We start from the raw sequence: 265,550 nt of genomic DNA, 5'->3' as shown, positions 1-265,550 counted from the left end.
GGGTGAAATTATTTCAGGATTGGATTATAAGGTTACAGGAAGAAAACCTGTTTTCAAACAATCAAATTTAATTTATCTGGTAACCATACAGCAGCTACCTGATCAAGTGAATGTACAAACTAATTGGGCTCCAGTTGAAATGTTAGATTTAAGGAGGTTTAAGGAGGCTATAGTCTCTTATGGCACACATTCTCCATTTGTAAAGCAAATGTTAAACTCATGGTCAACTTGTAATTGAATTATCCCTCAAGACTGGAAAGAACTGGTAGCTGCTGCCCTGGAACCCAGAGCACAGCTGCAGTGGCACATGTGGTACAGAGATGAGGCTAAGACCATAGAGAGTCAATATTTTATACAACAGCCATTGGAAGTAATACATAAACACTTTTCTAAATCTATAATTCATCATTACATGGACAATATTTTATTGGCTGATTCAAATGCAGATAATTTACAAAGAATGTTTGAAGAAGTAAAGAAAATTTTGCCTTGCTGGGGATTACAAATTGCTCCTGAAAAGATACAAAGAGGAGATTCTATTAATTATTTAGGATATAAAATAGGTCTACAAAAAATTAGACCCCAAAAGGTACAAATTAGGAGAGATCAATTACAGTCGCTTAATGACTTTCAAAGATTATTTGGAGACATTTCTCATCTATGAACTATTTTTGGGGTAAAAAATGATGAACTGACTAATTTGTTCAAAACCTTAGAAGGTGACAAGGACTTAAATAGTCCAAGAGAATTATCACCTGAAGCTGAGAAAGAATTGGCCTTGGTAGAAAAGAAAGTACATGAAGAACATGTGGATCGTATCGATCCAAAGCTGGATTGCATTTTGGTTATTTTTACCCTCTAGGCATTCTCTTATAGAAATTTTAATGCAGAGGAAAGATATTATATTGAAATGAATATTTTTTACCAAATAAACAGAATAAAAAAATTAAAAACTTATGTGGAAAAAAATCTCTGACTTGATTTTGAAAGGTCAATTAGCAGGAATAGACCCAGTCATACCTTTGACTAAGGAGGACATTGAAACATTATGGGCAGAAAGTCAACCTTGCCAAAGAGCTTGCAGTAATTTTTTGGGAGAAATTAACAGCAAATATCCCAAAAGTGATAGAATTGATCTTATAAAGAGAGCTGATTGGATTTTGCCTCGAATATACAAGAAACACCCATATCTGGAGTTCGCACATTTTATACAGATGCAAACAAACAAGGAAAGGCAGGTTATAAATCAGAAAATTTAAGTAAAGTGGTTCCAAGTCCTTATAATTCAGTTCAAAAATCAGAATTGTATGCTATTCTGTTGGTATTAATCGATTTTTCAGAACCTCTCAACATAGTTACTGATTCTCAGTATGCTGAAAGAGTGGCACTACATATTGAGACTGCAGAATTTATTCCTGATGAGTCAGAATTAACTTCACTATTTATTCAGTTACAATATATAATCAGGAATAGGAAGCATCTCTTATATACAACTCACATACAATCCAATACAGATCTGTCAGGTCCACTAGCACAAGATAATGATGAGATTGATAAATTATTGATAGGAAATGTGCTGGAGGCCTCAGAATTTCATAAAAAACATCATGTCGATAGTAAAGGTTTAAAAAACTATTTTTCCATAACCTGGCAACAAGCCAAAGAAAGTGTAAGGAAATGCCCTACTTGTTCCTTTTACAATCAGACTCCATTACCAGCAGGATGTAACCCAAAGGGTACTCAGAGGAATGAAATCTGGCAGGTGAATGTGTTTCACTTTGCAGAATTTGGAAAACTGAAATAAGTACACTACACTATTGATACTTATTCAGGATTTCAATGGGCTACTGCTTTGAGTTCTGAAAAAGTTGATTCTGCAATCACTCATTTGCTAGAAGTTGTGGCCATCATGGGTGTACCTGCACAAATTAAAACTGACAATGCTCCAGCATACGTCTCTGTTAAAATGAAGCAGTTTTTTGCTTATTACAAGATAAAGCATATTACAGGTATACCACATAATCCTACAGGCCAAGCAGTTATAGAAAGACCAAACAAAACTCTAAAGGATATGCTAAATAAACAGAAAGAGGTAACAAATCCCCCCAGAAATAGACTGCATAATGCTCTATTAACTTTGAATTTTCTCAGTGTTAATGAGAAAGGAACAACAGCTGCAGAGAGACATTGGATAATAGAAAAAAAAACTACAGAATTAAATCAGCCTATATACTTTAAGGATGTGTTGACTTCAGAATGGAAACCAGGATATGTGTTACATTGGGGACGAGGTTTTGTTTTTGTTTCTACAGGAGAAGATAAGCTGTGGATACCATCAAAATTGACAAAGGTTTGATTTGAACAAGAGAGACCTCTTAGTTAGAAGAAGTGGTAGTTCATCAACTATCATGACCATCCAATTAAAACTAACTTATACAATTAACACATGCCTTTTCATTTAATCACATATAACTTGCCAAAAGGGAACCTCCCCAAAGTTAGTCTTGTGGAAAGGTTTGTTTTGTTTTGTTTTGTTTTGTTTTGTCTCTAAGGAGAATGAAGGCTAAGGAATCTGAAGAACACTGAACAAATGAGACATCTGAAGAAAAAGGACAAATCATATAGAAAAAAAAATGTCCCGAGAAAAAGAATAAAATATCTTATTGGTATATCATCTATAAAATTTCATAAGTCTTCCTAAATGTTTGTTTCTGCTCTTCTCTAAAGACATTTAACACTATTGGTCTTCTTGTAGTCCTAGTTCAATTAAAAATTAAAGCTGGTTTTGGAGTTGGAGAATGGCTCTTTCCTTCTTTAAACCCAAGCATGTTGTTAAAAGGAAAATGCAAACTCCCTGTATCATGCCAGAAGAAAGAGCCATCTTCTGATATGGGACAGGAGAAAACAAAAATAGTTAAGGGACTATTCTATTGCTACTAATCTCAGTTCTTTGATTCTATTCTGATTCTTTAAACTTTTCTTAAAGTATCAATTTTATATCAAAATTTACAAGATTAATATATATTTTAAACTTTTGTTATGATATTAATGGTTATATTGAGTACTAACTAATTCTAGAAAAAAGCTTAAATTAGCTGCCTCTACATGTTTTTGTGTTCGAGTCTCTATCAGTTTTCTGCAGGAAATCATGACCAGGCCTAACATCAAATTTGAAGTCTCCAGGAAGAAGATGGGGCCCCACAACAAGAACAATTTCATGTGGACAGTAGTAATACCACTAAGCTGACAAACATCACCCACAAATCAGCTTTGGAATAGAAAATTCCTGCTCAGAGGAATTTTCAGATGGCTAGCTAACATGATCCAGTTTCACAGACTACTTGAACAAGGACTTGAGATAAGCCCTGAACATTGGCATTATGCAGAGACTGGACAACAAATGATATAGCTACCTTTCCTAAAAATTGACAATTAACTTGGAATTTTTCTTTTCAGAATAAAGATGCCTTTGCCCATAACCGCCAAGAAGCAATTTTAAGAACATGATGCCCACATTCTCAAAGAGGTGGTGTGGGGTGGTGGTTTTTGGTCTTTCAATGAGTTTTGGGGCTGGAATAAATGTCATTGTTTAGGAGGGTTGTCTACAAGTTGTTGTTGTTAATGGTTAGGAAAAGTGCTAGGCAAAGGAGATTAGATTTATGGGTTTTGTTTTAAAAAAAGATATATAGAAATGACAGAATAGAGGGTAGATTATTTAATCTACTCTGAAAAGTAAAGAGAAGATATAGATACAATATAGCTAAAAAGATAGATTATTGAATCTACTTTTAAAAGACAATTACTAGTTTTAAATACTTTACATTGGATTGGATTTTTATATATTGTATACAAATTATATATATTGAGATTGATATTGTTAGAAAATGATGTACATATATTTCTAATCTTGTTCAAGATATTGTACTTATACAGTTCATTTAACAATTTATTAATAACTTATTACCAATTATTAGGATATAAAGAAATGAAAGTTAGTGGTTAGATATTACAATTGAACTTGTAGTCATATTAGGTATGTTTTCAAGGTCGAGCAGATATATTTTAGATAGACAGGTCATCTTCAAACCTTTCAGAGATCTATAGAATGTGGCATTTAAAATGTTTTAATAACTTAGAATTTTTTTTTTATGACTATGAGACATGTTGGCTCCTGGCAGCACCTATCTACCTAAGAGAAAATATGGACATTGAAGAAACTGCATATGGAGTTAACTTTCATTGTGGCAAAAGTTAGCCACTGGACAACAAAGTGTCCTCAAATCAACTGCTAACAAACAGGACAAAATGAACAGACAAGACACAAAACAAAGTACTACCGATTCTTGTCAAGACAAGTATGGTTGTGGCTTTAGCAACAGGCATCCTCTGAGGCCAGGACAGTATGGCACCATCGCTGAAGTGGCCTTTACAATCCATAAAAGGTACAGTGCCCCTTTCTTTGAAGGCAGCTGAACAGGGAATGGACCAATGGCTTCTGACATACAGTGGAACAGCAGCTGAAACAGTTATTATCGAAAGAATAACTAAGCTGACAGAATCTAACCTCTCAATGGTAGACTGGCATTTAATAGAGGGATATAGAAAAGAACAGATTGCTGAGTTGAAGTCACACACACACAGCCAAGAAGACTGGACAGCTGAATTAAAAAAAAATCAACAATTTCCAGAATTTAAAATCCTGAATCATGACAGGACACTAGTGGAATTCAGGTGTTTCTGGTACATGGACTACACTCACCAAATGTGAAGTCGAACTGTTGGCCTTGTGTACATCCTACTTCACAAATGAATCTGTCAGATAAGCTAAGCCTATAGGCTGAAGATGATGCCCCAACACTGCGGAGAAACCTCAGGTGACTGTCCAAGCAGCTCGCTGTTTCTGTCAACTCACAATTTTTTTTTGAAGCTGCTTGCGTTCACTTCCTGTTTTTTTTTTTTTTTTTTTTTTTTTTTTTTTAGGTAATATTATTTCCTTCTTGGGTCTCTGAGGGAGTTGAAAATTAGATAGTTATGGTTATAGTTATAGTTAAAAATTAGATAGTTATAGTTTTCCTTGTTAAGAATTTCAGAAAAGAAACTCACTAAAGAGGTATAAGTGTATAAATTTAAAAGACATTATAAAATAGTTCTCTGTTAGTAATATAAGTTAGGATAAAAAGTGAATCAGATACATTTTGGACTTACCAAAATAGGATAGATAATGGAATATTTTCTCTGCATTTGTTAAATGCAAATTGTTTAGGTATTTATTGCTTGTGTATATTGTATATAGTTATTGTACTTATTGTATATAGATTTTCTTATATTAGTTATAACTTTTTTCTATTTATTAGAACAGGAAGGGGAAATATGGTGATATTTTATTTGTTCTGAAATGTGATTTTATTTGTATGTTAATAAACAAAGTTGTCTGGAGATCAGAGGTAAAAGCCAGCCGTTAAGCAGAAGTCCAGCAGAGGTAGCACAAGCCCTTAATCCAATCACATAGCAGGCAGAGTCTTTGTGTGTTCAAGGACACAGCCAAGCGTGGTGATCTGAGTCTTTAATCCCAGTACTAACCATAGAGACCAGGAGGTCTGTATAGACAGGATGTGACAAGGAAGTCATGTGGCTGGGCTTAGAGTCAATGAGAAGGCAGAGCAGTAAAACAATAAAAGACAAGTCACACAGGAAGAAGCTCTCTCTCAGGGGAAGGAGAGCAATGTGTGGCAAGCTAAAGGTAGCCTTGGCTCTTCTCTAGTGCTCTGATCTCTTGAGCTTTTAACTCTGTATTTGGCTCTGTGTTTCTTATTTAATAAGACTGTTTAGAAATTCATCTACAAAATATGAATATGCAGTTGTAAGATATAGATAACTGTGGGAATACCACCAGGAGTGGAATAGCTAGATCATGTGTTAGTTCTATTTTTACCCTTTGAGAAGCCTCTGAACCAGTTTATACTCCTACCAACAAATGAATAAGCATTCCCCATTCCCCACATCCTTGCCAGTATCTGTTGTTTTCTTGGTAGTAGCCATTCTGACTTGGGAAGGTCGTCTTGAATCAGGTCAGATTTATGAAAGGATGAAATCAATTCAGAATTCCCATGAATACAGAGTGAAGTGGCACTGCAACTTCTTCTTTCACCAGTGAGAGGTGGAGAAGGTCCAGAGAAGTCACCAATGTGGCGTCAGCAAGCCCCCCACAGTCCAAGAGATGGCAACTCTTTCCCCATTGGGTTCTTTTCTTTCTTTCTTTTCTTTTTTTTCTTTTTTTTTTTTTTTTTTTTGATTTTTAGAGACAGGGTTTCTCTGTGTTCCTTTGTGCATTTCCTGGAACTCAGTCTGTAGCCCAGGCTTGCCTCGAACTCACAGAGATCCATCTACCTCTGCTTCCTGAGTGCTGGAATTAAAGGCGTGTGCCACTGCTACCTGGCCCCCATCCAGTTCTTAAGAAGTGACGTATCTTTGGAGAAGACCACAGCCATTGGGCCAAACCCCACTATTCAATTGGTCATTGGACAGAATGGCAGAATTCACACAACAAGGTAGAATCTAAAAAGTTGCTTTGTTTTGTATTTCACTGATGGCTAAGAGTGTTTGGTACTTTAAAAAAGTGCCATGTGGACTGCTGGGGGAGAAGTGATCAATGATCTTATTCAGCTATTAACCCTGTGTGCCTACTTGCCAATTAAAATATGTCCACTGATGCTATTGTGGCATGGCTGTTAATTTAACTACTTTCTGACTGAAATTGAGTCCTACTTCATAGGATGAAATTAACATCAGGCACTCTAAATCTTATCAAAATCCTATGCCTGGGAGGTCACAATTATTGTTTTGCTAAATGAACATGTCAAACAGATTTCTAAATATTTGTTTATACTCATAGACTAGCACTGCTCTAAGCCTCCATCAAAAAAGTGCTTCTTCTTTCATGTGATCAATTAATGCAGAGACTCATAACAGGTCAAAGTGTTGAGAGGAAATGACTGTTGAGTGCTCGGTCCTGAGTGAGACATCTGCCTAGAGGACATGACAGAGCTATTGCAACCACAAGCTCTACATAAATGCATTCTGGAGGTAGAGACAGCCTGATGCATGAAAGATGCTGAATAGATGTTAGTTTTGACTTGACTAAGAGCTACAATAGTGTTTTCTGCACTGCCCTATTAAAAGTCCTATTTTTACTAAAATAAGTGAGCAGAAACAAAAACACCAGAAAACATCTTAGGCTAAAGATAAACATTTTTTGGGTTAAACAAATGAGAGGCTGTTAGTGGTCCTTGATCTTTGTATTTCCTTAAGAATCAACTACTGTTTCCAGAACATAGGAAACCCTTCAAATAAAGTAATTCGTGATAAAACTAGTTATTCTATCATTTATGATGCTTACTCTGTAAAAGGAATTACTGATAATAATTGCAATGGTGGGGTGTCACTGTTTGTCATAGAGTATTCCTGTGCTCTAAGAAATCTTATATTAAGATGTTTGATAAGAAGAGAAAAAGATTAATAGAGAAGGCCACCACATTATGGTGACAAGAGAGCACACAACATAAAAACACACAAAATCACAATGATTTCCAAATCTTAACTATGACTAAAGAGTTCCTTGTCCTGGCTAATTTGAGCAATGTGTCCCTTCTTAGCAAACAAAGCATCCCTTACAGAGAAAAGCCTTGTTTCTTGAATTTTCTTCCCAAATTACCTATACACACCAGATATTCTAATATCTTCTATTAATTTTATTCACTTTTATATTTTCATAATTACTCATTGCAGCTCAATTGTTTAGTTCTTTTGTTTAGCTTGTATCTTTCCTAAATAAGCATGGTCATAGCTACCTTTTCCTTTAACCATATTTACACTATTATACTTTTTTTTATAATGTGTCAGAATTTTAACTCTTATGCTTTCTCTGTCTTCTTTTCTAACACTTTTCTCTTCCTGCTTAGTTTTTTAATAACATTAGCTCTAAAAATACTCTATACTACCTCAGTCAGTACCCTAGTGCCATTCTCTCTTACCCTTATTGGGGCTGCATCTGCAGTATCCAAGTGCCTTCTACAGCTAGCTAAAACTGGAAGAGCAGCCTGATCTCGGTATTGGTTAGAGCCGACTGCACAGCCCTCTAGACAGTAATGAGTTACAAAAGTCCATGTGAAAACTCCCCGGTGAATGAAAATGAGGACATTTAGGTCCAAGGTGTGGTTGGGGAGAAGGTTTTTATTATAGGTACAAAGGAGAGAACAGCCAGAGGCATTTGGAAGAGTCCAGAGGACTGAACCGAGGGAGAGAGAGAGAGAGACAGAGAGACAGAGACAGAGAGAAAGAGAGAGAGAGAGAGAGAGAGAGAAGAAGGAGGAGGAGGAGGAGGAGGAGGAGAAGAAGAAGAAGGGAGCAATAGAAGTGGGAGGGGCAGAGAGGGGAACAGGAGACAAGAAGAACCAAGAGGCCAAGAGAAGAACCAGAAGCACCAAGAGGAACCAGGGGAGTGGGCAGCTTTAAGTGCTGGTTTATATAGGAATCAGAAGTTGGGGGCAGGGAAGCAAAGCTCAGGGGCTGGAGAGGTTTAGGATAGGGGATGGAGATGAGAAGTGCTGAGAGGACCAGGACTCTAACAGACACTTGTGATGCTGAGAGACCCTGGTGGCCAGAGTGTGCTTTGATATGCTAATAGGCACCTCAGCCATTTGCCCTGAGTTTCTCTGGGAACTAACTCTTAGGTCTCAAACTCAAAATGGCTAACTGATGTGTCCAGTCAATATATCAAAATAGACTCTGGATGCCAGTCTCCCTCCATTTGCACTCACAAGTATATGTTACAGAGTTATCCTGGCTGGTTTACCCCACATTCTACCCTAAACCTCCAGTCTCAAACTCAGCACAAATGGCTAACTCTAACAACCAGAAAGACTCACAGAAAATAAAAAGAGTAGAGAAGACATAAATACTGGAGGACACGTACATCTCAAAGAGGGGCAAAACACAAAGAAACATACTACACACACACACACACACACACACACACACACACACACAGTAGGAGGGAAAAAGTAACTGTGATTCTTCCCTAAGTTCATAGCTTCTCAATACTGGAAACAAGAGATAATGAAATGCTAGAAAAATAATTCAAAATCCTGTTTAAAAAAGGATTAGTGATTAAATAGATAACTCAACTAAATAGATAAATGAGTGAAATCAATTCAGAATCTTTAAGAAAGTTGTCAATGTGGATGAACCAGTCAAAAGTTTAGAACAGAAATGATAAATACATGGTGCAAATAGTTAGCAAGGAAATTGAGATGTCAAAAGACAACAACAAAATGGTAAAAATGAAGAGTCAGATAATTAAACAAAACAAGCAAGGAACAACAGCAACAAAACCAAACAGTGGAAAGAATCATCCATAGACAAGACAAGAAAAAGAAAGAATGTCAGGGATGGAAGACATAATGAAGATACACATGTATAAAGAAAAGAAATAGTATGCCCAAAACTTTCAAAAACTATGGGACACTATGAGAGATCATGACTAAGAATCTGCAGGACAAAGAAGGAGCTAAAATAAAGAATAAAAGCATAGAGAGTTTCATGAAGTTATCACAGAACATTTTCTAAGCCCACAGAAGGAAATGGAGATACACACTCTTGATGCACTTAGAACCCCAAAAGATACCACCAGAGAAAAACTTCTCTATGATATATCATAGTCAAATTTTCAAAAATATAAAGAAATTTAACAATATTAATGATGGTAGGAAATATCAATTCCCATTCAAGGGCAGAAGTATTATAATACATCAGATCTGTGATAATGAAACCTGAGAGTGCAAGAAGGCATGGGATGGTGTACTTCAGGGTTCTAAAGTAGATACCATTAAATAAGTTGCTATTTCCAGTAAAATTATCTTTTAAAATTGACAGAGGAATAAGAATTTTTCAAGATAAGTACAAATTAAGCAATTAATGACAACCAAGCCAGCACTGAAGAAAATATTTGAAAGAATCTTATTCACAGAGGAATAATAAAACCAATAAAATCCATAATAGTGTAAAAAAGAATGTATTTAATGAGAAAGTAAATCAACAAACCTCTAGTACTAACAGGAAAGGAAGAAAAATAACTAGAACCTCAACCAAAGAGAGCAAAACCCTGGGAGAGAACAAAGATCCACCAGCAATAATCTTAAATGAAAGTGGCCTTAGCTGTCCAATTAAAAAAATTAGATACAAAACAAAAACAAAACAACAACTAAGAAAAAGAAGATCAACTACTTAATGTCTCTAAGAAATGCTGCAGAAACATGCAGAGCACAGAAATGAACTTCCAAGCAGATGGAAGCTGTGAATAAGCCAGGATATCTAATCTTTTTTTTTTTTTTTTTTTTTTTTTTTTTTTGGTTTTTCGAGGCAGGGTTTCTCTGGGTAGCTTTGCGCCTTTCCTGGAGCTTGCTTTGGAGACCAGGCTGGCCTCAAACTCACAGAGATCTGCCTGCCTCTGCCTCCTAAGTGCTGGGATTAAAGGCGTGTGCCACCACCGCCCGGCCCCAGGATATCTAATCTTATAAAGTCTTAAGAAACTAGGAATAGAAAGGACATGCCTCTATACAATAAAACTACATGGAATAAACTTACAGGTGATATTATACCTGATATGCAAATATTGAATGTATTTCTTCTATAATCTAAAGCACCAGGGTACTCACTTCCTCCACTTTTATTTAACATGATACTTGATGTTTTAGTCAGATCAACAATGCAAAAGAAATAGCAGGGATACAGATAGGAAAGAAAGAAGCAAATTTATCCCTTTTAGTAGTGGACCTATTTAAACATCCTAAAAATTCTACAAGAAAGTTCTTAGATATGATAAACACTTCCAGTAGAAAGGTACAAAGCCATACAAAACTCAATAACTGTTTGAACAGTAGTAACAATTTTTCAGAAAATGAAATTAAATAAAACTCACCCACAGAAGTCTAAATAATGTACAGGAATTAATTTAATCAAGGAGGTAAATTATCTCTACAGTGAAAACATTAAAAAGCCAAAGAAAGAAGTTGAAGTAGTCAGGAGATGATGGACAAACATCCTTTGATTTGAATTGGCAGAATCAATATTGTAAAATTTTGTGTATTATCACAGTCTTGCAGAGTTGACACAAGCTCCATCCATCTTCCAAGAGCTTCATTATAGAACTAGAAAAAAAAATCTTCAAATTTGTATAGAAACACAGAATGTTATGGAGTTAAGCAGTCCTAAGCTGAAAGAACAATACGAAAGCATCACAATTACACATCACAGTACATCATCTTGAATTGTACTGCAGAGCTTTGGTAGTGAAAAACCACACAATTCTAGCACACAGAGAAATAAAGAACAATAGATAGAAGACCCAGAAACAAATCAAGTTACACACAAGTTATTGTTGATGAAGATGTCAAAAATACATATTGAACAAAAAAGTGTCTTCAACAAACACTTCTAGTAGAACTGGATACCCCTATTTAGAAGAATGAAACTAGTTGCATGCTTCTTAACCCTGCACAAAAAAATCAACTCAAAATAAAAAACTTTAATATAAGACCTGAAATTATGAAGCTGATAGAAGAAAACGTACTAAAAAATACATTGAGAAATAAGCATAGGAAAAACTTCCTTAAAATCACCCTGGTCTAAAGTATCTAATGTCACTGGTATTTCTAAGCTTTATATATGAAGGAGCTCCTTCCCACCTAGCTTCAGAGCTTGGACCTCACAGTCCTGAAGAGGCACCAGGCAGGCTCTTAGGTTATTCATGAATGTTGGATACAGTCATGGTACAAATGTGCCTACTTCCCTTATAAACTTATCTTGAACCTTTCCTTTGCAAGACATTAAGAGATGGGATTATGTGGGACCTTTAAGAAATTATTACGGTGGTACTTCCATGAATGGATTCATCTACTCACAGGATTAAAGGATTGATGAGTCAATGGGTTATCTTTAGAATGACTATACTACAAAAGCCACTTGAATTGGGTCCGTCCCACCTTGGCACTCATATAAAAATCAAGGTGTTAACTCAGGATTCTGCAGACATGAAGGCCATCAGTAGACATGATCTCTTTTTCTTAGATAAGATTTGTGAGCTAACAAATCTTTCCTCTACAACATTCCCAATATGTGGCCTTGTGGTTATACTGATATATATAGGAGGAGCCAGCAAAATCATACTCAGTGTTCACAGCAAGAGTGACTGGACAACACTTTGTGATTACAAGGTAGGATAGACCTTCAAATTTTCTGATTCACTGAAAAGATTGCCAGATATTCTGGAGCCGTAGGCTGAAGATGGATGTTCCCACCCCACTTTGGGTGACTGTCTAGGCAGCCAAATGTCTCTGTTGTTAGATAATATTACATCCTGCTGGGTCATTGATGGAGTTGAAGACTAGATAGTTATATTTGCAGTTTTCCTTAGGTATGATAGAAAGTAAATTAGGTATAAAACTTTGGATTCACTAAGATAGCCTAGACAAAGCTTTGTTTTCTCTGAATATGCTAACTACAAATGGACAGAATATCATAAATGTAATTCTTACTTGATAACTGTTTTTTGTGTATAGTTTTACTATGTGAAAGTTAAAACCTTTTTATTTATACAAAAGGGGTAATTGTTGTAGAATATTATTTTAAGGTATGTTATATTTGTTTATGCTGTGGAACAGTTGTTTAATGATGCAAAGTTATGTTGCATTCTTTTATGTAGAATTTAACTCTGTGAAACTGTCCAGTAGTGATGCAGGGAAAAGGATAGACAGGGCTGGCAGGTGGAGAGAATAAATAGGGGGAATCTGAAAAAAAAGAGAGAGCAAGAGAAGGAGAGAATGACACAAGAGGTCAGGCACTCAGCCACCCAGGCACCCAGCCACCCAGCCAGCCATGGAGTAAGAGGATAAGTGAGATACACAGGAGTAAGAAAAAGAAAAAGCCTAGAGGCAAAAGGTAGATTCGATAATTTGTTTAGAAAAATTGGCAAGAAACAAGTCAAGCTAAGGCAGGACACTTAAGAATAAGCCTCTGTGTGTGATTTATCTGGGAGCTGGGTGGTGGGCTCTCCAAAAGAGCAAAAACAACCAATTATACTTCTTGCCTATGATCCCTAGCCTTGGCAACAGTGCAGAGCAGTAACACTAACTGGCAAGTGCTCTCAATTGTCATGCTGTCACTACTAGAATTCAGAGCCTCTGTTTTCATGTGCAAGTTATCACTCTCATTTGGTAAATAAAAATCCACCATTATGTCTATGTACTACATTCCTCAAGATGGTGAGACAAGAACCCAACAGAAGATCCAGCTGCTTCATTAATAACAAAAAATAGACTAACACACAGTTAAGAGGAAAAGATTTATTCCTAAAATGATGAAACAAAATACCTAAATTGATGGTAGAATTATGTCTAGCTACATTTTTCAATTAAATTGGACATAAATTATAAGTCTCCAATACATATAGGATTATTTTTTGTTTTATTGTTGAATAATTGTTTATTTTTGGAGGTGGGGGGAAGCATTTGTCTGACTTATAGTTGTCCATCATGGAGGGAAACTACAAATAGTATTAACGCCTTCTCTTTAGCCTCTGGAATATTTTCTTTTCTGTCTTGTTCATGGATACAAAATGGTGAGGAAATAGGAGCCTCCCTCTTACTAATACACCCACTAAATACCGTAGATTATTGTCTTTGATTTTCTTTATAGATCTCTTGCTCAATATTTCTGTTTCTATTTGTAGTTTGTTGTTTCCCCCTTGCCTTTCCATGTTTGTTACCACTTTAAAAATGTTTTTAATTGAAATTACATCACATTCCCTCCTTTTCCTCTTTCTAGCTCCTTCCAATTACCCTACCTTGAACCCCTCCTATGACCCCTACTTTCAAGTTAATAGCTTCTTTTTATTGATTATATTTGTTACATATATGTGTGTATATGCACAAATATATATGTATAAACATACACAAACCAACCTGTTGAGTCCATTTTTGTTGTCTGTGTTAGTATATGGCGTCAAAGCTGACTCCTCTGTGTTGGACAACCAAGTCGCAGATCAAAACGTTTCTACCAGCCTCATGGGGATGCAAAAGAGTGTTGTCAGTCCTCACTACTTCCTTTTTAGGTCCTGATACTTCTCTCTTTTTATTCTTTCCTGTCACTGTTGGGGAATGCTGTATGCCAGACAAGCTGGGTTCCTTTCTAGTTCTCTTTTGTTCATTCTTTTCTTTCATGAAATGTCACATGATGTTTTTCTTTCATAATTGTTCTTTTTTTTAATCCTTCATTTTTTGTTTTCAATACATTCCAACTGTAGTTTCCCCTCCAGCCACTCCTCCTAGTTCTCAACACTTCTTCCAGTGATTCTTCTCCATCTTCCTCTGCCCCAGATTCATTCCTCCAGTTTCCTTACAGAAAAAAGTAAGATTCTCAGAAATATCAACTCAATATGCCATAGCAAGATACAACAAGACTAGGCACAAACCCTCATATCAAGGCTGGGCAAGGCAACCCAGCAGGTGGAAAAGGGTCCCAGAGAAGACGGAAGAGTCAGAGACAGCCTCACTCCCACTGTTAGGAGTCCTCTAACAGACACCAAGCTATACAACCAAAACATATACGCAGAGGACCTAGCACAGACCCATGTAGGCTCTGTGACTGCCATTTCCATCTCTGTGAGCCCCTATGAGCCCTGTTTTGTTGATTCTGTGGGCCAGGTTCTCTTGGTGTCCTTCATCCTCTGGTTCCTACACTCCTTCCTTCCCCTCTCCTATGGGGTTTCCTGAGCTCCTCGAGGAGGAACTTGATGGAGATCTCCAATTTGGGCTCTCTCTCCACCTAATGTTTGACGGTGGGTCTCTGCATCTGCTCCCACAGCTGCTGAAGGATGCCTCTAATAAGATTGAGTTAGGGACAGATTTATCAGTGTATAAGAATATCATTAGGAACCATGTTGTTGACTTTTTTTTTCTATCTTAGTTCTCTGGACTATCCAGCCTCTTGTTCCTATCATTCAGGCAGTGCTGTGCATGGGTTCCCCGTTGTGGTATGGGGCTTAAATTAGACCAGTCATTCATTGGCTGCTCCTCCAAGTTCTGAGCCTGCACTGATTCTTCATATTTTGCAGGCAGGATAGATTGGAGATCAAAGGTTTTATGGTTGTGCAGAAAAGATTAAACTTCCACCAGTCCAACCACTGGAAACCTTGCTGGTTACATAAGATGGCCAGCTAAAACACCAAATCCTCCATTACTGAGAATCCTCACTAGGCTCACCCTTGTAGACTCTTGGGAATTCCTACTACACTAGGTTTCCATATGGTTTCCCCCAAATGACCTCCAATTCCAGCCATCTCTCCCATATCCTCTCCCCTCAGTGTCCCCCATCTGATCCCTCTTTTTCCCATTCCCATCCACCCAAAGTCTACTCATAAAATCTATTCTATTTACCCTTTCTCAAAGAGATACATGCATCCTTCTTAGAGCCCTCTGTGGTGGTATTCTAATTGTACTGAAATGTGATTTTGATTGTATGTTAATAAATAAAGTTGCCCGGAGGTCAGAGCTATTAGAGCCATAGCAAGAGTGTGGCAGTGGTGGCACACACCTTTAATCCCAACACTTGGTAGAAGAGCTAGGTAGATCTCTGTGTGTTCAGGGATACAGCCAGCATTGGAGACACATGCCTTTAAGACCTGGGGGGGGGGGCTGTACATACAGACAGTGATGAAGCAGTCGCGTGTTTGGGTTTACAACCAATGAGAAGGCAGAACAAAAGACTATGAAATGACTTACACACAGGAAATAGCTCTCTTTTGGGAAGCTAGGAGCTTGCAGTAGGAAGGGTAAGATTTTAGCTCTGAGCTTTGACCTCTGGGCTTTCTCTTTTACATTGGTTCTGTGTTTCTTATTTAATAAGACAGTTGGATACATCTACATCTGGCGCCCAACGTGACAAGAATCCATTAAAAACTGCTTGGCTTGGCGGCAGGTCCGCTTTCCCTCAAGGGCGGCAGGCCGGGTGGTCGGATCACTAGTCCGGGTGGTCAGATTCCTAGCCCGGGTCAAGGTCTGCTTGGCCTCAGGCCGGACAAACTGTGAGCTGCTTGCTTAAAGCCGGTGCTAAAAACAACTCAGGCCTGCCCTGCTGAACAGGGCCCCTGCCTGTAAAGCCAACACATGTGGTCGGAGCTTAAGGAAGCCAGAGCCAAGCCTTGACTCAGCTCAAGAGGGAACACGTGGCTGGATTTAAGCTTTAGCCAGCTACGCTTTCTTGCGTGCTTTCTCTCTCTCTCTCTCTCTCTCTCTCTCTCTCTCTCTCTCTCTCTCTCTCTGTCTCTGGATTTACACCTTGGACACTCAGTGGCTGTTTTGAAATTTCCTTGGATTTCTACTGTTCTATGCAGATTTGGTAAGTCATAACATATCAGATATTTTAAAGGAAACTATTTAAAAGAGAATTTTTTCCACATTAAAAAAAATGGGTTTTATGTGCACATTGGAAGAAAATTGGGTTTTGTTCGAAATTTTAGGCAGTCTGACAATGGAACAACTATATGAGAAGATTAGTATTGTTGGAATTATGCAGTTTATCACTACGCTTATCCTCATTTTAATATTTAAAAAGATAGTCAATTTAAGTGCCAGGATAACAGCTTTAGAAAAACTTGTTAAACCTGTAAAAATTCAGACAGAAGAAATTAAAAATGAAATTGTTTCAAGTTTGGATCATAAGGTTACAGAAAGAAAGCCTGTTTTCACACAGTCACCCTTAATTTATCCTGTAACCGTACAGCAGATGCCTGATCAAATGACTACACAAAATATTTGGGCTCCAATTGAAATGTTGGATTTAAAGAGGTTTAAGGAGGCAATAGTATCTTATGGCATGCATTCCCAATATGTAAAGCAAATGTTAAACTCTTGGTCAACATATAATAGGATTGTACCACAGGACTGGCAGGAACTTGCACAAGCTGTTCTGGAACCCAGCCAGAGACTTCAATTTCTAACGTGGCTCAAGGATGAGGATAAAAACAGAGAAAAACAATGGAGGGATAAAGGAATACAAGTTTGCCAGGATCAGCTTATTGGAGAAGGCCAATATGCTTCAGTACAAACACAATGTTTATATGATGTCCAAACCCATATTTATGTTGAACGCCAGCCTTGAATGCATGGGACAGAGTTGAGGAACCAGGAAAAAAATCTGAGTCATTTACAAAGGCTATGCAAGGCCCAAAAGAATCTTTTACAGATTTTTTTTACAAAGACTGGCTTCAGCAGTAAAGAGGATGGTCACAGATTCAGAAGCTAGTAAGGCAATAATTGAATCTTTGGCCTTGAGAATGCGAACGCAGCATGCAAAAGAATAATCAGGCCATTAAAGGCAAGATCTGCACCTTTGGAAGATTGGATTAGAGACACAGTTAATGTTGAGGCTCATGAGCATGATGATATGTGGGTAGTGTGGGCGCCATGGGCCCTGGCCCCCGACTGGGAGTGGCTGCGGCCTTGCTTGCTGACCTCAATCAGATGTCCTCCCTATTCAGATTCCCTGCTGGTATCCACCCTTCTGAATGCTTAGGGGAAGTTCCTTGTTGTGTATCCTGCATTTTGGGCGTTAACTACTTAAGTGCAAGAATGTAGAACATTGGGTCTGGAATGTAGACCATTGACAGCGAACTTCTGCCCTCCGGGGGTTCCTCCATTTGTGCTGTAAGCCTGTATGTATTTAAGGTTTCTTCCCTCTTTCAATAAACGGCATTCGACATCCAATCGTACGGATGACCCGCTGTCTCTTGTCTCTATTTTTTAATCCGCAGCCCTCCGCTTGGACATGGTGAACGGTTATCGGTAATGCGGGCGTTACCACTACAAATGGAGGTTCCTACCGAGATCTGGGAAAGAAGGACCAGCTGACGGACACTCTTGGAAGGCCGGCCGGCATTTTACAGGTAAGAGTGGATTGATATGGGTGCAATTAGCTCACAGTCAGTTAATTGGACTGTTGAAGCAGGAAGGCACCAAAGTTAAGTAAGGGCAAGACAGCTAAAGATTTTAAATAAAAAAGAAAATCTTCCCAAAAGAGAAGAGGGAAGGAAAGGAAATTTCCCGTTAGAAAAGGGTGAAAAAAATTTAATCAAGAAAAAAGTATTTTCCCGGTAAAAAGGGGAAAAATTTTTGAAACTAGGCCTAAAGATTTGGGCCCTGTAGAGGAAGGATGAAGGAAAGAGAGAAGCCTCTTCCCAGTGGTAATGGAGAATGTAAAGACTTTTTCCCAGTTGTAGAGTTTTCAGGATAGCTGAAACTCTGAGCTCTTTCTTCCTGCAAGTGCAGAGCGGCAGCATCTGAATTACAAAGAATCGGCAGGTAGGCCTCATTGCTGCTGGCTGAACAGCAAGCGAGCCCAGAGCTTAAAGTTTTGCTGTCTGTTTGCTTAATTTTGGCTCAAATGTTTTTTATTTTTCCCTCAGAGTGGGAATAATTCAATATTTAGGATCCATTCATGGGAAATGTTTTTCTGTTTTCCCTTATGGTGGGAATAACTCATTGTTAGGTAGTCCCTTCATGGGAGTAGGAAGTTTAAATGTGTTTGTGTGTGCGGGGTGCGCCCAGCAGCTGTGGCGGACAAAGGCGCAGGAGATAGCCCAAAGCAGGTACGCGCCGGTGGGAGGCAGAGCCGTGATGGAGTGTGGCCCAGGCAGGTGCTGGCAATAGAGCCTGAGCACTGGGCAGAGCCAGTAAGCTGAGGCCAAAAAGGGACTAGCACTAAAAGTTTAAACTGGGCCTAACTTCTGGTGAAAAATGGTTTCGGTCAGAACATTGAATGCTAAGTCAATGCTGTTTGAATAAAGGATGTTCTGTTCCTTTGATTGTCTTGATAAATGTTTGGATGAATGTTTGGATCCTCATTGTAGATAAACTAGAGGAACAAAATTCATAATTTTGAACTATATATTAGGTATGGTCTTGTCTGTTGATCATTATTGAAAATTTGGCTCTGCAATTTAAGTTGCTTTCTAGAAATTCTTGGTTTAATTCTATAAAAATATAACACCTAAAATGGACTGGGTTATTAGCCTATTAAATAATGTTGCTAAGATAAATCCATAAATGATAATTTCTTCCTGATAAAAAGGTTACAAAATTATTTTTACAGTAAATAAAATAGAGGTAAATTGTTTGGTCCACATTGTTAATAATTGGCTATTTGTGTTAATGTGTTACTTGAAATTTATAAAAAAGGATCCTCTTTTAAAGATTTTATAAAAATACTCAAGAGTATTACCTAAAGTTTACCTCTTCAAATCCTATAGAGATTGTATTTAATGCTTTTATAATTGGCATATGTAAAAGGACCATGGAAACAGAAGCTGGTGATAAAATTGCTCAATTATTATTGCTTTCATATTTTAAATTCAAAATGGCACCGATATATAGAACTGGAGGCTTTGGAAGTACAGGAAAAAAGGTGTTTTGACAAACAGTTATCAATGATAAACAGCCTAAATTAAAAAAAAACAAAATTATATGAGATTGAGATTGGAAGATTATTGGATTCTGGTGCTGGATATATCTATAATTTCACAAGAATCCTGAGATCCCAATTGGCCCCTTAAAAATTCTACCTCTAACCTACAAGGTATCGGCACAGCTCAGATGCCATTACAGAACAAGCTACTTTTGAATTGGAAGTATGAGGAAGGTCATGCAGGAACTTTTCAACCCTTTGTGCTACCTGACATTCCAGTGAACTTGTGGGGACGGGATGTGTTGGATGGCATGGGAGCGGTGCTTACTACACAGCCTGTACAACAGATACTAAAGAGTCAGGGCTACTACCCGGACAAAGGCTTAAGAAAAATGTTGCAAGGAGACCCGCTCCCTATGGCAGACAAAAACTGTGTCACTAGGGGTCCTGGCGATACTAAAGGATTAGGGTCTTTTCCATAGAGGTCACTGCACAGCAGCCTTCAATAATATAACCGATAAAAATCACTTGGAAGAGTGATGACCCTGTATGGATGGAGCAGTGGCCCCTTGCTAAGGAAAAATTGGAGGCTGCGTATGCATTGGTTAAGGAGCAGTTAGATGCTGGACATATCATTCCTTCCACTTCACCTTGGAACTCACCTATATTTGTTATTAAAAAGAAATCAGGAAAATGGAGACTGTTACAGGATCTTAGAGCTGTAAATAAAACCATGCTTCTCATGGGAGCAACACAGCCTGGCTTGCCTGCCCCTGTGGCAATTCCTAAACATTGACACTTAATTGTGGTTGACTTGAGGGATTGTTTCTTTACCATTCCTTTGCATCCTCAAGGACAGGCTATAGTAGAACGCTGCCATCGTACCTTAAAAACTTATATTGCTAAAGTAAAAAGGGGGGAGCTAGGGGCTCATCTCTCCTCTCCACATTCTATTCTTTCCCTTGTTTTATATATTTTAAATTTTTTATCAGTGGATTCTGCTGGAGTATCTGCTGCAGATAAGCACTGGAGGGCTCCTGTTGCAAATCATCCTCTGGTGCGATGGAAAGATCTTTCTACTGGCACTTGGAGGGGACCCGATCCAGTGTTGGTGTGGGGCCGGGGGTCTGTTTGTGTCTTTCCACAGGACAATGAAGTTCCTCTTTGGGTTCCTGAACGCTGTGTGTGCCCTGTGGCTGCTGCTGAATCCCAACATGGCAGAGACCTATTGGGCCTTCGTAAAAAACTCTCCCCTTCTGATGCCAATGGGGATTGAGAGCCCAATACGGCCAGCCTTGGCAAACATTATTCTAAGCCTAGGAACTGTAGCCATGTGGTTGGATTCCTCAGAAGGTAATGTATGGTAACTTTTTTCAAAAAACATTGAGAATGTACCACACCTTGGAGATTAAGGATAACTCTAAAGGTCAATGAACTTCATTTACTAACAGTAGCATGCCAGCTAAGCCTTTTTAGCATTTTACAACCCCCCTCAAGCTGGTGTAGTACCTACTTTTCAGGAATGGCTCTGTGCAACATTTATTTGCCTCCTGAAATTCATCTAGCCTTTTTGAAGATACCTCAAAATTTGTGAGCCTGAATGTAGCCATTATTGAGGCCATTAGTTCTGCCCCTTGTTTGCTGTTTTTGTTTTCTGTTTTCTTTATGTTTCTCAGTTGTTCTCTTGCAGACCTGCCAGCCTAAGTAGTGCTGGGATCAAGAAAAATGGGCCTTGGTGGTTCGTGTTCCTGGAGCCGTGTCCATGCCATTGGACCATGGCAGCTAGACACAGATGATGCTCACATGCTCCAGGAGAGACTCTGACACCACTGCCGCTATTGTTTCTGAGATTGTTATTTCATAATTGGTTACTACAGCTAGCACAATGGAGACCCTGGCAGCAAAAGTAGCTACCACAGTTAGTTAATCTTTCTTCTTATTGGGCATGATAAATTTAATTCCACTTTTATACATTATAATTGGCTTTGTAAGTTGTAAAAAATTATTAAAACTCAAGTTCCATTTGCTTATGGGATACCACCTTACAAGGACTCCAATTTACAGTAAGGCTCATTTAAGAAGGGAATGGTTCAATTGCCTTTAGCCTCCTGGCTATGGGTGGGTTCGGACTTCTGTTGGTCTTATCTGTGTTGCACAGACTGCAAGCCCAGTGCCACTTTGAGATCTTTGGCAGCAGTCACTCTACAGCTCACATGGTTGAGTCTGTATGATAATGAGTATTCAGAGACGGGTAATGCTTGGGGGGCTGCCATCAACCTAAGACAGAGCACTTGTGTGGCCTGGGCACGTGTCTCTATGACGGGTAAGGTGGTCTGCTGGTCCCACGCAACCTAAGTCAGAAGCTCATTTAATAAAAAGGGGGGACCTGTGGGCGCCATGGGCCCTGGCCCCCGACTGGGAGTGGCTGCGGCCTTGCTTGCTGACCTCGATCAGATGTCCTCCCTATTCAAATTCCCTGCTGGTATCCACCCTTCTGAATGCTTAGGGGAAGTTCCTTGTTGTGTATCCTGCATTTTGGGCATTAACTACTTAGATGCAAGAATGTAGAACATTGGGTCTGGAATGTAGACCATTGACAGCGAACTTCTGCCCTCCGGGGGTTCCTCCATTTGTGCTGTAAGCCTGTATGTATTTAAGGTTTCTTCCCTCTTTCAATAAACGGCATTCGACATCCAATCGTATGGATGACCCGCTGTCTCTTGTCTCTATTTTTTAATCCGCAGCCCTTTGCTCGGACATGGTGAACAGTTATCGGTAATGCGGGCATTACCGCTACAGGTAGGAGAATCAATTTCAAAAGGTTTGAGGAATGTTAGATGTTTTGGATGTGGAAAGTAACGACATTTGAAAAGGGACTGTAAATAAGTCATTCCTAGAAACAATGTTTCTTCAAGGAACAATGGCAGCAGAATGCCCCTTCCTTCTGGAGTATGCAGAAGGTGTGGTGAGGGAAAACACTGGACCAATGAATGTAGATCAACAAAGGACAGACAGGGTAATCCTTTGCCTCAGTCTGGGGGAAACTCCCGGAGGAGCCTCATGCAAGTCCCCATAGCAAATCCAGTTCAAACCTTTCCTGCAGCCATAGAGGAAATCCCTGCTCAGAGCAATTAAATAACCAAATGCCTATTGGAATAAATCATGCTGGTCAGGATGATGAAACAGAGAGAATAGAAAATTCAGGAGAAAACATAAAAACATTTTTTTTGCAAACTTCTATTAATGAACAAAGACCAAAATTAACAATAAAAGTAAATGGTGTTTTGTTGTGTGGTCTGGTAGACACAGGTGCGGACATTACCATAAATGCACCAGAATTTTGGCATCCAACTTGACCTCTTCAGAAGGTAAATGTTCAACTGTTTGGAATTGGAACATTATCTCAGGTGAAACAGAGTGCAAGATGGCTCGAATGTATAGGTCCAGAAGGACAGAGAGGAAAATTAAAACCATATGTGGCTAACATAACTATGAACCTGTGGGGTCGAGACTTGTTGCAACAATGGAGTACTGAGATTAACATCCCTCCACTCTCAGAAACAAATCATAAACTACTACATGTTTCTGAGAGAAATATTAGAAGATATTGTTCTAATGAGTGGTCACCAGCCATCCATATTATATAAGAACAGGGCACAACAACTGATGATCTTCCAAAGACACCAACAGCTCTACCTTTAAAATGGTTAACAGACAAGCCTGTATGGGTCCAGCAATGGCCTTTAACAACAGAGAAACTCCAGGCTTTAGAAGAGCTGGTAGAAGAACAGTTAAATGCTCAGCATATTGAAGAATCAACCAGCCCTTGGAATTCTCCTGTATTTGTTATTAAAAAGAAATCTGGTAAATGGAGAATGGTAACAGACCTTAGAGCAATTAACAAAGTAATTCAGCCAATGGGCTCTCTACAATCTGGGATGCCTTTGCCTACTCTGTTACCAAAAGGATGGCCTGTCATAGTTATTGATTTAAAAGACTGTTTCTTTTCAATACCCTTACAAGAGAAAGACAGAGAAAGATTTGCTTTTACAGTACCTACTTATAATAATTCTCAACCGGTTAAAAGATTTCAATGGAGGGTCCTCCCACAGGGAATGTTGAATAGCCCAACTCTGTGCCAATATTTTGTACAACAGCCATTGGAAGTGATACGTAAAAAATTTCCTAAATCTATAATTTATCATTATGTGGATGATATTTTACTAGCTGACTCAAATGCAGATACTTTAGAAAGAATGTTTGAAGAAGTAAAGAAAATTTTGCCTTGCTGGGGATTACAAATTGCTCCTGAAAAGATACAAAGAGGAGATTCTATTAATTATTTAGGATATAAAATAGAGCTACAAAAAAATTAGACCCCAAAAGGTGCAAATTAGGAGAGATAGACTACAGACTCTTAATGACTTTCAAAGATTATTTGGAGATATTTCTTATCTATGAACTATTGTTGGGGTAAAAAATGATGAACTGACTAATTTGTTCAAAACCTTAGAAGTGACAAGGACTTAAATAGTCCAAGAGAATTATCACCTGAAGCTGAGAAAGAATTGGCCTTGGTAGAAAAGAAAGTACATGAAGGGCACGTGGATCGTATTGATCCAAAGCTGGATTGCATTTTGGTTATTTTACCTTCTAGGCATTCTCCTACTGGAATATTAATGCAGAGGGAAGATATTATATTGGAATGGATATTTTTACCAAATAAACCAAATAAAAATTAAAAACTTATGTGGAAAAAATCTCTGACTTGATTTTGAAAGGAAAATTGATACTTCGTCAATTAGCAGGAATAGACCCAGAAGAAATTGTCATACCTTTAACTAAGGAGGACATTGAAAAATTATGGACAGAAAGTGAACCTTGGCAAAGAGCTTGCAGTAATTTTTTGGGAGAAATTAACAGCAAATATCCCAAAAGCAATAGAATTGATCTTATAAAGAGAGCTGATTGGATCTTGCCTCGAATTGTACGGCAAAAACCCATATCTGGAGTTTGTACATTTTATACAGATGCCAACAAACAAGGAAAGGCAGGTTACAAATCAGAAAATTTAAGTAAAGTGGTTCAAAGTCCATATAATTTAGTTCAAAAATCAGAATTGTATGTTATTCTGTTGATATTAATGGATTTTTCAGAACCTCTCAACATAGTAACTGACTCTCAGTATGCTGAAAGAGTGGTATTACATATTGAGACTGCAGAATTTATCCCTGATGCTTCAGAATTAACTTCACTATTTATTCAATTACAAGATACAATCAGGTAAAGGAGTCATCCTTTATATATAACTCACATTCGATCCCATACTGGTCTGCCAGGCCCTCTAACACAAGGCAATGATGAGATTGATAAATTATTGATAGGAAATGTGTGGGAGGCCACATAATTTCATAAAAAACATCATTTCAATAGTAAAGGTTTAAAAAAGGATTTTTCCATAACCTGTCAACAAGCCAAAGAAATAGTAAAGAAATGTCCTACTTGTTCCTTTTACAATCAAACACCATTACCAGCAGGATGTAACCCAAAGGGTACTCAGAGGAATGAAATCTGGCAGATGGATGTGTTTCACTTTGCAGAATTTGGAAAACTGAAATATGTACACCACACCATCGATACTTATTCAGGATTTCAATGGGCAACTGCTTTGAGTTCTGAAAAAGCTGATTCTGTAATCACTCATTTGCTAGAAGTTATGGCCATCATGGGTATACCTGTACAAATCAAAACTGACAATGCTCCATCATATGTCTCTGTTAAAATGAAACAGTTTTTTGCTTATTATAATATAAAGCATATTACAGGTATACCACATAATCCTACAGGTCAAGCAGTCATAGAAAGATCAAACAGAACTCTAAAGGATATGCTAAATAAACAGAAAGGTGTAACAAAAACCCCCAGAAATAGACTGCTCTATTAACTTTGAATATTCTCAATGCCAATGAGAAAGGAACAACAGCTGCAGAGAGACACTGGATAATAGAAAAAACTACAGAATTAAATCAGCCTATATACTTTAAGGATGTGCTGACCTCAGAATGAAAACCAGGGTATGTATTAGATTGGGGACGAGGTTTTGCTTTTGTTTCTACAGGAGAAGATAAGCTGTGGGTACCATCAAAATTGATAAAGGTTTGATTTGAACAAGAGAAACCTCTTATATAGAGGAGATGATAGTTCATCAACCAGCGTGAGCATCCAATTTAAACTAACTTGTATCAGTAACACATGCCTTTTCACTTAATCAGATAATAACTTGCCAAAAAGGAACATCCCAAAAAATTAGTCTTGGGGAAAGGTTTTTGCTTTTGTCTTTTAGGAGAATGAAGGTTAAGGAATCTGAAGAACACTGGACAAATGAGACAACTGAAGAAAAGGGACAAATCATCTATCCCAAGAAACAGAGTGAAAGGGCGTATGGGTATATATTATCTAAAAAATTTTATGTCTTCCTAAATGTTTGTTTCTGCTTTTCTCTAAAAATTTAACACTATTGGTCTTCTAATAGTCCCAGTTCAATTAAAATTTAAAGCTGACTTTGGAGTTGGAGAATGGCTCTCTCCTTCTTTAAACTCAAGCATGTTGTTAAAAGGAAAATGCAAACTCCCTGTATCATGCCAGAATAAAAGAGCCATCTTCTGCTATGGGACAGGACAAAAGCCAAATTCATTAAGGGACTATGCTATTACTAATCTCAACTCTTTGATTCTATTCTGACTCTTTAAACTTTTCTTAAAGTATGAATTTTATATCAAAATTTACAAGATTAACATATATATATACATATTAAACTTTAAGATATGAATGTCATATAGAGTACTAACTAATTCTAGAAAAAAAGTCTTCAATTAGCTGCATATATATGTCTTTGTGTTCGAGTCTCTTATCAGTTTTCTGCAGGAAATCATGGCCAGGCCTAACATCAACTGAAGTCTCCAGAATGAAGATGGGGCCCCACAACAACAACAATTCCATGTGTACAATAATAATATCACTAAGCTGACAAACATCATCTACAGATCAACTTTGAAGTACAAAGTGCTCAGAGCAATTTTTTTTTTTTTTTTTTTTTTTTTTTTGGTTTTTCGAGACAGGGTTTCTCTGTGTAGCTTTGCGCCTTTCCTGGAACTCACTTGGTAGCCCAGGCTGGCCTCGAACTCACAGAGATCCGCCTGGCTCTGCCTCCCGAGTGCTGGGATTAAAGGCGTGCGCCACCACCGCCCGGCGCTCAGAGCAATTTTGAGATGACTGGCTGAGATGATCCAGTCTCAAAGACTACTTGAATTAGGACTTGAGATAAACCCTGAACTTTGGCATTATACACAGACTGGATAATGAAGGATATAGTTACCTTTCCTAGAATTTGACAATTAACCTAAAATTTTTCTTTCAGGATAAAGAAAACTTCGCCCATACCCAGCAGTAAGCAATTTTAAGAATACAATGCCCACATTCCCAAAGAGGTGGTGTGGGGCGTGTGGATTTTTGGTCTTTTTAATGGGTTTTGGGTCTGGGATAATTTTCATTGTTTAGGGGGGTTGGTTACAAGTTGTTGTCAAGGGTTAGGAAAAAGGCTAAGCAAAGGAGATTAGATTTAAGGTTCTTGTTTAAAAAAAAGAAAGAAAGAAAGGAAGGAAGGAAGGAAGGAAGGAAGGAAGGAAGGAAGGAAGGAAGAAAGAAAGGAAAGAAAGAAAGAAAGAAAGAAAGAAAGAAAGAAAGAAAGAAAGAAAGAAAGAAAAGAAAAGAAAAAGACAATTACTAGTTTTAAATACATTACATTGGATTGGATTGTTTTATATTGTATACAAATTTGAAACTGTTATTGTTAGAAAATGCTATATGTATATTTTCTAATTGTATTCATACCATTCATTTAACAATGTAATGCAATTTTCTGATCCTTGAATGTTATTATTACCAACTATTAGGATGTAAAGAAATGAAAGTTAGTAGTTAGACATTGCAATAGAACTTGTAGTCAGATATGTTTTAAAAATTGAGCAGAGATGTTTTAGACAGGTCATCTTCAAACCCTTCAGAGATCTACAGAATATGGCATTTAAAATGTTTTAATAACTTAGAAAATTTTTCTTTTTTGAGGCATATCGGCTCCTGGCAGTACCAATCTACTTCAGAGAAAATATGGGCATTGAAGAAACTGCATATGGAGTCAACTTTCATTGTGACAAAAGTTAGCCACTGGACAACAAAGTATCCTCGAATCAACAGGACAAAATGGATAGACACAACACGAAACAAAGGACTACTGATTCTTGCCAAAACAAGTGTGGTTATGGCTTTATCAAAAAGCATCTTCTGAGGCCAGGACAATATGGCCCCATCCCTGAAGTGGCCTTCACAATCCGGAAAAGGTACAGTGCCCTTTTCTTTGAAGGCAGCTTACCAGGCAGAGGGCCGATGGCTTCTGTTGTGCAATGGAACAGCAGCTGAAAGCTCACGCCTCTTGATAGTAGACTGGCATTTAGTAGAGGGATGTGGAGAAGAAGGGGATGCTGAGATGAAGCCATATATACACAGCCAAGAAGAATGGACAGCTGAATTAAAAAGCTGTTAACAATTTCCAGAATTTAAAATCCTGAATCATGACATGATACTAGTGGAATTCAGGTGTTTCTGGTACATGGACTGCTCTCACCCAATGTGAGGTTGAACTGTTGACCTTGTGTACATCCTACTTCACAAATGAGTCTGTCAGATACGCTAAGCCTATAGGCTGAAGATGATGCCCCAACACTGTGGAGAAACCTCAGGTGACTGTCCAGGCAGCTGGCTGTTTCTGTCAACTCACAAATTTTTTGGAAGTTGCTTGCATGCACTTCCTGTTTTTATTTTTGTTAGCTAATATTATTTCCTTCTTGGGTCTCTGAGGGAGTTGAAGATTAATTAGTTATGGTTGAAGATTAGTTAGTTATACTTGAAAATTAATTAGGATAGAAAGTGCATTAGATACATCTTGGATTTACCAAAATAGGATATATAATGGAATTATTTTCTCTGATTTGTCAAATACCTCTTTAGGTATTTATTACTTGTATATATTGTATATAGTTATTGTACTTTTGTATATAGTTTTTCTTATGTTAGTTATAACCTTTTGCTTTTTTTCTTTTTATTAAAATAGAAAAGGGGAAATGTGGTGGTATTCTAATTGTATTGAAATGTGATTTTGATTGTATGTTAATAAATAAAGTTGCCCAGGGGTCAGAGCTATTAGAGCCATAGCAAGAGTGTGGTGGTGGTGGTGGCACATGCCTTTAATCCCAACACTTGGTAGAAGAGCTAGGTAGATCTCTGTGTGTTCAGGGATACAGCCAGCATTGGAGACATATGCCTTTAAGACCTGGGGGCTGTACATACAGACAGTGATGAGGCAGTTACGTGTCTGGGTTTACAACCAATGAGAAGGCAGAACAAAAGACTATGAAATGACTTACACACAGGAAATAGCTCTCTTTTGGGAAGCTAGGAGCTCGCAGGAGGAAGGGTAAGATTTTAGCTCTGAGCTTTGACCTCTGGGCTTTCTCTTTTACATTGGTTCTGTGTTTCTTATTTAATGAGATGGTTGGATACATCTACAGCCCTCATTGTTACTTAGCCTTTTTTGAGTTGGAATTGTAGCATGATTAACAATTACTTAAGAGCTAATATCCACTTGTAAGAGAGTACATACCATGCTTGTCTGGGTTAACTCACTCAGAAGGATTTTTTTTCCTCATTCCATCCATTTGTCTGGAAATTTAATGACATCATTTAACAATTTTATTTGTTGCTTCTTTTTGTTTTTTTGTTTTTGATTTTTGAGGAAGGGTTTCTCTGTGTAACAGTTCTGGCTGTCATGGCACTCACTCTGTAGGCCAGGCTGGGCTTGAACTCACAGAGATCTACCTGCCTCTGCCTCCCAAGGGCTGGGATTATAAAGGCCTGTGCCACCACTGCCCAGCCATATTCTTTATATTTTATTTAAGTTTATTTATTTATTTTTCATCCTGACTGCAGTTTCCCCTTCCTTTCTCCTCCCATTCCCTTCCCTCACCTCCCCTCATCTTGCCCCAATCCACTCCTCCTCTGTTTCTGTCCAGAAAGGAGCAGGCCTCCCATAGGTATCAACAAAGCATGGTATATCAAGTTGCAGTAGGGTTAAGCACTGCCCCTTGTACTAAGGCTGGGCAAGGCAACCCAGTATGAGGAGTAGGGTCTCAAAAGCTAGCCAAAGCTTTAGGGGCAGCCCTTGCTCCCACTCTCAGGAGTCCCCCAGATAGACCAGTTTACACAACTATCAGATATAAGTGGAGGGCCTAGGTCAGTCCCACACAGGACCCATGGTTGTCAGTTCAGACTCTGTGAATTCCTATGAGCCCAGGGTAGTTGATTCTGTGTGTTTTCTTGTGATGTCCTTGACCCCTCTGGCTCATACAATTTTTCCTCCTTTTTTCAGCAGGATTCCCTGAGTTTGGATTAATGATTGACTGTGGGTCTCTGCATCTGTTTCCATCAGTTACTGGATGAAGGATCTCCGATGACAACTGGGTTACTCACCAATCTATGAGTATAGCAGAATATTGTTAGGCATCATTATATTGACATTTTTTTTCTCCAGTTGTGTTTGGTTCCATCTCTCCTAGGTCTCTGGGCTATCCAATATCAAGGTTCTGGCACTTCAGGCATTGTCAAGGGTTGGCTACTCCTGTAAAATGAGTCTCAGCCTTGACTACTCATTGGTTGGCCACTCCCACAAATTATGCACATCTTTTGTGGCTGGGTTGGTGTCCCAATCCCTCCACTGGAAGTCCTGCCTGGTCACAGGAGATGGCCATTTCAGGCTACTTATTTGCTCTTGCCCCGAGTCTTTGCTGGGGCCATCCTTGTAGATTCCTGGGAGTTTCCCTTGCACCAGGTTTCCACCTGACCCTAAAATGGTCCCCTGATCATTTCAGTCATCTCTTTCAGTACTCTCTCCTTCCAGCCACATCACCAGCCTGATGCCTCATGTTCTCATCCCCACCTGCCACCAGTCCACCCACAGGATCCATTCTGTTTCCTCTTCCCAGGTAGATCCATGCATCCCTGCTTGGGCCCTCTTTGTAATGCAGCCTCCCTGGGTCTGTGGATTGTAGCCGGGTTATCCTTTACTTTACAGCTAATATCCACTTATAAGTGAGTACATGCCATGTTTGTCTTTCTAGGTCTGGGTTACCTCACTCAGGATGATTTTTTTCTAGTTCTATCCATTTGCTTTCAAATTTCATGATGTCATCATTTTTAATAGCTGACCAACACTCCATTGTGTATATGTACCACATTTTCTTTATCATTTTTCAGTTGAGGGGCTCTAGGTTGTTTCCAGGGTATGACTATATGCTGCTAAGAATATAGTTGATTAAGTGCCTTTATAGTATGATTGAACATTTCTTGTGTATATGCCCAAGAGTGGTATAGCTGGGTCTTGAGGTAGATTGATTTACAGTTTTCTGGGAAACCACCATATTTATTTCCACAGTGGTTGTACAAATTTGTACTCCTCCAGCAATGGAGGAATGTTCCCCTTGCTCAACATCCTCTCCAGCATGAGCTGTTGCTTGAGTTTTTGATCTTATCCATTCTAACAGGTGTAAGATGGAATCTCAGAGTTGTTTTGATTTGCATTTCACTAATGGCTAAGGATGTTGAACATTTCTTTAAGTGATTCTCAGACATTTAATATTCCTCTGTCTAGATTTGTACCCACTTTTTAAGTTGAATATTTTGTTTTTTGATGTCTAGTTTCCTTGAGTTCTTTATATATTTTGAAAATCAGCCCTCTGTCCTCTGTTGGATGTGGGATTGGTGAAGATCTTTTCCCATTCTATAGGCTGTCATTTCATCCTATTGACAATGTCCTTTGCCTTATAGAAGCTTTTCAGTTTCATGAAGTACCATGTATTAATTTTTGATGTCAGTTTCTGCGCTACTGGTGCTCTATTCAGGAAGTTGTTTCTTGTGCCTCAAGGCTATTTCCCACTTTCTCTTCTATCATGTTTAGTCTAACTGATTTAGGTTGAGGTCTTTGATACACTTGGACTCAAGTTTTGTGCAGGGTGATAAATGTGGATCTATTTATATTCTTCTACATGCAGATATCCAGTTATGCCAGTATCATTTGTCGAAGAAGTTTTCTTTTTTCCATTGTATAATTTTGCCTTCTTTATAAAACAAAACCAAGGGTCTATGGGTGTGTGGATTTATGTCTGGTTCTTCAATTTTATTCCATTGATCAATATGTCTGTTCTTATGCTAATACCATGCTATTTTTATTACTACAGCTCTGTAGTAGAGCTTGAAATCTAGGATGGTGATACCTCTTGAAGTTCTTTCTTTTTTTTTCCAGAGACAGGTTTGTTTTTTTTTGGTGTGTGTGTGTGTGTGTGTGTGTGTGTGTGTGTGTGTGTGTGTGTGTGTGTAGTTTTGGTGCCTGTCCTGGATATCACTCTGTAGACCAGGCTGGCCTCAAACTCCCAGAGATCCACCTGGTTCTGTCTCCTGCATGCTGGGATCAAAGGCATACACCACCACTGCCCAGCCTGGAAGTTCTTTTATTGTACAGGATTGCTTTAGCTATCTTGTTTTTTTTTTTTTTTCTCCACATTAAGTTGAGTATTGCTCCTTCAAGATCTTTAAAGAATTGTGTTGGAATTTTGATGGTTGATTGCATTGAATCTATAGGTTGTAGATTGAATTGAAATCTGATTGCTTTTGGTAGGATAACTATTTTTACTATGTTGAACCTACTGATCCACGAGCATGAGAGATCTTTCCATCTTCTGATATCTTCTCCATTTCTTTCTTCAAAGACTTTAAATTTTTATCATACAAGTCTTTCATTTGCTTGGTTAGAATTACCATAAGATATTTTATATTGTTTGTGACAATTGTGAAGTATGTTTTTTCCTTGATTTCTTTCTCAGCCTGTTGATTGCTTGTGTATAAGAGAGCTACTGTGTTTTTTATTTTTTGTTTGTTTTGTTTTTTAGTTATACTTGTATCTAGCCACTTCACTAAAGGTGTTTTCTGCTTTAGGAGTTCCCTGGTAGAATTCTTGGTGTCACTTATATATACTATCAAATCATCTGCAAACAGGAATACTTTGACTTCTTCTTTTCCAATTTGTATTCCCTTAATTTCTTTTTGTTGTTTTATTGCTCTAGAATTTTAATTACTGTATTGAATAGATATAGAGAAAGTGGACAGCCTTGTCTTGTCCCTGGTTTTAGTGGAATTGTTTTAAGTTTCTCTCAATTTAATTGATGTTGGCTGTCAGTTTGCTATATATTGCTTTTATTGTGTTTAGATATGTTTCTTGTATCCTTGATCTCTTCAATACTTTTATCACGAAGGGGTGTTGGATTTTATTCAAGCACCTACTTTTTGTTCAGCATCTACTGAGATATATATTTTTTCTTTCAGTTTGTTTTCATGGTGGATTATACTGATTGATTTTTGTATATTGAACCATCCCTCCATCTCTGGGATGATTCTACTTGGTCATGTTGGGTGATCTTTTTGATGTGTTCTTGGATTCAGTTTGTGAGAATTTTATTGAATATTTTTGCATCGATGTTCATGAGGGAAATGGGTATGTAGTTCTCGTTCTTTGTTGAGTCTTTGTGTGACTTGGGCATCAGAGTAACTGGCCTCATAAAATGAATTTGGCAATGTTGCTTTTGTTTCTATTTTGTGGAATAATTTTAGGAGTATTGATATTAATTCTTCTTTGAGAGTCTGGTAGAATTCTGTGCTGAAACCATCTGGCCCTGGCCTTTTTTGGTTGAGAAACTTTTAATAACTGCTTCTAATTGCTTAGGGGGTATGGGTCTTATTACATTGTTTGTCTGACCTTGATTTAATTTTGGTATGTAGTATCTATCAAGAAATTTTTCCAGTTCTTTTAGATTTTCCAATTTTCTGGAGTTCAGGTTTTTAAAGTGTGATCTAATGATTCTCTGGATTTCCTCAGTGTCTGTTGTTATGTCTCTTTTCTTTCTGATTTTGTTAATTTGTTTATTCTCTCTCTGTCTTTTGATTAGTTTGGGTAAGGGTTTGTCTATTTTGTTGATATTCTCAAAGAATCAACTCTTTCTTTCATTGATTCCATGTACTGTTTTCTTTGTTTCAATTTGTATTGATTTTAACCTTCAGTTTGATTATTTCCTGCCATCTACTCCTCTTGGGTGTGTTTGCTTCTTTTTGTTCTAGAGCTTTCATGTGTACTGTTAAGTAGATAGTATGATATTACTTCAAATTCTTTATGCAGGCACTTAGTGCTATGAACTTTCCTCTTAGTACTGCTTTCATTGTGATCCATAAGTTTGGGTATGTTGTGCCTTCCTTTTCATTGAATTCTAGGAAATCTTTAATTTCTTTCTTCATTTCTTCCTTGACCCAGTGGTAACTAAGTTGAGAGTTGTTCAGTCTGCAGGTTTTCTGTTGTTTCTGTTGCTGTTGAAATCCAGGTCTAATCCATAATGATCTGATAGGATGAAGGAGGTTATTTCACTTTTTTTTTATTTGTTGAGTCTTGCTTTGTGATTGAGTATGTGTTCAATTTTAGAGAAAGTTCTCTGAGGTGCTGAGGAAAAGGTACTTTGTGTTTGCATGAAATGTCCTGTAGATGTTTGCTAGGTCCATTTTTTTTTTTTTTAAAAAATAACATTTGTTATCTCTTTTATTACAATGTTAAGTTTTTGTCTGGATGACTTGTTCATTTGTGAGAGTGGGGTATTGAGATCTTCCACTATAAATGTGTTAGGGTCATTGTGTGATTCAAGCTTTAGTAATATTTCTTTTACAAATGTGAGTGTCCTTATATTTGGGGCACAGATGTTCAGAATTGAGACATCATTTTTGTGGGTTTTTTCTTTGTTGAATATGAAGTGTCTTTCCTCATCTCTTTTGATTAATTTTGGTTTGAAGTCTATTTTGTTAGATATTAGAATGGCTATACCAGTTTGTTTCTTCTGTCCATTTTCTTGGAAAATCTTTTTCTAGCCCTTAACTCTAAGTAATGTCTATTTTTGATGTTTCTTGTGTGCAACAGAAGAATAGATTCTGTTTTTGTATCCATTCTGTTAGTCATATCTTCTTATTGGGGAATTGGGTCCATTAATATTGATTAGATATCAATAACTAATGACTGTTAATTCCTGTCTTTTTGTTGTTGATAGTGTGTGTGTGTGTGTGTGTGCGTGTTTATGTGTGGTGGATGTGTGCATGTGCACCCACATGCTTCCCGTTCTTTTGGTTTTGCTGGTGAGAAAATATTTCCTGTGTTTTCATGTATGTAGTTAACCTCCCTCCATTTGAGTTTTCCTTCTAATATCTTCTGTGAGGCAGGTTTTGTGGATAGATACTGTTTAAATTTGACTTTATTATGGAATATCTTGTTTTCTCCTTCTATGGTGATTGAAAGTTTTTCTGGGTATAGAAGTCTGGACTGGCATTATGGTCTCTTAGAGTCTCCAGGACATCTGTCCAAGTCCTTCTGGCATTTTAGAGTATCCATTGAGAAGTAGGGTATAATTCTAGTAGGTATGCCTTTTTATATTACTTAGTCATTTTTCCCTTGCACCTGTTAATATTCTTCCTTTGCTCCGTATGATCAGTGTTTTGATTATCATGCAGTGGGGGATCTTAACACCTCACAGAACTTTCTCTAAAATTGAACACATACTCAATCACAAAGCAAGTCTCAACATATAAAAGAAAAGTGAAATAACCTCCTTTATCCTATCCGACCACTATGGATTAGAGATGGATTTCAACAGCAACAGAAACAAAAGACTTTCTTTTGTGGTTCAGTCTATTTGCTTTTTATAGTTTTATAAACATCTCCTTCTTTATGTTCAGAAAATTTTCTTCTATGATTCTGTTGAAAATATTTTCTGAGCCTTTGAGCTAGGATTCCTCTCCTTCGATTCATATTATTCATAGGTTTGATCTTTTCAAAATGTTTCAGACTTCCTGGATGTTTTGTGACAGAAAATTTTTTTTTGACTGTTGTATCTATTTCTTCTATCATATTTTCAACACTTGTGATTCTTTCTTCCATTTTTTTTTTTTTGGCATTCTGTTGGTGATAATTGTGTTTGTAGTTCCTATTCACTTACCTAGATTTTCCATTTCCAGAATTTCCTCAGTTTGTGTTTTCTTTATTGTTTCTATTTCCACTTTCAGATCTTGGAGAGTTTTACTCATTTCTTTTAACTGTTTTTTTTCTTGGCTTTCTTTAAGGGATTCATTCATTATCTCCAAATTTTTGTTTGGTTTTTTTTCCTCTATTTCTTTAAATGATCTATTCATTTCCTCTTTAAGGGCCCCAATCATCTTCATAAAGTTGGTTTTATGGCATTTTTCTTGTGTTTTAGATGTGTTAAAATGTTTAGGGTTTGCTGTAGTAGGATAGCTGGGCTCTGGTGGTGACATATTGTCCTGGCTGTTGTTGATTGTGTTCTTACGCTGGCTTCTAGGCATTTGAGTTTGGGGTTATTATAGGTCTAGGTGCCATCTTTTGAGTTTGGTTTTCTTTGATGGAGGTTTTTTTCTTGGCTTCTGTTTCTTCTCTGTTCCTCTGGCCAGAATGGCCTGTGGTTGAGCAGGAGGTCTCCACTCCAGTTGGGAGCTGGACTTCTTGTGGCCAGTATGGCCTCTGTAGCGGGTCTCTGCCTGTCTTGGGGGCTGGGACATGGTGACATAGAGAAAGTTGGGATCTGGAATTTGCATTGGGGGGCAGTGAGAGAGTAAGGAAGTTCTGCTGGTTGGTGGCCTACCTGGGCTACTGGTGGCTGACATGGTCTCTAGTAGAGCATTGAAACAGTTAATAGTTTCTTGTTTCCAAACTATTATGAAATTACTATGTTTATTTAAAGTCATGTAACATATCTACATGTGAGTTTGAGTATGTAAAACAGAATGAACCAAACAGTGTGGGAAAACATCATATTAGTGTCTACATCTCCTTAGACAAAGTCTGAAAGGAGCGACACAGGCTTCATGTCAGGACAAACATCACTCTTAATTATGAACCATACAAGCTACAATAATGACTAGCCATAAAGACATGCACACTGGTGCAATAATGGCATCAACATCCTGAGAGAAAACAATCCCTTTTGATTGGATTTAAGTGCTGCTCCACAAGATGAAACCCAAACCTGGCACCATTATTAGGCAAAAAAAATACTGTGGCTAGACAGGTCATAAGCTCTAGGTAAGGTCTACTACTATTAGTCTGCTAATTGGACATAGTAATAAACTGACTCTTAATGACTTATCCTTATACCCATAGATTAATCCATCTCTGAACTATTATCAGAGGAGCACTGATTTGCAGTACATGGTGATTAACACATAGGCCCACAGTTGGTTAAGTTGTAGAGAATGTAATAAGACTGTGGCAGATTCAACACATGGGACATCTATATGTAGAAAGGTAAGAGGTCCTCATGCTTACAGATAGCATTAGAGAAACCAGTGATGTTAAACTCACAGGCTTCTCTCTTCAAAGAAAATGTATTTACATCTGGTTTCTACCTAGAATGCTGAGAGTGGATGTTATTAATAGCCTAGTAATATTTTAGTGTAGGGCCAGGCTTCACTGAATCCCCCACAATGTTGTGTGTATCCCAGACTTCTGAGTATTGTTTCTCAGTCAACAGAACCATTATGATGGAAGAGGTCCCATATATTTTGCAAAGGAGTCCACTATTATGCTCTTTTCAGGTCCTTCTTCCCTAGACCCTTATCCTGAACATTGCTTCTCAGTCAATAGAACCCATTCTTATGGAAGAGGTCAGAGGTGCTCTGCAAAAGACATCTACTTTGCAAAGGAGTTTCAATGTCATCAAACTTCAAGTATTGTTGGGATAATTGTCAAGTTGTACTGTGATTAAATATGTCAAAATAAACTGATCAAATTCAGACTCTTGAAGTTTGAAAGGACATTGGCTAACTATGACTTGTTGACTCAGATTTCCTTCTTGCCTCATATAGATTGATCCTCTTCTGATGGATGATATCATTCTGTATGCTGTGAAAATGTGTTGCTCTGATTGGTTGATAAACAAAATGCTGATTGTCCAGTAGCCAAGGAATTCTGGGAAGAGGAAGGCTGGGTCAGGCACCACCAGCCCGACACAGAGGAAGCAAGATGTGAAGGCAGAACTGAGAAAAGCTACCAAGCCATGTGGCTAAACATAAGTAAGAATTTTGGGTTAATTTAAGTGAAAGAGCTAGTCAGTAATAAGCTTGAGCTAATGACCATACAGTTTGTAAGTAATATAAGCCTCTGTGTGTTTACTTGGGTCTGAGCAGTTGCAGGACCTGTGAGTGAGAGAGGTTTTTTCTGTCTGTGGTCCAGGTGGGACACAGGAAAACTTTCAGCTACAAATGGCACCAAAACATGGGGCAAGAGTTTCCACCTAAAACCTGAGAAAGCTTTAAAAAAACAGAGCTAAAAACAGTTTCCTAGTTGTGTCTTTCAGGCTAGATGCAACCTGCAGGCTTGAGCCACTCTATGGTGGGTTCACAGCATGTGGACTTGACCTGCAGCATGGCAGATTGCTGCCCCGGCAAACAGAGGCATCTCCAAGCTGCTCAGTATGCTGTGTGGTGGATTCAGCCTTTGGTAGTACAGAAAAATAAATAGGAAGGAAGAAAGAAAGAAAGAAAGAAAGAAAGAAAGAAAGAAGGAAGGAAGGAAGGAAGGAAGGAAGGGGAGAGAGAGAGAGAGAGAGAGAGAGAGGAAGGAAGGAAGGAAGGAAGGAAGGAAGGAAGGAAGGGGAGAGAGAGAGAGAGAGAGAGAGAGAGAGAGAGAGAGAGAGAGAGGAAGGAAGGAAGGAAGGAAGGAAGGAAGGAAGGAAGGAAGGAAGGAAGGAAGGAAGGTAGAAAAAGAGGTTTCTGGGCTACTGGATGCTTTGATAGAAGCACAGACCCATTGCCTTCCAGAGTCAGAGGAGAGCATGGAGATGAATTATCTCAGCCATGTTGAAAAGCTGAAATGGGCTGAGTCAGCAACCAAGGCTGCTGCTTCAGTCCTAAAAACGCAGTTTAGCAGTTTAAAATCTTTCCTGGTCAGAGAAGGATTATAGATTCACAATAAGTCAGATTCAGATAGAATAAGACTTTAAGTGGTTTACAGTGTGTGTAGAAATGTACATAGGCTTGGAAGGGAGAAGAAAATGAATATAGATAATTATATAAAGAAATAGTTTTAAAAAATAAAGTCTTTAAAGATAGAGTAAAGGTAATATAAAAAAATAAGCCACGTATAGATGGAAATCACACAGACTCTGGATTATATTGTCTTTGGCATTTTCAACTGCATAAAGAGATTTGATTGTAAAGGCTACTGAGTTAAATCAATATATATATTTTAAAATTATCTTGACATCAAAATTTGGATCTAAGGATATGTTGCTTTGCAAAGGAGGCTCTGCTTTTGTTTCCACAGGAAGCAAGAGGCGATGGATGTCTTCTAAGTTAAGATGGGTAATATTTGATCAAGCTAGACCTCCTGAACCTTAACGGATGGTACCTATCAACAAAAGTTATAGTCGGTCTTCCCAGGACTTGACCATTATCTCAAATTTTCCCAGGATCCCCATAAGACTACCAGCAGCCCCTATCAGCAGGAAGGATCCTAGAACACTATGCCCTCATTCCCCAAAAATGGATTATGGATGTTTGTCTTTGTTTAGGATTTTTTTTAACAAATCGTTATTGGTCATAGTCAATATCTTTCTAAAAATAGAAAGGGGAATATGATATTGGAATACATGATATAGATATGCTAGGATAAAAGGGTGGATTGCTGAACCTACTTTTAAAGAGCAACTTGTTTAAAATGTTTTACATTGGTATAGATTTTAGTTTATTGATACAAATGTAAAGTTAATTTTGTTATGCTATATGTATATTTCTACTCTTGTTTAAGGTATTATGTTTATATAACTCATTTAAATTGTAATAGATAATTAAGAAATACAGATTAATAATTAGTCTTCTATGATAGCCAAACTTATAGTCATGTTAAATTTTCTAGGTATATATAGATATAATTCAGTTAGGTTGATAATCTTCAAACACTTCAGAGATCTACAGAATATGGCATTTAAAATGTTTTAAAAAACTCAGATTTTTTTGGACTATGAGACACATCTGCTCCTGGCAGCACCATTTACTTCAAAGAGAAAGATTGGCATCAAAGACACTCTATATGGAGTTTATCTTCTTCTTGGCAAAAATAGCCATTTGGGCAAGAAACTTCTTGCCTGGACTGCTTGACAAAATGTTGCATCAACTAGACATGCAGGACCCCTAGGAAGGTGACCACTAAACTTTGCAAGGTAAGATGGTTCTTGAGGTTCCTGTTTCATAGAAGAAACTGGCAGACATTCCATAGGACAGAGAGGAAAAAAATGACTGAGAAACTAGGCCTATGGGCTGAAGATGGATGCACCAACAATACTGAGAAACTTCAGGTGACTGACCAGGCTGCCAGCTGTCTCTGTCATTCTGGAATTTTGGAAGTTGCTTACAATGCTCTTCCTGTTTACTTAGGTAATATTCTATCCTTCTGGGGTCTTTGATATAGTTGAAGATTATGGTTTTCCTTGGTTATGATATGAGAAAAGGTAGATGTAAATCTTTAGACTCACAAATATAGGATAGATGATAAAATATTTTCTTTAGTTTTGCCAACTACAAATAGACTAGATGTTATAATTGTATTTCTTGCTTGATAACAGTTTTGTTATATGTAATTTTTCTGTGTTGAAGATAAAACCTTCCTTTTGAATAGAAAGAATGTGGAAACGATGGGTGATGCCATTCTGTATGCTGTGAAAATGTGTTGCTCTGATTGGTTGATAAATAAAGCTGTTTGGCCAATGGCGAGTCAGAATAAGGTTAGGCAGGACATTCTAAAGAGAGAGAGGGGAAAGAAGAAGACAGAGCAGGGGAGATGCTGCTAGCTACTGCCAGAAGAAGCCTGATGTAAAGGTACTGGTAAGCCATGAGCCATATGACAAAGTATAGATTTATAGAAATGGGTTAATTTAACATATAAGAACTAGATAACAAGAAGCTTGCCATGGCCATGGCTTAAAAATAATATCTTGTGTGTGTTTATTTGGGTCCAAGTGGCTGTGGGACTGGCAGGTGAGAGAGATATGACCTGACCGTGGGCCAGGTAGGACACAGAAAATCTTTCAGCTACACTCTTCAGTTTGTAGTGTTTGCAGGGACCCACAAATCTACCACACTCTTTCCCTGAAAGGCTCAGGGATCAATGTGGAAGAGGGGGAGGAAAGAGTCCAAGAAATGGAGGTGGTGGATAACTACAAGGAAACGCTGTCTTCTGGACACAGCAGGGCAGTTCCTCAGTGGTAATAACAGAATTCACAAGAGCTGTGCAAGCTTCAGACAGACCAAATCTTAGGGTGGAGAGGTGTGGGCACAAAGTTCCACCTTCAGACAAAGAGCTGTTGGTATTTGATAGCTGCTGAGACAGGGAGAATCAGTTTTCTTTAAGAGTGTGGCCCCTGGTTGGTCAACCATACTCCACTGGAAGGCCACACATCCAAGAGTATATGGGCATCACAAATTTGATTTGATAGGGTAAAAATAAAAGAGGCCACAAAGTTGGGTGAGTAGGGAAGGGGGGGTGAATCTGGAGGAGTCAGGAGAGGAAGTAAATAGGATCAAAACATATTGTGTAAAAATTTCAAAGAACTAGTAAGAATATGCAGCCATGGAGTGAAAACATTTTGCCATATAAGGAGGAGTGAAATGCTGGTGTGTGGTGTAACATGGACAAGCCTGAAACACATAGGAAGGAAAATAAGTCTTTAAGGGACCATCTATTGTACAGGTTCTTGTGTATAAAGCTAATCCTCATCAAGTGCTTGTAACTAGTTTGCTTTCCCAGTTTACAAACGAAGAAATCACTGCACCACTTTTCCTGTGGGAAACAAACTAAGAAGCCAGATGTGCTGACACACACCTGCAACATCAGCTGTTGGGATGCTGAGGCAGAAGTCTTCATGGGCTACATTGTATCGGGTCAGTCGGGATGCTGAGGCAGATGGAAGTTTTCATGGCTACATTGTATCCTGTCAGTCGGGGTTCCATGACAACATCCTGTCTTCCTAAAATCAACCATAGCAACCAAAACCAATTTAATAACCAACCTCACCAAACGGGCAATGACTAGCAGAGTGAAGGTCCCACCACAAGCCTGTCTCATGTCTACATGCTGGCTTTTACTCACTAGCTTCTGGGTTGACTTTTTCCAAATTGTGAGACATGCTGGTGGATGAACTGATGAGTTGTTTTAACCTGCCATTTTCATGGAGCTGGGTGGGTGATTGGAGGGCACTGAGTCCAAGAGAGGAGGGGTTGAGGAAAGAGAAAGTAGGATTAACAAGGAGAATTACAAACTGGTAAATACTCACTCTAATAATTTTTTCTTTCATTTTTCCTTGATGACATAGAATGAAACAGAATAAACTGGAATTTAACCCCACTATCATTTTGTAGTTCGGAGCTGAATTTGCTTTTGAAGGAGGACTGCATTTGTTTTGGGTCAAACATTGTAATGAGCCCTTAGCTGTTATAGTCCAAAGCAAAAAGTACTCTAAAAGGAGACACTGAACTTCCGCACACAGTATCCTAAGACCTTGTTAATTGGGGTGGAGTGATATTCTGTTTATTTCTTTTAATAAAGTGAGGCCAGCCCCTAGAACCCATCCCTGGGCCCCAGCTGTTCCCCGGGAACACCCACCCAACTTGGCTCCAGTTGATGGTCAGTAGACAGAGCTCCTGCAGGAAGGCTCCCCCTTCACCAAGACCCCCTCATCAGACCCTGCAATCTACATGCCCTGCCCCCATAACCATCTGCCTGAGACCCCAGCCACTTCCAGAGGCTTGGAAACTAACCCCTAGCTCTCATCCAGGGCTAGAGCTCTCATCGGACCTAGAGAGAGAACTCTCATTGGACAAAGAGTTGTCATTCGACCAAGAGTAACTTCATCAGACAGGGAATCTGCCAGCCCTCATTAGACCAAGAGTGGCTTTCTGAGAAGTAGAATTTACCACTTCTCATTGGACCAAGAGAGGCTTCCTGAAACACAGAATCTGTCAGCTCTGACTGGACCAAGATCCCTGATAAGACCAAGAATGGATCCGTGACTCACAGAATCAACTAGCTTGGGTTGACCCAAGAGCAGCAGCCTGAGACACAGAATCTGCCTGCTCCAATTAGACCAAGAGCTAAGATTAGACCCAGAAGGCACCCCTGAGACACAGACACAACAAGCACAGAGTGGACCAACAGCAACTGGCTCAGACACAGGCACCTCTTATACCTATTAGACGAGGAGATGGGCAGACCTCAAGGCAGAAGTACATACAACAACAAAAAGATCAATATAGCATCACCAGAACCTAGACCTCCTCTAACAGCAAGACATGAACATCACAAGGTAGAAGAAGCACAAGAAAATGACCTTAAGAATAGCATCATGAAGATGCTAGAGGCCTTTCAAGAAAAAATGAAAAATGAAATTGAGGAAAAGACAAAAAATAATGTGGAAGAAATCAATAAAGAAATTGAGAAAAAGACAAACAAAAAATTGGAAGAAATCTATAAAGAAATAGAGGAAAAGACAAACAAAAAATTGGAAGAAATCTATAAAGAAATAGAGGAAAAGACAAATGAAAAATTGGAAGAATGCAATAAATCCCTTAAAGAAAACCATGAAAAAGCAATTAAACAGGTGAAGGAAACAGTTCAAGACCTGAAAAGGGAAATCGAAACAATAAAGAAGACACAAACAGAGGGAATGTTGGAAATAGAAAATCTGAGTAAACGAACAGGAAACACAGATGAAGGCATAACCAACAAAATACGAGAGATGGAAGAGAGGATCTCTGGTATAGTGGATACAATAGAGGAAATGGATTCCTCAGTCAAAAATACCAAAGCCAAAAATGTCATAACACAAAATGTCCAAGAAATCTGGGATACCATGAAAAGATCAAACCTAAGAATAATAGGGATAGAGGAAGAAGAAGAATACCAACAAAAAGGCACAGAAAATATTTCTCTTAAGGAAAAATATAATTATTCCTTGTCATTTTTATTGATGGAATATAAAATTGCTCTCCTTCCAGGGTGGTATGGGCTTTATCACACTTGGAAGATATAAGCAAAGATTAGCCTGTCACATAGTTGTTGAAATGGCAGCTGAGGAGAGGCTAGTCCTCTGTGAAACCTCCTGGAGGAGCCATATGACCTCAGAGTGACAGGGGAGGTTGGCAGGAAGAGAAGAAAAAAAAGGACCAGCTACAGCCATCTTCTTCCCAGGCACCAGTGTGACACATGGATTTCAGTAAGTTAGCTTCCTCTGAGACACATGGTGTGGTTGGTGGTCGGTGAGTTCCTGCTGGGTAGTTTCCTTTCCTGTTGCTTTGATAATATACTCTGAAAAAAGCCACTTAAGGTAGATGAGTTGATTAGGCTCCAATTCCAGGTTACAGTTCGCCATGGCTGAGAAGTCACAGTCAGAGGTCGGAGAGAACTGGTTACATGGCGTGCACTCAGTAACAGCGAGTGCCGTGACCCACACGGCCTGGGACCCAGAACTAGTGAGGGACGTCGAGGTTAAGCAGCACTCAGGACACACCGTGGTTCATCATTCAAAGAGAGCCCTTTATTGACTTTCCATCAGCCTTATATACCCTGCTACTTCCTACTCTCCATGGGGTCAGGCAGGGTACGGTCCTCAGATTCCCATTTGTGTCCCAGCAGCTCAGCCAAACAGGAAAACCGCAAGCAGAGAGCTGATTCTTGAAACAATGTTCCAGCAATAGCTATATGGTAAACATCCTGTGACTCACTGACCACAGGAAAAGACGAAGGACAAAAGGGCACCCACCTTAGGGCAGTGTAGGGCAAGCAAACAGGCTATGCACAAGGCCTGTTCAGTGTCTGCGGCCAACAAGCGAGCAATGACTGAATGCGAAGCTTGCCCTGTCACATATACAGTGCCAACAAGCGAGCAATGACTGAATGCGCAACTTACCCTGTCTCATATACAGTCTGCCATCCCTACTCCCTGCCCAGGAAATCAAGACAATCCCTTCAAATATCCCAGAAGCTACCTTTAAATCTAGACAGCCCTTCACAGGTGTGCCCTGAGGCTTGACTCCTAAGCCTTGAGCTGATCATCGTAGTCGGGCACTAAATTTTTTTTAAGGAAGTAGATTTCAAGTACCATAATGAAAAGTCTCCAAACTGCTTTTATTCCAAGCCTAGCTTTTATTGTGGCCAGATTAAAAACAAACCAGGGATGGCTTTATAAGTGATAAAGATTCACTAGCTGCTTTCCACTGATCACATGTTAAATATCAACCAATGGCAGACTCAATGTCAAAAGTTTAGACTAACTCCAAGGCAACAAACTGGAGGTGAAAGCGACAAACAGCTGTTTTTCTTTCTTAGGTTAGGCACATCTGGCCTTGTAGGCTGCCTGGAGCAACGACTGCAAGGCTGACATAAATCATACGGAGGGTAAATGTTTCCTCATTGGTTGTCCTGAAAGGGTGGAGCGCTGCTTTTGTGCCCAAAGCCAGGGTCACTCTGCAAGGAGGGCAGTTTTTCCTCCTTCAATAAAAGTTACAAGGAGCAAAGGCCTGGCCAGTGAGCTCTTTGACTTCCCTGGAGGGTCCCCCATCTTCCAGGGCTATCCTTTATTAGACTCTATTTAAGGTGTTAACTTTCTCTCACTTCCCTCCTGCTGTGTCCCTCCTCCTGGCAGCTGCCAAGATCTCCAGCTTCCCTGGCCTATTTTCTCTGATTCCCAGTAAACTGTCCATGAGTTCTCTTCTAAGTCAATCTTCAAATTCTTTTAACAAGACCAAGAACCTGCAGAGAGGTCTTTGTGCCCTAGTGACATAAGGACTGTTGTGGTTCACAGGAACATCTAAAGTTCTTCATCCTTTCTTTATAAGTCCCCTCTGTACCATGCCTTGGGATGTCTTACTTTAAATGCTACAGCCTAGTCTTAGCAGCCTTGTGAGGAACTTGGGATAAACTACATCTACAGGACATTCAGAGAGCACTGCTACTTGAGGGAATCTGTTAACAGATGGAGAGGTGTAGTGTAGAGGAAGAAAGCAGTTAGGAACAGAGGCAGACGTGCACGTGGCTCCTAGAAATAGGATGTGTTTGTGGACTATGTAAGCACTTCCAGATTCAGTGGAAATAAGAACCCTGACAGGGCACAGCCTTCTTGATGACAAGAAGCATGGCGTCAGGAGTAGCTAGGTTACATTTAAGAAGATATAGAGATGGAGCATATATATGTGTATATACTATATATTATTTTCCACTTACCATACTTTTGCCTTTTTACCATGTCTTTCATTTTATTGGCAACAGGTAGCTTTCAAATTCCAAGGTCTGGAATGCTGTTTGAAGCTAATCTGGCTAACAGATATTTGTGAATGAACTTCTGAGATGCCATTCCTTGTACTAGAAATATGCTATACTGCTATGAGGGAGCCATCAATCAGGCAGGGACTGTGGGTGGCCAGAGAAGAGTTCCAGGTGCAGGTTACTCTGGAGTAGGATTGTGAGGGACAAATCAGAATAGCCATTTGGAGGAGGTTGGGTGAAAATAAGACAGTCTTGGAGGGAGCACAGAAGGACCCAGAACAGGTTGAGAAGTAGAGTAAAAATGGGGTTGGGGATTTAGCTCAGTGGTTGTGAGCTGACTGATGTGGGTGGAGGGAACTGAACTCAGATCCTCTGTAAGAGTGGTCAGTGCTCTCCACTGCTGAGCTCTCTCTCCAGCACCACTTTTAAGTTCTTCTTCATTGTATTTCAGGTGTCACGGTGAAGAAATAATTCAGAAAGGTGATTTAGTTTATACAGACTTTATTGACCATCTGTTCAGTCAACCGAAACATCTCAACGAAATATGTCAATCTGGGAATGCGTATTTAGGATATGGAATGAGTGAAGCAGCTTTGGGCCAAGTTCTGTGGTATGGATAATTTCCTGCCCTACAAAGTCTTCCATAATGGATTAGAGAAAAAGAAGCAAGCTGTGATTATAGTTAAGCCAATAATGTCATGGAAATGCTATGGACTAGAAAGAGTGAGTACAATAATAGATGTAAATTTACACCTTTGGACTAATGTACTTTATCAGATCACTTTTATACCGTATGCCAGAGGGCCCTCAATGGAAAATCCTAGGTAGAAAGACACTCTCTCGATGTTCCTTCCACTTCTTAGTGGACCCGAGTACACAGAAGTCACTGGTATTTTTATTTTTGCCTCTGTTCCATATTCTACAGAGATTAGCTTGCCTTCAGCCTGACCATACTGCAGGCGAAGGAGATCTTTGACTTCCCTCTTTTCCCACACAACTCCACTCTGCCAGAAGGAATTTGAATCTTGTACTTCACCGAAGTATCGCTCGATTTCGGCCTTGTGAACAAGACTGTTCAGCCCCTTCTTCTGCCCCAGGTAGAACAGTGTGCTTGGCTGCTTGGACCTGCACATGCGCTTGTACTGTCTCCTGAAGGATCGATTCAGGGAGGAGACATACTTTTCTATGAGTGTGGAATCTTGATCTAGCTCTTTGTTTTCTGGCCAGAAAAGGAGGCAGGCCAGGAAATAAGGATCAGGATATGGATGACTTAGCCCCACAAGTTGTAGGACTTCTCGGAGCTTTGTTTTCAGTGTGTTAAATGGCAGGATGTACTTGGAAGTGGGCTTTAGACAACTGAGAATAATGTTGGCCAAAATAAAATTCTGTGTCTCCTTTGTCAGACCCTTGGCCATTCGCTTGGTTAGGCCTTGCTGTAATAGGAAGGTGTAGTCCTTCACTATGTTTTCCATGTTGTTAGCCTCTTTATGGTTTGGATTAAGATATTCAAGGAGTCCTGAAAATGTGTCTGCTCTCCATGCTTCTATGCGTTTCCTACAATTCTCCTCTAGGAGTAACAGGTTCTCTTTGCCCTGTAACAAACTGGTGTCCAATCGGCAGAAAAGGTCTGCATATTTTTTGAAACACCTGCCGACTTTCTTAATTAGTGAGAGTTCTGTCATTTCTTTTGGGGTGGTCCTTGGCTTTAGAAAACCCATATAATCCAAAAAAAATTGAAAGCATCGTCTCAAATCTGACTGTAAATTCTGTAGGTGGGATGTAAAGTTGCTGAGAACAGCATAATATTCATCTTTTGGGTCTGGAGGGATGATCCCCTTTCCAGATAAAAACTGTACCATAGCATCTTTCAACATTTCATTTTCTTTGTGGAAAAGGGGTGTGAGCTGAAGAATCTGGATAGTGTCAAGACCTACTTCTATTTCACCGAAGAACCCTGCTGTGTTGTATGTGTCATATCTTCTTTGGGACTTCTGTGGTGACCAGGCCTCTGTTTCATAGTCTTTACTATCGGTTTGCTGCTGAGACTCTTTGAACGCTTTGGAGGCCTTTTCAGCGATTTCTAGCAAATGTGTTAGATCATCCACACTAATACTTCCACAGGTCTTATTTTTACCCAACCACTGTTTGATCTCACTTTTGTAAACTTGACCAAGTGTATCTGAAATGTAGGAATTCTTAGGTGCTTTCCTTTTGGCCAAATTTGCCCAGACCAGAGCAGTACTAAAGTTCTTCTTTTTGATATAGAAATGTCTCGCTAAAGCTTGACAAATGAATGCATTTTGTGGGAATCGATCACTTCCTGCAGTCAAGATCTTTTCAGTTTCCTCATTCTGTAATTCTTCAATTAATGGGGAAAACAGAGTGTCTGTTTCGGCTCCATGCTCCCTACGTTGTCTTGTAAGCAAGAGAGTTTGCACATCATGCTTAAATTTGTCTCTTCCTATTCCAGAGTCATAGAATACATTCTCTTCTAGTATATTCAATGCAATTTGACACTTGTCCATTCCATAGCTCATTCCCAGTTCTTTTAAACAGCTGATGGCAATCAGAGGGTGAATGAGACGTATACCAGTATATCTCCCATATTCTGAAACTTCTGTTCTGATTAAAAGTGTGGAATAGGTTCCCATATTGTCTTCTATACTTTCAGGCTTCCCATGTTTAGTGGTGTAAGTGATTCCCAAAAATATTTCACACTGTGATACTGAAATGGTAGAATCTGTAACATAAGAGTTGAGTAATGCCAGGTAAGAAATGAGTTGGGCTTTCCTGCTGTGGGTGTCCAGGTCTTTCAGTGTATTCTTCACTACATTTTCTATGTAAGTTGTGTCAAAATTGCCTTTCAAGATCATGAAGGAATAAAAGTTTTCACAGTTCTTATGTTCCTTTTCGATTTCCTGAAGTTTGGCCTCAAAGGCTCTTTGTTCTTTGGTAGAAAGTTGGTATTTTAGTGAAATGCTTTCTGCTAATTTTGCACTTTGATCTGGATTCTGAGATCTCATGCAGTTCAGGATGATTACTAATGTTTTTTCATATCTCAGACCCTTTTCAGCTATAAAGGAATTGATGGCATTCTGCAGAATGTAGGCATTTTCTTGTTCTTCAAAATCATCCACAAGGAGAAGAACAGGAATGTAATCCTGGTGGCTGGTAGCCTTGTAGCTGATCAGCCTGCTTACTTGTTCTCCAATCTCTTCAAAATCAGTTGCTTTGTTTTTCAATACAGCACATCGGAACTTCTTTTTTAAGTCCCAGAGAACATTCATAGCCAACGTAGTACCTCCACAGCCTGGGTGATGGTACAGGTTGATGACTTTGGCAAATACAGGCTTAGGAGAGTCTGCACACTGTTGTATTAAAGTAGTAAGTTCTTCATAACTATCCCTTTTCACAAAAGCTGAGGAATAGTGTTCAGAAGAAAAATAGAAGTTCCACCAGGATACTCTGCCTCCTCGATAAAAGTGTTCTTCTCTCGATTTCTTAAATTTTAGGAATTCAAATTCATCTTTCTCTATGTCTGTGTCTCTACACTCATTTTCACAGAGGATTTCTAGTGCAGATAGGATATCTTCCTCCATTTTCTCCAGGATAACTGAGGAGGATCCACAAGAGGGCAAGAATCTTCTTGAAGACTGAATCACTGATTTCAGTTTAAGGATGGTGTTGTTGACCAGTTCTATATTTAAAGTGGAAATGCTATGTTCTGCTAAATCCTCTTTGATTTCCAGTCTTACTTGTAGCAGATCACTCCACCGTTGGTAGATACGTGAGTTGACACAGATACACAACATGTTGTCCATTCCATTGAAAACTTGATAAAAAGCACAGAAAGTCTCAATGAGTGGATCTTTCTGGTTTTCTACTGGAGAAAGTAAGAGAAACACCACCAAAACCTTCCCTCTTACCATTACGTTTTCATCTGTGAGAAATGAGATCAGTCTCCTGACCCCAGAAGCTCTTTCTCTCTGCCATAAATGTGGCTCTAGAGGTTGACATGAGTCATTCTGCAAGTCTAATCTGCCATTGCAGAATATCCAGCTGGGCTGCTCATAAAGTTTCAGAGTATCAATTTTCTCTTCCATGCTAGTTTTTTCTTCATACTGACTGGGTAGGTGGAGGTTTGCGATTCGGCTTTCTCTGTAAGCTTTGACCACTCCCTTCATCTGAGAGCAAGGATCAAAATCCAGCACAGCAAACAATTTAATTTCCTTTAGGAAATCTAAGTGTTCTATTTGATTTGGGGCACAGTTATTTGTTACAAGAATGTACCAGTCATAGTAAGAGTTATCCAGTGAGCCTTGGTGTCTGGTCAAAAGTTTACCTAGCTTTAGCCCCTCACTCTCCTTCTTAGTCACCATCCTGTCTTCCTCTTCAGCCTCTTTTCTAGATGCTGTCCATGTCTTTAAGTTCTCTAGAAATTTTCTGAACTCTCTATCCCGTTGCTTGGGATTGGCAAGGATATTCTTAGAGCTAGCCCCTTCCCTCACAAACAGTGAATTCTCTTTGCTTTGTTTCCATGTCTTATCTGTGTAACTTTGCATCATAATGTAGAAATACTTTTCTTTACATATAGAATGTTTGGGAATAACATCTACTTCAATGACAAATCTATCAGATGATGTATTGTTCTGTAGTAGGACTTCCACAAACCTTGGTCCCCGAATACATGCCCTGGCTTCTTTGATGTCACTGTCTTCAAAATACTTTGTGATCATTACATTGAAGTGATTAATGAAGACATCTTTACTGGTGACTTTCACACCAACAATTTGTCCATGTGGTTTGTCCTCAACTCCAAAATGGATAGTGCCATTGGTGCGTGAATTCATACAAGCTGATGCAAACCGGAAGACTTCATTGCTAAATTTCATCTTAATGTCCTCTCCTGTGGCTGTTTCTGTGTTTGTGAGGGCTTTGAATTCATGTACTGGGTCTATGAGATTGAGCGGCCCTGTTTCAGGAACTTGGAGAACAGAATGTTCTATGTAGCGTTTGTCATCATGGAAAGAATCAAAAGGATGTGGCATGCAAGACATCTGTTCTGCTTTGGGTTTATCACCTTCTGTGTCTTTAGTCACTATGTCACTTAACACATTTTCTCTCAGAAGACTTGGGTCTTGATCTTTATTCTGTCCCATATCTCTGAGATCATGATTGCTATTCAGTGAAATTGATTTCTCTTCCTCATTTTTGGTCTTTTTTTGGTGTTCTTTTATTGAGAGTTTTGTATTACTTAATTGTCTGGAATCTTGATTTTCACATTCAGGGGAATTATTCAATTTGTTATACATACGTCTTATTAGAAGTGCTGGACCCCGTGGCAACCCCATTTCTCTAAGATCCTTTTCAGTTAATTCCTGAAGAACCATGCCTGTCACCTCTTCATTGAGCAGGATTTGAGCATATTTCTCATCAATGTTAAGGTCTTCAGTTATCCATTTTTTCACATCTTCTTTGGTCCAGTCTTTGATCAGTTTAGGTTGAGTTACTTGTTCATTCATGTCAAAGCTTCAACGTTTCTTGAAAATAGTAATACAATAATATTTTAGCATTATATTTTTTTCATTGAAATCCCATAGCCAATTATTACCTTATACAAATTATATATAGAACGATGATAGTTTTCTAGAATAACTTAAAACTCCTTGGTAGTCATTTCCAATTATTGTCCACTTCACAGGCACTTGTAATTGTGATTCTGGAATAAGCAGTAACTGCTAGCTAGGGTAACAAACCTTTTTGTCTGTGATAACTTTCCTTTTTAGACTTCCCTGTGTGGAAGCTGGGATTCTGTAATTTAAAAGTAGTGTCTCCAGGAAGAGAATCACTTTTCATAGAATATTTTAGTTAAACTTTATATTAACAGCCACAAAAATCCTGTACTCAAATTGATCAGCAAATAAGATAATGACCTGAATAGGCCAAAGCAACTCTAAGCATGCAGAACAATGTGGTAGTACTGTAATACCTGATCTCAAATTGTACTCCAGAGCCATAGAGACAAAAGCAACATGGATTTATCACAAGAACAGACTCATAAACCATTGGAATAGACCAGAGGATCCAGAAATAAGTCCTACAGCCACAGTAACCTAAATTTCCACATAAGTGAGAGAAGGATATGTTGGAAGAAGACAACCTCACCAACAAATGCCTCTGGGAAAACTGTACATTCACATGAAGAAGGTGAATATTTCTTACTCAGCACAAAATCCAATTGAAAATTAGTCAAAAGCGTTAATGGAAGATCTGAAACTGACTGAGGAAAACATACCTAAGATACTGCAAGATTTAGGCATGGAATAGGTTTGGAATGAAGGTATTTTAAAGAGATACCCATGTCTCTCAATTTTGCTGTTGAACTATTGGAACATAGGACGCCAAAGAAATGAGAATTTCCCCCCAGGAATCTCATGCTGGGAGAAGGAAAAGGCCCCAGCCAGAGAGAGAATGTGCCTCCAAGTAAGAAAGTCACATAATTCCAAAAACTTGTCAGAACCCCTTACAGGATGAGACTCAAGCCCAGAGAGTTATGGGTCAGTGGTGGAAGAGGTCTGAGACTCAAGCCCAGAGAGTTATGGGTCAGTGGTGGAAGAGGTCTGAGACTCAAGCCCAGTGATGGGTCAGTGGTGGGCGGGGTCTAAGACTCAAGCTCTGACAGTGATGGGTCAGTGGTGGGCGGGGTCTAAGACTCAAGCCCAGTGATGGGTCAGTGGTGGGCAGGGTCTAAGACTCAAGCTCTGGCAGTGATGGGTGAGTGGTGGTCCAGGTCTAAGACTCAAGCCCTGACAGTGATGGGTCAAGTGGTGGTCCAGGTCTAAGACTCAAGCTCTGACAGTGATGGGTCAGTGGTGGGCGGGGTCTAAGACTCAAGCTCTGACAGTGATGGGTCAGTGGTGGGCGGGGTCTGAGACTCAAGCCCAGTTATGGGTCGGTGGTGTGTGGGACCACACTGTGACTGCTTACAGGTGTAAATCCTTGGCCCTCTCTCTTAACTTTAACCTCACTTTAGGACTCTGACAAAGAATAATGAGGCTACATTGAATAAATGCTATTTTCTGCTTTCCACTTTTTTTGGCTCTTCTAATTGGCTTATTAAGGACCTGACTTGGGGCACAGGCTGTGACCCCCAAGTTTGATAACAGGATAATCAATACCTTTCTCTGAAAAGGACTCCAGTAATACACACACACACACACACACACACACACACACACACACACACACTCCTAGGGATTGACAGATGGAATGATAAGAAATTTAAAATCTTCTGCATATTTAAGGAAACAATCAATTGAGGGAAGAGACGGTTGTTAGCAACTATGTATCAGACATGGGATTGATATCTAGAATACATGAACAACTTTAAAATACCAAAACAAATCATCCAGCCTATAAGTGGGCTAATGAACTGAATAGACAATTTTCAAAAGAAGAGATACAAGTGACCAAAAATATTTGAAAAATAATTGCCAGCATCCTTGGGCACCAGGGGATTACAAATTTAAGCTTCTTTGAGATTCCATCTCACCCCATTCAGAATGGCTATCATTGAGGAAAGAGATGACACAGATACCAGACAGGGTGGAGGGAGAGAGGAGCCCTTCTTTATTGCTGGAGGTGGGAGTGGGGGAATGGAAACTGGTATAGCCACTGTGGAAATCAGTTTATCAAAAACTAAAAACAGAGTTGCCATTATGACCCAGTTCTATGATCCCTAGGTAATCGTAGGACTCTAAGTCTCACAGAGGTATTTGGACATCTTTGTTTATTGTTACACTACAACAATAGCTAAGAAATGGAGCCAGCCTAAGTGTACATCCATAAATGAACAGACTTAAAATACTGTGGAGCACATATACAAATGAATTTTATTTAGTGGTAAAGAAAAAAAAATCATTACATTTACAGGAAAATGGATGGAACTTTGAGTGAAGTCACCTAGGCTCAGAAAGACACATGCCACATTTTCTCTCATGTGAGGAACTTAGATTTTTATTTTTATAAAGTGTGTGTGTGTGTGTGTGTGTGTGTGTGTGTGTAACTAGAAAGGGAAACATGAGAAGGAAAGGAGATATTGACAGAGGAGAAGGGGACACAGTGGGGAGGTGACAGAACACATGTGACAGGAAAGTGGAGAGAGGGCTACCAGGGGGTCTGAGAATGCCAGCAGCAGAGGGACAAGGAGGATCAGGCAGACTGCTGGGGAGGGGAATCAATGTAAACTAAGTATATGAAAATGCCATCATGAAACAAATCACTTTGTGTGCTGATTCAACAAAACTAATTTTCAAGATATTTAAGGAAGGTCTGTTTAAATTATTAATGTATGAACCACTAGTTATAAAGTCTAACAAAATATCAATTTAGCCTAACCATGTTTGACATTTCTTGCAAAGACTCACCCAGAGTCTCTCTCGTCTCAAAGCCTCACAAGGAAACAAGAGAAGAACTGAGGCTTGAGAGTACAGGCCTGGGATGGGCCAAAGGAGGAAATACACTATCGATGGGTAGAATATTTATCAGAATGATTGGCATAGGCTGTAGCCTTCCAGCCCCCAAGGAGCTTCCATTGACTTTGTTAAATTTCTCCCTGGTTGTTTTAGTGCCTTGAATTCTCTTATTTTTGGCTTCAATCTGAGGTCATTACCAGTCCCAAGATAACCAGAATTATGAGCAATAGGCACAGCAATCCCTATAAATGTATTTCAGATGATCAACTCTGTTCCTTTGGAATGCAGTTGGGTATGGTCTCAGAAGTTCCACAAAACACAGTGTATGTATTGTACTCAGAGATCAGTGCTTTTCTCCTCTTAGTCACTCAGTAAGAAGTTTGTATCTATTATGTATGAGGCATGATGTTCAAGAAAATTAGTGGTAACCCAAATAGATGTGAAGTTCTTTCATGATACTCATACTCCATTTAAAATGATTAAAGATATAAATGATACACATTACCCAAGCATACACAAAGATGTTCACAGTAATAAGCTGTGGTCTGTGGCAGGTGCAGGACACCAGAAGGGACATCTCACTGGGATCTGTAAGGAGGGTGGACTATGAGTAGGAGAAAGTGTGAGCCTGGCTCATGCCCAGTTAAAGGTGGGAGGGAGGAGGGGAACATGCCTTGGAGGCTGACAGAAGGAGCTGAGTGATGGTCTACCTAGGCTCCCATGGGTCTGCTTGGTAGTTCTAGGAACATGGCATGTGTGCTCTATCAGTGGACAGTCTCCTCTGAACCAGGGGTCAAGGCATTGGATTGCTCTGGCGTTGTCCAGGACAAAGAAATGCAGACCAGTAGCTGACTCTTCAGCCTGGAGACAGAGGGGCCCACCCCTGACTCTCCTACTTCTCTATATACATCCTCAGTGCCCATGTTCTGGTTTGCATCTAGTGTTTCAAATATTTGAGAGGACTGGGAGACTGTTACAGGATGGGAGTGGGCTGATTTGGCAGAAGTAGGTCACCATGAACAGGCCTTTGAAGTTTAATTCTGGCCCCTAGTTCCTGCTTTCATCTCTGCCTCCTGGTCCACCATGGTACAAAGAGCTCCTCTCTGCTGTAGACTCCTACTGCCACAAGGTCCTGCCTAAGAACAAGAATCCAAATAAACCTCTGAAACTGTGAGCCAAAATACACATTCCTTTAAACTGCTTCTGTTAGGATTTTGTTAGAACAGCACAAAAACAGCCAATTCAGTCATTTTCAGTAATATTGGGGAAAGGGGCCTTGTTATACCCATTATTAGCACTAGATAGCACTGATAGTATAGGCAGTTATACAACATCTTCTTAAAGGTTTTACCGAAGTCACTTTAGAAAAGAGGCTAATTTTAAAAATCACTCTTCTTTAAATGGGATGTTGAGCATATAAATCTCATATTATTTTAAACTTTAGTCTGTTGTGGGGCTGGAGAGATGGATTAGTAGGGAAAGGGTCCTGGTAACCAAAAAAAAAAAAAAAAAAAAAAGTTGGGCTCTCATGTGCAATCAAAGCACTAGGTTAGTGGAGACAGGAGAATCCTGGAGCTTGTTGGTCAGACCATCTAGTTTAATGGATGAGCCTTAGGTTCAGGGAGAGGCCCTGTCTCAGAAGCCAAGACTGACGAGTGACTGAAGATACTTGATGCCAACTTCTGATGTCCACACGCAGGTGCATACATATGGACATGCACACATACACCAACTTGTACACATGATAATTTACTAAATAATAGCAAGTCTATATGTAGCTGGGCTGGACTGAAACTTGAGAACCTCCTGCCTCAACCTCCTGACTGCCAGAGATTTAGGTATTCCACCATGCTCAGCTGTTTTTTGTGTATATATATATCAGACAGTTCAAGAGGACTTTCATGCTCACAAATGCTATTTTTATCATAATTATTGGTAGTTTGACAGACAGAATTAATCCATCTAATATTTTGGCCTATCAGCTTTCTAACTCCTTGTTTAATGGTTTCAGCCTCAACTCACTTCCACTCCTATGTTCATACACTTGATTTTGCCATTGTTATTATGGACTTATGGACCAAACTCTGTCCTCTGCACACAAGTTCCTGTGCTCAGAATCTAGCTTCTCTTGCCTAAGAATATGATCTTACTGGAGTACCAAGTTGTTTTCTATGCCATTATTTAACCCGAGAGGTCAGAAAGACAAAGCCTAATCCATTATAATTGGTATCATTGCCGAAGACGGATACATTTCTGTTGTTGAAAAAACAACTCAATTTTTGATACTTTGTTAACAGCAGCACAAAAAACAGAGTAAAGTTATTGTGGTGGTATTGTGTTCCCCAAAATATTGTGCACCCTAATAAACTTATCTGGGGTCAGAGACAGAACAGCCACTAGATACAAAGGCTAGAAAATGGTGGCACTCACACCTCTAATCCTAGCACTCCAGAGGTAGAAATCTCTCTGGATCTCTGTGAGTTCAAGGCCACATTGGAAACATGGCTTTAATCCCAGAAAGCGAGCCTTTAATCCCAGGGAGTGGTAGAAAACAGAAAGATATATAAGGCATGACGACCAGAAACTAGAAGCATTTGGCTGGTTAAGCTTTCAGGCTTTCGAGCAGCAGTTCAGCTGAGATCCATTCTGGTGAGGACTCAGAGGCTTCCAGTCTGAGGAAACAGGATATAGTGAGGAGTTGGCAAGGTGAAGTTGGCTGTGGCTCATTCTGCTTCTCTGATCTCTCAGTTTTCACCTCAATATCTGACTATGGGTTTTCTATTAATAAGACCTTTTAAAATTCGTGTTACAGGGAGGAACTGAGACTGTAGGGACACATGGGATTATTAAACCAGTCCCAGGAACTTAAGACATGCTGGACCAGGGGAAGGGTGTAACTCTGACCTGGCTCCAATAAAAGAGCAAAAGTAGACATACATAGAGTAAACTTGAGAACAATTTGACATCTAGGGATGCAGTTAGGAAGGAAAGAGCAGAGGGAATTGAGGAGGGGGACCAGACACCTAGCACTGAAATGGTAATGACCCCACGCCAACATATCATCTGATACCCGACGAGTGAGTGGATCAGGGCTAACAGGCAGAGAATGCCTGTTGTGGGCTGTTTTTCTGTACACTGTGAATATATGTTGTTCCCCTTCGTTAATAAATAAGCTGCATTGGCCTATGGCAAGGTAGCTTAGATGCAGGTGGTAAATCCAAGGAGAGAGACAGGAAAGAGAAAGGCAGAGTCTGGAGATACTTGAGCCACCCGCTGAAGGAACAACATGCAATGGGATGCAGGTAAAGCCACGGAACATGTGGCGATACATAGATTAATAGTTATGGGTTGAGTTAACTTATGAGAGCTAGATAACAAGAAGCCTGTCATAGGCCATACAGTTGGTAAGTAATATAAGCCTCTGTGTGTTTACTTGGGTCTGAGCATCTGCAGGACCATGGGCGAGAGAGTTTTGTTTGGACTGCAGGGGACTGAGAAACTTCTGGCTACAGATGCCCAACTATCCTAGGGCTGCAGCTCTTCTCAATCCCCCACTGCTGGGGCAGCTGCCTTGTGACTTTCTCATGCTGTCTCCCATTGCCATGGGGACCGGAACCCATCATTTTCTGTTCCAGTCCAGCTTTGTCTTTGCAGCTAACTACAGCTTTGCTCTCAATTCTTCCTCCCCTGAAGCCTGTTCTCCACAGTAGCAGATTCTCATCAATGCAGAATCTACTTGTATTTTTCTCAGCCCACTTCTGAATCTTCCTGAACTGTGCTGTACTCTACTTAACTAGTATTCAATCTGTAAACTGCATGCATGCACACTGAGAGCTAAATTTGCTGTGTGATATGGCAGTAATTATTAGTCATTAAGATTGGGTTAAAAGAGCTTGCACCTGCCTCAGCCAGATTACTGAGGTAGGGAGGGCTATCTGGCAAAGTGATGCCATTGGAGCCACTGAACCTTGTGAATTTATTGTAATTCAATTTGACACCATGGAAAGGCACAAATATTTTAGTCTATATTTCTGGCACTAGGTGCTCATGACAGTACCTCTGGCTGCTTTCACAACTCATATTTCTTGTGTTAGGTAATACTTGCAGCCTCAGCTCCCTGGTACATCCTCTTTTCACCATTTTCTCACAACCTACTGATATCACTCTGGTCTAAGCCACATGTTTTTGTTTTGAATAGTCTAACCAGTTGTACAGTAATTTATTTTTATTCTCTGGTTTTGTTCAAATCCCTGACTTATTCTATCGTCAGCATAGTAATTAGCACGATTCTGTTTAATGTAAGAGGAGTCACTAGACTGCTCAAAACTTCCCGATGACCTCTCATTTCACTTGAGGTAAAAGCTGAAGTCTCAGTGTTCAGATGCTCTGTCCAGTGCAGCCGCTGGCTTGCCTTGCTGCTCTTTACACACACCCGCCTGCTGCAGAACAGGTTGTACTGGCTATTTCCTCAGACTTAGAGCGCTTAGACAGCTCTCTTCCCAATGCTTACATTGCTCCTATCTTCACCCTTCAGCCTTTTACTCACACTCACTGAGGCCACTGTTGGTGCCTTTGTCAACACTTAACATTAAATAAGACTCTCTTCTTCCTCCAGCACTCTCATCCATTCTTGCTTGTTTCAATTTTTCTTTCTGAGATCTACACACAATATGTTCTACAATCAGTCTTTCTCATCTTGTTCCAGAAACTAAGATATAACATGTAGAAAGTAAACAGTTTTTATTTCTCATTCATGGGTGAATCACTAGGGTCCAGTAGTTGTTGAATGAAGAAACTGAGATTTTCCTGAATAGCAAAACAATTATATTTCAGTTTTGAAAATTCATGGTTTAGCAATATCTGTGCAGCAAAGGACTGGAAGATCTCTTCATTTATTACCCAGAGACCGGACCTAACTGCAGTTTCTAAGTTAACTATTCACTATGACTAAGAGAAGAATATTTATTTTTTGAAAAGGAAGTTAATAAAAATATATCCTTCAGGGACCTGAAGCCCAGCCATGAACCCTAATTTCTTTATCATCTGTGGTTGCCTTGATTATTGCTCCTGAATGGGCATGTTTATCACATGGGCTTTTCTTTGGAGGGGGTCTCTTTCTGTCCAAGATTCTCAGCTCCCTACAATTCCAAGGACCCTTGCAGTTCTAGGAAAATGGACCCTCCTCTGAAGATGCTCCTGTCATGCTTGATATACTGGCCCTGGTGTGTCTTAAGTGGTATCTTCTCTTGGCCAGAAACCTTTCCCAGCAACTTAATGCACCAACTGCTTCCTTATAATATCACAAAGATTGTAAGAACAAGCTCTGAGCTTCCTCTTTTTTATCGGCCAGTAATTACAGCTATTTTTTAAGGTTTACTTGTTTATTTAAAGTTTTTTTTTCATTTTATATATCACCCACTGTTCCCCCTCCCTTCCCTTCTCCCGCTGCTCCCCCATTCCACCCCTACCTACTCCTCATAGGGGGTAAGGCCTTCCTTGGGTATTCAACATAGGCAGGCATACCAAGTTGGGGCAGGCCCAAGCTCCTCCTCCCTGCATCAAGGCTGAGTAAGGCATGGCACCACAGTGAATGGGCTCTAAAAAACGCCAGTTCATGTACTCAGGATGAGTCCTGGTCCCACTGTCAGGGGACTCACAAACAGATCAAGCCACACATCTGTCACCTTCATTCAAGGGGCCTAGGGCAGTCCCATGCAGGCTCCCCAGCAGCTACAGCTATTTTTATACACCCTAGCCACCTATGAGGGCAACACATTAGGATGTCCTGCTTACTGGCTACTGTATACCTAGGGACCGCTGTGTATGTTTGCATACACGGGGTGTGTTTCTGTGGTATATGTGTGAGGTGAGGGGGCTGGTGGGACCTTTGTCTTTGTATCACCTCACACAATGGCAGCTTCCCCTCATTGTGTTCTCTGCTGTTTGAATTACAGGGAACTAGAAGCATCCTCCTCAAAGATAGCGACTGCCATCTGTTCTCCTCAAGCCTGCTATCATGTTATCTCTTCCTTATTACAGAAGTCTCCTCATTGTTCAAGGGTGAAGATCTGGGCAACTTAGCGATACTCTCACTAAAATTAAAACATTTTTCAAAAGTGGTGGGGTATAGTTCCATGGCAGAGTCCTTGACTAGCATGTGCAAGGTTCTGATTCAACTCCCAGTACTGAAAAAAGAAAGATGTAACCCCTTATAACATTGAAAAGCAATTCAATATTTTGTATGATGCCCTCCTTCCTCATATTCTCTCTCTCCCTCTCCCCCTTCTCTCTGTGTCTCTTCCTCCCTCCTTCCCTCTCTCTCTCTCCCTCCCTCTCTGTCGTGCTGGCCATAGGGCCACATGGTAGACACACACTCTACACTGAGCTACATTCTAATCCCGCAGCTACTGTATTTGTGACACTTGCATGCGACTTGCCCTCTGTCAGTCTGAAGAACATCTTATATGTCCGTGCAACACAATCGGAAGCTATGCATTTAGTTTAGGGTGACAATTGGTTTGATAAAGAAGTGTTACTAATACCTCGACATAATTCCTTGGCTCTTTTTACGATTTCAACTTTAAATCCAGGGCTGCAGGCATATTTTTAAATATACAGGCCTTTGATGCTGAGCAGAAAGCCACATTGTGGGAATATGGGGGAAGGAGTGTGATCAGGGAAACTGCTTGATGGTCACAGTCCTTCTCTTGCCAGCCAGGCTATTTCATAGTAGGGGACAATAGGTGGAAAACCGGTGTTGTTTTCCTTCACCTGCTGCAGAGGAAATGCACAGGAAACCTCTGTGTTCACACGGGACAGGGATGCCGGCTGTAGCTTGGAGAATCTTCCACCTATCCTTAGGTGGACCGAGCAATTCTGGGGTTCAGTTTTCTTATTAGTGCTCAGTTCTCAAAGAATTTCACTTTGTTATCTGCCTGGTTCAGCCGAGTAAGGAAGCATGTTGTCATGGCTGCTGACCTCAAGGTGTCTAGGCCTGAGTAGCAGCCCAGGCCTCCTTGTCTTCAGCCTGGCTGGAGCCCAACAGGGCACACCCTGCTCTCACATTTGGAGGAAATGAAACCACAGAGCAGTCAGTTTCATTTTCCTGAAGGGGATATTACAGCAGTGCTTTTTTTTTTTTTTTTTTTTCCATAGTCATTATATGCTGGCTGCAAAAGAAAGACTTGACTGCAATAGTGATTCAACTTTTCAACTTTGCAAGTTTCTCTTGGATTAGATGTAATGTTTGACATATTGTATAGTGTGTAGTTTGTAGTTGGTTATACTGTTCTACATGGTTTGCTATACTCAGATTCTTGACCGTGCCTAGACTTCCACCTCCAGAATATTGTGCATGCTCACTCACCAGGGTATCTGCAGTCAGCACCAGCCTCATCTAATAGTACATGCATGAAAAAGTGATATGATACTTCTTTTTCCTTCTAGAATATTTAATAAGAAATAGCATATGCGTTTGGGAGCATATGCATTTTTGAAGATATGCTTTAGTTTTCAGAATTGGGTTTTGTTTGTTTGAGATAGGGTCTCATATAACTTAGGATGGGACACAGACTCACTATGTAGCTGGGGCTGCCTTCAAACTCCTGATTCTTCTGCTTCAGTCTCCCAGATGCTGGCATTACAACTGGCTCTATAGACTAGCTTTTAAAGGTAGATGTTAAAGAAAGGAAAGGAGCCTTCAAGGATTAGAAACTTACCAGGGCTTTTCTGGAATCTTCTTTTTATATTAGAACTTGAGGTATGTGTTCTTGGAGCTATTTGATCTGGAATGTAGAAGAGTCAAGTTCTGTGACTCACCAGGAAGCAGATATATATGCGGGGCAGAGCTGGTCCTTATGCAGTTTTCCTAAAAGTGTATTTGTTGAGAACACCTTACTTCAAACAAACAAAAGCACCAGCAAAATTAATATTACAGTAAATTAAAATGCAACCAAATAGGTTACTGCTTAGGAAGTGTTTATGGTGTGTATTTCCTCTAAATGTTCTATCCCAAGCATTTTTAAACACATACTTTATAGAATAAAATGAAAGGAATTCTTTTTCCCCAGATGCCATCTTTCCCCATGCTTAAACCATTTTAATAAAAATAAACACCCAAAAGCATGTTGCAAGTTTGCTCTTCTCCTCTCTCACATGCTACTTGCACTATGAGGTAAGTTTTCAGCTGGTGAACGAACGTCCGGCATCACCACCCGCCTCTCCCTCTGGGACCAAGCTCCCACTCTGGTCTCTCCCAAACTGCAGGAAGAGCTCAACAACTCTCTTACAAATTTCCATCTCATTGCTTTCAATGCTTTCAGAGACTTTTTAAATCCCCTGGAGGGCCTGGCTTACCAATGCTAATAACATCACACTGGTGATGTTCATCCTCCGCAGTGGCTTCCATCTATTGACAGCATACGGCCTTACACGCCCAGGCATGCTCCTCCCCCTCTGCTACCATGCTTCCTTCCTTCCCACCCCTCCACACCTCACCTGGCTGCCTGGCCCTCTTCTTGCAGACAGTGCAAGCTCCTGTCGGGGGCTCCTCCTCTCCCTGGAATCCCCTGGGATACCCATAGTTCTTGGTTCCATACTTTCTTGGGGTCATCTTTTTTCTTTCAAATATCAGCCTCCCATGGGGCACTGCTTGGCTGGCTTACTGGTCCCATTTCCCAGTATTTCCTACTCCTTTTCTAGAATTATTTTTTATTTATTGAGGACTTATCACAAACAAATATTTCATACATTTTAACTTATTTATCTTGTTTTATTTGTCTCACCCATTATTCTATGTACTACATGAGACATTATTTGTCCACCATCTATTGATATATATAATCACCATAAAATATACTGGCTTCCTAAAAATCTTTAAAAACTTTAAAAAAATAAATGGAATACATTCTTACAGTGAAAATATGCATTTTTGAAAGCCTTCTGTGGGTCAAAGGATTTTTCCTCCTTTTACCAGGTAATTACTGAACTTGGCTAGCATGGGATCTAGCTATCTGGGATGTCTTTAGTGTTCCACTCATTAGACTAGAACAGCCTCCAGATTCTATCAACTGGTCATACAAAAAGGAAGTCTGAGGAAAAAGTAAGACGATGAATCAACATGTTTTTTTCCTGAAGTGCTTACAAGCCAGCGTCTAGTTTCACAATACACTTTCATAGCTTCCTGTTGGGGCCCTCTTGGGGTACTTAGTCCCAGAGGGAGGCCACTATTCCTCCAAGGTAGCCCTGGAAGAGGCCCCTTGGTGTTCCAGGCCTCAGTGCCCTCTGCCTACTTCACCTCCCTGCTAGGGACTTGCCCACAGGCTCACCCAGGCAGGGTCAAAAGCAGTGTCCCTTTCCTGTCAAGAACACTCAGTTAAATATTTAACTATTCACTCCCTCTCTGCCTCTCTTGAAGGTTGGGGACAGATTTCCTTTTCGGGTTTAGCCAAACGTGGAAACAAATTTCGACAAGACTCAGTATTCTAGAAAGTACTGCACATCAGGGATTTCCCTCTGCAGCCCATCCCTTCTATCTGGCAGTGAGTGCTGCTGGAAAAAACCACTGCTGCTTTGCCCACTCAAAACCCGTCTGCAGTAGACACCAAAGGGATAGACATATTCTCAGATCCTGAATCTCAATCCTGTTAAGTGGAACACCTTGCCTCAATATGATATGAAAATGTCAAAAATTCCCTCAGCATTCTAGCAGTTCAGAATGTAAGACTCAAATCTCTGATATTCAGCAAAGCTTTTAAAATCCTTTGCATTTGACAAATTTTAAGAGCATCTGGACGTGTAGTGTTGGAGTGAAGCAAAATTAAATTGCTATGAGTGGTCTGAACAACTTTTAAGAATGTCAAGTCGTAAATCTTTGCTGCTTAGAGCCCCTTGGCTTCCTGTTGTGAAGAGTGAACACAAATATTATTATTAACCATGTTAATTATTCAAAGCAGCTACAGGAGGCTGGCTCCGGAGAACTTGGCCTTTTTCACTCTCTGATGCGGAGCAAGACAGACAGGCATGCCTTCACCTCAGGGGTCCTGGGCAGCACCCTTGATCTCCAAGCCTGGAGGAGGAGCTCACTTGCTCTTTAGGACCAGAAAAGAAACTTCCCAATCATAGCTGAAGCCCCGGAGGGCTACACACTTTTTGATGGTCCAAGGAACTGCAGCTAAACACAGACCAAGTTAGTTTTGTTTTTCTAACAAAACAAAACAACAGCAACAAAGACCCCACCAGTTCCTCAGCTCTGCAGCTGCCTGAAATAGACGTGAACGGAGAGTTTAAATGGCTAGCTCAGGCGGGCGTTGCCTTTGATGGAGTGCAAGCAAAACTTTAAACAACATCTTACATTGTGTAGAAGGTAGAAACTGACATAATCACACTGGACTGTGGGTTCCACTACAACTTTTTTTTTGTTTATTGTTTAATTTCCTGACTCCCTTTGAGTTATTTCTCTATGTTTCTTAACTGCCCATTTGACACAATGAGAAACCCACACATTACCCCGACCAGTGCTCATCATCATAACTGTACTTAACGGAGCATTTCCATCCAGAAAGCATTTACAAATTAGTGTCAGTTAAATGTACTCCATTCAGTTACATATAAATATATATGTAATGTGCTGCGGTTATGAATTAACTTAATATTTTGTACATAGTAGTTCATTTATAAGACTGTATTGATATAAAAAGTACAGCTAGGATTTTAAGAAATAGCTTATAGCTTTCCCATCATAGGCATAAAAATGAGGAAAGATTTAATAATTGAGAAACTTACCAGAATTTCCCTGAAAACTTTTTTATTCCAGAAACTTGGAACCGGTCACTCTAAGCTGTCTTTTCTTATCTTTTATTCAGATACAATTCTAAGGAAAACACGGGAACTGTTCAGCTGCTCTGCCTTCCAAGCCCTGCCTCTGACGCCTCTGGAGCAGAATCAGAATGAGGAAGTAGTTTCAGTTTTGTTTTAATGCACAATCTTGAAGCAAGTTCTTTGTAGGGCTGTAGTCCCGTGGTAGAACACTAACTTAGCATGCATGAGACTCTGGGTTTGGTGCCCAGTACTTTAATAGATAAACAAACAAACAAGCAAATAAATAAATAAATAAATAAATAAATAAATAAATAAATAAATAAATACATTACAAAAAATTATCAGTAAATATGAACCGTGGAGAGCAATTATTCCCCAGGCTACATTTTTAAGTCACAAGAGCTAAAGTAATAGGAGAGAACACGAATACGAAGAAAACAGAAATTCCAGGAACAAAACACAATCTTGGTTTTGATTGTGTTTGGTGAGCTGAGCACCAGTTATGGCTTGAGTCCTACCTCCCCCAAATTCACATCCCAAAGTTCTGACTCTAAGAACATGGCTGTATTTGGATGTAAAGTTTATTTTTCTTTTTAAAAAAGTTTGGACAACAAATGGAAATTACATTATTGATAATCTTTTAGGGCTGATTTATGGACAAAGCTGAATCTGAAACAATGCAGATGCCCTTTACTGTGGGTTTTCTTCTTGAGTTTATAATTTAATTGCATTTCTCCCTTCACCTTCAAATCTCCCCTTACATTGCTCTCTGCTGTCTTTCAAATTCATGGCCTCTATTTTTCCAGTATTTTTTATTGCATGTATATACATATGTATTCCTAAATATAACCTGTCCAGTCCATAATAATGCTACCTGTATGTGTGTTTTCAGGGGTGACATTTGTCACTGGACATCAGTTGGTGTGCTCTTCCCTGGGGAAGGCCATTTTTCTCATTCTCAGACTTCCTCAGTTGCCTATACTTCTGTGAGCTTTAGATACAGGAGTTTTGTGGATGTGTCCATTGGGAAGGGAGAGCTCTTTAGGGATGGCAGCAATAGCAGGATACAAGTGATCTAATAGGAGAAATGGGGAAAGAGAGACTCCTTAGGGAGGGCGATGCAGGTAAATAGAAGAAACAGAAGAAGGTGGGAGGGAGTTATGAAAGGGACTAGCAGGATAGAGTTGATCTGAGAGAGAAAATGGGAAAAGAGAAGACTTTTGGGGAAAGGGGAAGAGAGGTAAATGTAGAAGAAGGAAAGAGGTGGGTAATATAACAAGGAGAATGTCTGAAAAAGTCACAAGGAATTATACTAGCAAAGGGCTTTTGGACCTCTCTGGTTCAGCCAGTCACAACACACAGCTCATCTCATAGGCTCAGGCTGTCTCTACTGCATCAGCTGCTGCTGTCCTTGGTGTCCTGGAATCTCCAATATCTTGAGATCACTACTGCAACTGTGGCCTCACCTTCACCAACAAACCCCTGAACTCTCTTCAGGGACCCTAATACTGTCACATGGTGCCAATTCTCAGCTTCTCTCCATGACTTTCTCAATCTTGTGCTTTCCAATGCAACTGAGGCTGTATCTTCACTAGTGGCCTTGTCTGGCCTTTCATGGTGTCAAACCTCAGCTTCTTTCCATGACCCCAACAAATCCTGTGGGTTTTATGCAGCCAAAACTAAGTACTACATCTAACACTCTTACACATTACCAAGGTCAGCTACTAGCTTGAGATGCAGCCTTGACTCTCTCTGGACCACAGTTTCTGAGTGCTAATCCTGAGGAAACACTTCCAAAAAGATTTCAGCTTGCCGGGCGGTGGTGGCGCACGCCTTTAATCCCAGCACTTGGGAGGCAGAGGCAGGAGGATCTCTATGAGTTCAAGGTCAGCCTGGTCTCCAAAGCGAGTTCCAGGAAAGGCGCAAAGCTACACAGAGAAACCCTGTCTCGAAAAAGCAAAAAAAAAAAAAAAAAAAAAAAAAAAAAAAAGGATTTCAGCTCAATGATAATTGGTCTCTTCTTAATAGGGCTGACCCCAGCTTTAGTTTGCTTATGTAGGCCGGTAGCTTATTCATCATACACTATTCTTCAGTCCCAGGTGACCACAAAGCACAAGAACTTAACTGAAATACACCATGTGAACAGGCCTGATGATAGAGTCTGTACTTCCCTCTGAAACTCCACAAGTCAGGCCTCCAGCATCTACATACATCTGGCTCTCAACTTCCAGGCTCCTACAGAATAGCCCACTAAGCTTTGAACATTGATGGATTTTTTTTTTATTCCAAAGTTCCAAACATTTCTACAATCCTCCCCCAAACACCATAGGTAGGTGTGCCACATGAATAGCCTGCTCTTTGCTACCAATTTCTTTCCTAATTGCCTTTCTATTGCGTAATACAGTGGTGAGCAAATACAGCTTGCTGGCTTATATGTCCTGATCACCTTGAGTCCAGCACTGAGGGAAGTGAAGGCAGGAACTGAAGCAGTGACTTTGGGAAGTTTTCTCTTTCCAGTTGACTCCGGTTTGTGTCAACTTGACAAAAACAACCCTCATAAGCACACCTCCCTTAAGGATATGAAAATAACTGTAGAAGAACTCAGACAATGACTGGAATTTGCTATAAATTCTCTAAAAATGTCAAATGAAACAAGCTCTTACTAGCTAAATCTAAGAAAATTAGAACACCAAAACTAACTGTAGAAATATACTGTAACCCTTTGGATGACATAGAAACCGTACAAGTACAAATAAATCAGGAAGTGCAAAGATCGGTGAGAAATACTATATGTATTTCATAACATTTCCAATTTTCATCTTCACAAAATACTTTCTAATGACAGAAAGAAGAAAAGCCAGCATTACTGAGGGGAAGCCTACCCAGCAGGCCGTTTCCACTGGAACTTTCAACTCATCAAAATGAATATCATCTGTCAATGATAACCATGCATCATCTAGTTTGGTGGTCCACTTCTTCATCAGCCATCATGTGAGGAGTGAGGATACTCACAGCACACTCCAGAGTATTGGGAGCCCTGTCATACTCCCCAGCTATGATGGTCTTACACTTTTTTTTCCACTTCTACCTTTGAGTTTCGGATCTGGGAATCTTGGCTAGTAGAGTAACAATACCATATGTTGGACACTGATTCAGAGCACATATGACCTTCTGGAGAAACTTGCCCCAATCTTCCAATATAGTGCCACCTCATATGTGTTATAGCCAAGTCCTAAGAGGTTACTGCTGTTCTATCAATCCAGCTGCTTCTGAATGTTAGGAGGTAAGACCATGGTTTCCATGAACAGCATCCACTGCTTTATTTCCCCTGCCTCTATTAAGTGTGTTTCCTGCCATGGTATCTTTTTCTGGAAAACCATGAATGAATTTCTTCTTTTTTTTCTTTTTTTAAATTTTAACTTTGGTTGATTCTCAGTGGCTTTCATATCATGCATTCTGATCCTATTTACCTCCCAATCCCCTCACATCTGCCATTTGCCCTTGCAACCTCCCCCAAAAACAAAACCAAATTTAAAAGAAAAACCAACAAAACAAGAGAGAGAGAGAGAGAGAGAGAGAGAAAGAGAGAGAGAATCTTGTTGTAGAAGTTATAGTGTGGCCCGTTGAGTCACACAGTTCACCAGACATGCCAGACTAAGGAAAGAATATCTATTCCTTCGTCTGGATTCTATAAAGTGATAGACGTCTATCATGGGGATGACACAGTCCCACATCAATCTGTTAAATTCCCAACTCTGGACAAAGGCTGAGGTGCCTGTTTAACATGCCAAAGGAGACCTGGCTGCCAGGTTCTCCCAGCATCCCTCAGTCCCTACCAGTTACAGGGTATGACTTTCAAACCCTACCTTCTACCCTGAACTCTCCAGCCCAGGGGTTGGGCTGCCCTTCCCCCAGAGGCTCTTCCCTATAATCCAGATAATACATTTGTACCTTTGGCATCCTGGCTGCTGCACCTGATTCCCCCTCTCCCCTCTCTCTTCCCCTCCCCCTCTCCCCACATGGCCCAGCTCAACCTGGTCATGCCCACTCTGGACTCTCCCAGATGTCCCTGCCTCTGGCTACGCTCTCCCACATATCTATAATAAACCTTCTCCTCCACCATACCTAGGAGCGGTCATGTCCTTTTCCCTTCTTCTTTCCCTTCCCTTCCCTCCCCTCCCCTCCCCTCCCCTTTCCCTTCCCCTTCCCCCTCCCTTCCCCTCCCTCCTCCTCCCCTCCCCTCCCCCCCTCCCCTCCCCTCCCCCCTTTCCCTTCCCCTCCCTCCTCCCCTCCCCCTCCCCTCCCCCTTCCCCCTCCCCTTCCCTCCCCTCTCCCCTTCCCTCCCCTCCCTCCTCCTCTCCCCCTCCCCTTTCCCTTCCCCTTCCCCTTCCCTTCCACTCCCTCCTCCTCTCCCCCCTCCCCTCCCCTCCCCTTTCCCTTCCCTCCTCTCCTCCCATCCCCTTCCCCCTCCCTCCCCTCTCCCCTCCCCTCCTCCCATCCTCCCCTCCCCTCTCCCCTCCCCTTCCCCCTCTCCTCCCCTCTCCCCTCCTCCTCTCCCCTCTCCCATCCCCTTTCCCCTCCCCTCCCCTCTCCCCTCTCCTCCTCCCATCTTCCCCTCCCCTCTCCCCTCCCCTTCCCCCTCCCCTCCCCTCTCCCCTCCTCCCCTCCCCTCTCCCCTCCCCTCTCCCCTCCCACCCCCTCCCCCCTCCCCTTCCCTCCCCTCCTCCCATCCCTTCCCCCTCCCCTCCCCTCTCCCCTCCCCTCCTCCCATCCTCCCCTCCCCTTCCCCTCTCCTCCCCTTCCCCCTCCCCTCCCTTCTCCCCTCCCCTCCCCTCCCCCCTTCCTTTCTCTCCCCTTCTCCCCTCCCCTCCCCTCCCCCTTCCTTTCTCTCCCCTTCTCCCTCCCCTTCCCTTCCCATTTCTTTTTTTCATTCACAGTCCACCATCTAATGCCTGGGTTTGCATCAAAGAGCTACAAGCAGGGACTCCTGGGCTGTCCCTGGATTTTCAGCTTGGCTTGATCTCCCACTAGTTGCATGGCCTACTTGACTGTCTGCCAGTCTTCCTGTTTTCCAGCCTGGACATTAACCCCTCATTTCCTTTACTCCAGCAACTCCAGCAGCAATTCCCTCCTGGCACTGGTCTGGTTCAGTAGTTTACCAATAAAGACTCTCTCCTGAATCACTCCTGAAACCTCTAGAACTCTGCTGCAGTCTCTTTAAGATGTATTCACTCTTACCCTGCATATATGCAAATAGATATATTTATTGCGTGCTGTGAGAGTTAATATTTGTAACTGATAACTGTGCTCATCTTGGCTAGGCTAACAAGGTTAGCAATATTTTTATTTGTTTGTTTGTTTGTTTGTTTTTGCTTTCTTGAGACAGGGTTTCTCTGTGTAGTTTTGGTGCCTGTCCTGGATCTCACTCTGTAGACCAGGCTGGCCTCGAACTCACTGAGATCCACCTGCCTCTGCCTCCTGAGTGCTAGGATTAAAGGCGTGCGCCACCACCGCCTGGCAGTCAGCAATGTTAAGTGACAGATTTCTGTCACTGAAACCAATAAACCCTATGAATTTATTGTTATCTGGTAAATTCTGACTTTGAGAAAGACACGTAGTAGTTCATGTTTCTGGCACAGTGCTCCCACAGCAGGCTTTTTAGCATGGATTTAACTTGTGCTCTCTTTTCCTGTTGGTTCACAACAGTACCTCCATCTCATCTTCTTTTATACAGTTTAACTTCCAGGTCAGAGGTTAACATGGAGGATGCTATCTGCATATTCCTTTCCCTTTGTAATCCCCCCTTCCACAAGCCAGTTCCTGCTGAGCGGGCAGGTGGCATCTTGGCCTCAGTACACACTTTCATCTTTGGGTACCCACAGCAGTGGCCACACCTCTGCAGTAGCCTGCTGACACTCTCCTCCTTTCTCTTGCTACTGGTGGGCAGGAGACCATCAGTGTTATGCAGTAAACACATGAACAGACCGAAAGTACCAAGGCAAGGCAAGCTCTTTTTGAAAAACGGGGGAACTGTGACCCAAACCAGGCGAGCAAGCACACCAGGCCGGGAAGTTCACTTGATTTGATTTTAAAGCATGTAGTAACTATGTCTTTTCCACATTCGCCAGAACCCAGCCTCATAGTTTTTCATGGTTGGCTGGTTTTAAAAGAATTGGCACGAAGGAAATAAAGCAAGGTGGGCGGAATGCAACAGGACCTTTGCATAAGCAGTTGTAGTAGGTAGGGAAGATGAAAAGAATTGCATGAAAGTTTTACAGTGTGGGGGAAATTTATAAAATATTGACCATTTTTGATTAAAAAATAATAATAGTTTCTCATTATCTAGAATCAGGACCATACAATTGCTCTCCCACAAATTCATCTTTGGTTCTTCTGTGCCCCCACTGTATTAGAACAAGGGCCTGCAACTTCAGGCCATAGACCAAATCCCCGTAGCCTTATTGGGGACAGAGTTTAAGAAGCCATCTATGCGATGACTCAAAAGCTCTCAATTTTTGTTACCTGGCTCCTCCATGCTCCTTGTACATATACCAAGCTGAACCAAACATAGGATATGGAACTTCCTTCCACTCCTAAAATGTTTTAGAAAATCAGTTTCTCCTTTGTTCTGGAATTGTTCTCAGACTCCTTGGGAGACTGCTCCAAAGGCTGCTGCTCTCTGAGGAGGCTCCTCTGCCTTCTCTAGCAACCCTAGCACAGAGGCTTCTCCTCCTCTCCCTTCCTACCCATCTACCCCTCTTATTCTTACTGTTTTTTTTCCCAGCTCAATCAACTTAAATGGGTTTTATTTGCTTCCCACTAACAAATCTTTATTTCCATTCATGAGAGCTGTAAGTCGACCATATTCAGCTTCCTTGCCCAGTAATTCAAAGGAAAACCCCAAAAAGATTAGTAAAGAAAAATGTAGGAATTAACACCTCCTAAATTTTTAAAAAATATGTTTAAGGTTGAATAGTGTTTTAGGTTTGTACTTCCTAGTAGGAAAACATTATCTGAATGAAGATCCTAATGGCAAATCTCTGTAAAATGCTTCAGCCGCAGTTGATGCAGCAGGGCGGGGAGAATCTTCTCAGCACCCCACCTCTCCCGATGAGGTCAGAGGTACACTGGTTTGTATCATTGCAACATCCAGTAAGTGAGCCGCTCTTCATTCAGCAAGGGCTCTGTTCGGCATTACACTTGACCTCCAAACTTGGCTGACAGTTTACTGATCAGATTCATAACCTTTGGGTTGCTCTGATATTTCGACGGATTTGCTGGGTTCTGGGCCACATCCTGGAAAGCCACCATGACTTCCTGATCCTGCATGGCTGCAAGAACCGATGGATCACTGAGGATTTCACTGAGTCCAGGCATTCCTGCCATTCCAGGCATGCCCCCCTCCCGTTCCGGACATTCCTCCAGGGAAATTACCAGGCATTCCTCCAGGAGCACCACCTGGAAAAGAGCCATGTTGAGCTCCAGACTGTCTTCTGGTTTCTTCTTCCCTCTGGGCTCTCTCTGCTAGAGCCTTCTTCTCCCTTTCTAGCCTTTCTTTTATCTTCCGCTCTTCACGTTTTCGCTCATAATTTTCTCCGATGTTCAGCAATTTTTTGAGCCCAAGGTTGAACCTCTTTCAGCATTGCACTGGCATCCTGGTCGTCATCCAGTTTACAGGCAAGGGTAAGATCGTGAGCTGCTTCTTCCCGGTGACCCAGGAGTCTGTGCTTTCCCTCGCCATTTGTATGGCTGAGCGGCATCAGGGTTTATTTCAATAGCTCTGTCACAGTCTCGGATGGCAGCATTTGGCTTCTGTAACTTGGCGAACACACTGGATCTCTTGGCATATAAATTGCCAAGCGAGGATTTAGCTTGATGGCATCAGTGAACAAGTCAATGGCTTTCTACAGCTCACCGTCGTTTAGGGCTCCAGTGGCCGCCCCTTCTTTCCATTTGCTTGATCCATCATCTCCTCAGTGATCTCTGCATTTTCCTCTCCCATCTCTTGAGGGGCATACGTACGTGTCTGGCTCAATTACCCCCTCACTGTCAATTTCCAGATCACTCTCCTCACTCATCTGTCTTTATGTTTTCCTCTGTCTTAATATCTCTTTTTTCTTCTGACTTAGTTTTATGAGTAGCAGGTGGTACTTTACCACCCCCACCCCCCGCCCCTGCCCTCCATGCTCTCCACCCAATCCCCCAGGAAACGCATTTCCTTGGTGTGCAGGACGCTTGGATCCTGCTTACACATCTTCATGAAGGCCCGAAGCTCGCGCTGACTTTGCGGGGATCCATGGTTGGAAGGCAGGAAGCTGGAGGCGGTGGGCAGTGGTGGAGACCCGAGGCCAGGCCCCGGGCGCGGCTCAACATGACCGAGTAGAAGGGCTTATTCTTACTCTCAATGAAGCTCCTCTCTAAGCTTGAGGGGATGCCTCTCCTTCCTTTTACAGCCCTGTTACATTTAGATCTCCATGTACTATATTGTTTCTGTCCAGTGTTCCCCCATGCACCTTGAATTCCAACCATGACTCTGAGGCCCTTAGTGGTGGTTTGAATATTGGCACACAGAGGCTCATATATTTGAATGTTTAGTCACCAAGGAGTGGCACTATTTGAAAGGATTAGGATTAGGGAATGTGGCCTTGTTGGAGGAAGTATGTCACACTGGGTGGGCTTTGAGGTTTCAAAAGGCCATGCCAAGCCCAGAGTCTCCCTCTCTTGGTCTGCAGATCAGGATGCAGCTACTTTTCCAGCATCAGGATGCAGATCAGGTTGCAGGTCTCATCTACTGTCCCAGCATCATTCATGCTGCCATGCTCCTCACCATAATGACAAAGAACTCACTTTCTGAAACTGTAAGCAAGTCCCCAATTAAATGCTTTTTTTTTTTTTGAGTTTTCTTGGTCATTGTGTCTTTTCATAGCAATAGAATGCTGACTGAGAAACCCTTTCAGTTTTGATAAACCTCATACCTGAAGATACTTGTACACTGTGTGAAAATGTATTGCTGTGATTGGTGTAATAAAAATCTGAAAGTCCAATAGCTAGACAGGAGGTATAGGCAGGACTTTAGGTCAGAGAGAACTCTGGGAAGAAGAAAGGCAGAGTCGCCAGCCAGACACAGAGGAAACAGGATGGGAAGTATGGTAATGGGGTAATGAGCCATGTGCCAGAATGAAGATTAAAAGATACGGGTTAATTTGTTATAAGAGCTAGTTGAGAATAAGCTTAAGCTAAGGCCAAGTTTTTATAACTAATAATAAGTCTCCATGTCATTATTTGAGGGTTGGCCACCCTGACAAAAAAGTACAACCATAGAATTAGGGATTATGTTTCGGCTTCCTTTCTTGACTAACCAGTGTTGTTAGCAATCATCTTTTGTCATATTTAGCACACTGATGAAAACAGGATATAGAAATCGAGCAAGTATGGCAGGGACCCCGAAACAACAGTTTTGAGAATGACCTTGCTAGAGGGCAGGAGTGCCAGAAGAGGGGTCTTGTTTCTTTGTTATCTCCTCAATGAGCACTCCCCCACTGAAAGTCTATATATGCCCATGTGATTAAAGCTGAGAGGATTCACCTTGTTCGGCCAATTGGACTGATCAGCCCATTCCCTCCCTATATTTTACCCTAGTTTCTGCAACAAGTCCTTTAAAAGATTTCTAGAGTAGTGGTTCAATGGTGCCCTTTTTTTCTGGGACCTCTCACACCCCTGCTATACATGAGCTATGTTTTCTCTCACCTTCTCTCTTAAGTGCCCGTCTATGAATCCACAACAAACTTCTCCCTAAAATTCACCCTCTATGTGTTAGCTAGCACTCAGGCATTCCCACCAGCATGCCATTAGGGACCAAGAGACAGCAGAACAGGTCATCATCAGACACTAAAGATGCGACACTGTCGCCAGGATTCACACACTCTCCCTAAGTGCATGCGCTAGAAAAGGCAATCTTCTCTCCCCACTCTTTTCACTTTCACTCTTGCTCAGAGGCAGCCTCTGCACTCCCCCCTGCAATAAACCTCTCGAGTGAGATCTGTTGCATGGTGTGACTTGGTGGTACCCCTTGGCTCCAACCCACCTAGGTACCTTCAGCAGCTAAATCATTACACCATGGCTCTGTGAATTTCATCCTTTAAATTCATAAGACAAGAACCTGAAAATCATTAGCTTTGGGAGACTTAGATGGGTGTTTAATTTCTGAAACACTAGCTTCTCAGGAAATGCCCCCTTATTCTTAAAGACACCCCGGTATTTATGTATTGCCATGTTTGGGCATTTATTTCTGTATTAATTTTCTCTAGGGAGATGCGAACAAATACTAAATCACTACAGATAGACACCAATGGTAGACCAAAGTATGATTTCACCAATGTTCAATTTAGTGAGACCAGAGTATTTTGAGCTTGCTTATAGGGCATGTGTGAAGGGTTACCTACAGGAGCATGGGTAACCCCTAAACAACTACATCACCATAAAGCCCACCCCATTATGTATAACAATGTCATGGAAACTAACTGATGAGGTTCCAATTTTGACCAATCTTCCATTTCCTGGCACTTTTCACTTGGAGCCAGGGGAAGGAGAATCTCAGGTATGAGACTCCTGACCACTTCCACCCTTGATCCACTTCCTGGGCAATGTCAGTAACTCTGTTGCCATTACAATAGACTTGGCTAGTGTAATAGTTTCTAGTTGTGAAGGCTAGCAGAGGAAAATCCCCAATGGGGTCATATTACCTCTGGAGAAAAAAAATGCTGCCACACAACAGTTTCTTGATTAAAAATACTTGGTACCCAGTTGGAACTGTTTGGGAAGGATTAGGAGGAGGTGAAGCCTTGTTGGAGAAGGTGTGTCACTGGAGGAGGGCTTTGAGATTCCATGCCATTCCCTGTATGCTTCCTTCTCATGGGTGGAGATGTGAGCTCTCAACTATTACTCTAGTACCAGGCATACCTGCCTGCTGTCCTACCCACCATGATGGTGTTAGGCTCTTAACCCTTGGGAGCAAGTCCAAGGTAAACTCTTCTATAAGTTACCTTTATCATGAAGTCTTACCACAGCAGTATAAAAATAACTAACGCATCACCAAATTTTTCTTTTCTTCTTTCTTTTTCTTTTTAAAACTGATTTTCCAATCACATTCCTTCCAAGTTCTAATATCCAGTTAAGCCATTGTTCACAGCTCAGGAATAGGTATACAACTACATATCCAGAAATTTCTCATCCTAAGCATAGTTAAAAACCAGGTGTGTTACTCAAATGTTCTGCCTACTGGGAAGATTTTCCTTCACAGCTGTTTGGAATGGAACTGTCATGCTACAACTGTCCACTTTTGGGTGATACCTTCACACAGAGCAGAACCATTTATAGATCAGACCCAAATATTTGATTTTTTTTAGTTGATTGTAAAGAACTTTATATAAGGCCACCTGTGATGCCTAGAAGAGAGAAGGCAGGCTGTCAAGAATACAATGAACATTTTGAATAGTTGTGCTGCTAGGGTTTTCTTGGATTGCATTGCCCTTTTTTGTTTGTTTAACAACCTCAATTTAAAGATAGAGTATTGTCATACATACCCAAACTTTTATCTTCTTAAGTCAAATGACATGCAGTTCATGCTGGGCAGTTCAAGTCTTATGATAACTTAGTGGCACATGATTAAACATTTAGTCTCTGTAAATATCCAATAGTAAGTTAAAAGTTAGTTCTCAAAAGTAGAGTAGTTACTTTTGAAGGCTATCCGGGCTTTGCTCCAAAATCTAGAAGACTTGCACTGTTATTCACCTGTATGTGTCTGCTAAAGATGGAACAGTGTCTATATCAGCCACTGTCAAGCAACTTTGGATCTGCTGGATTATACGGCCTAAGTGGCAGGACAATTTGCACAGTAGTCTGGATCAGTTACAGAACCATCTCTTGATCTGTGCTCACTGAAAAATAGCAGACTTTCAGGGTAGTGAATGCATGGACTTTAGTTACACACCCAGATGAGAAGTCCATTCACAGGACACTGTGCCTCTTTTATGACCAGCTCTAATACTGTGTCCTTTAGTTTAGAAAAGTTAACTTGATATGATATAAACTTTTGGACTCCTAGAAATTTCTTTAGGATAAAAGACCTCTAAATTTTTGTTGTATTTATTTTCTAGTCTCTGGTATCATTGTAGTGGACCAGTGTAATACCTTGTGTTAATTAAACTATGACATAAGACTGGAGAGCACACATATTCCTGAGGTCAGAAAGTGAAGCTATATTGTTAGCCCTGACAACTGAATGCAAACTGCCTCATTGGAATGTAGGGTCAGGTACAGAGAAAGCATTGTTCGTCATATCAAAAGCTTAATACAGGATACCAGGAGATGTGTTAATTTGTTTAAGCTATGAAGCCATATGCAGTATAGTGGCTACACCTGGAATGTGCTGGTTTGGATGAGAATGGCCCCCAAGGCTCGTATATTTGAATGCTTAGTCATCAGGGAGTGGCACTATTTGAGAATGATTGGTAGGTATGGCCTTAATGGAGTAGCTGTGGCCTTGTATGAGCAAGTGTGTCACTAGAGTTGGGCTTTGAGATTTCAAAAGCCCATGTCAGCCCAGTATCTCTGTCTCTACCTGAGGATTAGGACGTAATTCTACTTTTCCAGTACTATGCTTCTGCCATGATGATAATGGACTAAGACTTTGAAACTGTTAAGTAAGCCTCAATTCAATGCTTTTCTCTTATAAGAGTCGCCATGGTCATGGTGTCTCTTCACAGTAATAGAATATTAATTAGGACAGAACTTGGTACCAGCAACTGAGGTGTACTGCTGTGACAGACCTGACCATGCTGTTTGTTGGATGAATATGGAAGATTTTTGGAAATTTGGACTAGAAAAGTGGTTGGATGCTTTAAGCAGGGTTTAATGAGCCATCCTAGTAGGAGCATGGGAGACAATGGTTGAGGGCAATTTGAAATGTAGGGCCCTAGCGCAAGAAGTTTCCAAGGGGAAGAAGTAAGCGGCCTAGAGACCTGTTCTTTTGATATTTTTGGCAAAGAATGTGGCTGCTTTTTTGCCTGTTTCCTAAAAAGCTACTTGAGGCTAAATTTAAGAGTTTTGTATTAATGGCATTGGGAGAGAATATTTTAAGACAGCCTAATATTGACTGCATCCTCTGATTATTAGCAATCACTCTTATATAGCTCTGTAATGAAAAAGATCAAATTGAGCAAAGAAAAATATAAAATGTACAGTTTGAGGAAAAAAAGGAGCACCAGGAAGTGTAATGGAGCAAAGTCTAGTGCTCAAGAAGACAAAAAATATAAAGAAAAGCCTGATGCTTAATGAAATAAAGTGGGTAGTGACCCCAAGGCAAAGTCAACTCAATTAAGTTTCCAACTTATGAAGAAGAATTAAAGAAAATATCAACAGTGAAGGAAACTATAAAGAGCAGAAAATAATTATAAATGTAATTGAACAAGATCCAGCCCCATCAAGCAGCAGAAGTTGACAGCCTTGGCCATGTGGTTCTGGCTTTAGAGTCAAGAATATAAGAAAAGAGTTGTGGAATCTTCCTCTGTGGGCAAGGAAAACTACTGAGGTCAAATGTGTGTCAGGGGTGTCCCTGCATGGAGGCCCATAGAAGCCTATGAAGCTCTATGAAGGGGAAGACCAGATTGTGTAGGAGACCCCAAGATGTTGGAGATGCCAGAGTCCTGGGATACCAGGACTTTGACATCAGACATAGAGATACAGAACTTAGAGTTTGCCCTGCTGGTTTTTGGCCTTACTTTGGCCCATTATTTCTTTACTATGCTTTCTTCCCCTCCTTTAGAATGGTAATGTATATTCTGTGCCATTGTATGTTGGAAGTATGTGATCTGCTTTTTGATTTTTATTTTACAGGGGTGACAGTTAAGAGGTTACCTTAAGTCTCAGAAGAGAATGTATTTTTAAAGTGTTGAGACTTTAAAATGAAATATTATGGGAACTTTTGAAGTTGGACCAAATTCATTTTACATTATGATATGGCTATAAGTCTATGGGGGCCAGGGAGTAGAATGTGGTTTGAATGAGAATGAACCCATAGGTTCCTATGTTTGAATGTTTAGCCATTAGGGAATGGCACTATTTGAGAAGGATTAGAAGGATTAGATGTAGCCCTGTTGTAGTAGTTGTAGCCTTGTATGAAGAAGTGTGTCACTGAGGGTGGGCTTTGAGGTTTCATAATCCTATGCCAGGCCCAGCCTCCTTTGTGCCTGAGGATTAGGATGCAGCTCTCAGGTCCTGCTCCATTTCCATGCTCACTGCCAGGATGAAAATGAACTATCTCTGAAACTGTAAGCAAGCCCCCAATTCAATGCTTTCTTGTATAAGAATTGCCATTGTTTTGGTGTCTTTTTACAGTGACAAAACAGTGACAAAAACAATTACCAAGTCAAAACTATAACAATCCTTTAGACCTCAATCTTCATATGCCACCTTTCTTCTTCACAGGGTGATGAGCTGAGGCAAATGGGGAATTGGGAGACACCACCACTCATATCCCTCAAGAACTTGGGAGCACCAGTCTTAGCACTTATTCTAGGTATGATATGTTGGCTTCATTTTACTATTTTTCTAGACAATTATAGTGGCTTTTACTCAGAATATGGAGAGCTATAATAACCCTCACAAATCAGGTCAACCTCAACTATGGTTGTTTCAATAATGCAATACTGAACTAGGATAATCACCAAGGTTGAGTTTGTAGACCCACTGACTCATTATGAACCAGAAGTTAGTTACAATTTCATTGATCGCTTGACTTTGTTTTCTTTTTTAAAAGATTTATTTATTTTATGTGTGTTGGTTGCCTGCATGTATGTCTGTGTGAGGGTGCCAGATTCTCTGGAACTGGAGTTACAAACAGTTGTGAACTGCCATGTGGGTGCTGGAAATTGAACCTCAGTCCTCTGGAAGAGCAGCAATGCTCTTAACCACTAGGCCATCTCTCTAGCCTCAATTGTTTGACTATCATAAGTGTCTTTTTTTCTGGCTGCAAGGCCACAGTGATGTGATAGAAATTAATGTAAGTTGAGAGTCAGTGTGAAGCAGTCCTCCAAATGTCTGTTTCTCTTTTTCTGATACACTCTGATAAAAGGCTCTAAGTTTCTTTGGCTAATGATGGGATGAAGAGTAAGAGTACAGAGACAGGCCCAGCGGCGGCGGCCGGCAGAGACATACAGGGCCAGCGGCGGCCGGCAGAGACAGACAGGCCCGGCCCGGCGGCGGCCCGCAGAGGCTCGCAGAGGCAGGTAGGCCCAGCGGTGGTCCACAGAGGCAAGTAGGCCTGGCGGCAGTCCACAGAAGTAGACAGGCCTGGCAGAGGCAGGCAGGCCCAGCAGGCGTCGGCTAAAACACAGTTGCAATAAGGACCAGAAACTGAGCTATTACCCACTGAAGAGCTAGTGAAAACAAATTCTTAATCAAGAGCTTGGAACAGGGACACCTTTAAGCCCAACACCCGGGGAAGAAGCTATCTCCGTGGGACAGAAACAGAATGAATCTGAACACTGTCTGAGGCCAACCCAGGGCCCAGCTGCTGATCCTGCGAAACCCAACAACTTGGAGGTGTTGGTGAGACTACCCTGCTCAACTGAAATCCATCTGTGAGAGGATTCAGATCCTTACAGTTTGAAGTCTGAAGAAACAAGATCAGCTGAGGAGTTGATGAAGGAACAAAATGTGACCTGGGAACACAGAAGAAGGCACTGCCCAGTCACCAAACCAGATCACCAGAATCATAAGTATATACTTCACCGACTGAGATCAGCTGCTCCTGAAGAAACAGCCCAATAGCACCAATTTAACCAAGAACTCCTAGTGAACCAAGACTAAAAATTAGAACAAGAGAGGCACTCTCAGACATAGACACCACCTGCACTGAGCAGAGGAAGAGATGAGTAGACGCCAGTGCAAAAATACAGGCAACAACATAAAGACCTATATGACAACATCGGAACCTAGTGATTCTACACTTGCAAGACCTGAACATACCAAGACAGAAGAAACAGAAGAAATAAATCCTAAAAATGACTTTAAGAAGATGATAGAGGCCCTTAAAGAAGAAATAAAATATTCCCTTAAAGAGAAAATAAAAACTTCCCTTAAGGAGGAAATGAAAAACTCCAATAAAGAGGAAATAAAAACTTCCCTTAAAGAGGAAAGGAAAAACTCCATTAAAGAGGAAATAAAAACTTCCCTTAAAGAGGAAAGGAAAAACTCCATTAAAGAGGAAACAAAAACTTCCCTTAAAGAGGAAATGAAAAACTCCATTAAGGAGGAAATGAAAAACTCCCTTAACGAAATGGAAGAAAAAACTAACAAAAATGGTAAGAAATCAAAGAAAGCCAAGAAAAAGCAATTAAACAGATGAAAGAAACATTCCAAGATCTGAAAAATGAATTTGAGACAATAAAAAAAAAAAAAAAAAAAAAAACATGCTGAGGGAATGCTGGAAATAGAAATCCTGACTAGACGAACAGGAACTACAGAAACAAGCATAACCAGCCTATTGCAAGAGATGGAACAGAGACTCTCTGACACTGAAGAAACAATAGAGAAAATAGATTCATCAGTCGAAGAAAACACTAAAGACAAAAAAGTCGTAACACAAAACGTCCAAGAAATTTGGGACATCATGTAAAGACCAAACCTAAGAATAACAGGGATAGAAGAAGGAGAAGAATACCAACTCAAAGGCACAGAAAATATATTTAACAAAATCATAGAAGAAAACTTTCCTAAAGAAAGAAATACCTATGAAGATACAAGAAGCTTACAGAACACCAAATAGGCTGGATCCAAAAAAAAGTTCCCTTGCCTCATAATAATCAAAACACTAAACACACAGAACAAAGAAAAAATATTAAGAGCTACAAAGGAAAAAGACCAAGTAACATATAAAGGCAAACCCATCAGAATAACACCAGATTACTCAATAGAGACTATGAAAGCTAGAAGGTCATGGACAAATTTTATGCAGACACTAAGAGACCATGGATGCCAACCCAGACTGTTATACCCAGCAAAACTCTCAATCACCATAGGCGGAGTAAACAAAATATTTCAGGATAAAACCAGATTTAATCAATACCTGTCCACAAAACCAGCCCTACAGAAAGCACTAGAAGGGAAAATCCAACCCAAAGAGGCTAAACACATCCATGAAAAATCAAGCAATAGATAATCCCACACCAACATACAACAAAGAAGGACAACACAACACAACCACAAAAAATAACAGGAATTAACAATCACTGGTCATTAATATCCATCAATATCAATGGTCTCAACTCACCTGTAAAAAAGACACAGGCTAACAGAATGGATAAGAAAATAGGACCCATCCATCTGCTGCATACAAGAAACACACCTTAACTTCAAAGACAGACACTACCTCCAAGTAAATGGCTGGGAAAAAGCTTTCCAAGCAAATGGAACTAAGAAACAAGCTGGTGTAGCTATCCTAATATCTAATAAAATAGACTTCAAACTAAAATCAATCAAAAGAGATCAGGATGGACATTACATATTTATCACAGGAAAAATCCACCAAGATGAAGTCTCGATTCTAAACATTTATGCTCCAAATACAAAAGCACCCACATTCATAAAGGAAACACTACTAAAGTTTAAAACGCACATCAAACCCCACACATTAGTAGTGGGAGATTTTAACACACCACTCTCATCAAAAGATAGATCTACCAGATTGAAACTTAACAAAGAAATAAAGGACCTAACAGATGTTATGACTCAAATGGACTTAATAGATATCTACAGAACATTCCATCCTAACACAAAAGAATATACCTTCTTCTCAGCACCCCATGGAACCTTCTCAAAAATTGACCACATACTTGGCCACAAAACAAATCTCAACAGATACAAAAAAATTGGAATAACCTCCTGTATCTTATCAGACCACCATACCTTAAAGTTAGACCTCAACAACAACAAAAATTATAGAAAACCCACAAACTCATGGAAACTGAATAATGCCCACCTGAAACATCAATGGGTCAAGGAAGAAATAAAGAAAGAAATTAAAGATTTCCTAGAATTCAATGAAAATGGTAGTACAACATACCCAAACTTATGGGACACTATGAAAGCAGTGCTAAGAGGAAAATTCATAGCTCTAAATGCACACATAAAGAAAATGGAGCAATCCCATACTAATGAATTAACAGCACAACTGAAAGCTCTAGACCAAAAAGAAACAAACTCACCTAGGAGAAATAGATGCCAGGAAATAATCAAATTGAGGGCTGAAATCAACGAAATAGAAAACGAGAACAATACAAAAAAATAAATGAAACAAAGAGTTGGTTCTTTGAAAAAATCAACAAGATAGACAAACCCCTAGCCAAATTAACCAAAAGGCAAAGAGAGAGCACCCAAATTAACAAAATCAGAAATGAAAAGGGAGACATAACAACAGACAACTAGGAAATCCAGAGAATCATCAGATCATACTTCAAAAACCTGTACTCCACAAAAATGGAAAACCAGGAAGAAATGGACAATTTTCTGGATAAATACCACATACCAAAATTAAATCAAGACCAGATAAACCATTTAAATAGACCAATAACACCTAAAGAAATAGAAACAGTCATCAAAAGTCTCTCAACCAAAAAAAAAAGCCCAGGACCAGATGGTTTCAGTGCAGAATTCTACCAGACTTTCAAAGAAGAACTAATACCAATACTCTTGAAAGTGTTCCACACAATAGAAACAGAAGGAACACTACCAAACTCTTTTTATGAGGCTACAATTACCCTGATACCCAAACCACACAAAGATGCAACAAAGAAAGAGAACTACAGACCAATCTCCCTCATGAACATTGATGCAAAAATACTCAACAAAATATTGGCAAACCAAATCCAAGAATACATCAAAACAATTATCCATCACGACCAAGTAGGATTCATCCCAGGGATGCAAGGATAGTTCAACATATGAAAATTAGTCAATGTAATACACCATATAAACAAACTGAAAGAAAAAAAACCACATGATAATTTCATTAGATGCTGAAAAAGCTTTTGACAAAATCCAACACCCCTTCATGATAAAGGTCTTAGAAAGATCAGGAATACATGGAACATTTCTAAACATAATAAAGGCAATTTATAGCAAGCCAACAGCAAACATCAAGTTAAACGGAGAGAAACTCAAACAGATACCACTAAATTCAGAAACAAGACAAGGCTGTTCACTCTCCCCATATTTATTCAATATAGTACTAGAAGTTCTAGCTAGAGCAATAAGACAACAAAAGGAGATCAAAGGGATACAAATTGGAAAGGAAGAAGTCAAACTTTCACTACTTGCAGATGATATGATAGTATACATAAGTAACCCCAAAAACTCTACCAGGGAACTCCTATAGCTGATAAACTCCTTCAGTAAAGTGGCAGGATACAAGATCAACTCAGAAAAATCAGTAGCCCTCCTATACACAAATGATAAAAGGGCTGAGAAAGAAGTCAGAGAAACATCACCCTTTACAATAGCCACAAATAATATAAAATACCCAGGAACTTATGCAGGGACACTTGGCTTAGTCTGGGAAGAAGGGACTGGACCTCCCTGGACTGAGTCTACCAAGTTGATCACAATCCTCGGGGGAGGACGTGTCCTGGAGGAGGTGGGAATGGAGGGTGGGCTGGGGGTAAGGGGAGGGCGTGGGAGGGGGGAGAATAGGGGAACCCATGGCTGATATGTAGAACTGAATGGTATTGTAAAATAAAAAAATATATATCACAAAAAAATAAATAAATAAACAACAACAAAAAATAATAATAATAATATAAAATACCTTGGGATAACACTAACTAAACAAGTGAAGGACCTTTTTGATAAGAACTTTAAATCTCTAAAGAAAGAAATTGAAGAAGATATCAGAAAATGGAAGGATCTCCCATGCTCATGGATGGGTAGGATTAACATAGTAAAAATGGCAGTCTTACCAAAAGCAATCTACAGATTTAATGCAATCCCCATCAAAATCCCAACACAATTCTTCACAGACTTGGAAAGAAAAATACTCAACTTCAGACCCAAGATAGCTAAAACAATCCTATACGATAAAGCAACCTTTGGAGGCATCACCATCCCTGACCTCAAACTCTACTATAGAGCTATAGTAATAAAAACAGCTTGGTACTGGCATAAAACCCGACATACAGACCAATGGAATCGAATTGAAGACCTGACATTAATCCACACACATATAAACACCTGATTTTTGACAAAGAAACCAAAACTATACAATGGAAAAAAGAAAGTATCTTCAGCAAATGGTGCTGGCATAACTGGATGTCAATATGTAAAAGATTACAAATAGATCCATATCTGTCACCATGCACAAAACTCAAGTCCAAGTGGATCAAAGACCTGATCATAAATCCAGTTACACTAAACTTAATAGAAAAGAAAGTAGGAAGCAATCTTGAACGTATTGGCACCGGAGACCATTTCCTAAATATAACACCAACAGCACAGACCCTGAGCACAACAATTAATAAATGGGACCTCTCAAAATTGAGAAGCTTTTGCAGGGCAAAAGACACAGTCAATAAGACAAAAAGACAGCCAACAGAATGGGAAAAGATCTTCACCAACCCCACATCTGACAGAGGATTGATCTCCACAATATATAAAGAACTCAAGAAACTAGACATCAAAATACTGAACAGTCCAATTAAAAAATGGGCTAAAGAGCTAAACAGAGAATTCACAAAACAAGAACTACAAATGGCTGAAAGACATTTAAAGAAATGCTCAACATCCTTAATCATCAGAGAAATGCAAACCAAAACGACTCTGAGATACCACCTTACACCTGTCAGAATGGCTACGATCAAAAACACCAATGACAGTCAATGTTGGAGAGGATGTGGAGCAAAGGGAACACTCCTCCACTGTTGGTGGGAATGTAAGCTTGTACAACCACTGTGGAAATCAGTATGGCAGTTTCTCAGAAAATTAGGAATCCAACTACCTCAAGACCCAGCCATCCCACTCTTGGGCATATACCCAAGGAATGCTGATTCATACCATAAAGATACATGCTCAGCTATGTTCATAGCAGCACTATTTGTAATAGCCAGAACCTGGAACAACCTAGATGCCCATCAACTGAAGAATGGATGAAAAAAATGTGGTGCATATACACAATGGAGTACTACTCAGCAGAGAAAAACAATGAAAGCATGAAATTTGCAGGCAAATGAATGGAACTAGAAAAAATTATCCTGAGTGAGGTAACCCAAACCCAGAAAGACAGTCATGGTATGTACTCACTCATAAGTGGATTCTAGATATAAAATAAAGAACAATCAGACTACAACCCACAGAACCATGGAGGGTATATATATAGCATGGAGGTCCCTAGGACGACTGTGGCTTATAATACATTTTGGTTTTACTCAATTACTGAGCAAGCCTCAATGAAACATCTCACTATTAAGATAAGAATACATACTCTATCAAGATGATAATAGAAAAATAAATAAATTAATTTTAAACAATAAAAAATAAATAAAATAGAAAAATTTGAGATATTAAACAAACAAACAAACATTTTACTAAAGTTAAAAACAGGGAGAACTAGGGAGTCATCATTCCTCTCCCCATTCTATTCTTTCCCTTTTTTTTATGTATTTTAAATTTTTTTATCAGTGGATTCTGCTGGAGTTTATCAGTGGATTCTGCTGGAGGATCCGATGCAGATAAGCACAGGAGGGCTCCTGTTGCAAATCACCTTCTGGAGCAATGGAAGGATCTTTCTACCAGCACGTGGAGGAGACCCGATCTAGTGTTGGTGTGGCCCTGGAGTTTGGTTTATGTCTTTCCTCAGGACAATGAGGTTCCTCTTTGTATTCCTGAGCACTGAATGCACCCTGTGGCTGCTGCTGAAGCCCAACATGACAGAGACCTAATGGGTCATCATAAAAAAATCTACCCTTCTGATGCCAATGAAGATTGAGAGCCCAATATGGCCAGCTTTGGCAAGCATTAATGTAAGCCTAGGAACTGTAGCCATGAGATTGGATTCTCCAGAAGAGCTGCCAGCCAAAGTCATGCTGGGATCAAGAAAAACGGGCCTTGGCGGTTCGTGTTCCTGGAGTTGTATCCATGCCAGTGGATGTCCACACAATCCAGAAGAGAATTTGACATTGCTGCTGCTGTTGCTGTTATAACAATGGTGCACACCGCTACTACTGTTTCTGGGATTACCATTTCATAATTGCTTACTACAGCTAGCACAGTCGAGACCCTGGCAACAAAAGTAGCTACTACAGTTAGTTCATCTTTCATTCTATTGGGCATGATAAATTTAATTCAGTAGTGATATACATCTCGATTGGCTTTGAAAATTATAAATTTATAAACTCAAGTTCCAGTTGCTTTTGGGATACTATCTTACAAGGACTCCAACGTACAGTATGGCTCGATAAGGAAGGGAATGGCTCAGTTGCCTTTAGCCTACTGGCTATGGGTGAGAGAGGACCTCTGTTGGTCTTTTCTGTATCGAACACACAGATTGCAAGCCCAGTGCCACTTTGAGATCTTTGGCAGCAATTAACCATGCAGCTCACACACGATTGAGCTGATATGATAATGAGTATTCAGAGACAGGTAATGCCTGGGGGGCACTCACCAACCTAAGACAGAGTACCTGTGTGGCCTGGGCAGGCATCTCCATGACAGGTAAGGTGACCTGCTGATGTCCCACGCAACCCACGTCAGAAGCTCATTTTTTAATAAAAGGGGGACCTACAGGTCCCTGGCCCCCGTTTTGGGTAACTGTTGCCTTGCTTGCGGACCTTGACCTTGATATCCTCCCAATGCTAATTCCCTGCCAGGTTCCACCCTCCTGAATGCCTAAGGGAAGTTCCTTGTCTGTGTATCCTGAATAATGGGCATTAACAGCTTAGATGCAAGATTGTAAAACATCAGTAGGGAACTTCTGCCCTCCGGGGTCCTCCCATTGTGCTGTAAGCCTGTAATTAAGACCTCCTACCCCCTTCAAGAAATGACATTTGACATTTAAAATTAAATATATATATATATATATTTGAATGAATACTGCGAATGTAATCTATGAATACCACGAATGTGATTAATATCACGAGTGTAATTTAAAAAATAAAAATAAAAGAGTAAGAGTACAAAATTTGGTAGTGGATTATTGTCTTTCTTTGAGGAGACCTACCCTCTGCTTCTCCCAAGAGATTCTGGTTTGGTTTGGTTTTGTTTTAAACTGACTCAAGTACATAAACTGATTGAGAGGCCATGACTTTGTGTTTATAATTCAGACTTGGTTCACACAATCTAGAGATTTTCTGTCTACAGAGATCAAATATGAAGTTAGTAGGTTCCCTGTTTCATTTCTAAGAACACCATATTAGACTCGGTCTGGATAACTACACTTACTTTATCTTTGGCCATTTTTAATATCACTATTTGGCTCTGTCACTCTGGGATTCAAGTAATTCATTTTATTCAGATTTCCCAAATCAATGTTAGCTGTTCTGACTCTGAGGTCTATTCTACAGATAAGGCTTTCACAGAGTTTTTCAAGTGCCTCTCTCTAAACTTATTGCTTTTAGTAATTAGTGAAGGCTATGTATTCTCATTCTCATAATGTGAGTGGTCACTCCCAGGCTAACACACTGTTTCCCTTAGACCTTTAACCTTCCTGTTGCAATGTAGGCCTGCACCTTTAGGCCAGATCTCATATCAGGCCATGCCTCTCTGCCATTTTCCTTGGAACTGAGAGTCGAGAAGCCCTCTGTGCTGTGATAACAGCAGTCCCAAAATTATGATCCTAACCCGTATCTGGATCCACCATGCTCTTTGTCATATATGCTATGTTGAATCAAATTGAAACATTGTAGAGGGTGAACAAGCCCTTGTGCACACAGATAAGCAATGGAGAAGCCAGACAGTCATCATTCGAAACAAAGAGCTTTTTAACCTGTCCTCCTCCTAAATCCTGGGAATGGATGTAGTTTACAACTTGATGATTCATTGCTCTCTGATGAGCCAGGCTCCACTGTATCTTCCAGAATGCGTGTTTTACTTACACTAGACCCTTCCCCCCTAAAACCTTGAGCATTACTTCTAGGCTGTAGAACTCATCCCTGTGAGAGATGTCATTTGTACTTGACAACAGCCTAATTGACTTCTATGTCATCTTAGGGCCAGGCCAAATCCTGACTTCCACAGGGATTGTGTTTACTTCAGTAATTCTCCCTAGACCCTTATCTTGATCATTGTTTCTGAGTCAAGAACCCATCTTATGGATGTAGTCACGTAGACTTTGTAAGAAGCTTCAATGTAAACGTGTCTTGAGCTTTGCTGTACTCACAGGGCTGAGTTAATTGTTATCAGAAATCTCCCCCTCCCCAATTGTGCTGTACTTTAAATATGGCAAAAATATGCAAACTGATGTTAGACTCTAGAAGTCCTGGCCCAGCACTGGTACTAAAATCAGGCTTAATCAAGTTTCATTCTTGTCTTTCCTTGGCTCATTTCTCTGCCATCTGTAAAGCCTGCAGAGAGCCTCCACACTTTTTGCCATTCCCAAAAGGTTTTTAAAAGTCAGAATACTCCTTTGTTTCAGAGAGTAGCATGAGACCTCAAGAGGACTGCTGGAGAGTGTCTGAAGGCTGCTTTCTGAACGAGACTCCTCTTGCCTCTTCCCACCATCTCTCTCATTCCTTCTTCCCTCTCTCTCTTTCACACTTTCTGTACCCTATTCTCACTCTTAATGAAGCTCCTGTCCATGCTTTGAAGGGAAGCTGCTCCATCCCTTAAAAGGCCCATCATGTTTAAATCTCCATACATTGTATTACTTCTGTCTAATGCACCCCTTCACCTGAAGAGACAGTTACAGGCTTGAAGTTCTTTCATAATAATAAACCTCATGCATCAATGAAATTATGAGTTATGTATCAGCTTTCATTCTGAACTGACCACTGCTGTTATTTTCCACTATATTTATCACTTTTATTTATGCTACATCCTGGCATGCCCAGCCTTGCCAAGCCATTCACAAAGTTTAAAAAAAATTAAATTATTATTTTATTTTATGAGTATGGGTGTTCTGCTTGTATGTATGTTTTTGTACCACATGCATGCCTGGTGTCAGCAGATGTCAGAAAAGAGTTTCAGATCCCCTGGAACTAGAGTTACAGGAAGTTGTGAGCCACCATATGGGTTCTGGAAATCAAACCGTGGTCTTCTGGAAGAGCAGCCACTGCTGTTAACCACTGAGCAATCCCTCCAGTTCCTAGTCACTCACAAGTTTTTGCCAAGTAAAAACCATGATGATGATGATGATGATGATGATGATGATGATGATGAGCACTATTTAATAACACTAGCAAACCTCAAAAAAACCATTAGAGATATTACTGATTCTGCCCACTGCCACATTGTAGTATCTCTTTTCAGTGAATCCATGTCAATAAATTCATCTCAAACCAAACTCTATCTTTCTGTCACCATTTTCTCCTCTTATTATCCACTCCTAGGTATGTCCCAGAGCTTTCTGTCTTCGTAAAATCTATTTAAAGGTATGTACTCACTCTTAAGTGAATATGAGCTGTAAAGGAGAACCATGCTACAAACCACAGACCCAGAGAGGCTAAGTAACAAGGAGGACTCAAGGCAGGGCCCTTGAGTGTTCTTTAATTCATGAATCTCACTGAGGGGAAGTAGAAAAGGCATTGCCAGTGCATGGGAGAAGGGCCTGGGAGAGGGAATGGGGAGGGGAACAGGGGGATCAGGTGTGGGGAGAATGGAGGGAGAGAGAGTACTGGGAGAGACACCTGGAATCAGGGGCATCTCTGAGATGAGCTAGAAACCTAGAGCAATGAAAACTCCCAGGAATCTACAAGGGTGACTCTAGCTAAGACTCCTAAAGATGGGGGATATGGAGCCTAAACTGACCATCTCCTGTAACCAGTCAAGACTTCCAGTGAAGGGACTGGGACCCCAATCCAGCCACATAACCTTTGACGTATAATTTGTACAGCTTACAAGATGTGCTGGGGTAAAGACATCACAGAAATTGTGGGAGTGACCAACTAATGACTGGCAGAACTGGAGACTCATACTCTGAGAGGGAGCTCACCCCTGAAGGCTGGGACCCAGATGCAGGATACCCCAGAGACCTAGGACAGAACCAAACAGGACTGGCAAAAAAAATCAGTGAAATGATTCCTAATGATATCTGCTATATATATATAGATTGGTGCTTAACCCAACTGTCGCCAGAGAGGCTTCATTTGGCAACTGGTGGAAACATGCAGAGACCCACAGCCAAACATTAGGCAGTGCTAGGGGAATCTTGCAGAAGAGGGGGAGGAAGGGTTGTAGGAGCCAGTGAGGTCAAGGGAATCACAAGAAAAACTCACAAAACCAAAATTAAAAAAAAAAAAAACCCAAAACGAAAACAAAACAAAACAAAAGAACCCACTAACCTGGGCTCATAGGAGCTCACAGAGATTGATCTGACAACTAGGGGAGCCTGCATGAGACTGGTCTAAGCCTTCTACATATATGCTACAGTCATGTAACTTGGTCTTCATGTAAGACCCCTAATAGTGAGAGCAGGGGCTGTCTCTGACTCGGTTACCAGGTTTTGAGACCCAATTCTCCTACTGAATTGCCTCATCCAGCCTTAATAGAAGAGGAGTATCCTAGTCTCACTGCAACTTGATATACCATGCTGGCTGATATCCATGGGAGGCCTGTCTGTATCTGAAGAGAAACAGTGGATAGGAAGTGGATGGAGTATGAGACGGGGAAGGGGAGAGGGGAGAAGCTGGGAAGAGGGGAGGGAGGGGAACTTTGATTGGGATGTAAAAACAACAAAAAAATCTATTAAAAGACATTGGACTGTGGTGTGAAAAAATCACAGAATGTAAACCCAAACAAGATAAATTCATTGCCAAGGAAACATTCTTTCATGATTCTAGATTTAATGCCCTGGCCCAGATATAACATCTCAAAATATGTCAAGATTATGGAGCTGCCTTAGAAGAATATTTAAAAAGTGATCACAAGACTTAGAGAGGAGAATAATTTATAATAGACATATTTTATCCCCCCGGAAATTCCACTACTGACTTATTTTTCCTGACAACTCCTCAGAGGATATTCTACAGCAATTTAAAAAGCTCAGTAATGGCTGTTTGGTGAAGGTCAATGTCAGTTGTAGGAGATGTAGGCATAGAACTAGGCTAGGTAGGGCTAATAGTGTTTTAGAATGGCAGTGTCCAAAGGACAGCATTTAAATGAGGAAGCTATGTAGAACAAGAGTGAATCACAAGAGCAGATTGGTGAAGACAAGCTTGTGGTTGTCTAGGGTTCTAGTGTGTTTCTAGAAATAAGATGCATACAAATCCAAAACTATACAAAATATATACAATACAAAAAGTATAGCCTGACCCACTTGGTTAAAAAGATTAAAAGTAAGATATAAGTCATTGGACAGTAATAATGCTATAACTATTGTCAAAATCTAAACTAGTTAATAGATCCAGATCCCATGCCCCAGCAAATAAATATGATTAGACTTAGGGCCATAGAAGAGGGAAGGTAGTGGAGCGCCAATGTCAGTCCATCTTACAGTCGAGATCAATTCACAAACTCACATTGGTTATTTCTCCTGTTCTTAAGCAATTGTGACAGGCTCACAATATTCTTACTTGATTTCACCACTTATGGGACCAGAGCCACTAGTAGATAGGACTGAGTATAAGTTTCTGGAAGCTGAGTAGAAGTGTCATAACCAGTATTGCCAATGCAATAAATCAGAAGTAATTCTCCTGTCTGAAGAGATGCAGAAGTTAGGATTCCTTTCAAAAACTCTGAGGAAGAATGAGTTGTTATGCTTAAAGTATTTCCATTCAAACTACCTACACAGCTACTTCAAAAATAGATGAATCAATCATGTGGTAGTGGGCTACTGTCACCTTAATGAAATGGCAGTCTTAGTCACAGCTGCTGTGCCAGATTTGGTATTGGCACTGAAACGGCTAAAGCATTTAGTTAAACTTCTATCACTAATGACAACCCAAACCAGTTTACTTTAATACTGGGGTGAGACCATAAAAACCCACAGAGGTTTTTATGCATTATAATTAAGAGATTCATTATATCTCTTAATACAGTCTAAAAGGATCTAGATCATGTTAATATTCCACAGGACATCGTATTTGTCAACTCTTTGGTTTACTTACTAAGTTAGATACATGCCAACGTGCTAGATGATATATGACACAAATCCAACCTCACATCAGTGGAGTGTTTAGAAACCTTATGACCTGTGAAGTCCAGGATTTAAAGAGCTCTGTAGAACCAAACAATCTGCTTTGCTACTGGAGCAGACCTCATGATACACATGGTGGATGCAAATGCTGTGTATGTTCCCAGAAATGAGGCATGTTGACAATTTTCCAGGATTCTGGAGTAGGAACAGGACTTTTGTACAAAAAACTACTTGTTTGAAAAAGACTAGAACAGAAGAAACTAGGTGCCTAACCATGCGGAGTGAGTGATAATATGTTTAGAGTGTCCTAACACAGACAAGATGGTCCCTATTTTAGTATGTGTGCTGTTAGAGAAAGCACAGGGCAGAATATTATCAGACCCAATGAGTCATGAGAACAATCAGATGAAATGGCAGTCTGTAAAATAATGCGATGATGTGTCCACATCACATCTGAGCAAGTCCAGAGGTCACAAGCAATGTCAATAATGGGTGGCATGGAGTTCCACATAGCCTAGTTCAGTTGCATTGTTGCTTTTCTCTCAAAGTATTTTTATGGCATCACAGATATTCTTTATGACTAAATGAGACATGAGATTGTAACTCAGACTAGGTTCATAAATGAGTCAACTCAGTATGTTGACATTAACAGAAAACAAACAGTTACTGTAGAAGAGCCATACTTAACAATAATCTTGACAAAAATGATGAAGGAAAATCTTTCCAGTGATAGAGTACTGACACTAACCATTCATTCATATGTAGGACTAAGTTATTCAAAGTATGAATATTCATAAGACCTTGAGCCGTAGTCTTTGGGGTGGGGGTGGGGCAAAATGGAAATACTGGAAACAAAGGCATTTAGGGAAAATGCATACAGAGAGTGTTTTTGGAATGACTTCCTACTGTGAGGATTCCTTTACCTTGTGTTATATATGTCAGGGAACATCTCCTAAGAAAAGGTGTGGAAACTGGGGAGATGGTCTAGCCCAGAAAGTGTCTGCCAAGGAAGAGTGAGGACCTTAGCTCTGAGCCCCAGCACACACACACACAAAAGCTTGACGCAGCAGCATGCTTTGATTCAACATTGGCCTGGATTTCTTACAAGGTCATTTAGATGAGAAGTATGTAGGTTGGGAAATTAAAAGTGGAATTATTAACATGATTCAAACTAATATGATTGTTGAGAGATAATAGTGATCCAGATCAGTGTGGTGGTGGAGATGCAGAGAGGCTGCATCTGAGAGGTGAAAAGCAAAACCAACAGTGTTGGAGGATGAATGCCGGGGTCACATGAAGACAGGGAGTGACTTTTCATATTTGGGTTGTATAGTTTGATGCCTGGTGAGGTCATTTATAGAACTGGAAGGGAACACTGAAAGAATACATTTGGAAGGGAAATAAGTTAACATGTGGCTTCAGAGACTGAGATGCCTTAAAGAAGTGAAGTCTTTAGTACAGTGTGTGTGTGTGTGTGTGTGTGTGTGTGTGTGTGTGTGTGTGTGTTGCAGGGTGTTTTCCTGGAACCCAGAGAAATGCACTGGGTATGAAATTAGAGTTTAAGGTTTATTTGCAAATAGTAACTGAAAGCATTTATATGGAGAAGTTACCTAGAAAAAGATTAAAGCACTAAGGGGTCTAAAGAGATGGCTCATCAGTTCAGAGCACTTGTTCCTCTTGCAGAAGACCTATGTTTGGTCCCCAGCACTGACATGGTAGCTAACAATAATCTCTAACTCCAGTTACAGAGGATACAGTGCTATCTTCTGGGTTTTGTGGGCACTATGTATGCATGTGGTACACTTACATACATGTACACAAACCACCCATACATATAATATCAAATAAATAGATCTTAAAACAAAGGAAAAGAAGAGTGCCTGAGACTTAGCTGAATATTTTATGGCCAATGAGAGGAAGGTGAACAAAGGTAGAGCTGAGAACAGACAGGAGGAGCACAGCTGTGAGTGTTGACTGCTTCTGAGGTCTGATCAATACTGGACATCAGCCCATAAATTAATTTTGTTCATTTAGCTTTTAATACACTCATGTTATTTGTGGATTTCTGAGACAGAGTGTGGAGCTGAGACTGAAGCTGAACTTCGGATGCCCCTGCCTTCACCTCCGAGTGTTGGGATTCTAAGTGTATGCCACCACACTCAGCTTATCTGGTTGGTGGGGATTAAACCCAGGATATTCATGCTAGGTGTGCTAGCTAGTTTTATGTCAATGTGACACAAGCTAGAGTCATCAGAGGAAGGAGCCTCAGATGAGGAAATGCCTCCATGAGATCCAGCTGTAAGGCATTTTCTCATTTAGTGATCAATGGGAGTGGGCCCAGACCATGGTGGATGGTGACATCCCTGGGCTGGTGGTCCTGGCTTCTATAAGGAGCAGGCTGAACAAGTCATGAGGAGCAAGCCAGTAATCAGCACCCCTCCATGGCCTCTGCATCAGCTCCTGCCTTCAGGTTCCTGCCCTGCTTGAGTTCCTGCCCTCACTGCTTTTGAAGATGAACTATTAAATGGGACTGTGAGTGACATAAGCCCTTTCCTCCCCAAGTTGTCTTTGGTCGTGTTGTTTCATTACAGCAATTGTAACCCTAAGGATTACACTAGGCAAGCATTGTACCAACTGAGCTGCACACCTGACCAGCCCATATATTTATCAACATGGAGATTGACTGTGACTGTCCAGAAAGCTGTGTTGATAGAGTGATGGAGCCATGTTCCACACAAGAATGAATCTAAGGTTGAGTAGAAGGTGTGAAAATTGTGGCATTAAATAGAGAAGACTAAGACGTTCAACCATGATATAAGCTGTAATAGGATTATAGTTTGCCAGAAGTGTGGGAGATGGAGATTTGAATGAGGAACTCTTTATATTTTATTTAAAATACCATTCACTACAGTTTGTTTTGAAGGCAATGGCAAACTGTGAGTTGAGAAGAGAGGTTACTTATACAACAAGAAGAAAAGGAATTATGGGTAGTGAAAAGTTCTTGTTAGGTAACAGGGCAGAATTCAAAGCTGAGGTACAGCCATCAGTCCCATCTATGACAATGCAAAAGACAATAATCAGAAATGAGATACAAAGCACGTTTAAGAAAATGGAATTTCTATCTGGGGGTTTGTGTTTTCCTTTTCTTTTTTCTATTTTTTATTATTTAAACAATTTTTAAATGTAAATATATTTTGATCGTATTCTTTCCCTCCCTCAAGTATTTCCAGATGCTCTCCTCCTACCCACCCAAGTTTAAATTCTTTCTGAAAAAATAAACAAAAACAAAAACTCAATACAACAACAAAATCCCTAAAACCTAGAAAATAAAATACAATCCCCCCAAAAGACCAAACTGTAACCAAATAAACACATGCATACACACACACACACACACACACACACACACACACAACTGTGGAGTTCATTATTTGTTGGTCAACTATTGAACATGAAACCTGTCCTGGAGTGGTTGATATACTCATTGTCATTCTGTTGGAGAAAACTGATATTCCCCACTTCCAGTAGGTATAAATGACAGTTTAGTTGTTAGTATTTACCTTAGTGGCTAGGTTTTCATTATTAATTAATTCATTTTATTTTAAATATAACAAAATAAAATATAGTAAGATGAAACAAAAGCTATCACATTGAAATTGAAGAAAGACAAACCAAGAGAAGGGAAAGAGCCCAAGAGAAGACACAAGAATCACAGACCCACTTGTTCACACACTCAGGAATCCCATAAAAACACTGAAGTGGAAGCCATACTATAAACACAGCGGACCTGGTGCAGAGCCACGCGGACCCTGTCTGCTTCAGCCTCTCTGAGTTCATATGAACTCTGCTCAGTTGATTTAGAGGGCTTGTTCTTCTGGTGTCCCCCATTCCCACTGGTTCTTACACTCTCTCTGCCTTCTTTTCTATAGGGTTCCCCGAGTTCTGAGGGGAGGAAGTTGATGGAGACATCCCATTTAGGGCTGAGTGTTCCAAGGTCAATCATTCTCTGCATAGTATCTGGCTGTGGGTCTCTGTGTTTTTACCCTTCTGCTGCAGGAGAAAGCTTCTCTGAAGATGGCTGAGCAAGGCACCCGACCTATGAGTACAGCAGAAAGTCATTAGGAGCCATTTTATCCCTACATCTTTTCCTTTTTTCTTCTTTTTTTCCATTCCTTTTTCTCTTTTCCTCCCTCCTTCCTTCTTTTCTCTCTTCCTTCTTTTTTCTTTCTTCCTTTTTTTTTTTAAAAAAGAACATTCATGTTTGTCTTTTTCCTAGGTCCCTGCACTATCTAGTTTCAAGTTCTTCATTGCCCAAACAAAGTTGGGTATGGGTTCCATCTTGTGTAGTTGGCCTTAAGTCAAATCAGTTATTGGTTGGTTACTCCCACAAACATCTTACAGGTAGTACACTGCTTTAGACAACGGGTTTGTGGCTGGCTTGGTGTCCCCATTTCTCTTCTGATAATATGCAGAGTACATTTCTCTAACAGACACTGGGACACAGAAGTGAAGGCTCTATACAGAAATCAGCCGCATTGATTGATTGAGTAGGATCTTTCTTTGCAATGGGGCTTTGCGGTCAGTTTGTGGAGAGCAACATATACTCTTGGCAACTGCTTGGATTGTTTGGGGATTCCTGTGGGGCACCTTTGGTCAATAATTCTGTCAGATGAAACCCAAACCTGTTACTGGAAGCTTCATTTGGTGACGAGAGATGGCCAGCTGGGACTCTGTCTCCCCCTTTATTTGGTGATTTCATTTAAATGGCCTTCATGTATATACACATGTATATTTCAGGAGGTGCTTCGGGATGTTCTGTATGTTAAATGTGTTGCTCTGATTGGTTAATAAATAAAACACTGATTGACCAGTAGCAGGAAGTATAGGCAGGACAAGGAGAGAGGAGAATTCGGGGAAGTGGAAGGCTGAGGCAGAGAGACACTGCCAGCCACACCCATGAGAAGATGCTAAGATACCAGTAAGCCACAAGCCACGTGGCAACTTATAGATTAATAGAAATGGGTTAATTTAAGATATAAGAACTAGATAACAAGAAGCCTGCCACGGCCATACAGTTTGTAAGCAATATAAGTCTCTGTGTGTTGACTTGGTTGGATCTGAGTGACTGGACGACTGGTGGGTGAGAGAGATTTGTCCTGACCATGGGCCAGACAGGGCCAGGAAAACTCTAGCTACAAGGAGGTTTCTACTGTATTTCGTTCCCATACTAATCATAAAATGCTCCTTAATTTTAGCTGTATCTTCCCATCATTGCTGCTCTCTTCGTAATCTTCAGAAACTGGAAACAAGCTGTTGGAAGGCTCTGTTGCTTAAGGTTGCAGTTCACCATGTCCAGATAGCTTTCTGAGCTCGACATAATACGGAGGAGGACTCCCTTTGCAGCAGGGCTCTCTCCTGACCCTATTTGGAAGCTGTCCCTGAGCCTGGATGCCAGATGTAAGTGTGACCTTTGACACGGTTCCCTACAAATGCCTCCCCTCTGCTGTGCATATGATAATTAGGCATGTACTCCAGCTGTATGGCAGGACCACACTGCCAAATGTAAATTAGGTGGTGCCCCAGACACTGTCCCCATCTGTCACTGGGGGCTTGGGGCCCTTTTGGGGAGGGTCACCACTCAGCTCCCAAATAAATCACCCACAGAGGCTTATTCTTACTTACGAATGCCCGGCCTTACCTTGGCTTGTTTCTAGCCAGCTTTACTTAAATTATCCCATCTCTCTTTTGCCTCTGGGCTTTTCCAAGTCTCTTAACTCTGTAAATCTTATTCTTACTTGGTGGCTTGCTGTGTAGCTGGGTGGCTGGCCCCTGGAGTCCTCCTCCTTCTCTGGTTCCTTGTTGATCTCCCCTCCCAGATTTCTCCTTCTATATATTCTCTCTGCTTGCCAGCCCCACCTATCCTTTCTCCTGCCTTGCTATTGGCAGTTCAGATCTTTATTAAATCATCAGGTGTTTTAAACAGGCACAGTAACACAGCTTCACAGAGTTAAACAAATGCAGCATAAACAGAAGTAACACACCTTAAAATAATATTCTACAACACCCCTCCTATATATTCCCATTACTCTGAAATAGAGCTGCACTGTAATACTGAGGCAGACTCCTGGAAGGCTATTTCCATTGTACTCACAGGCTGTACAAAGCCCTGCAAGCTGCCTCTGCTTCCTTTGTGCTCTTGGATTGGTGGCCAATGGACCACAAAGAAAAGGGAGACCCCACAACAATGTGGATGTATCTCAACAGAAGAATGGATAAAGAAAACATGGTACATTTACACAATGGAATATTACTCAGATATTTAAAAAAAATGACACCATAAAATATGCAGGCAAATGAACAGAACTAGAAAAAACAATATCCTGAATGAGATATCCCAGACCCAAAAAGACATATATAGTATGTATTCACTTACATGTGGATATTAGCATTTGAATCAATGATAACCAAGCTGTAGTCCATAGAAACACAGAGGTTGGTATAGAGTAAGGAACTAGAAGGCACAGATGGGTCTTGTTAGGAACTGGAAAGAGAATAGATTGTTATGGGTGGATACGGGGCAGTCTGGAATGGGAGGGTCAAGTGAGGAGAGGTTAGGGAGAAGGTGTTGGGGGAGGGAATATGGGGCAAGGTTTGTGTTTCTTCGTAAAGGACTTTATATCATTTATCTTGGCTGGAAAATGTGTCAAGTACTACAGTCTCTCCGAGTACATCCAGAGAGTCTACTTTCTAGGTTCGCATTCATGTAGTTTTGAGGGTTATGAATCATATTATTTTGAGGTGCTATTGTGTATTGTAGAATTATATGGTGATTTTGGCTTTGGAAGTTTATGAAAGACCTAACATCTTTCTATAAGGAGAAAAATTAGAGATTTCAACTGAATGGATTTTCTTTCTTATAATAAATTCCAAGGAGATTATGTCATGTTTCATAATTAGTCATTTGTTCTAAATAATACTGTACTAAATGTTTTTATACCTTCATCATTTTCTAGACATTCAATAACTGGGGCAAAGAGTCTAAATATCTTCAGATTTTGTACCATCAAATCACCTTCCTGAATTTTGTCCAGATCATGGAATTAAAGCCAAAAGGCAAAATATAATCAAGTGATGAAGTCATTAATTTTACACCAGGAGACATCACAATATTTATAATTGGCCTCACACAAACACTTTCCAAATTGGGACCCTAGGTGGCACTAAAAGATTAAGGAATATGAGCATTTGGCACTCAGGTTTAAAAAGTATTTAAAAGTATGTCTCAGACACTCTTTTAAAGTAGGTAAGCCATCAGCTGTAATAGAGAAAGATGTTTTTAACATTATATCTAATCTTGGCTATACTGTAGCTCTTTTCAAGAAAGAAGCACATGGGTCATGAGTCAGAAAGGTAAGCCACGCCCATCTGGTCATAAAGCTTAGCACTATGACACTGGCCATGAATTTCTGTGACATACTTAACTTGGAAAATTGCTCTGATTTAGCTTGAAATGAAAATTGGAGAATAGCTTCCATTTTGTAACCTTTTTCAACAATAATACCAGAAAAAAAATAAACTTTAATTGACACTGAAGTATACATTTTTTTTTTTTTTTTTTGAGACAAGGTTTCTTTGTGTAGCTTTGTGCCTTTCCTGGAACTCGCTTTGGAGACCAGGCTGGCCTCGAACTCACAGAGATCCACCTGCCTCTGCCTCCCAAGTGCTGGGATTAAAGGCGTGTGCCACCACTGCCCAGCTGAAGTATACATTTTTATGGGCAGAATATAATAACATTATGTGTATGTAATACATAATGATCAAGTCAGGGAAATTAGCATATCCATCTTAGAGTGCTATCATTTCCCTGTACTGGGGATTTTTGAACTCTGCATAAAATTGTCACAAATTAACTAAAAATCATAAAATGTGAATCTTGAGTACTTGCCACTTACAGTAAAGTCTTTTGGTTTTGTCTTTGTGTTTTTTAGATGCAGAAGTCAAAGGAGTTGGGTGTACTCATTAAAACTAGTTTACACTAGTTTAAACAAATTCCATTGCTTCAGAAACCCTTCAGACCTTGCCCCCCCCACCACCACACACACACTTCTTCTGGGCCTTCAAATATAAATAAATCCCCATCATTAATATTATTGAAACAGTTCTGTATTAGAGACAGGAGCTGAGTGAAATCCTGCCTGTTCAATTCTAGAAATGGAAAGACCACCTTACCTCACCTTTGTCTGCAGAAGAGAAGTTTCTGATTTGCTTCACAGCCATGAAAACATCATGGGAATGTAATAAACATGTGTGTAAATGTTGATACAAATGAACAAATGCATGTATGTATGTGCACAGAATTAAATACGTGCCAGCAGAAACATACATACTCTTTCACAAAAGAATAATTCTGGAAAAGTCCATCACTTTTGTTTCTTTCCATATAGTAGAAGTCTTCGGACCCTCAGACAAATTAGCACTTGATATAAATCTAGATAGCTGAGAAGCTCTGGGGACCTCTGTCAGTAAACTTACTGCTCCAGAAGATGCAACTATAACTACGTAAAACAGCGCATTCTGGAAACGGCTGGCAGGAGCTGAGAGTGGAGAACACATTGTTCACTAGTTGATGACACCCTATGGTTCCCTGGCCTCCAAGAACCTCAGTTCTTCATTTATAAGTAGGGACAATTCTACAAACCATTATAAGGCTTAAAAGAGAAGACATTTTCAGTACTTGGCAGAGTTTTTCAATATTGCCCACCAAATTGCAACAATAAGTCAATTAAATACATTCATGAAAAGTCTTTGTGTTTTGTGTTCCACTCAGTGTAGTTCAAGACAGTTCAGTGCAATTTCAAGTCATAAGACACAAGACTCCCCAATACTTTATGCTGTTCACCAACCCTTTTGAAGCCCTGGAATTGCTACAGTATGTCAAGCCTAGTTTTTCTTATGGAAGCTTTTTCATTCCAAGTTTCTCTGTTTCTTTCTACAGCCCAGTGGGACAGATAGCTACTGCATTAAAGCCAACTGTATACACTTTGGCGAAGATCAAATATTCTGGATTTCAGCTGAGCTTTGTTTTAAATGTCTATGATCAGCTACTGAATCTTCCTGGTTACACAGCTCAGAATTCTTTTTGAGATCCTTCAGATTTGAGGATCACTGACCCTGACCTGTGCCTAACTCTGAGTCACCACTCAATGCCACCCATTTACACTCTCAGACTTTCACCTTTCAAGAACTCAGCTTAGATCACAGAGAAAAAAAATGAAAACTATGTAAGCCAGGAGAAATGAAACCAGGACAAAGGGAAGAGAAGGAGGAATGAGATAAGAAAAATGTAGAGACAACAAAAAGAATGTAGATGAAGAGGAACACACACACACACACACACACACACACACACACACACACACACACACGAGATGTGTGCTTTATAATGTCAAATATTCATTTTACATTTTAATATATATATTCATAACAAAGCGCTTTAAAATTGATTTATTCTTTGGTGATTTCATATAGGAATAAAATGTATTTGGATAATATCCGCTTTTCTCCCACCTCCAACTCCTTCCAGACGCTGCTTCCACACCCCCTCCAAATCTCATGTCTCCCTGCCACTCTGCCTCACTTCCCACCCTTCTCTTCCCCCGTTATAACCCACTGTGTCCAATTACTCCTGTCCATATGTGCATGGGTGTTCGGCACCACCCACTGGAGTGTAGTCCTATCACGGACTACATCACTTGAGAAAACTGGCTCCTCTTAGCACCCATCAGCTGCCCATAACACCTCAGTTGGGGTGGGGGCTTGTGAATTCCTCCCCTCTCCATCCTGGAGTGTTTAGTGTCAGCACAATTTTGTGTAAAATCAAACTGAAAGGTGGTTAAGCCTCCTCCCTGTGGCTCCTTTATTATTCCTAGAGTTAGTTATGGAATATTTTCTGTGTGTATAGAAATAAAAGTTTTAATTCACACATGGACTCAACATAAAACTGATCCATGGCATTGTTTTTTTTTCCCCACATTGTTATAATCAAATTTGTCTCTTACCTTTTACTAGCTGGAGTTTCTTGACTTTATTTAATTAGACTAAATTAAATTAAATTAAATCCCCAGTTGATATCACTTTGCTTTGGTCTCTAATTTCCTTCCTTTAAACATATATGTTTGAGAATGAGAAAATTATTGGGAGAAGTATTTAGTAGAGGATATCTGGCAGTGGTTATTTATGTGTAATGATTTGATGGTGTTTACAGTGACGGGTGCTGTCCAGTGATGAGGAGGGTCCCAGGTTCTGTGTTAGCCCTCCTATGAGAAAGCAAACCCTTTACATCCAGGTCCTGATTCAGCTCCTGAAGCAGAGGCTGTAATTTGGGTAGAAGATTTGAACCATGTAGCATCTGCTTGCTGAGAAGACACTGATAGTTTTAAAAAAGAAATGTAGTCACAGGCTACGGGACTTTGAGGAATCCCAGAGCATGTGTGGTCTGCTCATATTTCCCAATCAAATTAGATAAGCACCAAAAAGTATGTGGGTTTACATGTACATTTATGGTGTGAGGAGGATAATAAAATGTATAGGTTTGTAATCTTACAACTGATACATTGTTTTTAAATAACTTTATATATTGTAAAATAGGGAGAAATAGACATGTGACTATGACTCCAAGGAAGCTTTGTAGCTTCAATATGATGACACGTTGTCTTGGACGTTTCTGGAGAAGCTGCACAGCAAAGGTAGATAGTCTCAAAGAATGAACAGGCTTTTCCAGATGGAAAAGGAGACAAAAGAGACTTTCTCATGTATGGTCATGATACAATTTATCACTCAAATTGGAACTCTTCTGGTAGTGGAGGTTTGAAGTGCAGGTGCGTTAAGTGTCTCTGTTGGAGCAGCAGGAGGATGATAGGCAATTTCCTCCACAGTGTGGGAAACTAGGCTAAGGTCAGAGGTTATTTGATGGACAAGGCATCAAGCATAAATGTTTGTGAGCATCCATTTCTGATTGCCTGGCAGGTCAGCCTCTATTACCATGGGCTTTTTTTGTTTTGTTTTTGTTTTGAAATAGAGAATCAGGATTTCTAATTGTCAATATTTCCAATATTATGTGGAAAAATAATAGTCACAACAAAAGCAATTATATAATATACATATATTCATTAGACTAATAAAATTTCACTAAAAAAAGAATTGTCTGAGAAAGTGGCTTTGGGAGGCCAGCAAAAACACAGGAACCTTATTTTCCCTAATTACTTGTGGCTACACATTACCAGAATCTGTATCCCTCCCTGATCTCACTCCACGTTTCCTGCTCATTTAACTATGACTTCTTAACCTATCCTCATTCACTTTGATTCCTGTAGTTCATTTTTTTCAAGGGCCCTTAGTGCTTCCTTATAACTTGGTTTCCACCTCATCTTCTGACGTGTTTATTCCTTTTCCTTATTTCCATAAAGGCCTCCATTTTATCTATTGTTCTCCTCCCCAACCCTGGCCATGTGCTCCTGGGGATGTTGGCTTTCTCTTCATCTCCAAGGACTAAATTCTGAGTGTTATTTTAAGCAAATTTGTCCCATTCCTTTGCCAACAGTTGCTTTGGGGAAGGACATGTAACTAGTTTGGTCAAGAAAACAAATACTGAGCTGGGCGGTGGTGGCACACGCCTTTAATCTCAGCACTCAGGAGGCAGAGCCAGGTGGATCTCTGTGAGTTTGAGGCCAGCCTGGTCTACCAAGTAAGTTCCAGGACAGGCTCCAAAGCTACACAGAGAAACCCTGTCTCAAAATACAAAAAACAAACAAACAACAACAACAACAAAAAAAACCCAACAACAACAAAAAAACAAATACTGCAATTCCAGCAGAGGCTGCAGGGAACAGTTTCCTCATACCCAAGAAAATAACACAGAGAAAGGCTTAGCATACCAGTGCCATTGTAATGAGTGCTTAGGGGAATTACAGGATGTTAGTTTCTTCTCAATGGTCCTTGTCTTGACTATGCCTCGTCTTACTTCTCGTCACTATGATATTGTTGACAGTTGCTCAGATGGAACCACAATGCTACTTTTCATCAAGACGTTATCCTTGAGGGCTGGAGAGATGGCTCAGTCGTTAAGAGCACTGACTGAACTCTGGAGGTCCTGTGTTCTATTCCCAGTGACTCACAACCATCTGTAATGAGGTAATGAGATTTGGTGCCCTCTTCTCTGGCCTGCAAGGGCACATGCAGGCAGAAGACTGTATACATAATAAATAAATAAATCTTAAAAAAAAAAGACTTTACCCAAGCAGTTTTCTCTCCCTCAAGTTCTTCCCTCACATATTTTCACCTGGCTGATTCTTGGTCCTTGGAGGTTCAGCTCAGCTTTCTTCAGGAATGTATGTTTGAATTCTCTGGACTCCATCTGATGTACTCACAGAAGCTTCTGGGGTGTGCTCTGTGCTATTCCATCATAGTTAGTGTGCCGTGTTGTATGTTATGCACTCCTAGTGTTATTATCAAACACCCTGCCTATTTCTCTAATTGATTATAAATTCTTAGAAGGTAAAGAGTGGACCAAAGTTGATCCTTCTCTGTCTTTTGGCACATTGAAGATAGTTAACAGAATATTACCAGCATAATTGAGCTTAAATTTCTCACCATATTTATTTTCCAAGTACTGGATTTATGTGCTTGTATAAATTTCCAAATTACTCCTCCACATGTTCCTTGTGTTGCATCTGCCTGCCATACTTTCTCATCGTATATTACAAATAGTGCTTCATATTACATGTTCTAAAGCTGATCAACTCTTCTTTAACTGTGACACCATATATACTGTGAGAAATTTTCCTGGGTTGCTTGCCTTGATGTTCTCACATACTGCTACAGCCATATTTAGAGCACAGCATTGTAATGAACTCTTTATATCACTGACCCATGGCATAACTACAGTAAGGTGACAAGGACTTCAATAGATGTGTAATGAGAGCATAAGAAAGTACCTGGTCAGCTTGGAGCCATCTGCATGAAAGATTCCCTGTGAGGAAAAACTATTGTTCCTGGTGGTGTGGTGCAGGGTTTTGCGCATACCCAGCAGGTATTATACCAATGAATCACAACCCCAGTCTACTGTGGGATAAATTAAAACTAGGCAGAGACCTTTTATTTTCTGCATGTTTTGAGAGCAAAACTGAGGCCCAGGGTATCTGAGTCTCAGTTTTACTATCCATAAAGTCTGGTGACCACAGATTTGTAACTTACAAAATAGTAAACATTATTTTATAAGTAATGAAAATAACATATATAGGTGCAATCACACTCTCAAAACGCCACTTAAAGAACAAACAACTTGAATAGGGTCTTGGTGAACTGTAAGGAAAAAACAGCTCTCAAAGTTATTAAGTGACCTTGGGAGTCAAAGGAGCTTGGTTATTGGAAACAAGGTAATTTATTTGTCTCCTACAGATGGCATTTTTATTAAACATACAGAAGAGAGGGCATGCAATTCAGCTCAGTGAAGTTCAAAAGGTACTTATTGTGTGGGTTCTAAAATGTGTATGTCAGGGAAGAGGCCACAGGGGACTCTCAGAAGGGCAGGCCTGCGGTCGGGTCACTGAAGCCCTAGCTCCTGAGACAATTGCTTATGTTAGATGTGAGGAGAGCGTCCACTGGGAATTTTTTCAGGCATGAAAACAATCTATCAGTTTACCCTCTGTCAAGAGAAAGCCCTTGGGCTGTCATCTTTCCTGGGAACATATTGAAATGTGAAAGTTCTTAGACATAAACAAATAAACAAGTGAGTAAACTGTTTTCTGGAAACCCAATTGGATTCCAAGCTAATACAGTTCTCAAGGAAAGGCTGACAGTAGATACATTGCTTTGTGCTCTGCTTCTGGATGCCACGTCCAGAGAATCACGTGGTGTCTAGGAAAGGACCGTTGCCCCAGGCTTGGAGCCAGACAGCGAAGTTAGTTACAAGATCAGCCCTGTCACTCGTTGTTATTAGGAAATCACTGAAGCCTCACGGTCTCAGTTTCTCTCACTGTAAAGTGAACATACTTGTTTTAGTCTACAGGTTTGTTGTGTTCTCTATGAAGAACGAGGACATTAGGTATGCGAAAGTGCTTACAGATGTCAAGGTTAAGGGACTGAGGGTATGGTTGAGTGGCAGAGCATTCCCATCGCATGTACAAGGTCTGGATTTTATTTTCAGCACTGGGCTAAAAGAAAAGAAATCAAGTCTAAGTCCATAGTCACAATACACAGTGTGTTTATAACATGAGAAGAAGAGTGGGTAAGAGACTTAAACCCACAGCTAATTCCTATGGTCTTTGCCTTTGTTTTCTTATTGTCTCATGAAACTAAAACATATTTATGCACATGTGAATGTGAACTATAAGTGAATAAAAAGAATGACATGAAAAAACATGGTTATATACAATAATGTAGAAGCAGAAAATAAATAAAAACTGGGAGAAAACAGTAAAAATAGCTACCCATCTGCTCAGTATTTACTGTGTTGTCACTCAAATTTTATTATTGTAACAAAACTTTTGAAGGGATATAATCTCCCGGGATGAAGGCTCATGTGGACCTGTTTTCTGAGACTGTGCCAATTTAATTGAAACTCCTTATTCACATGGAAATACAAACAGAAAACCAAGGAAAACTGTATTTTACGTGTTTCTGATTTTTGCTTGAAATCCACCCATAGGTTGTGCTGTTTGAAAATAATAAGCACTGAGGTCAGGATTCTTTTCCAAATGATCAGTGGTAACATAAGCTAAAATCCAGCAAGAGCTAAGATTGTGTTTAGTAATAAGAAGGGAACTTTAGGCTGTTTTTTAAAGATTAATTTATTAATTACGTGAACATCTGGGTTTTGGTTCATCACTTCCCTTGGAAACCTTGATTAATTTATGAGATTTTCATCCCCATTTACTAAAAAAGCAGCGAGTCGTCGTCCGGCGTTCCACACCAATGAAGGCAAAAGTTAATTGGATTCGAGATTTTTTCCTATTTCTCCCTCCAGCAGTTCCTTGCTGCTGCTCTGAGTGGAACCAGGCGCTAAGGGATTCTGTCTGTGTGTGAGAGAGAGATACAGAACTGAGAGGAATTACAAGTGATTGGAAAGTGAGTTTGAAAAAAATATTATTTGATATTTCCTTTGGTTTGGGTGAGAAAATCTCGAAAGAAGAACAAAAAAGCTAACTTAGGGACTAGTAAACATGTTTTCTTGGTGCATGCTTGAAAAAAAAAAACGATTTGATTTGGGAATCATGTGTATGCATTACAAGAAAGGGCTGTTTAAGATTTTCTGTGGATTAAAGTGTTTAGGGTTTGGAAAGAGGAAGTCAGAGGTGCCCAGAGCTCACAATCTGCCCTCCTAGTGAGAGATGTATCAGCAGATAAAGCCCCCAGCCCTGCCCCCCAGGAAAAGGGGGCAGGAGACTGAGAAAGGGGAGGTGGCTAGAGCTGAGGCAGTTAGCTGATTGCCAATATGGACAACTGCCCGTGGCCCTTAGCAAAGCACAGGCAGCTGAGATGGCCATTAGGAGAGACACACCTGCATTTGTGTCTTGATCTTGGTGGCATAAAGCAATAGTCACCCAAGAAGGGGAATTCAGTACACCACTTACAACCTCACTTCTGCCTTTCTCCTGCCTCCCCTCGAATCTCTCATCTGGTTCTCTCCACAACATTAGTTTTTGAGTTACATTTGACCTTGTAATCTACACATTTATATGAACTATTAGATACCTTTTCTGGGGCTTGATGGAGTATGTTACACATATGAATAATGTTGGGAAATTCTGAGAGGTTGCTTCTGGAAGGTAAGACAGGAATTTTAATTGTGTGAGGGCCAGTGTTCTGCATACCCAGATGTATGACTATGTTTATGGTGACCATGAATTCATTTTCTAATCAGATAGGGTAGTTCATGTTTTTACTAAGCACAGAAGAAAGGATTTGTGGTAACAAGGATTGACTTTTTCATCAGAAAGATCTGTAAATGTGGCAGAGCTAGAAGACAGAGAAGAACTGTGAGATTCAGTTCTGATTTTACTTTTTCCATATGCCTTTATGAAAATATAAGACAGGAGAAGCATAGTGGTTCACTTCAAATATTTAAAAAAATAAATTACATTAAAATGTTCTTTTCCTGCATAAAGTAGCCAACCATGAGAGAATAGGTTTTGGTTTTTAATAATTTTCCATTTTATTTGCACAATGGAAAATAAGAATAAAAAAATCTTAACTTTTCAATCTGACTTTAAAATAAGACCTTACAATCTAAAGAATCAAGGCTATGTAAAAGCAAAGCAGAACAATCTATTTCAATTTATTCTTTCCTTGAACAAAAATGAAAACGAGACTTTACCAAGCCATTTCCTTAAACATTTTGCCAGTCTTCGCAAAAACACCATTGACAACACAGTTTATTGACAACACAGACTTACTTTTGTGTTAAGCATCCTTAATTGTTTGTGACACAAATAGCAAGAAATCCGTTTGGGGCAGAAGAAGGTGTTTTGCTATCATGACAGTAACGAGCATGTGACAGAACAAAGCTTATCACGAACATGCACAAAGGTCAAGTCTCCGAGTTCGTAGGTGGCACAGGGCAGTGCCAGTGTGGATGAGAGTGGAGCGTAGGTGAGCGCTGACTGGGATGCTGGAAAGCCTTCGCCTACAGAGCGGCTGCGGAGCTCCTTGTCTTCTTCCTCCCAGTCTAACTGATAAGCAGCGTCCACAGAGGAATAGTCCCACCATGTTCCTCGGTCACACAGCCTGTGTGTCAGGAAACCTGCCTGTGAGCTGGCATAGGAACCTCTACTCTGCATTTACAAGTGTGACCGAGGCTGCAGAGGCCTTATTTCTTCACGGATTCCAGATGTTTTCTCTCAGAATATTATTTCACTCCAATATACCATTTTGCTCATGGGATCTCACCTGGTGAAGAGATACATAAATGTATTAAATGTTCTGCAGATTTCTAGGTTTATGGGTAAAGGAACCTTAACTACTTTAATTTGATAGCTGTGAAGATGAAGAATATGAGTGTTTTGAGCTGATTTAAGAAAACTAGATCAATCAATAGTATAAAGGGTAAAAAATAGTTTTGTAGATAATTAAATTTTGGAACTTAAGGTTTAATTATCTAAATGTCTAGTTTTCAAGATAATAATGACCATGGGAGTAGCCAACCACATTTTGATTTGTTTTAAGGCCCACTCTGTGAGACAGAATCCTGGTACTGCTAAAGTAGCCCAGAGTCTGATACTAGATAGCTGATGGGCCTGGGGAAACCTGCTACTGCTATTCTGCTAAAAGAACACAGCGATCAAATGAATCCTAACGATGTATCACTATATCCACACACAGCACATTGTTCAACCCCATCAGAGAAGCTTTCTCTTGCAGCAGATGATAATTAACAAAGACACCCACAACTGGACACTGTACAGAGAGTAGAGACTTTGGGGGAACTCAGCCCTAAATGTGATGTCTTTATCAAACCTGTCCTCTCCTGGCTCAGGGAACTAAGCAGAGCGGGGACAGAAAGATTCTAAGAGCCAGAGGTGGTGGATGATGCCAAGAAAACAGCGTCTTCCAGACACCACAGGACTGATGCACACATGAACTCACAGAGTCTGTCAATGAGCACAAGTTCAAACCAGAAACTGTAGCACCGAGAAGGGGAAGTGGACACAAAGTCTCACCTCTAACCAAGAAGCTCTTTGCAATTGATGTTGGCTGGAAAGGGAAAACCAGTTTTCTCCAATGGTGTGTAAGTGGGGTGTATCAACCACACTCCAGGGCAGGCCCCATGCCCAGGAGTAGTTGGACAACACAAAGCAGACTCCGGATTTTTTTTTTTGTCATATTGATTTTTTATCTTTTTACTTGATCTTTTTGTTTCTGTTGTTTTTTTTTTTTTCAGAGAGAGACAGGGACAGAGAGACAGAGAGAGAGAGAAAGGGAGAAAGAGAGAGAGAGAAAGCATGAATTTGGATGTGTAGGGAGATGGAGAGAATCTAGAAGGAGTTGGAAAGATTATGATCAAAATATATTATGTAAAAAACTGAATAAAAAATTTTGAAAAGATACAAACAACAAAACTTGGGTTTAAAACATACTGGGCCAAGATCATTTAATGGTATCAATGAATAATATTTCAGTAAATGCAACTCTATGTTCAACAAACAAATCATTGAGCTGAGTACTAGCATATGAATAGATCAATTTACTGATTTGTTAAACAGGAGTCCAATTTGTCAACATGTACTAAAAAACAAACAAACAAAAACAGTCTAAGGATCAAAGAATGAAATTACTTAACCAGTTTTCCTACCTTAGAAAAGATTTTCAGTAAAGGTTAGAGAAACCAGTTAGTTAGAATTCTTCCCCTAGAACTAGCTCCTTCACTTTGGAAGAGAGGGATGGGACAGAGCCAACACCTTATATGCTCATTATTAATGAAATTGATACATAGAGAAAACCATAAGCAATCAGAAGACAAAAACCATCTCTGCATCTGCAGGCAACATTTACACTATGAAAGAATTTCCTTTATGAAAGCTCTTTTGTTAAGCAAAAAGGAGTCTACAAAATTACAAAATCCTGAAAAGACTGGGTGTTCTTTAATCCTTCTCATTGGGACACCCCAAAGACTCTGGTAATATTTGTGGATTTATGTAAAGAGGTACAAAATAATTTTTGGTGGAAAATACTTAAAGTATTCTTTTTTTAAAAAAAAAAAATTAGAATAGGTAGCATGAGTCTGTGTTAAAAAGAAAATAAAAGGGCCGGGCGGTAGTGGCGCACGCCTTTAATCCCAGCACTCGGGAGGCAGAGGCAGGCAGATTTCTGTGAGTTCGAGGCCAGCCTGGTCTCCAAAGTGAGTTCCAGGAAAGACGCAAAGCTACACAGAGAAACCCTGTCTCAAAAAACAAAAAAAAAAAGAAAGAAAGAAAGAAAGAAAAGAAAAGTTTTGAAATGTTTGCTTCCTGACTGTATGAGTTAGAAGGAAAAACTTGAAAGGGATAATTTATTACTTGGTGTAGTAGAGATGCTGTTCATGTTCACACCCTTTAAAAAGGAATTGTAGATGGGAGTGGGGTAGTCTTATTGAAATAGAGAGAGAGGGAGGGGCAAACTCAAATGTCAAGGGGAAGAGAAAGCCATTGGAGCACATACAGAGAAACAAAACAAAAGAACAGGTCTCGGAAGACCGGGGCCTCTGAGCGGAGTGGGGGTCTGGGCAGCACAGTGTGGAGGGTGAGCACTGGGACTGGAGTGGCGCAGGACCTGATGTTCTGGGGGTGACTGCATACTCAAGCCCCGAGGCCTCAGGGGCAATTTAAAATAGTTCTTTGCTTGAGAAAGTATTCGCTTTGTTTTCAACCACCAGAAATTGTTTCTGAAATAAACTTTTATCGGACCAAGGATTTTTGAGGATTTTCTCATTTCAGACAGGCATCTGTTTACATAGAACAATTTTTAAAACTATTAGCTTTTTGAGAAGTAAAATTAACTCATTTACTTTATTTTGTATCCTGAAGTTATACCCGCTATATTCACAACTTTACATTCATTTCAGTGTTAGGAGCCTTTCTTAAAAGACAAATCTTAAGTTTCCATTGGTTTGTTAGCATTCTAGTAGTAAAAGTAGATACTTAGAACACAGAGTATATAGAAAAACAAGTAAATTTAAACTGGAGAGATTTTAAAATTATCTTAAAAATTTTTATGTGTGTGTGTATGTGTATGTATGTGATGTATAAATGTGATGTGTAGCCGGGCGGTGGTGGCGCACGCCTTTAATCCCAGCACTTGGGAGGCAGAGGCAGGCAGATCTCTGTGAGTTTGAGGCCAGCCTGGTCTACCAAGTGAGTTCCAGGAAAGGCGCAAAGCTACACAAAGAAACCCTGTCTCGGAAAAACCAAAAATAAATAAATAAATAAATAAATAAATAAATAAATAAATAAATAAATAAATAAATAAATAAATGTGATGTGTTCCTGTGTGTTATCATGCACATTTGGGTGGGTGCATGTGCAAATGTGTGTGTGTGTGTGTGTGTGTGTGTGTGTGTATGCAAGGGGGAAGGTCATCATCAAGTGTCTTTCTCAATTGCTTTTCTGACTTATTTATTTATTTATAAGTAAATAAACAAATATTTATAATAAGTATTTGAGACAAGGTCTCTCTGAACCTGGAGCTTGCTGATGGGCCAGACTGCCTGGCCCACACATTCCTGGGATTTTCCTGTCTCTGGTTCAGGGTGCTTGCTGCTCTACCAGACTTTCTACATGAGTTCTGGGATCCAAACTCAGGCCCTCATGCTCTCGTGGCAAGGACTTTACAAACTGAACCATGCCCCAGCTCTGGGGTAAGTTTTATGTTTATTTTTCACTGGATTCAGTCTTAGAAAATAGACATGATCTCAGGAGTGCTGGATATGGATATGTTAATTAACCTGATTTGATCATTATGCCATGGGCCAAAACATTATATTGTACGCCCTAACTAAGCACAGCTAATACTTATCAATCAAGCTATTTTTCATCTACCTGACTTCACGAGCATTTTCTCTGACGGGGCCCTCCGAAGTTTCTCATCACACATTTAACTCTAAAACAACTGCATTGGCCCTGTGTGTGGGTTCTTTCTCTATCAGATAATTCTCACTGCACCCCTGTACTCTTAGCTGTTATTTTTAATATTCACCCAGAAGTGAGCAGGAATTACAATGTGGGAACTGTTCCATTTGCCAGAGGGGAAGTTCCTGTGTGTGGTTATTGACATTCTTTTCAAAGTCAACAAATGACAGCTAAAGAAAGGGTGGAAGATGATTTGTGGCAGTTAGGCCTGCAGGCAGCTACACACACGTAAACAGAAGTTGATTTCATTATTTCCAAAGACTGTGGGCTTAGCTCCTCCATGGCAGAGAAGAGACAGGTCTTCTAGTAACAGCCTTGAGCTTAACTGGGTAAGTGGATCAGTCGTATGTACCCAGAAATAGTCAGCCTCGAATGGAAAGATGTGCCTGTACCGTTCTCCCCCGGTAGCCTTTTGACAGCCTCATCTTTAGTGACGGAGCATTGTGGCTATAAAACGACGATGGTCACTGCAAAGTCATGAGGATAAGTAAGACGGCTTGAGCCCTGGCCTGACTGAGCCTTTCATACCCAGATGTGGATTTCTCGGAGACACGCTGAACAGGCGAAACATACGCAACAGGCAATTGCAGAACTCTGCTTCTTGTCTACCTGCCCATGTGCATGGCTCTAGGTGATATTTCTATACTTGCCTGTTCCATTTCTCAAAATTATTTTCAAATGAGGATATATCTTGAAGAATTTCACATGTTTTGAAGCTACACTTTCCTGTTTTAGTATTTGGCGGCGGCGGCGGTGGGGAGGGGGTTCCAATAAACCTTCAGGAAAGCAGAAGCTGACCTTTGAGATCCTCCATTGTACCCACCAATGCAGATTCAGACTTACTCCAGATTGTCTTGTTGGGCAGGGATGTGCTGAATAACTTCATAAATGGTTCCGTGGAAATCTTGCCCTGTCACACCATCAGAGGCTGGGGCAGACCTACTTGGCATCTAGAAAACACAGCACATTAAAAGAAAAAACTTAGCCCAAGATTAACTGGAAACATGCCACAGCTTGAGGAGGCCAGAACAGATGAATGAATGTTCACCACCTCTGGAATGTGACTGCCTCCTTGCTACAGTTTCCTGCACTCAGACTATGTTGTTGATTTATTTCAGGAATAGCTTGACAATCCTACCACTTTTTTCATCATTTAAGAAGAAAGCTGGAAACATTGTACAGAAAATAAATAATAGGGAGAAAAGTAGCAAAAAGGGAGATTAAAAAAAAAAAACAGCTTGGCAGCTTAGAATCAGAGAGCACATGTAACTGTTATATTTTATCTTAATTGTTCTTTTGGACATTTTTTTGTCAATCACACATGCAAGCGTGGCCTAACAGAAAGAAAAATGTGAAGTCAAAAGTCCTCATCATATTGCAAGTGATTAAAATGACAGAGTGACGCTTTGGTTTTAATGTTACGGTAACGGCTTTGAAAACTAAAGGCTTGGCTGAACATGGAAGGGAATGTAGTGGATTTGTCTGCTCAACATCATCCTATACTTGGTCGAACTGCATTTTACATGTTTCCTCCCATTCCTCATACTCTGTAGTTGCTTTCTTTCTGTAAGCATTGTCTACTGGATTACTGTCAGCCTGGTATTCCTTCCCTCTCACCCCCCAGTTTAATCGCACGTCTACATATCTTCACATCTCACATCCACACAGCACCCCTAGGATGTGTTTGCTCTGGGCAAGACTGAGGCACACATTCACTTTCCAGTTTGAGCTGCCAGGCTATACTGGGACACCTTTGTTGTATGTGGTTTGGGGAACTTTTCATTCCTCTTCCTAAAGTTCTCATGGGAAGTCCTATGGCCACAGGCCATGATTTCTCTGGTCATTTTATGTTGAGATTTTGATAGCATTTACAATTGAGATTGACTTCACTTTCCTTGGCATGAAAATGGTCAGGGGCTATGGTAGATGCATGCTAACATATATGATATAATGTTAGAACTGTTGAATAAAAACACAGTTGTTAATTTTATGCATTTGTCCTCTGACCAACCCCTGGAAGAAGTGCTAAATTGATAATGAAATGCACAATGGGTAAAGAGAGCAGCAATCCATCTTACATGTACTGTAATAACCAAAGAGGTGGTTTTGGTTTTTAAGATCCGAATAAGTTAGCAATTACATTGATTTCCCTTCTTATTGACAAGTTTGAGATGTTTTCTTTTATTAATTGTTGTTTTCTTCTCATGTTCATTGCCTTGGGCTACCAACCTTCCCAAGTAGATGCCATCCTGGCTTCTCACTCAGCTCCTTCTCCCCATACCACTGTCCTCTTTTCCTCCTCCAGCTGTTCGCTTTGATTTCTCACTTCATCCCCAAAGCACATGGCATGGTCAACTTAGAATGTCAGCGAAATTCTCAGGAGGTTTCTGATTCGATATGAGTATGGTCCCAAATCAAGTTATGCCGTGGGTTACAGAACTAAGCCAAGCCTCAGAGATGCAGCTCAGGGGCATATTTCTCTGCTTCAAGTTCCTGGACACTAAGGTACTTGGAGGCAGCAGGGGCCTCAAATAATACCCCAGTCTGTGTACTGATTAATCACCAGGCTAAATGTAAATTTCTTACATAACTCTCACTCCTTTATAATGAAGTACTAGGAATAAAATGTGTGCATTTTTGAATAAAGAAACTCATTTCAAAACTCAGTATGCCCTTTTAGCTCTTCATCCCACTGCTCTACTCTCTGAAGCTACACCTTAAAAGGGGGTTTATGGCACTGTGGAAGGTCTTTAGTTAACAGATCAACAAATTATTTATTTCGTCGTTTTGGTTGTAGATGTGAAGAGGGAAACACTCCTGTCTAAGATTGAATAGGGCACCACAAAGCCTTTGTCAGGTGTGTCTCCTCTTCATCTGTGACAGTGTGGGTGACTCACCCTCGGGGAGGAGGAAATCCAATCAACTCCTCTCCATTACTCACAGGACATTTCTGAAAGAAAGTCTGTGGCCAGGAAACTCACCGGATGAAGCACACAGGGTGATAGAATGCTTAAAACAAAGGGGCCATTTCCTAATAGCAAATAGGTCTTTGCTAAAAAATGGAAGAAAGAACACCCAGAAGCAAGCAATTCATTTTTGGTTCCATCCAAGTGGACTATTATAGGGGGATAAGGAGACAGAGGAAAAACCTGTCCTTTACAAACCTATGAGTGCTCATGAGCTAATAATTCAGGGACACATCCTGCATGAAACTGATTATTTACAATTTTTTTAAAAAAGAGACTGACTGAAAACAAATGGTTTCAACTGTAAAAGCCCCTACCTTTAAAAATGAGTGCTCCTTTAGGGTAATAGTAAAGATATATACCCATCTGTTATTAGGTTTTTACTCTATGACAACACCCTTATGACAAGCAAGGATGTGACTGAATATCTTTGAAAAGTTATTGAGAGTTAGGGGGCAGAAAGGAAGGAAACTGAGGAATAGAGTGAGTTCTAGAAAGTGAAGGGCTGAGGTCACTGAAACAGCATGAAATAATTTAAGCCAGGGACTCCTGGTCCCCTGTTCTTCTTTTCTCTCTCTAGTCAACCTAGTTACTTCTTTATTCATAGACTATATCCGGTAAAGAGTGTTTATTAAATAGTGTAACCTCCTTATTTGGGTCACGTTTACTGTCTCTATAAAAGAAGAAAAGTAAGAAAAATGCCTTAGCTCCACAAATCTCTGCACGCAGTGAGACCACACTGTGGAATGCAGTGAGGCCCAGTGAAGCCACTGGACATTACTGCCCTCCTCCTTCAACGAATGCTGCTTACACCTCTGGGGAAGCAGAATTCTACTTCTCGGTCAATAGCCACTAGGAAAACCAACCCTGGAAATACCAGACGCATCTGGAAAAGCCACAAATTCGTATATTCCGAAGTCGCCCAGAGCATCTTCATGGCCTGAAAGGAAAAACGACAGACTTAGAGATGCAATGCTCTCCTTTGATATTTAAACATTCATGCTTTTATTTTCATTTCTTAGGAATAGTTGCAGAACTTATCTTCATTGTCTGCTTCAAGTGATATTTGCATGAAACCATTTAATATTCCCTAGTGCCATATGGTCCTATTGGCATTGAATGGTTCGGGGAACAAGTTCTTCTCAAGAGGAAAAAAGAAACTGAAACTGACCAATTATTCTTAAGGTTTGATGTGGATTTTTGTATTCCATTCTTAAATATACAGACAGGATCAGGGATTCAAGAACACTGAGGACTTAGCCTGGAGGTCATAGCAACCCTTGATCCACCCATGATATCTGCTGTGCTGCGATAGATCTAACAGGAACATTAGACAGGAGTAAGGCCAGAAGCTACACAGACACATAAAACCCACTGCAGCACAATGGGAACATTACCCAAGCTTTATCTGGGAAAAGAAGAGGGTGGAGGTGTCTGGGAGGAGCCAGAAGGTCTCGGGACCCTTGCCCTCTGTGACACCCAATTACTGTAGTAAGAGAAAAAGGACTAGATAAGAGGAAGAGCCATTTTCTTTTCTTTCTTTCTTTCTTTCTTTTTTTTTTAAGAGTCACATTAGGCTCTTCACATCATTTTATTTTAATTCTCATAGCAGCTCCAGGAGGAAATTTTTATTCCTGTTATTTAGATAAGGAATTTGAGGTTAAGAAAAATAATTTTCCCAAGGAAAATGTGGCAGATAGAGGACCGAAACCTGGCTCTTGGCGACAGCGCCGTCTGAGCATAAGCTCCAACGTTAACTCCGAACAACCCAGGACAGAGTCAACAACAGTGAGGGTTGGCTGGGGACAAAGGAGCAGCCCTGCCCCGATCACTCCTCCATTTCTTCCTCTCCTTAGGATGGGCTGCCAGAGTCGTACATCCTCCCAAAACTACGAAAGGCTCCCTCTGCTCTTACAGACTAATGATGAGAGGGCTAAGGAGAGAGAATGGAGCAGAACTCATCTTTATTTCTCTGGTCTTCCGTTGCCCTGCTTGTGGAGTTGAGAGTCCTTCCTGAGCTTATCCTACAGACCTGTGTGGCTCACAGAAAACCACCCCAGAGGCAGTACTTAGTAAAGGGGAGACACTGAACAACATAGGGACTGTGAATTCTATTGCAGTCATTTACAAAGCTGTAAATATCCCCAATAAACACCGATGATTAGTTAACACACATTGCTGTGGATAACACTCCTTTCCAGCCTGACCATTACCTGAAAAAGTTTGAGCTTTTCTGTATTCCGACTCTGGTCTGAAAAGATAAGTAGATGTATTAATCAGGCGTTATAATTGAGGGAAGAATTTAAAGTTATTTTCACAGAAACATATACATTACCTGCCTTCTAGCTTCTGCCTTATAGCTAAAAGGAAAAGAGAGGGCAAAACACAGTAAAGTATATTTTTGGAATGTTTCTAAAATGTATTATTATTTTTTTCTAATTTTAACCTACCTTTGTAGGGTTGATATTTTTTCCACAAAAAAAGAAGACACATGGATATAATCAAAAACAGCGATATTCCAGTTATACTTGCTAATGGGGACAGTGATTTTCCTTTTTGTGCAAGCTTCTCCAGCCCTAAAAAATAGTAATAAATTACTATATAATCTGAAATGCTTATGACTGTTATCTACTTTAGTAAGACACCATTGCCTGCTTCTCTCTCTCTCTCTCTCTCTCTCTCTCTCTCTCTCTCTCTCTCTCTCTCTCTCTCTCTCTCATTCTCTCCTTCATCCCCACATGGATGGGACACAGTGATTTAAAACATAATCTCCAAACTCCCTGGGGACATTTGTGCTTGGAGATGTGGCAAGATAACCGGGAAATACTGAGGTCACGTCCTAGTCACAGACAGTTGTTCCTGTCACACTTCTCATTTGTGTTTGCCGTGTCCGTCCCAGCTCACTGTCTCTCCACCCTCGGATGCAGGATGCTCTCCCTGCCTTCAGTCTTGCTGTTTTAATGATTCTGGGAGTGATCTTTCCAGGGACACAGTGGTACCCATTTAAGGATGTGAGAAGAGTGCTTATTTCAAATATACTTTACCAATTTTAACCAATCAAGAAATGCCAGTTCCCAAATAACATGTGCATGCAAGTTTCAATAAAATATTTAAAGTCAGGCCTGCCAGATGGCTTGGCTCAGCTGGTAAAAGCACTCGGTACAAACTTGAAGACCTACCTGAGATTAACACTGCAACCCACTGTGGAAGGAGAAACCCATCTCCTGAAAATCGACCTCCACATGAGCACTGTGGAACATGTGCAGTGCCACACACACACACACACACACACACACACACACACACACACACACACACTCACACACATCACACATCACACAGACACCAATACAATAAAATTTAAAATGTAGAATTCCATCTTGCAACTAAAAGTCACTTTGTTTTGTAGGCCATTCCTTTTATTACTGGAACTGTATTAAGCATGGTGCTAGTAGCTGTAATACACATGCTGAATGCTTACAGCAAACCGAGCTCTGTGCTCAGGATGCATGATCCATAGTCACTGCATCACCTTGGTAATGTTATTAGAGAGCAATTCTATTATCATCTCTTCTGGATGAGGAAGCTGAGTCCTGCAAAAGTCACCTAGGTTATAATGGTGGGGATAATCCCAGGCTTTTAGTATTGCATTCTGCCTCTTTCCAATGCTGTTTGACACAACGTATTGACTGAGGTTGCATTAATATCAGCTGTGGGCTATGATATGCCTAGTCATTTATTAACCTGTGTAGGAGGAAGTAGTTTGTGACCTTTCACAAGCAGCTCTGATATTGATGTGGGAATGACTGGTGGCAGTTGCCTGTCTTCCCCGACTGATGGGGACTGAATTTATGTAATGCCATCTCCGTTGCGGACACAGCCCGGGAATCTGGGTGTCATGAGGAATATAGTGGTAACTCAGGTCTGCAATAAATGCCAAGCCAGCACCTTCTTCTTCCCCCATGGAGTTAAAGTGAGGGGAACCCTTAATCCTCTCCTATTCCCTCTATGGGGCTATCTAAAATCCTCTTGATTTCCCCTGTAGAATACTGTCATTTAAAAATGTCTCATCTTTTTCTTTCGACTGTGGCATAGCTGGCAAACTCCAGATCCTAGTAGACAGGTTATGGAAACCATGCTATCCCCTCTAATCTGACCACGCACTGCTGTTCTCATGACCTCTTTAAGTCTGAGACAGGGACGGCTCCTATCACGAAAAATTCTGTGCCCTTTTGGGGTCTCTGTGATCCTTTTGACTCTCCACCAATGTTTATATTAATACCCTGCTTGTTCGTTAGTGATGCGAGTGATCTCTCTGCTGACCTGGATTTTAATCACACATTTATCTGAAGTCTAATTTTGTCACATCATGGTTGAATGTCACCATAGGTTAACTCACCAGTGTCGAAGCATTCTGTTGAAAGGATCATCTCCCTTTGGGAGACATATTTCCCCTAGGCTAGTACCAAGGCCCTAGCTTCTTCTTTCTTTTGTCATGAGACTCTGGGAAAATTCCAATTAAAAAAGATTTTATTATTATTATTATTATTTGTGTGTGTGTGTGTGTGTGTGTGTGTGTGTGTGTGTGTGTGTGTGTATTCCACTTCTGTGCAAGGGTCTGTGGAGGCCAGTAAAGACCATCAGATTTCCTGGATCTGGAGTTACAAGCAGTTGTGAACTCTCTGATCTGATCTGAATTTGGGTCCGCTGGAAGAGCAGCAAGTATTCTTAACAGCCAAATCATCTCTCCAGCCCCAGAAAGTTCCAAGTTTTAACACCAAACTTCAAATGTTTCAGCCTTTTCACCTCACAACAGCCACACTGTTAAAATTCAGAACCTCTAAACATAATTAAGTGCTAACTTATTTGATTATTCAGAAAAACATTTTAGTATACTTTGGGATGTTTTTAAATTTCTTCTTAAAATAAAAATATGTCAATGATGACTGTTTCAAACTATACTTGATTCACTCTGGCATCCACTTTTGTCAAGTGCTTCTATGATTCTTAAACCTGGCAAGAGGTTTAATACAAAATAATTGACTGTCTTATCCTAAGACACAAAGGACACATATTCCTGTCCTCCATTTTTAACTTCTCCTTCCTTCGACAAGGCATTCAATTTGTCGACTCTCTTCCACAGAGGGTCACAACCTTCCCATTCCTCCTCCTCCTCGTCTCTTTTGACTTCTTCCTTGCTGCCCTCTCATGGCCTCCCGTTGGCTTCTACTCTTCTGCGATCAGAGACCCACCTTGTTGGGACCAATCCCTGGGATCCAAAAGCCTGGCTGCAGTGAAGGCCAGCATCCTCTCCACAGATCCTTTTCTGAAAACAAATGATCTTTCTTCATCCTTCATCTAAAGAGCTATAGGTCTCTGCTCTTGTTCCTGTCTCTCCATCTAGAATACACATCTAAGGGCACCATTGCTGCAGTCTCAGCCCTAGACAAGGGTGCTTTTGGATAAATGAGCTTCTAGAACTCTGCCTTGAAAATAGAACAGTAGGGAAATTCTAGTCTTATTGCCTGGGGAGTATATCGGGACCTGCAATGCAGGTCTGAGTACTTGGAGGAGCTCCCTTCTCTCCTTTCAGAGTTTATGTTACTCGTTTGTGTATCACATACCATCCTTCCCACTAGTTAAACACGATGGACTCATTTACCAAAGCCGGAGTGCAAATGATATTTGCTCCCTCCTTAGGCAAACAAATAAAATGGAATAACATGTTAAGTGTAAATATAGGTGAGAGGTGTGGTATCCATGGTATCGCTACCCTGCTGTTTGAGGCTGCACTCCACACAGGACAGCCATATGCTACATAGGCAGTGTGTCTATTTCTAGATGGGAATGGAGCCCCGAGAACTCTTCCATCCAATCTGTTCACTAATTATGGCAGCTGCCTCATGTCCCTGTGGAGATGAAGATGCCATACTGGGCTGTGTTACCTCCACACTCTTCATGGCCCCACTTGACAGATATTCTGTGGTAGGTTCTCAAGCAGCTATCATCAAAGGTCTCAGGATCTAGAAGTCAAGGTTAAGGTTGTATCTCAATCTGTATCTTAACTGACCCAAAGTTGAGAGACTTGTAGCTAAATAGGGGAAATTAACCGTTTTTTCTTTCTATCTCATGTTCTTTCTTACTTTTTAATGAAAAGATTCGAATTATAATTTTGGAATGATTGATTTATCCACATTACATATAAATCTAAAACACACATATTAAAGATACTTCTTAAACCATGTCCACATGTCCTTAGGGAATTGTGATTATACACTTGAATATCTTCATTAAATACAAAACTTTACATTCCAAGTTGATGGCTACATTCATACACACACACACACACACACACACACACACACACACACACACATATATATGTCACAGTTGTAATTTAGGTTCAGTTAATACTTTAAAATATGGATAGCGGTATCCAAAGAAGTCCTTAATTAAGGTAGAAAATTACTACTTTCAAATATAAATGCTAATTTGTTATTTTCTAATGCCTATTATTTCCTTGAAAAAAATTGACATTATTTTTGGCTATAGATATTTCACTGTTTCTCATAAGTAGGAAAGAGTATATCTTGTGGACAAAGTATTTGCATATTTATGCATTAAATTAGCTGAGAAAATTATTCAAAGAAAACTACCTTGAATATAGATATCCGTATTTTAAAGTATTTACTGAACACAAATCACTACTGTCACACACACACACACACACACACACACACACACACACACTGCTTTATACTCATGATCTTATATATATTGATTAAAAGGACAACATTCACACAAATAGTTTAATGACCTAAAAAGAATAGAATTTTTAAGATCATTAAAAAGGAAGGCTTTGAATTCAGATGCTATTTTGCCATGCATTTGCAGTATGACTCTGCCAATTGCCTCTGTTTTCTTTAGATATCTGCACTGAGTCACAGAAAGGTCAATTAATCATATCTCAAATTAGATGTGAATCACAGCCCGCAGAGGTGGAAGTCCCCATCTGCCTCGCTTCACACAGGCTGAAGACAGAGAGCTAATTGTCACATTCTCTAGCTTTCCTCTCCTTAACTGAAAGTCGCCAATAACTTTTGATTATTTCCTGGCCTGGCTATTTTCTTTCCATGTCTGTGACCCTGGAATCATCTTTGACCCCCTTTTCCTTTCTCCTCTACATCTTATTGACGAGACTTCAAAGCAGTTATATAGTTTTGCCTCATTAAAAATAAAGAGATTCATCTATTTCCTGCAAGTTGCCTCTGGAGACATAAAACTTCAACTTGACTCTAGAAAATCTTAAACACAAACATCTCACTCTTACAAATGATTTCAAATTCCCTACAAGTCTTAATATAGCTTGTTTGTCAGAATGAATTTTCTATCTGTGTTCAGATGACCTTGTAAGCAATGGTCATGTGTGTCAGTTTGTGTGTGTTTAATCTGTATTGCAGAAATCCATTCATTTTGAAACAGAAACATTGAACACATCACATCCGCACTAGTGATTTTCTTCCTCTTTTTACTGTTGTTGGAGTCAAAGCTCTGTGAACATTGAAGACTGGGAAACAGCTATGGAGACCACAATGAGGCCGCTAATGTTGACAATCCTGGATCACTCTGAAAATCAGCACCTGTTCTCCTTATTTACTGCAATAACAAATGCTAGTCTGTGTTCAGGTCAAACAGGTTTTTGAGACTTTGCTAAAGACAATTACCTGACAGGAAGACTGTAGCTGTCTTTGGTAATAAGATCTCAGTCAAATACCCGGGGCTTCTGATATTATGAACACTTCCTGGCTGAGTATTAATGCAGAAAGTTTAAGAAGTGGGGAAGTAAGTCTCAACTGTAATATACTACTCCATAGTATATCTGTATTTTCACTTGCACTGAGTAAAAAGAACAAGTCTAACATGATACCACCAAACATGGATCCCACCAAACAATCCCATATATGCTTTGGTACACACACACACACACACACACACACACACACACACACACACACTCACTCACTCACTCACTCACTCACTCACTCACTCACTCACAGCTTGTTTTAAACTGAGTTTCAGTTAGCTACATGATGAAAAGCTGGTTGAGTCTATAAAAATATAGTAAATTATAAGGCAAAAGATGTTCTTTAGTTGTCTGTATGTTTGACATATTACATTTTGATCAGGGATTGAAGAGGAACCAATGAAGACCAAGGAACAAATGGAAAACCAAGACCCCAACTCATCCCTATTTGTCCTTCTAACCCAACATAACAATACACATAAACTCTTAACTGAGAAGTCTGTTCCTTTTATGTCCCTGCTTGTAAAATAAGGAAAGCAATAACACATACTTAGAGGTAATTTACTGACTCTTCATAGCTCCCCAAAAGCTATCATTTGAATTTCCCTATATTTTGTTTTTTTATTCTTCAAGCCTCATGGCTTAGTGAATTGAGAAAAGAGACTGTTCAAACAACAGCAAAATTCTGTTCTCTTCTCCATAGGCATTTGGGAAATCGAGGCTGGCGTGCTTTTGTGTTTTATAAAGGGTTGACCTTTCACACACTTACCTACGGAAGTGATGATGATGGTGAAATGAGTTTCATCGCGCCTTCCAGTTACATTGTTGTAAGCACAGCACACGTAGTCAGTGGTCTTCTGGGCCACTTTCTCAGATGCAACTTCTAAACGAGGCCCATGTTTAATGACATACGTTGTATTGTCAGACCTTCGGATCCAGGAGTAGGTGTTGGGGGGATAAGAATCAGCAGAACAATCAAACAGGATGGCTTCTCCTAGGTCAACAGTGAACACTTCTCCCACTTTTAGCCCTTTGTCAGAATTAACTTGAAGTCCGTAAGGTCCATCTGTATAAAGCAAAAAGAGATGGGGAGTGTGTGTCATATAAACAATCACAGCACAGTTTCAGGGCTTGAAGAGCTTAGAGTCAGTTTACTTTCTTTAAAGTCTTCATGCGGACTTGACAAAATACATCCTCATTCAAATCCCCGATTAGATCTCTCTCTGTTTTATTCTGATACTTGCAAAAATGCAAAGTACTTGATTGGACATGTTTGTGATAGTTAAAGCCTGAAACTTAACTTGCAGATTTACAGACACTGCCATCATCAATGTGGGGCTAAGCTTTTTCAGTGCCGTATTGATAAATGCACACTGTTGCTAGGCAACCTCTGTCTTTCTGGAATAGGAATTACACTTGAAAATACTTTTACAACAAATAGATACTACTTTCTCATTGGCAAGCATACTCTGAGAAGTGTCTGTTTTTCCTCTTAATGCTAGGTCATGCAAATATTTATTGAAGACAGAGTTTCAGACGGAACACAGATTTGTGCAAATAGGCAGAGATGTGTTTCAGATTTTCTTAAGATTTTAACATATTAAAAAATCCTTTAAAGCTTCAGATTTCATGTGGAATACACACACACACTCACACATTACACACACACACCACACTCACACAACACTCACACACCTATACACACATTCACATTACATACTCACACACTCCACACACACTCTATGCATACATACACACACACTTACACACACACATACACACACACACTCATTGACACATCTGTGTCATTAACAGATAGTCACTGAAAAATTAAAAAACTATTAAACCGTGGCTATTTGACGGTGTTTTCCCACACAGTTCCACACCTATGACAACCCCAGATGAAGACACGTGATACATGGCTTCTCGTAGAGAATAAGAACAATATTAAAGATACTTCCCAGATACAAAGTTTCTCCTCTAGTCTAAGTCATTTTGGACATGGCTACACTGACTTTTCACTTCACATTAACTGACACTCACTAGACACTGGCCGTGGGAAGGGACTCTTTGTAATCAGACATATAGCATACATTTTATCCTGAAAAAACTTCATGAGACAGATGTTATTATTCTCACTATAATGTTTTTAAATGTAATTTCCCATAGCCACATATCTGTTAGATAGCAGCATTAAGACACTTTAAGCAATGAGGTTTATGTTATATAATTTTTCTATGTCAGAAGATTGTTGGTTAACCATTTTGTTTTATGATAAATTACTGCCTCATATAATTACATAATTAGTCAAACAACCATTTAATAAACAAATGTTTGAGAGATAATAAGTATAAAATAATTTGTAATTATATATTTAGGAATATATGTGTATATTTGTGACCATTAGAAAAACAGGCCATGAATTTGAGGAGAGATCAAGGAGGTGCATGGAAGAGGTTGGAGGTAGGAAAGTAAAAGGGGAAATAATGTAATTATAAAAATTAAAATATATTTAGTACACAAAAGGCATAAACAATTTGCATTGCTAAGGAATTTACAAACTGGATAAAATCCTCAGTATTTTCGTTTTTTTAAATAACTGTCTCTAAATGTATAATTGTGTGGATGAAAGGACTAGATTTTAGGGTAACATTTTTCTCATTCATGAATTAAGTGTTCTTTAGAACTGCTGGTGGGAATGCAAGCTTGTACAACCACTTTGGAAATCAATATGGCGCTTTCTTAGAAAATTGGGAATCAATCTCCCCCAAGATCCAGCTATACCACTCTTGGGCATATACCCAAGAAATGCTCAATCATACCACAAGAGCACTTGCTCAGCTTTGTTTATATCAGCATTGTTTGTAATAGCCAAAACCTGGAAACAACCTAGATGCCCTTCAACTGAAGAATGGATAAATAAATTGTGGCACATATACACAATGGAATACTACTCAGCAGAGAAAAACAATGACATCATGAGGTTTGCAGGCAAATGGATGGATCTAGAACAAATCATCCTGAGTGAGGTAACCCAGACTCAGAAAGACAAATATGGTATGTACTCACATATAGGAGGATACTAGATGTGGAACAAGGATGATTGGACTGCTACTCACATCACCACTGAGGCTACCTGGAAAACAGGACCCTAAGAAAGACACGGGGATCACCCAATGACAGAGAAGTGGATGAGATCTACATGAACAGCCTGGACATGAGTGGGAGCGATGAACGGCGAGGGTCGAGGGAAAGAGAGCGGAAGATCCCAGCTGGATCAAGAACAGAGAGGGAGAACAAGGAATAGGAAACCATGGTAAATGAAGACCACATGAGAAAAGGAAGAAACAAAGTGCTAAAGAGACCCACAGAAATCCACAAAGATACCCCCACAAAAGACTGCTGGCAATGGCCGAGAGACAGCCGGGACTGACCTACTCTGGTGATGGGATGGCCAAACACCCTAATAGTTGTGCCAGAAACCCCATTCAAGTACTGAGGAATCTGGATGCAGACATCCATGGCTAGGCCCTGGGTGGAGCGCTGGGAGTCTAATTAGTGAGAAAGAGGAGGGTTTATATGAGCGAGAATTGTTGAGGCCAAGGTTGGATAAAGCACAGGGACAAATAGCCAAACGAAGGGAAACACATGAACTATGAACCAAGGGCTGGGGGCGGGCAGCTGGATCAGGCCCTCTGAATAGGTGAGACAGTTGATTGGCTTGATCTGTTTGGGAGGCATCTAGGCAGTGGTACCAGGTCCTGGGCTCACTGCATGAGATAGTTGTTTGAAACCTGGGACTTATACAGGGACGCTTGGCTCAATCTGGGAGGAGGGGAATGGACCTGCCTGGACTGAGTCTATCAGGTTGATCTCAGTCCTCGGGGGTGGCCTTGATCTGGAGGTGGTGGGAAAGGGGGGTGGGCTGGGGGAAGGGGAGGGGCCAGGAAGGGGGAGAACAAGGAAATCTGTGGCTGTTATGTAGAACTGAATAGTATTGTAAAATAAAATAAATAAGTAAATAAAAATGGTGCAGCAGTAAAGAAAAAAAAAGAAGTTATTTATAGTTTTGAGATCTCTTCATCTTTTAATATAAAAATATGAGAAACTGCCAACATTATTTATGCCTTTGAAATTATGAAAAAATTCTTTATGTTACACTCTAGCATTTGGGGCAAGCTGACCTTAATTAAGTTTGTAGATCCTCAGAGTGATTCTCCACTGTGCCATAATTTTTTGATCCATCTACCATTGTGAAGACGAGTTTCATAAGATATAACAGAACTGGAAACACTACTTTATAGATTATGTTTAGTTATATAGCATGTCTTCTTTCTGAAGAGATAGGAAAATGTGAAGTGTCCCCATAGCATTATATTACTATAGTTATACCAGTAAACCTCTTATTAGAAAGAAAGCTGAAGCCAGCTTAGTCAGCTCTTAGTATCCTGAAATATTGGTTTACAGGGCCCACTCTGGATACACAAATCGGTAGATGCTGAAGTCACGTATAGAAGATGGTATACTAATTGTATATTATTTACATATATCCCCCTGTAAAATGTAAACTTGCCTAGATTACTTATGACACTGAATACAATGTAAATGTTCTGCAAATAGTTGTTATGCTTCATTCTCTAGGGGATGATGTGAAAAAACCATGTGTGTGTGTTCAGTACAGGTGCAATGTGGGAGTCTAGCTCCCACCTTTTGAAGGATTCTTGGGTGGAGGAGAGAGAAATGAGGAAATATTAGGTAGAAAGATAGGCCTAGACAACGAGGAGAAAGACAGACACAGGATAGCTTCAGGAGGGCCCTGGGTCAATATCCAGCCACCCAGAGGTTTATTCAAAAGGGCTTTTAAAATATGCCAAAGGGAGAGGCAAAAGATCTCTATCTTGCAAGATCAAAGCACAAGATCATACAGTCAAGTGTAGACTCTTCCAAATACCTGGTAAACACATCTGTGGCCAAATCATCTCCTTGTGCAGCCCTGCTGGGTGAAGCAAGCTCAGATTCTCTGACTCTAAGTAATTTGGGCCCACACAGTGCAATTTTTTCAGTATTTCAATTTGACTTTGGCTATGTCTGATGATGTAAAATACGTAGATGTGGAGTGCTGGCTTACCTCAAATTGAAAGCAATTGGAGGATGGAGATAGATGATTATAATGAGAAAGCCTGGATGCCTGTTTCTGTGAGTGACCTAGGGTTCGCCACACTGCCCTCTCCCAGGCTGTGTCTTGGGACAAGTCACTGTGACAAGGGACTAAGAACAGTGACACTCAGCCTCTTATCCTGAGCTTGGCTGAGGAGTGAGCAGTATGTCAGGAATGAAAAGTTGCTTTTACCGACTCAGAAAAAAAATCAACATCAAGGTGTTCTTATGCACAGTACTGTTCTAGGCATCACAGGAGGAACTGGGATGTTGAAAAAATGGCTCCCTAGACTATGTCTCCTTCTCTGTGCTGCAGCAGGGGCTCTTCCTTCCTGCTGCCAGCACTGATGAGACGTAAGACAGTGTAGCCAGGGGCCACTAACTGCTTCACGTGGAAGAAAAGCAACGGAAGGAATGTGTGTGGTTTGGAAGCTCAGGAGACCTATGTTCCTGTGCACCATCTGAAATCTGAGAACCATTGTAGAGCAGAGCAATGCAGATTTGAGAAGGAACACAAGAGTGATCATTAAAATAGGTCTTTCTGTTTGGACCCCTGTGTTCCCACTGCCTTTCAGGGTTTACAGAATATGCCTATAAACACATGTGAGTGACGGTGGTGCCTTTCAAAGTGTACTGGTGTTCTTCCTGGGAGGAACTCCCCCTGGGAATTGTCTTAAGATCTTGCAATATATTTGAGTATTCCCACAGATAGCATTTCTCTAATCTTGGAGGGTGGGTTGACTCTGTAGAGGAAGTCCATGTGTAGAGCCATGGTTAGGTGAGTAAGGTCAATAATTTAATAAAATAACTAGCTTTAAATAAAATATACTTTGAAAGGAGAGAATCTTATTATGCAGCTTTCTTCTCTCCTCATGTCTGTTGATTTTGCTACTTCCTTATTTGTTGGGTTTCACGGTTGGCATCATCTTTTCTCTTTGTCTTAACATATGCCATATCTGAAGATGTTTTTAACATATCCCCAGAGTCAGCTTCACATCTCTTAACCCTCTGTGCACCCTCCTTGCCAAGCATTTCTTCCAGTTCTTGAAAACTAATACTTTGAGGCATTTGAATTCATTACTTCTGATATAATTTTATAAAATTTATATTTTATCTGATTATAAAAAGGAAATGCATGTTTATTGCAAAAAATCATAAAAGAGTGTAGCATGAATCTTAAAAGGTCTTATTAATAAAAACAAACTTGGGAGCCAGGTATTGGGGTGAATGCTGAAAGATCAGAGAACCAGAACAAACCACAGTCTCACCTCGCCAATTACTCAGCTGATCCTGTTTCCTCAGACTGGAAGCCTCTGAGTCCTCATCCAGAATGAATCTCAGCTGAACTGTTGCTCAAAAGCCTAAAAGCTTAACCAGGCTAGTTCCTGGTCCTCATACCTTATATATCTTTCTTCTTCCTGCCATCACTTCCTGAGATTAAAGGCGTGAGTCACCATGCCTGGCTGTTTCCAGTGTGGCTTTGAACTCACAGAGACCCAGAAGGATCTCTGCCTCTGGAGTGCTAGAATTAAAGGTGCGTGTGCCACCATTTTCTGGCCTCTATGTGTATCTAGTGGCTGTTCTAAGCCAGATAAGTTTATTAGGATGCACAATATTTTGGGGAACACAATATCACCACAATAGAGAATCACACCAATGAAAAGCTATCTTTAATTTCCTAGAGACCCAACATCTGTACAATCATCCCTTTCTCTAGTTACATCTCTCTCTTTCCCATTATTCTCTTCCACCTCCTCTTTTCTGCTACTCCTATTCCTCTCACCCCTTTCTCTGTGGCTGTGTTTGGGTCTGTGTTCATTTCTTTCTCTGTGTTCCTTCCTCTTACACACACAGGCATCCACTTCATCTCACACTGTTTACATTCTATTCTCCCCTGACTGGACTATGGTGTGATTTTCTCTACACTGCTTAGCACTTCAGACAGAACATTTTGACGGAGAATTAGCATATTATTCAAATGAACAGGCAGCCCTGTAGGAGACCTTCAGAGTGGCTCAACTAGAGTGGCCTCTGATACAGATAAAAGCAGATGGATGATTCCATTTGGCTTTGGATTATGGTTCACCGTCTTGCCTTTGGCAGAACACTCTCAATAGAAATGAACTCTTTGCCTTAGGGATGGCTGTTTACTAAATGACTTGTAAAATCACATATCATCTGTTCTCTTTAACAATTTATGACTGGGTGGGAACAGTACCTAAGTTTCCATCATGATGCTGCCTGCCACCCTGCGAGGGAGCAGATGGTAAGTATTTACTGTAAATGACCTTTTTTCCCTTTAATTTTTATCACTTAGAGTACTCCCCGCAGCAGTGCCATGTGTTTCACACAAAATGTAGTGGTTATTGGGCTATTATTTACAGTTGGAGCTAGAAGGCATTTACATTTTGTAAGCCATAATTAGATATTTGCTGACTTTTTACTTGTCATTGTATTCCACCAAGGTAACACCACATTATGACATCATGACCCAATGAACATATAATCAATCTTGATAGATTTTGTTATAACTTTTCTAGCAACAAAAACATAATTCCTGCTTTGCAAGAAGAAAATGTCATGGAAACAATGAAAACAGAATAGAGAATCCATGACAGAATTGTAAATCATTATGTGGATATCTATGGGAGATGATTAGACTATGAAAGTCACTTGATTACTGATCTTTGCCTGACCACAGAGCCATGGAGTAAAAGTGGGATCTGAAGCATGATACGAACAAAATAGTCTATTTCATTTTAGCCAGGTTAAACTGAGTTCCTAATGGTGTCAAGTATTGCCCTATAAAATTAAAGATGCTTAAGCGATGTGGAACTCCTAGAGTTTGTTGTACTGATGAATGGAGAAGAGTCAAGGAAGATATACTGTAGTGAGGACCAGAGAGAGACATGTGCAGGATGCTGTCTTTGCACAGAGAATTGAATTTCTTAGTGACACTGAGGAGGTGAGAACAGGCCAGGACAGATGGGTCTTTCAGTAGGAGATAATGAAAGAAGAGGAGTAATTACATACAAACGGAGCATTGGAGAACAGCATCAAACAAGGAAAATATTCCAGTGTACATGGAATGAGAACACTGAGAACACTTCAATGCCACCTCAATAGATGAGTGACAAACACTCATGCATGCTATTTAAACTTTGTCACCTGAAACCAAGAAGACAAATCAAAACAAAAACTAGTAATAAAACAGGGCTGGAGTCATGATAGCAAGAGAAACTAATACTGAGTGTAGGTTTGTGCTTTTAGGTCTTATGATTAGATCATTGCTAAGCCAAGTAAAACCTGGTTGCAAGACTTACCTTTGATTCAGTTTGTCTGTTCATATTTTCTTTTCCCAGTGCTCACATAGCTCACATATTTATGTTTGTGCTGCTTGTATTTGAATTGAAGTTTTAACTCGTGTCCTAATAACTTGCTTAGTAAAGAAATACAGATATAAATTGGCTGCACTGTTTCTGAATCTTCCCTACAATTCTTCGCTGGCCGCACAGCATTGCTCTAGCTTAGGCTTTCTCTGTGCATCTGTTGCCTCTGCTTTAAAAACAGACAGAACATTCTCATAGGGCTATCTGAAAAAACCTTTTAAAACCTTTTAAAACCTGAATTAAGCTATAAAAATAATTTGCCATGGTTAAATAAATACAAATCAGGTATCATAGCTCATGCTTGCAATGTCAGTACACAGGAGGCTGACTCTGGAGATTACCCTAAACTCAAGCCTAGCCTACGTATTAAGTCCCAGGTCAGCCTGGAATGTAGAATGATATGCTGTCTCTAAAACAGATGAGCAAACAAACAAAACAAACCATGATCTGTCTCAGTCCTTGAAAAATACGTTTACTTCCTCTTTGTGTCTGGTCTCTTGCTGAGTGGGCATGTGATGGCTTTCCAGACCTTTCCACTTGCTCAACCATATTCATTGTTACACATTGACTCAAATGTCACTTTATGAAAGGAGACTTTCCTTTAGTAGGAAGCAATGTTTTCAGTCTTTGTATTCACAAGGGATAACAACATTTTAATGAAACACTGGCGAACCATTCTGCAGCACTGACCATGGGCCAGTCAAGGGCTCTATCACTTTACATACAGTGGCAGTTCAGTCCCCACAATTACTCCGTGACCTAAGTTTCCAAGGTCATCATTAAATGAATGAAGAGAGCGATGTTCAGAGCGATAAGCTTGCCAACCCAGGATTTGAACCCTGGCCCATGACTCCATAGTTCTTGCTCCTGTCTATTATGCTTCTTTTGACACATCTCTAAAATAGCCATGATATTTTCCTCTGTACATTTTATCATACACAGCTTCTGCCTTCTACTAAAATATAGGATCAATGTCCAGTTTTAAGATCCAGTAATTCTATTTCCTTCAGCTGAACTGGCCGGTTGTCAGGCAAAGCCTCGGGTATATCTTTATCACTCCTCTGTCTTCCTTCCAATCCCAGCAGCTCCCTTCCCTGTCTCAGTGCTGGTATTCAGTTTTATTTTAAGTATTATCTGGTTGCAGACGACTACATTTTAATTCACATGCTAGCACTTTTCTCTAAAGTTTTGTTTGTTTGTTTGTTTGTTGACACATGTCCTTGAGAGAACTCTGTCTGTCGGTGTTTTAGTGGAGAAAACAGATGCACATATATGAAGCAGATGAAGACAGATGTGTTGATAGATAGTAGCACCATCTTCTCTTTAGTGAGTGATTGTTTGTATGCTTCTTTGTCTAGTTTTTTGGACAATATCTCATTTAATCTCAGGAATACAGTGAGGTAATTTCAAATGTCTCCATTTTATAAATGAGGCCCCGAAAGACCAGAGGATTTACTGAGGTCACATAGGTCATTATCAACCCCATTTCTCATTCCTGTTGTCTGACTTGTAAGCACTAGGTGCAGGGTTTTGTGTCTCTTCTGCTATTATGAAGATGCATTTGATGAGTGTGCAGATATGTGTACCAGGCTCAATTCTCCCGTCAGAAGATGAAAGCCTCACCCTCATGCCAGAGGAGACAAGTTTTCCTTTGCCACATCTCACTTTTCTTAGCTGCATAGTTGCTTTTGCAATCTCACACTGAGGCTTCCCAAAGAGGTAGGCTGTTGGCTTTCAGCTGAAGAGGTACTGCCCAACTCACAGAGGTCATACAGTAACGTTCAGAGATAGGTTTTAGTTAGTGCTGGCATGCACTGATGGTGGACAGAGAGGCTTCAGAATACTCTAAATTGTCCAGGACAGTCAGTCCCACAGCAAAGTTATCCAGTCCCCCAATGTCACTGTTCTAAAAGTTGACAACTTCCATGTGATGTTAAACTTTGCATACAATACAAAGCACCTTAGAGGTTAGGTGAGATGACTTGGTGGATAAGCTGATTTCTTTCCAGCCTGACAATATGATTTCCCTTTCCTAGGACCTACATGGTGGAAAGAGAGAGAGGACTGACTCTTGAAAAATTGTCCTCTGACTTCCACAGGCATGCTGTGGCATGTGCACACCTAAACACACAACTCTCTCTCTCTCTCTCTCTCTCTCTCTCTCTCTCTCTCTCTCTCTCTCTCTCTAAATACATAAATAAAATGGAATCCTACTAGAGGTAGTGCTAATGCCCTGTATTGACTAGAAAAATAATAGACTAAGGAAAAGGAGGAACATTGCTTGGAGTTGTGATGGTAACATGATACAACCTGAAGAGTTTGACACACTTTATTTGTACGTGAGATTCAATGTCAACAATGAAAACAATAACTGAAGAGAATTAAAATTCAGAAGTAATTACTGATCTTCTTGGGAAAACACCTGAGATTGCTCTGAGTAGGATCCTTCCTGAACCCTTCTTTCAGAAATGGGAAAATCATTTCTGGGCCTTTGGCTAAGATCAAGTGTAGAAATGGCGGAGAGAAAACAGGTGTAGGGAACCCTTGTCCTTCAGGGCATTCTTCCACACATAACCCAGGAGTGTTCCTTTTCCATGCGGTCCACAGAGCACATCCCACATCCCCAGGACCCCATCATTTACCCTTCCTTCTGAAGGGAAATGAATGAATCAGCACCTCTTTGTGGTACTAGATTCTTGGGATTGAGAATTTCACTACACATGAGATCATCCAATGGTTAGAATCACAAATTTCACTTTGAATGCCTTGAGATTAATGCTTCACTTGATCTTTAAAAGGTAAAGTTGTGTCAATAGGCATATTTCTGGGCCAGACAATGCCTAGGTGACATAACTATACCAAGTACTGAGCTACAATACTGGTAAAGACCAAATGACATCTGGTGCTGATATTATCTATACCTATTCCTATGAGATCTTCCCATAAATACTGACATAAGAAAAAAAAGTTACTTACAATATATGGTAGGCATGATGGTGTCACTTTCCACCTCACTGACAGGGTTTGACACAAGGCAGCTGTAGTTCCCAGTGTCCTCCTTTGTCACTGGAACAATCCAAAGGGTGTTGTTTTGGGGAGAAAATGAGTGGTTGGAGTTGATGCAAACAGGCTTCCCATTTTTTCGCCACTGGTAAACTAGCCTGGTACCCCCTTCCACCTGGCAGGTCAAGGTAATGTTGCCCACATACTCCACAGCCCCAGAAGCAGGATGGAACTGAACCACTGGCTTCATGACAGGATCTGTAATATCAAGAGATGTAGAAATAATCACTTTCCATCCATGGAGCTAGAGTACAATTCTAAGAAACCTTTCCAATATTGAGTCCTGGGGAAATGATTCCAACATTTTAATATTTTGTAAATGTAAACAGCCTGGATAACAGTTAAAGAGGACATTAAAAAGTCACAGAAATTTAAAAATGGTAAAATATGTTAGAGCTAATCAAATTCTAGAACTTGAATTCAAGTATTGCCAGTTAATCTATTTACTTTTTATATAGTTAATGGTTGAAAGCCCAGAGTTCCACTTTCCTATTCATCATGCTTTCTCTACCACCAAAGCTTCTCTCCCCTCCCCCTTTCTGAACTTAAGGGATCATGCAAATGCTTATCTGCCGTGAAGGTACACTCTCACAGGCCAAATGTATACAGTTATTTCCCTTTCCTGACTTGTAATGTGCCAAAAGCACCTGGCAAGAAGGGATGTAGCAACCTCACATTTTTTTGTGTGTGTTTTGTTTTGTTTTTCGAGACAGGGTTTCTCTGAGTAGCTTTGCGCCTTTCCTGGAGTTCACTTGGTAGCCCAGGCTGGCCTCGAACTCACAGAGATCCGCCTGCCTCTGCCTCCCGAGTGCTGGGATTAAAAGTGTGCGCCGCCGCCGCCACCACCACCTGGCTGCAACCTCACATTTTTATTCACCTTCTGAAAAGTAAATTATACAGCTCATGTATGGTATATGTTTGAAAGCGTGTAGGGGGATTTTTGGAGAGTGGCATATATGAAATTTCATTAACAAGCTAAAGTCTAAATTTCAGTCAACACTGAATCAATTTAACAGTAGGATATGATATATTATTGAGATTTTTATTAAACTTGAAATATAAAAGAAATTCCTGCTAGAGAGAGAAGCAATGAGAAACTAGCTTTATTTTATGAATGTGGCACTCAGTTGGCAAACATAAAGGAACACAAACATTTCTTCACTGACTTTTAGCTCTAAGTAAATGGATAGAATTGGTAATCACATATGCATTCACTATCATTCCAGCAACATCATCAATCTTCAAAGTTCTTTACCCTGTTTGATAAAATAGTGATTTGTGGGCCAGCGAGATGGCTCAGTGGTAAAGGCACTTGCTGTCAAGCCAGAGTTTGATCTCCAGATCCTACATGGCGGAAGGAGTGAAACTACTCCAGCAAGTTTCTTCTGACCTCCACATGTGCTCTGAGGCATGTTCAGGAACACACACCCACACACGTGTAGATAAACAGAGTAGACGTAAGAAAATAGTTACTTGTTCAGAGTTAAATAGCAAAGAGAAGAGGCCCTTACACTTGTCAATGTATTGTTCCTGCATTTTAGAAAGATAGACATTAATAGTCTCTATCTCTGTAAGCTCACAGAGCACAGAGAGGCCAAGGTTGCAACTCCTAGGCAGCCTGTGATTGGATCCAGTACTTCAGGTGTTGATTTCCCATCAAGCCCGCAGTTGAGTTTGATGCTTCTTCCTCAGGCAAATTTCTCTTATATTATTGTTACATTTTTTTTAAATGGAAACTGCATGAGGGCCCAAACAGGTCCAATTCTCCAGCCCAGGGCAAACAGAAACAAATGAAAGATAAGGAAAAACAAGGTTGAAGAAACTAGGAGGGGAGCTGAACAACTTGGGAACATCTGGCATTTTTCAAGGTGGATGTCGTCTACTGGTTTGTTCATTTAATTCAGTCCTTTGTCTTTCCTGGCAAGAGCAAAGGGTTTGCAATAGCATCTTGAGCATGTTATTATGTTTTAAAAAGAAAAATGAATTGTGTACACTGGTTATAGTTAAACACATCCCAGATATCTCTGTGTGAGGATATATGTGGTATGAGATAACTAGGCAGCTGTGACATGGAATAGTCATCCATATCATACACTTGCCTGGAACAAACCTGAAGTTTTCCTTTTGAGCAGGCTTAGATTCTTAAACTAAGCCTATTTACTACAGTTTTTGGTTCCATTTCACTAAATAAATCCAACATTACAATACACAGGTAAGGGCTGTCCTATTAAAACTTGTATGAAAACTGTTGTAGAAGAACTTTATGAAAGTTCCTGTTAGGTATTTTACTTTCCCTACAATTGCAGACATCTGGTCCCACAGCCATTGTCCTAGTCCCCTGTAGCCTCTTCTGCTTCTGCCTGTCTCCTTGCTGCACAGGGGTTGCCGAGTCGGCTATGGCCAGTGCAGTTCTGAGCACTGAGAAGAAAGCAGCAGGAACACAGACAAGGTTCCTCTTTCCATAGACTTCATATTCTAGTCACGGAAGCAAAACAGTAAAAAATAAATCCAGATGCTATTTACAGGTGATAGTAAGTTCGATGGAAGTTTGACGAACAAAGAGAAAAGTACAATTAAAGAGAACGAACAGTGTGTGTGTGTGCGTGTGTGTGTGTGTGTGTGTGTGTGTGTGTGTGTGTGTGTGACTGTGTGTGTCTGTGCACATGGAGAGTGGTTAGAAAAGGCTTCACAGATATGACAACTAAGATGATGCCTAAAAGAAATAAAGGACGCGATATTGAGTAAAAGTTGTCTGGATAGAGTGAAGAGTGAGAACAAAGGACCTGAGTTGTGAGTGTATTTGTCCTGCTCAAGGAAAAGCAAGGGACCAGTGTGGCCAGAACAGAGAGTATAGTGGTCAGAGGCAGAGAATGGGGTCAGATGGTTTTGAAGATTATTGTTAGTACTTTGACTCCCATTTTGAGTGCAGCAGGAAGCTATGGCAGGTGTTTTCTGTGACAGGAGGCAGCAGGAGAAGAAGTACAGAGGCTAGAGAGCAAGCTGTTGTAGTAGTTTAGGAGATGGTTAGAGGTGTGAGCAAGGCAGTGGTAAAGGGTAGGCGAAAGCAGCTGGAGTCTATTTTTAAGGTTAGCCAGTAAGGTTTTCTTTCAGACTGGATGTATGTTATGAGAAGATGGGATGGTCAGTGATGTATGCAAAGCCTGAGCCTGAGGAAGTAAAAGAATCAATATAATACTTACCAAAATGAGATACATTGTCAAAGAAAGAGAAGACAGAAAAATAAGTTGAATTTTGTACATAGTATGTTCAAGGTATGCCACTTACAAATTTTAATAATTAAAAACAAATGCCTGATGGTTAGCTAACTCCAGTCTCCCTCAGAGAACATTTCCCCCAACTTCTATTGTCCTTACATAAAGGACATCATCTTTAATGTTGCACCAAATAAAAATCTTCATGTGATTAAAAACAGGGGCCTTCCCAGGATATAGTCTACAAATGAGAAAATAAAGTGTTCATACTTCACTCTTCCAGCAGCTTTATATAAGTCCTAAGAAAACAGTAAGTTTCATTTATTGCTTGAAAATCAGTTGCTGTGCACTGGGCACCATATATATATATATATATATATATATATATATATATATATATATATATAAAACTAAATCTCAGGAAGCCTTATGAGGTAGGAGATTGTATGATTGTATTAGGGAAGCTTTGAACATTAATGAATTCACTCAGAGTGAGTAGAGCCAAGACCTTAAATCCCAGCAAGCTTGGTATCCTGGGCATCCGCTGATGACCTAGCCTTCTATCTACTACCACAGAGGACTTACCATCAACAGTGACTTGTATCTTCTGACTTGAGGACAGGGTTCCATTTCCCTGGATGTTGACCTTCACAATGTAATTGCCCTCATCAGTGAACTGCAGCGGATTGATGAGGAGAGAGGCATTGGGTGGCATCATGGTGAACTTGTGCTGGTATTCCAAGTCGGGAACCACAGATTCATTCACAGAGCCCAGCAAGTATTTGGGCATCGTGTGGGATCTTTCAAACAGCCATATGATCTGGATCCCAGATGCTGGAGTGTGGAAGCCATAGTGCACGGGGAGGTAGAGGGCCTGTCCCCTGATGCCATGGACAGTGTGTGAAGGCACAGTCACCTTCAGCCCCGAACAAGCACCTGCTATAAAGGGAAAGAAAACTGTGAGTACCCGGAGCCACATCTTCTCATAATACAAAGGTACAGTTGCAGAGAGAACTCAGTCAGATGATAATCCCTTTCAAAGAAGAAGGCTTCTAAGTATTGACTATTCTAGTACCAGTTACAGGTGGAGGTAAATATTTGTCTCTGAAACCTTCTGCATTTGAAAGACTACACCCAGTGAATATGCTGGCTGCATGACTTCCATAAAGACAAGGCAAAAAGGAGAAGCAGAAGCTCTTATCTCCTATCATTACAGAATAATAGAGAAAGGAGAACCGAGAAAGACTCTGAGCTCTAAAGTTCAATAAAACCATTACACACACTTGAAAATAGACTATGTCGACGTCATATTCTGATGAAATTGTGCAATTCCTGAAATATTAAGGGATTACTTCCCTGCAAGAAATTTCTGCAAAACCTTCTGAATTAGCTTAATACTCCACTTTTGGAAGTCCCTCCCCGCTTTTAGTCAAAGCCACACCAAATCTGAGTCACCTAGTAAACAGCACAATAAACTACACTCAGTTAAAACCAGTCATTCCTTGTCCACAGAGGACTCTGATTGGTGTTTGAGGAACAACAAGGGGCAGGCTTGGATTTAACAGAGTGGGGGAGGAGGAGCTCAGAGAGATAGGAGGTCAGTGACAGCCAGGACAAATGGGGAAGGATTTTAAGAATGCAAGAGTCATGGGAAATTTCACTTTACATGAAATTAAAATGTAACTGGAGTTTTGCTATGAGAGGAGGCACATGACTTTTCTAATGATTTATTTGTTTCCCACTAGCTGGGATGAGAATGGACTGAACAAAGAGAAAAGCAGGAACACCAAGGTGTCTCAGGAAGTGACTGTACCAAGGCAGGCAAGAGATGAGGGTGTACTGAGTCATGGTGTACTAAGATGGGGGTGTACCAAGCCATTGTGTACTGAGATGGGGGTATACCGAGCGATGGTGTACTGAGATGGGGGTGTACCGAGCCATGGTGTGCTGAGATGAGTGTGCACTGAGATGAGCATGTACTGAGCCATGGTGTACTGAGATGAGTGTGTACTGAGCCATGGTGTACTGAGATGAGTGTGTACCGAGCCATGGTGTACTGAGCAACACGAGAAATGGCTGCCTCTACCTAAAAGAACAGCTACTGCACTGCAGGGTGGGATCTATAACTCAAGGAGGAGTAAGGAATGTCTTCATGCTCTTGAGTCATCTGGGAGAATGGAGATGCAAGCAGTAGATACATCATGGGACCAAGACAGAGAACTATTAGTTTTGGGGGTGGGGTGGGGAAATCAGAAGTCAGTTTAGGGCATACTCATTTTTAGATGCTCACTAGACATCTAAAAGGCAATGCTGAATGAATATAGTGATTAGGTTTTCATTATTAAACTCATGAAAGGAAGTTTAGGAGAGAACTAGAGGCCTGACGTGATGTGAGGCATGGAGTTTTTCCCAATGTACAGTCTTATGCAGTCCCTGTGTTGTTTGGGTCCGTGAACTCACTGACATGACTTTATCTTATATTTGCATATTGCTTCTTAACTTCTGGAACCTGTAGATGTTCCAATGTATATCATATATACATACATACACACATATATACATTGCAAATGGCACACACACACACACACACACACACACACACACACACACACATACACACCACACATTGCAAATGGACCATTAGCAATGAAAAAAGTCCTTTCAGGATACTATATTTTTAAAACTCTAATTGAAAACTTTTTGCTTCATTTTATATGTGGGTGGTATTGGTATGAAATCACCATCAGAGGAACATTTAGAATAATAGGGTTGTGTGTGTGATTTAAATGTAGGCTATTTTGAACACCAAGAGAAAAAAACAATGGCACAAGGCCAGCGAGGTGGACTAGTGAGTAAAGGTGCCTGTTATCAAGCCTGATAACCTAAATTCAATCCCCAAGACTCAGATGGTGGAAAAAGAGAGCTAACTCTCTGCTTCATGTTGTCCTCTCACCCACTCTCACACTGTAGCATGTGTATACACACACACACACACACACACACAGAGAGAGAGAGAGAGAGAGAGAGAGAGAGAGAGAGAGAGAGAGAGAGAGGTCAAAACAAATTTTTTAAAAATAATGGTGCAGAAGGTTGAAACAGTAATCATATATGCTTTGAGTAAACTTGTAAAGGGGATGAGAGAAATGGGGTGTAGGCTGGGCAGGAATGTGGAATATGAAATTACGTTTGTAGGCACTGGGTATAAATTAGTCAGAAATAGGGGTTGGGGATTTAGCTCAGTGGTAGAGCACTTGCCTAGTCCTCAGCTCTGTTAAAAAAAAAAAGACAAAATAACAAAAAAGACCAAAAAAATAAATAAATTAGTCAGAAATAGAAATGGTGAAGCGGGAGAGTGATAGACCCAGGTAGAATGAAACTGAGCAGGTGAGAGAAGATGGGAGTTAGGGCCAAAGGTTTTCCATTTCGGTTTTCTTACACACACGAAATGATCATCCTCTTCAATTGCCTTCCATTTTCCCTGTTTCCAGGAAACCCCATCTAAATTAACTTATGGAAGGCAATTGGAACAGAGAAGGAAATGGTGCAAAGGTCTGTTTGTCTTTCGTGGTGATTTCCATGGAGAAGCTCAAGCATGTTGATCCCATCCTGTGAGGAATCAAGCTCTACCCACAGTGAGTGCTCTGTTCCCTTCCCAGAGTGGAGAGCTAGACAGGCATGCAGTCAGGCTCCCGGGCCTCTACATGGACTTGGGATAAACACACACTGCTCATTCACTTTAGTCCATCCACATCAAAGGTATTACAAGGTGCACGATTTGTTTCTGTACGGAACAGTACAAGATTGTTAAATTCGGGGTTCTCCCAACTTGAGAGATTAAAAAGAGGGAGTAGGGTGCTGGAATATCTGAAGAGTAGAGTTGCTTGAAGCAAAGGAGTAGTGGATTCTTCAAGGAAGCTGTAGGAGGAAAAAGGAAGATGGGTGAGTAAACCAGTGTCTTAAACTAGTGGTGTCAAAGATGTGTGAAGCAGAGGCTGAGATGGGAGGAGTTTGAACAGCAGGACACTTAGAAAGACACTGGTCCAGTCCTATGGGGCTCCACAGCCACCAGTCCACAGTTCATGGGCTTCCACTAGTGTGGCTGGTCATCTCTGCACATCCTCCCATCATGAAGATGGTTGTTTGGCTCAAACTGTTTTGGGGGGCCACCCAGGCAGGGGGATCGGAATCTGTCTCTGGTCTATGGGCAGGCTTCTGGAATCCGGTGCCTGTGGTGTGACACCTTGCACAGCCTTGGTGCCATGGGAAGGGGCTTGGACCTGCCTAGGCTCAGTGTGCTGGGCTCTGCTGACTCCCCATAGGAGACCTCGATTTGGGGGATGTGGGGTTGTGGGGTGGCTTGGGAGAGAGGGCTGGGAGTAGGAGGAGGGAGGGGGGTTTGTGGATAGTATGTGGAGTGAGTAGAAAATTTCTTAATAAAGAAAAATGAAAAAAACAAAAAAGAAAGAAAAGAAAGGCACTGGGCTTTGGGATGGGAGCTGGGACAGGAGCAGGTCCCGCCTCGAATGTGTGTTTGCTGGACAAATAAAAATGCACCTCTGTGCCTTTAGTTGAAATTAGGGACACAGAGTTTCTTGATAAGCAATAAATAAAAACTAGTTGTTAGCTCATTATTTCTATCTTTTGGAAAGCCAAGTGTAACTTGCACTGTGCCTGTTGGGCTGTGGGCTGCTGTCCTTTTTTTTTTTTTTTTAACTTGACTGTGTATGAAAACATCTACCAGTCATGTGTCAGGGTTCATGTCTGACCTTCGACTCCCTCAGAACTGTGTTCTCCAGTAATTCTTAGATTGCTCACTTGCACGTGGCCCTGAAGTGAAGCTGCTCAGGAACATGTACATTTTCTAAACTTGCAGAGGGGATATTTTATTGGACATTTTGCTAAAGTTGGAAATGTGAAGTTGCAGCAAAGGACACATATTTAATCTTAAAATAGTGCTTAGTCAGCAAACATGGCCTTGGTAAGCGAGCCATTTTAAGTCTCTGCTCGCTGTCTTGTGCGCAAAGAAATACTGGACGGTGCCTGTACCCTCTCTGCTCTCTAATTGTTCAGGGGCTCGATATCCTGAGGTATTTTTCTCAGAGTAGCCACTACTTACATTTCAAGAGGAAAGGTTCACAGGATTTTGAAATAGCGAGTCACAGCATTTAGTCCACGTATTAAGTTGTCAATTCCTGGATGTCCTCTAACAAATTGGCAATTCCATGTTTGTTACCAAGCAATCAAGGGGCTATGGTGGGAATCACATCATCGCCTTGAGAACGCACTGGGAAGAGCTGCGTGGCTGCTGACATAACGTGAGGTGATTGCCTCTGGCACAGAGCAGCTTTGTCGCTGGCTTACTGGTGCGTTGAAGACATTTCCCAGCTCAGCCTAGGAATCCCTGCTAGACTGAGGTGGGGGTGGATATATGAATCTCGAATGCCATTTTAGCCGCTCCATTTTTCTCATTTTGGAGAGGTTCTTGCTTTTCTGTTTTTCTATAATTTAGTCTATGTAATTGTAGTTGGAAAAGACTAGTTGAGATTACATTACTATGCTGGGAGTGGTTGCTAGGAGCTGCATTACTATGTGGTGACACTATCACTAGAATAGAAATGTTACTAACTTTTGAATCTTGAATGTTGGCTCTCAACTATGAGCAGGATGATTTAGAGATTCTGATTAGTTATGAGGAGAGAATTATATTTCACAAGACAGTAAATATAATGCAGATACTGCAGTCTGGAGACAAATAAAGCTACTTCATTAGATCCCAAATGGTGACACATGACTTTAATTCCAGCATGTGGGAGGAAGAGACAGGTGGATTTCTGGGAGTGCAGTCTGATCTACATAATAAGTTCAAAGCCATCCAGGGCTACAGAGTGAGACCCTGTCTAAAACACAACCCTCAGCCCTCCCAAAACAAACAATAGATAAACTACTTTAGTGTAAAAAAAAAATTCTTTTGCGGCAGAGGTTGTTAAATGTACCTCACTAAAATGCTGGCCTGGAACTCAGGGGTCTCCTTCCTCAGCCTCCTGAATGCAGGGGCTGGAGGTGTGCATCATCACAACAGGTGAAAGTAACAAATTTATGTGGCATTTTCACTCACCGTATAAATGGGGAAATTAGTTCACTGGGCTAGTTAAGAGAATGAACCATATATTCAAGTCTTAAATAATATATTGCCAACTGTATTTCTGAATATATTCAGTGCTTTCATATAAAATGAAAATTCTTTATCAAATATGTGTGTTATTTTTTTAATTTGTACAGTATAGTGAGAGGTGATATAGCTTTTAAAATAGTAGTTTGCTTAGAGATTGCTCACATTATTATTATTATTATTACTTATTATTTTATTATTAGGAACAGGATCTTACTATGAGATCTTGGCTGACCTAAAAATCAGAAATATGCTTCTTGACTATGCCTTCCAAGTGCTGGGATTAAAAGTAGGTGCCACCATGCCCAATGCCTATATTATTTTTACAGGACAATTTATAGGTACTGAGTGTCAGCAGGGAATAAGTTTCCTTGTATTACACCTAAAATCTCCCTATCAGGAAAGGCGTGAATCCACTGATAGGACACAGCCGCTTCGAGATTCTGAGACTAAACAGGTAACATTGTTTTCTGTGGTTTGGGAAGCACACATTCTTTCTATTGATGTTTCTTGCTATAAATGTACCAAACCCACGTCTTCAAACACAGTGGCTTACTAATTTAGAAAAATGAGGTTCACCTTGAGAAAATTTTAATTGCTCTTTTCTAGTTGCATGAGAAAACATAAAGGATTAAAGCTTTCCTCAGCCTCTATCTGTGTGAGCAGATAAACTTCAAGAAAGCAAGTGATAGAAATATTAATGGAATTTTAATTTTCAATTGGTATTCCAAACATTTGCACATAAATGAAAATTTTTGTTTTTACTAGGTTGACAAATACTTCCTGAGCTTAAGAGAGCTGTTAAGACCTCCTGCCTTTTAGGCACTAATAGCACCTGGGGAAAACATTGGAAATGCCACTCATAACCTGGCATTCAAAATTACAGCAATAACCTCACTTTAGAGACTTCTTAAGATATATAGTAACAGCACCTTCAAAACGTATATAAAGTTAGGAATACTTGAAAGTACACTGCAAAAATTATCCATGTTCCAACAACAGAGGACTTCTGTGAGCAGTTTTCCTGTATTGAATACAAACATTAGGTTTTACAAAGTGACCTCTACAGCAGCTCTGAATAGTTGGTATCTATTTCCCCATTACCACACACAGTATTAGCAAACACAACACAACTGGTGTTGACTGAAAATAAACTCTTGCATCTTTAGAAAAAAGTAGAAATTAGGAATCTGTATTTTGAAGAGACTATTTATTCATACATTTGGAGCTTACTTTTAAAATCTTTTAAATACAAAGAAAATTCAGTACTTTAAAAATAAAAGGATTTGCATATTCGTCATGTCCTTTACCACTTGCTGCCTTCAGAGAAAGTGAATTTACATAAAGAGGGGAATCGTGGTCGATAACAACAACTTTAATTTTCAATTTGTGATTTCTCCCAAGTGTATTTTAGTCAAATTTCTCAATTGAATTGGTTCCTGAGTTCTTCTTAAGGCCAATTACAAAATCATTATTTGTGAAAAGCTAGAGTCCCACTATGTGAAAATGAAAAACAAATGAGAAACCAACGTAGGATCACTTATTAGGAAAGGATGATGTTGAAATTATGGTAGCAGATGTTTTTATAACAATTTTAAAATGCAGAACATATTATATGTTTAAATTTGATAATGTGACCATATAGGAATTGAGATGACCACAGTTTTGAGGAACAGACACCTTAAAAATTTATGTCAGGTAGTTTTATGTCAGTGATATTTATATACATTATATACAAATGTGAATAATAGTCATGTCAATAATGAAATCTAACAAAATATATTAGTGACAGTAAGGCTTTAAATATCCCAAAAGTCCAAAGCTCAAATTGCTTTATGTATCTATGTTACTCTTTAAAGAATAAAGCCCCCCTTAGAGTTGTATCAGACCAATGTAAACAAAACAAGAAACTAACTTAACCTTTAGATCTATAATAGCAAAGATGGAAAATGGGACATTTGGTGAAAAGAATATTGATGGATAAAAGCACAGAATGATATAGAGAGTTCAAATTATGATAAAAAAGAATGAGAGAAAAATATTAAGATACAGCAAAAAAAAAAATAGAGCTAGTCATTGACAAAGAGAAAAGCTAAAAGTCATTTTGGAGCACTGATCCTCTTAAACACATTTCTCTGTTTTGTCAGTTTAGCAAGAACTTCACATTTTCCCACATTTATATGAAAGAAGAACAGTTTGGGTGTGATCTTTAATTTAAGCAATACCTTTAATTAAAAGAAAAACACCATTATGAATTGCTTTGAATTTCACTGTGTGTTTTTAATTTAATACACTATTAGAACATCTGTCAATTAAAAATTCACTATTAAAGATTATTGAGCCTATCTGTAAGCCCCGGCAAAAGAAGAACCCCCCTAGCTTTTTATACTGCCTTAACTTTCTTAGCGAGTCCCATTGACAATAGCTGTTGCTCCAAGGAAACAAAAGCAATCATTCCTTGAACCTCATTTCTCTTACATGTTCCTCTTTCTTTGCTGGAACAGTGTGTTATTGTTAAAAGGTTCTGAACTGTTCTTCAATTATCTGAGAAAATCTACAGCCCAAAGCAAATATTTGTCTTATGCCTACAAAAAATAAGCCACAAAGAAAACCAACAAAACCCCATAACCCAAACCCCAAATACTTAAAAGCCAGTTCATGCAGGGCCTTACCTATAAGAAGAAAGTATATTTTGCAAAGAAAGATCCCAACCATGCTGCTGAGGGGCTCCATGAGAGCATCCTGCCCCATGCATACGGCGCCCTGTTCTCCGTGGCAAGTAGGTTCATGGACCAGCAGCTGCTGGTTTATTTGCTAGGGAAATTAGCAGTGAGGTAACAGACCCTATCCTGCCTCTTGCTTCTGTGATTTGAATACAGAATGAATGTGTATACAAAGGACACAGGGAGTAGGAACACCTGTTATATGCTTTGCAAGAACACAGGGCTGTGGCTTTCGGAATAGTTTCTTAGTGATTCTCAGTAATTTTTCAGTATAGCTTTAAAAATTATACTGAGTTATTCATAATCAGGAGGAGAAAGACACTCTCTTTGGGTGACCTCATGATATATAAATCCCAAATCTGGTTTCATATCATGAAAAATTATGTGGTTTTGAAATTTGAAAAATTACTTTCTATTGAAAATTGAAGTACTTTATGAATTTGCCATGTAGCTATTTATCTTCATAAAGTTACTGATTATGATGTAAGGACTGTACCAAAGAACCAAAGCAGATAATTAGAGTATTTTTTAGACTTATTTTTTCTTTGTTATATATTCTATTACAAATGGCTGCGATACTTTTATTGAATCTACAGATTCATAGATTTAAAAACAAATCACAGGTATGTTTCTAAGTAGGGACGAGGCATGCATTGTGTATTATTATAATGTATAGCATATGCCAACAGATAATTCAATTTTCTCAGTTGAATCTTAGAGGAAGTGAACCAACAATCCATAAAATCTTTACCTGTGTATTCTGCCTACATCTTCTCATCCTAACTCCTTTTATTATCATGGAAGTAGATGGTCTGAGAATTGCTGCTTAATTTGGTAAGTTACAAGTGAGCTATCATTAAAAAGGCTCTGGCCCAAGCTTTATGTAAAAAAAACATTACTTAAAAAGCAAGTAGAATTTCAGCACAAGTCGTTTTCAACAGTGAAGCTCCGCTGAAGGAATTCAGTGACAAGAGGAAGAAAGAAGGCATAGACTTTCATTCTAACTGCTTAAACAAAGACTGTTGTTCAAATATTAAAAATAAAAAAGGGACAATGGCTATTCTGGAAACCAACTTTGGAAATACTCTTTATATCAAAGCCCCCAACTTGTTAAGAAAGTGTCTAAAGGCAAAGGCAACTCCTTTATACAAGTCAGTCTTTTACAATGCTCCATTCCTCAGAAATATGTCAAGAGCATCCTCAGCCCCAAGCAATGACAAGTTTCTCTTCACTCTCTGAATCTTGCACACTCATTTATTGCAGCGTTAACCATATTCGCTTTAGTTCATTTGCTTAGATGTATACTTCTCAGGTCCTTGACTACAGTGAACGTCGTAGTCATGGACAGTTGGCACCTAAGCATAGTGCTCATTTTCCTTAACATGTTTCCCCAGAAATAAACTCCTTGCACTCTTTAGCCTAAGCTGTCTTCGTCTTAATTGCTCCTTTAAGAAATGCACACTAATTTTCATATTAAACGGTGCAACGTCCCATTGGAAAGAAACATTGGACTTAGATACCACACAAGCTCCCTCACTCCACTTAGATCAGTCTTAACACAAGCTGCTCCTATTAAATAAAATTTTTATAGTGTCCTTAAACCAAAGTATAATTTTTTTTTAATGAGGGCTCCATGATCCTTGCCAAAATGTGAGAAACAAAGACAGTAGAGTGGGTTTTTCCTAGTGTCAAATGTACAGCATTTAAGGGATTTGTAAAAATTCCAGTATTTTCCTCATTTTACCTTAAGATATACATCTTGTGACAGAAGATAATAGGTGATATAATAAGAATTTAAATACCTGAATGAACCATTCTTGTGCTGTTTTTCCTGTCATTACATACATTAAAAAATTTGCAATACTTGTGTGTTTTGTACAGACTGTATACCTTGACCAAGCGCCCTCTAGTGGTATGTTGTAAGTATAACGGCTTACGAGAGTAATTTGTGAATTCAGGAAATTTACATTGAATTCACACAAGCAAATTTAACTTCAAGTGCTGCCAAACTGACAGAATTCTTAAAAATAGTTCCAAAGTATTTTGTCAGTATAAGAAAAATTCTTCCATACACATGGCATCACTTGGAGGCAGAGGCGGGTAGATCTCTGTGAGTTTGAGGACAGCCTGGGCTATACAGTGAGATCCTGTCTGGGGCTGGGGACAAGGGTGGGATGGGATTGTCTCAACATTATTTTATAGCAAGTTCATAATCTATCAACTGTTTTGGTTTTTAAAAGGGGGGACTATATTCTCACTCTTTACTGGTCATAGTTATAGTTGCATTAAAAATGATTAACCTACAACAATCTCTGTCCATGATGATTGCATTCCCAGGAGTGCAAGGAGTCACTGGGAATGCTTGTGGAGGGGGGGGGGAAGGGAAGGAGAGAGAGAGAGAGAGAGAGAGAGAGAGAGAGAGAGAGAGAGAAAGAGAGAGAGAGAGAGATTAGAGCATGGCTGCTTTCTGACCTCTCCAGTCACACATCCTTTACTGTCTAGTTCATTTAAATGATTAGGCTGGTTTTGTTTACACAATGGACATCTGCTACATGCATTTCAAGCACTTACATTCTTTAATACATATCCCTTAATGGAATAGCAAAAGCAACAGAGAAGAGCTGGTGACATCCTTAAATTGACAGGAACAGTTGTGTATAAGATGAACTGGGGGGGGGGCATTCATTGTTATAATTAATACTGTAATTACATTTGATTCTGAGGGGCTGTACAGTCTGCAGGAAGAGCTGACCCCTTGAGGAGGCAACTGCATATGCAGATTCCTGTGGGAGCCACCAAGCCTCTGTACAGTTGGCTTGAGAACTGCTGCCTCCCAGAGGGCCGGTTTTTCTAATAAACGTTAAACTGATATAGTTAAAAGGCACTGGTGTCGTGTCATGATTTGGGAATCACTCCTCAGCACAATACAGGAAACCTTTAAGCACCTGAATAATCAGTTTACAATCTGCAATAGTCTTAGACAAGTTCCTTAATTTCCCCACACCCGATTCTTCATTTTTAACACGGAAATAGTAACTCCATAAGGTGCTCATGCATATGGGCTTGGATGTGTCTTTCTTTCTTTTTATTTTTATTATCCTTATTTGTTTATTTGCATTTTTTTTTTTGAGAGAGAGAGAGAGAGAGAGGGAGCAAGCAAGCTTGGAGTTGGTAGGTGGAGAGGCGGGGCCAATCTAGAATGAGTTGGGGGTGGGAAAACCTGATCAGAAAATATTGTATGGAAAACAATTTGTAATTGCAAAAAAGGAGAAAAAGGTTCTCATGCAGATACATGAGGTCATACACATGAAGCCATTAACAGAGTCCCTTCCAATTTGTAAAATTTCAGTGTTACCTACTATTATTAGCTCTGAGTTTGCTGCCCCCATAATCTCATGATTTGAAATCCTTGTAACATTGAGTCCCCTTAGCTCCCCTATTACTGTCTCCTTTGTAACTTAAGAGTGACACATGCTCTCAGAATGACTGACAGCTGTCATGACTTGCCTTTGCCTAAGCAGGTAGGAAAATGATGGTAGAGGATTAGACGAAATCCTTTGATGTTATTAGAGCTCTTTACAGGGAATGCCAAGAATGGAGAGGAACCTAAGGCTGACCATCAGCACCTTAGGGTACCTGCCTCCCCCTTCTCCCAGGCCACACCCAGAGCCACTGGGAAATCCCACCTTCCAGGACACGGTCTCATTACCCCTCCCACGCCCAGCCCAGTGCCTGCTCTAGCACTCCTAGAGGGCGTCTTGTCAGTCTGGACTATCTAGGGTCTCCTCAGAGTTTGTTTAGCTGACTGGCCAGAACACCTAAGTCTTAGGCACCAGCCTCGGCTAAGCCGGTTCCAAGTACAGGTGGTCACTCGACCAACAAGATTTGCTGTTGGCTAGAGCGTGGCTTCTTGGGAAATGTAGTACCCAGGCCGGCCTTCTTCTACGACTGCAGCCGGAAGACTACACTTCCCAGCATGCTCAGCGAAAGGAAGGCTGACCCAGCCGGGCAGCTCCACGTGACTACTCACTATGGCTTCCCTGTGTTGTAGCCGGCTGTCTGGTGGTCTTGTGTGATTTGTTAGTTCTCAGCGCCAGGGTAATCGTCTCTCGACCTCGACATGCAAAAAATCAAATCTCTAATGACCCGGCAGGTGAGTCTTGTAGTCTGAAGCAAACAGGTCCTTCCTCCCGGCTGGGAGAGGAACCGAGCGCCCAGACCCCGGGCAGTGGTGGGCGGAGGCTTAAATTATAGGTGGTGGTAGGTCTTAGGGGCGCTGGGCAGCAAAGTAGTACCCTGGAAAATTCACCTGAGCCTCCTTAATCCGATCTCGACCCTTTGTGGGTAGTGTCCTCATAGACACAGTCGTTTAGACAAGGCCAGCCAGGGAGTTGGGCTGTCTTTGTCTCCCCTCTGCTTTGGCTTCCTTTCCAGGACAGCCTCAGCTGCTTTGCAGCGTCCCCCTCATCCTGACTGGCGGTGATTTGCCAGTAGGTGTCCTAGGTAGGGACATGGGTCTGTGCAATAGAGAAGACTGGAAAAGAGCTAACGTGAAGAAACAGGACTGTTTGTAGGCAACATTGGTACCGTTGTGGTTCGGGGGCAGCTCTCCAAACCTTGTAGTTGTTTTCTGGATGTGAAAATGAAAATGACAGTTGCTTTTCTGTTCCTCCTATCTCAGTGTACCGCTGTGAAGGTCATCAGTAAGTTAGTGTATGCGAACATTCTTTGTGTATTGCTACTTAAAAAAAAAAAAAAATCCTTGTTATGGCAAAACAGTGTCTTTTTTGTTCTTGCCAGAATGATAATTCACGAATAAGACTGCTCTGTGTCTCAGCTTCCTTCAAGAAGGTGCTGAAATTTATTTTTTTAGGTATTGATCACTTTATTTCAGAAACCTTTGTTTTGACTGTAGCATATATATAGAATTTACTATTTTTCTTCGTTTTAATAAGAAACAAGCATAGTTTAGATGAAAGTTTTAAATCATTGTGGCTTAAAATGTTGGTAGAATCCTTTCACTAAAGTTTCACTTGTCATGTTTTTTCCTAACAAAAGAAAACAGGAATACAAATGACTTCCTTACATACTTGAGAATTCAGAATTTTAGCGATGGTGGGACAGTTTCATATAATTTCCGATAGACAGTACTTACATGATCCTGGTATAACAGTTTTCCCTTTTTGAGGAAAATATGATTGGTGTCAAGAAAGTAGAGAAAATGTTCTGTGAATAATAAAAGTCAAACAAAGAAGTAGGTGAGTAGAGGCATCTAGCAGTCCTTCACATTTGAACACTGGTGCTTCCTGTTGCTTCTTACCTGAGAAGGAGTTTGGAGGCTGTTCCATCCTGAGTGGGGAGGAGAGAGAGCAGATAAACTCAGAGCTGACATGCAGCCCCTCAGGTGCTAGCCAGTTACGTGCTGGTTTTCTTTCTGTCTGCCTGGCCCTGCTTGGTAAGCAGTATGCTCATTTGTCTGTTATGCCACTTGTAGCCTGCCATGGGGCTGCAGTCCTTAAAGCTGGTGCTCAATTCCATTTGTTACCTGGGTTACCAGAGGTATGTAGTAGCTTTGGTGATTTGAGTTTTTGGTTTTGAACCTTACCTTGTGAATGAGTGGGAGAGAAGAACCAAAAAATTCCGGATAACTGATGTTAATATATTTATAGTGTTTGTAAATGTAGTGCAGACTGTGCTGAACTTGCTAATTCTTAAACCTCAGTCAGTTTATTGAATTATAGTAGGTTATATCTGTGTTTAATTGGAGAGGAAAAAAATCTTCAGATCATATGCAGGAAGCTGGAGCTGTACTTTAAAAAAAAAAAAGTAAGGTAACGTTAGGAGGTTTATACAAATGTGTGGCCCTCCTAATTTTATGTGTTTAAGGCTCTACATATCTAAGGTTTCTATATATTTGATTATTATGCTATTAATGAATATTAAAGAGAAATGAAATTCTGGTGTATGAAATTTTAATTTTATTTGTGTTCTCTCTCTCTCTCTCTCTGGCCATTTTGATCTTTCTTTGCAGAAGATTCACAGGGAAGGATGCACTTTGCTATCTGGCCTTATTTAGATGAGATCTGTTACTCACTATTCCCCATTATGCTGGCCTCTTTTCTTTCAGTTCAATCAACAAATTGAATTGAGCATTATGTGCCAGGCACTATTCCAGGTTTGAAAGAGGCATCAGTGGATAGAATAGACAAGTTCTAAGGCAGACATGGTGAGCAGTGCTTGAGGGAAAGAAGGTAAGCAGGCTTGGGAATTTTGACAATTTAGCATCAGTTACATCTTTACATGCAGGGTGGGCATAGAAAACCTCAGTGGGAAGATAATGCAAAAGACCTGAAAGAAGTGAGGAGGTGAGCTAGGTGGGCAAATACCAGCAGAAAAACAAATTCAGATGCCTCAATGTGGGCAGAGTAAAGGGAGTAAGGGGAAAGACCTTAGGAGATGAGGTCAGGATGAGGGCATAGAGCTGAAGGCAGGAAGCAGGATCACACTGAACAAGGTAATAGAAATAACGACTTTTATTCTGAGTGAAGTGACAGACAGAGGAACCATGTAGTCTGATAGAGCACTCCAGAAAGGCCATTTTGGCCCCTGTTTTTTTAGTAATAGACTGAGGAAGGAAAAAGCAAGAATTGAGAGATGACTGCAGTGGCCCATGTGGTAAAGAGTATGGGCCCGATCCAGGGTGCTAGGGGTGGAGGTGCACAGAAGAGGCTGGATTGTGGACCTGTTGTAAATGGAGAGCTAGAAAAATTTCCTTATGTGTGTGTAAATGTCAAGGATGGTCCAAGTTGGTTTAACTCCTGTAGATAGACAATTGAATTTGACTCTTTCTGAGATGGAGGAAATAGGAGGGGGAGTGATTTGAGTGAAGAGGCTTTTAGACTTGTAAAACGCTGCTTAGATATTTAAATAGAGAAAAAGTAGAGACTTCACCAAATGTATCTGAGTTTATGGGCAGGAATCTGAGGCATAGATAAACCTACAGGAGTTACAAGTGTATGGCTGTAACTTCTTAAGCTACAGAGAAACAGACAGACAGACAGCATTGCCTGAAGCCAAGTGGAGTGACTGTAGATATATGAAAAGCCTTTTCCACTCCATGTTGAGAGATAGATTATGCAGAGTTGAATATGAAGGAGCTGTCAGTTTTATGAAGTCTTAGCAACTCGAATGACCACCAGCATGTAGCAGATGCTTAATAAATATTTACTGAATATTCATTAAGCTAGATAGAGAGAAAAACATAAAGAACAAGGCTTTGAAAGCTGCTGTAGATCAACCAGGTAAGACTTGGGTGAGAGCTAGATTTGGAACCTGACAACAACACTTACTTACTTTCACAAAAATTATTTAACTTTTATTTTATGTCCATTGATGTTTTGCCTGCATTTATGTCTGTGTGGGGGTGTCAGATCCCCTGGACCTGGAGTTACAGACAGTTGTGGCTGCAATGTGGTTGCTGAGAATTGAACCTGGGTCCTCTGGAAGAGCAGCCTGTGCTCTTACCGCTGAGCTAACATCTCTCCAGCCCTGACACTGGCACTTATGAAGTGGTAGGGAAGAAATTCTGGCTAGGGTAGGCTCAAGAGAAACATGGGGGAGAGAGTTGGAGAGAATTTGTGAACACTCAATCTTGCTAAAAAGAGAAGGAAACACAAATAGTTGCAAATGTCCTTTTGTTCTGATAGAACATAATGGCTAGTCTCATAAGAGGAACAGAGGTTCGTATAGCTGTAATGGAAGTGTCTTTGTTATTGGTCTGATGTGGACAGAGAAAGTGCAAAGTCAGGTGTATTGATGCTGAAATTTATATATGCTTAAATTGTAAAGAAAAAAAAAGCAAAGAGAATAAAAGATAGTGGATAGTGGTGATAACAAATGTTTTTGTTTACTAAAAGTAGAGCACCACAGTTACAGCAAGGAATTTGTGCCTTAGATGAAAATAGCAGAAAACTAACTTTATTTTGGTAAGAACTAAAAAAAAAAAAAAAAAAAGATGATGATGAAAGGGTTAATAACCTATAGTCTTAAATTACAGTTGAGTGCCAGATATATTTATAGACAGCTAGGTCCTTATTTTTTCTTCATTTCTGTTTTGTTGAAAGAAAAGCCATTTTTCTGTGATCCTAGTAATACTAAGAATAATGGTTAAAACTCAAGGAATGTTTTCAAGGTAGCTGGTCCCACTTTGGTTTCTCATGGGAGCTGTCTCATTCTTTCTAACAGTCCCTGAGTTATCACATGGTTGGGGTATAATCACAAAACATGGCTGGCTGGGAAGGTTGTGCAAGGATGCAGGAGAGTCAGGGTACAAACCAGGTGGTCTCCCATTCTCCTGGCTCCTGACATAGGGCTTCCAACTTTTATTATTCTTATTTTGTACATTTGGCAGAAAGCTGCCATGCTTACTCTTGATAATTATGTAGTAATTTAGAGGTGAAACCTTTTTCTAGATACAAGTATATATCACACTTGCATTCTAGCATTTAGGGAAAGAGGCAGACATGCTATATTCACGCAAAGATTTTGTCAGATTAGTTAGCTTTGAAAACATGTTTAAAGACATGCTAATTACACTTTGAAAATGGTATTTGAGTAACAGTATCGTTTGAATTATCATTGAGTAACAGTATCATTAATGAAGTTTTACTTCCTATGTGTGTAGTGTATAGCTAATATATGTCTGTGGAAGTTTAGTTGTCTAAGTCAGCCTTGCCATTTTTGATGCTGTGCCATCATGTGAGAAACCCAATGTAGGACAAACAGCCCAAGCCCTGCGACAGGCTCCAACATGTACTCCATTGCAAGGCATATTAGACTACAGTAGACTTTAGTGTTTCTGGAAACTGCAGACTGCAGTCAGTTGCATGCTCCCAGGAGAACAAAGTACTGAGTAGTTGGAGAGTGGAGCCTGCACAATAATTTCTACCCAGTAATTCTGTCTGTCTGTCTGTCTGTCTCTGTCTGTGTGTGTGTGCGCGCGCGCGCGCGCGCGCGCGCTCTCTGTTTGGAAACTTTGCTAGCCATTGGACAATAGAGGCAAATACCATTTGCTTTTTCCTTTAACCTGAGACTTAAAGTATGAAGGAAGTATGTGCACTTAGTATTTAAAACTTCACTGATTGGGCTGAGAGATTGTTTTGAAAATGTCTATAACTGTGTTTCTGAAGCATTAACAATCCTTTGAGTCATCTGAGGTGCTAGTTAAAGTGCAAATTCCTGATCCCAGTCCAGAAGTACCTATTCCTTAGTTTCATGGTAGGGCCCTTGCATCTTTAAAAGTTACCTGGATGATATTACTGGACACAATCTTTAGTTATGCTGGGAAGTACTGTATGCCTTGAAGCATAGGGATTTAGGAAGATTCCTAAGATGAGATACTTCTGAAGCTGGTGATGTGTTGGTTTTCTATTTTTTGGAGACAGGAGAGAGTGATAACAGGAAATAAGGATGGGTGGACTGGATACTCTGGGAACAATGGTAGAAAATATTGTTATAAACCTGTAGATGTGGCTGGTGTTATTTCCTTGCAAGCAAGACAAGCACCCTACATCTTACAGAGAACAGTGTTTGAGTATGAAGTAACTGACAGAAGCACACCATACATTTTGGTGACTAAGGACCCCAAAAGGTCAGTATAAGGCACCTAAAGGGCAGTGCAGCTATGTTAGAAATCTCTCCTCAAAATAACGTCTAGCTGCTTTTGCCTAAAGACTAATGTCAGTTCTTTAAATAGCGTATTTTAAAGATGGGGCTTTGAAATGCAGTTTAAATGCCGAGTTCTTTCTGTCTTCCCAATTTTCCTTGGTATATGTAAGGCTTTCAGAATCCTTCACTTGATGTGCATATAGACGGTACCACAGTGCTAAAGAATGGCTGGAAACAGTGAGACATGGAGTTTATGTCTTATCTTAGGCAGCAAGAATTGGCTACATTAGTGAGAAATAGTCAAGGTTAACAAAGGGCTTTAATTAGCATTTTTAAAAGTGTTGAACTAGAGCGGTTGGTTAGTGTATTTTTATCTGTAAATCATGAGACTGTTGCTTGCTTGGATCCTTTTTTAAGGTGAATTTGTTAATGATGGTGTCATGTTTACCTCCTTTGGTTGTTTTAAAGTTGTGGTTAAGTTAGACTTCTGCTGCTGTGCTGACGGTGCCACATGACACTCTTATTTAAACTACTAAGAGCACATCCTTGCTTTCATAGCAGACCATATGTATTGTAATAGTTGGTCTTAGAATGTATACTCTCTGTATTTTCAAGAAGGTAAATCTCATTTGAAAACTGTCATGGCTGTTTCACTAGGTGTGTTCAATCCTTTTACAGTTCTTTAGCACAATTAAATTGTGTTTGTGTCTTTTTGTCTTTTTTAAGGGTCTGAAAAGCCCTCCGGAGAGCCTCAGTGATCTTGGTGCCTTTGAGAGTCTTCGGGTCCCTGGAAAGGTATTGATCTACATGTGTGGTGTGACTTCTCACCTCCACAAGAGCAGACTTACTGCCTCTGTGTGCTAATTGCTTCCCTGAAGCGCTGCTTCCCACAGCAGGTGGTTGCTGGGCTAAGCCAGGTGATGTTTGTGCTTTCATTATGAGGGGAGTCAGTGGTAGAGTCCACACTGCCAAATTAATAAAGTTAGGGTTTATTATATCAAATTCCTGGCTTGAAGGCAGATATATATGTATATTTTGCTTACTTTGTTGCTATAATTTAAAAAGTTAAAGTAATTTATTAACTGACTTTTTAATGCTGTAGCATTACGAGCCCTGAAGTATATTTAATTATGTTTTTCCTTTGGGCAGAGAATTTTGAATAAACCAGTGAAACCCAACTTATACTAAGTCTGATGCATTTCAGATTTTAATTTCCTAATATTCATGTGAACATCTCAGTTTACAAGTTTAATGTTTACCACTTGAAAGCTAGCTGCCTTTCCCCTGGAGACCGCCAGCCATTGTTAACCCTGCTGCTGGTGTCTGTGCTGCTGCTGGTGCCTGTGCTGCTGTGAGCTGTGCTGTGGATCACAGCTCCGCCACCGATGAAGGACTTCAAAGGGGTTTAATTGGAGGATTAGTGTGTGTGTGTGAGATTTTTTTTTTTAACAGCTGTTTTTTTTTTGAACCCAGGGTCCCCTGCTTGCTAGGAAAGTAATCAATCTATCACTGAACTAAACCTCCAGCCCCTGAGCATCATAATTAAAAACACTCTTCTGCTGTGTCTGGCATCTCAATACAAGAAGCTTTTTTTCTCTTACTATAATTTCTTTTACATTTTTATTTTATTATATGGGGTTACATAAGGCATCTTCATACAACTCTATAATGCACTTGGGCACATCCCTCTCCACAGCCTTTTGCTGTCCAGATGGTTTAGCTTCTGCTTTTATGTCATTTGTACGTAACCAATTTTATGTATTTATAGAGCCTTGGACCTGTAAATGAGAGAGAATATGCACTGGCTGTCTTTGAGACTGAGTTACTTTGCTTAATATGATCATTATGTCTGTTTTTCTGTAAATTACATAATGGCTCAAGAACCTTCCATTATGTATGTAAGTCGCATTTTCTTCATCTATTCCTTGTTGTTGGAAACCTCTGTTGGCTTCATAGCTTAGCTACAGTGACTAATGTTACAGCGGACATTGATGTGCAAGTTTATCTCTACTATGTTGCCAGGAGTCTTTGGGTAACTGCACAGAAACTGTATACGGAATTGCACAGTAGGTCAGTTTTTAGTTGATTATGGGTGGACTGGTTTACAGTCCCACCAGCAGTTCCCATCCTTGTCAACATATGTGCTGTTTCCTTAATACAGGGCTTTCCTTGTTCAGTTCTCCCAGGCTTCTCACACCCCAGTGTCTGCTCTCATCTCCTTTAGACACCTTCACCAGTGGAGTAACATCTGCACTTACTGTTAATCTTTATTGGAGTTCATACACAAGCATAGTGTCTCTGTATGATAAAATGCCGATAATCCTTTTGCATGAAGTAGTTCAGACAAAGACTTGGGCATCATATATATGTGTATATAATTATGTATGTATATAAAATTATAAAATATGTTATAAATGGATGTGGTGCAGTTAGGAAGTAAGGACTAACCATACATCGTAACTGATAAGCAATTGTTTTTATTTATTTGATGAAGAAAAAAGATGATTATACATTGTGGACCTACTTTGAATTTAATTGTATTATGTTTCAGAATCAGTGTCAGGTTGATGGGTGAATCTCAGTAAAAATATATGAATTTCTTAATAGAAATGGTCTGTTGTCGTTAAACCTCAAGATCTGTTTTTTTTTTTTTTTTTTTTTTTTTTTTTGCAGTAGCGGCAGTGGGTTTACGTATAGTTTTCCTATGGACCCTTGACTGTGTTTTATTGAGATATGTGGCCCTGGGTAGAGTGTACAGGTTCAGGTGAATGTCATATCTAAGCACCGGTCTTTTTGACAACATACTAAGGAGTTCCTGGATGGTAAAGTAGCTAATAGGAAGTGATGCCTCTGATGTAAGCTGCAGCTAGCCTCGTGATAAGAAAGCCTCCCAAGCTCCTCATGCCTGTTCATTCTCTGCTTGCTGACAGCCTCACAAGAACTAGGGACTGCAGTGCTGCTACCCTCTCTCTAAATGGCTCTACATACACAAGAGCCGTACAGTACAGAATGGTGATGCTCTGGTTGGTAGACTGAGTTTGATGTGAATCAGGCTTGCAGTCCCTACTGAGCATGACAGCTAAAAGAACTCTGGGATTGCTTACTGAGTGTGGCTTACTTTAATGCAGAGCATTACACATACATACATACACACATATATATATCTATATATCTATGTGTGTATATATATGTATGTGTATATATATGTATGTGTATATATATGTATGTGTATATATATATTTTTTCAGCATTCTGAAGGTTGATGTTTTCTTCTTGTAATCTTCCTGTGAATTTTCATTAACAATTTTGAGCATCGACTGTGTTCTAGACACACTGTAGGAACTGGCAGTACAGCAGTGGAAAGACAGGTCCTTCCGAAAAGCTGAGGCTTTGCTCTTGTTACATTCATGTCAGAGAAGGCACATAGTAAACAAGATGACTGGAAATTATGACAAAAACCTTGAAGGAGAATAGGTGACGAGATGAACTCAGTGAGGCTGGGTTGCTCTCCTTGAAGTGTGTTCCCTCATGTTGTGTTGCAAGAGTGGTATATGTTTCAGAGATCTTGAAATTCTGTAATCTATCTCTTGCATGGAAAATACAGTATATTGCTGGGGTTAAAGCTACTTAGTGGTGGGTTAAGATGGATGTGTTGATACTTAGTTTATGCTACTTATGTAATTTAAATGCAGTGAAGAAACATTTAAATACTTCCACTTAATGGCATCACCACACACATAAATATATAGGCAGAACATTGAAAATAATCCCTCTGTTCAAGAATGAGCTTGTTTCTTTTTCTTTGTAATGCTATAGCATTCCTGAACCCCAGAGTATATTTAATTACGTTTTTCCTTTGGGCAGAGAATTTGAATAAACAAGTGAAACCCAATTTATACTAAGTCTGATATATTGTAGATTTGAATCCCCTAATATTCAGCTCCGTTTACAAGTTTAATGCATGAATTCTTTTTTCTTTATTATAATATCGTTCAAGTTGGAAGAAGAAACTCTCAATTCAGGAAAGAAATAGATTAGCTTGAGTTGTGATATATTGCAAGGCTTTAGAATAAAGAATAGAATGTATGGGAGTGGATTATTAGGATGGATCATATTACTGTTGGCTAGGTTAAAAATGATTAATGTTTGCAGATTCCATGCTGGTTCAATTCCCTAGGAAAAGGAGGGCAGTGAAGGAGAACTGAAGAGCCAGAAGACCTGCTTCTTTTGTGTTTGTTTGTTTGTTTAGTTGTATTTTTTGAGACTTGTGTAAGTACTGTTGGTGGTTGGGAATCGTCTTCATGGTGGTGGAGAGCAAGGAGCAGTTGCAGGGCAGGTGCACTGATGCAGGGTCCTCTGGAGACTGATGTAAGAGGGTGACGGGGTCTGTGCTGGCTTGTTACTCGGATTGCAGGCGAGCCTGCTGATCAGGTGATGCAGACCTGAGGTGGAGAGATGAGGGACATTGAACACACAGAGTCCAAGACGGAGGATCTCACTAGATGTGGGAGGTGAAAGACTGGAAAGCACCGAGGCTGGAGGTGCTGTGGTGGCTTCTCTCAGCACAGAGCTTATTCTTTTAAGAGGGTCTGGAAAAACCTTAAAACTAACGAAAAACAAAGAGGGTCTGCACTGGATTTTTTCTGCCTGATTCTCCGTTTGTGCTGTCCCTTCCCTCCAGCATTAGGGTCTCATTATTGGCAGAGAGTTTAATATTCATTGAAGCTGAGAATTATTTTTAAAGATAGCTTAAAAATTTTAATGTTTCCAACGTCATTATCTTCAGTGTTTTTCATATAATAAATTAGAAATATAATAAAATCCTGGACTTGGGATTTCTCTGTGCAGCCCTGGCTGTCCTGGAGCTCGCTCTTTAGACCAGGCTGGCCTTGAACTCAGGGATCCATCAGCCTCTGCCTCCCGAGTGCTGGGATTAAAGGTATGCGCCACCACCAACCGTCACTCGACATTGGGTTGACATTTTTAACTGATTACAAGAAATAAGTACAAATATTTTTGCAAAGGATCAAATACAAAATTTGATTTTTTTTTTGTGATTTTTAAAACTATCAAATGCAATAAATTTGTATGGTTAAAATCATTTTTATTCATTACTTCTTGCATAAAACGATTAAAATTCTTTTATTGCCTAATTTTATTTAAGTCTAGATTAAAATTGTCGTATTTTAACAGCCTTGTACAAGTGTTCAGAAATTATTTAGCTGAGTTCTCCTTCCAAATTGTAATGTAACCAGTCTTCCACTAGATGGCACTGAGAACCCGAAGAAAACAGGGTAGGCTTTAAAGCCTGCTTATGTAAAAGCACAGAGACAAACTGAGGAAGCCGCTGCATTTGATAGATTATTACTGTTGTTCTAGTGGGAATATGAGAAAATGTGCCATTTCCCCATGTAATCAAACATCTTGCAATTCATTATAATCTTATGTGGTACATGGTTTTAGGGTATCTGAGATCTGAAAATAGGTTTTGAATTGTTTCATTTGGAAGTAGATCAAACCTATATCTATCTGTTCAGTGATTTATGACTTTAATAATACTGATCGAATATTGAGAACCGTATTTTTTTCTTCCTATTCTTTGTGTGTAGATTTTGGCAACTAAATTTATTTTTTGCTTTCAGTTAGAGCTCTAACGTGATGTTAGCTCTATGAGACTGCAGCAGTTATAACAGAATGTCATTTTTGTGTTGCCGTCTTGGCTGGTGAGAGAAAGCTAACAGTTCAAAAGAGAAAGCCGAGCAAGACAGGGAAGCAAACGGCAAATGTGTGCTTTAGAAGAACAGAGTCTCTCCTTCCCACTGTCCTTCCAGCACACACAGTCAGTCTCTCCCTCTGTCCGTCTGTCTCTAGACACTGCCATCTAGGTATATAATCAAGCATATGTAAATGGTGGTGTGATAAGGGGGGAGTTGAGGTTCCAGTATTTATTAATTGTCTGCAGAGTTTTGATTATAGCCTATGAACTGAAGAATTTCATGTCAATTTACATGACATAATTATGTAATTTACTTGAATAAAAACCTAAAACTAACTGTTAGGTGTTTGAGCTGTTGTGTGTGTTGGCTTTAACTGTGAGGGGGGTGTTGTGCAGTTACAACTAGTTACTTTTGGATTGACTTTGGCTCAATTAGTATGGAGTTTGGGATAATTTGAAAGTAATAGCTAAATGCAAAACTTAGTTATTTTTTTCTTAAGCACAGATGCATTCTCTTAAGAGATGAATCCTTAGTATGAAATTGCTTTGTAAAGTGATCGTCTAGTTCCTTAGATACCATAAACATCCTAGAAATGTTTTCATAACATCTTTCATTTGAGGGCTTAAATTGTTTTATGGATTTGAATCCCCATAAAACCTTTTGTGTTTATGTTGAGATAAGAAGTAGCCTGGCTAAAGCAGAGATATTGACTAAAATGTCTGTTATGATCGTTTTTCATAAAGTTACATTCATATGTGCATTTTATGTGTTTGCTCATGTAGTTTTATCTGCCTCCGAGATAATAAAAGTGGAAGAGCAGCCTCGGTGGTAATGTATTCAACCTGTGTGAGGGGAAACAGCTCTAAACATCAGGAAACTCTTGGTCTGACAGTCTGCTAAAATAATCCTGCTTGCTTTATGCTGTTAATGAAACACTGAACATTTATGCTTACTGTTGGTACAGTTTCTGACACAATGGCATATCTTATATATTTTAACTAGAGGAATACATAATTCTGACGCATATACATACATGGATGTTCCGCTTCTTGGAGAACATGTATTTTTTTTTTTTTTTTTTAAATCAGGGCTCTTTATTGCTTGACCCTGCGGCATAATTTCAGAGTTGCGTTTTGTTTTGTTCCTCAGCTTAGACTTGAATTTCTCTCTGTTCTTCTGTCAGGTTGAGAGCACTTGTGCCTCGGTGTCTTTTGTGTCTGTCCTTCCCTCTGCTCAGCCTCTCCGGGCTGTTTATTTGTTCGTGGTCCCTCTTTAGTAACCGGTTAGGGCGACGCAGAATTTCACTCACCCCTGGCTGCTGTCATCCAGGAGAGTTTTAACATGTTGAGAATAAAATGGCTGTTGTTAGCTGTAGCTCCTCCGGCTGAGCAAGGGAAGGCAGTGGAGCTTGTGGATCGGGCTCGCAAGCTCCCGATGGCAGTGTGGGGCGAGCTGGTTTGCTCTTCTGCTTCTCTGCGTTCACTTCCTCTGTCTGCATTTAAATCCGTGACTTGAATTGTTCCTTTCCAGCTTTAATTCTGAGGTGCATTGATGTACATTTTCTGTATTTTAGTGATTAGCAGTTAAGTGTTGTTGCATTTTATATAGCCTTGTTGGCAGATTAGGTTGGATTTTCACATTTTAGAGAGCATTTACACTACATTAATCTTAATACTCATTTAATCATATACTATAAACCAGAACACTTACTATAAAATAAATCCTTTAAACACTTCATTAATAATAGACAGTTGGCAAGACTGAACTGTTTAATTCTAAATTAGTTTGACTATCTCATTATTGTAACCTTTTTTCTTAACATATTTTGATATGCCATGAAGAATTTTATTTGGTTCTATTTTTTCTCAAGTTTGCCTTAAATTTTTTTGTAGGAAGTCTTTTGTTTATTTTGTGTATAAAGTATTATCTCACACTTATAAATTACTTTGTCAGATTCTGATTTAGATAAAGAATTGCATATTTTTATACATCTCCAATGCTAGGAAGTAAGTTTTTAATTCTAGCAGAATTATGCAGCAGTTATATAAAGCTATGAAATAAAGCCTTTTCTGTTTATTTTTCTCATTTGCATACATAAAATACTCCCAAGTCATCTAATACTTTCGTTATTTCTTGCTAATAGAAGAATTAAGAGTTTATGCACCATGTTGCCTACCAAAACTGTTTTTGTTTCCTATTCCATTTGAATACAATTGACTGTTGAATATAGTTTGATCTGTAATTATCGGCGTGCTGTGAAGCCTGGCGCTGCAGAGCATAGTGATGAAGACTAAGGAGCGGTTGCAGTTTGAAGTGTGGGGTCTGACTGAGCATGCAGCCTAGCGCCGAGGAAGCATTTAGGGAGTGCTTGGGTGGGAGCAGAGCCTGATGGCTGCACATGCAGCGGCACAAGAGACAGTCGCTTTTGAACAGTTTGAATGAGCTCAGCTGTGTGTTTCACAGGGAGCTCGCTCGATAGGCTGAAAGGAAGGCTATTTTATAGGGATACAGTGGCATATCCGGGTTTTTAGTTTGGATGGAGTTCTCCATTGTATGTTCTGTGTCTTTTCCTGCCTTGCTAGTTTTCATCGCTGCCCTTTTCGGAATGTTGTATTAGAGTATGAAGTATTCCATGGTAGTTCTTTGTCTTCTCTGATGTTGACGGAGTAGATCTCCAGGAAGGAGTAGCGTCTGACCTTTGCACTTATACAGATTGTACTGTTCTTATAAATTCATCACATTTTGAAATGTACATTTGTGAGATATTTTTAAATGAAATCACATTTTTTTCCCTTTGGCAATTTTAATAACTTTAAAACAGATGAAAAATTAAAAGTGTAGGTTTGAAGAGGCTAAATCATATTTCCAAGGTTCTAGAGATGCAACTAAAGGCAGAGAGTCCCTGGCCTCAGGTGGTCCACCCGGTACTGACTGCTGGAGAGCATCAGCATGGTGTCGTGTGCCGGTGCCAATCAAGCCCTTAAGATGGTACCTTTGATCATTTCGTGTACTGGATTTCTGGCTTAGCTACAAATGGTAGTTTCTAATGTTACTGATTTTGTAATGTGCAACATTTCTTTTTGAATGGTACCAACTGCATTTATTTGTTTGTGGTGCTTAGGCAACATTACCCTCCCGAGGCTTGTATTTCAGATGCCTGTGTCCCTTTAAGGGAGGGAGGTTTGCTAGAGAATTCTGAGTCCCTTTTCTTTCCATCCCTCTCACTTCATATTTGTATCGAATGAGTGAAAGCTGCCTGTCTTCCACAGGTGGTGTGGATCTCTCTCTCTCTCTCTCTCTCTCTCTCTCTCTCTCTCTCTCTCTCTCTCTCTCTCTCTCTCTCACACACACACACACACACACACACACATGCACACACACCCTATGCCAAATTTGAACGCCACTCACTGTTCAGGGTGCTAAGTGGGTTAGAGTTGCAAATAACTTCCTCTTCCCATCTGCTACTACCCCAGAAGTGCAGCTTTCGTGTGTGTGTGTGTGTGTGTGTGTGTGTGTGTGTGTGTTTGGGTGCTTGAAAATATTCACATGGGTATGGACCAGAGGCCAAACTTTGTTGTTCTTCAAGAGCCTTCCACCGTATTTTTTGAGACCAGATCTCTCACTTGGAAGTCGGACTGTATTAAATAGGCTGTGTGGGATGGCTAGAGAGCCCAGGAATTAGCTTGTCTCTACCTCCCTGCTGCTGAGGTTACAGGTGCAAACCTCTAGCCCTATGGGTTCTAGGAATTAAACTTAAGTTCCATGCTTATCAGGAAAACATGTTAGCAACTGAGCATTTTCTCAGGCCCAGGATGCTGGGTTTCTTGCTGTGCTCATGGTACCTATCACATACCGTTGTCCAGAGTATGCATATTGTTGGCCCTTTCTGTTAGAGTATTTTATAAATAGAGTTTGGTGTACACAGGCTTGCGTTTTATCCCTATGTTCTCTTTCAAATGTAGTAGGATTTTAAATTTAAATACTACATTGTTCTTTTAAATTTCTGACATAGTGTTCTAACACTTTTAGCTTGAATTTACAATAGGAATTAATTCTTAGTTTATAAATTAAAAATCTAAAATGTTATGCCTTAACATTCAAGCAAATTATTTTTAATAAATAAAAAGTATGCCCACAATAAATCATAGAACATCACTCTGTATCCTTTAATTGGCTACAGATAGTCTAATGATTTTGTAGATTTATTTAGTGATGATTTAGGCTGGTAGGCTGGGGTAGAGCTCTGGGATCCATGTGGAAGAAGGAGATAGTAGAAGGAGTGAACCAACTCCTTCATGTCGTCTCCTGTCCTGCATGTGTGTGCTGTGGCACACCCTCCAATAAACAAACAAGCAAACACAGTTAGTGATGATTCATTAAGATTTTTGCTAAACGGTATGTTAATGATGGTAAGTTTTTAAAACAATTGCTTCTTTTTGTACTTAAATATATTTGATATTAACTCTGAAAAGTTGGATGACTAAGTTGTTGTATGTTTATAATAGCTGAGGGGCTTTTGGCATTTGATAGCTGTCAGGAGGAGGAGGGTTAGTTTTTCTTAAGAGTGTAGCCCATGGTCTGTCAGAATGCCACAAGTCTAAGGATATTTGCAAACACAAATTGGACTTGATCAGTTTCAACTATAAAGAGAATGCAAAGTTGGGCAGGTAGATAAGAAGGGGTGGATCGAGGAGGAGGGTGGGGAGCTGAGAAAGATCAAAGCACATTAGGTGGAATATTCAAAGAACTAATTAAAACCAATGTCTTTGTTTTGCTGTTGTTTGTGAGGAAGTCTTTGGCTTCTCTTAGACAGTCTTGCTGGATAGCTCAAGCTGCCTCAGCCTTCCAAGTATTGGGATTATAGGCATGTGTACCATACCTAGCTTAGTGTAGTATCTTGATTAACCAGTGTGGGAAGAAGTAGATATAAATTCAGGACATTTTCAGCTAACCAAAGGTTTGTCAAAATAATTCAATGAAATTGCATAGCATAAGGACACTAATATTAGAGATAGGCATCTGTCTGTCAAGCTTCTTTAGGCCTCATTCTGTATCATGAGAAAGAAGACCTTTATCTAATACTCAGCTTTGATACACAGTCAGATCCTGAATTACAGTGTTAGTACACATTGAAGGAAGCACCCTGGAACACAGCGTGAAGTTTGAAACTATCCTTGAGCCAGTGATTCTGAGCTGCCCTCTCTGGTTTCTAGCAGAGTTAGGTGCTGGCTGCCAGAGTTCCGGTGCTGACTGTGTCCCAGAGGTCATTGAGAAGGTGTTCTGTTATGTGTGATTAGACCGGTCACAGAATATTATTGATGGGATAAAATGTGTGTCTGTGATATGTGCCTACGGTAGATTCAGGGAGTTGCTTGCATTTATTTTCTTAAACATTAAGTTCTTTTAACCTTTTTGGCATATGAGCAATTCAGAATACAATTGGAATTCTTTCTTCCTGTCTAGTAGAAAAGCAGTGTTTTAGTGTTTGGGGCTATTTCTTAGTTTTTTGGTTCCTAATTAGCTTGTGTCCTTGGTCAGAATGGCTCTCAGAGGTGCATGATTGGAGACACAGGTCATTTGTTCTGTGTAGATGGGATTTGAACAGTTATACATACTATAATTTTGACTTTTTTTTTTTTAAGGAGGAATTCAGGGAGCTTCGAGAACAGCCGAGCGACCCTCAAGCTGAACAAGAGCTAATTAATAGTATCGAGCAAGTCTATTTTTCTGCGGACCCATTTGATATTGTTAAATATGAGCTGGAGGTAAAAAGAAACTTTGATTAAAAGACATCTAAAGCTTATTTTCTCAGTGCATAGGAATGACTTTGTGAGATCGGAAGTTTGGAGGGAACTAATATTTCTCAATAACACTAATGGGTCTGTGATTATCACAATATGAACTTACTGAACTATTAGCCCATGTTATTAAGTGCAGCTCGAGCGTGCCGGGTGGGGAAGCACTTCTGTGCCTTGAGTTTTCATTGCTAGGAAGCAGCATGTTGCAGCGCTGCTTCTCATCATGTTTTCCACATTACCTAGTATGTTCAGGAGATGCTAACCAAAGTGAAATTTAAAATGTAATTGTTTAAGATTTAAAATAAATGCTTAGAAAAGCTATGTAGGACCTTTTGTTTGTACACAGGGCCTGACTCTAGGTGTTGGGACTGACTTCAGCTCCTAGGTTTAAGTGACCTTGCTACTCCAGCTTGGCTAGGGCACTGACTCTTTTGATCATGACTATGTATTGTGCTGAAAGGCCTCTGTACAAAACTGTCTGAATGCTGACAGTATAAACTCATGGGACTCCGTAAGAAAAGTCAGAATAGCAAAATGCCTTTAAATTTGGAATCTGTTTCCCAGCTTATACAATTGCATGTTCTCTTGCTGCTTTTCCATGCTGACTTAATTCAGAGTGTTGCCCATCACTGTGGTATTCAGTTTATTCATAATATTCCAGAGGCAAAAGTCTACGTTGAGATTTCTTATAATTAAGGGTAGCAGGTAGAGTGAGGGATCACTGTTAGAACTTTTTCTTGATTTCTTCTGGCCTGAATCATTTGTAAACACTCCCTGTTGGGAGGCTGGAGGAAGAGCAGCTGCGGAGGGTGTGGCAAGACTGGACAAGGTGGAAGCAGAGGCTTGGGTAAGACAGCTCCGTAGGCTTTGTGCCTGGAGTTGAGCAAACATCGGAGGACAGTGGGATGTGCCACTGTTGCATGTCCACTTTGTAGTACCCTAGGTGGAAGTGTTCTGGGAAAGGAAACCAGATTTGTTGAACTGTTTAGCTTTTATTCATTCATTCATTCATTTATTTATTGCTATAGAAGCTTCCACCTGTTCTCAATCTGCAAGAATTGGAGGAATACAGAGACAAATTAAAGCAACAACAAGCTGCAGTAAGTAAAAGCATTTGTTTTTGGTGAAACTGTACATGAAAAAGAGATGTAATGTTTATGGAGAAGTACTATAGATTAATATATACACATCCTGTTGTCAGTCATGATTCAATGACGTGTTTGTATTGTTTTATGTCGCTGTGCTTTTCTTGCTGTTGCTTTGGTAGGTTTCCTTTTGGAGATTGAGGCGCTGTCTAGATCCAGGATGTACTCAAAGGGTTTAGAGCTTACCCCAAGATTAGAAGGCACCTGTAGGTGCCTGCTTTGTCTCTATGACTTCCCTATCCAGGATTTTGTAGTGGAACATCTCTTAATCTCAAAGTAAAAGTCTCACTTAGAGTTGAAATACAGTAAAGAGAATGTAGAACTACGAATCAGAAAGTCATAGTTGTCACTTTATAACTGTGACAATGGGCAGCTTGCCTAACTTCACTGACTCTTGTTTTACTTGTACAGTGATAGGTGGGCTCACATTTCCTTTAATGCTATGAAGTTCTGCGATTCCGTACTTCCTTTGTGTGAAGCTGAACTTTTATGAAGTTCACTGGAAGATTAGTTAATGATACAGTGGTCTTGTAACTATTTTAAGCTAGAGTTTGGATTTAACACATGATTGTTACTGACGCATCTCCAAGTCCAGGAGATAAATGCTCCTCTTGTCTCTTACACACAGAGGAGCACCAGGAGGTTTTGTTGGGGTAGGGTAGCAGTGGGGTGCACAGTGCGGACTAACAGTGACCACACCACCAGTCTTCCTGGTGAACTCAGCGGATAAAATTAGAAGGGCTCTTTCTGCATGTTGTACACATTTCCACGTGGCAGATTTTGTGATGTAGAGCTGGAGCTTCTTGACTTCATTTTCTTATGGCTCCTCCCTGACACTTTCTTATGGGAATTGTGTTGTCTAAATTAAGCTATTGTTAGTCCTGCAGAATCTTTAGAATTGTTAAAACAATATTGAGGATTAACATTGAGGTTTCTTCACTATCTGGTCTAAAGCTGTTTGAAGCTTGTTTGTGTTAACTTTAATGAAATACTTCTTAGACAAAAACAGTCAGTGTATATAGAAAATAGTTTACATCACTTCAAAGTTGTTATATGCAAATTAAACAAACATTAAAGGGTAAACGGAGTTACTTAATATGTTTCAAAGTTTGTTCTCATATGGCCTGGGGAAGGGGAGTTAACTGTGCACCCACTAAGTACCTGCCCGGTACTGAAAGCTTGGTACTAGATGTTATGAATAGTTGAAAAGGCCCCTAAAGTTTAAGAGCCTTATGTTCAAAGTCATTATATTATTAACCTGTGCACACTGATATTATTCATGGAGTTGGAGAACAAAACCTTCATAGTGTTCCAACTAACCAACAAACCCAAACAAACTGATGAAGAAACCCACATATTTTTAGCTTTTCAAAGTAGGGCAAGAAGTGACTTGTTTATTTTCTAATGTGGTGTAAGCAGCAAGCAGCTTCTCTTCCCTACAGATGAATTATCTCTGTAAAATCAGTTAATTAACTTTTATCTGAACAAATTCATTCATCTTTCCAAACCAGACCCTTCCCCTTGAAAATGGTTGTGCTTTTCTTGGTGTTTGTTAAGTCAGAAAGTGAAGCACACATTCCCAACATTCATAGGGCCCTTCATTGAGTTTCTAGTGAGGTTATGTCTTATGTTGCTGCTATGCTATTTTATACTGACTTCATAGCCTAAGTAAATGTTTACAGGATGATCATTCTAATACTGTTCCAGAAGTTATCACAGAGACTTATATTACTGGCTAAAGTTTGAAGTATATAGTATAATGGAAAGTGTGAGGGAGTTTTCATTATTTCTTCTATTTGATTGTATGTTCTTGTAGGTCTCTAAAAAAGTAGCAGATTTGATTCTTGAAAAACAGCCTGCTTATGTAAAGGTAGGAAACTCTTTGCCACTTATTGTAGTAAAATTTTAAAATTGGTCGAGTGACTTATTTGAAACTTAAGATATACAAAAGTTATTCTTTTGTCTATATTCTATAGCAGTATAGTGTGTGCATGTGTATGCATGTGTGTATGTGTATATTTGTGACATTTTACTGAATATAGAAGAACCAATGAAAATTGCTCTCATGAACTTGGTGTCAGTTGTATACATTGGTAATTCAATCTGGGTTATTGTGAAAGTACATTGCTATTGGAACTTGATCTGTATAGCTGGATCTCTGTCTTCACAAGAAACAGAGAGCCTTACATTGGAAAGAAGGTTTGTTGGATAAGAATGCTTGAGGCATATGCATGGGTTTGGAATCTAGTACCCATGTGAGGAGTTGGGTGTGTTTATATGTGTGCCTGTAACTCCAGTGTTGTGGGACTTGGAGGCAGAAGGATCAATTTGCTGGTTTTCAGCCTAGCTCTGGGTTCAGTGAGAGACCCTGTCTAAACAGGACATCCAGTATCCTCTGGCTTCTGTGTGCATGCACAATTTCTCATAGTGCACGCATACATTGAAAAGGGAGGGAAAAAAGAAATGAAAAGCTTTCAAAATTCATGGAAACCCCTTAGCAAACAGAAATCAGGTTTGTCATATCCTTAATTACATTGTAAAGCTATGTTGGGCAGAAACATACATAAATGGATATATTATTGGTATGTATTCCTGCCTGAAACAGATTGATTGGGTTTAGATTTCCTTCCAATACTGACTAAATATTTTGTCATTTGTCATTGTGGAAATCAATTGGAAGTAGGTATTTTAAATTAATTTTCATGTAATGTTCTAACAGTTTTCAAGTTGAAGTATCTTTGCTACTAGTTTGTTTTCAAAGCTGGCTTTTCTTTGAAAACACTAGAGTCTTTGCTAGAATGTCATATGAGTAGGAAGACAGCAAATGCCTGAGACCATAATCTGTCTCCTCTTGGTACAGGAGCTTGAAAGAGTGACTTCGTTGCAGACAGGTCTTCAGCTGGCTGCTGTTATCTGCACAAATGGGAGGAGGTATTGCTTTCTATGAGTTTGTTCGCTAAGCTCAGAACTATTTCAAGAGCAGCTGTGAGATCTCTTATTGATCCTGTGGTATTGTTGATGTTGTTGATACCATAATATATAGAGTACCCTTCAGTAAGCAGACAGGTAATCTAAACCTGCCGAATACCCACAAATTTCCTTATAGGTTAGAAAATCAATGAAACTAGTACTCCCACTATTTGTAGTGAAGAACCAGTGTGTTCTCCCCGCCTCCCTCCTTCTCTCTGTTATAGGCTATTTTTGTAATATACAATAGAAACAGATTATAAGAAAAGAAAAGGAAACAACAAACGCTACTTCAGTTCCAGTTTTTTTTTATTACTAGGTTTACAGATAATAAGATTATTCTGTCCATCTTTGCACTGTTTTGAGATGCCTGTTCTTAATCGCTGTGCTTTGTTTACCGTGGCCATGAGCAGTGGATGGGTTGGCAGCAGTCCACCCACCATGTGTGAGTGATGCTCCTCATTCCAGTAGTAACCTGGGTCTCTAGCTCATTGCTTGCCTAACTGCTGTGTGTGGGTAGTACTCCTGTCGTATAGGAAGTTCTCACGCTGGTGTTCCCATCCTCAGACACTTGAATATTGCGAAGGAAGGTTTTACTCAGGCCAGCTTGGGCCTTCTTGCAAATCAAAGGAAGCGCCAGTTGCTGATTGGACTTCTGAAGTCGTTGAGAACCATCAAAACGCTGGTATGTGTGAGTCACTTTTTAAAAATTAAAACTTGTAGACTAGAGAGATGGTTCAGTAATTAAGAGCCTAAACTGCTCTTCTAGCAGACTTGAGTTCAATTCTCAGCACCCACTTCCGGCGGCTCACACCTGCCTGTGACTAGGAGGCACGGAGTCTAGAGCCTCTAGCCTCTTCAAGCACCTGCGCTCACATGCTGATACTGCCCCACTCTTATGTGCACATAATTTAAATTAAAAACAAAATCTTCAAAAAAATAATAGTTTCAGAGGTGAAGCAGATTTGACCTTTGATTTTTTTCCTTTTCAGCAAAGAACTGATGTACGCCTAAGTGAAATGCTAGAGGTAAGCTAACAAACTTTGTAAATTTCTTGATGATAAATTATTATTACAAAGAAAAATCATAGAGGACAAAATTCTAATTGAATTTGATTGGTATCTGCCATAAGGGGAACATTTAACAGGAAAGGTACTCGAGCCTTTTTTGTCAACATATTTGGAAAATGAAGTTTGTTTGGGAAAACATTTACTTTGTAGTGGCCTATGCATGCTGGCTTTAGGCTTTTGCCGTTGTCCAAACAATCAAATTAAATTTCACAATGAACTTATAGAAGTGACTTCTGAAATGAGTAATATTTTCCTTATATTTGGTATTTCATATAGTAATTAGTTTCTCAAGCTAGCCATCTGTTTCTCTTTGGTATTCTCTGTCACAGTAAGCCTTAATAAAGCATAATGACAAATATTATGGAAAATTATACTTGATCTTCCTGGGATAAGTATGTTGTCATTGTCTTAGCATCCCTGGTGTTTGAATTATATCTGCTGGATTTAAATACAAGCATAAAGAAATATGTTTGTGGTTTTCTGTATAACCAGTGTTACTTCTAAACTATAACTACTCCATTAGGCTCTGAGACATCTATGGGAAATACTCATTTGACATTAAATTACTATTTGGCTAACAGCATGTTCTTAAGTTACTCGGTTAATTAGTTAATTACTATGACAAAATACCTGAGAGAATAAACTAATAGGGAGATTTCCCCTCAGGGTTTCCAAGGTTTCAGTTTATGGTCACTTGGGTCTGTTGATTTTAAGGCTGTGGTGAGGCATTCCAGCATGGCAGAGGACCTAGCAGATAAATATCACTTTACTCGTCTCTTGGCAGCCAGGAAGGGGAGAGGGGTGCGGAGGGGAGGGCACATCCGCAGTGACCTGCTTCCTTCCAGTTGGCCCAACTTCTTGAAGACTGCACTGCAGGCTGGCCACCAAGACTGTCACATGGGTCTTTGGGGTAGAGTTCAGTTTCAAGCTATGCAGTTGCCAGTATTTTTTCAGAAATATTTATTGATCACTTGGTGGTAAAACAGTTGAAACCTACTTGTGAATAGAATTCTGTAGCTGGAATGCTTCTCTCCAGGTCCTGCCAAGCCCCCGCAGTCCCGCAGCCCACTTATAAAATAATCACTCAGAAGCTTATATTACTTATAAACTGTGTGGTCATGGCTCAGGCTTCTTGTTATCTAGTTCTCATATCTTAAATTAACCCATTCTATAATCTATAAGATGCCATGTGCCTTGTGGCTTACTGGTATCTTAACATCTGCTTCTTATCGCAGCTGCTAGCAGCGTCTCCTGACTCAGCCCTCCTGTTCCCAGAATTCTCCTCTCTCTTTGTCCCGCCTATACTTCCTGCCTGGCAATGGGCCAATCAGTGTTTTATTTAACAATCAATCATCCATAGCAGAATGCAGACTGTTGGGCACATTTTTTTAGAAACATTACAGGAAGATACCCAACAGCTAGAGAAAACCCTCCCTGGGAAGCAGCTCTGACTCTGTAAGTCATGCTCTGGGGAAGCTGTTACACAGTATTCGAAGGAGCAGAGTAGTTGCACAGTTTTTTCTCTATATATATTTTAGACCTGAGGTTAGTTGCCTGTTGTGTTAGTCATCAGTCATTAGCAGTCTGCTGTTTGATTAGAGGCATATTGTTGGGTTATCAGCAGCAGGGCCGTGTTTCTAGTCTAATGTCTTCCCCTCTGTCCTAGGAGGAGGACTACCCAGGAGCGATTCAGCTGTGCCTGGAGTGTCAGAAGGCTGCCAGTACTTTCAAACACTATAGCTGCATAAGGTAAGGCACCACCTGATGCTATTGTCAGTCATTTTATTTAGGACCTGTTCAGCATATGATGTCAATAAGCATTGAGGCTTAATATGGAGTTCTTGGTTTAACACTTGTGTTCTTAATGGGCACTACAGTAAAGTAATGCACAGCTGTTAAGGTATGGAAGAGCAGATGCTTTTCAATCCTTCCCCTTGTTACCTCTTAAAACTCTTTTCATGGTCTTTCCAGTCTTAGTGATGTCATTTTGGTACACTCATAGGTGAGAATAAATCTGTTCCTATCTTCCTTGGATCTCTTGAGGACTATTCCTCTAAGCTGGTGGTTCTCAGCTTGTGGGTCATGACCCCCTTGGGGGGGATATCAAATGAACATTTCACAGATACTGAATGTCAGATGGCCTGCATCTCAGATATTTACACTGTGATTCATAGCAGTAGCAAAATTACTGTTAGAAAGTAGCAATGGAGTAACTTTATGGTTGGGGGTCACCGCAGCATGAGGAACTGTACTAAAGGTTGCAGCATTGGGAAGGTTGGAAACCACTGGACTAAGCTTTGTCCATCATGGAAATGTTGAGAGTATTATTTCAGCTTGTTTTAAAGATCCAGATGGTTCAAATGGTTAGTCTTTTGGAAAATTTAAATATTTTAGTTTATATAATAACCATCTTTGTGGTATTTAGTGATTGTATTTTAATGTGTTTTGCTTCTTGATTGAAGTGGATATTTAAAAAATATACAGTGCTGAACTGGCTGCCATTTATTAACTGTCATTATTAAAAAGCTTGACAACAGCATTTCCACTTAACTGATTATCTAAGTGAATATAGAATTTCCTCTAGTATGTTGACTATACTCAGAAGTCCCTTTCTTCCCTTCTTCTTCCCTTCGTTTTAATATTTTTGCTTTGCAAAGGTGGGAATTGAACCCAGGGCCTTGCACAGATACTTGGAAACTTCTGACATGTTCTGAGTTCCAAAAAAAAGCATAGAGTGCCCATTTAGTTATTTTTTTGGTACATTTGTTACAGTGGTAATAACTTGGCTTTGGGAGGCGGTTGTGCGTCTACTGAGTGTTTATACCAGGTTCTTTGCTTTGAATGTGAAGAGACTGTGGGGGACCATACACAGTGCAGCCAGTACAAACATGTGCTCTTGCATGGACCGGATAGAGCTAGAACTGGGTGTGCAAAGCCAACAGTACCCATGCACTAGGAGCACTGAGATCTCACTTTTCCTCCAGGCGTTGCCCTTGGGGGGTCTCCTAGGAGGACCTGAAGAAGAAGAAGAAGGGACTGAGGGATAGTTAGGACAAAATAAAAGAGCCATGGATGAGAAATTCCTACACTGTGAGTGAAATCTTAATTTTATTTGCCAGGCAAAATGAGGACTGAGAATATCTGTTGTATTTATCAACAAAGCAGTCATAACCAACCATTTTGGGGTCAGATTTAGGGAGAGTTGGCTGAAGTGGAGGTGTAAAATGAGGAAATTTTGTGAAAACACATGGAATTAAGAAAGAAACTTGAATATTTGAAAGCTGATGGAAAAGAGTAAGATCTGGAAAGTAAAATAGAACATAAAACGCCGGACTTTGCAAGGACTGACTTTGCAAAGGTCACTGTCTATTACAGGAGGAAAGGGTGAGTATAGAATTTGGAGGCAGGAAATGGAGGAAGCTGGTTAGCTGTTGAAACTATACTTTCCATTAATTAAAAATTCTATTTTAGTTATGCTAAAGTAAATGTCTTATATAACAAGATTTAGCTGTAAAATGTCTGAAAGTACTTCCAATTTGGGCTTTTTAAAGTTAGTAGGAAGTGCCTCTCAAGACCTTTTATATATTAATGGATATTGTGATACACAGAAGGGGTGTTATCAGACATGAAATTGAAAGTGATCTGAATGACAGTCTCAATAGTTGCTTGATCTTAGAATGCACACATTGTTTGTATACGTGAGAGAGAGTGATGTGTGTGAGGCTTGTCTTTTTCTATAAATGGGTAGAGGTGTACTTGCATGTGCCAAGAAAGTTGGGGTTGCATGAGTTCACCCTAAGTTCCTTAAAAAACTGCTGAATGGAGTTGGGTTTTTACCATGTGATTTCTCTAATTGTGCAGCTCAGTAGGGCTGTTTGCTCTCTGCCCATAGGAGCACAGTTTGCTTTGTCCTGCCTAGCTCTGCCACCTCCCATTCACTCCATCTCTCTATGCTACTCCTTGTTCCTGTTTGGGAGAAACATATGTTTCTTTCTTTTTAAGAAATACTTACTCAGTTTTGAGATTTACATATTTATAGAGTACAAAGTGATATATAATTTCCCTATATAGCATGTAATGGTTAAATCAATCCAGTTAACCTATTATGACCTCAAATATTTGATTTTCTGTGATTAAAACCATTTGAGTTTTTATTCCTATAGCAATGTTGAAATAGACTCTCTTCAGTTAGTGACATTCTGTCTTTTGTGCAACAGATCTCTAAAATGCAGAACTTGCTCTGTGTTACTAAGGCTCTGTGTCATGTGGTGATCCAGTGAATCCCCAGTGTGTAGACCTGAGAATCAGTAAAAAACAATTTGACACTCTATTAATCTTAGGAGTAATATTTAATTTACAATTGAATCTCTATACTCAAATTTTAAGTACTATTTAAGTCTTTGATTCTTGTTGAATACTAGAGAATCATTAATATTCTCCTATAATTATTTATTTGTATTTATCCATTTATTTATTTATTCATCCATCTATCTATCATCTATCTATCTATCCCCCCCCCCCCCGCCTCTATTTATTTTGAGACAGAGGTTACCGGGAACTTGCCATATATGTAGGCTGGTCTCAAACTTGTGCCTCTGCCTCCCTAGTGTTGGGATTGAAGGTGTGTGCTACCATGCCTGCCTCCTCCCCTTAGTAGAAATGTCTTTAAGAGAACTACTGCATGATTTAGAACATTTCTGCATTCTGATAGATTTTTATTTTTAAGTTTCAATTAAGTTTTATGAACCATGTATCTCCATGTCTTAATTTGGTCTTGATTGTTAGAGGGTTCTAGTCACATGACTTCTTTATTTGAAATAAAATGGAAAGATTGAGGTTGAACAAAGAGGTCTAATGGCCTAAGAGGAGGTGCAGAGTAGATTAGAGACAACTTAGGCTGACTCTTAAGGATCTGAAAGCAGGAAAACTAGAATTCACATTTTGCTTTTATATAAGGAAACAGTGGCCCTGTGTGAGAAACCTCACCTAAGATGCCTGCAGTTTAATACTCACTGTTCCAAGTGAGACTTGAGGTACTCCGTTGTCTACAAAGTGAAAGGCAGCAAGCGCCTCTTCTTTGTCTTTGTTCAGATGTGCTGTGTTTCAGAATCCTTAATAAAATAAACTATAATACCAATTTTGTTCACTTTATGACTGACAGAGAACCTCTGCAATGTTATTTGAAAATTCTTGAGTTGATTGACATGGAGTCATATAGTTGAAATTTACTGGGAATAAGATTCACAATGTGTTTATGTTAAAGTATATCTGAATGAAGTATTTAGTTTCTTTTTCACTTGAAATTTACTAAATTAGTTTCAAGGAAAGTTGTCCCGGAAGTCATAACTACTTTATTACTTTTTATTTCATTGGAGAGAAACTCCTTGACAGACCCTGAGAGCTCTGTGTTATGTGTGGGAAGTTTGTGAGTTGTCAGAACTAGTTTGTTCAGTGCTGCACTTTACCATAACACAATATTTAAAGAACCCTATATGTTTTTCTCAGACTACGATCTTGACAGTTTTTGGAACTTCAGTTATATAGTAAATGTCCACAGCTTTTAGCTATGGACACATCTGTGCTGAGGATTTTCCTTCTTTGTTTTCCCAAATTCGGTAAGAATAAGAATTTATAACATTTGGAGATGTTTGACTATTTAGCATCCTTAGGTGTGGACTCCATGCTTTGTTCTGATTGGTTGTGTTAAGTTATGCAGGGGACTTCTGGACAAATTGAGGACAGAGATTCGATTATAACCAAAGTCATCTTATCAGTTCTGCTGTAGTCATCATATTTGCTTTGGGAGGTTGTAGAGACACTCCATGGCTTCTCAAGGTTGTTGGTTTAGTTTTACAGTATTGGGAAGTCAGGTCTTCTTTGAGGCTTGCGGATAAATTCTCCTTCCCATGAGTAGATTTGGAACCCTCTAGGGTGGCTCTAAGCTAAACAGACTAATATTTTCATGGACCATGGATATAAACTATAAATTTTGGAATTCCATTTACTTATATTCATTCTAAAAGTCTTAGAACTTGCCAAAACCACATAGAAAGATGTGATAATTGAGTAACAGGTGGTCAGTATGTGTTAGACTCAGGAAATCTTAGAGCTAGAAGTCTTTTGGAGTTAGCCTACCTTATATACAAACTGATGCCCAGAGATCTTAAGGGAGTTGACTTGAAACCTTATAAGTCCCAGGTCAGGCAAAGTTCAGCACAATGCTGATTTTCTGTATACTATCTTGTCTTTTTGTATCATCAGATTTGTATAAAGGTTTGATTTATTTTCAGTCTTCCTAAGGAGTGTGTGTGAGTGTGTGTGTGTGTGTGTGTGTGTGTGTGTGTGTGTGTGTGTATGTATAGGGCAGGTACATAAAAGCACTTAATTAGTTATTTATGGGTACATTATCTTTACATTTTCTCTAGTGATGCCTGGACTCAGCAGAAGCATTCAGTCCATTCTGTTGGGCTTGCAGAGAGCTTTGAAAAGCTCTTAGCCTTCCATCTTAGAACTAGTTTTTTTTTTTTTTTTAACCACAATGTAGCTTTTATTTATCAAAATGTTTATGGCTAAATCTTTTAATATACTTTGATTAAGTGACTAAAATGGCTTGAACTCAGCATTTCTAAGTGATACCCAAGGACTTCTTTAAAAGCTGCACAGCTAATGCCCACTCCTTTATCACTAATTTTTCTCTGTGTATATTTAATTAGTAGTCAATTGTGGGCAAACCGCAGTTGGAGATTTCGAGAGCCTCTTTAATAAAATGAAATTGATTTCTAGATTTTATATTTATAGGCTTCTACATGCTGTTTACATACCATGCTCACAGAAAGAGAATGTTGCAGCTATAAATAAGAACTGCAGTAAAACAACAGCTAGATTTAGTTTTATAAATAACCATTTTTGTAGTGACTGCATAGTGTGAATGGATTTGGAGACGCTTCTTTTCCCTCCCAAGTGAGACTGTCCCCTAGAAGGAAGTGGTTACTAGTTCTGCAGTGCCACTGTGCTGTCATTCTTGCTCTCTGTCGCTCTGGCTCCAGCTCAGGCTCACATGGCAGAGGAGAGTCTCTAGGTTTAGCTCTGCCCATTTCTCTGTTGCGAAGCACCTGCAGACCCAGAGACTAATGGGCTGTTCTCCTTCTCCTTCTGTCTTTTATGGTCTTAGGTATTAAAGTAGAAATGGGAGCTAATGAATGATTTTTCTTGGCATTGCAGATATGACCTACAGATTTTTGTTACTGGCTGGCCAAGTCAGGTAGTGAGTTTAGTCCTGGGGTGTCTCCTGGAGGCACAGTCACAGTCCCCATTGTTTAATAGAAGGGATGATGAACAGAGTAATGGTATCTTTGGGGAACAGGAAGTGAGCAGAAGAGAATCTCCTAGAGAAGATGACGTTTGGGACTGGAAAGCTAGGTGGGTGTTTGGTAGAAGAGGTATTCTAGTTGTGAAAACTGTGAGCAGGAACAGAGGTTGTGAAAGTCTGGGGTTTGGTTAGGGAAGTACGTGCAGTCCATATGGATAAAGGATAAAGCATTGAAAAGTGAAGGGGAAGTCCAGGGTCTCACACTCCACGCTGACTTTTGCTTTGTCCTTACTTTTTGGGAAGCTACCAAAGTGTATATTGAACATGGGACATTGTTGTCATCTTACTTTTGAGTTAGGTACTGCAGACGTCCTTGTGTTTAAGAACCAGGCAGGCAACAACAATGTGAAAGTGCGGATAAAAGACCACAGGGAGTAGGGCAGGAGGGCTCATGGGCCTGGGGAGAACTTGTTCTGGAGTGGTTATTTATTTATTTATCTATCTACTTCTTTCTTTCTTTTTCCTTTCTTTCTCTCTCTCTCTCTGTCTTTCTTTCTTTCTTTCTTTCTATCTATCTGTCTATCTATTTATTTATTTAAAGAAAATCTGCATTCTGCTTATAAGTATTTCTTTAACCTATTGCTGTGGATCCTATCATGTGTCAGTTCTGGCTAGAGATCTGAATTTTTTAAGGCATAAACCCTGAAATTCTGGGGGCTTAAGGATCTAGTTTTGCTCACTGTTGTTTTTACCAGAGAACTTAACTGCCAGTATCTGAGTTTAGGTGAAAAAAAATATATATGATAAGCATTGTATGTTTTTTAAAAAGTAAAATTTTCTCTGTAGGTGTGAACATTTATCCTTTAGACTATCAAAGACTTGATGCTGCTGGGTTTCCTTTCTGGTGGATTGCTTTGTACCTTTATGGCTGGCTGTGTACCTGGCTCCCTGTGGTGTTAGCTCCTTGGTGTGCATTGAGAGGCTCTGGAAGGAGCAAGATAAGGAGCCCATGTAGGTCTGTAGTACGAGAATAGGGTTGTCAAGGGTGCTTTGGCAATGAGTGTTCCTCTTTATTAAAAAAATTATAAAATTCTTCCAGAGGCTGATGACATTAGAAGTAAACTTTCTTCTTCTTTTGTATGTTTTTTCTGCCCTTAAGCTACTAGAGTGCTTTGATCTTATGCATGGTGAATTGTGCATTGTGATCCTCCCTATTTGCATGGGCTACAAGGAATTTGAGAGCCAAGTTCATCATTAGCAGATAACACTGAAAAAAACCCTAAGATTTCAATGTGTTGAATTAAATCTTATACTCATTACTTTAAAAAATTTGTCAGTGTTTTTTGAGATTGAATTTATTTTATTGAACTTCAGAGACCCTTTTTTGATAATATATAATTAAAATAGTATCAACTTGAAGATTTTTGTCTGTTACAAATAGGCTCCAAGAATTGTGTGTGCACTTTGACTAGATGTATGCACAGCCCTGTAATAGCTGAGAGATAGCCTGTCTGAGTGTGGACCGCAGTAGCCTTTAAAGTTTTCCAGAGAGCTTATTGGAATGTTCCCCTCTTTCAAGCATTTCTTGAATGTTCCATTTGTTGCACATCCAGCCAGAGTTGGAGGATGCAATCTTGATTTAAAAATATCTTCTGGCCATTCTGCTTGTTACTTTGCTGTCTTTCATAGCTGCTTTTCCAGAATGACTGATGGATTCAAGTGCCACTTATTGTTTTATTTTGTTTCTGTGCATTTGAATATCCCCTTTGCCAAGTGTCTGTTGGAGCCATTTGCCATATGTCCCCTCTATCCTTTGTCCTTTTAGCCTCACAGTCTCATTGCTATGACTTTACAATGAGGCGTTGCTAACCTCGTCCCGTGAGATTGTCTCAGCTGCTCTTAGCTCTTAAGTTGCTACAGAGACTTCGAAGCCACTTACTGGTTCCTCCAAATAAAAGAAGGCTTGCTCAGCTTTTGATTAGAGTTGGTTGTTATAGGAGATCACTTTGGTGAGCACATTGGTGGAGATTTTATGTTACCATGCTGTGCTCTGTCATGTATTTAAGCCTAGTTTACTTCAGCTTGGCATTGTATTACATAGCTTTTGTTAACCTTTCTAGGTATATGGTCCCATTCAATTGTATTTTTAAAAAGTTTGTTTTCTATTTCTTTATTCCTGTATTGTAAAAATTAACTTTGTGAAATTTTACTTTTTATTTAAATTATGCCTTTTAATTTTAAAATGTACTGTGAACTTTTAATTCTTAATTCTCTATAGATTCTTTAGTTATTTCTTTCTCTTATCTAACTGTACTGCTTGTCATCAATAGCCCATATTACTGCACATACTGTAGGTACTGGTTTGTTCTTCACTCATCAGCCATATTTATTTAGCATTTAATCTTTAAAAACAGATACCTCTAACACTCTTTTATTTGATAGTGAGCTGAATTCAAAGCTGCAGGATACTTTGGAACAAATTGAGGTAAGGAGCTTTATAACAAGTTGGGCAGCATTTTCCTTTTGGGGGTGTTTGCCCAGGCAGTCACCGCATTCTTTTCTGTGTTTGTTTTATTTCTCTCACCCCTAGATCACTACATTTAAATCTCTTGTGTTTTATTTGAAATGTCCATGTATAGTCAGAGTAATTCACTTGTAAACTAAATAATGTTTCTAGAATTAGGGGCCTGAAGGCAGAATTTGGAAATGCCACTGTTTCTAGAAATAGTAATCTCCAAACTGGAGATAGATGTGTTGTCATGTTGTAGTATAATAGAAACACTTTCCACAGGTCATGTTTTATAAATTGCTTATCCTTTGGCCCAGTAACTTGATTTCATTTTAATTATTAACTGGTTAAAAACCCTCCTAAATTCCAGAACCTCCTAATACCATGTTCAGATTAAAAATGTAGAAGTAGGAAAAAAAAGGTTTATCATGAAGCTTTCTCATCCTCCTGCCTACATTTAGAATCCTCCTGCCTTGTTGGCAGTATTTCCAAAGCAGGGGGCTCATTTTAATAAGCAATAAGTTACTGGATTCTCTTCTTACCTTTTGTTTTCCTGGTTTAGGTACCATAATTGTATAAGTTAGATTATCAAATGGCCTTTTGTTAAAGAAGTCCTTGTTTATAAATACAGTTATTTGCTAATTATAACAGTGTCTGTTTGTTTGTTAATCACAAAAGCAACTGACTTGAATTCTGTAAGTAAATAGTACTCAATATTTTTAATGAGGCTTTCTGTTGAGAACTCAGTATTTATTCAGTCTTTTTTTTTTTTTTTCTTTTGCTACTTTGAGTCAGGGTTACTCTGTGTAACAGCTCTGGCTTTCCTGGAACTTGCTCTGTGGAACAGGCTGGCCTGGAACTCAGAGAATCCACCTGCCTCTACTTCCCAAGTGCTGGGATAAAAGGCATGTGCCACCACTGCTGGGCTCTCTATTAATTCTTAATACAAAATATTATTATATGCATGTAGAAAAATCATTGTTTAAAATTGAAATAGAAACTCAATAAAAAGTGCATTTAAGATGGAAAAGCTAGCCAGGCGGTGGTGGTGCATGTCTTTAATCTCAGCACTCAGGAGGCAAAGGCAGGTGGATCTCTTGAGTTTGAGGCCAGCCTGTTCTATATAGAGCTAGTTCCTTGAAACTCTATCTTGAAAAACCAAAAAAAAAAAAAAAAAAAAAGGAAAACTTAATTGGGTATTTATTTTCAAAGTCAGTGTTTTGTTGAGAATTACTTTTTCTTGATTGCAAAATGATTGTTGTTTTATATTTTTATAATCCCACACATTCAGTTTATATAATTATGTAATTTTAGCAGATCTTTGAGGAAATGTAAATCTAAGAAATACTATAAAGTAAGGTCTCTTGAAAAACTATACTTATTTTGTTTTTTTCTGCAATGCATAGGTTTCAAGGCAGATGAATTGATAATAATGCTAATTTTTTATATAAAACTTAATTAAAACGGCTAATTATAATTTACTTATACTTGGTTTTGACTAATCCAGTATAATGGCAAATAGTTATTAGTTATAAAGGAAGGGAAGGTAGTCTTAATATTTTCTTTCCATTGCTTGAAAACAGTTTCCTCATCACCTCTTTTTCTGTTGATTGCATAGGAACAATTGGATGTAGCTCTTTCCAAAATCTGCAAGTATTTTGACATTAATCATTATACCAAGGTTCAGCAAGCTTATCGACTTCTTGGAAAAACACAGGTTAGTTCTAAACAGAGTTCATAATTAGGAACCCATCAACCTTCATGATTGAGTCTGAATATTACCAATGTGGTCCTTACAAAACTTCACTTAAAGTATATTTTAGTGCTGAATTATTAGGGGTAACATGATATTAACAGAGTCTCAGAGTGTAAATAATGTGACTGAAACAGCCTAAAAGTTTGTTTTGAATGATGTTTGCCAGGTTTACCATTTTCACAATTTTCTGTAGGATTTAGGAAAGTATATTATACTTGAGAGACTGAGACAGGAAGACTGCACACCAAGGGAAGTTTGGGCTGCACAGCAAAAACCAAACCTGCTTTCAAACAAACAAATAATCACAAACGAAGGAAAGAAAAATACAAGCAAATTCAAATTCAGTGAGAGATTACATGTAGTGTTTTGTACTTTAAGTCTTGGTCCTGTGACGTGGATCTTAATATGGGGCTTTGTTTTTTCCTAGATTGTCTTGCCTGACTCCCTCAAACGGTATATAAGCTGTTGTTCATTGGGTACATTTACCTGTCAGATAGGTCCGTTCATCTAGCAGATTTCCCCAATACTGACGCTTGCCATGTAGTGTGCACTCGTTATCCCAAGTTTTCCATGAAAAACATGAAACAAGGGTCATGCATGTCCTCTGTGTCTAGGATGATGCATTTATTCAGTCAACTTTTAAACATGATAGACACAAGCTTTTTTTCTTTTTCTTTCTTTTAAATGGTGCCATGTTTTGGAAGGAAATTTAAGACTTTTACAAAATGTTTTAAATTCTGTTTACCATTTAAAGTGCCTGCTTTTTGTATCTTGTTAATTTCCATTATCTTAAACTGTGTCTTGTGAAAACTGCAAGAAGAAAGTCACTTGGCTTTTCTAAGTGGCACATGTAAAGACCTTTGGAAATAGAATTATGACTTTTAATTTCCGCCATAAGATTGTTTTGTGTTCATTAAATATACATTTGTACCTACTTGCCATATTGCTCCAGGTGCCAGAAAATAGACTATCATATATGTTCTGTTCTGGTGAGGGATGCTGTCTTACTCAGTGTTCTATTGCTGTGAAGAGCCACCATGACCAAGACAACTCTTATAAAAGAAGACATTTAATTGAGGGTTTGCTTATAGTTTCCGAGGGTTAGTTCATTGTTATGATGGGGAGCATGCCGACAGACATGAAGCTGGAGAAGTAGCTGAGAGCTTCACATCCTGATCTGTAGACAGCAAGAAGAGAGGGGGGTCTAGGTCTGAGTCAGGCTTTTTGAAACCTCAGACCCCACCCCCAGTGACACACCTCCAAGACCACACTTACTCCAACAAGGCCAAATCTCCTAATCTTCTAATCCTTTCAAACAGTTCCACTTCCAGATGACTAAGCATTCAAACATATGAGCCTATGGGGGCCATTCTTGATTCAGACCACCACATATACACATGTTAAGTTTGTAAGTGAAGATGCTGTCAGGTGCTATAGGAAATGCTACAAAGAGCCAGAACCAGAGAAAGCAAAAAGAGTGGTGAGAAGTGCTGATTTCAGTAGGTTGGTCAGGAAGCTGACCATTGAGCAATGTCCTGAACAGTGTAAGGGAGTGCGCATCTGGTAGGACAGGACACAGAGCTACAACTATAAATGACGTGGTTGACAATGGACAAGAAGACCAGCTAGAAAACAGAGCAGGAGCACAGTTTCACAGTGGACACTCAGCCTGAGTGGGGTTACGCCATGGCTATGTGAAAGCTTCTTTGCAAACAGTCTGTACCGTAGTTAATTGTAAGGATGATAATGATCTCTGTGTTATAGTTATAGTTGATGAGGGTTTTCTTCTGCGTTTTGTCAAATCATTTGACATTTATTAAGACTATGGAATTACATCATTTATTTTTCTTTCCTAGACTGCAATGGATCAACTTCATATGCACTTCACTCAAGCCATTCACAACACTGTGTTTCAAGTTGTGCTTGGCTATGTGGAGCTGTGTGCAGGAAACACAGATACAAAGTTCCAGAAGCTGCAATATAAAGATCTCTGTACGGTATGCATTCATTTCACTGTTGTTCTTCACTCCCTTTGGTTTTATGGCAGTAGCTCCCCTCTTCTTTGTACCTACTACTCTCTGAAGATGCCACTGAAGTCAAAAACAAACATGTTTATCTTCTTTTTCTTTCCCAATGTGGTGCTTCATACAAGGCAGGTCAGGAGTGGACGTATGAGAGTGTGCTTTGGCAGCAGGCTTGGCTGACATAGCTCGGGATGTGAAGCACAGAGGCTGACTGCTGGAAATGGTAGTGGCAGTTGCTTTCACAGGGCAGGTTGGGGAGCAGCAGAACCACAGACAGAAACCAGGCATCTCTTGGCTACTCATCCTTTTGGTTTTTAAAGCATTTCACTCTATAGCCAAAAGTAGTCTTGAGCTTGTGATTTGCTCCCTTAGTCCCCCCGAGCTCCAGAGCTGTGGGCACATGCCACCACCTTTGCTTGTTTGGTTCCTGTTACATGTCAGGTGCCTTGGTGAGCACCTGACGTTGGATGAAAGAGCTCAGGCAGGTCAGGGCTGTAGCTACAGAATTGGAGGTCATTGGAGTCTGCTTGTAGTTAGAGCCCTGAGACCAGATACGGCTGGGGAAAGGGTGAAGGGAGGTGAAGAAAACATGAAGCTGTTGGCTTTGTGGCATTCTGGGTTTAGGTTATAGAAAGGGGATAAAGAATCTGAAAAAGTAGCTGCCAGGGTGGGAGGGCAGCCAAGAGGGTGGAGTCACAGCAGTGTGCAAGAAGGGTTTGGAGGATGGCACCGGAGGCTGAGTGCAGCGGCAGTGCATGGGCCCAGTGGCTGCAGTCTGGGTGCCACTGTGTACTGTGCTCACTCATCCAGCTTGGTCTCTCCTGACAGTGTGAGCCTCTGCAGACTCCAGATAAGGCAATACTAACACTTCTAGGAAGTAGATAGCTGCTTTAAAATATATTTCCAGATATTAGCATGAAGAATCAACTAATCTTCACTCTTCAACAAGTTTATGAAAAGTACAGGACACAACACACACACACACACACACACACACACACACACACACACACACACACGTCTTTTGGGAACTGGAGAAATTTTCTTACTTTTGAATATTCTAGAATAGTGGTTCTCAGCCTCCCTCATGCTGCGACCCCTCATATTGTGGTGACCTCCAACCATAAAATTATTTTCATTGCTACTTCATAAGTATAATTTTGCTGTTGTTGTGAATTATAATGTAAACACTATTGTGAATCGTAATGTAAATATCTGTGTTTTCTGATAGTCTCAGGTGACCCTGTGAAAGAGTTTTTTGACTCCCCAGGGGGATCTTGACCCACAGGTTGAGAACAGCTGGTCTAGAAGGTGTATTTGACATATTAGGGAGTTAATAATGACAGGTATTAGTGCAGTTGGAATATTTTTTTAAAATAATTTTTTAAATCAGGACTGTTTTACCCATTTTGTGGTTATTAACTTTGAGTCTGATATAGTTACATAATTACATACTTGTCCACTTTTAAGTAGAGCCATCATTTGATGTTTCTGAACTTTGAAACATTTATTTTTTTAATCATATATATTTTATTACCAAAATAGTCACCTTTGTTTTTTGGGACTATAGTTGATAGATGACTTTAAGTGATAAAGCAAGTTACTACAAGTTTGCAATTTTTATTAAACAGAAAATAATTCCTACTAACTAAAAAAGGTATTTTAGACAAATAAGGATCTTTTTACACTGGTTAGATCTGTTGTTTGTATTGGTTTGTGCATATTGTGTATTTTCATATGCTTTTTAAAGTCAAGACTTCATGAGATGGTTCTCTACATTCAAATTAATTTAAGGCTGCACTTTGGACTAGGCTTAATGTATTTTGATGAATGAAAAGTTATTCATAATGTTATGCTTAATTCCCTTTTGTGTTTCTTTTGGATTATTTTCACTGAGAAAAAAACTGATGATAAAGTGATCTTTCGAAGTTGCTGTATGCTTTTAAATGATCAGATTACAAATATCATTGTGGATTGCTTCTTGATAAATGCTTTTTAAAATTACTTAGTCAAAGCACAGGGACAAATAGACTAGTGGAAACACATGAACTGTGAACCAATAGCTGAGGAGCCCCCATGGAACTGGACTAGGCCCTCTGGATAAGTGAGACAGTTGATTAGCTTGAACTGTTTTAGAAAAGGCCCCCAGACAGTGGGACTGGGACCTGTCCTTGGTACATGAGCTGGCTTTTTGGAACCTAGGGTCTATACTGAGACATTTTGCTCAGCCTTGGTGTAGGAAGGAGGGGACCGGACCTGCCTCAACTGAATCTACCAGGCTGAGCTGAATCCCCAGGGGAGACCTTGCCTTGGAGGAGGTGGGAAGTGGGGGGTGGATTGGTGGGGAGGTCTAGGGGGGGGGAGGAGGGAAGACAGGGGAATCTGCGGTTGTAAAATTAAATTAATTATAATATATATATATATATATATACATATATATATATGTGTGTGTGTGTGTATGTAAAAGTAAGATAGTGAAAATTAAAAATAAAAAAGAAAGCATACACACATGTGAAGTATTCCTCAGTATGCTGTCAGCAGAAATGAAATAATCTACTGGTAGAAAACTATTTGAAGCCTGCTAAAAAATTGCCATTCTTAATTCAACAGTGTTCTTATATTTAAATAATTGTTTTTATGGTCATTTCAGACATTATAACACACTTTATCATTTGAAACTTTGAAATATGTGTGTCGGTGCGTGCTTTGTCTGTTTTGTAATGCTGTGTCCATCTGACTGAGACTGTTTGCTGGCAATTAGAAACACCTATGACCGGCGGCACTCAGGCCTTGCTCCAGCTGTCCTTAGGCAGTCCACTCTGACATCGTCTTTTTGTTGGTGTGCCTATGCAGCGCTGACGAACAAGTGCTCGGGAGTGGGGAATGGTTGTCTTTCCCTACGAGCTGTTTGTGCTTTTAGTCAGGAAGCTAGTCAGGTGCTAGGAATACATGTCAAACGTTCTATTTAAAAAAACACCATCCATGGAGCGTTGTATTGTCTCTGGTGTTCTGTGGGAGTCATGGCTTCAAGCCCAGACATGTCCCACCCAGTCCTGTGCTTTGTCTGAGACTGCTCAGGTTTCTGGGGGTCAGAAAGTGCATGTGATGTCGATATTGCATACAGCCTGGCACACGCAGAGATCATTAGAGATTTGCAGCTGAGAGGAACTGTCTTTTTAACCACTTTTGCATTTAGAGATGGAGTTCAGGATCTGCCTAGATGCTTTTAGTGATGTTTTGACTAGACATTGCCGCTGCAGCAGCATTTTTCCAGTGGTGCCAATGACCTTGTGGCTCTGCTATTTGCTTAAATCTCTGATTCTGCGTGTGTGTGTGTGTGTGTGTGTGTGTGTGTGTGTGTGTGTGTGTGTTGGGGGGGCGCACTGGCAGTGTGGATTTTGGGTCTCCATAAGATACTAGAGCATCTGTTCTCTGCATGTTTATTAGGATGTGAGTGGAGTGCTAAATCTAAGTGTGAAACAACAGGGATTCTGTAAGGACCTCCTAAGAATTCCTGTGTGGTGTTTTAATAGTAAAGCATCTTTCTGAGATTTTTTGAGTAGATACTTAATAGAGTTTTCTTATGAGTACAGTTATATAATAAATAAAAGACTGTTAGTCTTTCATATTTATTACTTTACTTTTTACTGTAGCAACTTTGAAAAGATGATATTCTTCCATTGTATACTTAAAGTTCAGAAAGATTGCTTGTATTTATGGCTGGATGTACACTATACTTGAAAATCATCTAGATTCACTGTTTATAATCAAGGCTAACATGTCTCTGCTTTTGAGAAGTTAATTTCTTCATTTGAATTCTGATGAGGTAGGCTACTGGCAGTGGTTAATACTAGAGAGAGGAGGTCCTAGGTTTTCTCTGAACTGATTGAGGTGACATGAGAGGCCAGATCTGTTGAATTTAAGCCATTAATCAAGATTAGATTAAGGAGCCTTCACAGTGTTCAACTCTTGTGCACTGTGACAGCCAGGTTCAGATCCAGATCCCGTGGCAGGGTACTTATTGCCATTTATACTCATCCAAGTTAGGAGACATGAAAATCGTTTCTGTAGATGTGGAAGTTTTTCCTTTAAAAGTTATTTAAAATAATCCTTTTCTATACCAAACACTGTTTCTCAGAGACTGCATTTTTCTTTCCTCTCACTGTACCACCTTCCCTGGGGTGAGCGTGGAAAATAACTGTAGAACATGGAGAGATACTAGAAATTGCACTTCTGTTTCCTATCCTTAAAGACAGTTCAAGAAGAGGTATTTTACTGGGTTAGTATTTTCTGAATTGATTCATTCATGATTAACTTCACTTTTCCATCTATGAACATAGAACTGGAATTACAATGTCCAGCCACACACAGTATACCTGGCCTGAAGTAAATGAAGTCAGAACTGGAGCTGAGCTTCCTTGTTAGACATTTAGTAACTGATGACTTACTTAAGCAAATGATAAGATAGGGGGTCTGGTACTCTATCTCTTTTATGGAAGGTGAAACAGATCCAAAGTGGTTTCTTGTGTGAGGAGAAGTGACTGGCCAGATATGGAACTAGTTCCATGTGGAACCAGGGCCTCCAGTTTCTTTGGTGAGTCTTCCCTATCATGCTTTAGCGGGCTGAAGATTTGATTTCTAGGTGGAAGTTTTATAGGCTATTAATCCAGAGAGTAATTTTGTCTGGCTGCTTGTTTTCTTTGCCTGCCTGTTTTATGATTGCATGTGATTATGTTGTTATCTACCTATTTTTTCTGTTTTGACTCTTTGGTCATGGTTATACATGCCTGTGTAATATAATAAGGTTTTCTGTGAAATCTGGAAATGCTTTTTAAAAACATTTATTCCTTGACAATTTCATACATACATACATTGTATCTTAGTCATATAGATACTTAACTCCCCATCTTACTTTCCCCAGACCCCCAATATAAGCCTCCCTTTCCTAGTCTTTCCTCACTACAGTCTTCTTTGTGATAATTTGAGGAGTCTGATTAGTGCTGACTATAAATAAAGGATTTCCTTTCCAGCAGCAAGTAGCCAAGAGCCCCTGTCTCAGTTACTTTCCTATCGCTGTGAAGAGACACAGTGATGAAGAAAGGCAGCTTATGAAAAAAAAGTATTTATTGGGGCTTGTTTACTGTTTCAGAGGGTAAGTGCATGACCATCATGCTGGGGAGCATGGCAGCAAGCAGGCAGACATGGCATGGAACAGTAGCTGAGAATTTACATCTCATCCATAAGTTGGAGGCAGAGAAAGAGCTAACTAGGTTGGGGTTTTGAAACTTCAGACATCCTTCACCCATGACACATATCCAACAAGGCCATACCTCTTAATCCTTCCAGATCAAGCCTTCAAATATCCATTATCATGAAGACTAGTACAGCCCCTCAGCTAAGGGTGGAAGTCTATGAGTCCCTCCCTTCTCCTGTCCATGTGGAATTGTTGACTGGTTTGATCTTGTGCAGGCCTTTTATAGCTACCGCTAGCTGCCACGAGTTTGGTAGTGAAACAGCCAGGTCATGTTGAGAAGATAGCATTTCAAGCAGAGGTCTTACATTCTTTCTAGCTTCTCTCCTGTGATGCTCCTTTAAGACTGTGGGAATTGATACAGATGTCCCATGTGGGTCTGAGCACTCAGAGTCCCTCATTAGCTCTTTGACCAGTTATGAGTCTCTCCATTGATTGCTGCCACTACAAAACTGAAACTCCTTTGACCAAGGTAGAAAGCAGTACCTATAAACATTAATATTTAGAAGGCAGATTGAGGACTTACCTAGTGAGCAAAACAACAGTACTAGGTTTCTGTCCCTCCTCCTCTGCCCAGGTCCTATGACCTACCTAGCTGTGGGCTTTTGGGTAGGTTTACAGTATCAGGCATGAATTTCTGTATCAGGAACAGGCTCACATCTAATCAGAAAGCAGTTGGTTACTCCGATAACTGTCCTGTCACTATTACGTCTATAGGCACATCTTGCTTGCCAGGTCATTATAGCGGCATGAAGATTTAACCACAGAGTAAATTCATGACTTTTCTCCCCCACTGACCTGCATAGCACCTTTCAACACTGTGAAATCTAGTCAGCAGAGAGGATGTTTCCATATCAGCCCCAGTTTAATTTTAGAGGTGCTTTTCATAAACTAATTAGAATATACAGGTTACAAAGTGATTTTTTTTTTTTATTTTTTTAATCTACTGACTGATTTGTGTTTTGAAGACAAGGTCTCACTATGTAGCCTGTGCTGGACTTGAACACACGTGCCTCTGCCTCTCTCTCTTCAGTTAGGTTATAGGTGTGTGTCACCATGCTTGGCTTGCAAAGGTTTTTAAGTACATGTCTAAAAAACTTTTTTTTGAGAGTTGATGCTAATTGCTTGCATGGCATAGTGGAGATGGCTCAATTTTATTGCAAATGAGTCTCATTCAGAGCATATTAGAAGCACGGAGATTTAATGTGTCAGATTTTATATATATTTAAAAATTTTTTTTTAAGTAAATGGTCTCTATAGTTTGTACTTTTAGAATATAAACTTAGATGAGAATTATCTTGCTGTCTGGTGTTAAATTTATTAGTCTCATATGCTTGTAGACATTGATGTATTGGATTATAATAAAATTTGAGTTCTTTTGGTAGACTTTTAGACATTGATTTAGTTAGATCTGTGAATCTTGAATCAGTGACAGGTTTGCTATACTTTCACTTGTTTTTGAAAAATATTACATATATTTTATCTGGCTTGATCCATCTGTTAAACAATAAGACACAGCATAGGAGAGGAGCCCTAAGACATAGTATAGGAGAGGAGCCCTAAGACATAGTATAGGAGAGGAGCCCTGAGACACAGCATAGGAGAGGAGCCCTGAGACATAGTATAGGAGAGGAGCCCTGAGACATAGTATAGGAGAGGAGCCCTGAGACATAGTGTAGGAGAGGAGCCCTAAGACATAGCATAGGAGAGGAGCCCTGAGACACAGCATAGGAGAGGAGCCCTGAGACATAGTATAGGAGAGGAGCCCTGAGACATAGTATAGGAGAGGAGCCCTGAGACATAGTGTAGGAGAGGAGCCCTAAGACATAGCATAGGAGAGGAGCCCTAAGACATAGTATAGGAGAGGAACCCTAAGACATAGTATAGGAGAGGAGCCCTGAGACACAGCATAGGAGAGGAGCCCTAAGACATAGCATAGGAGAGGAGCCCTAAGACATAGTATAGGAGAGGAGCCCTGAGACACAGCATAGGAGAGGAGCCCTAAGACATAGTATAGGAGAGGAGCCCTAAGACATAGTATAGGAGAGGAGCCCTGAGACATAGCATAGGAGAGGAGCCCTGAGACATAGTATAGGAGAGGAGCCCTAAGACATAGTATAGGAGAGGAGCCCTGAGACATAGTATAGGAGAGGAGCCCTAAGACATAGTATAGGAGAGGAGCCCTGAGACATAGCATAGGAGAGGAGCCCTGAGACATAGTATAGGAGAGGAGCCCTGAGACATAGCATAGGAGAGGAGCCCTGAGACATAGTATAGGAGAGGAGCCCTGAGACATAGCATAGGAGAGGAGCCCTGAGACATAGTATAGGAGAGGAACCCTAAGACATAGTATAGGAGAGGAGCCCTGAGACACAGCATAGGAGAGGAGCCCTGAGACACAGCATAGGAGAGGAGCCCTGAGACATAGCATAGGAGAGGAGCCCTAAGACATAGTATAGGAGAGGAGCCCTAAGACATAGTATAGGAGAGGAGCCCTGAGACACAGCATAGGAGAGGAGCCCTAAGACATAGTATAGGAGAGGAGCCCTAAGACATAGTATAAGAGAGGAGCCCTGAGACATAGTATAGGAGAGGAGCCCTGAGACATAGCATAGGAGAGGAGGCCTAAGACACAGCATAGGAGAGCACATTGTTTAGAACAGAGGTAGTAGATTTAAGTTTTAATTTTGTGGTTTGATAAACTACAATGTGATGTAGAAATTCAATTTTTTTTAAAAATTTTTTTAGAGAAATAAAATACACCTAATGCTCTTATTCTCTTATATTCCAATGAGAATGTTGGGACATACTTAGATGAAATACATTTACATAATATAAATGTAAATTAAGCAATATAGAATCTGAAAATTTTTAAAATTGATCTCGGCACAGTGTTTGTATTGGGTGAATGGTTGCCAAGATACAGCCTGGAACTCTTTGAGTTTTGTTTTGCTTGGCCATACACTTTTCATCTTCTGATCTTGTTCTTTCTAATGTATATGTGGTAGGAGATGAGTTGCACATCATGATGTGCTGAAATAAATTGAAGAAAAAAAATTAAAACTGTCTCATTGTATGCTAGCAATTATAAAATAAGCATGTGAAATTATTCTTCATAACTTCATGGTATTCTTTTATGTGTAGTGTATGAATGTAGTTTTTTCTGCAGATTCCTGTGTTTGGGGATTTAGGTAGACTTCAGTAGCTTTTAGTTAAACATTTTGTTATGGTGCATCATCGGGATAAATTTCTAGAGGGAGATTGCTCTGTTGAAATGGAAGTACATTTGCTGTTCTGTTAGGTGGTTCCTGTTTGCTCCATGAGATTATACCATTTTAGGGTCCTTCCCGCAGTGGAGTGTGAGTTGTGTTTGGCTGTGGCTTTCTTTGTCTAGTTTGTCTAGTTAAAATAAGATGAGCTGCAGGGCAGTGTGGTGCATGCCTTTAATCCCAGCGCTCGGAAGGTAGAGGACATTTCTGAGCTATTGGCCATCCTGGTCTACAGAGTGAGTTAGTTCCAGGATAGCCAGGGATACATACTGAGACCCTGTCTCAAAAAACTAACAACTGAGTATTCTTTCCTAGGTCTCAGGTTCTATTTTGTGTTTCTATTTGTGATGATCTTTCATTTTTTATCTGTCCCCACCAAACTTCGTTGTTGCTCTTCTTGTTTTTGAGAGGGAGGTCTTTTTGTACTGCCGGGAATGGCCTGGAACTCATAGGTTCATCCCCCTGCCTCAACCTTCCGAACAGCTAGTACTGCAGGCATACATTGTCATATCTAGCTTTTCATACTCTTTAGAGTTATGTCTAGATGTAGGATATTAATTCTTTATGATATATGTGAATTTTTTGGAGTGTATCTTTGTGTTTTGTTTTTGTTTATGGTCATACAAATTCTGTTTTTTTAATGTAAAAATTTATCAGGTTTTAGTTTTGTTCCCTCTGAGTTTTGAGGTTTACAAAGCAGGGTTTTGTTTGTAGTAACACTAGAGAGGAAATTTTTTCCTAGTGCTCTCTAATAGTGGTATTTGTTGTTGTTGTTGTTTAGATATCTTATTTAGAGTATATTCTTGTGTATCGGTAGGAAGCAAGTCTCATTTAGTCTTTTCTGTTGGCTGTCTAGTTGCGAGACACCATTTTTGAAAATGACTGCCTAATGATGTGAGGTGCCACCTCCATCATACACTAGGTTTTTCTGAGAGACTGGGGCTTTAACAGTTGGTATCGTAATAAGGTAATGAATTAGCTTTGTATGGTATGTTAATAAACACTGAAATATTCTAATCAAGAATAAGCTTGACTCTGTTAGCTCAAGTCTTATATTTTTCAGGGTGTCTCATGATTTTCCTCATGGAGTCTTTGAACATGTATTGCAGAGATTATTCCTAAAGCTTTTTGTCTCTTTCATTGTAAGTGAGATGCCCCATGCAATGTAAATCTAAATGATTGTTATTAATGTGACTCTTATTTTTGCATGTTAATTTTATAACCTGTGGCTTTGCTGGGTTATTACAGAGAGTCTTGTTGACTGTAGGAGCTTGTAGTTACTGTGTCAGTTAGGAGATTGAAGAGGTCTTTCGTCTGTGTAGCCCTAGTCCTTTGGTCTCACTGTATTGGCCATTGTCTCCCAAACCGTGAAACAGCACTGGAGGTAGAAGAAGCCTGAACTGTTGCTTGACCATAGCAGTTATGCTCTAAGGAATTATGAGGTCATTCTTAATTTATTCGTAAGTTTTTAATTAGGAATGGCTGTTGAGTGAATGATGGTCAGCTTTTCTGTCTTGGTGTCTGTGAGGTAGTCATTTTTTTCCTTCTTAGATCTATTAATAGAGCAAATATTAATTGGCCTTGTAATATTAAACCAGTCAAACATTTCTGTCATAAGTCTTACATAGGCAGTCTGATTCCAGAGGTTAAGTCTTCTACTTTGTGGTTCAGTTTGAGAAATTTGATGTGCTTTCACAAAAGTGTTCTGAGACATCCTGGTTAGTGTTCGGTAAATGTTCGGAGATTTGTGGGGGTGAAGTCATTCTGGGACTAGCAGGCCTTTTGAGAGTGAGGACCATGGATTTATGAGCATCCCAAGCAGCAGCCTGGCAAGGGCTTTGGGCATGTGAGCATCCTAAGCAGCCCCGTGAAGCCTGGGGGCCTGTGAGCATTCTGAGCATCAACCTTGTGAGGGTCATGGCCATGCAAGCTTCCTGAGCAGCCCCATGAAGGCCGTGGGCATGTGAGTGCCCTGAGAAGCTCTGCTCTGCTTGCACTTCCCCTGGAGGACTACTCACTCCAGTCCCTGAGCCCTTCTGTGCTCATCAGAAGAGTCCTTTCTGGTGGGTTGATCACAAACTTCAAGGATCTAGAAAATCTAACAATGGAGCAAATGCTGCCTTATGTCAGATGGGAAGCTTTCAAGGTAGAACAGGAAAAACAAGGCAGGCAGAAGGCTTGTTTTCATAGATGTAGAAAGATGGGAGCAGGGCCCTCGTGTGCATCCCTTAGAGCTTTGCAGTGTTCCATAATCTGTGTGTGTAATAACTTGCTTTAAAATGTTTTACTTTACTGGTACATCTGTAGAATTCAGGGATTGTCAAAATGTTTACTCATTTACACAGATGAAATCATTGGATGGTAAATCCAGCTTTCATTATGCCGTTTGTGACTCTGCTCCAAGAATAAATATAGAGCCATGTCTAAATGTTTAGACATGTATTTGAAAAAGTATATATATTTAGTTGTTTACCACTCTAGTTAGTGTGAACCTGGGAAAGCGAGGCCCAAAATGAGTTGGACTAAAGTCTCATGCAATAGCCAGCTTTATCCAGAGAATCAGACAGTTGATACTCTGAGGGTGAAGAAAATCACATGAGTAAGGTGTTCAATCACAAGGACAAGCCACACGTGGAAAGCAATGTTTTTCCAGGTAGGCATATGAATAACAGCTGCTGAAGTAACTCACTCCTATACCGGGAAGGGCACGAGAGCACATCCCAAGAACAATCCATGTTAGGAAGAACAGAGGCTGCAAGACTTGTTCATTTGGAATTTTCTCATGAGGTCTCAGAAATCTCACATGACTCCATTCTTGGGCTGTGTTCTGACGTTTGAAGAAGTTAAACGTATGTTTTGAGAACACTTACCAGTTCAGTAATTTCTTGGATTGGTTCAGGGACTACAATTGAATCATACTATATGGACTGTTATTACTAACGAGTAATAAAAAGCTATGTTGAAATGGGAATTACTTGAAATTTTTTTCTTATATTGATTTTCTTCTTATGCTATACCAGTGGAAGAAATTTCCTTACTTGTAATTTTACTTGAATCTGATTAATAATAGAACATTTCATTTTGATTAGCTGTGAGTATTTAAGAAAATATCATTCTTGGGAATTGATTCCTTTTCTTCAGCATGTAACACCAGACAGCTATATTCCATGCCTGGCGGACCTGTGCAAAGCACTGTGGGAAGTGATGCTCAGCTATTACAGGACAATGGAGTGGCACGAGAAGCATGACAGTGAGGAGGAGACAGCTTCAGCCTCTGGTAGGAGATGGCTTTGACTCTTTGTAAGACTGAGCTGCAACGTGTGCCGCATTTCTGCCATAATGGTGAGAGGGACAAGGCCCACCCTTAGGATCGAGGCATTTTAGTGGCCATAGATTAAATGTTCAGCAGAGAAGGTCATTCAGACACTACGAAAGCTCAGTTTTCTTTGGGGATTAAAAGGTCCAAAGGACTTTCCAAGTGGCACATAATTCCATTTTTGAGGGTACATGCTGATGGCCATAGTGTTGAATTGTTTTGAAAACCTTTTTTTTTTTTAGTGTTATTGATTGTGAACCTGGTAAGACATTGATTCTTTTGTATTTACTAGGAAAGCAATACTAAATAGTCACTATTACTCTAATTTGCAAGTTGTGAAAATAACGTTAGGTTCTAAGAATTAATAATTATATTGATATTTTCCTTTTTGAACATACAGGAAGACAGTGTCATAAGAAATTTAAAACAGGGCTGGAGAGATGGCTCAGCAGTTAAGAACTTATACTGCTCTTCCAGGGACCCGGGTTCAATTCCAAGTAACCACATGTCAGCTCCCAACTGTCTGTAACTCTGGCTCCCGGGGATCCAACACCTCACCTCACAGAAATGTATATGGAGGCAAAACACCAATGCACCTTCACCTGAAATTAAAAAAAAAAAAAAAAAAAAAAACCTTTAAAGCATTCATTTTTGTAAGGAAAATAAACTTTTAAGTAGTTATGGTATACAATGCTAAGTAATAAAGAAAGTAGGAGCTTCTTATTTTACTAGACATTCTTTTTAAATTTATGTCTTAAGTGATCCTCTTCGAACAATAGCCAAAATTAAATGTTTCAAATAATTAGAGGTTTGTGAGATGTCTCAGTCAGTAAAGGACTTGCCCTCAAGCATGAAGACCTGAGTTTGGGTCTCCTGTAACTGTAAAACGCCATGTGGGTAGCTGTAGTCCCTGGATTATAGCTGAGTTATTGTCAGTCAGCTTAGCCAAGTCAGGAAGTTACAGGTTCACGGAGAGACCCTGTCTCAAAAACTGAAGTGGGAAACAACTGAGGAAGATACCAGGTGTCGTAAGTCACTGTTCCATTGCTGTGAAGAGATGCCGTGACCAAGGCAACTGTTACAAAGGAAAACATTTAATTAGGCGCTTGCTTACAGTTGCAGAAATTTAGTCTATTATCATGATGGGGAGCATAGTGGCATGTAGGCAGTGCTGGAACAGAAGGTGAGAGCTGTATCTTGATCTATAGGCAGAGAGAAAGAGAGAGGGAGGAAGGGAGGGAGGGGGAGAGAGGGGTGGGAGAGGGAGAGAGGGAGCGAGCCTAGGCCTGGCATGGTGGGACTTCAAAGCCTACCCTCAGGGACACATTTCCTCCAAAAAGGCCACACCTCTTAATCCTTCTCAAATAGAGCCACTCTCTAGTGACTAAGCATTCAAATATATGAGCCTATGAAGTACATTCTGGTACAAATCACCATATTCTACCCCTGGCTCCCATAGACTTGTAACTATATCATAATGCAGAAATACATTTAGTCCAACTTCAAAAGTCCCCATAGTCTATCACAGTCTCAACGTTGTTTAAAAGTCCAAAGTTCAGAGTCTCTTCTGGGATTCATAGCATTCTCTTAATTTTAAGACCCTGTAAAATAAAAAACAAAAAACAAACAAACAAATAAAAAAACTCAAGCGGGGCGGTGGTGGCGCACGCCTTTAATCTCAGTACTCGGGAGGCAGTGCCAGGTGGGTCTCTGTGGGTTCGAGGCCAGCCTGGTCTACAGAGCGAGACCCAGGACAGGCACCAAAACTACACAGGGAAACCCTGTCTTGAAAAAAACAAAAATAAAATAAAATAAAGTAAAAATAAAAAAGATTACATACTTCCAACATACAATGACACAGAATATACATTCCCATTCTAAAAGGGAGAAAGGGAGCATAGTGTGGAAATACTGGACCAAAGCAAGATTCAAAACCAGCAGAGCAAACTAAAAAATTTTGCATCTTCTTGTCTGATATCAAAGTGTTCTTCAGATCTCTAATTCCTTTCAGCTTCATTGATTGCAAGACAAGATTTCGCTCTCTTGGGCTGGATTCATACCCAGTCTTCAGGTGTTCCTGGCAGATATCCCAGTACTCTGGCATCTCCAACATCTTGGGGTCTCTGTCGGGGGCCTATGGAGAGCCTGCTCCAAGGCCACCTCCATGGGAATGCAAGAAAATCCACGAAGGCAGCAAGGGCTAGACTTTTTCTATCTGAGGGTGTTTAGAAATAAGTTGCTATCTGACTGGTAAACTAAGAAAACACGCATGCTTTCTGATGTTAACTTTCTCTTTTACTTCATCTTAATAACGGTCTCTGACTCTTTTGTCTCCATACAGCTACATTATCTCCACATTGCTACATTCTATACATACAGCTTTATGTCTTTCTTTATGTCCATATGGCCATACATCTCTATACACAGTTACATCTGTTGTCACAGGTCTACACACCTTTTACATATATTTCTCTTCTGTATCTTTATTCCATGCAGCTTCATCTTCCTTATCTCCACACAGTTACAAATCTCCACACGGCCACAGCTAAACCTCTCATTCACATAGCTCTCTCAGCATACAGCACTGACACAGTTCCTAGACACAGCTCCTCTATGTAGCAGCAGCTCTTTCACACAGCTCTCTCCCTCATACTCACACACAGACTTCTTCTAGATTATTCACTCACTCTTTACTCACTCACTCTTTCACCCACTCGTTCCCTCACACTTCTCTCTCTTCACATTGTGGCTGCTCTTCCTTCACAGCCAAACTCTGGACGGTTATAAGTTATATTTTCAGGGCCCTACCCATTCTCAAAACACAAGGTAAGTCACATGGTTTCTCTTAGGCTAGCAATGTCACATTGACCCATGCATGTAGCTCTAAGTTGTTGAGGGGTCCCAACATTAAACAATTGCCTGAACCTTGAGCTGTCAGGGTACGTGAAGAAAGGGAGCTACTGCAAGGACTATGTGTTGATGTAAATAGCCTGGCCTTGATTTAGCAATAAACAACACCTGGGAGTTAGTCTTTGTGTACATTCTGTAGGGGCAGCTTAGTCTGTTTTGGACTAGTTCTCAGGTCTTTGCAAAGTGTGTAAAAGGCTGTCTTTGAGACTGAGAATGCTGTTACTTTCCCGTGTCAGTAAAGAAGAATATTCTGTTATTGTTTTTGTTCATCAGAATTATACAGCTTAAACAGAAATCCACAGCTAAATGTGTTTCCAGAGATATAAAACACACTGCCAAAGGGCTGTGGAAAGCACCCCACAGCTGTTCTTATTAGGGAGGCATAGCAGTGGCACCTGAGAAAGGTGCAGGCAGAAAACAACCGGTTTCCACAGCCAGTGACCCTATGGCTTTGCCAGGCTGGGCTCCCCATCAGGGAGTTATATGTCTGGTGGGTGGACTTGTCAAACACTAGTTGTCACTAGTTGCCACAGCCCTCAGCGGGTCTCCAAGGCAATCCAGGCTTCACCTTCATAGTTTCACACAATGGCCTCTCCAGGCCTCCATGCAGGGACACCCCTGACACATACCTGGCCTCAGAGGCTTTGCTTAGCCAAAGAGGAAGATCTCACAATCCCTTTCTTGTATTCTTGTGTCTAAATCCAGAACCACATACCCAAAGCCGACAGGTTCTGCTGCTTGCTAGGGCTGGAACATAGCCTCCATGTTCAATTACATCTACATCAGCTTTCTGTTGTTGATGGTTTCCTTCTCTGCCTAATCTTTCCTTTAATTCCTTTTCACAAGTTGGAAGCTTAGCCATTTGGGGTCTTGCCCTGAGTTTACTATTCCCTTTATTCCATTATCATCAGGCTTTTATCTTTTTATCTCCTTGAGCACTGGATTTGGCTCCAACAAAACATTCCCTGGTGTTCCTTTTCTCCTCAAACTGAACAGTCTGTATTTTTCTTGCCCTGCTTGCTTCTTTTTATTATAAATCTGCATAAGAGCAATCACTAATAACCATATGAAATAGTCAATACTACTAGGCTGTTATGAAATCTCTGCCAATGCCATCAGTCAAAAACTCTTCAATTTAGCCTCAAGCAAATTATTAGGACAGGGCCAAAAAGCAGCCACATTCTTTGCCAAAATATAATAAGCATGGTCTGAAGGCTACTTACCAATATTCTCAACCTCTGAAACTTTTTGAGCCTGGGCGTCATAATTTACATTACTCTCAGCACCACTGTCTTCCATGCTTCTACTGGTGTGGCCCATGAAGTCAACTGCTTACCTAATCCAAAATCCCAAAGTCTGCATTCTGCCAACAAGCAGCATGGTCAGGCCTGTCACAGCAACTTCTGCATTAGTCATTGTTCTATTGCTGTGAAGAGACACCATGACCAAAGCTACTCTTACGGAAGAAAGCATTTAATTGGGGACTTGCTTAACACTTTCAGAGGTTTACTCAATTATCATCATGGTAGGGAGCATGATGGCAAGCAGGAAGGTGTTGGAGCAGTATCTGAGAGCTACATCCTGATCCAAGAGATCCTAGGCCTGGCATTGAGTTCTAAGCCTGCGCCAGTGACATACTTTCTCCACCAAGGCCACACCCCCTAATCCTTCTAATCCTTTCAAAGAGTTCTACTCCCTGGTGACTAAGCATTCAAATATACGAGCCTATGGAAGCAAAACAATTGGGTGGCTTCCACAAGCACATTCACACATGTGCACCTGCATACACAAGCACATGCACATACACACATGTGTACCTGCATGCCCATGCACATTCACCTACACACACAATTACTTTTAAAGCAAATAATTCTATTAGCATTTGTTTAATACTGTGCTGTGTCATGCAATTTAATGCAGTTTTTTTTTTTTTCTGAACTTATTTTTGATAACTTCCAGTCTCTGGGGTACCTGGTTTCTGTGATTTGGTCAAACAGGAAATACCAAAATCTTACTGTTTGATTAAACAGAATTTTGAAGCCATGTTTTGAAGACACATCTCATCATACATATAGACAGTAAAAATTAAGAGGGGAAAATTGTATCATGGACTAGAAATTTTGTAGAAGAGGGTAAAGAGAGAGGGAGGAGAAAGGAGAGAGCATTGAGGCAAGTCAGAATTGCAAACCAGTGGACTAGGAGTGCAGCTCAGTGGCTGAGTGCCTGCTGAGCATGTGCAGGGCCAGGGTTCAGTCAGAGCTGGAATCCCAGGCTCACTGAGCCAGGGCTTCATGACACTTACTCTGCTTTGTTACTCTTTGACATTTTTCTAGGTATGGTTCTAATAAAAGATAAACCTAAGGACGGGTTTCAGGTAGAATTAGCATACACGTTAGATAGAAGGACTTCTAGATATGCATACTTACAGACTCAATACAAATGCTGAAACAAAAAATACAGAGAACAAGATATGACCTCTATGATGATGGAATACTGAGTCACACCAGATTTGGGCCTTGCATATTTAGACTGTTTTGCTGAAATTCCCTCTTCTAATCTATATCTTAAGAGAATTTGGGTTTTCTGACTGATTCAGCAGTCCACCAGCAATATCTAGGACTCTGGATAGTTACATGCAGACATGCAAGAATACAGTGGTAAGAGCCAGAGATAGGAAATTATTCCCAGTCCCTTTGTAAAGCTGAAGGCCTCTAGAATTACTTTTCTGTAGCTCTGTAGTGGTATTGATTGTCATTCTAACCCTTTATGTCCTAAAGAAACCACTAAAGATGTAGTCTAGATGCATAGCTAGGCTGCTGGTTCACCACAGCTAGAGCATGTATGCAGTCAAGCTCTAGCAACGCTGAGGTAGACCAAGCATGTCTGTTGACTGGCAAGGATGGTCTTCTCCTAGTTACCACTGGACACCTTGCCAACCTGGGAGAAGATAATAAATAGGCTGTTGTTCTGCTGTACACAAAGCTATACAGTCTCTTTAATACAGATATGTGTTTGTGTTCTCAGGAGAGAAACTTTTTTTTTTTTTTTTTTTTTTTTTTTTTTTTGGTTTTTCGAGACAGGGTTTCTCTGTGTAGCTTTGCGCCTTTCCTGGGACTCACTTGGTAGCCCAGGCTGGCGAGAGAAACTTATTTTGAGGAACAATATTGACCTTGCTTGTTGGACTGAATATTGCTAAATTGATCATCTGGAATTATTAATATTATAGTTCATTATAAAAACGTAATATAAATTATGGAAAATAAAGACATGCATATTTACCTCCTTCTGTCTCTCTTCTTGTTGGCATACATATTACCTGACAGTTGAATTAATTGATTTTTTAGTGCTCTGACATCAGCCTGTCACGTGGTAGTGAAGTAGGTGGTGTGTGGCTCTGGGGCTGCACTGCCTTCATTGGACTCACTGCCTTCATTGGACTCCTAGGCCCATTCACATGGGTAGTGCAAAGTCTTGGGTATATTTAGCATTTCTCTAAGTTATCTATGTATCAAAGGGACTTAATCCCAATGCCTGATTTTACTATTATTTTGAATGCACATATATTGAGTATACTTTCTTTTTTATTTTATGTGTATGTGTGCCTGTACACTGTGCCTAGTGCCTGCAGACACCAAAGAGGGTGTGGGCTTCCCCCAGGATCACAGTTACAGAAGGTTGTGAGAGCCATGTATTTGCTAGGAATCTAACCCCCTGGAAGAACAGCCAGTGATCTTAACTGTTGAGCCACATCTCCTGCCCTGAAAAAAATTGTATTTTATCTTAGGTTGGCTCATAAAAAAAATTTAGGGAAAAAATAGATTGAATTAAAAACATGCTGGTTTTTGTTTTCAGAAGGAAGTCATGTGTTGAGTGCTGAAGAGACCAACTTTGATCGTGGCTATGTAAAAAAGAAGCTGGAGCATGGCCTCACGCGAATATGGCAGGTTTGGTTTATTTTCGTGTTGATTTAAACAGAAGCTGTGTTCAAGCTGGGCTCCAAAACACTCATGTTATAGTTGCTGTAGAAATTCTTTTTCTAAACTTGGGTGTTTGTACTCTCTGCAGGCTTAATCATATGTTCACTCGTCTTTGGAACAAGGCTATCATTTAACTTAATTTCTGCAATTAGTTGATAATTATATTAACTACCAAGAGCAATAGAAAAAAAAGTCTCTTAGTTTGAAAATTTCCATTAGAAATATTCATGTGTTGCATGACTAAGGAATTTGTGCTTTTCTAAAAAAAAATTGTGCCTTTTTTATTGAACTGTCCTGTTTATTTTTATTTTATTTAGTTTTCTTGATTTCCTTTTTTGCTTAATTTTAGGAAAGAAATAAGTAGGTGACATTAGGGCACAATATAGGGAAGAATAAATTTTAGTTCCTCACTGAGCTTCTTTGAGGAAAGCTCTATAGTTTTTGTTTTGTTTTTAATTTGGGCTCCTGTCAGTGTATGCCATTTGGACTACTATATATAATAAGATACCCTAGACTAGACTGCTTTAAAAAAATAGGACTTGTTTCTTATAGTTCTGGGTCTGAGAAGTTCAAGGTCAGAGTTCTTAGAGTTTGTGTTGGGTGAAGTTCTGCTTCCTGTTTCACAGATGGTGCCTTTTGTTGTGCCCGTACTTGGTGGAACTGGAAAGCCTGTCCCTGGGGCATCAACTCTAAGTCCTAGTCACAGGGACCCCTCCCACATGACCTCCAGCCCTTATGAGGACCTGCTTTTCTGTTGCTCTCACCTTGAGGGTTCAGACAGCATCACAGGAACTTTAAGTAGACCTAAATGTGAGACTGGAAGACATCTTTTTAAATTTTCTTTCAGTTGACTGGTTCAGTTGTAATCTGAAATTTACTTAAAATTTGGTTCTTCCTAGATCAAAGTGTAATTTCTTTGGAATCTTTGATCCAAACTTGAAAAGCCTTGAAAAACTACCCACGCCCCCAATTAGTTTGCTTTTCAGTTTAATTATCTAATATAGGGTTTCTTTAAAAAAATCATTTAGGGAAACATCCTAAAAATGTAAATTTCCTCAAGAATCACTTAATCTTTGTAATTTAGTGCTCTGGTTTATGACAGTCATATATTGGATTACACAATTTGAATTTATATTTAGCATTTAAATATATTTACGTTGTACTTATAATTATTTTAATTTCTATATTATCTCTTAGGACAATATTAAACTATTATGTATTTAACAATTATTGTGATTTGGGGCTCTTTTTGTTTGAGCATTATATTTGAATATATGCTCATGTTCATTAAATACACACCGAGGGCCAGGCATGAATTTTTTATGATTTAGTCTCCTTATAGACCTTTATTGTACTTAATTGAAATTAGCATATTCATGGTAGAATTTCTGGTAATCAGTGGTGCCCTTTGTAATGCCTGGCATTTTATGCAGTTAGTCTCATCTGACATGACAACTTGATGATATTCCTGGTAAATGAAAATCTATTCCATATGAAATTTAGTACACCATTCCCACTTAAGTATTTGGCCAGTTTATAGCAGTCATTGTCCTTTTAAACGTGACCATTGTGTTCTTGCCTATCATACTCCAGTTTCAAGTTTTAGTGTGTGATTTCCTCTACTCCTTGCCAGCCCCTGCCTCCTCTACTCCAGTATTCAGCCTGTTCTGTATTATTATAACTTCTTTTGTGAATTATTTGGTTTTATAGATTCTTAATGACTATGGTAATGAGTAGCCCCTTATCTGTTATTTTTCTTTTTTACTTATTTAAGTGCAGATAGTATTTTTATGATGCCATACTGTGATTTGTATCTTTTTTTCTTATGCTATACATATAACCTTGCCCATGTTGAGCTCAGCCTAGTGCTCACGTGGCAGATTTGAATATCTGCCTCTAAACTGCATATTAGTTGTTCTATCCATAATGCCTAGAATATTACCTGAAGTGTTTAATAGACACTCAGGAAATGTTTTTGTTTTATTAAATTATTATATAATTTCTAATTTTGACCTTTTGAAAATATATAGGAATCATTAATCCATTGTATATTTTGTTTGATATTTGAATAGTAGACGTTTTCTTTCTACTAGTTAAGTTTCTTCTTCACCACTTTCTGGATAATTCTACTTCTGTCTACTTCATTTCTTACAAAGCATAGAGATAAAATTGTGACTTTGAAGGAAGATAGACCTTAGGTTTGCCATGTAGCAGGCACAAGAGTTCAGACAATAATACTTGAGCCCTCTAGACTCTGCTCCTCAGAGGTAGAAATTCCTGCCAGACAAAGCTGGTTTGATCCCATATGTAAAGTTATTAGCATAGTGTTTTTGACATGGTTAAATAATCACAAAGCAGATTTTTAAAAAAAAATTCAACCATTGTATATGTTAGATGTCTACTGTTTACTGTTACTGAATTATTTGGCTTATTTATCTGAACATTTCATTCATTTTAAATAGTTTGTAGTCTGTTTAATGTATTATAAGTCTTTCAGGATTCCTCATAACTTTTATTCCATCTTTACATAGTTTCACTTTTAAAAACAATTATTGCCTATCCTAGGTGAATTTTAGAATAATTGTTTAGAAGAAAAATTCTTGCGATTTTGGCTGGAATTTCATGAATTTGGAAAAGTGGTCTCTACTGGTTAGTCATCCACTCAGGCTCATTGCTCTCAGTTGCCTGATGCTTATTTTACAGTTACTCATTTTCAAATGCATTATATTTGGATTTCTAATGAACCAAAGCCATATATACATAATGATTTTTGTTCCATCTCTTATAAGAATATAATTTTTTGAAAAGGGATTTTATTTAATACTTAATTATGTGTATGTGTGTCTGTGTGGTTATGTGCACCTTAGAGTAGGTGTCTTCAGAGTCAGAGACATGGGATCCCTTGAAGTTAGAGTCAAAGGCAGTTGTGAGCAGTTGGGGCATTGGAAATAGAACTTGAGTTCTCTGCAGGAATAGTGTTTGTGCTTAACTGCCTAGTCATCTCTTCAGCACATGATATCCTTCTTATCATAAGAATTGTGTGTGTATATATGTGTGCCATTACATTAAGTAGAATTTAACATAACTATGCCAAGTTTTAGTGAGATTGAGGCCATTACTATTTCTTAAAACATTCATGAGACTACCCTTGTTAGGTTAGTCTTAAAGATACTTGGCTGTTGGTCTATGTAGATATGTTATCAAACTAAGAATCCACTATTTCATTTTAATATGTTACTACAGAATAAATTTACTTATTTGTTTGTGTCTTACAGGATGTTCAACTAAAAGTAAAAACCTACTTGCTTGGAACTGATTTATCTATATTCAAATATGATGATTTTATCTTTGTTTTGGATATAGTCAGCAGGTAATGTGAGATACTGTCTTCTGTGGCTTAATTCATTCAACCATAAGAATAAAAAATCAGAAATTAATGAGTTTTCTGCCTAAATTCTTCATGGAAGAGGATGTAATTACTCATGACTGATGGACTGGGCTTGTAGAGTCTTTATAATTTTTTTTCAAATACCCAAATTTAAATTTCTGTTAGTTATAATTGTTAAAGAAAGAACCTGAACTGTTTTTGTTTTTTATAAGGATGGTCCTGAAATTTATATAGCTCTTTCTGACCAACTAGGTTGATGCAAGTTGGAGAAGAATTTTGTGGTAGCAAGTCTGAAGTTTTGCAGGAGTCCATTAGAAAACAAAGTATCAATTATTTCAAGAACCACCACAGGTAAGAAATACAATAAAATATTTATCTAAGACTTCCTCTTATAAGATTAACTGATATAAAGCCATTTTTAACTTTTAATAAATAAATTTATTGTATCTCTTTGTAGAATAGTTGAGGATACTTCATCAATAATGTACTAGAAGGTATTCACTATTCATTTGTAAATCTAAAATTCTTTGTTTTGAGTGAGTTGAATGTAGGATATGTTCTGGCAGCCACTTCCCAAATAACCACTCAGAGACTTAATATTAATTATAAATGCTCAGCCAATATGAGCTATTGGTTTATTACTAACTTGCTCTTACAACTTAATTAACCCATTTCTATTAATCTGTGTGCCTTCTTGAGGCTCATGGCTTTTACCTTTCCTGCATATCCTGCTTCCTTTCCATCTGGCTGGTAACTCCTCTGACTCTGCCCTTCTTCCCAGTGTCCTTAGTCTGGTTCTCTTGCCTAACCTCATCCTGTCCAGCTATTGGCTAGTCGGCTTCTTTATTAAGCCAATCACAGCAACATATATTCACACAGTGTAAAGGAATAGTCCACATTAAACATATTGAAGTAGACATTGAACTGGTTTCATTAGAGGTAAAAGTTGATCATTACATCAGGGTTACTGAAAGACTCTAGTCACTGGTCTGCGTCTTTAGACGTACTGGACAAGTAGTAAGGAAGTAAGAATATAGAGGCAGCACTCAGTGTGGCATTCCAGGAATAAGAAGGCTTGTAGCAGATGTGCTACTCAGACCCTAGCTGCGAAGCTAAGATTGTATGCGGCATTGCTTTGCTTAACCATCACTGCAAAGATGGAAAGGGTGATTAGGTGTTCTTTGAGTGGAAGAAGACGCGAATGAATGTTACCATGTACTGTGATCATTTACCCAAGCCATACCAGATGGAGAGAAAAAGGAAAAGCACTGATTATGCTCTCATTTTTAAAATTTGTTTTACTGAGAGAGAGTGGGAGAGAGAGTGCAAACACACATGCCATGGCATATGTGTGGAAGTCAGAGGACAACTTACAGGAGGGCATCAAGTCTCCTTTTCCAGTGTGTGTGTGAGTGCTAGGGCTTGGACTTGCCTTCTCAGGCCTGGCAGCAAGTGCTCTTACCCACTGACCCATCTCAACCCCTAGATCTTTCTTGATGTAAGCCAGCTCCCAAGTTGTATTCTTACATATTTTACCATTAAATTATTTATAAATTACTTTTCATTTTTACAACCAAGTTTTGAATTTGTTATTCTTATTTGGAACGTCATTATTTGAAATTCATCTTTCTCTCCTTTTTTATTGTCAATACCTTTGTACAGAGATTATGTATCATGTTAATAGTGAGATTATTGGGTGTCAAAAGATTGATTGTTAAATATATTTATGTTAAAGAGAAAAGGCTTTTTGATAAAAACCTAGATTTCTCTGCCAGTTGTCTGCTTTCCCAGAGTGCCTTATCCCTAGCATAATCACTGGAAGACTTCTGCTGTTCCTAGTGTTTGGAGGTATGGGCACTGTCAAATGCTGATCTGGGGAGTGGTGTCCATTCTGCATTGTACTGTTGGGACTATCAGAGGGTGTCTGCCTCTCTGGTAACCATATGTAGACATTTTGACTTTAGACTCTGATCATGGTGGAGATTCCCCACTGAAGTTTATCTTGGGGAAATCAAAGAATCCAAAAAGGAGTTAATTATTATTTCCTAAATACTCAGCAAGTTTCAGGACTTTAGACATATGTTTAGAGCCTGCTTCTCACTGATGAAGCTACACTGTGTTGTTAGAACTGGACTGGGAGAGAGGAGGCTCAGGTTTTGTTTCACCTCTGGTGTGTGCCAGCTCTCAGAGAGAGGACAGGTTATTCAGCATCCCAGGGCTGTCCCGCCTGTGCTTCCTGCCTGGCTACCGGCCAGTCAGTTCTTCATTAACCAATGAGAGTAATATATATCCACAGTATACAGAAGGATCATCCCACAGTATTTCTGTCTTTTTGTTTGTAACTGTCTTGGTAGAGGTAAGTGGTATCTTGTGGTTTCCATTTGCATTTCCTTAATGATTGAAGATACTGCCAGCTTCCTATGTGCTTATTGGCTTTTTGTATATCTTCTCTGCAGAAGTGTCTTTAAAGGCCTTGCCCATTTTTAACTGGATTATTAGTCTTTTCATTGTTAAATTGTAAAATTTTATAGTTTTAGTTGCTAGTTAGACTTTTCCCCTGTGGTTACACATGGACGCGATCATCTTGAGGAGTTACTAGCTATTGCCTGTCCAAACACTGCTTCAGCTCCTCCTTCCTCTCTTCTCCATGCGATTGCATGAACACTAAATCTTTTGTTCCCTCCCTCCCTCCCTCCTTCCCTCCTTCCCTCCCTCCCTGCCTCCCTCCCTCCTCCTTCCCTCCCTCCCTGCTTCCCTCCTCCCTCCTTCCCTCCCTCCCTCACTGCCTCCCTCACTGCCTCCCTCTGTGTGTGTGTGGGGGGGGGCGGAGGTTGACATTGATTGTCTTTTCCAAATTACTCGTCACTGTATTTCTGAGACAGGGTCTTTTACTGAGTCAAAGCGTATCCATTCTGGAAGATTGCCCCCATTTCCATTTCCCTAACACTAAAATACAGGTGTCCATCTGGCTGTTTACATGGGTGCTTGGCAGTACAAACTCAGTTCCTTATGCTAGTGTAACAAACATTTTACCAGTGCAGCCATTTTCTGGCACATGCTCACTTACTCTGTCTGTCTGTCTGTCTGTCTCCCTCTGTCTCTCATCTGTCACCTCTCTACCTAATCTTAAGATCCTTTCTGTTCACTCACTTTACTTACAACTTGTGCTATAGTTTGTAGATATTTTCTACTGACCCTTCTTCTGATAACCTGCTGTGCTAGTTCACTTATCCAATCAGGCTTTAACTGAAGGTATCCTGTCTTTCAGTTCTCAAATGTCGTTTTGATGCTTGGCTTTTAAAATTTGTGTATTTATTGAGATAAATCTTTCCGTGTAGCCCATGCTGTCCTGAACTGATAATCTTTCTGCTTCATCCCATGAGTGTTGTAATTATAGGTGTATACCATGATGTCTGTCCTTGTTTGTTCTTTAGCATTACAATTTTGAATAAATACCTATAACTTGAAATTAGGTGATGATACCTCTAGCAGAGCAGATTCCTGGATATTTTGTATTTCTATATGAAATTTAAGTTTTTCAATTTCTGTGAAGAATTGTATTAGAATTTTCATGGGGGTTGTGTTGAATCTGTAGATTGCTTTTGGTAGGTTGACCAGTTTCACAATATTAATCTTGCTAATCCAGGAGCATGGGACATCTTCCATTGCCTAGAATCTTTTTCAGTTACTTTTTTTCACATCTTAACTTTTTCATTGTACAAGGTATTCTTCACTTCTGTGATTAGATTTATTCCAGATTCTTTCTTTGGGTGTATGGGGGCGGGAGGGGGGGAGACAGGGGATGCTGAGGATAGTGAATAGTATTTTCTCCTTGCTGTGAAGGCTCATGATTTTTAAGTGTTAATTTTATAGCCTGTAACTTTGCTGAGTGTATTTATGAGCTGTAGTCCCTGCCTAGTTATCCCAATGTTTAGAAGTGTTCCTGTTTGTCTAGATCCATCTATTTACTCACTCTTTGTCATCAAATCTGAATTTATTAAAAAAGTCTAGGCTTTGTTTTAGCATGGTGTGGTAGCAGTAGCTGGTGGTGTATTGGAGGAAGAAAAAGGGGAAGCACCAGGCTTTTACTCAAGTAGAAGTAAAGCTTTGTTTTTCTACCTTTTTCTATATAATGCAACTTTATTCAAACAGAAGTAAAGCTTTGTTTTTCTGCATCTTTCTGTATAATATAACAGTGACTCGATGACTTAGAACATAAAGTGAGAGCAGTAAAGTAGTGTTAAAAGCAATCCACGTGGTGTAGGTAGTTAGTAGACTGTCTGGAGTATAAGTGCTGACCTGCTAAGTGTTAAGTGCTTTGTAGAGATAGACACTGTAAAAGGCCTTTTCAGAATGATATTTATCTTGGTATTGTCGCTTAGTCACATTATGAAACACTAATACATAAATATTTGTGATTTTATATGACCTGATAGTTGTTTTTCTATTTCAGACTTGGTATTTGAATAGTTAAGACAAATTTAAGTGCATGAGTTAGTGACAGGTTTTAATTTAGTTCTTTAATAAAAATTGTATTTCTTACACATCATTTTTACACTTTCAAAAATATTCAGCTTAGTAAATATTTGACATATGTTTATTATGTTTTTCTTAAGGATCATAGGGTAACTAACAGAAGCACACTCTTGTAGTTTATGTGCTAATGTGAATGGTTTTTGTAGGTGATTATGGTGATGATAATTCTGTTGTTACATTGTATTTTGTTTCCTCAGTTCTTGTATTTCCTGCTCCATTATTCCTTAAGACTATTTGTGTTCTTTTCTTTTCTTTAAGAATACGACTTGATGAACTGAGAATGTTTTTAGAGAATGAGACGTGGGAGCTTTGCCCTGTTAAGTCAAATTTCAGCATCTTGCAGCTTCATGTAAGTTTTTCTCAAGAACAGAGAAATGTGTCTTCTAGTAATTACTTTTAGGGTTTTTTGTTTGTTTGTTTGTTTGTTTTTTTTTTTTTTTTTTTTTTTTTTTAATAACAACTTCTTGAGCTCCTTCCTTGAAAGGGATTCCTAATGGCCATTTGATAAGAATTAACTGCTGATGGACTTAAGTCTACTTTACAACGTTGGTCTTACATGCTTCAGTAAACACTTTTGACTAAAGAAAGTAACAATTACAATGAATTTTCTTTTGAAATCAAAAGGGAACCCACTGTTTTATATAAGTTTTTCAGAAAATGAGTCAGTTGTATTTTGGTACCATGTGATGAAAATGCTTTTTTATTTCAAATGTGGAGGCATTTTGAATTTCACTCAGATTAAGGATGCTTAATGTATGTGTCCATAATTAATACCATGATTGATCCATATTATTAAGTATAGAAGTATGTTTAAATAATCCTGTCAAATTCATAAGGAGTAATTTCATTCTCACGTCTGTTTTAGATCAAATAGAAAATGATAATCTATATTTAATACTTTAAAAAAAAAGTATAGTTTTCCTTGTTTACTGTTATGTTCAATTTCTATATTCAAAAAAGTATTTGTTTTTCTGGCATAACAAATGGATATTGATATTCCACCATAAGAAACTTTTGTTTGCTTTAAAAAAATATTTTAAAGCCGGGCGGCAGTGGTGCATGCCTTTAATCCCAGCAGTCAGGAGGCAGAGCCAGGCGGATCTCTGCGAGTTCGAGGCCAGCCTGGTCTACAGAGTGAGATCTAGGACAGACACCAAAAATACACAGAGAAACCCTGTCTACACACACACACACACACACACACACACACACACACACACACACACGAGCGCGCGCCAAAAATAAATAAATAAATATATTTTAAAATGTTTTCTGACAATTTTACAGGGTATTTAAGAAGATTATGTGAATTTTATGTTTGATTTTATGTCTTATCTTCAGGGTCTCTCATTATGTGTATTCAAATATATTAGCAATCACCCATTAAAGTTCTTTAAAAATGTCTGCTACTATTGTGTTGAATAAAGGCTTCTGAACACACACACACACACACACACACACACACACACACACACACAGATGCTTATTTATAGATATAAAATACTAGCAATTTTTTGAAGGCATGAATGGGCACTTAAGTTATAGCACGGTTACAGATTTGCTTGTATTGACAAAATGCTTCATAAATGAAAGGAACACTTATAAGAAATGCTAATTTTATTAGTTAGTTAGGTTCTTTGTAAAGAATAGTTGTGAAAAACTCTTTAACTGGTTTGATTGAAATACAATGTCGTAAATATTCCTGCATCAAAGATTGTGTTGTAGTCCGTGGCCTGAGTACATTGTGTTTGATGGTTTTCTTCAGGTGGAATGGCTTCTAGAAGAAGATAAAAAAAAAAAAAAAGTGGATATATTTAAAAAGTACTTTATTATTATTATGTTTTAATTTTATTCTATATACGGGTGCTTTGCCTTCGTGTATGTTGGTGTTCCACATGTGGTTATTATTGTGTTTTAATTTTATTCTATATACGGGTGCTTTGCCTTCATGTATGTCGGTGTGCACATGTGGCAGCCGTAGGAGGCCCTGGGCTCCCCTGGATCTGAGATTAAAGACAGTGGTTAGCTGCCATGTGGCTGCTGGGACTTGAACCTAGATCCTCTGAAAGATCAGCCAGTGCTCTCAGTGCTGAGATATTTCTCCCTGTGTTTAATTTTAATAGGAGATAGTCTTTATGTTCTGTAGTTTCATATCCAGTCCTAGCATATTGCTTTCCTAATATGACAATAGTAAAAATACTAACAGCAGTGACGAGTATGTGCTCAAGGACAACAAAAGTAACATAAATTGTAACTGGCATCAATGAAATGACATTAAATTAACAGAATCTGTGACTTCTAAAATAGTTATGATTCCTTAACATTTAAATTTTTAAGCTTAACATTTTAGAGTATGTATTTAAATAATTTTATTGAATTTTTATTTAATAGGTTAATTAATAGATTGATGCTGCATATTTTAATGTGTAGTTGGTATAATTGTAAGAGAACTTTTACTAGAAACATGTCATTTCTGACTAAGCAAGCATTATTTTTTTCAAAATGGTTGCCTTAAAAACCATTTAAAACTTTTTATTCACATGCATTCCTGTCGATTTGTAAAAAAAATTATGTTATATTAAACACTTGTTTAGAATTATAAAAATAGTGTCATGATTTTCAAGCTTTGTATTGGATCTGATTTAACATGTAGTTGAAATTTATAAAGAAAGCTGGGGCTGAGACATGGTGTAATGATAGAGTGAACAAGTCAGTGTACTTTGTAGAAATTTAAGGAACTTTTTAATACTGCCCTTGGACCTTTCAAGATTAATACTGAGTACTGAGTATGACAGACATTTAAATTTGGGTTAATATTGTTAGGTGTAGAAAAATGTTTATTTTGTGGTAAGTTGTCAAGTCAAGAGCTTTGTAATTCAGATGAACTTTAGAGATTATTTGAATCTTTTCTCCAGTTAGCTGTAGCCTTGAACTTGGCACTCAGTCTTTCCAGACTGCCTCAGTTTGCTCATCTTTGTGATGTGGAAGTTGGATCAGGTATTGCATCTTTTTAGCTCTGTCATTTTTTTATTTCTCCAGTCTGGATTGGTCCTCCCATTTTAAAGATGAGGAAATGGACTCAAAGAGAAAGCAGGTGGCATTCATAATGGCCTGACTATAGCAGTCTAGGAGCAGAAGACACATCTGGCCAAATGAGTGTTTGTGCTCTTTGCTTCTTGGTCTGTAAAGGAAAGTAAATGATAGTTGCAGGTACCAACATAAAAAGATAGATATGTACTGGATCCTCTTGCTGTAGTGGCAAGAATGTCTTACATGGTGCAAGCATGAGTCAGCAGTGTCTTAGCAGTTGCTCCCTTGAAGGATATTGTGGGTTAAAAAGTATGCTGCCCGGACTTCTGTGGCTCTGTCATTCAAATTTCTCGTCATTTCAGAATGTGTCTCTAACTTTCCTTTATGGAAGGCCGGAGTTGCTTGACCAGGCCACTCTGACTTAAGTGGTACTCTTGACTAATCTGTCTTTTAGAATGGTTATGTGTTTCCAAGACTGTGATCTCAGACGACTTGTAAGATGTAAAGAGGAATAACTTGAAGATCATGTTTTTCCCCCTGGTCTAACTCTTTATTTACATTAAGGGGATAAGTTTGTATGCTTAGATTTTATTATTTTTCTAACAGCTATTTCATCCTTTCTCAATGTGTAGGAATTTAAATTCCTGGAACAGTCTCGCTCCCCATCAGTTTCACCGAGTAAGCAGCCATTGGCAACTTCTTCAAAACCTGTGACTTTGTTTGAGCAGTATTGTAGTGGTGGGAATCCATTTGAAATTCAAGCCAACCACAAAGATGAAGAAACAGAAGATGTCTTGGCTTCTAATGGGGTATGTGATGTTTTTAAAATGCTTTGTGAAACAGAAGTGAGTTTTCTTTTTAAAAGTGTTCGGAAGTGAAATGCTAACTTGCTGGATTGCTCATCTGTTTACTGCTCATATTCTTGCCGTATAATGTGTCCCTACAGAATGCCTTGCCTTGTGTAGATAATGACTCTACACTGTGTTTATTCACAATGGTGGCCTGAACTATAAATTTGTTCTTGTTGGCTTGATATTCTTATCAGTGTATTTACCTAGTCATGGTATAAGTCTTCTCATTGAAATATTTTGGTAGCTTACACAGAGAGATGACTGAGGGACTGATGTACCTATACTTCTGTCATGACTCCTTTCTGAGTAACCAAGTTGGTATTTTATTCCATGTCTTTTTTATCTGAGAGTAAGATTGTCTTAATCAGTTTTCTATTGCTGTGAAGAGACACCATGACCAGAACAACTCTTATAAAGGAAGCTTTAATTGGGCTGGATTACACTTTCAGAGGTTTAGTCCATTGTCCTCATGGTGGGAAGCATGGTGGTACACAGGCAGACATGGTGCTGGAGAAGTTCCTAGAGTTCTGCACCTAGATCTACAGGCAGCAGAAAAAGAGAGACACTGGGCCTGGCATGGGCTTTTGAAACTACAAAGCCCACCCACAGTGACAGGCTTTCTCCAACAAGTCCACACCTCCTAATACCTCTCAAATAGTGCCATTCCCGGCTGAAAGACATTTAAGGAATTGCTCAACATCCCCAATCATCAGGGAAATGTAACTAGAGTTTTCCTGCCTTGCCCACAGTCAGGACAAATCTTTGTCACTAGCCAGTCCCACAGCCGCTCAGACCCAACCAAGTAAACACAGAGACTTATATTGCATACAAACTGTATGGCCGTGGCAGGCTTCTTGCTAACTGTTCTTATAGCTTAAATTAATCCATTTCCATAAATCTATACCTTGCCATGTGGCTCATGGCTTACCGGCATCTTCACATGCTCCTTGTCATGGCAGTGGCTGGCAGTGACTCCTTCTGCCTTCCTGTTCTTTCTTTTCTTCTCTCTGTTAGTCCCGCCTATACTTCCTGCCTAGCCACTGGCCAATCAGTGTTTTATTTATTGACCAATCAGAGCATTTGACATACAGACCATCCCACAACAGGGAAATGCAAATCAAAATGACTCTGAGATACCACCTCACACCTGTCAGAATGGCTAAGATCAAAAACACTGAAGACAGCTTATGCTGGAGAGGATGTGGAGCTAGGGGAACTCTCCTCCACTGCTAGTGGGAATGTAAGCTTGTATAGCCACTTTGGAAATCAACATAGCGCTTTCTTAGAAAATTGGGAATCAGTCTCCCCCAAGACCCAGCTCTACCACTTTTGGGGGCATATACCCAAGGAATGCTCAATCATACCACAAGGGCACATGCTCAGCTATGTTCATAGCAGCATTATTTGTAATAGCCAAAACCTGGAAACAACCTAGATGCCCTTCAACTGAAGAATGGATAAATAAAATATGGTACATATACACAATGGAGTACTACTCAGCAGAGCAAAACAATGACATCATGAGGTTTGCAGGCAAATGCATGGATCTAGAAAAAAACATCCTGAGTGAGGTAACCCAGACTCAGAAAGACAAACATGGTATATACTCACTCATAGGTAGATACTAGATGTAAAACAAAGAATGGCTAGACTGCTACTCACAACTCTAGGGAGGCTACCTAGAAAAGAGGACCCCAAGAAAGGGATCACCCAACGACAGAAATGGATGAGATCTTTATGAGCAAACTGGACATGAAGGGGGGTAATGAAGGGCAAGGGTCGAGGGAAAGAGAGCTTAGGGGAGCGGGATATCCCAGCTGAATCAAGAACAGAGAGGGAGAACAAGGAAAAAGAGACCATGATAAATGAAGACCCCATGGGAAGAAGCAAAGTGCTAGAGAGGTCCCCAGAAATCCACAAAGATACCTCCACAACAGACTACTGGCAATTGTCAAGAGAAAGCCCAAACTAACCTACTCTGGTGATCGGATGGCCAAACACCACCCTAACTGTCATGGTAGAACTCTCATCCAGTGACTGATGGAAGTGGATGCAGAGATCCATGGCCAGGCCCCAGGTGGAGCTCCAGGAGTCCAATCGGTGAGAAAGAGTTGGGATTGTGTGAGGGAGAATTGTTGAAGCCAAGGTTGGAAAAAGCACAGTGACAAAGAGCCAAACGAATGGAAACACATGAACTATGAAGCAATAGCTGAGGAGCCCCCCACTGGATCAGGTCCTCTGGATAAGTGAGACGGTCGATTGGCTTGAACTGTTTGGGAGGCCCCCAGGCAGTGGGACCAAAACCTGTTCTCAGTGCCTGAGCTGGCTATTTGGAACCTGGGGCCTATGCGGGGACACTTTGCTCAGCCTGGGTGAAGGGAGGAGGGGACTGGACCTGCCTGGACTGAAACTACCAGGCTGAGCTGAATCCCCAGGGGAGTCCTTGCCCTGGAGGAGGGAAGACGGGAATCCATGACTGATGGCTGATATGTAAAATTAAATTATAAAATAAAATTAAAAAAAAATCAAGGTCACCCTCTGGTACATGAGGAGTTCAAAAGTTTGGGGCCAGCCTACATAAGACATTGTCCCAAAGTTTTAAAAAAAAAAAGTGCCATTCCCTGATAACTAAGCATTCAAATATATTGGACCATTTATATTCAAACCACCACAGAATTACGACCTAGTTGCCTGACAAGGGTTTTAGAGTTAGGATTCCAAAGTGTGATCTTTTAGCAATCCTTTGAGCAGCTTGAAATAATGTTCAGTATAGGAATTGCTTAGCTGGTAGGAAGGGTTTAGATGCAGTAACATCACACCAGTTTGTTAGCTGTGTGGGCCTTGACTACTTACTTTACATTTGTGCCTCCTGGTCTGTTCATATTTGTAGTAGAGAACAGTTCCTGTCTCACAGTCTTCTGCAGCCTGCTTTCAAAATCATGTCATTTGACCCAGGATACTACTTGGTTTGTCCTTTTGTTCTCTGTAATTTCCAGAGGAACCCTCTATGATTTTTAATTTTATACTTGATGAAACCAAATGAGAATTGTTTAGGTCTGAGAAGATCTATTTTTAGTTTTCTATTTTAGTTTTGAAACCTATTTGGGGCAGATTTTTGAGACAGGGTTTCTCTCTGACTCTGACTGACCTGGAGCTCAATATGTAGACCAGGCTAGTCTTGAAATCACAGAGATCTGCCTGCCTCTGCCTCCTGAGCAGAATTTTTGTCTGTATGTTGATAGGATCACCTTATATCTAAATACAGGGAAATGTCATGATTTTTTAAAAAACAATTTTTAGTGTAGAATCTAATCTTTCCAGATACAATCTAAGTTCTTGAGACTCTGGTTCATATCTGAATAAGGCCTGACATTATAACCCAGGAACAGATTATCCAAAAGTAATTGAATTAGGGGCACAAACTTCTGTCCATGTTGTCATCATGTTGGTCTCCTCAGCTATATATAGGAGGTTAAGACTTAACTCTGTATGTGGTTAAGCTATATATGGAGTTTTTAGGATTCAAGAGATAGATTTACTGAGAGAACTTGGCACAGTACATGGTCAAAGCTGCAGGGCATGCTCGCCAGTATTTAGTCAGTGCATGTCTGACACTGATGATGATGATAGTGTGTTACCACTGCTTCCCTGCTGCATTGGTCCATAGTGCCATAAGGACAAGGAAGATGTCAGGAAGGAATCCTCATCTCAGCAGTGAGCCTCCTAGGAGGCCTCTTGCTGCTAAGTGTTGCCTTCTCAGCCCTTCATGCAGCTGAACATCCTCATAGTGAGACGATCAGTTGTATGCTGAGTGTATTTATGAAGCTGAAGTAGTGGTGCTAGGGCTAGAATTGGATCCTCAACCTTCTAAAGAGCTCACAACTTGAAAGCAAATATTACAAAGCCATCAGAAGATAGTTTTAAGTCTAAAATACATACATTCTTCCTTCTTTGAGGTCCAGTGGGGTATTAGTTGTGGCTGTGAATGTTTGGTTTAAGTTTTCTTTTACAAATAAGCAACACAAATGATATTTTTGTTTTCTTTTACTTTTGAGCTGGTTAAAGTAAGATGAAAAAGGAAAATGGGAGGAGAATTTGATTCTTCATGGTGAAATTAAAACTACATTAAGAATTTTCCTTTAGCCATTTCTTTAAACTTGCACATGTTTTTGTGTTGAGAGACTGCAGTAAAGTGATCCTGTGTGCCATTGTTGCATATTCCACTGTGTTCTCTTCAGTATGAGTCTGATGAGCAGGAGAAGAGTGCCTATCAGGAGTATGACAGCGACAGTGATGTTCCTGAAGAGCTGAAGCGGGATTATGTGGATGAGCAGACAGGCGATGTGCCTGTGAAGAGGTGACTGATGGGGACTGGGTGGTTCTTACGTTCCTTTGAAGGTTAAGAGAGAACAAAAATTAAAATTTTAAGTGGTTACTGATAATGCGGCAATTCATGTACCTTAAAAATATGATTTCTGAAAGACTTGAGTGGGTAGGTTTCCCCCAATAATGGTGAAATTTCAGGAAAAAGAATAAAATACTTACATGAAAAACTCAAGTTAAGCAAAGCCTAACTTGGTGTTCCACAAATCAGTTTACTTGATGGAATTTGACTGTTACTGGCTCAGAAAGTATTTGTTGATCCTACTTTGCTAAACATGCTTAAATGTTTTCTTTTGATTTATACAGTGTATTTAACATTATAAAAATTACTCTGAAATTTGCTCATTCAGTCAATGGTTTTGTCCCACAGAACACTTTCCTTCACAGATACCAACCTGTTTTTTCTTTTTTTGTACATTGATTGCACAGAGCAATGTCTTATGATATCTTTGTGCATGTGTCATTGCCATTGATTTTTGCAGCAATATTCTAATTTCTTTTTAAAGTTTTTATTTATTTTATTGACTTTAATATATGAGTACTACATTTACATCATTTCCAGCTCATCTTCTTCCCCTTCCAAGTCTTCTCATGTTTCTCTTTACTCCTTCTCAAATTCATGAAGTCTTTTTTAAGTATTTTTGTTACACACATCCATCGTACACACATGCACACAATATAGTCTGCTCAGTCCATTTTATGTTGATCGTTGATATATGGCTTTAGGGCTGACCATTTGGGATTACATAACCTCTAAGGGGCTTGTCGCTGAGACAGACTGATTTCACTCTCTTAGCAGCCAATAATTGCCTGTAGCTCTTTGTCTAGCACTGGGGTCTCATAAAATTTTCTCCGTCCATGTGCTCGTTTCTTTATGAGAATTAGAGAATCGCGCCGGTGGAATGGCTTAGTGCGTGAAGGCATCTGTCACCAGGTGTGAGGAGCCGGGTTTGAGCCCCAGGTTTACATGATAGAAAAGGACCTGTTCCTGTCATTGCCCTGTGACCTCCACACATGCACCGCGGCACCCACGCCACTGCCACCCCAACAAATAAGTGTAATTAACAGAATAAGAAATATTACCACAAGCTAATCTCTTCTCAAATTGTAAAAGTTACTCTATCATCTCATGAAAATATTGAGCCTAATCAAAGAGCTTTCAGTTTAGAGATCAATCATTTTTGCACTGATCTTGTAAATACAGTGTCTCCTCTACTTTTCCAGTCTTTTGGAGTCTGTATTTGATTTTATTAAGGTTCCCTGCTAGGATTAGGTTTTGTTTTATGATAACCTCTACTCTTCAAAACTATGATAATTTTATTAAGAATTTTTGTCACCTCTGTCCTTTTCAATGGACCTGGTGTTTTTATGCTGAAGTGAGTTAATGTCAGATATTTTTAATTAATAGCACACATATATTTAAATGATAGATTTAAGTATACTTTACACTTAGTTAATAATTGATAAACTTGGAACCTTGACTGAGATAATTCTTCAATTGTAAGCAGTCCATATAGTTGTAAATATATTGATTGGGAAGGTTTGGTTTTATTGGGTTTTGCATATTTAAAACATTAACAGATCTTTGAGCTGAACAGGATGATTTTGTTGAATTTATTATTGGATATGTTTAGGAAATATTTTGGCCAAAGGGAAAGCTCTGTTTTAGTTGAAATTGACATGTAAGGTAGTGTCTGCTGCTCATGGATGTGGATTTTCATTTTTGCTGGAGTTGCTTTAGCTCCTTGTCTCCAGACTTTCTCACCTTTAAACTGTTCCTAGCTGTGCATTTAGAGTTTTTTCTTAGATATAAATTTGATTCACTTCCATGGTGTTTTCTCTGGTTTATATTTTATTGGCTCACCTTTGCATTTAGAGAACCCCTGTACTCCTCAGGCTTGATGCTTTTGGTGGCCTGGTCTCTGCTTGCCTCTTCCCTGGCACTTGCCTTTGCCCATGTATTGTACCTGGCAGCATGGTGAAGTTCTGGTCAACTCTGTTTTCTCTACCTGTTATATAACCACACCCTTTCAAAGTATTTTTACTAATTTCTGAGAATTTCATTCATTTTGATTATATTCAACTTTCCCTATGACCTCATACCCTTTAAAAAGTGGCCTTACCATATAATTTCTGCTTTGCTTTTGAAAATGCTGTCACCCATTAACCTCATACTCAGTCATCATATCTTCCTTTAATTCCAATGCCATAGAGGCTTTTTTTTTTCTCATAAGTTTCTGAAATCCAGAGATTTGATACATTTATGCCTAGGCGTATAACTTTGATAGAAAAACCTGTGTTTCAGAAATGATGCAGGTTTTAGAATGATTGCCATTCCCATACACCAGGCTTAGTGCACAGCTCCTTTACTGGCTCAGCCTCACATCGGACATACAATAAAAGCAGCCCATCTGCCTAAGGCACATCACAAAAACAACTGTAATCCTCTAGATGAACCCCAGGACTCACAACTTGAAAGAATACTCACTTCATCGGGGATCCTAAGGAGTTAAAAACATAACAAACAACTTAAGGAATTTAAAAGAAGAGAACAGTAAATGACTGAGTGGTATAGGCAGACTTTTCTGTCCCTCTAGCCAGCTCCCAAGTAACCACACTTACTATTAATTATAAATGCTCGGCTGATAGCTTAGACTTGTTACTAACTGGCTCTCACAACTTAAATTAACCCATATTTCTCATCTAAGTTCTACCACATGGCTCATGGCTTGTTACCTCATTTTCTATACATCCTACTTCCTCTGCACCTGGCCTGGGACTCCTCAGACTGTGCCCTTCTTCCCAGTGTCCTGCTAGCCTGGCTCTCCTGCCCAATCTCTTCCTGCCCAGCTATAGGCCAGTCAGCTCTTTACTAACCAATGCAAGTAATACATATTCACAGTGTACAAAGATTGTTCCACAGCAGAGTGGTGTCCAAAAAAACACAGACGAAAGTGGAATAAAATAGCAGACTATTTGGAATTTGAAAACTGAATTCAGTAAAGAGATACAAATGTTGACAGGTACTTAAGGTGGAGTCTTCAGAATGCCTAGAATCAAAGAAATACATTTCTAGAACTTCATTACTTTGTTTATTACTTCTCCTCCCTCTGGGCTGTGAGTTAACCTGTGTGTAGGATTTCAGTAACTAATTTGTGAGTAGGAGCTAGACAAAAAGCAGAGTAACTGACTGGTTTATTAGTCTGCAATCTAAAGGCATTTCTCCCTTGTTTTCCATATGAAGTGTTTCACGAGAGACCCTTAAGAGCAGGAAGAAATCAGATTACAGTCTAAATAAAGTGAACGCGCCCATCTTAACAAACACAACATTGAATGTAATAAGACTTGTTGGTGAGTAGCTGTACCTTTCTATTTTTAAAAGTTACCTCAGTTACGTTAGTTTGCTTTAGTTACCAAAATAGTTTTACTTAAGTTTCTTTGGATGATTACTTAGTGTCTGCTGCAGGGAAGGACTTAAGAGTCTTCCATGTCAGAGCTTGCTATCTTGTGAGTGCTCACACAGTCGTCCACAGATGTCACTGTCCATTTACTTCTTCAGTTAGCGACTTTTTCAGTTATTGTATCTTCTAATTTTTCTGAAGCATTCCAGTTGATTGAGTTAGAGGTCTGTGTACAAGGTGATAGTGCCAGTTTCACAGCACCATATTTTTCAGTTTAATTGCCTCATAGAGCTTCCCAGCCTTCCTGTCAGATAAGCAGAGTGAATAGTGATTGCCTGCTCTTCTCAGACAGAGGGTTTCACAGAGGAAACATCCCAGTTGCAGGATGTGTCTCGTTACAGATGAGACCTTTAGATGATCTCATCGAAGGCAAACAGGAACAAATGCCATCCTAAACATACAGCTCCAAGGGGGATATCGATTTTTAATGTCGGTATATCAACATCTTGCATTCTTTCAGCCTTTATATTTCACAAATAGGTCCATACATTTGACAGATAAGTTAGGAGAGTTTCTCTCACAGGGCTGTCTACACCAATCAGGGATTTACCAGGTGGCTGCAGGATCTCTGTGTTCTATTTGTAAAGATGCCATTTATCTACTGCCTTGTTTGAGTGACTTCAGTTCTGATGAAATGCTCTGTGTTATTTAAGATAATTTCTAAATATCATCAATGAATATGATAAAATGTGCAAAATGCTTTAGTCTAAACTATGTTCTTTAGAGAAAAATATGCAAAAGTCATATTGAAATAAGAAGAAAAGGTATACATTTTCAAGCCCCAGAAAAAAAGACAGATTCTAAAAAGCCATTCTGTGGCTAATTATTGTCAGGAGAATTAGCTTTTCTTCTTTTATCCAGGAGAAGTAGCAGAATTGGCATGAATAACTCTTTAGAATTTGCAGAACCAGAATTGGAAGGGTGCTGAGAGGTCATCTGGTATAAGTCCCCCCAAATGAGATTTTCTTTCAGTGGTTGTCCATAATATGTGATGCCTGTCAAGCTTTTGTTTGATGACTCAGAGTCGCTCGAAGCTAATCACAAGGCTACTTATTCTACTCTTAGACTGATCTATTGCTAAAAGTTCCTTCCCTGTGCTGAATCAGATTCTTTTCCTGGTTCTATTTGTTAGAATTGGTCTGACTAAAGGAGCCTTTTTTGTGCTCGAGTTTTTGCACTGTCACTTCTCAAATATGTGAAGGTAGTCTTTTGTCTGCACTTCCTGCTGCCTTCCACCCCCGGCCTTCACACTCACTTCTGTGCTCTTTATGATAGGTCCTCGAAACCTGGCAGGAGCCTTGTCGTCTTTCTTAACTTCCTGGGACTTAGAAGTTTTTTTATGTATTGCCTACACTGCTTGAGATAGTTTGTCTGGTTTTGCTGAATGTGTTAAATTAGAAGCAGCTGTGCCATATCAGCTTTAGCCACAGGAAGTGTTTGGGGCAGTGCTGTGGCCAAGAGATGTGGATAATATCCTGATAGGGAATGCGGAAACAACGAAAGTAATGCTGCTGGCCACAGAGAAAGGGTCTTATTTCTTTTTAAACCTTACCCAGTTCAAGTGACTAGAGGAGTCATTGCATCTTAGTCTGAATATCTTATTACATTAAAACAAAGTGAGCAAGGATGCTGTCTTGTTTCCTTCTGTTAAATCCAAGCATCAGACACAACTTCCCTTTTTGGTTGATGTAGGAATTTGAAGGTGTGTATTCTCCTGTGTCTATTAGAAATCATTCCTATCTTATTGTCCCACCCCCATCTCCCCTCTGTGGACTTGTCTGTCCTGCGGGTGCCTTTCTCATTAGTTTGTGAATACACATAGAGTAGAGTTTGAGGAGAGCCACTCAAGGCAAGGGCAGGAGGTGGGGGTGAGAGGCTGGAGGTGGGGAGGGGGGCTGGGAGGTCGGGAGGTGAGGGGTGTCTCTAACTGCTGAATGATTGAAGACTGAATAGCAAAGGTAGTGCTTCTCCTTGTGTAAATAAGAGAAAAAAGTTAGTGGGGCCCCCCATTTCAGAGGCTGGGGAGGCTTCCTACTGATGGGGAGGAGTGATGGCAGGATGTGCCATGTGAGCAGAAAGGCTTGTCTGTGTTCCTGTGAGAAGCTCTTAGAGAGCCTGTCTGTCTGTCTGTCTCACCGGGGCTTTGGCACTCAAGGGTTTGCTCCTTGAGGCATCTTTCACTTGAACGTGGTTGATAGGTTCGAAAGACAGGAGATACGTTGGCAGAGGCCATACTTCTAACATTTATAGAGCTTATAACAACAAATACACACTCAAACCTCTGCACTTAAAATGAAAGCAAATTGGTCTTAGGGATACTGCGGCAGAGTGTGGCTGTGGTGTGGCTAGTGTGGCCTGCATACGATGGAAGAGATCCATTCCTTCATTGGCACATTTGTTTTTCACTGCCATTGTTATTTTATTATTTGTTTTACTACTGAGGATTTTAATTTGAAAGATAATGTATAGAAGAGTTTTAAAATTAAAATGCCTCCAAGCTTAAACAAAACCCTTAAAGTCCAGATCCCCTTCTTTGGAGAAAGCACCCAACTTTCTCCTATTTTCTACTAGAAGTGCTCATGTGCTTTTCCAAGTGTGTATAGTATACACCTCCTTATTTGGTTGATTTTACTTTGGTTTCAAGACTTCTATCACACTCTGCATACTATTCTTTATCATGCCCTTTCCTCATTTCATATTCCATGAGGTTTCGTTGACAATATCTTGGTATGGTATATTGCAATGTGTTCCATTTTCTCTTCTACATTCTCTCCTGACGTGTAGATGTGTGTAACTTCACTTACCACTCTCTATCTTTGAACATTTGTTGTTTCGTTTGACATGACATGACATGACAAACCGTGGTACGACAAGTATTCTGGAAGAAATAATTTTGCTCATGTGAAAATACAACTTTAGGACAAACTAGATTAAAGAGTGTACACCTTGTCAGCTTGATAGTCATTCTCAGTTTGACTGCAGAAGTTCTATTCATTTGCCCTTCTGCCAGCAATCTGGGAGGACTGGTTTCTCAGTCTCACTAACACTGTTCATCGCATAGATTGAAATGTCGGTCCAATATGCTAAGTGACATCTCATTCAAATATGGATTTAAGAATGATTGAGTTCAAGCATCTTTTCATATGTTAAACTACATTTCTATTTATTTTTGAACTCTTGTTTATATCTCTTACCTACTTTTCTATAATAAGGAAGTTATGTTTTAATCTTTTTACTCTTCTTTTGAGCATCTCTGCTTTGTTTCAGGCAATCTGCTCTCTACTGGATATAAGAGTCATGGAAAGGACTTAGTCCTTGCACTTAATGAGACCAACATAGGAAATAACACACCAAAGAGAAAACTTAGGCTATTTTATCAGCATAAATAAGCAGAGAAGAGACAGGGAGAAAGAATGATTAATTTTCCCCCTTTCATTTAATGATTAAATGGTTTATTGGGAATGGGGCTGACATTCTAGTGGACTTTGAAAGTTGAATATATTCTCATAGATGAGGAAATTGATAAAGCCATTCTAAATAGAAAGAACAATGTGTGCAACACATGGAATGTTTAGAGCGCACTGTGGTTCAGCTGGTAGGCATGTGTCAAGCTTGTTGGGTGGGGGTGGGAAATAAGATCAGGGAAAATGTGGCCAAAAGGTAGGTAAGAGCTACTGAAAAAGACCCCATGGTGGAGACATAAGCTCATTTTAAAATTAGAAAGCAGTATTTTCATACATGGTGTGTAAGGAAAAATGTATGCGCTCTTTAGACTGTATACAATATTAACATTAATACTGCTATTTCATACATGTTATTATAATATATAAATTTGCTTTAAAAACAGCTTTAGATTATTTCACTTTTGTAGATCTCCAGTGTCTATAGAACCTTAATGTTTAAAATTTTGACTATTAGGGAGGCTCTTTCCCAATGGTCATTACCCGAGTGCCAGGAATTCCCTCCACCCTGGGTGCTTCCTTTACCCTCTGCATTCCCTTTCCCACATAGGAGGTGTGGATATTGATTGAGGAGAGCCTGTTTCCTTGGCTGTGTTGTTCTGGAGGTAGCCACATTCTTCTCTGTCTTCTATTGATGAGTTGGCCAAGGCAGACTGCCATGTCTCTTAATCCTAGGTTGTGTCCATGCTTACCTTTGGTTTCTTTTCTGTCCTTCTGTATCTTTTCCCTAGGTCTGGAGTTGTGAAGAAGGGTTGAAGTGTTTCTGTGAAGCTTTTCCCTATCTTTAGGTTGGACTGGGTTTCCATTAGGCAGCATCCCATGCTCCTTTCTAATGCATTCATCATAATTATAATTTTCTTAAAGTAACACCAACAGCTGAGATTCTAACCTGTGTATCATCTGAGAATGTTTGATGTCTTGGAATTCTTTGTAATAACCTTTTTAAACATCTGGAACTCAGAGACCTTATGGGATGTGTCGGGTAGGTGGGAGAATCCAGGCTGTCCTTTCCTAAAGCCAACAAGTTCTTAACTTCGATGCTTCTCAACCAGAGGGGAAATCATGGATACTAATTCCCATTTCTGGACAGAGTTAAGTTATTCCCAGACTAGAAAAGAGATCATATAGCTTGGAAGAAGACATATGACTTTCCCATAGTGCATGGCATTCACAGCCTCTCCTGACCATCTGGGTTGTGTTAGCTAACTGTTCAGTGGATATCAGATGCAATGGCCACACTCTTTCTAAAGCTGGCATGCTGACTTCAGGGCCATGCCTTCTGCATCTGTCAAGGTAGTAAATCTCACAGGAGCACCCTGAATACTGTGGCTCCTGAGAAAAAGCAGGAGACACCCCAAAGCTCCCTGACAGCAGTACAGAGGTAGACTCTTGGTCTGTTGGTCTTGTCATTTCTCAGAAAAGGAATGTGAGCGCTAAATATTTTGCATTCCTGTTGGTCTGACAATGTCTTTGTTGTGCTCTTTCCTTTGAGTGACAGTTCATCTGTGAACAGAACTCTCCACGAAAAGTCTGTTTTCTTTGGCACTTTGTGAGTGTTCCCCTTGTCCCCATGTAGACAACTCCTGTTTCCCACTGCTGCACTGGTGCCTAGTCTCTTGACTTGGCCCTGCACTCTCAATTTCCCTTAAATCCTCTCCCATATTCTTGTCATTTTCCAGGACCTTTTAGGAGACTTCTGTTGTCCATTCCATTTGTTTGCTTGTTGGTTTTTAAAATTCTATTTCTAGTCCCTGAGAGTCCTTCCATATTCACCCTGCTTTTCTCCGTCCTCTCCACGACTACTCTTCTGTGGCTGCATATCTTACTCTGTTTTCTGTCACCAGCTTCTCTGTAATGTCAGTCCCTTGGTGGCGTTTGATTATCTACTCATGTCTAAGGTCAAGGTCTAGACAGCTGTCATGGGAATCTTCCCAGGAATTTGAACTGGTTTGGTCTAGTTGCTGCCTCTCAGTGAAATCTGTGCTTAGAAGCATTTATTCTACAGAATAAAGTGGGCTCAGCCGGCTTCCTGGCAACCTTTGCTTTATGGGAACAGAGCCCTGAATCCCAAGGTAAGGTAGATTGTAATCTGGTGCCTGTACCCATTTCATAAGCCTTGGCTTTCTTAATAAGTTCAGTTGCTCAGCTGGTCGTTTGTCTTGTTTGATTTTAGAGAACTTTATTATAGATTCCTAAATGGGAGCCTAAGAGGGAGAAAGAGAGCCATGATGTTTGGGTTAGTCACGGAGGTCATTCACACGGCAGAGGAGCAGCCACGTGGAGGGCAAAGGCACTTTAGAGCAATGGTGAGAACATCAAAAAGATCAAAGAAAGCATACTCAGGCTCTGGCCAGCACCCAACAGGAAAACTGGAGAGAAGAAACGGAAAAGTTACCTGTCTGTAGGCAGGGCGTTCATTTGGGGAAGACAAGGAAACAGCTCTCTTTGTCTTTGCTGACCAGGGAACGAAAAACATCCATGGAACTGGTGCTTTGGGGGACTCTATCACCAAGTCTGCTTGTCCAGGTTCTAACCCCCGTTCTCATCAGTCTCCCCTCTGAAGAGTCCCTAACTAACATTTAGGCACTGTGGTCCATCTGTTTTGTTTCAAGCTCAGTGGGGTTGTCAGATGTGGCTTTTGGGGTACCCTTCAAATGGGGCTGTCTAGGTAACTCTGACAGTGAACCATTAGTCCCATTTGTCTAATGAGCTGGTGTAAGGAACAAAGGAAGTTGTTGGCTGGCCTGGATGAGGGGATGTAAAGGCAAGAGGGGATTTCGGAGAACTGAAGCTGGAGCCCTTTGCGCAGAGGAAAGTATTCATTGTACTAGGGGTAGGCATGGGTTAATGCAGTGACTTACCATTATAAGACTGAGGCAGAGAACCAGGAGATGCCAGACTTCTCAGATGTCTATATTAAATTCTGTTAGGATCTTTGGATGGGCTCGTAAGACATCTGTCTATCCATTGGGTTCATTCTCAGGGTATTTTTTCCTGAGGTTACACTAGTCTGAGAGTAATAATCTACTTTCAGGAGCTTATTGGTAAAGTGGCTAGAATCACAATGTGAGGTCCCTCTCAAATGGCATGAAGGGTGCGGGGTGTGGGGGAGATTTACCCATCATTTGAGTTTTAGGTTAAAACACCAGAGGGCATGTCTCTTGACTTCAAGTTGTATGTAGATACCACAGTGTTGGAATTGAGCCAAGGAAGTGATACCCTATGTCTGGGCAGCATTTTCCTTATCAAAAAGAGATTCACTAGTGAATGTGAATTTAAGCCTCTGTCTACAGAATACATTCCCTTTGGTTTTTAAAGATCATGCCAATCTTTTTAATCCTTGGTTTTACTTTCCTGTTGGGAATTTAAAACCATGTAATGTATGCGATCAAAATTAACATTTCTCTCTTTTTTTTTTTTTCTCTTTCTTTTTGCCTACTTGCCTGCCTGCCTCCCTTCCTCCCTTCCTTTCCTGTCAAAGCCATTTAAGGGTTTGATTTTCAGGGACCTCTTGGGCTTAGGAAGAACCCTTGGTTCCTCTAGCCCTTTTGTTTGGAAACAATGGGTTTGAAGCCCATTGTTTCATCTACTGAGAATGTCACCTGCTATTTAATTTTTTGTTTTGTTTTTAAGAAAGAAATCCTAAGGACATTGGTTTTGTAAGCTTGGCAGTCATTCCTCCAACTGCTGATGGGAAGACATTGGGGGTGTCTCCAATGGATCTCTTTCATCGCTCTCAGCCTGTCCCTCACCTGCTGTGCTAGCTTGACTCTGAAGTCGCTGCCTGGCTGGGAACCTTCCACCTTCCCAAAGGCGCCTTTAATGACTTTTTGGCATCTTAATGTTTTCCATCAACCTGTTTCTATCATTTTTATTTTTAAGATGCATTTTGATTATCTTAAATAATGTGTGTGCGTGTGCGGGCATACATGCTCATGCTCTTGCTTGTGCAAGTGCCTGCAGAGGCTGCTGGATCCCCCTGGGGCTAGATTTATAGGGTTGTGACTCTCCTAACATGTATTCTTGGAACTGAACTCTGGCACTTTACAAGAGCAGTACTCTTAACCAATAAACCATTGACCCAGCTCTGTCCATCCATCATCTTTTTTTTCTAGAACAGGAATTGGCAAACTCTTACATATGGACCACATTCATTTTGTAAATAAAGTTTTATTAGAATACAGGCATACTCATTTGTTTACACATTGCCAACTGTGGCTGGCCCCTATTGTTTTATAGTAGCAGAATTAAGCAGATTTAAAAAAAGACCAGTGGCACAGTACATTTGCCATAAAGACTATGTGGTGTGCAAAGGTGAAATTACCTACAACTTGGTCCTTTGTGGCAAAGATTTACCAACCCATTCTAATATTTTGAGACTTTTCTTCTCCCCCACCCCTCATCTCTCTGTGTGTATGTCTGTCTGTCTCTCTTTTCTTTCTTCAAACCTACCTTTCTTTTCCTTCCTACTTGTTTCTCTTCATAGACATGGGCTTAATTCATTGTAAAGTCTTTAATTTCGTTAGCTCTGAGGATATATGCGAGCCTCCCCAGAACCCAAAGACTGTGGGCCTGCTCTGCCTCCTTGAATTGGAAAGACATTTCTCCCTGTTGTGTACTTTGATACTCTGGGGGCCTCTGATCCATGCTATCTTTCACCTGCAGGCTTTTGAGGTGTGAGAGCTGGGACTCTGTGTAGTTCTTCATACTTTAACACAAGGCCAAATGCATTATTGTATTCCAAAAGGGCTTATTGATTCATGCTTTTTTGCTTTTTTAGTATTGAAGAAAAAATGGTTTTGCTTTTTTAGGCATATATTTTAAATTGCTTTTACCCACTGAGAAATTATCTATGTGTCTTAGGATTATATGAGCAATGGTTCATATTAGTAGAGATGAAGAGAAGTTGTGTACTTTGGATGTGTAGGAGCACTGATTTTCTAATTAATCACGTATTATTTTCTTTAAATGACTGGAGTAATAGGCTATTTTTATACTTTTCCTTTCTGAGGTCATGCTACTTTACCTGTTACCAAGATGCTGCTTAGAAAATTGTGTGTTTGTAGCTGAGTAGATGCTGGCAGAGTGACCTTGAAATGTTCAAGGAGCAAATCTTTCAGGTATTTTTCAAATGTGACTTTTAGGGAAAGGTCTGAATGTATGAAATGATTGCGAAAGTTATTTTTAAACAAAAGAGTTGCAAACAGTCATATGAATAGATTGATTGATGATTGATGGGTTTTATTTCACTTTGATATATTTGCATTTATTTTCTTCCTGACCATCTGACTCTTAGAACTTTCTGTCATAAAAGTTAAGATAATATACTCTCACTTTGAAGAAATGGCATAGATAGCAGACATTTTCTTTTCCTCTACTGCAGTTAATATATGTTTTTTTGTTTTTGTTTTTTAATCTTGTTATCTTTAATAGTGCCAATTTAAAATCTATAGCTACAGGTTACATGGAGTTGAGCCAGGACCTGGGTTATTTTGAAATTCAACACATGGTCTGGTTTAATATTTTATGTCTATAAAGGAAGTATAGATAAAGCATTTTTCATGGGTCTACATATTTCCTGTTAGAAAAGAAACCTAACTGGAGACTTGGAGTAGTGTTCTTGATAGTTAAAACTGCACTCGCTCCTCTTCTGTCCTTCAGATGAATTGGTAAATGGTATTTGTCTCTTAATTTTGAGGGAAGCTCAGTCTGAGCAGATGTTTAGAAGAGGACATAGGGTTCTCTCAAAAGAAAGAGTGTTTGTGTTATTGACACTTTTGAGGGTATTGAACTTATGTGGCTGTGACGTGATAAATGTTGTTGACCTTTGACACATGATTTCACAGGGCTAAGTTTGAAGGGCATGGGTGTTGCTTCCCGTGGACACTTTTCTCAGTTTTCTCACTTTTGCTGTGTGTCTGTGATCTTCTGGATAAAACAAACAAACAAACAAAAAACCTTTTTCTCAAGTATCTTGTATATTATATTACCTTACTGCAGTTAAATATTTTTGAAGACAATATTTTCAGTAGAATCATTGAGAACAAGGATTGTGTGTTTTTACAGTGTCATCTGCAGAAGAGTGAAGGAGTCCATCAGAATTTGACAAGCAAGCAATACAGTATAATGGCAGGGAAACATGGTAGTAGGAGCATTCGAAGAGCTGCCTTATAGAACATTGCAGAGATGCTGGAACCTTTTTAATTACTGCCAAGTACTAGAAATTCCACTCATGTGAGGAGGAATGCAGTATTTCACTATTTAAATATTTTAATGTAACATTCTTATTGCCTTTCAGTAATTATAGAGTAACAGAATTTAATTTTGTTTTAATTAATTTTTGGGTTCTTGTTTCCTTTCAGGGAAGTACATGCAGATGATGAACATTCTTAAGCCAATCGCCTTTGATGTTATCCATTTTATGTCCCAGCTGTTTGATTATTACTTGTATGCAATATATACCTTTTTTGGTCGGAATGATTCAGTAAGTCAACTTTTGGAGGGAAAATAATCTCTTTTCAAATACATTCATTTTCTCAAATGGGAAGTTTTTTTATATTTAAGTTATATATATATTTGATTACATATATATGTGTAAGTTTTATATTTTGTGTGAGTGGGTAACACTATTGAGAATTATCCATAGATTTTGGAATTGTTGTCAGATGTCTGTCTAATTGTGTGGTTTATATATTAATTTTAATCTTTGATATGATAAATATTGCATATTGTTCATATTTTTGGCAGAAAAAGTGAAACAGCCTTTTCTAACCTTGAGATATATTTTGGCAATGAAAAATGTGCAGACCTCTTTATGTAAACTTGGATCTATGTATAATTATTGCACTGCAATTGAGACAGCTTCTTAAGTATCGGCTCACAACTGTAGCATAGATATTTATTAAGGAATTAATTTTGCTAACTGGTACATCTGCCTTCCTCAGAATTATGTCTCCTATACTTTTCTTTTCATGTTCAGGCTTTCCCTGAATTTATCTCTTTCTACTTGAATGTTAGTGACTCATCTCATGCTGGAAAGTATTGCACAACCTGCCTGCATTTATGCAAGTTTTCTGTGTGAGAGTGGACCCCTGATTCATAGAAAGAACTTGTTGTTGATGTGTTTCCTTTTTGAAAATGTGTAAACTTTAATGTATACTTATATCATTTCTGTGAATATTTACATTTTTGTCATGGTCACAAGTATACCAAAGACATGATCCTTTAATAGAGGTTCTGATGACCCATATTTTTAATTCTGGAATGTTTCCTGGACAGGATGCCAGTGCAATCAGAGACAAAATATCAACAAACTATTGCCCTAGAATTTGTTACTTTCAAGTATACTAAGCATCAGTCAGAATTTAGAAACTGGTGGCTGGAGAGATGGCTTAGCAGTTAAGAGTGTTTCCTTGAAGAAGTGTTTAGACTAAAGGGTAATGATGCCAGATGAAAACTTGATCTTCAGATCTGGACCACTAAGCATATCTTAATAGTTTTAAAGACTTGAATATGCAGGATATAATCTAATGACAGTGTAATTGGGTTGGAAATTAACTAACAATAAGATAGCTAGGAAAACCCCAGGTATTTGGAAATTAAATGACATACGTCCAAATGAATGGTTCAGAGAAGAAATCACAAGGGAATTAGAAAATTCTTTGAACTAAATGATGATGATGAAAGCATAACATACTGAAAGTTGTAGTGCATCTCAACTAGGGCTTTGAGGGAAGTGTCTAGACTTAAATGTAACAAAAAAAAAAAAAGAAAGAAAGTAGAAAAAATGCAAATTAAACCCAAAAAAGAACAGAAGGAAGTAAATAGTAAAGAGAAATTGAAAGCAAGAGGACAGAAGCCCTTGAAAACAAAAGCTTGTTCTTATACAAAGTGGAACTTGATAAGATGCTAACCATACTGGTGAGGGGTAGGGGCAGTGGGGAGAAATATTCCGTTCATGACTTGGGACAACTAGAATTCATATTCTTCCTTTGTAGGTGAAAAAAGGACATAGCTAGTTTAGAAACTGCCATGGCAGTAACTTACAGAATTATAATTATATTTATTATGTGACCCAGAAATTTCACTTTTAGATATTTATCCAATAAATGAAAATAAATGTAATGGTCAGACAAAGACCAGATAGTATTATGCAAAAACCCAAACTGGTACTCAGATGTGCAGTTAGGGATTGTGCTATGTTTACAGTGTCAGATAGAATTAAGCAACTCAAAGTACCAACAGTCTCACACCATAGATGAATCTTAAAGGTATACTAAGTTTTAAAAAGTCAACAAAAATAAAATTCTCTCTGAGTTTGTTTAGGAAAACACAAACCGTAGCGATACAGGGAGTTCAGAGGTTGAGGATGGGGAGGAGGTAAAGGCATAGCCTGTGGTGGCCTTTCCAAGGGGAGAAAACTCAGCGTGTTAGTTTAGTTGCATTGGTTGAAAGATCATAACAATTATTGAATATCACACACTTACATTGATGGATTTAGTTTCATATAAATTCTTAGATGGGAGAGATGAATTAATGGAGCGTATAAAGCCTGAATAAGTAAATCAGCTCACACAGTGTGTCACGCATCTGCTTTAGTTTGAGCCTTTTTAGTCTTGTACCTTGGGTGAGAGGAAAGTAAGAATAAACATGTGTGCATGTTTTTACGTGTCTGTTCACATAATCACACACTCATTATTTCTGTGGCTATGTTAATGATATTGTATTTTATAGTTTACAACTAAGAACATTTTTAGTTTCTTGGGTCACAGAGGATGGTTTAACTTTTTTCCAAATACCTGTATGTATTTATTATTATCTTTCAATTAAATTTAATTTCATCCATTGAGTTGTTGTACAAGGGACTGACTAACTTTATGTTTTAGCATTCAGGCTTTCTCATTTATGTGCTATGGGATGGCGGCTGTGAGTGCTTTGACTCTTTGTAACGAACAGAATTCAGTGCTGTAAAATGTTTGATAGGCCCAAGAAGATTTCATTCCAAGTGACAATAGAGTTTCTTTAATTTGTGTATAAAAAAAAAATAGCAATGCTTTGTTTTTGTTTCTATATAAACACAAGAGATAATACATTTCAAAGTGAACCATCTTTAAGAATCTAAAACCTTAACTTTTGTTACTCAAAATACTAACTTGTAGGAAAGAAATTCTGATGCACTTTCTCCTAATAATTCACAGGCTCTTTGGGTGTTATTGTGACTTTCAAGGCCATGCATAGTTTGTTGTTTCATTTTGGGCTAAGATTTGATTTTTTCTTTTGGATGTGTTGGCATTTAAACTTTAAATTCTGGAAACCCGCGGACGCTCAGTGTCTGAGCTAAAAAGCCCATTAATACTTCAGGTCTTCTGCAGCAGCACCTGCAGAGCTGTGTGACGTGCTTTTCCTCATTTTCAGTTGGAATCCACAGGACTTGGCCTCAGTAGTAGCAGACTAAGAACAACACTCAACAGAATACAAGAAAGCCTTATTGACCTGGTAAGTAATGAGTTGGAATTAATTCACTGGAGTTTGTGAAACAAATAGTCGTAAATCAACTGTATATAAATTTGCCTCTGTACACCTGTGGAGTGTCTGAGCTCTTTAGTGTTACAGTGTTTAGTCTTACAGGAAGTAAGAACCTGTTGCTGATAGTCTGACTGATCTCTGATTGGATAGATACCAAAGATCTATGTTCAGGAAGTGTCTGACTTCACTTACAGTCATCTTGGAATTCAAGAGCAAAGTTTGGGTGTGGTTGTCTTTGTAGCAGGAACTACTGGGTTTTGACTGGCATGTCAGATGGTGGAATGCATGGTTTAAGATTATATAGCAAAGTGAAGGCGATGCTCAGTGGTTTTGAAGCTAGCGTAAGGATTGAAAACTAGAAAGGCACTTCTTTCTTCTGAGCAGTCACTGTAGTGAGAAATACCTTGCCAAGACATCTGTTGGCCTCTACATTGACCCAGTCTTATCTTAATTTTTTTTCCTTTAACTTACTCAAAAAAAGTATTTACATTCCTCTTTTTTTTCATAATGTTTATAGTGCATACATACTTACGTTATTGGAACTTTTATAAAGCAATGGTAATGTATCTTTTAAGAAATAATGACTAAGTGTGGTGTGGAGATGCATGACTCTGATCCCAGTCCTTGGGAAGCTGAGTAAGGACTATTGAGAGGTCAAGGCCAACATGGACTATACAGTAAGACTCTGTCTTAGAAAGTATTTAGGTATATAAATGATGAAATAGTCAAACAAAATGGAAAAGAAAGAAAAGCTAAAATGTTATATGTCAAGTATTGTTACTGTATTATGAATTTGTCAGTGGACAAAAGCAGCAGTTCTTATCTCTTGTTCTTAAATTATATATTTTGTTGTCATGGGAAGGCATTTAAACAAAAAATATCCTGTAATGTATATAATATCACGTCGGGCCCTGAGGAGTGCTATGATGAAATCAAATGGAGAGTGCTAAGTTGGTGACCTTGAGCAGTGATGGAGTATTTGAGTGTTGCTGCCTCTGATGACCATTGCTAACAGTAGAAGAAATAAGTAGTGTCTACCTTTTTGGGATAATTTGGTCTCACACATCTATATCCTGAAGTATTTGCAGGTCGTTGATTCCAGGATCCCACATATACCACCTGTGTTCACATCCCTTATGTAAAAATATCATTATATTTGTATATAACCTACACATAACTATGTATTGTATATCATCTGTACATGACGTATATCCCTAACACAATGCAAATGTTTTATAAACAGTAGTATGTTGTGTCCTTTCAAAGTAATGACATTCAGTACAGATGTGTACCTACCCCTCAAGTATATTTGAACTGTGATTGGCTGAACACATAGACACAGACCCGTGAATATGGAGCCCTGACAGTGTAGCTGTAGTACTGCATTTACCTTGACTTCTCCTGGGAAGTATGCATAGACTATCCTAGGGTCTTTGTATCCTGGTTTAGTTTGACTTCTTTAGGTTTTGCTGTTGGTTAATCTTTAATCTTCATTTTTAGATAATGGCTCCTTTTTTTGACCCAGCATTTATTTCCTTCTTAACCTGCTTGCCTTTGTTTTTAAAGTCAATTAGCTTTTGCCTACTTGGATAGTTTTCCATGTTTCATTATGCATTTTCTTTGTCTTAGAATGGCTTTGGCCATCAGATCTTATTCTAGGTAGATCTTAGTACTCAACTAAAGTTTTTCTTGTTACTGATAGAATGCCTCAGGACCATTGATGGGTTAACTTCTTCATTAAAATCATTCTGTCGTTTCTTTGTCACTTCTGCTTGTTTGCCATAAGGTGTATAATGGAATCACACAGCCAAGTAAACAGTGGTCCCAAGCTAGTTCTTCTCTGAAACACATTGCTATTCATCTTCCTGACATTAAAATGCCCATGACATTTGCCTAATTCTTGTGGTGATAACTAAATGAATTTGTGTCCCACATGGTGAAATTGTCAAATTTACAGTCTTATGTTAAAAAACAGTATGCCTTCCTTTCTTCCTATTTTTTGAGCATATTTCCTTCTAACGTGTTGCTTTCTCTTCTTCGGCACAGTGACTGTGTCTTAATCTGCGGCTGTTTCAGCCAGCAATTGTGACTCTGCAGTTAACGGCCTAACCGCTCAGGCCATAGCCTGGCAGAAATTCTGTTCCCACAGGCACTGGCTTTGTTGCTCCTGCTACAGGTAGCTTTAACAAAATCTCTACCTTTCTATTTATAATTAAGGCTTGAGAGTCAAAGGCTGGGATGAAAACCTGCTAGTTTGGAGAGGCTGAGTAGCAACTAGCTGACCTTCTTTCCTTGCTGATATCTCCTGAAAGAGCCATTCTTCTGCTGGGGGGGGGGGGCTGCACCACTTAAAACCCCTCGTGTTACTCTATCTCTTCCAGATGTCCTCTGATGCTCTATGATTACTTTCTGTCAACTAGTTGCTCACTCAGCTTCCTGATGTAAGGTTAATTTTATTTAATTAATGCAAATGCTAAATGACTGAATATCCCCAACAAACATGTCCTAATTTTAAGTGCTAGTCTTACCATCTCTTAAATCAGCAGATTGGCTGTAGGATATGGAAACCATCAAGCCTTCATTTGGTCCTCAGTTTGTAAGGATTGCTTGTGAACACTCTGCCCAGTTCCCGCTTCAGGAAAGCACACTTCCTAGAATACAGTTGAAGTTTTCAAGGCTTTTTACATTTGTTTCTAGGTGGTATTTTTGTTTTCCTGTTAGTCTCTCTATATTTTTGCACTGATAAGCCTTGATTTGTTGTTTTAAAAAAATTGGTTTGCTCTTTAATATACCTTGATCTAAGATTGCTTTTAAGTTAGCATATAAACTTTAATTCACTTCCACAGTGACAGAAAATATAGTGGACATTGTTTAGATAGACAAATAATAGCCCAATCAACGTGGAACTAAGTAGAAATGCTTTTTCTCCTATTACTCCTCATGCCAGTTAAAACTGTAGACTTTTTAAATTTTATTTTCTCTATACATATTTTCTGATTTTCACTTTTAAGTTATAAATGGCAAATGGAACCATTTTGATTCTTAAAAATGCTACCTGAAGTAATTTTTCATAGTATTGGAGATTATGGGGGTCCAGCCCCTTGATAGTCCTCTCCCATGGTCTGGGAAGAATCTACAACCAGCTGATAATTAATCTTTGATGAGAAAAAATGAATCTATGTATATGAAACTTCTAAGTCCATACATTTTATTATTCTGATGGTTCTCTCTCTACACAGCTTCTATTCTGCTCTCATGCCTAGCTCCTTTCTTGCCTGATTCCTCTCTCTATTAATCTACTATTCCCTCCAAGTTCTGTCTTAATTCTCTCGTCTTAATTCTGCCTCATCTACATCCTTTACATCTCATTCTTACCCAGCTAGTACTTCCCCATCTGACTCTTCCTCATCTTCCATCTCGTCTACACGTACCCTGTGGTCAAAATCCTCCTTATCCTTCTCCATTCTCCGTCTCTCTATTCTCCACATTCCTCCTAAGTCTCTCAGGAATCCAGTTAGAAACCCAAGTAATAGCAATCCCCTGGTTGAGCACGATCACCAGGCTTGAATTCCTGTGTGGTCATAAAGGCAGGTAAGAGTTTCCTCAAGCAGTGATTGTTAGGCTTCCAGGGTCATATGGAGGGGTGATAAGAATCACATAGAGGGACAGTAATTGTTAATTATCATTTGCAACCCAAAGGGGAAATGACTAATGAATTCACTAAAGGCTAAATTTGAGTAATATCTAAGAAGAGGGATCTTATGTGCTCCACTATAGTCTTAAATGTGATTGGTAGAAAATGTTAAGAATCTATAATTTGCTAGTTCAGTGGGAGAAAATAAAACTGCCTTCTTTTTTCCTGTGGCTCCTATCTGTCCAAGCTATCTGCTGTTTTTCTGCAGGGTGGGGGAAAGTGTGCTCGGTTGCTAGGCAACCTGTGTTCAGCTAGATGCCTCTGGTGATAGTTAAAGGGAGATCTGGAACTAAAGGTAAGGTTTGGGAAAGGAGGAAGTAAAGCTTAATTGGCACATCCGCCAGGCTTTCTCAAACAGGTAGACTGGACACTTAAGTCTGTTCTTAGAGACTACAGAGGCATCTCTGATATGGCACTTAACTCCATCTGGGGATGGACCTGGCCACATGTTGCCAATGATGATAATTACAGGGAGGCTTGAACTGTTTTTCTGGCTGAGCATACCTGTCAGCGCATAAGGTTATCTAAATATTCCTTTAGTAGAGGGGAAATGGTGCCCAATAAATGATGGGAAAGCTACAACAGCACACAAGAAACTCATAGCAGAAAACGGCTGATAATCAAAAGCCAAATATCACCAAGGCTCCTTGAGCCTCAACTTAACCTCTGGAAGGAAGGCCCTTAGCTACTTCCAGGTATTAGCTTTGTCATAATCAGCTGAAATCCTACTTTGTATATTTTTGCGGCTTGCAGCATCATAGAAATTCAATTTAAATTTTAGAAAATGTGTTTTCCACATCAAGGGAAAATCTGTAAGGTCTAATAGAGGAAAAGTTCATGGGGAAGTGGCTGCTGCTGATACCCTGCCATAAATAGGTCTTTTATCTTCTGTTTAGTGACTGTCTTAGTCGCTGTGAAGAGATACCATTACCAAGACAACTCTTATAAAAGAAAGCATTGAATTGGGACTTTCTTACAGTTACAGAGGTTTAATCCATTCTCATCATGGTAGGGAGCATGGCAGCAGGCAGGCATAGGGCTGGAGAAGTAGCTGAGACTTACATCCTGATCCACAAGTGGAGAGGGGGTGGGTGCAGAGAGACAGAGAGGGACAGAGACAGACACTGGCATAGGCTTTTGAAAACTGAAAGCCCACCCCCAGTGACACACTTCCTCCAACAAGGCCACACCTCCTAATCCTTCTAATCCTAGCCAAGAGTTCCACTTCCTGGCATTCACATATGAGCCTGTGAAAGCCATTCTTATTTAAACCACCGCAGTGATGATAACTAAATTGTTTAAAACCTGTGGCCAACTTCCATTGTTTGTTTGAGAGGGCCTTGCTGTGTAGTCCAGGCTAGCTTCAAACTGTTGATCTCCTGCTTCAGCTTCTTAAATCTGAGATTAGGTGTGCACTACGACATCCAGCTTGAACATTGTTTAAAAACTTGAAAACATATTTTCAATTTGCCCAGAAAATCTGTTCATTTAAGTTGTTTTTATAGTGGTAGGATAACAGCAGCAAAGGGTAAAAACATGACTTCCGACGTGCTTAGAGATTAAAATTTCTCTTCCTCTGCTCATGAGGCTGCTGTAAGCTAAACTGCAGCACTACTGCTCCCGTGCATGGTAAGCACTCCGTTCATTTATGTCAGCCTGACCACTTCTGTGGGGGGGTAGTGCAGTTGAGTGTATTTTCTTTTCTTTTCTTTTTTTTTTTTTTTTTGGTTTTTTGAGACGGGGTTTCTCTGTGTAGCTTTGCGCCTTTCCTAGAACTCACTTGGTAGCCCAGGCTGGCCTCGAACTCACAGAGATCCGCCTGGCTCTGCCTCCCGAGTGCTGGGATTAAAGGCGTGCGCCACCACCGCCCGGCAAGTGTATTTTCTTATGTGTAACTCAGTGTAAAAAAATAATTGTCAGAAAACTTGATGCCTAATACCAGGAGCAAAGGAAAGTGCTAGCGTAAAAACTCTCCAGTGTTCTTTGGATGTATCTGTGGTAGCTTTGTAACTGAAGGGTGAGACCGACACATTTGTGTTGAAAGGACCAAGGAAGCAGTTAGGCAAGCACTTCAGCCCCCCCCCCCCGCCCCCAGTGTTTTGCTACTGCTCGTGTACACAACACATGTTCTATTAAACTCTGAATTTCTTTTCTAGGAGCTTTTTCAAAATGTAATAAATGCATATCATTGCAAAGTCATTGCTAGAAAAGGTGCTATAAGCCAGGCAAAGGTTATAATTGATTAATATCAGTAGCATTGTTGGGTATTATTTGTGAACTATGGAGTTTTTTTAATGCAATTGTAATGTTGCCCCCTTGAGTCACCCTCAAAAAGGGTAAATGAATTTATCTTTCTTTGACATTGACTGTAGTGCTACTTAAGTGACTGGTGTGAGGACAATATTCTCCACAGCAGTTTTTCATGGTTGTTTCATAAAGCTTGTCCACCCAGATGTAACTCTATTCAACTATTTGGAGTGATAAGGACCCAGGATGGCCAACTTCTGGTCTCCAGGTACTCCAAGTTGACAGTCAAGCACCCTAGCTAAGATCTCAAGGCACTCTCACCTCTAGACCACTTATGATATGAAATAAATTTTTGTGATGTTCAGGAATGTGTGTAACGTGTACCCTGTTTACTCCTTGCCTGGCACCTGAGTGCTGGCAAAGATCATTTAGTGATGAGAAGATTGCATGTGAGCCTGCTGTCAGGTGAAGCTGAAAAGGATTTGAACTTGAGCGTTTTCCTGACCACTGAACTGTCAGTTCTCTTGGCTACATGGCCATTCATCTGTTTCAGTGCCACTCTCCTCGACAGTGCCAAGGAGTGCAGCATTTCTGTCCACATCTCTCACCTAGATTCACACTGACCATCTTTGTTCTCATAAAAATCTGAACCAGATGTATACAGTGCAGTTAGTTTTGTTCAAGTTTATAACTGCATTCTAGTCCTGCCTTCTTGAGATTATACCAAGATTATCTTGGTTAAGCTTTGATTGTGAAATGGTTACTCAAACCATGCATCACAGTGTTACCACTAGGTGTTAAGGATCAGTCCCTTGCCTTCCAGATTTTGAGAGGTATTTCTCTGTGAAGCAGCTGTTAGTTAATGAAGACTCCCTGCACTGGCCAACTTTGGGTCATGTACATAGGGCGCCATGCAGTGCTGGGTGATCTGTGTCATCCTTTTAATTTAGTGTAAAAGGAAAATTCTAGTATTTGCAAAGCATAACAATAAGAAAGAAGGGCTGACGCCCAGTGTGTGTCCAGTGCGTGTGTGCCTGTGAGTGTGCTCACCGTAGTTCTGTCGTCAGAGCCGCACTTTAGCACTAGTAGACTTGCTGTTTCAGGTGGTTTGTGTGTGTTGTCTTTCCAGGAGGTTTCAGCTGATCCTACTGCCACGCTCACAGCAGCAGAAGAAAGAAAGGAGAAGGTACCCAGCCCACACCTCAATCAACTAGTGATTTTGACATCTGGGGATACATTATATGGGTTGGCAGAGAGAGTGGTAGCCACAGAATCCTTGTAAGTTGTTGAAAGCAGTTGCTTTGCCATAACTATTTAAGGAAAATTATTAAAAGTAAGCCTTGTGTAATTATACTTATTGCTATATAATACTACTACTCCTACTACTCCTAAACTACATAAGCATTATTGTGAAATATATGTTAACATAAACTACTAATTCAATGTTTTTAATTGCATGGGAGTGTGTGTGTGTGTGTGTGTGTGTGTGTGTGTGTGTGTGTGTGTCCATTCATGTGTATAGAAGTGTTCCTATTAGTGCAAGTATATGTCTTTGTACATATAAGAGCCGGATAACTATCTTGGGTATCATTCGTCTGATACTGTTAACTTGGGTTTTGAGACAGGGTTTCTCATTGGCCTAGAGATTACCAAGTATGGTAGATCAGGAGAAGAGTGAGCCCCAGAGATCCCCCTGCCTCTGCCTTACAAGACTGGGATTACAGTGCACCATCACCCTTGGATTTTTGTGGTTGGCTTTAACTGTATAAATGAACGTAAGGGAATATGTTACATTGTGATAGTTAACAAGATGATCCTTGTTAAGTGAAACTTTAAGAAGTGAATGGTATATTTCTATTCCCTGTTGGCCACAGAATCTATAATAACTGTAGTCCATTGTTACCGTTACATAGAATTCACTTTTGGCATCAGCAAGAATGCTCGCTGATCTTTCTAAACCCCCAAGTTAGTTAAAGCATATAACCTGTTCATAAGGTGCAGCCCAGTGTAAGGTAAATATTCTCTTGTGCATAACAGAAAGCCAAGAAGAGCGGTTTGCAGTGGTAGTGCATCTGCAGGCAATAAACAGTCCAGGCGCACTTACCACTTGCCTCTCCTGCACCCAGAATAGATGTGCCTGCCTCCGAGGAGCCCGTGTGCTGTGTTAGTAATGTTTGGTTACTTAAGACAAGTCTCCGTTTTGAATCATCTTTTCTATATATTTATCGAATGGAATCTTTGAAAGAAATTCTCTAAAAGGCAAGCCACAGACGGGAGAGTTGGCCCAGTGGTTAAGAGCTCTTGTTACTTTTGCAGAGGACCCAGGTTCAGTTCCCAGCATTGATATGGTGGCTCGATAACCCCAGTCTCAGGGGATCCAATGCCCTGTTATGACCTTGCTGGGCACCAGGCATGCACATAGCATGCGTGCATATATATAGGCACAACACTCATACATAAAATAAACCTTTTTTAAAAAACCAGCCGTATTTCATTTTTAGGGTTTTTGTTTGTTTGTTTTCTTTTTTATATTACACAAGCTCATATCTTAGATGACAAAGGGCATATCTCCATGACTTGGAGCCTGGTTGTGTCCCTTGAAGTGACTCTTCCACTAACTGATAAGTGTGGTGTTAAAGAAACTTGTCCAGCTCCTAGAACAAAGTCACTAAAGTGAAAGCATTTTCAGTTGGGTTTTGATCATAACAGATTCATTATTACACAGCAACAATGACAGGTTCTAAATCCTGCAATTTGTTTACGCCATGGTTTTTTATTCTCTTTAGGGTGTTTCTGGCTGAACAGTTTGAGTTCCTTCAGCCACATCTGGATGCTGTGATGCCTGCAGCCAAAAAGCCCTTTCTGCAGCAATTTTACTCTCAGGTCAGAGGTGGTGTGGTCTGTCATTTCAGCTGTGAATAAGGCAGAGAGTCATTCATCATTAAAGTTGATAGTTTATCACTAGAGATCAAGTTCCAGGGGAGCTGGATAAAATATCCTATTTATTTATGGCTTCCTATGTTAAATAAACATCTTAGTGAGCATTACAAATTTTTGTCTGGTGAGATAGGTAGGTAGGTAGGTAGGTAGGTAGGTAGATAGATAGATAGATAGATAGATAGATAGATAGATACATGCATACATACATACATACATATGATAAGTAGAGAGAGAGAGAGAGAGAGAGAGAGAGAGAGAGAGAGAGAGAGAGAGAGAGATAGGAGCGAGCCAGTAAGAAAGGAAGGAAGGAAGATAGATAGATAGATAGATAGATAGATAGATAGATAGATAGATAGATAGATAGACAGATACATAGATAGAGTAAGCCAATTAGAATTTAGAACACTGTTGAAAGTGCTTTGAAGATCAGTAGCTGGAGATAAGTTTAACTCAGACTAGAAGTGAGCTGAGTTGGGAGAAGGTTGCCTAGCAAGGCTGTCAGGAGGAAGTGTGTCTGTGTTGTGTTTAAACTGGACCCAGCTGGGTAGGGAGCAAGTTGGAGAGACAGTGAGAAGAGAGTGTGATGCATGTGAGTCTGAGGAAAACTACAGTTGTCAGAGCAGGGAAGAGGAGGGTGGTTGGAGTGACGAGCAGAAGCCTTGTTGCCTGAAGTGCTCCACCCTAGAATTAGACTTCATTCTAAGGTACCAGGAAAGTTTTGGGATGATTGGAAAGAGGTGAACAGCTTGGCTGCATGTCTGTTTTGGAAGGAATCTTTGGAGATTTATGAAGAATGTTAAGTGGTATCCTAGGGGTGGAGGGTGGGGCACTTGGAGGCTGTGAGTGAGGATGGAATTCCAAAATAAGGTACCAGGAGAGATTGGGGAAGTGGGAACAAGGCCTTTATCTCATGTTAAAATATTTTCTTAATTGAAATCTCCAAATATATAATTTATATTTTTGTATGTGGCACATACTACAAAAGGACGAAGTATTCTTTTTAGGTGTAGCACTTTTAGAAGTAATTGTTTTTGTTTCTGTGGACCATTTCAGACAGTCTCAACTGCCAGTGAACTCCGCAAACCCATTTACTGGATTGTGGCTGGTAAAGCTATTGATTATGAACAGATGCTGCTCCTGATGACTAACGTGAAATGGGATGTCAAAGAGATCATGTCCCAGCACAACATATATGTAGATGCATTGCTGAAGGCAAGTGTTCTGGGAACTGTCTGCTAATGATCACTTTGTTGAGAGGTGGGCAGGCTCTAAAATTCTGGTTAATGACTGCTCGTTTCTGGGATGGGGCATGGGGTTCAATTGAGGTATGTGGGCTCTGAATTCTGTACTTGTTTTCAGTTGTGATACTTACAGATTTGTGGGGGTTTTTTTAATTTTTATTTTTTTGACTTTGCTCCCTAGTTTCTAATGTTAAATTTGTTTGAATATTGCATGCCATGGCTGCCTTCCTGATAGGACTCCAGTAGCCACAGCTCTAACCCAAGAAGGTGTTTCTACTTCGAGTCATTCCTGCAGCTCTGTGTATATTCTTTCTGACAGGATCCTGTTCCTCACTCCAGGTTGTGTTTTCTAGAAATCACATCACTTTTACCAGGTCCTAGGTGATCAGCTGTGTGGGGGTGATGCCTGCTTTTATATGTTCCCTAAAGAGAATTGCAGTTCACCTTTTTGTATTTGTGAATCAGTTGATACTTATGACCACCTGACATGTACTTCAGCTGATAGAAATCTGCCAGGATAGTTGTCAGCCAAGGAGCCTGTGTGACTTTGAGGGACATCCTAGTCAGTGTAGAGAGAGGGCCCACAGATGAGTGTGTAATACCCAGGGTATATAATGCTTGCATAGGACAAAGCAGCCAAGAGGGGAACGATAGGAAGTAGGTGGGAGAGGAATGTCACTTGATTGCTCTGGTCACAGAAGCCTACTCACAGAAGGAAGAAAAGGTACCATGTGGAATATCTAATAAAGAGTATCCAGGAAAAGCAACTTTCAGAAAGATTTTTTTCATTCCTGTCAGCGTAAAGAAATTGACTCATAGAGTCCTGGTTTTAATCTCATTTAAAATCATTCTTAGTAGCTGGGGTACCTGAGAACCAATGAAGCCATAGTTTAGAACATGGGTTAGGTAGGATTGGTCTGCTGTGCCTTACCACAGCTTACAGCACCCTTCTATAGGGCTATCAAGCTGTCTCCAGACTTGAAGGCTGTGCTTAGTTGTATCTAGGAGTGCCGTTGGGATCCAAGGGGTGAGCAACAAATGCAAATCTTCTGGCTTTGCTCTCCTGAAACTGAGAGAGTCTTGTCTTTGAGATTTCAGTTGCCACTTTAAAATTGGAATGTAAAAAATAAGTGTGATTTTAAATAATGATGTCTCCTCATTTCAAAACAGTATGGTTTTTATTCTACTTTTATGACATGTTTCCTTGGTTTATTGAGGCAATACATAGGGTACGGTAGGTCGGTTTTGTTGTTGTTGTTGTGTTGTGTTTTGTTTTGTCAGAGTTCAGATGCCTAGAAAGTCTAGTGTCAAGGCTCAGACAGATTAGCTGAGTGGGCTGGGCTGATTTTTCACAGATCTCAACTTCCTGTTGCATGCTCATGTGATAAAAAAAAAAAGGATATCTTTTATAAAAGCATCAATCTCCAGGCATACCTCATACCCAGTTACTTTCCAAAGACCCTACTTCCAACACTGTCATCCTGGGGGGTTGGGATTTCACAAGATGAACTTGAGGTAACAAAACATACCAAACATCAGACACATAGAAAAGGGAAAAGACTTCTTGCTCAGAAGTACAGTGCCAAAAGGTACTACTTGATTTCACATCTTAATTCCTTGAAAAATGATTATTCTAAAGCAGAGCCAATGTCATTTGATTATTAATCTGAACCCATCCTTTTTAGTGGCCCAAGGCCATCTTTAAATTTACAGGTTGTCTGATACTTTCTATTCTTTGTGTTACTTTCCTGAATTTAAATTGTGCAAAAACAAAACCTGATGTTGTTGCTTTTACATGTTCCTGAGTAAAATTCGGTGGTTTATTTAACAAGCTGTACTTGTGAATGCTGAACTTAGTGAAAAATATTGTTTGTGTATTAAGCCTATAGCTTTCTAAAGTAAAATAGTGATGAAAATAACCAAACTATGACTTGAAATCCAAAGTAGTTTACTATAGCAAAAGCATGAATAAATACCACGGCCAGTGCTGCTGCTCTGTGAGATCTGTGAAATGAAACAGCTGATGAAGAGCAATTACTTATTGAGCTTTGATTTCAAAAAGTAAGCTTAGTGGATTGGAGACACATTTCTTAGAAGAAATAATTAAAAGCAATGAACTGTTAAAAAATAAATCAGCAAGGAAAGCTGTGACTTGGGAAGTAGCCAAGAAGTACCAGGCAGGACAGCTGTCAGCCACACAGCACACCTGGCCTGACCCAGGTGATTCCTCCTGTGTCTCCCTCGTTAGGACCTCTGGACACATGGTGCGCCCAACTTGCTAAACGTCATGTCATTTCTCTGTTCAGCAAAATCCCACCTTAATCCTTCTTCAATTTATGTGAAATACATTGCCAGGGAAGAGTCAGTGGCATTCCTTTTGTATGTGAACATTCAGTTGAGAGTAGTCCAAAGAGGCCATCCACTGAAAGATGAATTTTTTACTGCTGTTGTGAAGTCACTCTTGTTTCCTAAATTAGTTCTTATGTTTTCAGCTTTAATATAATCTTGTTGTGAAAGTTAAGACAATAAAAATGCTTAGTTTTTCAGTAGCTAATAAAAATGTTTAATGGTGGTTTTCCTTTGTACTAAAGTTTTGTGACTGTGACATAACTTTTAAATTGTTTTGCATGTAATAGTGTATTTAATGTTAAATAATGATTAGGAATAGAAACAGTTTATCAGATTATTTTCTAGGGAGTATAAATACTGACACGCTATGAATAATTAATTTTGAGTTGAAAGCTTGTTAAAATAGATTTTAAAACTATGTCTCCAGATTAAGTCAGTTAGCTTTTTTTAGTCCACAGTAGACAATCAGAAAATTTTGAGATGTAAAAGTATTTAATCATGGTTAAAATTGTTTAGTCAGTTGATGATGCTTATTTTTCTTTAGATAAATGTAGTATGTTCTGTGCTGTAACATAGTTTATGTTTTTCTTAAAATGTTTGTTCATTTGTTTACTTATTGTGTGTGTATGAGAGGAGAAGAAGAAAGATCTGCGTGGGCATGAGGTCAGTGTGTGAGCCGGTGTTCTGCAGCTAGGGCTTCACCTGCTGAGCCGTTTTCCCAGCCCTGGTTTTGTTGTTTTGTTGTTGTTGTTTTGTTTTTGTTTTTTAATTTTTATACTAAGTCCAAATTGTCTGTGACATTAATCTCCCCCACCTTCTTTTTGCTTCATTTAGTTAAAATCTACATGTTTGGATCTTTTTTTTTTTTTAAATCTTTTGTGTGTGTGTGTGTGTGTGTGAAAATACTGTGGCATTAAAATTATAGCCATGACTTTTGTCCCTCCTAGGAATTTGAGCAGTTTAACAAGCGGTTAAATGAAGTTTCTAAGAGAGTTCGGATACCCTTGCCTGTGTCAAATATACTTTGGGAACATTGTATACGATTAGCTAACAGAACTATTGTGGAAGGGTAAGTTTTAAGAAAGCATTCCTTGTGTCTTAAATTCTGATGTAGTATATGAATGACATATTTGGTTACTAGATAGAGATAATGATCAGTAGCTGACATGCTTGAAACCAAGTTGGAGAGGGAGCCATAGATTACTCTGTGCCTATCCCTGTGGATTATTTTGTGAGTTATTTTGATATTGGACAAGATAGTAGATAAATGAGGAATACAGAGCCATTAGATTATCTGAAAGTGAAACTAATAGTTATTATCTAATAAGTTTTATGAGTATTCCTAACATTTACTGAATATTATTTACTAAGCCAAAGATTTCACAGATTTTGTTGGCAAATCCTGACTTGCCAAAGATTTCACAGATTTTGTTGGCAAATCCTGACTTGCCTCTGTTTATAATTGTCACTGGGAAATCTTGGGTCAGAAAGTCCAGACTTAGAGAGGGTGAGTAACTTGGCCAGGTGCACGGTGTTCAGCGGCAGAGAGGGCTCCTGAACTCCTGGTGCTCCACGGCAAAGTCCGTCTTCAGATCGCCTGTGTCATCTCGTCCCGTCTTCATCTCCCTTAGACCCCCAGTTTGTGCACGGTAGTGCTCCCACTAACTTGACGCCATCCTTACTCTGTCGACATCATCTGACACAAAGAAGACAGTTTGCTCATTTGGCAAACAGCTCTTTTAAGACCATGTACACATTGAATTTTATACCATCTTTCATCTGATTTCTCTTTCCTTTTTCCTTGTTATGAGAAGAATGCCTTGGGAAGTGGGAAAGTCATGGGAATGGCCTGCTAGACGCACCATGCTCTATATAAGATGGCCGTGTCAATAGCCAGAACTTAAAAATATTACAAATAAATTTGTTTAAATAAAAAGTGATAAATATGTGTTGTTTCCACACAAACCACTTTATTTAAAAAATAAAATACAAAAATCCATTGATTACTAAATAATATAAGCTGTGATTTTTTTTTTTTTTCTGGTCAATTTCTTTAAGAAAACGGCTCACTTCCTAACATTGACTATATCACTGACTTAGTAAAATATTGTACTGTAGGGTTAATATACCCATTATTATTAGACATCCGCCTTAAAACCCAGTATTTCAATAATGAGGTGTATCAGAATATATCCATGAATTATTTTATTATGGAAAATATGTACAATGTTGATGGGAGAATTATTTCATTTGTTCCTTTTTCATTGAATTGCTATAATATTGAAATGTTTTCTAACTTGTATGACTTCGGAGTATTTGAGCATAGTTTTAAAAATAATTCTTGGTAGTCAGAGCACCTAGTTTTCTTTCAGATGACTGTGTTAACTGAATGCAGAAAACTATAGTCCATAGGGCAAAGAAGAACCTTTGAGCGGCTTACTTTCTTTGTTTTGCAAGTGGGGAAAGCAAAGAGTAGATAGGACCAGTACTAAAGACTAAGCAGATGGGTAAAGGAGTAGCATGAGCACAGCCCACTCCTGGGACACAAGGCTGCTGTGCTGTTTTTCTCAGCATCTCATCACTTGTTATGTTATTGTGTGTCTCTTAGATACGCCAATGTCAAGAAGTGCAGTAATGAGGGTCGTGCCTTGATGCAATTGGATTTTCAACAGTTTTTAATGAAGCTTGAAAAACTAACTGATATTAGACCCATTCCTGATAAAGAATTTGTGGAAACATATATCAAAGCCTACTACCTAACTGAGAATGACATGGAGCGCTGGATCAGAGAACACAGGGTGAGAGCAGGGGTCAGATTGTGTTCCTCTCCATTGTGCTGTTCTTGTCTGACTCAAGAGAGTAATACAAAGAAACGCTGCTTAGGTTGGCTTCACCGTATTCACACTAGCTATGTGATGTCTTAGCTCATCTCATCCTTTTGAGTCCTAGAATTAGAACATGAGCTCTGCTTTTCCTGTGCTGCGTCACAGGTTGAGACTGAATGTGGTTGGTATCAAAATAAATTGAGTGAAGTAAGACTGAAATGATTCATAAGCTGTAGAACCTAAGTTTTGTACTCTTAAACAGTGAAATGATAGCATCCTCATCATAGTGGCCTGTAGGGATGATTTGAAAATATTAGTACATATGGCTAGACTCTTACCAAGCATTAGATTTTGCCTTTAATATAAGTTTGATTGTTTTTCTTCAGTTATTTAGAATGCTGAATTTCTGCAGCTTAATGAAATGAACACACGCACGCACGCACGCAGTGCAAGAAGTTTTCTCTAGTCCTGCCAGGCCCCTGCAGTCCAGTAGCCTGCTTATAAAATAATCACTCAGAAGCTTATATTAATTATAACTGCTTGGCCATTAGCTCAGGCTTATTACTGACTAGCTCTTACACTTAAATTAACCCATAATTCTTATCTATGTTTAGCCATGTGGCTTGGTACCGTTTCCCAGTTCTGCCTTGTCATCTTGCTTCCTCTGTGTCTGGTTGGTGACTCTTAACTCAGCCTTCCTCTTCCCAGAATCCTCATCAGCTCGCCCTGCCTATACTATACTTCCTGCCTGGCTACTGGCCAGTCAGCATTTTATTTATCAACCAATCAAAGCAACACATATTCACAGCATACAGAACAGCGTCCCACAGCACTTCCCCTTTTCTGTCTAATCAAAAAGGAAGGTTTTGCCGGGCGTTGGTGGCGCACGCCTTTAATCCCAGCACTCGGGAGGCAGAGCCAGGCGGACCTCTGTGAGTTCGAGGCCAGCCTGGGCTACCAAGTGAGTTCCAGGAAAGGCGCAAAGCTACACAGAGAAACCCTGTCTCGAAAAACCAAAAAAAAAAAAAAAAAAAAAAAAGGAAGGTTTTAGCTTTAACATAGCAAAATTACATATAATAGAACAGTTATTAAGTAAGAATTACAGTTACAATATCTAGTCTATTTTGTAAAATTAAAGAAAATATTCTATCATCCTATATTTGTGAGTCTAAAGTTTCATGTCTAATTTATCTTTTAAAATAACCAAGGGAAATTTATAATTATAACTACCTAGTCTTCAACTACATCAGCGACCTCAGAAGGATATAACACACACACGCGCACGCACACACACACACACACACACACACACACACACACACACACACACACACGCAGACACACCAGAGAGCACTTCTGTGTGATCTTTGGATCATTTGTTAGATAGACAGTGTGTGAAGGGGTCTTGAGGAAAATGTGGAGAGGATTAAAGGAACCTGCAACCAAGCAGGGGTTTCCTAAGTTCAGAACCAGCCTTGGCTTCATAGTGAATTGAGGGCCACCTTGGTCTACATAAGATTCTGTCTCAAATAGGACAAAATAAAAGCAACCAAACTAAACAACAAAGAAAGGAAGGAAGGAATGAAAGGGAAAGAAAAGAAAAGAAAATCACCGAATATTAATACTTGTAATAACTCCAGTGTTCACTTGATACTAAACATGGGTAAAAGCTGAGTAATGTTTTATTTCATTTGGATAAGGAAGTAAGTTGTCACTTGTATTTACCTTATTTGGTTTATCCTTTTGAGTTTTAACATTGTAAAAAGATGAAATGATTTTTGTAAATGCCTAGTGCTTGCTGGAAGCGAGTTGAGATGTACATGCTACTTTTAAGGACTTTTTGATGAATAAGCCAAAATTGAGAAAAACTTAGCACTCTTTTCCCCACTGCTATTTGAGAACCAAAACCACTATTTGCAGATGGGCTGTTAAATGTTCACTTGGTTAGCAGAGTGAGCTGCTGATGTTCAGTGTTGGTGCTGAGGGAGGGTTGTGAGCATGTACAGAGTGCCTATTGAGGGACAGAAAGAAAGCACAGCTCTTACTGTCTATTGCTTGATGCAGAAATGATGCCCTCTTTAGGGTTTATTCTTTTAATGCTGTAAGTAAACTTTGTAGCTTGGCGTTTTAGAAGCTTCAACTAGACAGTATTTGCAGTTCATTGACATTTTCCCAACAGCAGTAGGGAATTTCTTACAGGCTCTTTCCAGCTGAAAAGCTGGGAGCTTCTAGAGCTACTCATCTCCAGAGCAAGTCCAGTGCTCAGTGATGATGGATACTGAGTGCTGAGCAGACAGAGGAGATGCTTTGCCAGGTGTACATGTGAAGTCATCTGCTGAGGTTTAGAATGAGCTCTTCCTCATACTGTAATATGCTGTGCTGCTCTCTTTAACAATGTCCTTACTATAAGCAGGCCTTCTTGTCTCTTTTCAGGTGCAAGTGCACAATTGTCCCTCCCTATCTTAACTCCTGTTGTTCTATAAGAAAAACACTATGCAGCATTTCTGAGGAACCATCTGCCCATCCTCCCAATGTCCTCTTGAACACATAAACTAGATAGACTTGGACAGTGAAAGATATTTAGTCTTCATTTTACTAATTGCCTAATAGTTATAATATGAGAAGTTGAAAAAGAATGACTTTGGGCTGGAGAGGTGGCCCCCCAGGTAAGAGCACTGGCTGCTCTTGCAGATTTGACTCCCAGCACCCACATGGTGGCTCACAAACATCAGTAACTCAGGGCCAGGGACTCCAACACCCTCTTCTAACCTTTGCAGACACCAAGCACATGTATACTACACATACTTATATAAAGGCAAAATACTCATATACATAAAAACAAAATAAATAAATCTTTTAAGTCTTCTAGGGTGTCTTTCTGCTTCACTGCCTTGTCTTCATATCATAAAGGAATCATTGTTCTGTTGGAGATACCAACTGAAGTATAAAATGTAGAGTGCATTTTAAAATTTGAAATGGCAGTATATTTTGATAACATGAAGACTACCAGAAATAAGTATAAAGCAGCATGTGTGCCCTTGAAAGCAATAAACAGCATATTACGTCACTTTGTAGTATTAAAACAGATTCTGTTGCTGCCTCCTCCAGTGTATTCTGCCCTAGCTCCCACCTTCACAGCACAGTAGACAGTTGCCTTTGGTGCTCCAGCTATAACGTCGTCCACTATTCACCCTGGCTTACAGTGCTCAGAACCACCCACTGGCATCTGATATCTGCCTGCTCTCCTCTTGTACTCATCAGATGCATCAATTTTCATAGATTGGGTGTTGAACTTGAATTTTCTTTCTTCGGGCAGGAATATTCAACGAAGCAGCTGACCAACCTGGTGAATGTTTGCCTGGGATCTCATATCAATAAGAAAGCAAGACAAAAGCTCCTAGCAGCCATAGATGATGTGGACAGACCTAAAAGATAATGGCCACAGCTCTCTTTCCTCAGAGGCACTGATCTTCTGCCAGTGGATAAGACATGAAAGGCCGTTTTCATGCATTCCTGACAATTCTCTGCTAAGAAAACTTTGAGCATGTCCTTTTGAACTGGAAAATGAAAATACTCAAGTGTGTGTGGTGTTCTCAAGTGACTTTTATATGCCCCAGTCTCTTCAAATTTGCTCTTTTTTGTTGTAACCTTTTCCTGAAATTATCTTATTGTCGTAATTATTATTATGTGGCCACAGTTATACATTTTACAGAAGAGTGTATTATAAATACATAGTCGGAAGGAACAGCAACTAATGTGTCTATGAATAGTTTTTAGAGAGTGTCTTAATAAACATGAGAGGATGAATGTACAGTATTTCCTAATTATGAGCACTGCATGAGAATTTAAAAAGAACCTGTAAGTAAAATAGTTGAAAATCAGTATGTTCTCTGTTTTTAACTGTCAGAGCTTCTGCCAGGGTTGATTTGGTTATAACAGTGATCATAAATGATGAAATTTAATAAATGTTACACTCAAATGATCGGCTGTGTGAACTGCATTTTGATATTTCTACCTGACAGGAAGATTTCAAGAAACAGTGATGTTATTTTTTTACTGTGCTCTCATTTTAGTTCTCTTCTGTCCTGAAACACCTGGGGGGAGGGCATTTCTCATTGCACGTACTTTTCCGTGAACAAGCAGCATGTTGAATGACTGTTATAAATTTCCATATATATGTGTGTGTGTGTGTGTGTGTGTGTGTGTGTGTGTGTGTGTGTGTATGTATGTATGTATATGCATATATATACATACACACACACACACACACACACTCAAGCTTTGCTGTCTCTGAATTCAACTTTTAGGACAGCAAAATCTGGGTTGAATGGCTGAAGGTAGAGCTGTTGTTAGTCATGTATAAGTATGGGTCACACATATGCCTTCCTTAAATATTTTTTTGTAACCCAGTGAAATCTTTGAGTGTATCAATGTGGAGCTTTAGAACACAACTAATTGCTGTGTGTTGCTGCTCTGAACTTTTGGAGTCGAGCATCTTCTGATAATGAAAGTCAATGTTGAATGAGTATTCTTTCTCACCTAGAGTAGAGCCCTCTAAGTTGGATGGTGTTGAGCCAGGGATTACTGTGTAGGATCCTGACATCAGTGGCCCCCAGGACTCTGAGGAACTTCATTAGAAATTGGCCTTGTGCCTAGTGAGTCTGAGGGGATGAGGTGAGGCGCACTGTTTGGCATATGGTTGGGCATGGGGCTGGTAAGAAGACAGTTGCCACTTATTTCCCTCAGCCAAAAGACAGAACAGTGTGATGTGAAACCCTTTCAGCAATGGCTGTTGGGGGGGGGGGGGTATCACTGATGCATTTTATTTGTATCCAGCCTTGGGCTCTACAGTTTATCTGTCATCCATTTAAAATTTTCTTCTTGTAACAAGAGGAGTTTGGTGCGTTATGATCTCCTTGTGAGAGGAAGTTGTGTGCTTCTAAGATAAATTCCCCTTTAGCCTTCATTTATTTGCAACTAGTTAAAAACAAACATGAGATCACCTTGATCTTGATGTTTAAATGGCATATTGAGTTAGGCACGTAAAGAGCTGATCAGTCTTATATATTTCTTAATTGACTAGGAACTGCTAATTTTTTTAAAATAGGGATTTTATTTTTAATTTCCATTCATTTCTACTTTAGTTACTGCTGGGTAAAATGAACAACAGTGACCTGCCTGTTAGAGCCTGGTTCTTTCCAGGTAATAGGACTAGATAGAAAAGAAATGCTTCCTTTGAGATGAGAGACTCAACTGCATGCTCTGCAGACTTGTACGTCCATCGTTGCTTTACTCTTTCCATCTTCAGAATCAAAGTGGGAGCTTTTCTTCTTCATGCTTTTTGAAAAAGGTTTGTTTTGTTTTTGCATTGGAAGGTACCATAATAAGCTCAACATCAAAACAGTAACAGGAGACTCGAATCACAAAATTGCCTAATAACAGGAGAGCTAACAGACATTTCTGGAATACATTTTACAGTGACATTGAATGACAACACTATAATATTTTGTGAACTATGGTATACAGAACTGAAAAGCTGAGAAATTAAATGGAATTAATTTGTTCTAAAAAATGACTGCAGGTAGTCTATAAATTTTTCTTAATTCGAAAATTTTATGTGGAAGTGTCTTGCAGAATTCAGAATCTTTATATGGGAGCCTGGTATCCTTTGAGAAATTATAATTACTTACACAAATATATTGCATCACATTTTAAGGTGCTAGAAAGATGCACATCAGCTCAAATGAATTAATTTGTATCCATTTATTTAGAAAGACCTGCAGAGCACTCACGTCCACCTTAATCATCTCATTTAATCCTCTTACAAATGAAATTTCTGTTGAGGAAAAGCCTGTGTAGTTTACCAAATCTTTAAGAAGAATCTTTTAATTTTTTTTATTTAATTGAATGCTAAAGTGAAACTTTAAATAGCCTTCTTTCACTTACCTACTGAAAAGTAGTCATAAAAAGGCTTATGATTCAACTCACTTTGAAAACATAGTTATTTTCTGTAATAAAAAAAAAATTTGAACCTGAATATGAATTCTATTTGTATCCAAAGCCAACAGAAGTGGTAGAGGGGTAGGGAGACATAAACATATATCATATTACTTTGAAAATTAACTTTGATACAGATTTTATAGTTGATTTAATGGCATTTAGCTCTTGACAGTGATTAATGATTAGTGAATTATTATTACTCTGGTGTAATCATTGTAAATGTTAAGCTTCTAATGGATTTTTTTTTTCCTTATGGAAAATATTTCAGTTCTAATGGTCCACAGATTTTTTGAAGGCTATCAGAAAGTTCATTTTTAGACTACATCTTTTACTATGCAGCCCAAGAAAGCTTCAAACTGAGGCCCCTCCTGCTTCTGCCTCCCCAGTGCTGGCATTACAAGTGAACATTTTTGTTTTGTCAAAGCTCAATTCTAGAGCCTACACAAGTGTACTATCATGTTATCAGAAGACATGGGGGGGGGGGTCCCTGCTGCCTACCTCACTTTATTTCTGTTGTCTTGTGTTACTAATAAAGCCCCTGACCAAAATGTGTCATTTCTATGAAACTTACCTTCTCAGGGACAGGTGTGATGGAATAAGGTGGGTCAGGAGCAATCCACTTTTAATGTGTGTGGGAAGCCTCGTGGGAGGAGCTGAATGGCTGCCCCTGGGAAGTTGGGTACATTGTGGTGGGCTGAGGGAACATGGTCGGGGTGCTGTCGAGGGAACAGCAAAGGGGCCCTGTGGCTGGCACAGCAAGAGAACGAGCAGACAGGCTGTGACAAGAAGGATCCCGTGTGAAACTGGAGAGAACAGAAACAGATTGAGATTTGACTCAAATGCGAAACACCCGACCAAAGAGGTGGTGACTTCAGTTTTTAGCAAATCACTGTTTTTAAGAAGGTCATACAAGGGTCCCCAGCAAAGCAAGACTGCCATAGGAGTGTAAGGCTGAGTGTGGCCACAGTGGGAGTGCTGGGTGTGGTGAGATGCTGCCAGACTTCGGAGGACTTTGGGAGTCAGCAACAGTAGAGTCTGTTGATGCCCGAGGGGAAGAATTAAACTTGGTTTAAGATTTGCTTGAGAAACTGGAAGTCTTTGAGAGCTGGGTTTTTGAAAATCAAGCGGGTGTGGAAGCTTGAGATACTTAAGGTGGAGGTGTTGAGGCGGCTGAAGACACCTGAGACAGTTGACAGAAGATGGAAGAGCTGCCGATGCGAAGGTGAGTTAGAGCGTGGCACAAAGCCAGCCTGAAACGGGCCAGTCTGCTGCAGCCAGGGATGCCAGTGGTGCTGGCCATGGTGCTGCTTTTGAGTTAACGGTTGCCTGCCAGACAACTGATCAGGAGGAACTCCGCATCGCATAGGAGAGTGTAAGCAAAAGTCTTCCTTGGGGGAAACGGGCGGGGAGGAGAAGGTACGGGGTGGAGACAGAAAATGGGGAGAAGGGAGAGCTGGAGGGAGGGTGTCTGTTTGTTTGTTTGTCTTTAAAGCAAATATGAGAGTGAGAGCAGTTCACCTAAGGCCCACCTGGGGTCTCAGGCCTTGTAGCTGCTTCACTAGGAAGAAGCCATTGTGTCTCTGGGTAGACGTGTTCTGCCATCCAGGCACCCCAACCAGGCGAGGGCCAGGGCCAGCTCTACTAGAGCATCTGCTGTCAGGTACTACCTGGATTGAATTGCTCTTGCATTTGGACAGCTCCTGCCCTTGGTGCCTAAATCTGGTAGGATAAGGAGGTACAATCCCCATTACATTAGGTCATATATTAAAGTGCCAACTGTAACTCAGGAATGCTCCCATTCAGGTGGAACCTGGGGACAAATGGTGAAAAGACTGAGAAAAAAAAAACCCAAACAAACAAAACAAAACAACAAAAATAAAAAACTAAGTGTGCTCGAGGATCAGAAAGGCCAGTACCTTGGCCCAAGAAAGAGGCTGGGGTGGGGGTGGGTGAGGGCTGTATTGGGAACATGTTGTGCAGCCAAGGAGGAAGCATAGGTCTGTAAACAGCAGATGTGGGCCAGTACTGAGTGACAGGCATGCGTTTGGAGAAGTGGACAGTGCGGGCCAGCCACTATCTAAAGCACTGAATTGCCACTCAGAACTGCATCAGCAGAAGGGACCACTTCTGGCCCGTCAGCTGGTGTGCTGGCGGAAGCAGTGCATGAAGAGAATGGCCCAGAGCTCCCATGTGTGTGTCAGGGTGCAGCCTAAACAGCATCTATCTAGACAGAATCTTACTTCACCCAAAACTCTAGGACGGATGAAATGCAAGCACCCAGGCCCTTGGACAGGAGTTCCTGCCTACCTGGCTTGAGCAGCTGGTCTGTTCCTTTGGGGTAGGATGGTCAAGTACATACTTATCTTCCAGAGCACCCGTCTTGGATGTAACAATGAATGGACTCTTGTTTATTGACTTCTCAACATTGTGAAAAAAAAAAAAAAGATAGATCCTCTCATGCCCATTGAAGATAGATATACATACACACATATACATACATACATACATACATACATATACATACACATACACACATATGTGTGCATGCAATTTAAGATGAAATATTGACAATTTAAAAGAAACAATAACTAACTTCACTTCCTTAATTTTTAAAATCACCTATGGGTTACAGACTATGAAACTTGACTTGTTTTAATAGATTGTCCTAGACCAGTGATTCTCAAAAGCAATAAAAACCCAACAGTTTCGGATTACCTGTGAACTTATTAGAAATGCAGATTCTTGTGCCCTGCCTAGTTCTGTGGGAAGAAGCTCAGCACTGTTTTATCAAGCCCTAGGACACACCAAAGTTTGAGAACCATTGCATTTGGCTTCACCACTTGTGCTGACCAGTCCCTTTTCTGTCACTTTGACATAATACCTAAATTAAATAAAGGAGGAAATTAAGGCCCAAACCACACCAGCATAACCCACCCCCACCTATCCTCACCCTTGCTGCCTGATGGGTGTGTTCCAGGTTGTTTGCCTGGAACCTCCCTCTGATGACAAAAGTGCAGTGCAGATACTTCATCAGACTGCTGCTAGGCTTTTCTTTCCATTTTTAGACAACAATTATTTCTCTTTTGCGTAGTTCAGTATAATAAGTGTAGGTCTTTCCACTAGATGAATGGTAGAACACTGACCTGTGTTTAGACTGGCTGCCATGTACACAGACTACAGCTGAATGGGAAAGATGCTTCTGGGGGAGTTCTAACTGATGCCTGAGTTACGAGTGATGCGACACGTGGAGCCATGAGGATAGCTAATGTGAAGTATCATACTTTACAGCAATTCAGGCTTTGATTCGCCGATTAAGGGAATCAGACAGAGACAGAAACTATGATTTGGTGGAGGTAGCTAACCACCCAGATGGCCATTGTCTGAGAATCAGCTGGTTGCAAATTTTCAGTTTCCTAATAGTCCCTCAAATATAGGAAGGACTCAAACATCTGGCAGGATTGGTTCATCCACAACTGTCCTTACAAATCCTGCAGCATTTGAAGAGGCACCTGTTTCTATTCCAAAGCCACAGCTGGGCTCTGCAGGAGGCATGCATGCTCCATTAAAGTACTATTCATTCCTTAAATAAAAAATTTGGGTTGCTAAACTAAAGATATTCTAAGAGTTCCCTAAAGCTCTATGAACATGTGTGCATGCACGCACGCACGCTTACACACACACACACACACACACACACACACACACACACACACACACAGAGAGAGAGAGAGAGAGAGAGAGAGAGAGAGAGAGAGAGAGAGAGAGGATACTGTTAGAATGAGTTAAATGCAGAGGTGGATTTAGGTAAGATATGTAGGAGTCTATTTTGATTCCATAACCTATGTGTTTGCTTACTACCCTATAAAGCATTCCAAGTATGTGAATTTTGTTTGGTTAATTTAGGAAAATATATATCTTATCCTATGCAGTTAATATGGATTTTCTCCTAAAGTTTGCTCCTGCTTCCAGCTTACTGAGAGCTGGGTGTGTGTTGGTGGCATTCTTATGTCCTTACCTGGTTCTGGTCACCTTTTTATGCCATCATGTGAGAGAGCATTTTATTTGCTCTAAAATGGGAATGGTAGTACCTGCTCTCGAGGGGTGAGAAAGGAAATATGAAAACATCTTAGAACAGGACTTAGT

General features: G+C 39.7%; 3 protein-coding genes and 1 pseudogene across 6 annotated transcripts; 1 reads left to right on the top strand and 3 right to left on the bottom strand.

The window, feature by feature from the left end:
- Nucleotides 1-46,511: 46,511 nt before the first annotated feature.
- On the bottom strand, nt 46,512-65,453 carry LOC114693439 (sterile alpha motif domain-containing protein 9-like). 3 transcript variants are annotated; one of them, XM_028869786.2, is made up of 3 exons: nt 65,284-65,453; nt 62,220-62,368; nt 46,512-51,567 (listed from the first exon to the last, which is right to left on the bottom strand). In XM_028869786.2, exon 3 carries the CDS (start codon nt 51,547-51,549, stop codon nt 46,801-46,803), a length of 4,749 nt encoding a protein of 1,582 aa, XP_028725619.1. In that variant the 5' UTR covers nt 51,550-51,567; nt 62,220-62,368; nt 65,284-65,453; the 3' UTR covers nt 46,512-46,800. The 3 variants fall into 3 exon arrangements, with proteins under 3 accessions (XP_028725619.1, XP_037059416.1, XP_028725620.1); XM_037203521.1 differs by having other exon boundaries at nt 62,220-62,285; XM_028869787.2 differs by lacking the exon at nt 62,220-62,368.
- A 7,060-nt stretch (nt 65,454-72,513) lies between these two features.
- Nucleotides 72,514-73,617, bottom strand: LOC114693483 (annotated as a pseudogene).
- A 36,351-nt stretch (nt 73,618-109,968) lies between these two features.
- On the bottom strand, nt 109,969-148,836 carry Hepacam2 (HEPACAM family member 2). 2 transcript variants are annotated; one of them, XM_037203520.1, is made up of 10 exons: nt 148,742-148,836; nt 140,486-140,839; nt 136,602-136,886; nt 125,849-126,145; nt 119,726-119,851; nt 119,611-119,635; nt 119,489-119,526; nt 118,142-118,215; nt 115,153-115,259; nt 109,969-110,596 (listed from the first exon to the last, which is right to left on the bottom strand). In XM_037203520.1, exons 1-10 carry the CDS (start codon nt 148,818-148,820, stop codon nt 110,593-110,595), a joined length of 1,389 nt encoding a protein of 462 aa, XP_037059415.1. In that variant the 5' UTR covers nt 148,821-148,836; the 3' UTR covers nt 109,969-110,592. The 2 variants fall into 2 exon arrangements, with proteins under 2 accessions (XP_037059415.1, XP_028725703.1); XM_028869870.2 differs by lacking the exon at nt 109,969-110,596 and having other exon boundaries at nt 115,149-115,259.
- A 3,950-nt stretch (nt 148,837-152,786) lies between these two features.
- Nucleotides 152,787-259,390, top strand: Vps50 (VPS50 subunit of EARP/GARPII complex). The gene is made up of 28 exons (XM_028869789.2): nt 152,787-152,945; nt 159,185-159,253; nt 169,818-169,940; nt 171,002-171,073; nt 172,935-172,988; nt 173,979-174,049; nt 174,653-174,770; nt 175,078-175,113; nt 176,822-176,904; nt 184,907-184,949; nt 186,592-186,690; nt 188,586-188,726; nt 200,415-200,550; nt 207,352-207,443; nt 210,752-210,846; nt 211,117-211,215; nt 215,659-215,749; nt 219,063-219,239; nt 223,520-223,638; nt 226,909-227,015; nt 236,949-237,070; nt 240,001-240,081; nt 247,182-247,330; nt 248,839-248,935; nt 250,046-250,204; nt 253,530-253,651; nt 255,191-255,380; nt 258,724-259,390. The coding sequence occupies exons 1-28, from the start codon at nt 152,913-152,915 to the stop codon at nt 258,841-258,843; spliced, it is 2,898 nt and encodes a 965-aa protein (XP_028725622.1). The 5' UTR covers nt 152,787-152,912; the 3' UTR covers nt 258,844-259,390.
- Nucleotides 259,391-265,550: the final 6,160 nt, after the last annotated feature.

Source organism: Peromyscus leucopus, chromosome 3, assembly GCF_004664715.2.
Source record: "Peromyscus leucopus breed LL Stock chromosome 3, UCI_PerLeu_2.1, whole genome shotgun sequence".
Taxonomy (NCBI): domain Eukaryota; kingdom Metazoa; phylum Chordata; class Mammalia; order Rodentia; family Cricetidae; genus Peromyscus; species Peromyscus leucopus.
This window is presented reverse-complemented; position numbering and strand designations above follow the sequence as displayed.

Coding starts and splice junctions, on each gene's coding strand:
- LOC114693439 (XM_028869786.2), bottom strand. CDS start 51,549: ATGAATGAACAAGTAACTCAACCTAAACTGATCAAAGACTGGACCAAA.
- Hepacam2 (XM_037203520.1), bottom strand. CDS start 148,820: ATGGGGCAGGATGCTCTCATGGAGCCCCTCAGCAGCATGGTTGGGATC. Junction 136,887..140,485: donor GATACAAGTCACTGTTGATG/GTAAGTCCTCTG, acceptor TTGATATTACAG/ATCCTGTCATGAAGCCAGTG. Junction 126,146..136,601: donor CATCATGCCTACCATATATT/GTAAGTAACTTT, acceptor TGCTTTATACAG/ATGGACCTTACGGACTTCAA.
- Vps50 (XM_028869789.2), top strand. CDS start 152,913: ATGCAAAAAATCAAATCTCTAATGACCCGGCAG. Junction 175,114..176,821: donor GCCTAAGTGAAATGCTAGAG/GTAAGCTAACAA, acceptor CCTCTGTCCTAG/GAGGAGGACTACCCAGGAGC. Junction 237,071..240,000: donor TTTTTGGTCGGAATGATTCA/GTAAGTCAACTT, acceptor CCTCATTTTCAG/TTGGAATCCACAGGACTTGG.